The 243793-nt window shown below is 40.9% G+C and overlaps 1 protein-coding gene and 2 long non-coding RNA genes across 3 annotated transcripts in view; 2 read left to right on the plus strand and 1 right to left on the minus strand.

Moving 5' to 3' along the window:
• The window catches only part of LOC132657508 (uncharacterized), a 10701-nt gene extending 1493 nt beyond the window's left edge, over positions 1-9208 (minus strand). The window contains exon 1 of the long non-coding RNA XR_009595817.1: positions 9028-9208. This is a non-coding gene — a long non-coding RNA (uncharacterized LOC132657508). The remainder of the gene's footprint in view (positions 1-9027) is intronic.
• A 27925-nt stretch (positions 9209-37133) lies between these two features.
• Positions 37134-47779, plus strand: FASLG (Fas ligand). Its single transcript, XM_004013705.6, has 4 exons — positions 37134-37679; positions 38766-38811; positions 43113-43169; positions 44401-47779. The coding sequence occupies exons 1-4, from the start codon at positions 37344-37346 to the stop codon at positions 44793-44795; spliced, it is 834 nt and encodes a 277-aa protein (XP_004013754.1). The 5' UTR covers positions 37134-37343; the 3' UTR covers positions 44796-47779.
• A 49192-nt stretch (positions 47780-96971) lies between these two features.
• LOC132657509 (uncharacterized) lies at positions 96972-232913 on the plus strand. The gene is made up of 3 exons (XR_009595818.1): positions 96972-97146; positions 158873-159177; positions 230341-232913. It is a non-coding gene; the product is annotated as an uncharacterized LOC132657509 (long non-coding RNA).
• The last annotated feature ends 10880 nt before the right edge of the window (positions 232914-243793 follow it).

The raw sequence follows: 243793 nt of genomic DNA on the forward strand, positions 1-243793 counted from the left end.
CTTGCCTTGTTCCAAAAAAACATTAAAGTAGATTGAAACAGAAATAAAGCACAGTAGGATAAAAGAGTAACTGAGTAAATTAAGGATAATTTATAATAGCATTTGCCTCACAGAATTATTGGGAGAAGACATAAATATTTATCAGTTGTGATTGACAGTAGATGTAACAATATGAGACGTTAGTTCATTTTTATGTTTGGATCTTTCTTTTTTTGAAGATTTATGTCAATCTTTAATGATAAAGAAAAGGGAAATTCCAAAGCTCTTGTTCTTACTTTAAAAAGAACTTCCCAAGTATTATACTTTTCAGAAAACAGACAGCAATTCAAATCTTATTATAAGCGCAATGAATTTTTAAATGAATCAGTCAGAAATGGAGAATGTTAGAACTTAAAGGTTACAGTCACAGGACAAAGTGGGTCTTTCTGTATGATGGTCCCTCCCCATCCCAGAGACCTCTTTCACTTTCTGCTATGCTCAAGGAGCCCTTCCTTGACCCACTTACTTACAATTACAACCCAATTTCTTCCACCCCACCCACATTATCACCCTAGCTTACTTATTTTTTCCATTGTACTTATCACTATCTGCCATACTACATCTTTTTCAAATTTATTTGATATCTTCTCCAACCCTGGAATGGAAGCTCCATGAGGACAGAGGCCTTTATCTGTTTCTGTTTACTGCTGTATCCTCAGCACCTAGAACGGTGCCTGACATTTAGTGTCAGCGCTCAGTAAAATTTTTTTGATCAAGTTATTGACTTGAGAGGAGTTTCCAGAATCCTTAGTGCAGACACCAAAATGGAGAAAATAGCCAACTGCCTGGCCCTCTAGAGTTCGTGTGAGCAAGACATACACACCACACTGAGAAATGTCTTCTCCATGTACACCCTCCTTGACCCTGATCTGTCGACCCATACCTTCCCTGTCTCTTCCCTTTTCAGTGTTCTGGCTGTGAAAGATGCTGCTACCCACTAGACAGACTTCAACAACAGTAGTAATGAAGAGTAAAATTAAATAATGGTTAATATTTACTGAGCACTGATGATGTGCTTGCTTCAAGGCTAAGTACTCCCATTCATAGTTTAATTTGAATTTCAAAAACTCTAAAGTTAGCACTGCTATTGATATTTTCCTTATTTTAAGGATGAAGAAGTTGAGGCTTAAAGATGACAAATGATATCCTTAAGGCCACATTCTGAATAAGTGGCAACGTGTGTGTTTCAGTTACCTTAGCTCTGTAACAAGTCACCAAAACACAGTGGCTTAAAACAGTTTACTAATATTTCTCATGGTTCTGTGGGTTGAAAGGGTTCAACTGACTGGTTCTCGCTTGGAGTCTCTCGTGATCGACCTCTTTGTATGTAGTTAGGTGGGTTCTGAGAGTCAAGATGGCTTTCACATGTCCAGCATCTCAGGTGGGACATTAGGGGACTCTGTTTACATGGCATCTCCTCATTGTTAGCTTGGGTTTCCTCCCAGCATGGAGGCCTCATGGTAGTCCGACTTCTTGTGTGATAATTAGCTTCTTATGAATAGTCCTTAGGAGTCACACAATGTCACTTCTGCCTCATTCTATTTGTTGCATCGTAACAATTCAGTTTCACTGTGGGAGGTCATAAATCCTGGCAGGTATGGGTCATTGGGAGATTATTTTGGAGACTTGCTATCACATTGGGATAAACCAGACATTCTGAACTCAGGCTAAGAGGTTGCAAACCCATTTATCAAGATAGAATAGCAGGTGACATGTGAAGAAGGAAGCCTTAGCAAGACAATTGAGATTGGAAAAGATTCTGGTGAACTGAAGAGCAGTCTTATTAAAAACCACTAGCTATCTTTATGGTTACCATCAGTTGAATTGCCTGGCAGAACTACACGGTCTGTATTAATGCAAACTCTGATTATTAAAGGGAATCTTGAAACCTAGTTTGTTTGCTTTTATAAAATACCCTAATTTAGATTATTTTCCCACATAGGCTATTACAGAGTATTGAGTAGGTCCTTGTGATATACAGTAAGTCCTTGTTAGTTATCTATTTTATATATAGCAGTGTAAATATGTTCAAGAGTAGGTATATGTTTATGTATAATTGAGTCAGTTTGCTACATACCTGAAACTAACACAACACTGTAAATCAACTACACTCCAATAAAAAATTTAAAAATACCCTACTTTAAAAAGCACAGCATAGGTCAAGCAAAGCACTCTCGTATTTGGCCCATGGGCTGCCAGTTTAAAAAAATTTTTCATTTTATATTGGAGTGTAGTTGACTAACAATATTGTTTTAGTTTCAGATGTACAGCAAAATGATTCAGTTATACACATATCTATTCTTTTTTAAATTATTTTCCCATTTGTGTCGTTACAGAATGTTGAACAGGGTTCCTATGCTATGCACTAGGTCCTTATTATTTATTTTAAATATAGTGGTGTGTCTATGATAGTCCCAAACTCCACATTTATACCTCCCCCACCTTTCCCCTTTGATAACCATGTTTGTTTTTTAAGATGTTCTTTTGTATCAGTTTTTTAGATTCTGCATATAAGTGGTGTCATGTGAATTTATCTTTATCTTACTTCACTTAGTGTGATAATCTCCAGGCCTATCCATCTTGCTGCAAATGACATTATTTCATTGTTTGAATGGCTGAGTAGTAGTCCATTTGTGTGTGTGTGTACACCGCATCTTCTTTATTCATTAATCTGCCAGTGGACATTTATGTTGCTGCCGTGTCTTGGTTACTGTAAACAGCACTGCAGTGAACATTGGGGTGCATGTATCCTTTTAAATTGTGGTTTTCTGGATATGGGCTCAGGAATGCGATTGCTGGATCACATGGTAGCTCTGGTGAGCTTCCCAGATGGTGCTAGTGCTGAAGAACACACCTGCCAATGTAGGAGAAAGAAGAGATGTGGGTTCTATCCCTGGCTCTGGAAGATCCCCTGGGAGAATGCACTTTATAGTCTTCATATTCGGAGAAGGCAATGGCAACCCACTCCAGTACTTTTGCCTGGAAAATCCTATGGATGGAGGAGCCTGGTGGGTTGCAGTCCATGGGGTCACGAAGAGTCGGACACAACTGAATGACTTCACTTTCACTTTTCACTTTCATGCATCGGAGAAGGAAATGGCAACCCACTCCAGTGTTCTTGCCTGGAGAATCCCAGGGACGGGGGAGCCTGGTGGGCTGCCGTCTATGGGGTCGTACAGAGTCGGACACGACTGAAGCGACTTAGCAGCAGCAGCAGCAGCAGTCTTCATGTTAGCTCTGCTGTCTTGTTCAGTTCAGTTCAGTCACTCAGTCCTGTTTGACTCTTTGTGACCCCATGGACTGCAGCACACCAAGCTTCCTTGTCATCACCAACTCCAGGAGCTTGCTCAAACTCATGTCCATAGAGTCAGTGATGCCATCCAACCATCTCATCCTCTGTCATCCCCTTCTCCTCCCACCTTCAATCTTTCCCAGCAACAAGGTCTTTTCCAATGAGTCTGTTCTTTGCATCAGATGGCCAAAGCATTGGAGCTTGAGATTCAGCATCAGCCCTTCCAATGAATATTTGGAACGGATTTCCTTTAGGTTGACTGGTTGCAGTCAAGGGACTTGCAGTCCAGGGGACTGTCAAGAGTCTTCTCCAATACCACAGTTCAAAAGCATCAATTCTTCAGTGCTCTGCCTTATGGTCCAACTTTTATAGCCATACATGACTACTGGAAAACCATAGCTTTGACTAGATGGACCTTTGTCGACAAAGTAATGTTTCTGCTTTTTAATATGCTCTCTAGTTTGGACATAGCTTTTCTTCCAAGGAGCAAGCATCTTTTAATTTCATGGCTGCAGTCACCACCTGCAGTGATTTTGGAGCCCATGAAAATAAAGTCTGATGCTATTTCCACTGTTTCCCCATCTATTTGCCATGAAGTGATGGGACCAGATGCCATGATCTTCGTTTTTTGAATGTTGAGTTTTAAGCCAACTTTTTCACTCTCCTCTTTCACTTTCATCAAGAGGCTCTTTAGTTCCTCTTCACTTTCTGTCATAAGGGTGGTGTCATCTGCCTATCTGAGGTTATTGATATTTCTCCTGGCACTCTTGATTCCAGCTTGTGCTTCATCCAGCCCAGCATTTTGCTTGATGTACTCTGTATATAAGTTAAATAAGCAGGGTGACAATATATAGCCCTGACGTACTCCTTTCCCAGTTTTGAACCAGTCCATTGTTCCATGTCCAATTCTAACTATTGCTTCTTGACCTGCATACAGATTTCTCAGGAGGCAGGTAAGATGGTCTGATATACCCATCTCTTGAAGAATTTTCCTCAGATTGTTGTGATCCACACAGGTAAAGGTTTTGGTGTAGTCAATAACACAGAAGTAGATGATTTTCTGGAAATCTCTTGCATTCCTATGATCCAATGGATGTTAGCAATTTGATCTCTGGTTCCTTTGCCTTTTCTAAAACCAGCTTGAACATCTAGAAATTCTCAGTTCATGTACTGTTGCTGTCTTGCTTAGAGAATTTTGAGCATTACTTTGTAAACATGTGAGATGGGTGCAATTGGGTGGTAGTTTGAACATTCTTTGGCATTACCTTTCTTTGGAATGGGAATGAAAACTGACCTTTTCCAGTCCTGTGGCCACTGCTGAGTTTAGCAAATTTGCTGGCATACTGAGTGCAGCACTTTCACAGCATCACCTTTTAGGATTTGAAATAACTCAGCTGGAATTCCATCACCTCCACTAGCTTTGTTTGTAGTGATGCTTCCTAAGGCCCACTTGACTTTGCATTCCAGGATGTCTGGCTCTAGGTGAGTGATCACACATCATGGTTATCTGGGTCATGAAGATCTTTTTTGTACAGTTCTTCTGTGTATTCTTGCCACCTCTTCTTAATATTTTCTGCTTCTGTTAAGTCTGTACTGTTTCTCTCCTTTATCGAGCCCATCTTTGCATGAAATGTTCCCTTGGTATCTCTAATTTTCTTGAAGAGATCTCTAGTCTTTCCCTTTCTGTTGTTTTCCTCTATTTCTTTGCATTGATCACTGAGGAAGGCTTTCTAATCTCTCCTTGCTATTCTTTGGAACTCTGCATTCAGATGGGTGTGTCTTTCCTTTTCTCCTTTGCCTTTTGCTTCTCTTCTTTTCTCAGCTATTTGTAAGGTCTCCTCAGACAACCATTTTGCCTTCTTGTATTTCTTTTTCTTGGGGATGGTCTTGATCACTGCCTCCTGTACAATGTCATGAACTCTGTCCATAGTTTTTCAGGCACTCTGTCTATGAAATCTCATCCCCTGAATCTCTTTCTCACTTCCACTGTATAATCATACAGGATTTGATTTAGGTCATACCTGAAAGGTCTAGTGGTTTTCCTTACTTTCTTCAATTTATGTCTGAATTTTGCAATATGGGATCATGATCTGAGCCACAGTCAGCTCTCGGTTTTGTTTTTGCTGACTGTCTAGAGCTTCTCCATCTATGGCTGCAAAGAAGATAATCAAGCTGATTTTGGTATGGACTATCTGGTGATGTCCGTGTGTAGAGTCTTCTCTTGTGTTGTCGGAAGAGGGTGTTTGCTATGACCACTGCAATCTCTTGGTAAAACTCTATTAGCCTTAGCCCTGCTTCATTTTGTACTCCAAGGTCAAACTTGCCTGTTACTCCAGGTATCTCTTGACTTCCTACTTTTGCATTCCAGTCCTCTATTATAATAATATACCTTTTGGGGGGTGTTAGTTCTAGAAGGTCTTGTAGGTCTTCATAGAATTATTCAATTTGAGCTTCTTCCGCTTTACTGGTTGGGGCATAGATTTGGATTACTGTGATATTGAATGGTTTGCCTTGGAAACAAACTGAGATCATTCTGTCATTTTTGAGATTGTACCCATATACTCATTTTCAGACTCTTTTGTTGACTATGAGGGCTACTCCATTTCTTCTTAGCGATTCTTGCCCACAGTAGTAGATATAATAGTCATCTGAGTTAAATTTGCCCGTTCTAGTATATTTTAATTCTCTGATTCCTAGAATGTCGATGTTCGCTCTTGCCATCTCCTGTTTGACTGCTTCCAATTACCTTGATTTATGGACTTAACATTCCAGGTTCCTGTGCAATATTGTTCTTTACCACATTGGACTTTGCTTTTATCACCAGTCACATCCACAACTGGACACTGTTTTCGCTTTGGCTCCGATCTCTTCATTCTTTTTGGAGTTATTTCTCCACTCTTCTCCAATAGCATATTGGGCAGCTACCGACTTGGGGAGTTCATCTTTCAGTGTCATATCTTTTTGCTTTTTCATTCTGTTCATGGATTTCTCACGGCAAGAATACTGGAGTGGTTTGCCATTCTCCTCTTCAGTGGATCATGTTTTGTCAGACCTCTCCACTATGACCCATCTCTTGGGTGGCCCTATACAACATGGCTTGGTTTCATTGAGTTAGACAAGGCTGTGGTCCATGTGATCAGTTTGGTTAGTCTTCTGTGATTGTGGTTTTCATTCTGTCTGCCCTCTGATGGAGAAGGATGAGAGGCTGATGGAAGCTTCCTGATACTGCTGTCTTGTAGCTGTGCTCTTTCTTGTGTAGCCATTCTCATGCCCCTAAGACAAATATTTTGGCTGACATATCAGCCCACTACAGATGTTGTTCTGCACACAGAACAGCTCCTTATGATTGCCGCATAATCCTTTGCTCTCTCAAGGAAGTGGTGTACATGTGCATTCCATTTCCCTCAGATGTTTGCCTTTGTTCCTGATTTCTGGTCTTCGTGATGCTCCACTGAGCTGTCAGATAAGCTTCTAATAAATATACTCTCGGCAGTTTCCTCAGGGAATTACTCTTTCACGAGCTCTCCCTGCACTGTCTCTCATAATCCTGTGTGTTTGTGAAAATTATTTCCGTGTGACTCCAACAGAGAAGGGCATGGTAGCCCCCTCTAGTATTCTTGCGTGGAGAATCTCATGGACAAAGAAACCTGGCGGACGATATAGTCCATAGGGTTGCAAAGAGTCAGACATGGCTGAAGTGACTTAGCATGCAAACATTCATTATAGCCCTATTTTTACCTCTGTAGTGTTCTCCGTAGTGACTGCAATTTACACTCTCATTAATGGTGCAAAAGGGTTCCCTTTTCTTCATACCCTTTCCAGCATTTATTGTTTGTGGACTTTGATGATGGCCATTCTGACTGATGTGAGGTGATACCTCATTGCAGATTCAATTTGCATTTCTCTGATAATTAGAGACGTTGATTGTCTTCTCATGTACCTCTTGCCCATCCATATGTCTTCTTTGGAGAAAGGTCCATTTAGGTCTTCTGCCAATTTTTTGATTGAGTTGTTTGTGTTTTTGATATTCAGCTGTATGAGTAGTCTGTAAATTATGGGCTGCCAGTTTGTAAATGTGCACCAGATCTCAAAGCTCATGGCCATACTCACTAGCAGAGCACACAAGACCCTCAGGGAGGTGTGGGCTACTCTGCCTGACTGTCCAGTTTCATTTCACACTCCTGCCAACATCCATGTATTCAGCAAGTGTTCATGACTCCTACTATATTCTAAGTATGTTCTAGGTGCTGAGGATATAGCAGATAACTAAACAAAGTCCCTGCCATCGGGGGACTTATGTTCTAGTTGGGGGAGACAGACACAAGCGAAGGTACAAAATGACAGATGGCACCAAAGTGCCATAGGGAAAATCAGCAGGGTAAGCTCCTGCCTGGCAGCTTGCAGAACATGCCTTGCTTTCCTTCTCTGCTCTGTGTCTGCTGGGAATGACTCTCCCTTCCTTGAGGCTTAGCTGCTTGAGACCTAATGAGCATCACAACCTCTGAAATATTTTCTCTGACTCCCACCCTGTCCATGGAACATTGGTGACCCCCATCCTGGTTTCTGTGGCACCTGTCCCTGCTCTCACCACAAGGTTTAAGTATATAATTACTTTTCAGTATCTCCCGCAAGATAGTGTGTAATCATTCAAGGGCTTCTGTATTTCCTTAATATTTTATAAGTATTTGACAATCAAAGGGATATCTTTGTGAAGGTCTTTAGTAAGGGAATTGCTGGGTGGGAGGAGAATCCTCCTGCTCTCTTTTCTTCATGCCTTCCTGTAAGAAAAGCATTTTTTTTTTCTGCTGTCAAAACACAGAACGGTGCTTGTGGTTACCTAGAAAACCAAGTTAAAGGACACACATTGTTTGTGTCCTTTGGTTTAGGGGCAGCTTCTTAGTGAGTGTAAAATACTGTCTTGTATTATCAGTGAGTCAAAAGAGGCAAAGCTGACTTTACCTGGTTGGGAAACAGATACTAGTATACCCATCATGTTTGTACAGTCACATATCATATTTGTACATTCATATATGCATATTCCTACACACATCGACACACACAAGATGAAGAACATATGTCCTGTGCCAATAGGCTGGGACCTAACCGTGTGTGCTTACACTGTATGACTTAGGTAAACAGGATGCGTATTTATGACTGACAAGCATCAAACACTGAGCGCTGCTCCTGGCACAGCTCTACCTCTGACCAGCGTGTCTGACTTGCTGTGCACTGCGGTTGCATCTGGTTGCCGCTGCCTGAGTTTCCGTGGTTAAAGCCTCCTTTGTCTAAAATTCTGAGAACCCCAGTGCCAGTGCCTAGAGGCTGGCTTGGTTTTCTAGAAGACGCAGGGTTGGGGCTCCCTCTGCCCATGTGTTGCCACCCCTGGAACAAGATGAGGGCTGATTTTCTGTTTCTTGAGCGGAGCACACACTTGTTCCACTGCACTCTGGAACACCTGAGATCTGGAGCCAGACCACAGAGGGCTGTGGGCAGAGCAGCCTCTGATGTGTCTCATCTCTGGAAACCCTGACTTTCAGGCTGTGTCAGAGCCGCCCCAGAAGAAAGTGACCAGGCTTGAACCCCGGGTGAGGGGAAGAGGAAGGAGTGGCGTTGGGCAGCTGGCTGGGAAGTTTGTGCCCTGAAAGGGTGGCAGCAGGGAAAGGCTCACCGATGGGCATTACTTGTGTGTGCCTTACCTTAGAAGAGGAGGGCTGGTTGTGGATGGGACAGTCGGGGTTGCAGCTGCCGCTGACCTCGCTGCTGGGGAACAGGCAGAGCCAGGCCGGCAGGGGTTCTGATCACATTGAGCAAGGGAGATTCGGGTCACAGATCAAATCTGCAGTTTCTCTTCTCTTCAGTTGTTTATTTGCTTCCTATGAGCTTTAAGGTGAATGCACCCAAACTTTAAAAAAAAAAAAAAAAAAGCATCCGGCTAAATGAGTGAAGATAATTCTTCAAGTCCCATGTCAGAGTAAACCTCCTCGATGAAGTATTTCCTCTGCTCCCAGCTCTGTCCATTCCTCCACCCTCAGTCCAAGTAGGATTTACCTCCTTTTTAATACAACACTAATTTTAAGGTGTCTAGAATATTTATCACACTTGTAATGCAGTTACTGTTATATGAGGACTTCTCTGCTTCAACGCAGCTTTTCTAACCATGGGGAACGTGAGCTGGAGGATTGGCTTGCTCCGTCTGCCTCCCTGAGGTGGGTGGTGAGGGCGCCACACGTAGAAGCTCAGTGATGAATAGAGGAACAAAGGGGCTCTGAGACATGCTCCTTTCCCTGGCCCACTGCTGGTAACCAGCCACCAGTGCTGGCCACATTCAGGGAAGGAGATGGCCAGGAGATCTTTTAAAAACATTTCAAATAAATGAGGTTGGTAGAACACACAGTATGACATGGCTTCAGAAATGTTTCCCTTTTTTTTTTTTTTTACCATTTGGCATTGTTTAATTATTAGGAATATTCAATAGAATTAGTGCTATACATGATATATAAGTATATACAAACACATTTGTACATATATGCATATTATATATATATATTTTAAGTTAGTATTTTATGAAATCACAACTACTAATAGATGACATCATGACATCACTGTGAAGTCTCTTGAGTGCCCCCAACTTTCATAGCCATTTCATAATCGGAGAGCTATACACAAGGTCCCCACTGGTGGTTTACTGTGTAAATTCCCTGAGGACAGGGTGTCGCTTGTGTCCACTGTATGCCCACAGGGGTTTGTGGTGCCAGGTGCTCAGAGCTATTGATGGAATGACTGATCGACTCCTGGCTTTATGGTGGCACCTCAGTCTAATTTGTTTCTTCTCTCAACTTCAGGTGAGGAGGGGAATGGGGCTGATGATCATCAGGAAGTCAGTCAGGAGGGCAATGAGAATTCAAGCCATCTGCCCAAAAAGTAGGAATGCAGTCAGTCATGAAGGTCTAATGTTGTGCTTTTATCAAAGGACTAATGTCCACTCTGTTCTGGATAAACACAGGGAGGGACAGAAGTCATGGAAAAGGAAGGACCTTGAGATCGGGGATAGCTTTTATTAAAAAAAAAAAAAACAAAACCTTGGGGTTTGAGTGATAGAGAAAATGTGGCTGCTGATGAAGCCTGATTCAGATGTCTTCAGGTGCCTCTAAAATACAAATTATGTTCTGGGGACCTGGAAAGCATTGTGGGAGTTAGAGGAGGTGAAACCTCATGAAAGCAGTTTCATATTCTCACACTGAATTTCACTGGAAGGTTAGGTGGGTGGAGGTCTCTCTGTCAGCTCAGGATGAGCTCTGCTCTTCTCGTGAGCTCTGCTCTGCCACCCTGCAGCCCTAATTTTTGGGGCAGTGTTGACCTTTCCTCTTCTCACGGACTGGCAAGACTTAGGCCAGTTGCCCCAAACATTGTCACTGCCCTTTCATTAAAGTTCTTGCTCTCTTTAAGCAGCCACAGAGATTTCCACTTTCTCTTGAATTGTTTTCTTGCTTCATAAGAACGTTCAGTTGAATGGACCCAAACTTTTTTTTAAGACATCAAATTAAATCAGTGGAGATAATTCTTCAAGTCCCATCCCAGAGTTAACCTCCTCAATGAAATATTTCTTCTGCTCCCAACTCTGTCCATTTATCCACCCTTATTGTTATGGATTAATTATGTCTCTTTTGGTTTTAAGTGACAGAAACCCAATTCAAATAGGTTTAGACTTAAAAATAAAGAAAATTTTATGGCCCTTGCAGTTTATAAAGTTTAAGGGTAGATCTCCAAGAGTAAGGCCCCCTAGAATCAGATACTCTGGTAATATCCTCAAGTATTTACCTTTGCCCCTCTCTCAGCTTTGCTCTCTTACACACTACCACATAGATGACTAGACAAGCAGGTCTAGGCCTCCTCTCTGTGTTACGAATAACCCCTGAAGAGCAAGAGTACTTCTTTCCTAATAGCTCCAGTAAGGTTCCAGAGCTGCTCAGTAATGGCCTAGCTTGGGGCACTTGGCCAGCTCTGACCCAGTCCCTAAGGCCACTAAAACTCATGGTTTACTGACCAAGTCTGAGTCCTGAGTCCATCCTTGGAGCAGGGTAGCATCTGGGTGGAATCAGCTACAACTGAACCGCAGAGACAGACGGTGGAAAATTTCTCAAAGAAAATTGGACGGTTGTTACCAAAAATGGGGTGATGATTACAGAGTGAATTACATCACAGTGAAAAAGCGCAGGCACTCTGTAAAGATTTCTGCATCCTTCCTACATGCAAGAGTGTTCCTATAGAAACATGTCTTTCCATCTAAGCTTTAAGGGCTGGGCTCCTAAAATTGCGTCTCCCATTCCTCAATACCCTCCTGGTTCCATTTAAGAGCTGTTTTGTTTTTTTTTTTTTTTTTTTTTAAAGAAAGTTGGATATTTTCTTGTAGAGGGTGTTCATCGAGGGAAAATACCATTTTCATTTTTTTTCCAATCCAGTGAAATAATCAAGAAGCACAATCTATGCTCCTCAGTGAAGACAAACAAAGTTTCTAAAACCATCTAGGAACAAAAGATCATCATAGATTTATCTGAATGGAACCAATATGTCATGTGGTTGGAGCCCCATCTCCAGGGTGATCAGGGTGTTTGGAGCATGTGGTCAGACGTACCTGGCCTTGATGAATGCTGGGAGACTGGAGGTTTTGGCCCTAACTTTGCCACTCACAACCTGGGTAAGACTGAGTAATTCACTTCTTTCCTGGGCTTCAGTTTTCTCATCTGTAAATGTTCGGTTTTGGACATTTTCTCTCTGGTGTACTCCATTTTATTTCTGAAGTATTTGATTTTTGGTAGATACTCAAAATCCATAATGCTCTTAATTATGGAGTAATCCACTTCTTTTCTGGGCTTCAGTTCCCTTATCTGTAATGTTAGGTTTTGGGTGTTTTATCTCTAGTGTACTGCACTTTATTTCTAAAGCATTTGATTTTGGGCTGGCATTCAAGTCTATAATACTCTGGGTTACACCTCCTCCATATCTGTATATGGCAAAACTTTGGCACTGCAAGATTAAATTTTAAAAACACCTTTCTGCTTGATTCAAGAAGAGGAATGTGAGTGACAATAATGCTCAACACTTCTTTCAAGATAAGGGATGTCACTAAGTCATGGATATCTTCAGATCCTGTGTGGGCTACACTTAGTTTCTGGGACATAGTCAACTAACTATCAACTGTCCACTGACCTTGTGACATGAAACTGCCCACAAAAATGAGCAGATGGCCCCTGCATGCCTAAACATGGAGGATATGAGACAGGGAGGGAGAGAGACATTTGTGCACAGGAAACAAGAAATTATGTCTATTCCATGTTTAATCATTCTGAGATATATCATTAATGGAAATGAAATACTGCCTGCCACGATGCTCATTTCAGTTTGGAAAGGTCTTTTATCTCAGATTTCCAACTGGGCAACTAAGAAGTTATACTGGATGATCACTCTGTGTTGAAACCTAAGGCAGGTCCATGCTAGATACAGAGAGAAAGAAAGAAAGAATGAACTGATGGCTGGATGCTAAGATGAATTTCAGTTCCAGCTCCATGGCCGTGAGCACAGGGATCTCTCTTCAGGAGGGAAGACAGTGCATAGGTACAGGAAAAAAAGTGGAGAACACAGAAAATACATGTCTATAAACTGGAGAAAGGGGCTATGGGACAGGAGAAGAGACGTTTGAACTCAGAGGTCATAATGCTTAGCTTCTGCCCCTGAGACCTGTGAAAGGAAGCGCTTCCTGCCACCCTTTGACCACTTCCTCAGTGTCCCTCCCACCACAGTCCCCTCCGACTCTTCAGCTCTGTGGAGTTGGAGTTGAAACAACTGACCGAGGAGTGTTGTGGAAATGAAACTACTTTAGTGGATATTGTCACTGGGTCCTTGTCTGTGTCTTTATTCTCTGCCCAGCCCTCTCTGAGTGGTGGTATGGGTTAACCTGAGCCCAGGGAGAGTGAGCAAGGCCATTGTAGGCTGTTAAACACACTCACATGTGCACACACACACATCCTAACTTGTGCGTGAACCTGCATTCTGTGTCAGCTGTCAGAATGTAGGTTCACACACAGGTTAGGGTGCAGGTGTGAAAGCAGGCCTTGATGTGCAGGAGCAGGGATGGTGCAGAGCTGCAAGATAAAGGACATACCAGCACCTTTGCTCTCCCAGCTGGAATCCCTACCCTCAGAAGATTGGATCCTGAGGAGTGTCAGACCCAGGGCTGAGGTCTCCCTTTCTGTACGGTCCAATTACCTTGATATATGAGTGATGTGATATGTGAAGATGAAGTGCATTGTAGGATTGGGGTTCTCACAAGTTAGGTATCTGCAGAGGGGAAGCTGATTCAGCCAGCGGTTCAGTCACTGTCCTGGGGATGCATTTAGGTATCTCAGTGTACATGAAAACCAGTTCCGTCAGGGGCAGGACAGACCTGCTGTGGATAGCAAGATACAGAGGTTAACCTCTGTAAGGTGATAGGGGCGGGTTTCTGGAGCTGGCAATATAAAGACAGGCAGGCTGGCCTCTGCAGTGGCGAAGCATGGAACAGGAGATGCCAGGTAGGTGCCTTGGCAGACCGATGGGGCGTTTACCAGGGGACTGGAGCAGGTGCCAGGAAGGAGAATCTGGCAGAGCAACAGGCCTAGGGAAGACAACAGCGAGCAAAGCGGCCTGAGTGTGAGAGGAATGGGCACGAGGGCAGGGCTTCAGGGACGGGGGAATAAAACCCCATTCCTGGATGTAGTGTGTTATGGACACTGGAGCTGGACAGCCTGGGTTTGAACCCAGGCCCTGCCACTCTTTTGAAAAATGATTTAATCTTTCTGAGCTTGCCAATCCCCTATTGCCAATGGGGATATTTAACCTTACTGGGTTATTTTGAGGAACTGATATGATAATCCACATAAAGGATCTGATTCAGTATCTGGATACTCTGTGACACTCAGGATCCTATTTTTTTTGCTACAGTTTATTATTTTATTTTTTTGAATAAGGACTTTCTCAGTTACCCATTGTCTCACAAAAGACAAAAGAGCTAAATATTTTTATAGTGGCATACCAGATATACACTTTTCTAAAAGTTACAGACATATATTCCATTTAATTTTTAGGAAAGGTTAAGAGAATAGATGTCTTATTGGATGCTCACTGTATATTTTCTCATTTAATCATCAAATCATGTGAAGTATATTATCATCATTACCCCCATTTCACAGATAAGATATCTAAGGTACAAACATTAGGTAACTTATTCGTCATAATGTAGTTTAGTTATAGGTACAGATTTAAGCCCTGGTGTGACACTAGATAAGCATTGCTGGGGGCACCAGATGGTTGCTGGTTGATAAGAATAAGGGTATGAAGCTAGAGCAGGGCCTGTAGCCCCAAGGTGACAGGAGAGCAGGTCTCCTGTTACTTCCTGTTCAGAAGTCGGTCTGGTCCCAGAGCTCAGCCTGCACTGTCACCACCTGTAATGTGCAGTAAGTTTTGGGTGAAGAGGGTAGACGGATTATGGAGCCATTGGGTCACGGAGCTGGGAAGTTGTCTGCCCTCCCTGGCTCCTTGTTGCTTAAGAACTGAGGCTCTAGCGTGCTGACTCAGGGCTGGCCAGCCCACGGCACATGGGAAGGACCAGATGGCTCCAGGCAGTAAGTGCTGTAACTGTGTTCTTCTGGGTCTTGGTTTTTGTCAGCTGCAGCTGATTTTCTGAGGATTTAGTTTCCTATTTGGGCGGGAGATGCATTAAGTCCATTTTGGACTGATTTTTAAGAGCAGCAGCTTTCAGCATTTCAGTTTTAGTTTTCTGGATGACTTTGTGTTTATGGGCACGGGATCTTGGGAATCTGATCATGACCAGTGTCCACGCACCTCTCTCCCTCTCTTTGTCCTTCTTCTTACCAGTCCCTCCAGTTTCCTCTCTTTCCCCAGTTTTCAGCCTCCCTTTCCTCACCAAATCTTTATCTTCTGGCTCGCGGCTCTTTCACCTCCACCTTCCTCTGTCCACATCTTTTCCTATCTGTCTTTTGATCTTTTAACCAACTTCTCCCTCATCATAGAACTATAGTCTTTGGAGGAGTCGGGACCTCAGAACATCTGGTGCAGCCTGAGCCCCAGCTCTCCGCCAGCACATCATTATCCCAAGCTTGGGCATCTCCTGGAGCTGGGAACTGACCCCAGCCCAGGATGGCTTGAGTCGTGTTTGCAGCGCTGTGACTGTAAACACAGTGGGGCTCCACTGATGAAAGAAGTTGTTCCCTTGGCCTCTGAGGAAGTGGAACCTTCTACTGTTTGGTACTAGTTCTCCACAGGTCTGTCTAGACAAGCGACACTCAGGGGATATTTATTGAACATTTCCTGGCTAGAGGTTACAGATTGCAAAGTTGACTTGAAAGTGTCTCAAGAGTTAAGATGCTTGTGTTTAGGAAATAGACTAGATTTCCAGTGACATGGTGTTAAGTGTTGTAACAAACAAGCTGTAGGAACCTTGAAGGAGGAGGAATTCACTGTGCCTGGGAAGGCCTCACAGAGGAGCTGATGTCTGAGCTGACTTTGGGAAGAAGAGTTTACCAGGCAGGACTTGGGGATATGGGGCTCCATCAGGCAGCTTGACTAAGATAAAATAGAGTGAGGTATTTAACTGGAAGGAGTGAAGGAATGGGTTGGCCTGATAGATTCCCTAGGAGACTGAAAAAGATATCACGTGTAACATGATGTAGAAACCACACACAGGGTGGTGCAAGAAGGTCAGGGAGCAGGAACCCTGAGGAGTAGAGGTGTGGGGGTCCAGCACTTCCTATTGTGAGAGGACAGCCTTGCTGGGTTCCGGTTACCTCTTCTGTTGATAGAGGTGACATCGATACCAGCCTGTCTGTCTTGTGGTGGGGAGTGTAAGGGGTGGAGTCTGAGTATTCAGTCTAGGTCTCAGTCGTGGAGTACAGTGCATTTAGGGAGGTAAGGCGAGCTAAGCAGTTACGCGTGTGGCTTCAGAGACAGGTAGACGTTATGAAACAGGAGGCATGGAGAAGTGGGGACTAGGAGTTTAAAAGTGAGAACGAGAAACTTCCACATGGAATTCAGGTTCCCTAGAATGATAAATAGGGATTTTGCTGGTATGTATTTGGGGAGGGGAACTTATTTGTCAAAGGCATGTGAAAATTTGCAGGAATGAGGGGGCAGTGGTGAGAAGAAAAATCTAGAGTCGCAGTGTGGTCTGGTAGGAAGACCTGAATTCATGTCTAAGCTCAGCCTTTTCATAGGTTATTTAGCCTCTCAAATCATTTGTATAATGGAGCTAAGATAATTCTTATCATGGAGGGCTGCTTGAGGGTAAAATAAGGTAATGTATAGAGTTCCTGCTTCCATGGTGGCTCAGACGGTAAAGAATCTGCCTGCAATGCTGGAGACCTGGGTTTGATCCCTGGGTTGGGAAGATCCCATGGAGGAGGAAATGGCATTCCACTCTAGTATTCTTGCCTGAAGAATCCCCATGGACAGAGGAGCCTGGCAGGCTACAGTCCAGGGGATCGCAGAGTGAGACACAACTGAGCGACTAAGCACAGCACAGCATAGAGTTCTAGCTCAGCACCTAGCATACTTGCTAAATAACTTGTTTCTTTCCTTCCCCTTTTCCTCCCCACCCATCCCAACAGAACACCGAGTAAGTGGTTCACCAGGAGGAACAGGAAAAACTGGATGAATTTGAGGTGGGCTTCCCAGGTGGTGCTGGTGGTAAAGAGCCCGACTGCCAGTGCAGGAGACATGAGACACGTGGGTTGATCCCTGGGTTGGGAAGATCCCCTGGAGGAGGAAACAGCAACCCACTCCAGTATTTTTGGCTGGAGAATCCCATGCACAAAGGAACCTGGTGGACTACAGGCCATGGAGTCAGACATAACTGAAGCAACTTAGCATGAAAATGACCGCAGGGACAGGACTCACCAAATTAGGAGCTCCTGAAGGAGTTATGAATGAGCATGGCTTTGTCTTTGCACCCTTCCGTGCTGCTTGGCTCCTGTTTGGTGCTCAAGACATGTACGGGTGGAATTGAACAGAAACAAATGCTTCCTGTGTTTCATTTCCAGATGTAGAAGGTGTGGTGGGGAAGCACCAGGAGATAGAGTGGGATTTCTTCCTCCATACTGGTTGTGGTTTGGGGAGAATCCTCTTACCTCTTTTGAGCTCAGGTCCAAATCTGTGAAGTTAGGGGCATGAATCAGTCGGCTCTTCCCTATTCCAGCATTGAGATTCTAGGACTTTACTGTAAGGTTTCAGATTGGTCAGACATCGCTAGTTTGCAAAGAAAGCTCAGTGGAGAGCGCCTCATTTATCAAATTGCAAACTGGTACAAGGTCTAGGGCTTTTCACTTCCCAGGCTGTGGCTGTCCCACCGTCGGTAATAGGCAGCGAAACATATCCAGACTCAGAGGCAGTATGCTCAAATTGTCTTCTTATGAGACCCTGAGGTTAGAAGACTCTTCCAGCTGCATAGCCCTGACTAATATCTGCTAGACGGTCAAAGGAAACAGTGGGTGACAAAAACAACGACTTTGACATTTAAGTCAGTCCTTAGTGCATGTGACCTTCCCACGAACCCACCATGGCACCATGACAAATGTGAAGAAGCATTTCAGACATCAATAAGGGTTCTTAAAAGAGCCCACAAGACCTAGGTCTTTCCAGTCTTTTTTCACTTCCAGTTAATTATTGAGCTATAACTGGCATATAGCATTGTATGTGTTTACGGTGTACAACATCATGATTTGACATCATTATGAAGACATCATGAAATAATTATATACATTATATATACATCATGAAATAATTATCACAAGTTTAATGAACATCCATCATCTTTTATAGATGCAAAATTTAAGAAACAGAAAAAAATTTTTCCTTATGATGAGAACTCTTGGGATTTACTCTCTTAACAACTTTCATATATAACACAGTGAAAGTGAAAGTTGCTCAGTTGTGTCTGACTCTTTGCCACCCCATGGCTACAGCCTGCCAGGCTCCTCTGTCCATGGAATTCTCCAGGCAAGAATAATAAAGTGGGAAGCCTTTCTCTTCTCCAGGGGATCTTCCTGACCCAGTTCAGTTCAGTCCCTCAATCGTGTCCGACTCTTTGCGACCCCATGAGTCACAGCATGCCAGGCCTCCCTGTCCATCACCATCTCCCAGAGTTCACTCAGACTCACGTCCATCGAGTCCGTGATGCCATCCAACCATCTCATCCTGGGTCGTCCCCTTCTCCTCCTGCCCCCAATCTCTCCCAGCATCAGAGTCTTTTCCAATGAGTCAGTTCTTTGCATGAGATGTCCAAAGTACTGGAGCTTCAGCTTTAGCATCATTTCTTCCAAAGAAATCCCAGGGTTGATCTCCTTCAGAATGGACTGGTTGGATCTCCTTGCAGTCCAAGGGACCCTCAAGAGTCTTCTCCAACACCACAGTTCAAAAGCATCAATTCTTCTTCACAGTACAACTCTCACATCCATACATGACCACAGGAAAAACCATAGCCTTGACTAGATGGACCTTAACAGTAAAGTAATGTCTCTGCTTTTGAATATACTATCTAGGTTGCTCATAACTTTTCTTCCAAGGAGTAAGCGTCTTTTAATTTCATGGCTGCAGTCACCATCTGCAGTGATTTTGAGCCCCAAAAAATGAAGTCTGACACTGTTTCTACTGTTGCCCCATCTATTTCCCATGAAGTGATGGGACCAGATGCCATGATCTTCGTTTTCTGAATGTTGAGCTTTTAGCCAGCTTTTTCACTCTCCTCTTTTACTTTCATCAAGAGGCTTTTTAGTTCCTCTTCACTTTCTGCCATAAGGGTGGTGTCATCTGCATATCTCAGGTTATTGGTATTTCTCCTGACAATCTTGATTCCAGCTTGTGTTTCTTCCAGTCCAGCGTTTCTCATGATGTACTCTGCATGTAAGTTAAATAAGCAGGGTGACAATATACAGCCTTGATGTACTCCTTTTCCTATTTGGAACCAGTCTGTTGTTCCATGTCCAGTTCTAACTATTGCTTCTTGACCTGCATACAGATTTCTCAAGAGGCAGGTTAGGTGGTCTGGTATTCCCATCTCTTTCAGAATTTTCCAGAGTTTATTGTGAACCACACAGTCAAAGGCTTTGGCATAGTCAATAAAGCAGAAATAGATGTTTTTCTGGAACTCTCTTGCTTTTTCAATGATCCAGCGGATGTTGGCAATTTGATCTCTGGTTCCTCTGCCTCTCTAAGACCAGCTTGAACATAGGGAGTTCATGGTTCACGTATTGCTGAAGCCTGGCTTGGAGAATTTTGAGCATTACTTTACTAGCATGTGAGATGAGTGCAATTGTGAGGTAGTTTGAGCATTCTTTGGCATTGCCTTTCTTTGGAATTGGAATGAAAACTGACCTTTTCCAGTCCTGTGGCCACTGCTGAGTTTTCCAAACTTGCTGGCATATTGAGTGCAGCACTTTCACAGCATCATCTTTCAGGATTTGAAACAGCTCAACTGGAATTCCATCGCCTCCACTAGCTTTGTTCGTAGTGATGCTTTCTAAGGCCCACTTGACTTCACATTCCAAGATGTCTGGCTCTAGATGAGTGATCACATCATCATGATTATCTGGGTCGTGAAGATCTTTTTTTGTACAGTTCTTCCGTGTATTCTTGCCACCTCTTCTTAATATCTTCTGCTTCTGTTTGGTCCATACCATTTCTGTCCTTTATCGAGCCCATCTTTGCATGAAATGTTCCCTTGGTATCTCTAATTTTCTTGAAGAGATCTCTAGTCTTTCCCATTCTGTTGTTTTCCTCTATTTCTTTGCATTGATCGCTGAAGAAGGCTTTCTTATCTCTTCTTGCTATTCTTTGGAACTCTGCATTCATATGCTTATAGCTTTCCTTTCCTCCTTTGCTTTTTGCTTCTCTTCTTTTCACAGCCATTTTGTTTTGCATTTCTTTTCCATGGGGATGGTCTTGATCCCTGTCTCCTGTACAGTGTTACGAACCTCATTCCATAGTTCATCAGGCACTCCATCTATCAGATCTAGTCCCTTAAATCTATTTCTCACTTCCACTGTATAATCATAAGGTGTTGGAAGCCAGTGTGAGGAACTCCGCCCATGGCAAAGGTCATGAGGAAAGAAGCTTGGCATACGCAAAGGCGTGATCAAGCCTCAGGAAACCCCCTGTTCCCGAGCATCTACCCCCAAATCAGAGTACTTTACGGGGAGCTCTCCCCCATAACCATTTCTCTCGGAGAAGGAGTTAACTTGCAGCTCCAAGTTAATAAAAATTCCTGGGCATGACAAGAGTGTTTCAACTTATGAACTCTGAAGTTTCTCTGGCCTGCCTGATCAGGCTCGTCCGGCCACATGTGATTGTTTACAGCCTCCCAACTGTGAGAGTGTTTTAAAACTTTCTAAATACAGACTCTTTTGAGAAGTTAGAAGATCATTAGTATAGTATTAGTAGGTTGATTAGGAATTATATTGGTGAAGGATTTTTTCATTTGTCCTGCCAATAATTACTGCTAATTCCCTGCCCTGAGTGTGACAAGGATGTCTCAGGTCAAACCTCTCTGCTGACAGACTAGCTTGTGTGACAACCTCTCAACCATAAACAGCACAGAGGTTGGAGTATTAGCATAGGGCTTTTTTCATTGATGAGTCAATGATTGCCATCAGGCCTCCATATCCTTAGGCACCTGGGAATATATTAATCAATGTATTTGGAATATAGAAAAGGAAATAGAATAGCTTTTGATGTTAGCAATACTAGACTTTTTGAGTTAATGAATTTTCCCTTTTATTATAGACCACTGTACTTTGTTATAAATCACTGTGTCTTTGCTATGCGAAAATGTAACTTTATCACTATCTTAAGACAAAATAGATCTTAAGGGGAACATTGGTGAAGGGTTTACATTTGTTGAGCCAATATGTGCTGCTAAATCTCCATATTCCTGCCCTTATAATGAATATAACTAGCATATAGAAGAAATAAGTATTAACCTTTAAGATTAATCATGTTAAACCTTAGGTTAAGTAAATTCCTTTCTTGATTATAACTCACTACACCCTCACCCTATAGGAATGCAACTTTATTTGGAGGGTGGCTTCTGATTTAAGAAAAAATCACCCCTGGAAAAATAAGTTTTCTGGTTAACTGACCGGTATCAGAAAGGGCCATAAAATGTCAGCAGACCTCATGGCTAAAAGATGATGAAACTCATAAGACCTTTGTATAATTTTATGTGAAGCACCTGATTGTGACAAGGGTCAGGTCTGCTGACCCCCATGTGACTCTGTATTCATCCCTATGTATAACAAAAAGGTATATAAACAAGCCTGAAAAATAAAGAAATCAGATCAGTTTCTGGAAAGACTGATTCCCCCGTGTCGTTTCTTTCTTGCTCCCCGCTTTCCTGGCTGAATTACCATCTGAAATGTGGGTACTCACCAAGCCTGCTAATTCTGCCTGGGCTTCTGAGGTTGGACCGGGGAGGCCTCAGTGCCTCCTCTCCTTTGGGAGAATGGAAAGACGCCTGTGGCCTACGTAGGTGGTGACTGGTATTCCATGTAAACCAGTTATTCAGCCTCTCTTCTCCACTAATTCTCCTACTACACCATCTGTTTCTAGTCTCCCTCTGTATCTGTAATTAAATAAGTTTTTTCCAGGACGCCAACTCCGTCCCTGACTCTGTAACTTCTTCGAATTACCCTGGATCCACTGGGGCTGGACCCCGGCAATAAGGGATTTGATTTAGGTCATACCTGAATGGTCTAGTGGTTTTCCCTACTTTCTTCAATTTAAGTCTGAATTTGGCAATAAGGAGTTCATGATCTGAGCCACAGTCAGCTCCCAGTCTTGTTTTTGTTGACTGTATAGAGCTTCTCCATCTTTGGCTGCAAAGAATATAATCAATCTGATTTCAGTGTTACCATCTGGTGATGTCCATGTGTAGAGTCTTCTCTTGTGTTGTTGGAAGAGGGTGTTTGCTATGACCAGTGCATTTTCTTGGCAAAACTCTATTAGTCTTTGCCCTGCTTCATTCTACATTCCAAGGCCAAATTTGCCTGTTACTCCAGGTGTTTCTTGACTTCCTACTTTTGCATTCCAGTCCCCTATAAAGAAAAGGACATCTTTTTTGGGTGTTAGTTCTAAAAGGTCGTGTAGGTCTTCATAAAACCATTCAACTTCAGTTTCTTCAGCATTACTGGTTGGGGCATAGACTTGGATAACTGTGATATTGAATGGTTTGCCTTGGAGACGAACAAAGATCATTCTATCATTTTTGAGATTGCATCCAAGTACTGCATTTTGGACTCTTTGTTGACCATGATGGCTACTCCATTTCTTCTGAGGGATTCCTGCCCGCAGTAGTAGATGTAATGGTCATCTGAGTTAAATTCACCCATTCCAGTCCATTTTAGTTCGCTGATTCCTAGAATGCCGACGTTCACCCTTGCCATCTCTTGTTTGACCACTTCCAATTTGCCTTGATTCATGGACCTGACATTCCAGGTTCCTATGCAATATTGCTCTTTACAGCATCGAATCTTGCTTCTATCACCAGTCACATCCACAACTGGGTATTGTTTTTGCTTTGGCTCCATCCCTTCATTCTTTCTGGAGTTATTTCTCCACTGATCTCCAGTAGCATATTGGGCACCTAATGACCTGAGGAGTTCCGCTTTTGGTTTCCTATCATTTTGCCTTTTCCTACTGTTCATGGGGTTCTCAGGGCAAGAATACTGAAGTGGCTTGCCATTCCCTTCTCCAGTGGACCGCATTCTGTCAGGCCTCTCCACCATGACCCGCCCGTCTTGGGTTGCCCCACAGACATGGCTTGGTTTCATTGAGTTAGACAAGGCTGTGGTCCTAGTGTGATTAGATTGACTAGTTTTCTGTGAATATGGTTTCAGTGTGTCTGCCCTCTGATGCCCTCTTGTAACACTTACCATCTTACTTGGGTTTCTCTTACCTTGGCGTGGGGTATCTCTTCAGGGCTGCTCCAGCAAAGCACAGCCGCTGTTCCTTACCTTGGAGAGGGGTGCCTCCTTACCGCCACCGTTCCTGACCTTCAGTGTGGGATAGCTCCTCTAGGCCCTCCTGTGCCGGCGCAGCCACCGCTCCTGGGGTTGCTCCTCCCTGTCGCCGGCCCTGGCCTCGGGCTCCGGGTGGCTCCTCAAGGTCACCGCCCCTGGCCTCAGGAGCAAGGTGGCTTCTCCTGGCCGCCTCTGATCTCGGACGCGGGGTGTCTCCTCCCGGCCGCCACTGGCCTCGGACGCCGGGTAGCTCCTCCTGGCCGCAGCCACTGACCTCGGACGCAGGGCAGCCCCTCTCGGCCGTTCCTGCGCCGTCGCAGCCTGGCGCTCTAGGCCGCTGCCCCTGACCTCGGACGTGGGGTAGCTCCTCTCGGCCGCGCTTGGTGAGCCGGCCCGCAGCTGCCTGACCAAGGAGTCGATATATAACATACAGCAGTAATTATATTTATTATGTTGTGTATTATATCCCTCATACTTATCTTACAACTGGAAGTTTGTCCCTTTTAACTGCCTTCATCCGGTTTCTCCTTCCCGCAAAACCCTGCCTCTGGTAACCACAAATCTGATCTCTTTTTCTGTGAGTTTGCTGGCTTTTAAAGTATAATTGAGCTACAACACTATGTTAGTTTCTATTATTTGATATTTCTATATATACTAAAATGGTCACCACGATAAGTCTAGGTACAATATGTCAGCATACAATGATGCTGCCTGATTCTTGACTAGCGTCTCCTCACTGCACACTTCATACCTGTGACTCATTTATTTTGCAGCTAGAATTTTGTACTTAATCTCCCTTACCAATTCTCCCTCACCTGCCCCAACCCTCCTCTTCTCTGGCAGCCACCTGTTTTTGCTCTGTATATTGGATTCTGTTTCCGTTTGTTCATTTGCTTTTTAAAAAATTTTATTTATTTATTTAACTGGGGGATAATTACAATACTGTGATGCTTTTTGCCATACATGAATCGACCGTATGTGTCCCCTCCCTCTTGATCCCCTCTTCCACCTCCCTCCCCACCACACCCCTCAAGGTTGTCACAGAGCACCAGCTTTGGGTTCCCTTCATCGTACATCAAACTCCCACTGGCTATCTGTTTTACATATGGTAATGTATATGGTGGTGATGGTTTAGTCACTAAGTCATGTCTGACTCTTGTGAGCCTATAGACTGTAGCCCCCTAATCTCCTTTGTCCATGGGATTTTCCAGGCAATATGTTTCATTGCTATTCTCTCAAATTATCTCACCTTCTCCTTCCCCCACTATGTCCAAAAATCTGTTCTTTATGTCTGTGTCTCCTGCTTTGTTTTTTAGATTCCACATAGTAAGTGAAGTCAGATAGCATTTGTCTATCTCTGCATGTCTTATTTTACTTAATACCCTCTAGGTTCATCCATGTTGTCACAGATGGCAAGATTTCATTCTTTTTTATGGCTGAGTAATTTTCCCTTATATATATCTTCCTTATCCATTCATCTGTTTCTGGACACTTAAGTTACTTCCATATCCTGGCAGTTGAAAAAAAAAAAGGTTGCAGTGAACATAGGGGTTCATATATCATTTTGAATTAGTTGTTTCCTTTTCTTCAAATAAATACCCAGGAGTGGAATTGCTGGATCATATGGTAGTTCTATTTTTAATTTTTAAAGAAATCTCCATACTGATTTTCATAGGAGCTGCACCAGTTTACAGTTCTGTCCACAGTGCATGGGTGGGAGTTCTCTTTTCTTCACGTCCTTCCAAGCACTTGTTATTTGTTGTCTTTTTGATAATAGCCATTCAGGCAAGTATGAGATAATTTCTCATTGAGGTTTTGACTTGCATTTCCCTGGTGATTAATGATATTAAGCATCTTTTCATGTGCCTGTTTGGAAAAACGTCTGTTCAGATCCTCTGCCCATTTTCAGTTGGTTGGATTGTTTGTATTTTTGATGTTGAATTGTGTGTTTTATATATATATATATATATATATATATATATATATATATATGTATATGTGTCGTGTATCATATATATATATCATATATACGTACATATATATGATATCAACCCCTTATTGGATATATTTTTTGCAAATATCTCCTTCCACTCACTCCCATTTAGTAGGTTGACTTTTCATTTTGTTGATAGTTTTCTCCATTATGCAAAAGATTTTTAATTTGGTATAGCCCCATTTGTTTATTTTTGGTTTTGTTTCCATTGTCTGAGGGGAAATATACAAAGAAAAAAAAAATTCTACCATGACTGATGCCAAAGAGCTTATGGTTTTTTCTAGAAGTTTTATTGTTTCAGGTCTTAAATCTTTAATCCATTTCAAATTTATTTTTGTGCTTTGAGAGAGGAATTTAGTTTGAGTTTTGTACTTTAAGAGAGTAATCCAGTTTGATTCTTTTTAATGTAACTGTATAGTTTTCCCAATACCATTTATTGAAGAAGCTGTCTTTTTTCCATCATATATTCTTGCCTCCTTTTTTCATAGATTAATTAACCACAAAAATGTGGGTTCATTTCTAGGATATCTTTTTTCCCACTGAATTATGTGTCTGTTTTTGTGCAGGACCATACAAATGGTCCTTTTTGATTACTCCAACTTTGAAGTGGTTTGTAATCAGGGAGCATAATACTTCTAGCTCTACTTTTTCTTTCTTAAGATTGTTTTGACTGTTTGAGATCTTTTGTGTTTCCATACAAATTTTAGAATTATTTCTTCTAGTTCTGTGAAAAATACCATTGATATTTTGCTGGGGATTGCCTTGAGTCTGTAGATTACATTGGGTAGTATGCTCTTTTTAACCATATTAATTCTTCCAGTTTATGAACATGGGCTATCTTTTCATCTGTTTGTGTTGCCTTCAATCTCTTTCAACAGTGTCTTACAGTTTTCTGAGTACCATTCTTTTACCACCTTAGTTAGACTTATTTTTATTCTTTTGCAGTGATTGTAAATGGGATTGTTTTCTTAATTTCTTTTTTGATAGTTTCTTGTTAGGAAATAGAAGTGTGACAGACATCTGTATATTAATTTTATACTCTGCAACTTTACTGAATTCATTGATGAGTTCTAGTATTTGTGTGTGTGTGTGTGTGTGGTATCTTTAGGATTTTCTGTGTATAGTATCATGTCATCTGCAAACAGTAACAGTTTTACTTCTTCCTCTCCCATTTGGATTCCTTTCATTTCTTTTTATTGTCTAAGTGCTGTGGCTAGGACTTCCAACAGTATGTTGAATACAAGTGGTGAGTGTGGGCATCCTTGTCTTCTTCCTGATCTTGAATGAAATGTTCTCAGCTTTTCACTGTTGAGTATAATTTTGGCTGTGGGCTGGTCATACATGGCCTTTATTATGTTCAGGTATATTCTCTCTATAGCTACTTTGTGAGAGGTTTTTTTTTAAAAAAATCATAAACAGATGTTAAATCTCTCTCTCTCTGCATTTATGGAGATGATTATATGATTTTTATTCTTTAATATGTTAATATGGTATATCACATTGATTGGTTTGTGGATGCTGAACCATCCTTGCATCCCTGATATTAAACCCACTTGATCGTGGTATAAGATCCTTTTAATGTATTATTGAATTTGGTTTGTTAGTATTTTGTTGAGGATTTTGGCATCATGTTCATCAGTGATACTGGCCTGTAATTTTCTTTTTTGTGTGATATCTTTGTCTAGTTTTGGTATTAGGATGATTCTGGCCCCTCATAGAATGAGTTAAGAAGCTTTCCTTCCTTTCCAAGTTCTTGGAATAGTTTGAGAAGAATAGGCATTAACTCTTCTCTAAACATTTGGTAAATTTAATCTGTGAAGCCATCCAGTTTTTTTAAAAATTCCTAATTCAGTTTTATTACCGGTGGTTGATCTGTTCATATTTTCTATTTCTTGGTTCTATCTTGGGAGAGTGTCCATTTTTTTGGTGTTCAACTCTTTATGTTAATCTTTTATGATCCTTCTCATTTCTGTGGTATTGGCTATAACTTCTCCTTTTTCCCCCTGGTTTTATTGATTTGGGCCCTCTTCTTGATGTCTGGATCAAAGGTTTGTAAATTTTGTTTACCTTTTCAAAGAACCAACTCTTATTTTAATTAATCTTTCTATTGTTTTTTGGTCTCTATTTCATTTATTTCTGCTCTGATCTTTATTATTTCTTCAGAAATTTCCAGTCTTAATAGATACTGTCCTATCCTGTCTCCTACTGGCCTATAGGCAGTGGGTTCTCAGCCCTATATACTTGGGAGCACTGCTCACAGAGCAGTCTTGTTTCATAATCCCTCTTACATTGTGTCCTTTTTGGATTAGAGTTTTGGCTCAATACCAACAGGCTGTGTGACTTCAGGCAAGTCCCTTAATCTATTTAAGTGTCAGTTTCTTCATCTATATTCATATAATCAGCATACATTTATTGAGTACCTCTAATACCAGGCACTATTCTTGGCTTGGAATATTTATTCATTTGTCTTTGAGAAATTAAAGCAATTGGTCACTGATAAGATTTAGGGAACCAATGGATGACCTCCAACACTGTTCCCAGTTGTACACTATGTATTTCTGTGTTTGCATACAGAGACTGAGAGGAAAATATGGTCAGTAAGCAGAGCCATACCTACCTTACCAGGTCAAGGTCAGCCACCAGGGTTCTAACTGCAGGAGAACATGATGAACCTCCTGAGAGAAATAGTTATTCAATGAAATGGTATTAAACCCTTTGAGCAAGAGAGATGATGGTCTCTCCCTGGCTTCTTGGGACATACTTTGGGTGGAAAGGGGGTCATCTGAAGCCAGGAAACACCAATGGGTGCTTGGGATCCAGTTGGATTATTAATGGTAACAGATGCCTTTGGTAGTAAGTCTGTTTCCTTTCAGATGGCTTTTGGCTTGTCTCAGATTTAAAAGCCAAAAGCTGATGGGAAATTTAGAAAGTGAAACATAATTTGAGCATTCCGTAAAATTACTTTATGAGGAGCCTGTAAAGAATTTCAGCATTTATTTATTGAGTGCATGTTAGTTGCCAGGCACTGTGCTGGGCTGGATGTACAGTCGAATGCACTGTGATGTTATACCTCCTATCAAATAGTGATAAGTACCCGAAGAGGGGGAAAAAGCCTCAGAGAGAGAACACTAACTGGAATTATCTCCTTTAGATGAAGTGACAAGTGAAGACCTCTTTGAGAAAGTGATATGTAGTTTAGGATTGAAGGGTTCTGGCACCTGGTCAAATAAAAGTGGGGCAGAGCTGTGGCAAAGAGCTTTCCAGCACCATCTTAGGCATAGATCCTGAGGTAAGGAAGAATTTGCCCCATTTGATGAACTGAAAGGCCAGTGTGGCCTGTGTGTGGTGAGAGAGGAAGGGAGTAGAAAGTGTTAAGCTGGAGAGCTGGGAAGAGCCCAGATAATGCAGGGTGTTGGAAGTCATGATAAAGTGTTCAGATTTTATTCTAAAGGCAATGGGCAGCCACTGAAGTGTTACTTTAAAGAAGCAGACTTACATGATCAGATTTACACTTGCATCAGTGACAACTTTAGAAGTGACATGACCCACCTCAGTGGAAGATGAAGAAATACAATGTTGTCATGATTCCATAATAAGTCAATGACAGGCTGATAGCATGTGTAGGGTATTATCAGACTATGGAGCATATAACATTACTGAATGAGGCTGCAATAGAATCTTAATTCCCACTAAATAGTCCTGTTCATGGCCTGGGACCCTCTTGTAATTGTTAATTCAGCCAACATACGTTGAGTTTTTACCCAGTGATGTTGAACAAAATAGACACAGTGTACCACGTGTAATTTGTTAATACTCAGTACTACCCCTGTCTCTTTATCCTCTTCCCCATTCCCAGGAGCATAAAGCTGAGAAATGACAATTCTTTCACTCCATTGCAAGTGAGATTCCAATTGGATTCCGCCAATGAGAAGCAATTCCATGAGATTTGGAAAGTAATGGAGGAGAAGGCGCTGGTTGTCACAGTAGTTACTGAAGAGTGTTTGGGGACAGGAGAAGTGGTTTGGGGTTTTCCTACAGCTTTCTGCTATTCACCTAAGAATCGCCAATATTAGTGTTGTTGGAAGCTGAAACTACTGGTTGTAGCATGAGTCTGAACTTCAAAGTTTCCTAAAGTTGTTCTTGCTGACTTTTGCTTGCCCAGTCTTTAATTCCTGTATTAATCCTTTCCCCACTTTGCATACTTAGGGTGGCTTCTGTTTTCCTGTCCAGACACCAACTGATACACAAAAGACAGGGAAAAAATGAGAATAGTCTTGACATCCAATAATACTGTTGCATGGAGTGGCAGGGATGAAGGATAATTTTGGCCCCATTGCTACTATCATCCATGTCTCCAGATTGTCCCCATTCAAGTTGCTGTGACCTGGAGAAATAAGAGTTGTGCTTGATCGCTTATCCTCCAATTCAGTCTTTTATACTAGAAAAGGACATCAAAGTTACCTTTATCTTAGAGACAGGAGATCAGATTGAAGCACAGAGAAAGTTATGATCGTCCACCTCCTGAAGTGAGTTCAAAAGTCTTCAGTATCTTACAGATTTTCCTGAGCTGATCAGATTGTGAAGTGGGAGTAGAAAAGGGCCACCGATAAAAAGAACAGAAAGAGCACACTCTTCGCAGATCAAATAGACATAAATGTGACTGAAGCCTGGCTCAACCTCTTGCCAGGTTTACTTTTCTTCTCTGAATCTAATTATTCATCTATAAAGATAAAATACTCATTTTCATAGACTTATTCTGCATATTAATGATGATGACGATAAATAATAATTACTGCTAACAGTTGTAAAACATGTACTGTATTCCAGACACTCTCCTAAGTGCCTCATGTGAATCAACTCATTTAATTAATCCTCACAATAACACTGGAGGCAATGGATGTAAAGAATATAGCAGAGCTGACAAGATGACTTATGAACATGGGTTTCTGACTCTGACCCTTGAAACAACTCCAAGAAACAGGCAGTGTCTTGATGGGCCTGAGAAACTAATATCAACCTGAGAAGGTCTTGAGGGGAGCAGAAGGGGTGGCTGCATCTCAGTGTACATGTGTGTGTACGTTTACAGCAGCTCAGGGGGGAGGAGGGTCAGATGCCACATGGAGATGGGCCAGGCCAGAGCTTTACGACTCTGTGTGTTTCTCTTTCCTATCTTGCTTGGTTGACATTTTGAGGCAGATAAACAACAGTGGATGCCCAGAAGCACTGGGGGAAATATCAATATAGTGCTGGAATCTGGCTGAGATGGGGAGGAGGAGTCAAGAGCAGGTATAGATAAATGACTCCAGCTGAGGAAGAAAATCTCTTAAAAAAAAGAGCAGTGTTAGGCAGACCCTTGGTAGATTTTACTTGGCAAGGTAGGTGACAAACAGGGGATGATTTACCCCAGATTATAATGCCAGAGGCTCTTCCTCCTAAGGAGGGACGCACTGCCAACTCCGTAAGCTGACTAGGAAGGGCATGAATTACTCCTGGATTCCTGGGCTTTAGCCACCTCCACCTCTCCCTCCCTCTAGCTCCCACACACATGCTTCACATTATGCTCCATGAGAGCTGAAACTCACAGGAATGTGTAAGCTCGCAAAGAAAAATGATCAGACGTATGAGAAACAGTGCTCTAAAAGAAAGACAACACTAAACAAGTTATAGCAGGCAAAGAAAATTAACAGACCATAGAACATGAGTTTAAAATAAGCATGAGAAATACCTTCCAAAAATAACGAAGGTAAAATACCGACAACATTAATCAAGGAAAACAATTCAAAGAAGAACTGGTGGGAAATATTGGATTTGAAAAAATGTTATAGTTGAAATAAAAATCTTAATGAATTTGTTAAATTTTAGAAAAGATATAGCTGAAGAATGTGTTGGATGTATTACTGAGCTGGAAGAAATCCGAAAACTTCAAAGCATCAAGAAAGTAGATAGAAATTTTGAAAGGAATCTTACTTGCAAATCTTTTGGGAAAAAAATGTCAGATTTTGAAATGTATATCCCGTTAAATTACCATTTAAATACTAGTACAAAGGAACTGTAAGGATCCTTCACAACCCAGAATTAAAATTCTAGGCAGCAGGAACATGACAAAGGTGGTAGTAGGGAATGGGACTATAGTTTGCTCTCTCGTCTATGAATTCACCTTATGTGGACTACTTCAATGGACTTCCTTGCCCTCTGGCTTCTGATTGAATTTGCCTAATGGGAAGCTCCAGCAGAAGAGAAGGAGCTATCCTGTAGTGAAAGTGAAGTGAAAGTCGCTCAGTTGTATCTGACTCTCTGCGACCCCATGGACTGCATAGTCCATGGAATTCTCCAGGCCAGAATACTGGACTGGGTAGCGTTTCCCTTCTCCAGGGGATCTTCCCAATCCAGGGATCAAACCCAGGTCTTCTGCATTGCAGGCAGATTCTTTACCAGCTGAGCCACCAGGGAAGCTCTTGTAGTAGGATAGTTAGTTATTCTCCAGGTACACCTTGGACTGGCTGCAATTCTTGACTCGAAGTCACAAGTCCTGTTAGGCTGTCTTCTCCATACAAGTCTGCCCTTCTTAGGTTCCAATAACTCATCATTCTTCTTAACTAGTGGTCATAACAATCCTGTTCCTTCTAGTGCTAGAAGAGTATACTGTTTTCTTTTTTATTTCCCTACTCCTTACTTATATGGTTGTCCTTTTTGCTAAGTCCTTCTCAAGCTATCCTAAATTCTATTCCATCTGTGTGCTGATGAGATTCTGATGATATAAGAGGAAACTTTATTGACAGAGTTATATATTAAAAACAAAACCTTAGAAAAAACATCATTGTGAGAAACTTTAGAACAGTCTCTCTGTGAATGGGGACAAGAGATAGATACCCATAATCACAATTAATGTTTTATATAGCTCTTGAGGTTTGGGACAATCCAAAAAGAAAAGTAAAGGAATGAGGCGTAGGATTAGAAAGGGAGATTAGAATTTATCATTTTATCCACTAATAATGTTATGTATATAGGAAAGAAAATCCCAGAAATCAATAGGCACACTATCAGAAATAAAGAGAGTTCCATAAGTTTACAAGAGTCTAAATTATTACAGAATGAAGAGCATTTATGTAAACCAGTTAGAGTCATTTGCAACTACAAATGACTACAAACAAAGCTAGTAAGGTGATGGAGTTCCAGATGAGCTATTTCAAATCCTAAAAGATGATGCTGTGAAAGTGCTGCACTCAGTATGCCAGCAAATTTGGAAAACTCATCAGTGGCCACAGGACTGGAAAAGGTCAGCTTTCATTCCAATCCCAAAGAAAGGCAATGCCAAAGAATGTTTAAACTACCACACAATTGCATTCCTCTCACTCACTAGCAAAGTAATGCTCAAAATTCTGCAAGCTAGGCTTCAATAGTATGTGAACTGTGAACTTCCAAATGTTCAAGCTGGATTTAGAAAAGGCAGAGGAACCAGAGATCAAATTGCCAACATCAGCTGGATCATTGAAAAAGCAAGAGAGTTCCAGAAAAACATCTATTTCTGCTTTATTGACTATGCCAAAGCCTTCAACTGTGTGGATCACAACAAACTGTGGAAAATTCTTAAAGAGATGGGAACACCAGATGACCAGACCTGCTTCCTGAGAAATCTGTATGCAGGTCAAGAAGCAACAGTTAGAACTGGACATGGAACAACAGATTTGTTCCATATTGGGAAAGGAGTATGTCAAGGCTGTATATTGTCACCCTTCTTATTTAACTTATATGCAGAGTACATCATGCGAAATGACAGGCTAGATGAAGTACAAGCTGTAATCAAGATTGCTGGGAGAAATACTAATAACCTCAGATATGCAGATGACACCTCCCTTATGGCAGAAAGCAAAGAAGAACTAAAGAGCCTCTGATGAAAGTGAAAGAGGAGAGTGAAAAAGTTGACTTGAAACTCAGCATTCAAAAAACAAAGATCATAGCATCCAGTCCCATTATGCCCATTTTTATAGATAAGAAAACTGTGGCACAGAGGAGGGAAAGTGACGTGTCCAGCTCACATAACTAACAAGTGCAAAAGCTGGGATTTGAACTCAGGAAGTCTCACAACAGAAGCGCACAATCCTAACCATTTATCTAGCCTCCTCATACATTGATATGAATCCTTGCCATTCTCAGGAAAATTTTTATAGTTTAAAAATATGATTCTATACAACGGCTATTAAGAATTACTTCAGGATACTTTAAGGGTTGTATTTTGGTTGTACGTAAGGTGGAACTCTTAAAATTATGTTTTTTGATTATTATAAACTTACTGGTTTTTTTTTTGCCTATGAAGAAACCCATATGTGAATTTAAAAGCATGTTAACTCTGCCCACCTGTAAAAGAATGAGAACATTGTGCCATGTTAGGAAAATTAAAATGGAGGAAGTCTCGTTTAGGCTTTGAAAGCAGAACAGGCTTCTGACCAGCTTCTCACCTGCCTGGACACTGCCCAGATTCCATGCCTGCCTGCATGCATAGCAAGTAAGGCAGAACTTTAGATAAGAAAGGGAGCAGGTCTTGGAATTCTCAAGCCCCTGAGGGTCAACAAAACCCACCCCAGGGCCCAACAAAACCCTAAAATGCACAAGGTGAAACAGTCGCTCAGTTGTGTCCAACTCTTTGTGACCCCATGGACTGCAGCACGCCAGGCCTCCCTGTCCATCACCAGCTCTTGGAGTTTACTCAAACTCATGTCCATCGAATTGGTGATGCCATCCAACTATCTCATCCTCTGTTGACACCTTCTCCTCCTGCCGTCAATCTTTCCCAGCATCAGGGTCTTTTCAAATGAGTCAGTTCTTCGCATCAGGTGACCAAAGTATTGGAGCTTCAGCTTCAGTCCTTCCAATGAATATTCAGGACTGATTTCCTTTAGGATGGACTGGTTTGATCTCCTTGGTGTCCAAGGGGCTCCCAAGAGTCTTCTCCAACACCACAGTTGAAAAGTTACGAAAACCATAGCCACATTTTTAAGTGCAAATTGATGATGGTATCAGTTTGCAGCCTGGGATTATAAGTGGGAGCCCTTGAAACTGCAATTTGGAGTCTTGCCCATGGAGTGGATGCACTGCCCAGGACCCTTTCCCAACTGGGACTCCAGATTGCTGTTAATGAAGCACTTCCCAGCACTGTTCAAGTCTGAAAAGAGGTCAGCCCAGTTTGGTGATATATATGCTGTTATTTTTCTCTATTGTTTAGATTTCTCTTCTTTTAATTATTATATATTGAAATTAAGTCAAATGATCTCTTTTGTTGTTTTGTTGTTGTTGTTCAGTCATGTCTTCCTTTTTGCAACCCCATGGACTGCAACACACCAGGCTCCTCTGTCCTCCACTGTCTCCTGGAGTTTGCTCAAATTCATGTCCATTGAGTCAGTGATGCTGTCTAACCATCTCATCCTCTACCATCCTCTTCTCCTTTTGCCTTCCATCTTTCCCAACATCCAGACTCTCAAGAGTCTTCTCCAGTATCACAATTTGAAAGTATTAATTCTTCAACTCAGCCTTCTGTATGACCCAACTGTCACATCTGTACATGACTACTAGAAAAACCATATCTCTGACTATATGGACATTTGTTGTCAAAATAATATCTCTACTTTTTAATATTCTAAGTTTGTCATTGATTTCCTTCAAAGGAGCAAGGGTTTTTTAATTTTATGGCTGCAGTCACTGTCTGCAGTGATTGTGGAGCCCAAGAACATAAAACCTGTCACTGTTTCCACTTTTCCCCCTTCTCTTTGTCATGAAGTGATGGGACTGGATGCCATGGTCTTAGTTTCTGAATGTTGAGTTTTAAGCCAGCTTTTTCACTGTCCTCTTTCACCCTCACCAAGAGGCTCTTTAGTTCCTCTTCGCTTTCTTCCAGTAGAGTGGTATCATCTGCATATCTGAGCTTATTGATATTTCTCCTGGCAATCTTGATTCCACCTTATGATTCCTCCAGCCCAGCATTTCGCATGATGTATTCTGCATGTAAGGTGACAATATACAGCCTTGTCATACTCCTTTCCTAATTTTGAAGCTGTCAGTTGTTCCATGTCTGGTTCTACCTGTTACTTCTTGGCCTGCATACAGCTTTCTCAGGAGGCAGGTAAGGTGGTCTGGTATTCCCATCTCTTTAAGAATTTTCCAATTTGTTGTAATTCACACAGTCAAAAGCTTTAGGGTAGTCAATGAAGCAGAAATAGATGTTTTTCTGAAACTCCCTTGCTTTCTCCATGATCCAACACATGTTGACAACCATAACAGAGGTGCCTAAAGGGCCCAGGAAGGCCATTTCTCACAGTGAGTTTCATGGGAAACACAGTGGAGGGTGTGCAAGCCAGGCAGCCTGGCACACCCATGTCCTGACCTTGAGAGCTGCAACAGTGGCCCAACTCCAGCTGACTGGGTTTGCAGACAGGGCCTCCAGACTGCCCAATATTCTAGTGTTTCAAAACCCAATATGACTATAACATATATGGACTATCCCAATTTTTCTGAATGGCCTACACAACAAAAGTTTATTTTCTCAGTTCTGGATGATAGAAGTCCACGATCAAAGAGTCAGTAGGGCTGGTTTCTCCTGAGTCCTCTTTTCATGGTTTACAGATAACCACCTTCTTGCTGTGTGCTCACTTGGCCTTTTCTGTGTACATATGCCTCCCTGCTGTCTCTACCGCTTCTTCTTTTTTTCAGGAAGTATTTATTTCTTTATTTTTGGCTATGCTGGCTCCTTGTCAGTGTGTGGGCTTTGTCTAGTTGTAGACAAGCATGGGCTTCTCATTGCCGTGACTTCTCTCTTTGTAGAGCATGGGCTCTAGGGAACGTGGGTTCAGTGGTTGCAGCTGTAGGGCTTAGTTGCCCCATGCCATGTGGGATCTTCCTAGAGCAAGAATGGAATATGTGTCCCCTGCATTGCAAGGCAGATTCTCAACCATTGGACCACCAAGGGAGCCCTCTACCTCTTCTTATAAGGACATTAATCATGTTGGATTAGGGTCCCACTCAGACTACCTCATTTAACCTTAATTACACCTTAAAGGCATTATCTCCAAATACAATTACACTGGGGATTGGGATTCGGTGCTTACACTTTGGAAGAACACTATTCAGTCCATAACAGCAGTCCACTGTGAGTCTCAACGGTAATCTTTTGCCCCAGGCATCTGTGGTTGGTTTATCTTGTGCTTTTCTGGCCTAAGTTTTAGACTCAGCAAAACAGAGATGAATGTCTGCATTATGGACTATCCCGTTTTTTGAGGAGGACGGTAAATAGAAATAAACAACATTGTAAGGCACAAGCAAAGCAGGTCTGAGGGCTCTGTGAGGCATATGGCCACTGGTTTGCAATCTCTGATCTATTATAGAGTAGGCAGGCAAGTTTGTAACCTGTAAACTACGGTGCTTTGCTGTGTCAGGGTAAACAGTACTTGGGTGTGGGGGAGGGATGGCAGCAGGGGGTGATTCCCTCCTGCCAAAGGTAAGACCCAGAAGTGACTCCTCTGGCCGTGACTCGGTGCTTTCGCCCCACAGGCCACTCTCCTTGTAGCTGAACAGCGGCCGGAGCCTACAGAGCTGCGCTGACGCTACCCCCGTCTCAGGGCCTGAGGACAACGAGCCCACCCTACCAGCCTTTCAGGGAGCAGGGCAGCAGCGACTGGGGTTTTGAAAGCTTTCATCAGAAAGTTGTGGGCGGAAACTTCCGGGGGTTTGCTCTGAGCTTCTTGAAGCTTCTCAGGTTCAGATGCAGAGTGAGTGGGTGTCTCTTTGAGAAGCAGAAAGAGAGAACGAAAGAGAGGTGTTTCCCTTGGTTCTGGAAACTCTATAAAGAGAGAACCGGCTTCCTTCTCATGAGCAGTCAGAAATAGGAGTCCGGCCCTTGACACCTGGGCCTCCGCACGACTGAGGAAGAGGAAAACCCTTGGCTGGGGGCTGGCCTGAGGCACTGGATACCATGCAGCAGCCCTTGAATTACCCATACCCCTCAATCTTCTGGGTGGACAGCAGTGCCAGCTCCCCCTGGGCCTCTCCAGGATCAGTCTTCCCCTGTCCGTCCTCAGTGCCAGGAAGGCCGGGGCAAAGGAGGCCACCACCACCGCCACCCCCAACACTACCGCCATCGCCACCCCTGCCTCCACTACCGCCACCACCTCTGAAGAAGAGGAGGGGCCACAACACAGGCCTGTGTCTCCTTGTGGTGTTTTTCATGGTTCTGGTGGCCCTGGTTGGACTGGGGCTGGGGATATTTCAGCTCTTCCATCTGCAGAAGGAGTTGGCCGAACTCAGAGAGGTAAGCTGCCTGGGGGATTGCCGCACCCTGGAATGTGCGGAGGTGGGGGATGGGGTGAAACTGCCCTGCTGCAGTGGGGGAGGAGGGCGACAGAAATCCACATGGACCACACTTGGCTTGCAGCATACTTCTCAATCCTTTCTTCCTGTCTTAGAAATGAATCACGCTAGCCATCCTGTTCTGCCTGCAGAGAAATGGGGGCTCAAATGGGTGGAAGGAATATTTTCTATCTTGGGAGGGATCAGGATCAAATCAGGACTGGCAGATGATCAGTTGGCTGATCATCTGAGAGAGGAAGAACTCTGCTACCTACCTCATACTCGATTCAAGAAAGAAAAGGGACTTGGCATCTGAGAAGTGAATTTGTTCAAATGCACAAACTAAATTTCCTTGAAAGTGCTTAAAATTATTAGAACTATTTCAAATCACAAAACTGAGGCATGGACAGGCACAATTGCTTGGCCAGAGTCTGAGTTAGGAGAGGTTCTGGGTGCTTAGATTCCCTTTCCAGTGCTTAGTTTATTTGACAGTTCTTCTTCCTTTGCTTAAAGAACTTCATCAGTTCAGTCGCTCAGTCGTGTCCGACTCTTTGCGACCCCATGAATTGCAGCACGTGAGGCCTCCCTGTCCATCACCAACTCCTGGAGTTCACTCAGGCTCACATCCATTGAGTCAGTGATGCCATCCAGCCATCTCATCCTCTGTCGTCCCCTTCTCCTCCTGCCCCCAATCCCTCCCAGCATCAAAGTCTTTTCCAGTGAGTCAACTCTTCTCATGAGGTGGCCAAAGTACTGGAATTTCAGCTGTAGCATCATTCCTTCCAAAGAAATCCCAGGGCTGATCTCCTTCAAAGTGGACTGGTTGGATCTCCTTGCAGTCCAAGGGACTCTCAAGAGTCTTCTCCAACATCACAGTTCAAAAGCATCAGTTCTTCGGCGCTCAGCCTTCTTCACAGTCCAACTCTCACATCCGTACATGACTACTGCAAAAACCATAGCCTTGACTAGACGGACCTTAGTCGGCAAAGTAATGTCTCTGCTTTTGAATGTGCTATCTAGTTATTATGTATCTTTTCTCTTTTGCCAGTCCACCAGCCAGAGGCATACAGCATCATCTGTGGAGAAGCAAATAGGTGAGTTTTTTTATGCTTGCACGTTGAGTTTCTAAAAACAGTCCTCAGCACCAACCATGTTGGAGGAGTACCTTGAATTCCACCTTATTCTTAGGCATATATAGACTATAGAAGAGAAATCCTAACCAATTCTGAAATCTCTTGTCATTTTGGTTCTTGAAACTGCCCTAAAATATGAAGTGAGTTTAACTGTTCAAAATTAGTTAAGTATCACAGAAAAATTCAAAACTAATTTCTGCTTGAATTTGGAAAGAGAAACACAGATGTACAACCCTGGACCTTTGCCCACCCCCCACACCCCAAGCAGCTGGCTCCAGGCCTGCCCCCTTCCTCAGGCCTCCTGATTCCCATGTACAGGGCGGTGGCTATAGCTCCTCAGGAGAGAAGGGAAGGTGCAGACAGACACAGCTGTTGCTGGGAAAGATCCTTGCTCTCCTATTTAATCTCTGTACTCTTGCCTGGAAAATCCCATGGATGGAGGAGCCTGGTAGGCTGCAGTCCATGGGGTCGCTAAGCGGACATGACTGAGTGACTTCACTTTCACCTTTCGCTTTCATGCATTGGAGAAGGAAATGGCAACCCACTCCAGTGTTCTTGCCTGGAGAATCCCAGGGATGGGGGAGCCTGGTTGGCTGCCATCTATAGGGTCACACGTAGTCGGACATGACTGAAGTGACTTAGCAATAGCAAAAAAAAAAAAAAAAAATTACTTAAGAGTCAGACCTGATTTAAAATTTTAATAGGTTATATTTAAGCTTTTAAAGAGTGGGCAACCAGTCATCCACATTAGGGTGGTTCTTTTGCAGCCGCTGGAAAGCTTGGAGGAAGACGTTAGGCATTTTACAGAGGGTAGTCCCACTTCACTCAGAGACAATCATGCGCTGCTTTTGATAATAAAGGGAAATCCTCTGTGTGAAATTCAGGACAGGAAGATGACAATGTTGAACATCGGCCTCCTAAAGTTTCAGGACATAGTTTTGGAAACTGTGGATTTAGAATACTCGTTAAACTAAGATGGAAAGGAGGTTAGAGAACATCTGGTCCAGTCTTCTCACCTTTCAGAAGAGAAGCAAAACACCAGATGGATTAGTAATGTCCCCAAGACCTCTGCTGTGGAATGGGGCTGAGAAGGAGCTCAGGCTCCTGATGCCTTGCCACCTCCAGCTCTTACCAGTGTGTGCTCCGGCCCTGTGACACAGGGAAACTCCTACTCCTATCTATCTCTGATGGGCATGGAATGAGAAATAAGGACGACAGGCAAGATGCCTCTGCAAAGAGAAGACAGCACTGGTCATCTAGTTGGGGAAGCCTGCTCCAAATTCTCAGGCTGTGCCTGAGAAACCAAGTCACCCTATTGCCCTAGCAGGTAGGCTCTTGTAGGAGATACTGGTAGGGTCCTCTGGTTTCTAATTCTGGGTATGAACCTGTAAAGAGAAATTCCAGATGTACCCAAGCAGAGTACAAATGTTCGTTGGAAGAATAAAGCTTCTGGAGGATTTCTAAAATAAAATAGCTTTGAAGATCAGTGAAATGTGGCTGGTAAAATGGGTACCAAATTACTCATCTTTCAACACTCTCTAGAGTCCTTTTAGTGATTAAAAATCAAGTTAGCAGATGAGTCAGGTCAACCTGTCCCACTAACAAGTATTAAGTATCTTCCTTAGACCAAACCAGATGGGCCAGAAATTGGTGTGTTATCACATAGAAATCAAATTAGCAACTCTACTAATGAGATAAGAGATGCAAATTTTAAAAAGGGGGATACCTAGGTTGACCCATCTAATTAGTGAAGTTTGAAAAAATAAAGCCCAACTGGCAAAAAATGTGAGTGAAAAGGATCTGCTTAGTGACAGTCAGTGAGCATGTAAATTGCTATACCTTCTCTAAAGAGCAGTTGGGAAATATATATCAAAGGATTAATACTGTTAATTTCCCTTGTAATCTCATCACTAAAGCTATCTAAAGAAAATAAAATGTGCCTGAAAATTTATAATAAGGATGTTCACCACTTGCTTAGAAGACTATTTCTAATCAACCACTTAGGAGAAAGTTAAATGTCACTCAATAGGAAATTAATTAAACACATAACAGTGTATTCACACAAAAGCATAATATGCAGCAACTAAAATTGTATACAAGAAGGACATTTAATGTCATAGAGATTGTGTAGCCCATATTGTTAGATTAAAAAGATAAGTTATAAAACAGTGTATTTAGTTTAATATTCACTCTTTAAATACATATACATATTTTCATATTCTTAGTAAGCATCTAGAAGGACTTATACTCCAACAGGTTAACTGGGAGGTACTTACTACTGTAGATTATTTAAACTTTCTTATTTGGTTCACTGTCATTTTCCCACAGTTAACTCATTGAATCTTTTATTCATTCACAAGTGTTCTTGGAGTGCTTCCTGTATGCCAGGCTGAGTGTAGGGTTAGTGGGTGACGACAGAACAAGAGAGACAAGGGGCCTGCTCTCATGGAGCTCTTAGCATGCTAGAGAAACAAACAAAAGCAAGCAAACAGACAACATACTTTCAAGCTGTGCTAAATGCAACCTAAGATAGAGTGGTCTGGAAAGTCCCCTCTAAGGAGATGTTGTTAACATGGGTGTGTGTATGTGTGTTGGGGGGGGGGATGGGCGGGTGGGAGGCTGGGAAGAGCAGTCCAGCAATGAGAATGGCATGTGCAAAGACCCAGCGGCAGGAAACAGTCATCATCAAAAGTGTAGGGTATATTTCTCCTTTGTTTATTCCAGCATTTATCCAGCAGGTATTTTCATTGAGTACCTTCTATGAGACCAACACTGTGAGGGATATAAAGATAGACAACGTGTGGTTCTCTGTTCCATTTCCTGTCAGTTTATGGCTGAATGCCAGATAGCTGCACAGATGGTTGTGGTATAGGAATATAAAAGAGACTCAGTTTTGCCTTTCCTGTTCGCTAACACCTCATTCATGGTGTGTGGTCTTGGGCAGCTACAGAGGGAATGACTGCTCACATCATAGCCTCAGCTGGTGGGAGCATCTGCAAACCACATGGAATTTTACAGGCTAACTGTGAGGAGCCTGATGTGGATGAGCACTCGTCTATGCAACTTTTATTCAAAGTCTAAGTTAGCTGAATTTATTAGCCAAATGGTAGTGCTATTCCACTGAAATATCTCAAGTCAGAGAAATAGTATCTATTTTGAGAACTGTTGTCTATTTTAAATCTATCAGTTTAATTTAGTGAACATGTACTGATAGCATGCCCTGGGTTAGAAACTGAGCTAATTACTCTGATAGATTAAACATATAGTAAGGAATTTGCCATTTATTTGGAGGAGTAAGACTAGTCATACAGTTACCATTAAAAAGAAGGCGAGTCAGAACCAACAAAATAGGGTGACGCCAGAGTGCTTCCAGGTTTGAGTGGAGGAAAGAATCATATTCAATTAGAAAGGCTTGGGAAGGTTTTCCAAGAAAAGAGATATTTTAGATGGTGTTCGTAGTGTCGATAGGAATTTGACACAGAGATCAGTTTGGGAGGGCATTCCAGGCAGGAAGAACAGCACGGACTAAAGCACAGAGGCAGGGAGGCTGGGTGTGCTCAGAACTCTAGTGTGGCAGCATCCAGTGTGGGTGAGTAAGCCAGAGGAGGCTGGACAGATGAGCAGAGGGCATGTGGTGGGGAACACGCATGTGCAATTACATGTTTAATGAGGAGTCATTCGAGGTGTTTGAGACCTTAGAGTAATTAATCTGGGGCCAACTGTAGAATGCCACTGGGGAAGACCTGGTGGCCTGGACATTCGCAGTCTTCTTCAACTCTTGTCCTGTAGTCCTGAGGGCAGCAGAGCCAGAGATGCAAGGGCCCTGGATTTAGACTCAGGAGACCTGAGTGTTGGTCCCACTCTGACACTGAGTTAGCGGATCTTCTTGGACAAGTCACCCAGCTTTCAAGCTCATTTTGCCATCTGTAAGATGGGACAGTAATCTCTACCTCAAAGGATTGTTGGGAGTTATAAATGCAGTAACTTATATGGCAGGTCTTTATAAACCAACCTTTATATTGCTTTGTAATTTATAATTTATGCATGTCTGTCTTAATTTGACTCCTTTTTACCTCTCTGTTTCTGAAATATAGGCTGCTGTAAGTCCTATAGTTTGGACTTGAGTGATTAGTGTATGTTAGACTGTTGCCATTTATGCTTATAAAAAGTATCTTTTATTTAAATGCCCTGTTTAGAGTCCCACAAAAAAGAATAGTAGTTATGTCACTTTGACATGTATCCTTCATCTCTCTGTAATACAGGTCACCCCAGTCCACCCTCTGAGAAAAAGGAACTGAAAAAAGCGGCTCATTTAACAGGTCTGTATCTGGAGGGCCATCTTGGGAAAGCCTTTGGCAGAAAGCAGAGTAGCTGGTTGGTTTCTGTGACTGAGCTCTGAGGGAGCTGATACTTTCCAGTGACAGTATTTGAAACCCGAGTAGTCACATCTTTCTAGTCACGCCAACACCACACACATGCACACACACACACACACACAGGGCGGCTCTAGGCAAGGCCCTGCTCTAAGCTGGCGAAATGGAGGTGCTTATGACATGATCCCTGCTCATAAGGAACTCACTCTCTTCACTCACTCCAAGGACCCTTAGGGAATTTGGGGCATAGGTCCAAGAGGTAAGAGCTGGGGAGATGGTGAACAGTGAATTATTTTTTTGCCTTGGTTTTCTGGGAGAGTTTTTCTCTGTCCATGAGCAGAAATAGGAGAGGGGAGGCCAGGCCCTGGCACACATGGTCGTGCAGTGGAGTGACATGATTTGATAGCAAGACAGTGGGGGCACTGTCAGTGTGAAGTCCACAACATCTGCAAAGTGGATGAGTATCACAGAAACTGGCATGCTGCTGTCCCTGAAACTATGTCAGCAGAGGCTGTAAAATGACCCAGTTTAGATCAACAGATATTTCTTGAGCATGTGCTGTGTGCCGAACCTGGGCCACGTGGAGGTGAATCACACATGGCTCCTGCCTTCAAGGAGCTTACAATCTAATAGGGAAAGACAGGTATGAAAGCAATATTTCCAGCATTCTCTGCTTGAAGTAGGTATGTACACCATGCTGTACAGATACAAAGGAAAGGGGATTCTTGCCCACACTGAAGAATCTTTCGTGTAGGTAAAGAGTTGGACTAGATGATTCCTAAGGTCTTTTCCAACTTTAGAACTTCAGAGTGCCTTGGATTTGACTTCTCCTCTCACAAAGAGACTCAAACTCTAGCAATTTGTATGCTAGTTCTGAACCTCTGTTCATAGAATCTCTGTTCCAGAGAGCTAAAATCATCCTAGTCTTTTCTCAGTGCAGTTGGTTAGAAACATATGTTATTGTCCCAGTTGTGTGGATGATAAAATTGAGGGAGTCAATTTGATAAACGTGCTGAAGAAGTTCAGTAATAGGTCAGGCCTGACCCATCACCCAGTTCTATGTCATTTGGGGAAAAAGCACTTGCTCAAGGAATGGTCCACAGTTTTGCCTTGAAAGCTTGGTCTGTGGGATACATGAGCATTCCTGGCTGAAAGCTCCTCTCTCGTTTGATTTCAGGCAAGCCCAACTCAAGATCCATCCCTTTGGAATGGGAAGACACCTATGGAATTGCCCTGGTCTCTGGGGTGAAGTACAAGAAGGGCAGCCTTGTGATCAATGAAACTGGGCTGTATTTTGTGTATTCCAAAGTGTACTTCCGGGGTCAGTCCTGCAACAACCAGCCCCTGAGCCACAAGGTCTACTCCAGGAACTTTAGGTACCCCCAGGACATGGTGCTGATGGAGGGGAAGATGATGAACTACTGCACTCCTGGCAAGATGTGGGCCCGCAGCAGCTACCTGGGGGCTGTATTCAATCTCACCAGTGCTGATCATTTATATGTCAATGTGTCTGAACTCTCTCTGGTCAGTTTTGAGGAATCTAAGACATTTTTTGGCTTATATAAACTCTAAGCAAAGCACTTTGGGATTCTCTCCAGTATGATTCCCTGTTTCAGGCCCTGAGAATATTGTCTTGAATGAGAGTTTTCTTAAGTCCACTTGAGGCCATGAGAGAAGACATGAACCAAGAGAATCTTGAGACCACGGAGTCCAGCAGGTCCACAGTTCCTTAAAGGCCCACAGCCAGACAGGAGGAGGACTATGAGTAACGAACATGAAACTCTGGGCTGCCATGTGGAGACGCAAAGGCAGGGAAAAGTGACTACCAGTTGCTTATGCCAGCAACTACACTTGTCTTAAGTGGCCTAGTGCATTTGGACACATTGAAAATGGCACCTTTTAACTCACCTCTTGGGGTGGGTCTACTGTCTACCTCAGAGGAGGCTGTCTTTCATGTATATGGGTGTGACATGAATGTATAAGGGATGGGAAAAGAGGACCAGGCTTGCATGATAAGCTAAAGAGACTGAAAGGCCAGCATCCCACTGGTAGCATCTTTATTTCTAGATGTACAGTCTGAGCCATCAGGTGATGTTAACAGAGAAGCAAAAGAAATCTTTGGGAACTCAAAACACTCCCTATACAACATGCATATTTCCAGTGCAATTGTAGGGGTGTGTGTGTGTGTGTGTGTGTGTGTGTGTGTGAGTATGTGACTAGAGGGTTACATAAGTAGAGAGAACGTGGGAATTGGGAAGGGCATATTAGAATATGGGCTGCATTTGGTGGTAGATTTTGAATGCTTTTTGGTAACCAACTCTAATAGTCCTCAAAGCTCTTTGATTGTCAGTTGTTAATGCCATTTTTCCATAATATAACTATATTTATATGTATTTTGTACATTTTTAATGAAAAGAATACCCATAACAAAAACTATATTTTATAATATAGGTAGGCATTGTGAGTGTTCTATTTGGAAATCACTGAGGTTTGTATCTTTTCCTTATTATTTCTTTTCTCCATGGCTTCCTCACTCATTATGATTTAAGCCCACTTGAAGAAGAATTTACTAGTGTGAGAAGAGTTATGAGGCAGACCTTTGCATCTTTGCCAGGCTCTCCTCTCCTTACTATATTCTCTTTCCCTTCTTGCTTCTACTACCTAGAGTTTCTATTACCAATATTATTGCCAGTGTTAAGCTCACCTATTTCCCATAGATTTGATGACAGTTTGTCTTTTCCTGGTGGCAGAGACATGCACGATGGAAAGGGCATAGACTTGGGCCTAAAAACCTGAATTTGAATCTTTGTTCCTCTACTTGATAACTATGCAGGTCACTTGACCTTTTTTGGACAAAAGGGGGGTGATACATAAAGTATCTAATACATAGTAGAATGTCAAAAATAGTATCTGCCATTATTAATAAGGGGAGGTACTTCATTCCAGAAGAAGCTACAAATCTGAGAGATCCATCCAAACACCTGTTTCTTGCCTCCTCACCTTGGTCAGTCACAATGACCTTTTCCTATTTTGTCCAAATGCTCATTACTATGACTTCTCCTTATACTTTGTCACTGTTAAAAATAACACTTCTGTTAGAATTTGACTTCAGCACCTTATTTTCACAACACAATCTCCTATAATTCCAACTCAATTTGGTCCAACATCTTCTCTCTTAAAATATATATTTTTCCATATTTGACATTCAGTTAATAAATAGTATCATTTTCTTGCTTATCTATCAGCTCCTTCTTTATCTTCACTCTTTTCTCTATTCAACTTAGATTCCATGATCTGTCATTACAATCAGTACCTTGGAAAGACCTTGAACTCCAAAATACTTGGTTACAGTCACTATTTTCCTCTTGGAAAATCTCATTTTCTTTAAGCTGGCATCCTAGCAGCTGGATGTTGCTGGAGAAAAATAACTCAAACTGATTGATTAGTTTCATTTTATTTTTATCTAGCATCTGCTTAAATCAACCAATGAATTATTTATCTATCAGTGAATTATTTCTGTCTTTTGATTGATTTGAATAGGTAATACCTACACATAGTACAAATTGTAAAAGGTATGCGAAAACATAGGATGAAAGCAAGTCCTCTTCTCATCCTGTCCTGTGGCTCCACCTCTGCCCATAAGGAACAGCACTGTCTCCTTATGTAACTTTTGCGAGATGGTCTATACATAAATATGACATCACTTTATGTCAGGGTTTCCCAAGCTCGGTTCTGTTGACATTCTGAGCTGGCTGATTCTTTCTTGTGAGGGTTGTCCTGCCTGCACATTGTAGTATGTTTAGCAGTATCCCTGCCTTCTACCCACTGGATACCAGTAGCATTCCCCTCCCGCCATGTGTGATAACCAAAAATATCACCAAATGAAGTCAAATGTCCCCAGGCTGGGAGTGAGGAGACAAAGTCCCTCCTGGTTGAGAACCACTGCTTTTTATTAGTGATCAGAGATTTCAAATCAGCATTCAAAGGCCCACCACTTTTTCTTCAGTTTCTTCATGGGCATTTTTTTTTCACTGTTTGAGACAATTACATCATGTCTTTTCCTCTTGTAAACCAACCACATCCCCTCCTCCCACCATGGAATCTCACTTCTACCACTGAAACACAAACCCGCCTGCGTCTGAATGATCTCTTTCTTCCATCCAGTACGGAGGAGGACGAGGACCATCTATTTGTGCGCTAGACTCCTTTCCTCTTCCCTGCTTTACCTGTTTACAATTTTTCTTCTTTCTTCTGGATCTTCAAACTAGCTGTCTATGAAATAATGCCCACTAGCATGTAATACATATATACTCAAGTATTTCCTTTCACTAAAAGACAAATCAAACCACAAATCAACCCAAACCTTTCTTTAACCTTCCCCTTCATTTCTCATTTTTCTGGTAGAGACAAACATCTGAGAAGGCTTTTTCCACACACATGAGCTCCATTTTTTTTTTTTTTCAGCCAGGAATCTGGCTAGGTTATTTATTTGACCACTTAAAAAATCTGGTTTTTTCTTTTTTTTTTTCCTGTTAGAATAAAAGTTCTGAAAGCAAGACCTTTTCTGTTGTGTTTGCCTTTGTATTCCAGATTACCTCAGTGCCAGCACATATTAGGTGCTCAATAAATATTCATTGACTAAATAACTTTAGTCATAAGGCAAAAGCCTTTCAGTGGATATGTTTTTCAGAGTAGTGAATCCATAGCTGTGTTGCCTCATGGATGTGTGTGCATGTTTATCCATCTTTGACTAGATTATCCAATGAGAGTTTGAGGCTACAGATGAAAAAAAAATTGTGCATCCTAATTCATGGAATTAGAAAACAAGAAAGATCTAATTGGTCCTTGGAATTACCAGGAGCTTTTGGGAGAATGTGGAGGAAAAATTCTAGGTAATTAGAGCTGAAACTGTCATTTAGAAGATACTCAATACATATTTCTCTTCCCTGGTAGCTCAGACAGTAAGGAATCTGCCTGCAGTGCAGGAGTCCTGAGTTCGATCCCTGGGTTGGAAAGATCCCCTGGAGAAGGGAATGGCAACTCACTCCAGTATTCTCACCTAGGAAATTCCGTGGACAGAGGAGCCTGGCAGGCTATAGACCATAGGGTCCCAAATGATTGGACATGACTGAGCAATTAATACTTTCACTTTTTCAATACGTATTTGTTGAATAAATTAATGAACAAAACCAAAGGTGCAGGTTGGAGTATGCCACCTGATTTCCTTAAAACTCTTCTGTTGATTAATCTGCTTTATATGGTCAGGTTTCTGACCAGGTACCTCTTGGAGAAAGTCAGAGAGGTATTCACCCTTCTTTCGGCTGATTGTCTGTACTCCCAACCCTCACAATGACATTTTCCTCATCAGTTTCTTCTTCATATGGCTTCATCCATTGAAGTAAACTGGTTCTAATGGTCATGGGAAGTTGGCTGGACCATTTTGAGGGGTCAATGGGACCTTCTAGAGAATGGGGTTAGAGCAAAGAGGAAATAGGAACGGTGCTGGGCATCCGGAGGAGACTTGATGCCATTAGCTAGTGGTGGTACTACTGGTCCTTTTATGCATCTGAGTCTGCTCTGCTAGGATGCCTTCAGGATTTTCTGAAGACAAGTTTGTAACTTACTATTTCATTTCAGGGAAGAGGTATTAACAGTTTCCTTAGCTATTTTTCTGTAAGCAGGAATACAAGGGATGTCAAAACCCTAAAACTTTTTGAATGTGCTCAACAAAAATAGAGTCAGCCATTGTTCCCTTATGAAATGATAAACCCAAAGTAGAACACTTATTAAAAAAAAAAAAAAAGTCACCTCTGGTTCAGTAGTTTGAGGTTTTCTTTCTTTTCAAAGAACTAAAACCATAGAAAACCATGTTTTTTTTTCCCTTAGCCCCCTAGAGTGGTAACTTTGTATCCTCTGAAGTAGGTTTTGACTTACCACAGCTTTTCAGAAAAAAAGGCTTTACTGGGACCATCACTGTGAGAATGACTAACTTGAAACAACAGATCATTGGAAGACATTGAATTGCTTAGAGAAGCTGCCTCCTCAAAGCCAGGCTGTAAGATTTCCTTAAGGAAGTTAAGCCTTAGACATTTCTTGGTCCTTATTTAAGGAAGAGTGCTGTTAAATTGTATGTTAAATTACATTTTTTCAAAGGAGTTTGGTTAAGTTCTGATGTTAGTAGAGACGATTTTTTACTTTCTCTTTGTGTGTACGTATTTGTGTGTTTCTTTTCCAGGGGTTTGAATCATCCAGAGGCAGAATGAGGTAGTCCTAGGAAAGCTGAATTAAAGCCCATTCCTTAGGGCCTTCAGACTCAAAAATGGACCTTATTCAGAAATAATATAACTACTGATAGTAGCCAGGAATCTTTGAGATTCATCTAGAAACCACCAGCCTTGGAAATACAGACAGCTAAGTGGGTATTTTGCTCCTTACGGTTTACCCAGAGGGAAGAAAAGCATCACCTCAATGACAACTTTCTTGCTGTCGCTAGTTTTCCCTTTGCTGGGAGACATTTCTTCACTGTTCTACCTGGTACATCTTTCGAGAAAAGTGCACTGGGCATGTCTCTTCTCTTCCTCGGAGACCCCTTCACCTCTATGGGGTCATCCTTTCTTCTCTTTCTCAGTAGAATGACATGAACCTCAATCACATTCTGTTGAAAGTTGTCTTCTGTTCTAAAAGTTGTCCTAAGTTTTCTGAAAATTTCAGGAAAGACCTCCATTTTTTGAGCAGTCCACATGACATTAACAGCAGGTTTCCTGGCTCTCACCTGGATTCTGGCAGTGCATGCTCTCTAAAGGACTCCTATTGTGGACCATCTGAGTTGCCCTCAAGGCACTCCTACCACAAGTTGCTGGGTGTACACAAATTTTATTGACAGTTTGGGGCTAATGGATAGAGATTACATTACACACACAGTGTAAGTTACACCTAAAATTGAGTGTCAGACATCACCAGCATCCCTCAAATTTGCTGCAGTTATTTCCTTAAATGTGTCACCCCAAATCCTAGTACTTGAAAGGGAGCATAAGCTCATTCATTCAAACACTGTTTCAGTTCGGTCAGTTCAGTTGCTCAGTCATGTCCGACTCTCTGTGATCCCATGAATCGCAGCACGCCAGGCCTCCCTGTCCATCACCATCTCCCGGAGTTCACTCAGACTCACGTCCATCGAGTCAGTGATGCCATCCAGCCATCTCATCCTCTGTCGTCCCCTTCTCCTCCTGCCCCCAATCCCTCCCAGAATCAGAGTCTTTTCCAATAAGTCAACTCTTTGCATGAGGTGGCCAAAGTACTGGAGTTTCAGCTTTAGCATCAGTCCTTCCAAAGAAATCCCAGGGCTGATCTCCTCAGAATGGACCGGTTGGATCTCCTTGCAGTCCAAGGAGTCTTCTCCAACACCACAGTTCAAAAGCATCAGTTCTTCGGTGCCCAGCCTTCTTTACAGTCCAACTCTCACATCCATACATGACCACAGGAAAAACCATAGCCTTGACTAGATGGACCTTTGTTGGCAAAGTAATGTCTCTGCTTTTGAATATGCTATCTAGGTAGCTCATAACTTTCCTTCCAAGGAGTAAGCATCTTTTAATTTCATGGCTGCAATCACCATCTGCAGTGATTTTGGAGCCCCCCAAAATAAAGTCTGACACTGTTTCCACTGTTTCCCCATGTATTTCCCATGAAGTGATGGGACCGGATGCCATGATCTTCGTTTTCTGAATGTCAATCTTTAAGCCAACTTTTTCACTCTCCTCTTTCACTTTCATCAGGAGGCTTTTTAGTTCCTCTTCACTTTCTGCCATAAGGGTGGTATCATCTGCATATTTCTCCTGGCAATCTTGATTCCAGCTTGTGCTTCTTCCAGCCCAGCATTTCTCATGATGTACTCTGCATATAAGTTAAATAAGCAGGGTGACAATATACAGCCTTGACGGACTCCTTTTCCTATTTGGAACCAGTCTGTTATTCCATGTCCAGTTCTAACTGTTGCTTCCTGACTATTGTCTCCCATCTACCAGAAACTATCCAAGATACCATGAGTATGACAAAAAATAAAGTCTCTTATGGAGTCGTGTTCTAATGGAGAGATGGCAAATAGACAACAAAAAAGAAGCAAGTAAGTATCTAGTTAGTTATGGGCTTCCCTTGTGGTGCAGTGGTAAAGAATTTGCCTGCCAATGCAGGAGAGGCAAGAGATGCAGGTTCAATTCCTGGGTCAGGAAGATTCCCACAGAGAAAGAAATGGCTACCCACTCCAGGATTCCTGCCTGCAGAATCTCACGAATCTCCCTCTCTCAGAGGAGCCTGAGAGAGGCTCCTCATGGGCCACAATCCATGGGGTCGCAAAGAGTTGGACATGGCTGAGCGAGTGAGCACACACAGTAAGTGGTAATGAAGAAATTGTAAGTGAGATAAGATGGTGGAGAGTGGCGAAGAGGAGGGGACTGTTTGATAGGTGCTGAGGGGATACTACTCAGAGCACATCAAGCAGAGAAATTAAAATGCAAAGGCATAAGACCAAAAGGTGTTTGGTGTGTTTGGTATATGGTTGGAGTGGATTGAGTTGATGAAAACTGGTTGGAAAGGTTACCAGTGGCCAGATGATGTAGGGCCTTGGAAACTTAGTAAAAGAGTGTGGATTTTATACTAAGGGTCATAGAAAGCCTTTAAAGGGCTAGAAACAGAGAGTGATGTGACCTCTAGTTGTTTATGAAGAACAGCCTCTGAGTTGGGAGGACAGTTGTAGGCTGCTTTAGCACTCCAGTTTGGAGAGGGCAGTGGCTTGAACCAGGGTATTGAGAGTCAATTTGGCATTAGTGTTAAACAAATTTACTAATGGATTGGATGTGGGACATGAGGGAAGTGACAGTTCTTTCATTTTTTTTGTCTGAGCAATTGGGTGGATGGTGGTGCCGTTTACGTAGTGTGGTTTTGCTACTCTCGAGTAGGAGGTACAGTCTGTGATGGAGTCAGAAAACTCTTGTTTGGGGATTCTGTCGTGGCTCAGTGATAAAGAATCCACCTGCCATTGCAGGGGACGTGGGTTTGATCCCTGGTCTGGGAAGATCCCACAGGCTGTGGAGCAACTAAGATCATGTGCCACAACTACCTAACCTGTGCTCCAGAGCCTGGGAGCTGCCACTACTGAGCCCACGTGCCACAACTACTGAGGCCCATACACCCTAGGACCCGTACTCTGCAACAAGAGAAGCCACTGTAATGAGAAGCCCGCACACTGCAACCAGAAAGTAGACCCAAGAAACGCCCATGCAGCAATGAAGACCCAGCACAACCAAAAGTGAAAATAGACAAATTTTTAAAAAAGAAAACTCTTGTTTCCTGTTATACATCCTTAGGTTTGTACCAACAAGGACTAGCTTTTCACTGATAGCTGAAGGCATAAGGACCAACCAGCCTTTAGTTTCTGCTTGAGTTCTTCTCATAGATATAAGTTCTCTATAATGGCCTTAAGAAGGAAGGAAGACAGTGTATATTAAGATTGCCATGTATAAACCTGAAATTTCCCCAGTTACCAAAAATTACTCATTGCAGATCTCAAGTCAATAAGTAGTCTTAGAAATAAGGCAAACTTTCTTCTAATGTAGAAGTCCCCTTTGCCGTATTTCTAACAAGTGGAACCCATTTCCAAACATATCCTCTATTTGAATAGTTTCAGAAGAGAGGACTCACTGAACTGTGAGGGAACCCATTTCTGTACTGGACTACATTACATTTTAGAAAGCTATTTCTTAGATTGAAGTCCTCTACGCACTGGTCATAGGTCTTTGCTGCTTAATACTCCCGTAGAATTTTATGGCTTGTCAAGCTCTCTCATGTGCCTTATCTTGTTTATTTTTCACTAAACCCTGTAAGGTAGATTGTTATCCTTATTTTATACACAAAAACAACTGAAATCCTGGAAAGTTGTGAGCCTTGCAAAAGGTGACGTGGCTAAGAAATGGTGAGGTGGGACTTAACTGTAATTATCTAACCCTATGTCTTAAGTTCTTTCCACATGCAAAGTGATTTCTTGAAACTGTATCATAAAATGGTACTCATCATGAGCCTCATCTCATTAATTTTCAGTGATTCATTATCTCCTTGCATTTCAATATGAGTCTCACTTTGCCTAGTACCAATATTCTTCATTATATCATATTGTTATGTATAACATACATTATATTGATGTAGTCCTGTTGATTTTGGTAGAATTCTGATGTAACCCTGTTGATGCGGTTCACAGAGTTTCCGTGCTGAGACTTGCTCTTTGATTCTCCTTTCGTTTCTTCTGTCTACTGTGTTCTATATGATTTGCCCCTACTGCCCCTCTGCCAGCACATAGCATCCTGGTTTTAATAAGGTGACAGGGAAAGAGATTGCACTTGGGGTCAAAGGCCTGGGTTTGGGTCCAGCCTCTTCTATATGTGGGACCTTAAGTATGTGACATGATCAACTTGGGATTCACTTGTCTCCTCTATGAAATAAGAATGCCAGTTTCTATTCTTATGACTTTATAGGAATAGTGTTAAAGCCAAGTGGAACAAGGCTACATTGTGACTTGGAAAATCACTCCTGAGGTAAGTCACTGGAGCTGCTATGTTCCTCAGCAACTTTCTTGATATGTATGTATGCTTAGTCACTCAGTCATGTCTGACTCTTTGCGACCCTATGGACTGTAGCCCTCCAGGCTCCTCTGTCCAAGGGGATTCTCCAGGCAAGAATTCTGGAGTGGGTTGCCATGCTCTCCTCCAGGGGATCTTCCCAACTGAGGGACAGAACCCAGGTCTCCAGCATTGCAGGCAGATTCTTTACCATCTGAGCCACCAGGAAAGCCCCAACTTTCTTGATATAGTCACTTAAAAACTTTCTTACTTGCTTACAAAATCAATTATCCATAATCCTATTATGCATGAATCCCATCAAACATAAAAATACTATTTAGGAACAATATCTGGGTAAATCTCATTCTGAGCTTTGTAAACAAAGTAATAATATCTTATGTCTTTATGGCCTTTAAAAACATTTTCTCACATGCTTCTTGCTTTTATTGTTTTAAAAAATATATGAAGTAATACACATCAAAGCAGTTGGCATGTATCAGATTCTCTATAAAGTTAGTTGAATATATTGAATGTTTTCTATGCTCATTATACTCACAGCCTAGGGTGATCTATTTTTTAAGCCTGACATATAATTAAATAGAGTGATTTAATTCTATTTAACTCACTTTTGACTGGTGATATATAACACTTTAAGCTCTTTGCTATCTTATCTATCGCTAAAACCCTCTGCTTAACTCAGGGCTTCTTTGGAGACGTGAACTGCTAAGGAATCTACCTTCTCCAGCCACTCATCACAGAAGGGACAGAGCTTCTTACTGCTTTTGTCCTAGCCTTGGCCTTCCGTGGGTGAACAGAGCGACAAAGCGAGTTACCAAGAGGCACTCTTGATGTTATTGAACTCTGAAAGTGTCCACTCATGTAAGACACCGTATGCAAGACAAGAACCTTTGCAAAGGAGACTAGAGAGTTGTAGAGGCATCTGCTGATATCTCAAATGTTTCTCTGGGCAAGGATCTTTCAGTTTCACTTGGTTTAGGTCTCAGTCTTTTTGTACACCTCACCATAACACCACCACCCTTGCACCACTTCCAGTCTCTGGAAGGGAACTTGGTACACATTTTCTGGAAAGGAAGATTCTATGAGTTGCTCCTGCTTGAAAGAGAAGGCAGGTGAAAGGTTCAGGAAGCTACAAAGTTCTCTGGCCTTAAGTAAATGAACTAAGAATCTAGATCTTTGTAACAGATTGAAGACTGTAGGTTAAAGAAACTGGGGATTCCAATAACATGAAATGTGTCTTATTCTCACCCATATCTTCATTGAGAAAAGAAAACAGCATTGACTCAGATGATGAGAAAGAGACCCAAAGGTGTCAAACAGAACTCTCAAAGTGCGAACTACCAGGAAAGACAGTCAAACCTCAGCATCCTCTTTGCATCATTTGGTGGGTTGTGTTCTGGCTCCTACGAAATTCTGGAGACTTCTGCAGGGGTCTGGAGGGTGGCAAAGAGAAGAACACCACGCAAGGGGCTGAGATGGTTCATATGTCTTTTGGGTGGCAAAGTGACTCTTTCTAACTTTCCAGAAGAACATGAAAAAATTGCTCTGTTCTGAGATTGGGAGCAGGAGTATAATCAGTGTTCAGGTAGCTGAGAGTACATTTGAGAGGAAGATGAATACATTTCTTCTGCCCTACTTCTATGTCCACGTTGTCATATCTTATGGCTCACAAGATGGGTAAGAATACCCAACTTTTACTTAAAAATGTGTCCCTGTGCTTAGCCACTCAGTCATGCCTGACTGTTTCCAATCCCATGAACTGTAGCCCACCAGGCTCATCTGTCTGTGGGTATTCTCCAGGTAAGAATATTGGAGTGAGTTGCCATGCCCTCCTCCACCACCCAGAAATCAAACCCAGTTCTCGCACATTGCAGGCAGATTCTTTACCATCTGCGCCACCAGGGAAACCCAAGAATACTAGAGTGGGTAGCCTATCCATTCTACAGAGTATCTTCCCAATGAGGAATCAAACTGGGGTTTCCTGCATTGCAGGTGGATTCTTTACCAGCTGAACTACCAGGGAAGCCCTTTGCTTAAAAATAGTGGGACTCTTATCACATGACTTAATTCTTGCCCTAAGCCAAGCCATGAAGTATGTAAGTAGAAATGGTAGTTGTAACTTATTGACTCCTTTTTGTGAGGATTATGCAAAGTGCCCAACATTTATGTTTACTAATCCTCACAGCAGCTCTACAAATCCATTTTGCAAATGACCAAAAACAGATTTAGTTTCGGAGAGGTTAAGTAACTTTCCCAAGGTCATATGGTAAGAGAGCTAGGATTCAAGACGAGGCTTTTATGATCTAAAAAATCTTAACCAAAGCAAGATCATATTGCTCCATTATATTACCAATATTCTTCATTCATTCAACAAACATTCATTAAGCAACTACTAGGTGCCAAGCATTGTTCAGAGGATAGAACAGTGAACAAGTCAGGTAAGTTCCTCACTTCTTTTAAACTTACATCCTAGATGGGAGCATGAGTGGTGGAGAAAATAAACAGACAAGTAAATAATAAATACCATAAACACTATACAGAGAATTACCATAGGGTGATAAGGTGAAGAGAGACTAGAAAACTACATTAGTGGAAAGGCCTTTCTGAGAAGGTACCATTTAAAAATAACAAGGGCCAGGAATGCAAAGATGAAGCTAGAATACATTGCAAGCAGAGGCAACAGCTTTTTCTGGGCTTACTCTTGGTATTTTTGAGACCATAATGCATCTAGAAATATGTTGAGATTTTTTTAAGGGCTTAAATGACAATAGGTCCACTAGTTACTTGACAACTGTCAGCCTAAAGAAAGAGGTAAACCGAGGCAAGCTCAAGTTCCTAGAAATTAGGTTTATTTGAGAACAGTAGAGGAATTGCTATTTGGGAAGCACATGCTGTAGCAAGTTATAGGCAAGTCTGTTGAGGATTTAGGGTGAGCTGTATTTTTGAGCAAGGAGTGAGAAGAAGGGGAAGTTCAGGGAGAGTCCAAGAAACATGTTTTTTGGCTTGAGGATGGAGAGAGATTCTGGGCAGATGTTCACTGGTCAGGTAACAAGTCTCAGTCTTTCATAAACCAGACGTTTATAGGAGATCAGTCTCCTGGTTCTTAAATTCCATTCCTCTGAGGGCGCATGTGTGAGGTCCACCACTGCATACCCTCTAGTTCTATTTTAGATTGAAATCTTTTCACACAACTAAATATATCCCCCAGGTATTTCCAAACTTCTCCCTGGCACGGCTCCTAACTTCCTCCTTGTTGAAAACCACAGTCAAAAGTGATGGCTGTAAAACAGGAATGGGCTCAGCATGTATTAATAGCAGGAACAGCATGAAAGACCACAGGGCTGGAGTCTGAGGATGGCAAGAGATGATGCTAAAGAAGTAGACAGGAGCCCAGATGATACAGGGCTTTCTAAACTGGGGTGAGGGGTTTAGGTTCTAGTGGAAGCCACTGAAAAGCATTATAAAGGGAGAACTGGAGAGAAGTGGAAAGTTTTGATCTGTTAGTTTTAGTAGTAAAATTTTCAGGTTTGTTGATTGGGTGTTGGGTGCATGGAAAAGAGATGAATCAAGGATTACGCCTACTATTTTCTACTCTGTTTCCTTTACAGCACCTATTGTAATGATTTCCTAGACTTTATTTTTCCTTTGTGTATTTTTCCAATTAGATCCAGGTCTACTTTTATTCTGGTGCTCAATAACATTGTGTTGAAAAAATGATTGAACAGAACAATATGGACATCTCTTTCTCCAAGCATACAGATCTATCCCTTTCTTTTCTTTTTTTTTTTCTGTTTTCATTTCTTAAAGTCTTTTATTTGTTATAATATTACTTCTGTTTTATGTTTTTGGTTTTTGACCTGAGACATGTGGGATCTTAGCTCTCTGAAGAGGGAGCAAACCTGTGCCCTACTGCATTAGAAGGCAAAGTCTTAACCACTGAATGGCCAGGGAAGTCCCTCATCTATAAAGTTTTTTTTTTTAATTGGAGAATAATTGCTTTACAATGTTGGGTTGGTTTCTGCCACACAACAAGTGAATCAGTCATAAGTATACATATGTCCATACCCTTGTGCCTCCCTCCCATCTCCCCTACCCCGATCCCAAGTCTCCAGGTCATTACAGAACGCCAGGCTGAGCTCCCTGTGTTATGCAGCTGCTTCCCACTAGCTATTTATCTTACACATCTTCCTCTTTCTTCTTAATGGTTGTGTGCATAGACCATCAGCACATCTTGAGTCATTTCTCTATGAAGGGACATTTAATTTGTTCCCAAAGTTTTGCTGTTCAAAAAAAAAAATGCTAAAACGACTATGTTTATATATGTGTTTGTGTATTTCTGCTAGTATTTCTTTAAGATAGAGAAACTGAATTGGAACGTATAAGCTATATAGTTATGACTTTCAATAGGTATTATCAAATTGCTCTGTGAAAAGTTGTACTAATTTTCACTCCTACCCACACCAGGTGAGAATGCCTTTTCTCTATACTGTAAGCTTTATTTATATTATCATTTCTAAAACTTTTTACATTAGCAGGCAAAAAAATGCTCTCCATAATTTGCCTTAAAATATTTTTGAAGTTGAGACTCTTTAATTTTTGGCTTTATTGCTATTTGTAGTTCTTCTTCAGTGGATTACCTCATACAATTTACTTTTAGAAATTCAGCTGTTGTATTTTTATTACTAGTTTACAACAGCTCTTTGTGTGTTATGAATGTAGCTCTTTCTTTGTCAGTTACATGTATTACAAAGGTGTCTTCCCATTGTGTCATTTGTCTATTAACTTTTTCCATGTAGAAATGTTTAATTTTTAAAAGCAAATCTATTGTTTTCTTTACAGCTTCTTGTCACACTTAGACTTACCTCACCTTATACTTACAGATACATATTTCTCTGTTTTCTTCTAATAGAGAGCTTTCATTTGCTTTAGTTCCAGTAAAAATCTACTTTTTTATAGTTGAGATAAGTAGTAAACAGATTTTTCAAATCAGATATGTCACACCTCGCTTTAATTCCCCATTCATTTGAAAGGACAACACGCTCTTAGACTAAGCTCCCCTTATGCTTGGGTTTGTTTCTGTTTGAAAAAAAAAGGGGGGGGGAAAGTCAACAGGCCTAAGATGGAACCACTTGTCCCCAGAACAGCAACCCTAGACTTAATTGCAGCTTCTGCTTCTCTCAGGAATGGAATTTCTGGTCAGCACTGATGAGGTAGTTTTGCCTGAATCTTTCTTTTCTTTTGCTATTAGCCTCTTTGTCCTGTTCCATTTCTGGAAAAGCCATCCATTTTATACAGCTCCTTGGAGAACTCTTCTGTTTACTAGATGGTGTGCAGCTCAACTCATGAGCTGTGGATAAAGCTAAATAGAAAGCAAGATTGCTCAGTTGAATTTTATAGTTTAAGTGTTCCAAACTCTCCTCGGTTCCTTTGGTCTTTTTGTCTGTTATTGGGCTAGTCATTCTATTTTGATAACTGCATCTTTATGACTTTTTGTTGTTGGCAACTTTTATATATTTATTATTTGTGTGGAGTTTATAATCAACTCCTCCAGTGCCTTTCCCCTCATTCACTTACCTGCCAAATCCTATTGAATTTTTGAATGGAGTTATATAAAATTTATTATAATTTAATTTGGAGGGAGTTTGACTGCTTTACACTATGAAGTCTACCCTTCTAGGAAAATATGCTGACCTCTATGTCAGGCAAGGTTTCATTGTATCCTCATACTAACATTATTATTTGGACATTTATTATCTCTTATTACAGAGGAAGAAATTAAGTCTTTCAGTTCAGTTCAGTTCAGTCGCTCAGTCATGTTCAACTCATTGCGACCCCAATCGCAGCACTCCAGGCCTCCCTGTCCATCACCAACTCCCGAAGTTCACTCAGACTCACATCCATCGAGTCAGTGATGCCATCCAGCCATCTCATCCTCTGTCGTTCCCTTCTCCTCCTGCCCCCAATCCCTCCCAGCATCAGAGTCTTTTCCAATGAGTCAACTCTTTGCATGAGGTGGCCAAAGTATTGGAGTTTCAGCTTTAGCATCATTCCTTCCAAAGAAATCCCAGGGTTGATCTCCTTCAGAATGGACTGGTTGGATCTCCTTACAGTTCAAGGGACTCTCAAGAGTCTTCTCCAACACCACAGTCCAAAAGCATCAATTCTTCGGCACTCAGCCTTCTTTACAGTCCAACTCTCACATCCATACATGACCACAGGAAAAACCATAGCCTTGACTAGACGGACCTTAGTCAGCAAAGTAATGTCTCTGCTTTTGAATATACTATCTAGGTTGCTCACAACTTTTCTTCCAAGGAGTAAGCGTCTTTTAATTTCATGGCTGCAATCACCATCTGCAGTGATTTTGGAGCCCCCAAAAATAAAGTCTGACGCTGTTTCCCCATGTATTTCCCATGAAGTGATGGGACCGGATGCCATGATCTTCGTTTTCTTAATGTTGAGCTTTAGGCCAACTTTTTCACTCTCCACTTTCCCTTTCATCAAGAGGCTTTTTAGTTTCTCTTCACTTTCTGCCATAAGGGTGGTGTCATCTGCATATCTGACTCTTAGGTTAGTTTAATTGTTCAAGTTCATGTAGCAGAGAGTGGGTAAAATGAAAATTAAAACCCAGGTCAGCAGACCAGCAGGTTTCCAAAACTGATATTCCTTCAACTCATGTATTTGTCTCCAGTGTCAGATGAGGAAAGAGATGGGGAAGGCCTGAATTAGAGCAATAGCAGTGGAAAAAATAAGAAGGCTGATTTGAGAGATGCTTAGGATTCAGTGATTTATTGGATTTGGGGTAAAGACAGAGATAAAGCTGGGGCATATAGGATTAATGGGTTGGGTGGTAGAGACATTCACCAAGAGATACAACATAGGAGAGGAGCAGGGTCTCTGGGGAAGGTTGTGAGTTTCGTTTTGGACATGTAGCTTTTGGTGTCATTTAGAGGTGATTGGAGGTCTGCATGAATTGTAGTGGAAGGATAAGGGCAAGAAGAGATGAAGATCCTACTAAAGGTGTTGTTTAAATCATCCCCCAGGCCACTAGACCCCTATAGTTTTCACTAGTGAGACAGGCTTCTGAATCTTCATGGGATGCATCTCCCGCTCTCTAAAGTGTTTGTGTCTTACCAAGACCTTCAAAATGCCTGCCATTTCTTGCTTATCTCAACTGATTAACATGGTACCATCTTCAGAATATACTAATATATGTTCAGATGGTCCAAGTCTCTTTAGACTATATTATGACAGAGGGAGAGAGTATCACCTTAGAGCAAAACCATAACTGCAATATATTGTCCCTTCCATGGGAACATGAACTGTTTCTGCTCTGTTGTCTTGATAATATGGAAAAGAATTCTTTGACCAGATCGGTGATAAACACTTTGTTATCGAGACAGTGCCAGTGTGCTCTAACTGAAAATAGCATGTCTGTCACCACAGCTGCACGTAGAGGTAGTATGGATGGAGTTTGTTGCAGCCCATTGTTATTCTCTAGGATCACATGGTTTCCTTATGAATCAGACATGAATTAAATGGAAATACGGTGAGGACTACCGCTCCTGTCATCCCCCTGCCTAGCATGCAAGATTGTTTTGATTTATTATCTCAGCTGAAAGGTAATGGTGGTAGAGTTTGGTCTTCCTACCATAATATGCCATGTTGTGAATGACTCTAGTTTGCTCTGATGGCTAAGAGGAGGTGGTGGAAGCAAATTTTAATCTTTGAAAGTTTTTTTTTTTTTCTTGTAAGGGAGAGGCCTCTGTGTCATCTTCAAGAAAAGGGGAATGTTAATTTTTAATATGGAGGAGTGGGCCTCTTCTGAAGGCACAGAAAGGTCAAGGGAATCTGATGTTTCAAGGATTTTTAGAGCATTGACCTAAAGGTCCTGTTTTCCAGTCTCAAAGTACCATGCTTTTTGAAGCAGGGTCCTTCCTCTGGCATACTGGACTTGTCAGAGTTGAGATTTTAAACTTGTCTGGAGCACACTAAGGTTAAGACTGGGACCCAATTCTCAGATTTTTTTAGAGCTCTAACCTCCAGCTTCTAGGGTTAGTCTTATATGTTGCCCAGGAGGCCCTTTAACTTTCTCATTCCTTAGCACTATCGACATTTTGAGCATGAGAATAAATCTTTGTTGGGGATGATATTGTATTGTGCGCTATTGGGTGGTTAGCAGCATCGTACCAGAGGCCAGAAGCAACCTCCACCCCCCACCCTCCCAGTTGTGGCAACCAAACACGTCTTCAGACACTGTCAAATGTTCCCTTGTTGCGGCAAAACTGACTGTGTAGGGAACCACTGACTGAGATAAAAGGACGTTAGGGTGGGGCAAGCGGATATTATGTGCCTCAACTACTCTGATGTAATATACCCTTCACTCACACCCCCAGAACATGTTGAACCTGACTCTGTCCAACCTTAGAGCACACTTACACCATAGTGGGTAGCGTGATGCACTGCCCACATTGCTTCAAGACCGAGGCACGCATTTTCAAGCAAGGAGAATGTTGACTACGGAAGGTTCACAGCTGATGGAAACTGCCCTCAGCTGAAGGCAGCTGCCTTCTGCAAGGTTTCACACCCTCCCTGTAGGTGTCTGCATCAGGGACGGGCCGACATGATGGCACAATGCCACTGCCACAATTTAAAACAACCAGATTCGAAAGATGACATTCTGCATGATTCCATCCAAACGATATTTCAGAAGACACTAAAACCACAATGGCAAAAATCAAATCAGTGGTCGCCATGGCAAAGAAGGAGTGGGGATTGATCCCAGTCATGTGAGAGGACTTTTGGGGAGGATAGAAGCATTTTATATCCTTATTGTGGAGGCAGTTACATGAGTGTATGTGTGTGTCAAAATTCATAGAACTGTACACTAAAAAAAGATAATTTAACTGGATGTAAATTTACCTTGATAAACTTAACTTGGAAAAAATATTAAAAAACAAAACAATTTTGAAGGGCCATTCTACTCCCAGAGCTCCCCATGGGATAGGTAGTGGCCTGTGTCTCAACTTCTTTGCAGTTCAGTTCCTCCCTTTGTCTAGTCCTTCTTCTTTCTCTCCCAGAAATGTGGTGTTCCCAAGAACAAACACAAATGAGATCTTCCACAAATCTCTCTCTTGGTGTCTATTCCCAAGAAAGTCCGTCTGAGAAGGCAGACAAAATAGGATTTTAGAGTTGGATAGCTGGCAATAAGAATCCTGTCGCTACGGTTCTGATAGACCCTGGCATGTGGTGAAAGTGAAAGCCGCTCGGTCATGTCTGACTCTTCACAACCCCATGAACTGTAGCCCACCAGGTTCCTCTGTCCATAGGATTCTCCAGGCAAGAACACTGGAGTGGGTTGCCACTCCCTTCTCCAGGGGATTTTCCTGACTGAGGGATCGAACCTGGGTCTCCCTCACTGCAGGCAGATTCTTTACCATCTGAGCTACCAGGGAAGTGATGAGACATGTGGTGAGTAGTACAAAATTGCTTAAACTTTTCAATCAGAGTGAAGTAAGGAAGAGAAAAGCAAATATTGTATATTAACACATGTATATGGAATCTAGGAAAAATCGGTACAGATGAAACTATTTGCAGGGCAGAAATAGAGATGCTGAGGTAGGGAGTGGATGTGTGAACACGGGGGTGGAGGGGATGAATTGGGAGGTTGGGACTGACGTATGCGCACAGCCAAATGTAAAACAGAAAGTTTGTGGGAACCTGCTGTATAGACAGCGAGCTCAGCTCAGTGCTCTGTAGGCTAGAGGGCTGGGACGGGGTGGGTTGGGAGGGAGGTCCAAAAGGAAGGAAATACACACACACACACACACACACACACACACACACACACACACACACAGCTGATTCACTTCATTGTACAGCAAAACTAACACAACACTGTAAAGCAACTATACTCCAGTTTAAAAAAAAACACAAAACGAAACGTTTGTTGGGAAGTGAGATGGGATTCAAGTGAAGAGAACGTACTGACAGTGCAGTATCCCAAGCATTTGAGAAGTTCAGTCAGTTCAGTCACTCAGTCGCGTCTGACTCTTTGCAACCCCATGGACTGCAGCATGTCAGGCCTCCCTGTCCATCATCAACTCCTGGAGTTTACCCAAACTCATGTCCATTGAGTTGGTGATGCCATCCGAACATCTTATCCTCTGTCATCCCCTTCTCCTCACACCTTCAATCTTTCCCAGCATCAGGGTCTTTTCAAATGAGTCAGCTCTTTGCATCAGGTGACCAAAGTATTGGAGTTTCAGCTTCAACACTAGTCCTTCCAATGAATATTCGGGACTGATTTCCTTTAGGATGGACTGGTTGGATCTCTTTGAAGTCCAAGGGATGTGAAATTAGAAAAACACAGTAAGAATTCTGATGATGAAAAAAGTTAGTAGTGCTGAGGATGAGAATGCCTGATCTAATGGTTTCAGCTGCAGATGATTTTTCCTTGAGTCAATAGTTGACTTGCCATTTCCTTCTCCAGAGGATCTTCCTGACTCAGGGATCGAACCTAGGTCTCCCTCATTGCAGGCAGCTGCTTTACCCTCTGAGCCACCAGGGAAGCCCATCAATAGTTGATTGCTGCTGCTGCTGCTGCTGCTGCTGCTGCTAAGTTGCTTCAGTCGTGTCCGACTCTGTGCGACCCCATAGACAGCAGCCCACCAGGCTCCCCTGTCCCCGGGATTCTCCAGGCAAGAACACTGGAGTGGGCTGCCATTTCCTTCTCCAATGCATGAAAGTAAAAAGTGAAGTCGCTCAGTCATGTCCAACTCTTCCCAGCCCCATGGACTGCAGCCTACCAGGCTCCTCCGTCCATGAGATTTTCCAGGCAAGAGTACTGGAGTGGGGTGCTATCACCTTCTCCACAATAGTTGATTAGGGTTTATAAATTCAATCATTTATTCCACATTTATTAGATGGAGTACTGAAAAAAAGAGCTTTTAATGATCACCTAAGTTTACTTGCTTTCTCTAATTGTAGGATAACAGAATAACCAGCTCTGGAATAATACAGTTGGCAGTCAGAAAATCATTATAGTTTTCACTTCAGGCCTAAATTAAGTACAGATAAATTAAAAATGTAAAAATGAGAATCAATAAGATTTGATAAACAGTTACTGAAGGTAGGCAGATGTTATAATGACTCTTGATTTTCTAACTGAGTTTATAGTGGTGCCAGACACTAAATAAAAGAGAACAACAAGGATGAAAGATTTGAAGTTATTCAGTTTGAGAAATTTAGCAGATTAAATATCATTCACTTCCTTTTCTCAGCCTCTATGAGAAAACTGCTCTTCTTTGAGCCTTTGATGGTGTTCTTGGGTGCATGGCTTGCTTTAACTGATAGAATGTGGATGAAAATGATAGCTGCCCTTTCTAAGCCTAAGCCAAAGAGGCATTGTATATTTGTGCTCAGGGAAGGAACTTCTACCACCTACCATGAAAATAAAAAGCTCTTTCATTCTGGGTCCCAGAACAAAACACACACAGAGCAGATCTAAGCTTAACCCACACTTTGGAGCAGAACTGCCTAGCCAAGCTCATTCTGGATGAGCTGAACTACAATCAATCTGCAGATTCATGAGCGTGAGAGTCAATGTTTCTTTACCATTGCATGTGTGGTAGTTTGTTATATGGCAATAAGATAGAAACAAAACCCCTGAAGGACACACGTGAAAACGCATAGTATAGATCTGGATATGCAGGTCTCAAAATTAAGAGAAGATCACAAAGGGAAAAAGAATAGTGTAAGAGAAGAACCAAAGTCAGAACCCTGGGGAACATTGACAAATTGGCCATTTATCATTTGGGCATGCTCAGTTCTGAATACTGAAGGTATTTTCCTCTGTGATTGTATTATCTACTTTAGGTATAAATGTGGATATATGTGGGAGAAGGCAATGGGACCCCACTGCAGTACTCTTGCCTGGAAAATCCCATGGACGGAGGAGCCTGGTAGGCTGCAGTCCATGGGGTCGCAAAGAGTCGGATATGACTGAACAACTTCACTTTCACTTTTCACTTTCATGCACTGGAGAAGGAAATGGCAACCCACTCTAGTGTTCTTGCCTGGAGAATCCCAGGGACGGGGGAGCCTGATGGGCTGCCGTCTATGGGGTCGCACAGAGTCAGACATGACTGAAGTGACTTAGCAGTGGATATATGTGTGTATGTATTACTATAAGAACTGCCTGTATATTCTACCCAGCCACTTACAGCTGTGATACATACACGGACTCTGGATTACCCAGATAAGATAAAATGCCAATCTGTATTTTGGCCACGCGGTGTCTTCGTCGCTGTGCACGGGCTTTTCTCTAGTTGCAGTGAGTGGGGCTACTCTCTGGCTGTGGTGTGTGGGCTTCTTAGTGCGGCGGCTTCTCTTGCTGCAGAGCACAGGCTGTAGAACGTGGGCTCCGTAGTTGTGACACAGCAAGTGGGATCTTCCTGGACCGGAAACAAACCTATGTCCCCTGCACTGGCAGGCAGATTCTTAACCACTGGACCACCAGGGAAGTCCCAGGGTTGGTCATAATACTATGATTTTAAAAGGGAAATTGCTCTTGCTTCTTTTCACTTTATATCCCAGCTTCTCTTGTTGGCTGAATTTTGCCTCCTTAACAAAACATCTCTCCAGACTTCCAGGTCAGTTTCCATTAGAAGCCACTCAGTATGTCAGTCTTTGAAACTGATTAGTCAATTTCTCTTTCCTCAATATTCAGTTGAGAAAATCTTGGTTTTTGCTTTAGGGCATTGAAGAATCCATTTTATTCTGCAAAGGTTGGAGGTTCTTGTTTTACTTTGGTGCTCTCTCTTTTCCTCTTCTTTCTCTCCTCACTCCCTCTCCTCCCCTTTTCTTCTTCCTCTCTCTTTTCACTGAACACTCTCCCCTGAACTCTGCCATTCTGCTCCTTTTTGTAAGGATATTTTCTAGTTCCTTGAGGTACTAAGAACAGGGTTAAGAGCTGTTTTTGCTCTTGCACCTCAATTCTACAAGTGTAAAGGAAAGTTTTTTTGCTTCTTAGTTTTGTTTGTTTGTTTTTGAAAATAGTATTGATAACACAATGTTCATCTTTTAAATGCTTTTAAATGTTCCTGTTAGCTACCAGAATCACAATAGCATCATTGACCACAAAATGTGCTTTCATGCTAATAGGGCCTGGAGCCTCTGCTCTAAGTCTAGGTGGAGACAGATTGCATGTAAACAAAAGTTCATGAAGTGGGTTGCAGATGCTCTCTCCCAACCAACTCTTCAGAGCAACTTCCTGTTCTCATGAGGAACAAACCAGAATGAATTGCTTTATGTAGACAGGATAGGAGCAAGATAGTATCATTTTCTTATCTGAAATTATGGCTTGATACTCATCTCCTTGGTTCAGATCTTTAACAGAAAGGGGAAGTTCTGATAAATAGCTAGTTATGAGGGAAGATGATGCATTTAATTTTAGAAACATTGAGTTTCAGAATCTAGTGAGTTTTTGGAACACAGAACCCAGTTTTGAAGTGCATATCATTAGGCTTTGAACACATGGAGTTTAAGGCTCAGTGAGATTTTCCTATGGAGGTGTCCAACTGGCAGAGCTGACATACCGAAGAGGTGTCAGGGCCAGAGTTACAGATTTGGTCATTACTTTTATGTTTGAAGCTTTGTGAGGTGATGGGGGAAACTCCTGGACTGCCAAAAGCAGGGACTGAGGATTGAGCCTTGGGTTATACCCAATTAGGTACATGGAAGGAGAAAGTGAAACCAAGAAAAAAAAAGATGAATAGATATGGTAGGGAGACTGTGACAATATAGCCTTGTGCATGCCAACACTGATAGAATTCTGAGAAGGCAGGTGTGATTATATAACTGAGCAAGGGCTTGTGTGCCCAAAAGGCAGAAAGCCAAACTCTGGTAGCAAGTATTTGCAGCAAAGTAAGGATTTATTTGCAGGGAGTCAAGCAAAGGAGTGGGAGATAGGACTCAGATCCATTCCACCTTGGTCTTTGAGTCAGGGATAATTTTAAGGGGAAGAACAGAAAAACTGGGATAAATCATCATCCTGTGACATTTCTTAATCATGTTTTTAGGAGTCAAGATGTGTCCAGTTTATGATTCTCTAGCCAGGTGGCCCATGGCTTAGGGGTCTCTGAGCTCATCTTGTCCTGGAAAAACAATTTTAGTTTGTACATTAATACTGAAATATAACAATAGCAACTTTAGTCCATTAACAATATTTAGGGACAACTGCAACATTAATCATCTGATTCTGGTTGATTAGTGGTCAGCACAGAATTGAGGTCAGGGGATAAGAAAGGGAAAAAAGTTATGGATAGAAAGATGAATCACAGACTCAGTAAGAGGACTTGCTTTCAGCAGGACTCGTTTTCAGTTATGATTGTCTGCACGAAAGAGAGACCAGTAGCACAAAGGCTGAGTAAAAGCCATCTGATTAGGTGATGAGGAGGCACTGGGAATCTTTGAGAGATGATTCAGTGGAGTTGTGTAGACTAGAAAACAGTGTCAGCAATTAGGGGGAGATTCACTGATGAGGAAATGGAGGAGAGGAAGACAGACAACTTTTCAAAAAAATATAGACAGGGAACAAAGAAGAAAAAGAACTCCAGGATTAAAGTCAGAGTTACCTATCCTGTTAGAAAAAACTCCAGGGATCTTCACTGCTCTGACATTGGATGACTTGGGATTTTGTGATATTTATCACCTTTTTAAAAATGTGCAATTTCTTCTATGAAGACCTACAAGAACTTCTAGAACTAACACCAAAAAAAAGATGTCCTTTTCATCATAGGGGACTGGAATGCAAAAGTAAGAAGTCAAGAGATACCTGGAGTAACAGGCAAGCTTGGCCTTGGAGTACAAAATGAAGCAGAGAAAAGGCTAATAGAGTTTTGCCAAGAGAATGAGCTGGTCATAGAAAACACTCTCTTCCAACAACACAAGAGAAGACTCTACACATGGACATCACCAGATGGTCAGTACCAAAATCAGCTTGATTATATTCTTTGCAGCCGAAGAAGAAGAAGCTCTATACAGTCAACAAAAACAAGACCAGGAGCTGACTGTGACTCAGATCATGAACTCCTTATTGCCAAATTCAGACTTAAATTGAAAAAAGTAGGGAAAACCACTAGACCATTCAAGCATGACCTAAATGAAATCCTTATGATTATACAGTGGAAGTGAGAATTAGATTTAAGGGACAAGATCTGATAGACAGAGTGCCTGATGAACTATGGATAGTGGTTCATAACATTGTACAGGTGGTGGTGATCAAAACCATCCCAAAGAAAAAGAAATGCCAAAAGGCAAAATGATTGTCTGAGGAGGCCTTACAAATAGCTGAGAAAAGAAGAGAAGCAAAAAGCAAAGGGAAAAAGGAAAGATACACCCATCTGAATGCAGAGTTCCAAAGAATAGCAAGGAGAGATGAGAAAGCCTTCCTCAGTGATCAATGCAAAGAAATAGAGGAAAACAATAGAATGGGAAAGACTAGAGATCTCTTCAAGAAAATTAGAGATACCAAGGGAACATTTCATGCAAAGATGAGCTCAATAAAGGACAGAAATGGTATGAACTTAACAGAAGCAGAAAATATCAAGAAGAGGTGGCAACAATGCACAGAAAAACTATATAAAAAAGATCTTAATAACCCAGATAACCACGATAGTGTGATCACTCACCTAGACCAGACATCCTGGAGTGCAAAGTCAAGTGGGCCATCACTACGAACAAAGCTAGTGGAGGTGATGGAATTCCAGCTGAGTCATTTCAAATCCTAAAGAATGATGCTGTGAAAGTACTACATTCATTATGCCAGCAAATCTGGAAAACAGCAGTGGCCATAGGACTGGAAAAGATCAGTTTCATTCCAATCTCAAAGACAGGCAATGCCAAAGAATATTCAAACTACCGCACAATTGCACTCATCTCTGCTGCTGCTAAGTCACCTCAGTCATGTCTGACTCTGTGCAACCCCATAGATGGCAGCCCATCAGGCTCCCCCATCCCTGGGATTCTCCAGGCAAGAACACTGGAGTGTGTTGCCATTTCCTTCTCCAATGCATGAAAGTGAGAAGTGAGAGTGAAGTCACTCAGTCATGTCCGACTTTTAGCGACCCCATGGACTGCAGTCTACCAGCTCACATGCTAGCAAAGTAATGCTCAAAATTCTCCATGTCAGGCTTCAACAGTACATGAACCAAGAACTTCCAGATGTTCAAGCTGGATTTAGAAAAGGCAGAGGAACCAGAGATCAAATTGCCAACATCCACTGGATCATTGAAAAGGCAAGAAAATTCCAGAAGAACGCCTACTTCTGCTTCATTGACTATGCTAAAACCTTTGACTGTGTGGATCACAACAAACTGTGGAAAATTCTTAAAGAGATGGAAATACCAGACCATCTTACCTGCCTCCTGAGAAATCTGTATGCAGGTCAAGAAGCAACAGTTAGAATTGGACATGGAACAATGGACTGGTTCCAAATTGGGAAAGGAAGAAGTACATCAAGACTGTATATTGTCACCTTTCTTGTTTAACTTCTATGCAGAGTACATCAAGCAAAATGCCAGACTGGATGAAGCACAAGCTGGAATCAAGATTGCAGGGAGAAATATCAATAACCTCAGATACGCAGATGACCCACCCTTACAGCAGAAAGCGAAGAGGAACTAAAGAACCTTTTAGATGAAGGTGAAAGAGGAGAGTGAAAAATCTAGCTTAAAACTCAACATTCAAAAAATGAAAATCATGGCATCCGGTCCCATCACTTAATGGCAACTAGTAGGGGAAACAGTGGAAACAGTGACAGACTTTATATTCTTGGGCTCCAACATCACTGAAGATGGTGACTGCAGTCATGAAATTAAAAGATGCTTGCTCCTTGGAAGAAAAGCTATGACCAACCTAGATAGCATGTTAAAAAGCAGAGACATTATTTTACCAACAAAGGTCCATCTAGTCAAAGCTATGGTTTTTCCAGTAGTCACGTATGGGTGTGAGAGTTGGACTATAAAGAAAGCTGAGCACTGAAGAGTTGATGCTTTTGAACTGCGCTCTTGGAGAAGAGTCTTGAGAGTCTATTGGATTGCAAGGAGATCCAACCAGTCTCTCCTAAAGGAAATTAGTCCTGAATATTCATTAGAAGGACTGATGCTGAACCTGAAGTTCCAATACTTTGGCCACCTGATGTGAAGAACTGACTCATTTGAAAAGACCCTGATGCTGGGAAAGATTGAAGGCAGGAGCAGAAGGGGACAACAGATGAGATGGTTGGATGGCATCACTGACTCAATGGACATGAGTTTGAGCATACTCCAGGAGTTGGTGATGGACAGGGAATCCTGGTGTGCTGCAGTCTATGGGGTTGCAAAGAGTTGGACACGACTGAGTGACTGAACTGAACTTAACTGAATTCATTACAATTTCTCTTCGAATTTTAAAGAAATGCTCACTTTGATACCTAATTATATTTTCATCATTTTGTATGATACTTTATATAAGTTTCTTGTTGTCCACACTTGGATCTTCTCCAGCAAGGATGAATGTTCATGTAACAGACTTCTTTTCTCTCATCTTCTTAGATCCAAGAACAGTTTTGGTAGACATGAGTTCTAACTCTTCCAGTGAATGACCAAACAGATGTGGCAATTAGCTTACCCTGATTCTTGAAAGGGTACTTAATTTTGGCTCCTCTCAGTGCTGATCATTTTTTTTTTCTTTTCCATTAACTACCCAGGAACACAAACTGCTTTTCAGATTAGCTACTATTTAAAAAAAAAATATTATTCATTTATTTTGGATGGCACTGGGTCTTCACTGCTCTGGACAGTCTTTCTGTAGTTGCAGTGAGTAGGGGCTACTCTTCACTAAGGGCTTCTCACTGTGGTGACTTTTGTGGTGCACAGGCTCTAGGCGCAGCCTTCAGTAGCTGAGCATGTGGCCTCAATAGTTGCACTCGGTGTACAGGCTCTAGGGCACATGGGCTTCCGTAGTCGGGGCTCTCAGGCTTGGTGGCATGTGGAATCATCCCAGACCGTGGATCAAACCCTTGTCTCCTGCATTGGCAAGTGGGCTCCCATCCACCGTACCACAAGGGAAGACCAGATTAGCCGCTATTACTTTGTAAGGTACTTTGGTAGGTGGGATTGGATGACTCTGCGTTCTTTGTCAACTTGAGGTTCTATATTTGTTTCAAATAGCAGGACTTTAAGGGAAAGAGAGGCAGAGCTTGAAGATTCAACTAGCATGTGTGACCAGGTAGGAGAAGAGGTGGCAGAGAGGGAGGTCGTGAGCCCCTCTGGGGCAGGGTAGGGGGCCAGCATAGGAGGGCTTGTCCAGGTGAGGAGTCTGCACGGGCATGGCTGGGTTTTCTGGGGCTGACCGGGGATACAGGGCTGGACTAATAGGACCAGGGAAGAGTGGAAGCTATGCCTGGAGGAGACCTAGCAGAGAAAGCAGCGCAGAGAGGGGAGGGCAAGGTCAGAGATGAGTGTGGCCACCTCAGAGACACCTCTAGAGCACCCTGCTCACAGGAAGAGCTTGCTTGATCACTGACTCATTGTGCGGCCTGCCCTTCCTGTGCCGCAGTTTCCCCTACTGTGAGATGAGAAGCACAACAAAGGACCATGGGAGGAAAAACTCAAAAAATAGACCAAGACGCTGGTGGTGGATATGTTCTTCTATGGTTTCTATGGTAATAATTCTGGGCTGAATTTAAAAAAAGAAACCACAAGGTGTGTAAAATACACATCCACTTATTAGTAAAATGCATTTCAAATTGCTTTTCCTCTTTCAGGGGGTAGTCACTCAAAGAGATAATTCTCTTCGAGAAAACCCCTAGTCAGCGGGTCTGTGCTTTTTCACTGAAACACAGAAACTGAATCTGGCACACACTTTTTTGGCCATAAAGGAAGAAATGGCATACAAATGTTAGTTCTTTTATTTACAATAACATTTATTGAGAACTGGCCATGCGCCAACCTGCCAGCGTTATAATTGGTAGTGAGACTACAAAAATGGAAAACATAGATTTAGCCATAAACAAGTATAGAAAGGATGCAACTAATTACAGCCACAGGAGATCGAGGCTCTATTACACAGGCGGGTGCCAGGCTCTCTGAGAAATCAGACAAAGGAGATAGGGACTCAGGGGACAGAGAGGTCAGTACAAGTTCCAGAAAGGAGCCAATGGGTGAGCTGGTTCCTGGACATGTTCAGTGAGGAGGTGCAGAGGAAGGGTGGGAGGACATGGGAGGGGAACTTTGCCACTTTGGCATTAAGTCTCAAGCCAGACTATTAGAATGACAGTTCCTTAGAAGCTGACCCCATGTTTGATTCATCTCCATACGTCCCAGGGACTTTTCCCAGACCTTTGTCCCCAGTGGCACCCCAATATACATTCGTGTATTTGTCCAATTCACTCCTCTGTCTGGAAGGATTCAGTAGCTTTCCATGATGATGGATGAATTCCATTCCCCTCTTCTAGACTCTGAAGCCCTGTGTGATCTGTATCTATCTTGAACAGCTCTTCCCTTCCCCAGCATGACTCCATGACTCATCATGACTGGCTATTTCTTATCCTCCAGGTTTCCATGTCAACCTTTTTTCCCCAGAGAGGTCTTGCTTTATCAGCTAATCTAAGTAGGTTCCTCATACTTTATGCTGATTGTCTCCATTTTTGTACCCTATTCCTAAAATAGGGTTTCCCGGGTGGCGCAGTGGTAAAGAACCCACCTGCCAATGCAGGAGACACAGGTTCAGTCCCTGGGTGGGGAAGATCCCTGGAGAAGGAAACGGCAACCCACTCTAGTATTCTTGGCAGAGGAGCCTGGCAGGCTATGGGGTCACAAAGAGTCAGACATGACCGACACATTACATTATATTCCTAAAATATTTTTCAAATAAATGAAATGTTGATTGAAACAAAATAATAAAATAATATAAGCTAAAATTTATTGTATTCTTATTATATGTTTAGCATTATGTTTCTTTCTTTTTTCCTTTCTTTACCTTTTTTTGTTCTGAGAACACTAAATCTACTCATTCCAGAGGTAGATACATTATTAAGTACAGTTATCATGCTTCACATTCAGTTCAGTTCAGTTCAGTCGCTCAGTCGTATCCGACTCTTTGCGACCCATGAATTGCAGCACTCCAGGCCTCCCTGTCCATCACTAACTCCCGGAATTCACTCAGACTCACGTCCATCGAGTCAGTGATGCCGTCCAGCCGTCTCATCCTTGGTCGTCCCCTTTTCCTCCTGCCCCCAAACCCTCCCAGCATCAGAGTCTTTTCCAATGAGTCAACTCTTCGCATGAGGTGGCCAAAGTACTGCAGTTTCAGCTTTAGCATCATTCCTTCCAAAGAAATCCCAGGGTTGATCTCCTTCAGAATGGACTGGTTGGATCTCCTTGCAGTCCAAGGGACTCTCAAGAGTCTTCTCCAACACCACAGTTCAAAAGCATCAATTCTTCGGCACTCAGCCTTCTTCACAGTCCAACTCTCACAATCCATACATGACCACAGGAAAAACCATAGCCTTAACTAGACGTACCTTAGTTGGCAAAGTAATGTCTCTGCTTTTGAATATGCTATCTAAGTTGGTCATAACTTTTCTTCCAAGGAGCAAGCATCTTTCTTCACATTAGATCTCTAGAAATTATTTATTTTCTAATGGAAAGTTTGTGTGCATGTTGGATGCTTACTTCTTTATACACAATTACCTTATCTAGTCCTCATAAAAATCATGTAAAGTAAGTACTATTATTATTTCTAATTTATAGAAGGTGAAATGGAAACTTAGAGAGGCCAAAAAAATTGACCCAGGAACCACAACTAATGATAGAGTGACAGCTTAGAAATCAGGATGTTTGACTTCAGAATCTAGACTCAAATGTATTAAGGCCTTTAAATACTGCCTCTTGAATGTGTTTGAAATCTCAAAGTGTTTAGCAAATGATTATAATGTATCTATTTCAGATCAGTTTTGTGTTCTATGAATGTTTAAATCATCAAGGACATTAATCTAGAGTCTTCTACTACAATTCCTATTATCATCTATGGCATCAAGTGATAGTCCTTGTTTATTAGCAAAAGGGAATATGAGCTGGATTCTCTCATGTCTCTTCCTCAAATTTCTGTTGGCCGCAAGTCACGTGATACCAGTGGGTTTACTGTGAGGGGAGGGCTCCAAGGCAGTGCATAGGAACATTTCTACGCATAAGAATTGCCTGGGAATCTTATTCAAATACAGTTTCTGATTCATAGGCCTGGGGTAGGGCCTGTGAGTCTGCATTTCTAACAGGCTCCCAGGTGAGCCCATGCAGCTAGCTGGGGATCACACCGTGAGCCACATGTTCTAAGGGTGAATGTAACTAGAATACCTGGGTTTTTCTTCTGTCCCCAACAAGGCAAATGAGTTCTAGTAACTGGCACCCAGACACAGACCTTGGTGGGATAGGTGATTACACTGGAATTTAACCTCCAGGAGAGCAGCGGCCTTTCCTTCCTTCTTTAGCATGTTTCCCGTTCCTGGCACAGAATAAGAGCTCAGTGATTACTGAAGGTAGATAATTTGTCCTTGCTTGGGCGTCGGTAAGAATTCATCATCTCAGTCTTCGATTTCTTTCCAGTTCTGAGGTGAGTGGGTATAACCCATATTGCAGGAAAGTGAAAGTTCTTTCCTGTACAGTAGTCCACATGAAAAGTGACAGGTGACCTGTGTGAGAGAAGGAAAGAGAAAATGAAATCCTAAGACTTGAGCTTCTGCTTTGATTAACAGTCAAGTCCTTTTTGGGTCTGACTTTCCTCATTTGAGGCGGTATGCAGTAGACAGTTCCCTACTGCTCTGCAGTGGAGGGGCTTGCTGAACACATTCATCCCCTCATTCAGCATATATGTGGATGCATCATTCCAGGGACCTGAGATATATTGGTGAACAAAGAAGACCTGTGTCCTCACAGAGCTTTTACTGCGGTTGGTGGAGCAAATAGTAAATTAAATAAATATTATATGCTATAAGGTTATAATGGCTCAGGAAAAATGAGATGTAGAGCGAGGTAGGGGAACTATGGAGTATGAGTGGAAGCATGTTATAATATAAATAACATGGTCACAGTAAGTCTCATTGGAAAAGTGATATTTGGGGAGAGACTTGACAGGAGTAAGGGAGGAAACCAGGCAGATTTCTGGGGCAAGCATGTTGCCAGGCAGAGGTGACAGCTGGTGCAAAGGACCTGGGGCAGTAGAGTGGCTGCAATATTCCAAGGAGAGTAATGAGGTCAGTGTGTCTCAGTTCAGTTCAGTTCAGTCACTCAGTCATATCCAACTCTTTGCAACGCCATGCACTGCAGCACGCCAGGCTTCTCTGTCTATCACCAACTCCTGGAGCCGACTCACTCAAACTCATATCCATCGTGTCAGTGATGCCATCCAAACACCTCATCCCCTGTCATCCCCTTCTTCTCCCGCCTTCAATCTCTCTCAGCATCAGGATCTTTTCCAGTGAGTCAGTTCTTCACATCAGGGGGCCAGAGTATTGCCATTTCAGCTTCAGCATCAGTCCTTTCAATGAATATTTAGCACTGATTTCCTTTAGGATGGACTGGTTGGATCTCCTTGCAGTCCAAGGGACTCTCAAGAGCCTTCCCCAAAACCACAGTTCAAAAGCATCAGTTCTTCAGCACTCAGCTTTCTTTATAGTCCAACTCTCACATCCATACATGACTACAGGAAAAACCATAGCTTTGACTAGACGGACCTTTGTTGGTAAAGTAATGTCTCTGCTTTTTAATATAGTGTCTAGGTTGGTCATAGCTTTTCTTCCAAGGAGCAAGTTTTTTTTAAATTTCATGACTGCAGTCACCATTTGCAGTGATTTTGGAGCCCTCCCAAAATAAAGTCTGTCACTATTTCCATTGTTTTCTCATCTATCTACCATGAAGTGATGGGACAGGATGCCATGATTTTAGTTTTCTGAATGTTGAGTTTTACGCCAACTTTTCCGCTCTCTTTTTTCACTTTCATCAAGAGGCTGTTTAGTTCTTCTTTGCTTTCTGCCATAAGAGTCATGTCATCTGCATATCTGAGGTTATTGCTATTTCTCCCTGCAGTTTTGATTCCAGCTTGTGCTTCATACAGCCTGGCATTTCACGTGATGTACTCTGCATATAAGCTAAATAAGCAGGGTGACAACATACAGCCTTGACGTACTCCTTTCCTGATTTGGAGCCAGTCTGCTATTCCATGTCCAGTTGTAACTGCTGTCTCTTGACCTGAATACAGATTTCTCAGGGGGCTGGTCAGGTGGTCTGGTATTCCCATCTCTTTAAGAATTTTACACAGTTTGTTATGAGCCACATAGTCAAAGGCTCTGGCATAGTCAATAAAGCAAAAGTAGATGTTTTTCTGGACCTCTCTTGCTTTTTCTATGATCCAACCGATGTTCGCAATCTGATCTCTGGTTGCACTGCCTTTTCCAAATCCAGCTTGAACATCTGGAAGTTCATGGTTCACGTACTGTTGAAGCCTGGTGTGGAGAATATTGATCATTACTTTGCTAGTGTGTGAGATGAGTGCAATTGTGTGGTAGTTTGAACATTCTTTGGCATTGTCTTTCTTTTGGATTGTAATGAAAACTGATCCTTTCTAGTCTGGTGGCCACTGCTCAGTTTTCCAAATTTGCTGGCATATTGACTGCAGCACTTTCACAGCATCATCTTTTAGGATTTGAAATAACTCAGCTGGAATTCCATCACCTCCACTAGCTTTGTTTGTGATGCTTCCTAAGGCCCACTTGACTTTGCATTCCAGGATGTCTGGCTCTAGGTGAGTGACCACACATCATGGTTATCTGGGTCATGAAGATCTTTTTCGTACAGTTCTTCTGTGTATTCTTGCCACCTCTTCTTAATATCTTCTGCTTCCGTTAAGTCCATACCATTTCGGTCCTTTATTGAGCTTATCTTTGCATGAAATGTTCCCTTGGTATCTCTAATTTTCTTGAAGAGATCTCTAGTCTTTCTCATTCTATTGTTTTCCTCTATTTCTTTGCATTGATCACTGAGGAATGCTTTCTTATCTCTCCTTGCTATTCTTTGGAACTCTACATTCAAATGGGTATATCTTTCTTTTTCTCCTTTGCCTTTTGCTTCTCTTCTTTTCACAGCTATTTGTAAGCCCTCCTCAGACAACCATTTTGCCTTCTTGTATTTCTTTTTCTTGTGGATGATCTTGATCACTGCCTCCCCTACAATGTCACAATCCTCCATCCATAGTTCTTCAGGTACTCTGTCTGTGAGATGTAATCCGTTGAATCTATTTGTCACTCCCACTGTATAATCATAAGGGATTTGATTTAGGTCATACTTGAATGGTCTAGAGGTTTTCCCTACTTTCTTCAATTTAAGTCTGAATTTGGCAATAAGGAGTTCATGATCTAAGCCACAGTCAGCCTCCTGTCTTGTTTTGTGTACTGAGTGAATTAAAGGATGAGGAAAGTCGTAAGAAGTGAGGTCAGAGAGGTAAGAGAGTAGATGAAGAATTATTCAGGTAGGTCCTTGTGGGACTCTGTAAACACTTTGGTTTATATTCTGAGTGAAATAGGGAGTGTTAGAGTGTTTTATCTTATGGTGATATGACCTGATTTGCATTTTGAAAGTATCTCTCTGGCTTCAGTGTTGTGAATAGGCTGTGGGTTCAGTTCAGTTACTCAGTCATGTCTGATTCTTTGTGACCCCAAGGACTGCAGCATGCCAGGTCTCCTTGTTCTTTACTATCTCCCAAAGCTTGCTCAAACTCAATCTTTCTCAGCATCAGGGTCTTTTCAAATGAGTCAGTTCTTTGCATTAGGTGGCAAAGTCATGTCGGACTCTTTGCAACCCCATGAATCGCAGCACACCAGGCCTCCCTGTCCATCACCATCTCCCGGAGTTCACTCAGACTCGGGTCCATCGAGTTGGTGATGCCATCCAGCCATCTCATCCTCGGTTGTCCCCTACTCCTCCTGCCCCCAATCCCTCCAACCATCAAAGTCTTTTCCAATGAGTCAACTCTTCGCATGAGGTGACCAAAGTACTGGAGTTTCAGCTTTAGCATCATTCCTTCCAAAGAAATCCCAGGGTTGATCTCCTTCAGAATGGACTGGTTGGATCTCCTTGCAGTCCAAGGGACTCTCAAGAGTCTTCTCCAACAACACAGTTCAAAAGCATCAATTCTTTGGTGCTCAGCTTTCTTCACAGTCCAACTCTCACATCCATACATGACTACTGGAAAAACCATACCTTAACTAGACGGACCTTAGTCGGCAAAGTAATCTCTCTGCTTTTGAACATGCTATCTAGGTTGGTCATAACTTTCCTTCCAAGGAGTAAGCATCTTTTAATTTCATGGCTGCAGTCACCATCTGCAGTGATTTTGGAGCCCCAAAAAATAAAGTCTGACACTGTTTCCACTGTTTCCCCATCTATTTCCCATGTAGTGATGGGACCAGATGCCATGATCTTCGTTTTCTGAATGTTGAGCTTTAAGCCAACTTTTTCACTCTCCTCTTTTACTTTCATCAAGAGGCTTTTTAGCTCCTCTTCACTCTCTGCCATAAGGGTGGTGTCATCTGCATATCTGAGGTTATTGATATTTCTCCCAGCAATCTTGATTCCAGCTTGTGTTTCTTCCAGTCCAGCATTTCTCATGATGTCCTCTGCATATAAGTTAAATAAGCAGAGTGACAATATACAGCCTTGACATACTCCTTTTCCTATTTGGATCCAGTCTGTTGTTCCATGTTCAGTTCTAACTGTTGCTTCCTGACCTGCATACAGATTTCTCAAGAGGCAGGTCAGGTGGTCTGGTTTTCCCTTCTCTTTCAGAATTTTCCACAGTTTATTGTGATCCACACAGTCAAAGGCTTTGGCATAGTCAATAAAGCAGAAATAGATGTTTTTCTGGAACTCTCTTGCTTTTTCGATGATCCAGCGGATGTTGGCAATTTGATCTCTCGTTCCACTGCCTTTTCTAAAACCAGCTTGAACATCAGGAAGTTCATGGTTCACATACTGTTGAAGCCTGGCTTGGAGAATTTTGAGCATTACTTTACTAGCGTGTGAGATGAGTGCAAGCAACTGACAAAGAATTAATCTCAAAAATATATAAGCAGCTCATGCAGTTCAATACCAGAAAAATAAACAACCCAATCAAAAATTGGGCCAAAGAACTAAACAGGCATTTCTCCAAAGAAGACATACAGATGGCTAACAAACACATGAAAAGATGCTCAACATCACTCATTATCAGAGAAATGCAGATCAAAACCACAGTGCGGAACCATCTCATACTGGTCAGAAAGGCTGCTATCAAAAAGTCTACAAACAATAAATGCTGGAGAGGGTGTGGAGAAAAGGGAACCCTCTTACACTGTTGGTGGAAATGCATATTTGTACAACCACTATGGAAAACAGTGTGGATATTCCTCAAAAAACTGGAAACAGAACTGCCATACAACCTAGCAATCCCACTGCTGGGCACACACACTGAGGAAACCAGAAGTGAAAGAGACACATGTACCCCAATGTTCATCGCAGCACTGTTCATAATAGCCAGGACATGGAAGCAACCTAGATGTCCATTGGCAGACAATGGATAAGAAAGCTGTGGTATATATACACAATGGAGTATTATCAGCTGTTAAAAAGAACGAATTTGAATTAGTTCTAATGAAGTGAATGAAATGGGAGCCTATTACACAGAGTGAGGTAAGTCAGAAAGAAAAACACCAACACAGCATATTACACATATCTATGAAGACCTACAAGACCTTTTAGAACTAACACCCAAAAAAGATGTCCTTTTCATTATAGGGGACTGGAATGCAAAAGTAGGAAGTCAAGAAACGCCTGGGTAACAGGCAAATTTGGCCTTGGAATACAGAATGAAGCAGGGCAAAGGCTAATAGCATTTTACCAAGAGAACGCACTGGTCATAGCAAACACCCACTTCCAACAACACAAGAGAAGACTCTACACGTGGACATCACCAGATGGTCAACACCAAAATTAGATTGATTATATTTTTTGCAGCCAAAGATGGAGAAGCTCTGTACAGTCAGCAAAAACAAGACTGGGAGCTGACTATGGCTCAGATCATGAACTCCTTATTGCCAAATTCAGACTTAAATTGAAGAAAGTAGGGAAAACCACTAGACCATTCAGGTATGACCTAAATCAAATCCCTTATGATTATACAGTGGAAGTGAGAAATAGATGTAAGGGACTAGATCTGATAGATAGAGTGCCTGATGAACTATGTATGGAGGTTCATGACATTGTACAGGAGACAGGTTTCAAGACCATCCCCATGGAAAAGAAATGCAAAAAAGCAAAATGGCTGTCTGGGGAGGCCTTACAAATAGCTGTGAAAAGAAGAGAAGTGAAAGGGAAAGGAGAAAAGGAAAGAAATAAGCATCTGAATGCAGAATTCCAAAGAATAGCAAGAAGAGATAAGAAAGCCTTCTTCAGTGATCAATGCAAAGAAGTAGAGGAAAAGAACAGAATGGGAAAGACTAGAGATCTCTTCAAGAAAATTAATGATACCAAGGGAACATTTCATACAAACATGGGCTCCATAAAGGACAGAAATGGTATGGACCAAACAGAAGCAGAAGATATTAAGACAAGTCGGCAAGAATACACAGAAGAACTGTACAAAAAATATCTTCATGACCAAGATAATCACGATGGTGTGATCACTCATCTAGAGCCAGACATCCTGGAATGTGAAGTCCAGTTGGCCTTAGAAAGCATCATTATGAACAAAGCTAGTGGAGGTGATGGAATTCCAGTTGAGCTATTTCAAATCCTGAAAGATGATGCTGTGAAAGTGCTGCACTCAATATGCCAGCAAATTTGGAAAACTCAGCAGTGGCCACAGGACTGGAAAAGGTCAGTTTTCATTCCAATCCCAAAGAAAGGCAATGTCAAATAATGCTCAAACTACTGCACAGTTGCACTCATCTCACATGCTAGTAAAGTAATGCTCTAAATTCTCCAAGCCAGGCTTAAGCAATACGTGAACTGTGAACTTCCAGATGTTCAAGCTGGTTTTAGAAAAGGCAGAGGAACCAGAGATCAAATTGCCAACATCTGCTGGATCATTGAAAAAGCAAGAGAGTTCCAGAAAACATCTATTTCTGCTTTATTGACTATGCCAAAGCCTTTGACTGTGTGGATCACAATAAACTCTGGAAAATTCTGAAAGAGACGGGCATAACAGACCACCTGACCTGCCTCTTGAGAAATCTGTATGCAGGTCAGGAAGCAGTTAGAACTGGACATGGAATAACAGACTGGTTCCAAATAGGAAAAGGAGTACATCAAGGCTGTATATTGTCACTCTGCTTATTTAACTTATATGCAGAGTACATCATGAGAAACGCTGGGCTGGAAGAAACACAAGCTAGAATCAAGATTGCTGGGAGAAATATCAATAGCCTCAGATATGCAGATGACACTACCCTTATGGCAGAAAGTGGAGAGGAACTAAAAAGCCTCTTGATGAAAGTGAAAGAGGAGAATGAGAGAATTGGCTTAAAGCTCAACATTCAGAAAACGAAGATCATGGCATCTGGTCCATCACTTCATGGGAAATAGATGGAGAAACAGTGGAGACAATGTCACTTTACTTTTGGGGGCTCCAAAATCACTGCAGATGGTGACTGCAGCCATGAAATTTAAAGATGCTTACTCCTTGAAAGGAAAGTTAAGACCAACCTAGATAGCATATTCAAAAGCAGAGACATTCGTTTGCCAACAAAGGTCCATCTAGTCAAGGCTATGGTTTTTCCAGTGGTCATGTATGGATATGAAAGTTGGACTGTGAAGAAACTGAGCAGCGAAGAATTGATGCTTTTGAACTGTGTTGTTGGAGAAGACTCTTGAGAGTCCCTTGGACTGCAAGGAGATCCAACCAGTCCATTCTAAAGGAGTTCAGTCCTGGGTGTTCATTGGAAGGACTGATGCTAAAGCTGAAACTCCAATACTTTGGCCACCTCATCTGAAGAGCTGACTCATTGGAAAAGACTCTGATGCTGGGAGGGATTGGGGGCAGGAGGAGAAGGGGACGACAGAGGATGAGATGGCTGGCTGGCATCACTGACTCAATGGACATGAATTTGGGTAAATTCCAGGAGTTGGTGATGGACAGGGAGGCCTGGCATGCTGCAATTCATGGGGTCGCAGAGAGTCAGACATGACTGAGTGACTGAACTGAAATGAACACATATATATGGAATTTAGAAAGATGGTAACGATGATCCTATATGCGAGATGGCAAAAGAGACACAGATATAAAGAACAGAGTTTTGGACTCTGTGGGAGAAGGCAAGAGTAGGATGATTTGAGAGAATAGCATTGAAACATGTATATTACCATATGTGAAATAGATCACTAGTCCAAGTTTGATGCATGAGACAGGACACTCAAAGCTGGTGTACTGGGACAACCCTGAGGGATGGGATGTGGAGAGAGGTGGGAGGGGTTCAGGATGGGGACACATATATACCCATGGCTGAATCATGTCAATGTATGGCAAAAACCACTACAATATTGTAAAGTAATTAGCCTTCAATTAAAATAAATAAATTAATTGAAAAAAAAAGAGGTATGGCAATGATCCAAGTGACCAAGAATCAGGGCACTGGGAATACAGGGCCTCAAAATTTTTGATCTGAACAGCCGGAAGGATGGAGTGACAGTAAACTAAGGTGGAGATATCTCAAGGGAAAGATTAAGGGTTCAGGTTTGAGAGGTGATGAAGGATTCTGTTTCTGTTGAATTCTAAGTGTAAATATGAAGTGGGCAGTTGTGGAAGTGTGATTCTAGAGTTCAGGAGAGAGGTCTGCACTGGGTATAGAAATCTGGGAGGCCTGGCATTTAGGAGCTGTTTAAAATTATGACACCGGGTAAGTCACTGTTGACAGAGAAGAACAGAGGACCAAAGGGCTCAATCTTGGGATAGATACTCCAGCATTAAGAGGCTGGGAAGAAGAGAAGGAACCAATAAAGGAGATGGAGAAGGAATGACCCATGATGTAGGAGGAAACTAGAGTTTGGGGTCCTAGAAAGCAGGTGACAAAAAAATATATCAAGGAGTAGGAATGACCTACTACGTCAAATGCTTCTGATAGGCCAATTATGGTGAGAGATGTGAATTGCTGAGAACTGATCAAGGGAACCAGCAAAGTGGGGGTCACTGAGGACTTTGATGAGAACAGGTATGGTGGGGTTATGAGGACTAATGTCTGGTTGGAATGAATTTAAGAAAAGAATAAGAGAAGAACAATTAGAGACTTTATACAGGGACTCACTTGAGGATGTTGGTAATAAAGTTTAGCATATTATCAAAAGACACAGTCACGTGAGAAAACTTGAGAAAGGAGTAGAAATCAATGCCATAAGGCAAGATGAAGAGTAGTATGGAAACTGAAAGCTTTTTTATTGGCATAAAAATAATAGGTAGTCAAGGTGATGTTCACATCATTTTACTGAGTTTTCAGTGTGCCATTACAAACACCAAAATAAAATTTCCTACCCACACCTCTGCATATGTCCAAGGAGTGTTAAAACACCTTTAAATCTTTACATTTGATCAAAAATGACAGAAATGGTATTGGAGGAAAGTCATTTATTAGTCTTGTAAATAGAGTAACTATATGAGAGGACACAGCCTACCCAAGAGGGCTGATTCTAACTGGTGGAGGTCAGCTCCTCAGCCCCTTTCCATAAACTGTCTTGGTTATTCAGGATGATGGCACCTTGTTCTTCTCCCCATTCATTTGGAAATGATGTTCAAGTAGTAATCTTTTATAGATACAGGATTCTAACTGGATTGAATGACAGCTGTCTTTATTATCTGCATTCTAGATTCTTTATTCTTTGTACATGGGTAGAAATCAGCAATTTAGAGACATGGATTGGTAAAGGGGGGTAGGCTTCAGACTGATTTCTGTTTGTCACAGTGACTTTGGGAAAATCACCTCATTTTATATTTTATTTGTAAAATGAGATGACTGGATTTGATCATCTCCTGATAGTAACATTTACTTTTAGCTATTACCAAATGCCCTTAAACAATCAGCACTGTGCTAGATGCTGCATTTCAAGTCTTTAGCTTATAGCCAAGTTGGTAAGACAGAATTTACATATAAAAGGTTAGATGACCACAAAAGGAGTGGAACCAAGGCAGTCCCAGGCTTGCTAAAGGCCAAGAAAATGTAAAAGTTTTAGATCACCTTTGCTCTGAATTACAGGAAGGGGACATCATTATGGGATGAAAAGTTAACAACCATTTCCAAAGAAGGTATGAGTCAAGAGTCGGACTCGTATTCCTTGAAGGATGGACAGGAGTGGACCTGGTGGAGAGACTCGGCCAAAGGCAAGGGGCAGTAACATTCTTGGTGTGCAAGAAGTGATAAGTTGACCCCTCTCTGGCTAAGGCTGAGCAGATGCTTCATGGGTAGGGGAAGGTTAGGGCACAAATTAACGGATGGGGCCAACAAATCCTTTTAAGATCTCCTTAGACTTCCCTGGTGGCTCAGACAGTAAAGTGTCTGTCTACAAAGAGGGAGACCCAGGTTCAATCCCTGGGTTGGGAAGATCCCCTGGAGAAGGAAATGGCAATCCACTCTAGTACTATTGCCTGGAAAATCCTATGGACAAAGGAGCCTGGTAGGCTACAATCCACGGGGTCGCAAAGAGTGGGACATGACTGAGCAACTTCACATTCACTTTCACTTCAGTCAATAGTTGTGATATTTCCCCTTACTGAAACTTTAATGGTGTCACTAAGAAGCAACATAACTCAGAAATTATTCATCCTGTCAAAGCCAACCATCCCCCACCTCCTCCTTGCTACAAATGGAACCTGTAGAGAGAACAGACCCGAGATGGACAGAGAGAAAGAGAGGGTGGTGCCCTGGGCTGGTAGTCAGGGTCAGAACCTATCTGGACTTTCAAGAACACTCCTTGGACCTGGGCTGTTTCTTGCAGCCTTCCTTGTGTGCAGAGAGAAAGGGTTTCTGTAGGTCAATCCAATGTATAAATGCCCCTATTAATTAAGGTAGCCACGGCGTAAGCAATATAGATGTACCTTCTCTCCAATTCTTTCGATCCCTTGTGTTAGGAGAAGGGATATAGGAGGCTCACCCAGCTCAGAGTCATGCAGGGAATTCACAGGCCAAGTGCTTGTGCCCTGGGAGGGTCTGAGGAACAAGGATGAGTGTGTGTGGGTATTGAAGGAAGGGAACATGGGCACAATGTCCAAAGTAAAACATGCAAAGAGAGGACCTTGGCTCTGCCCCCTTCCACCACCACTTTCCCTGCCTGGACAGCACTCTTCATGATTTCTTCATGCCCCTTCCAAGTGCACTTTCAGTGACCCTCCAGGACTTCACTTCAGGGAACTAACCTCTGCTTCTCTAATGTATGATGAAAGTGAAAGTGAAAGTGAATTCGCGCAGTCCTGTCCGACTCTTTGCGACTGCATGGGCTGTAGCCTACCAGGCTCCTCTGTCCATGGGATTTTCCAGGCAATAGTCCTGGAGTGGATTGCCATTTCCTTCTCCAGGGGATCTTCCCAACCCAGAGATCGAACCCGGGTCTCCCGCATTGCAGACAGATGCTTTACCATCTGAGCCACCCGGGAAGTCAATATCTGATGAACCAGTTGTCAAAATCAACCTTCCTGTTCCTAACTGCTCCTTCTGCTGGCCTACCTGTCTGAGTTCTCATTCTGAGTGAACAAATGATCTTTTTCTTCCAGAATAAAAGCAAGTGCTTTTGTGTGAACCCTTCCACCCTCCCCCCACCCCCAGCGAAAATGCATTTCCTGGCCTTGTACTGTGGTCTGGTCTGAAGATAGGTTTTGGTTGAGGTTTCAAAAATCCTTATAACGAACAAGGGCTCTTGATTTTGGTAACTTCTGTCAACTGCTAGATAATTAGGGGGATTGGTGATTCATCTTGTCAGCTCTGGTGCTGTTTTTTTACCATAATTGCCAGAGATTATACAGATTATTCAGAAAGAGGAAAATAGTGAGTATTGTTTGAGAAATCAATCAGTCAGACATCCTTCTCTGTCTTATAATGCCATGGTTATAGCTATTGGACAATAAAAGATTTTTTTTTAATGATTCTTTTCTTTAAATGGAAGAATAATTGATTTACAGTATTGTATTAGTTTCGGGTGTGAGGCAAAGTGATCTGGTTATATATACATATATGCATGTATGTATGTATGTATACACACAGATGTATATGTTCTTTCTCAGATTCTTTTCCATCATAGGTTATTACAAGTTATTGAGTTTAGTTCCCTGTGCTATACAGCAAATCCTTGTTTATCTATTTTGTATGTAGTAGTGTGAACAGAGGTTTTTATGTTTGTTTTTCGTTTGATAGATATCTTCTCCCAGGAAGACAACTACTCATTGTGTGCCTCTCATGCACTTCAAAAGAAAGAAAAAAAAAAAAAGGACAAAAGAAAAGCCAAAACCCAGAACCTGTTTCCCTCCCTAGCCACTACCAAAATCCAATCAGAGACCAAATAACATATGCAATAAATAAGGGCACTCCTTTTAGGTGGCTTGGTTAGAGGAATTTTGTAACACTTTAACACAGTTGATGGTTGTTTTTAATCCTTTCCTTCTCAAGGAAAATATAATTCAGGTCACTTGCATGTCCCTGTACCTTCTATATAGTGATCAGTAGAGAAGGCACTGGCGACCCACTTCAGTACTCTTGCCTGGAAAATCCCATGGACGGAGGAGTCTAGTAGGCTGCAGTCCATGGGGTCGCTAAGAGTCAGACACAACTGAGTGACTTCACTTTCACTTTTCACTTCTATGCCTTGGAGAAGGAAATGGCAACCCACTCCAGTGTGCTTGCCTGGAGAATCCCAGGGACGAGGGAGCCTGATGGGCTGCCGTCTATGGGGTTGCCCAGAGTTGGACACGACTGAAGCGACTTTGCAGCAGCAGCAGCAGTAGTTATTAACTATATACAGCAGCAAATATAAGTGACATAGATTTTTCCCAGTTGATTGTATGCACATGTTATTTAATCAGTGCCAGTGGATACACTGGACAAGGCGATGGCACCCCACTCCAGTACTCTTGCCTGGAAAATCCCATGGACCAAGGAGCCTGGTGGGCTGCAGTCCATGGAGTCGCTAAGAGTTGGACAGGACTGAGTGACTTCACTTTCACTTTTCACTTTCATGCATTGGGGAAGGCAATGGCAACCCACTCCAGTGTTCTTGCCTGGAGAATCCCAGGGACAGGGGAGCCTGGTGGGCTGCCGTCTACGGGGTCGCACAGAGTCGAACACGACTGAAGCGACTTAGCAGCAGCAGCAGCAGCAGCAGCAGCAGCAGCAGCAGCAGCAGCAGCAGCAGCAGCAGCAGCAGCAGTGGATACACCCAAGGCATTTTATAGGGCTGCTCTGTTTTCCTGTGTGGACCTGAACAGCAGGGCCAGTGAACAACCACGTGCTGAAAAGGCCAGTGATGCCCTTTGAAACAGAATGAACTATGATTGTCCAGATGATGTGCCTCTTCATGGAGAGACATAAACTGTGCTGAGCGTGAGAAACCCAGGCAGCAGGACAGAAGCCTTTTTTAGGTTCCACGTCAGTTTTTGACCTCACTGAAGATCACTTCCAGTCATCTCAGCAGTGCAGAGTCCCTGTGCTCTGGTCATCTTGATGATCTTCAGGAAAGAGGATGTGCAGCACACGGTGGGTCCCCACATGCAGCTGAGTCGCTGAGTCAGTTGGAAAACCACAAGGGTCATTTGTGTGTGTTGATCTTGGGGGCTCAGTTCTGTGTCTGACTCTTCTAACTACCTGGATTCACTGCTGTAAATTAGGTCCCCAGAGCCCGCTTGAATCACTGACCAGCATAGTTTTCTACAAAGAGAGTCAATTTTTTGGTCTCTCGTGTACCTCCTCCCCCTGCTTGTCACCTCCTCTACTTTCCCTGTCCTGAATTTCAGTAAACAGCTTTGCCTTCTCCCTTCTTGCCCAGGCCAGAGATGTTGGGGACATTGCTGATGACTAGTTCTTCACCCCATCCAACCCATTATCAATCCACCATTTATATGCTTTCCATCCCTTTATATATTTTCCCCTCCTGGTCCTTTAAGGCCTGCCTTTCTGCTGCACTCTTGAACTCCATCCACCCATTCATCACCCTCTTAAAAAAATATTCTTTTAAAATCATATACCTGGCTGTACCACTCACTCCTTTACCATGGCTTTTTACTGACTTAAGTATTTAGCTTCAAATTCTTTTTTTTTATATTTAATTTTATTTACTTTTTATTTTTGGCTGTGCTGGGTCTTTGTTGCTGCACGGATTTTTCTCTAGTTGTAGCAAGTGGGGGCTACTTTCTAGTTGTGGTACAGGAGCTTCTCATTGCAGTGGCTTCTCTTATTGCAGACCACAGGTTCTAGGGTGTACAGGCTCGGTAGTTTCACCTCCCTGGCTCTGGAGCACAGGCTCAGGAGTTGTGGTACATGGGCCTAACTGCTCCACGGCACGTGGGAGCCTCCCGGACCAGGGATTGAACCCTGTCTCCTGAATTGGCAGGCAGACTCCTTACCACTGAGTCACCACGGAAGCCCTAGCTTCAGATTTGTAACACAGCTTGCCTACTGCTCTGGCCTCAAGCTACGCAAGTAGCTACACGACTATTATCCTCCAGCCCCAAGTGAATCTCCCAGGCTCTCTGCTACAAGCAGTTGTTGTTGTTTAGTTGCTAAGTTCCTATTGACTCTTTTTCAACCCCATGGAGTGTAGCCTACCAGGCTCCTCTGTCAATGGGATTTCCCAGGTAAAAATATTGCAGTGGGTTGCCATTTCTTTTCCCAGGGGATCTTCCCGACTCAGAGATGGAACCTGCATCTCCTGCCTTGGCAGGCAGATCCTTTATCATTGAGCCACCAGCAAAGCCCACTCCAAGCAGTACCTGATGGTTATCAGTTCCCTAAATATGACAGATGACAGTTTCTTGCTGCCTCCAGGCCATCCCTTTACCTGGAAATTACCAACCATTACTCCGTTCCCGTCAGTTTTCCACACATACAATCTTGACTTGGAACAACTCCCATTTGCTCTCAGGTCTCAGCTTAAACATCACTTTCTTCAGGAAAACCTTCTCTGATTTCTCAGACTCTGTTAGACCCCCTAGTTATCAGTGACTCTGGTCCCCAGCATTTGCACGGTAGAATTTTCTGAATAGTATTTGTGTAGGTAGAGAGTGTCTTCCCCACTGGACTGTATACTCCATAAGGGGGAGTTCCTTTTCTTTTCACCACTGTGGGCCCAGGGCCTGGGGTGGTGTCTGACACATAGAAGGAGCTCAAAAAAATCCTCTGCTTAATGCTGACTGTCTGTATCAGGATGGTTTACCAGCAAGTTTGCAGCATTCCCAGACTCAGATGTCCTTAGAAAATATAGTGTGATTCTTTCATATATTGGTAAGGTCACAGTGAGGGTAGACTTCAGGGTTTGTATTGATTTTTTTTTTAATTGGAGGCTATTTACTTTACAATATTGTGGTGGTTTTCACCATACATTCACATGAATCAGCCATGGGTGTACATGTGTTCCCCATCCTGACCTTCTCTCCCACCTCCCTCCTCATCCCATCCCTCAGGGTCACCCCAGTGCACCAGCCCTGAGCACCCTGCCTCATGATTTTACAGCCCAGGTAGGGGACCTTTCCTTCTGCTTCCTACCATGCTGGCTTCCTCTTGGGTTGTTTTCCCTGTGTGGTTGTCAGTTACTTCCCAGAGCCTGCCTTCCTGCTCAGCCACACTGAGAGGGCGGGACGAATTGAGAGAGCAGCACTGACATCGCCAGGCTCCTCTGTTCACGGGACTCTCCAGGCAAGAACACTGGAGTGGGTTGCCATCCCTCCTCCAGGGACTCTGGCTGATGCAGGGATCAAACCTGCGTCTCCTACATTGGCAGGCGGATTCTTTACCACTGCGCCACTTAGGAAACCCCATATGTATTTTATGGTTGATTTGTGTTGTTGTATGGCAGAAGCCAACACAACATTGTAAAGCAGTTGTCCTCCAATTTAAAAAGAACAAAGCAAATTAACAAAACTATCACAAATACAAGAATATAGATATTTAAGAATATATTTTTAAAAAAGTTTTTGAGGCCTCAATGACGTTCAGTCACATATTTAATCCAGATGGTCTCAATAGCACTTAACCCTCCCAAGGCTGCATCTTTGAAAACGGTTCCAGCTGTGGGAATGGTGGGCCGATATAAGCTCCAAGGATCAGAGAAGGTGAGAAGGCTCAGATTGTCCGGATCTGGCTCCTGGGTCAGCTGATGGCCCTGTCCTCTCCGTGACGTCCTCCAACACCACTGGCTTCACCTTTCCTGAAAGAGGTATGGAGGCTTCCTGAATGCTTGGCTGCTCTAGTAACTTTTAAAATATTACCTTGTGTTCATTTTAGAATCTTTTGGAGGTGCTTGGGTTCTAAATCAAAACAAGCAGTATTTAACATGTTTTTCCCTTAGGTAAAATCAAAATACTTTGAATTTAAGTATACCGAGTTTAAACATCATGTTTTAAGTTTATTGTTGTTTAGTTGCTAAGCCGGGAGAAATATCCATAACCTCAGGTATGCAGATGACACCACCCTTATGGCAGAAAGTGAAGAGGAACTAAAAGCCTCTTGAAAGTGAAAGAGGAGAGTGAATAAGTTGGCTTAAAGCTCAACATTCAGAAAACAAAGATCATGGCATCTGGTCTCATCACTTCATGGAAAATAGATGGGGAAACAGTGGAAACAGTTTCACACTTTATTTTTTGGGGCTCCAAAATCACTGCAGGTGGTGATTGCAGCCATGAAATTAAAAGACGCTTACTCCTTGGAAGGAAAGTTATGAGCAACCTAGATAGCATATTCAAAAGCAGAGACATTTCTTTGCCAACAAAGGTCCGTCTAGTCAAGGCTATGGTTTTTCCAGTGGTCATGTATAGATGTGAGAGTTGGATTGTGAAGAAAGCTGAGCACCGAAGAATTGATGCTTTTGAACTGTGGTGTTGGAGAAGACTTTTGAGAGTCCCTTGGACTGCAAGGAAATCCAACCAGTCCATTGTAAAGGAGATCAGTCCTGGGTGTTCTTCGGAAGGAATGATGCTAAAGCTGAAACTCCAATACTTTGGCCACCTCATGCGACGAGTTGACTCATTTGGAAAAGGCTTTGATGCTGGGAAGGATTGGGGGCAGGAGGAGAAGGGGACAGCAGAGGATGAGATGGTTGGATGGCATCGCTGACTCGATGGACAAGAGTTTGGGTGAACTCCAGGGGTTTGTGATGGACAGGGAGGCCTGGTGTGCTGCAATTCATGGGGTCACAAAGAGTCGGACACCGCTGAGTGACTGAACTGAACTGAGTTGCTAAGCCGTGTCTGACTCTTCGCAAGCTACAGACTGTAGTGTGCCAGGCTCCTCTGTCCATGGGATTCTCCAGGCAAGAATTCTGGAGTGGGTTGCCATTTCCTTCTCCAGGGAGCTTCTTGACTCGGATTGAAACCGAGTATCATGCATCGGCAAGCAGATTCTTTACCACTGAGCCATCCTAACAGCAACATACTAACTGTATTATTTATTTTTTGGAATGATTGTTTCAGTTTTTATTCTTACCACCAATAGATGAGAGATCCATCTGTTCTGGATACTTGATAAAGGTTGATATTATCCATATAATTTTTATTTTAGCCTTTTTAACAGGTGTGTGGTGATGTCTCACCATGCCTTTATTTATTTTTAACTTCACATTTTAAGTTAGAAGAGCATTAAGGCTTTTCCAAGAGTCTGTTGGAATCAAGAGTTAACTGAGAGACAATATTTAAATTTAAAAAGAATTGCATATGAAGCGAGAAAGCAGGGAAAGAAGACCACAGATATCAATAGTAAATAAATCAGCAGTTGGTTTTAGGGGTAAACCTACTGGCATGTACTGTGTCTAGGACTTAATTCACTCAAATGACTTAGGCTTGGACAATATCATAATTGAGAAAATGAAGACCCTTGGTTGATGGCTTGCTGGAAAAAGAAGTATTCCTGGCCAGAATTGGGTGCTGGCATCAGTTTCCAAATGTGCTTACAATTAGAGCTCATTTTCCCTGACTTGCCTGTTTTTTTTCCTGCTTGTAACTCGATTAGACTGCCTCATTGTTCTTTTCGCCTGTGTGTGTGTTTCATTTTTTTGTTTTAAATTTCAGTGCTTTCAAGATACTGGAGAAATCTGTTTCTTCTCAAGTCAAATTCTCTCTCCGAGTGGGAGGAAGAGGCGGGGGTCACCGTGGGTATTCCCTGCTCTGCGAATTTTTGAGAGAAGACACCTGCTTCAGCTGACAGGCTGAAAATGAGCTGAACAGCTGAAGCTCTTTCTTTTGATCGCTCCCATTAGGTAGTATTTTCCCACCTCACGGTCTGCTGAGCATTGATTTCCACTGAAGATAGAAGCTACCTGAGCTCGTCATTCTTTCCCTCTATTTGTCAACTTTTACTTTTTGTTTAGTCAGGCAACCCCACAGGGGTGGAATCTTATTCATTGTTCCAAGTAGTGCATCGTCAGAAAACCTGAGCGTGTTTGCAGAGTCCTTAGTGAATAAAACCACTGTGTCTCTGGGGCTTCTTAGCTGCAGGTCTGATGGCTGTTTTCCATGTTAGTTTTGTAGGTTGGGCTGTGTCCTCTTGATGAGGTTGGAGGATGGGGTGCGGGGGAGAAGAGATGAGAGCATTGCTTTTTTCTTTTCTGCTAACCTAGGCTTTAAAAAAAGATAGCTGCAAAATACTTGAGAGTGTAATCTGGCTTTGAAGTCCATGCCTCTCCTCACATGCACACTCATTGATTCAGCAGCTGGGACTGGCTGATTGGGATAAATTTTCATTTAAAGTTGCTCTTTGTTGCTCTCTGTCCTGAAGTTTCAACCAGCAACAGTTGAGGGTGCATTTTCCTAACAGACAAGTTTCATTCTGTAGTCAAGAGTATTTGAATACTTTTCTCTTCGGGCTGAAGGATAAAATGGAATAATCAGAAGAAGACAAATCGGTTTCATGGAGTAGAGAGCTAGGCTGCTTTTACACTTGACACCCAAGCCCTGAAGACTGATGATAGAATAAAATAGCTTTATGTAATTGGAAAACTAAACTCATTCTAAAAAAGTTTAATAGCTTTTAAGAGAAATTGGTTTACATAGTTCATGTGTTCCTCCATTTTCAGTCCAGCAACCAGAGTGATATTAAAAAAAATAATAATAAATCACACTTTTCACCTGTGTTGGGCTTTCCTTATGATCCAGTGGTAAAGAATTCGCCTGGCAATGCAGGAGACGCAGGTTCGATCCCTGAGTTGGAACAATCCCCTGGAGAAGGAAATGGCAACCCACTCCAGTATTCTTGCCTGGGAAATCCCTTGGCGAGAGGGTTGCAGAAACCAGTACTTGAGAAACCAAACACCACACTTGGAGAGTTGGAGGACTTGGGTTTATTATGCTGGCGGGCCCAGAGGAGTTAACACTTCAGTCTCTGAGCCCTGAACAAAGGGGTTACAGAGTTTTCATACATGGACAGGCATGATTATGCAGGTTTGCAGGAGCTGGGTGATTGCAAAGAGCAGGACAAGGGTGAGTGAGATAAGCTCCAGTTCATAGTATTGTGAGTCCCCACTTTCTGAGACTACATGACATATGTGATCCAAGCTTTGCAAGAAGCAAGCTGAGTTACAGAGGCAGAATGAGCAGGAGGTGATGTAAAATTTTAACTTTTCCTTTTTGAGAGGAGACTGGCAGGCTACAGTCCATGGGTTAGGAGGAATCAGACATGACTCAGCAATGTTCACCTGTATTAAATCCTTCAATAACTTCCCAGCACTCTGAAATTTAAAATCCAAACTCTTGTTCGTGGCCTTTCTAACCAATATTTTCTGGTGCCTGCCTACTCCCCAGCCTCATCTCATGCTAGCTTCCCTGACGTCCGCTAAGTGCCAGCCACACTGGCCCCTTCAGTTGCTGCACCCACCACCTTCTCTTACCTCAGGGCCTTTGCACACACCATTTCTTCTACCTGAAATGCTGCTCTGTGGCTCTTTACAAGGCTATTTCTTTTCATCCTTTGGCTCTTTAGGCTATCTTCTCAGAAAGGCCTTCCACAACCACGCTAATGAGGTCCCTCTATTATTTTCTATTACTGCATTCTGTTCATGTAATTATCAATTTGCTTATTTTGGGGGGCATTATCAGTCTTTCCCTGTTGTACCACAAAGACTATGCCTATTCTTTTTCATCTCCTTTTCTCTTTGAGATGGGCAGATGATCTAGAAGAAATAATTCGTTATAGATTTATTTACATAAAACAAGGAGGAAAGATTTGAAATGTTCAGCATGATTTTGACAATTATATATACCCATGTAACCACCACTCATAATGATATGGTATTTTTTTCATTATCCATGAAAGTTTTCCTCATGCTCCTCTCCTTAGTTCTTCACCAAAGGTAACCAGTTACTAATTTACATTACTTCACTTTTGCCTATTTTTGCCTTTCTTTTAACACAATCCCTGTGAGATTCTTTCAAGTTGCTGTATATATCTGTTAACTCCTTTTATTGCTGACTAACATTCCATTGTATGAATACCCTAAAAGTTGATTCTCCATTGTCTTATTGATGCCACTTGGGTGGTTCCCAGATTTTGGAATAAGGCTGGTATGAACATTCTTGTCCAAGTATTTTTCTGCTCATATGTATTTGTTTCTCTTGGACAAGCACGTTGAGGTGAAATTACTGAGTCCTAGGGTAGATGTATATTTAAACTTCTAAAAAATGACCAATACATTGTCCATATTTGTTTTATTGAACTAAAATACACCTGATTTCTATTTCAGGGCCTGATAACACAGTAGCTATTTACTATCTCTTTGCTGAAGGATTTAATCATCTTCTCAGTGCTCTGAATGCCTGAGAGGCATCTGTCAGTTATTTAAGGATGGCATTTTTATAGAAAATTATAACCCTAAGGTACAACTCAAATCATTGTGATAGACTTTAAGGATATTATGCAAGGACAATTTTGAAATTAAGCTTCAGCCTTAGTATTTTGATTTGTTTGCCTCCCCCCCCCGCCTTTTTTTCCCCACAATTGACCACTACTCCATAAGCAGAAAATCATTCCTGCCCTTTGCTTCCATACGTCAAGCTCTACTGTGGGTTATGATTATGGATTTTACTCCAAAGAGGTCAAGAGTACTCTCTAAGGGGAGCTCAGTCATGTGGGGAAACTGATGGCTAAAGTTAATGTCTGGGGTCTTCAGAGGGTCAAGGGCAGAAATGAAGTTATAGTGCTCAGCTTGGTCTTCGTGGCCTCGGCTTGCAGTGGCTTGAAACAGGGATTTGGTTCCTGGCCAGGGTTCAAGGTCAGGTCATGGCACTGTGAGCACCTGGTCCTAACCACTAGGCCAGTGGTCAGTGGCAAGGCCCTGGCCCTTCAGCTTTGCAGAAAAGAATTCCCACAAAGACAGAAAGTAACGAAATAAGTAAACTGTTTATTAGGAGGAAAAATAGTACAGTATGTATCTAGATACACAAGCAAATTTGGGGTCATGGCCTCATGGCAGTTTAAATCACTTTTTTGGGGTATTTGTTCCAGATTTTCTTTGGCCAGTCACCTTGCTTTGCTTGGTGCTGAGTCTGTATTTGGTTTATCTCAGGGTCCTCCCACATGTGCACGTGCACATCTGTCAGCCAAGATGGGGTCTGGCAAAGAGGCCGACGGGTAGACTAAGCATCGCTTCCTTTCTGACCTCTAAAGAGCTTTCTAGCCTAGAAGGGTTTCTTGACTCTGAGAATTATCTGGAAATGGCCCAACTTCCTTTCTTGTCTTGCTGTGTATGTTTTGGAGTTTCTGTCCACAGGGAGTGCTTTCCCTGGGGGGACCCATCTACCTCCCATCTGGAGCTGTCTCTATTTTTTACCAGGAACTCACTAAGAAAACTCATTACTTCCTCTCAATTCAGTGAGTCAGGCCAAAGTCGACATTTAGTGGGTGGAGACAATGGGTGCCTCACTTAGAGTGAAGTCTCGCGTCTCATTCCTGATCTGAAATGACCCACATGGATTCACACTGTCTCAGAACCTTTATTTCTTTGAGATATATATATATATATTTTCTGGAAGCTTGGAAAGTCCTGGGGGTGTTCTATGAATAGGTGAGTAAACCTGGCCTGTGGGGAGGATGGGAGTGAGGCTGGGAGAAGGAGAAATAGTGTAGTGGGTGGGTGGCAATTACATTGATTTAAGAAATCAGATGCTGGTTTCCTGTGTAACTCTGTATAAGGCAAAGTCCTTCTGCAGTTCATGAATATTTGCATAACAGCTCATTAAAGTGGGAGAACTGAATCACTGGAATGTCTTGGGGGCAGTTTATTTCTATCAAGACTGGTGGAATTTTTCTGTGGTGGGCATGGCCTGCTGAGGCCCTGTAACATAACAACTTATATCATCCCATGCAGAAGCTCCTTTGTTTCTGGCAGATGATTAGGGGTTGCAGAGCTCATGAGCACTGACTCAAAGTGTCTAGAAAGTAAATGGGGGAAGTAAAGACCATATTAAAAAATATATATTTCTTTTCCCCAGGATAGGAAAGAACTCAGAAAATATCTAGATGGAAGGACTTAAAATATTTCTTCAAAACTGTTAAGAAAAACTTGTTCATCTTTCTCACCTTTCCTGCTTCAAAAAATGTTTTATGTCAACTTATAATTAAAGTTTTAACAACTCTAAGTTGTTAAAAGTTACAGCATTTGTTGTTGTTCAGTCGCCAAGTCGTGTCCTACTCTCTGTGACCCCATGGACTGCAGCATGCCAGGCTTCCCTGTCCATCGGCAACTCCTGGAGCTTTCTCAAACTCATGTCCATTGAGTCTGTGATGCCATTGAATCATCTCATCCTCTGTCATCCCCTTCTCCTCCTGCCTTCAGTCTTTCCCAGCATCAGGGTCTTTTCCAAATTATAGCATAGGCTAGCTAAAACGGTATAACAAACTATTTTAAGGGAAGATAGACAATTTTATATCAAAACTGATATATTGTTGGAAAATCAGGTACTAGATTTAGTTCTGATCTTAGTAGCCTTAGGAAAACAATAGCTAAAAAAATAGACATAGTTCTTGTTATTTGATAAAGGGAATCATAAAAATCCATTTAGAGGGTTTTTTTTTTTTGTATTGAATGCCAAAGAGAAATTAACTTAGTCTTATTATAAAAGCTAATAAAGAAATGGACATGTTTGCAGAAATATCCTATGAGTAATTTTCTCTCACATTCATGATCCTTCAAAATTCAAAGGCATAATATTGTGCTCACTTAAGGAGTTTGTATGGAGTCCTAAGCTAATATGTCTTGTTTAAACATTATTTGACACAGAATTAGAATACTGAGCATTTATTGCTGGAGTTCTTTAACTTTCTTATGCTATGGACCTCTTTTTAAAACACCATTTTATAGCTATGAAACAAAGAACACAGAATTACAATGAAATCAGTTGTATTGAAGTATGGATATTGATATATTTGAAAATTTGTGATATATTAATGTTAACATGTTAAATAAGATATCAGCATGTCTGCAAAGTGTTGTAGGTTAACATAGGGATAAATGTAAACAGTGTTTTAATGTGTGTACAACTGTTAATGTGTTAAGGAAGATATCAGTGATCTCTGATAGCTACAGGAATGGCTGATATTACTGTGATTTATTTCCTACAATCATAAAAGATGTGTTAAATACCAGTTCAAAGTTAATGAAAAATCAAGATGAGTTTTTGTTTTCCCCATTCAGGTTCAGGAATCCCCTCTATTCTATCAGTGGGCTCCTTGGAATCTGTGAATACGATGTTAATGACCAATGATTTAGAGCTGGGGTCCCTAACCTTCAAGCTGTGGACAAGTATCTCCTGTCAAATCAGCAGTGGCATTAGGTTAGACATACAGTGCATAATAAATGTAATGGATTCAAATCATCCTGAAACCATCCCCCTCTATCCATGGAAAAATGGTCATCCATAAAACCAGTGCCTGGTGTCAAGAAAGGTTGGGAATTGCTGATTTAGAGGAATTGAAGATAGGTAAAGTAACTCATCTTCATTTGTTTTGGTCAGGAGCTTAATGAGTTGATCCAAGGTTGCTTGAGTGGATTAAGGAAAGATGTTCTTTATAAATAAAGGGAGATCCATCAGCTTTAGATTATGAGAAACAAAGTTGATGTTATGAAAACATTTCTTAGTCTTCTATTTGATTTGATTTCTTTATTTTTAATTATTTCTTGAACAATCCTTTAGTAATAATGAAAACAATTTAATTTCCTTATGCCCTGGCAAAAAAAAAAATATGGATGTTAAGAATAAGTGAAAGAATGAGTGAATAAATCTTCTTCTTGATATTTTATTCTCAGCTTCAGTTCTTTCAGTAACTCTTTCTCCAAGCTGCTAACAAGTAATAAATGTGTTAGATGGAATTTCCTTTCACCTCTCAATTTATTGGCTTGTGGATATTCCAAAGCTTTTAGCCAAAGAAAAAGAAAGGAGAAATCATGGAACTGAAAGATAAGAAAATCGTATCAGTACCAGACTTAGGAAAATTCTTGAATTTAAGGAGGACACCAACAAATGACAGTCTGGTGCTCAGAAAGTCAAGAGGAGTGAGGCCTTCCCTTCTGCTTACCTTTCTTCTTCACTTTTCTTTTGCTTTTTCATGATTCACAGCTGAGAATGCAAAGACAGAGCAGGAGGAAACCAAGGGGAAAGCAGAAAGGGTGGTGAGAAGGAGTGGGAGAAGATAAAGGAAAGTAATCTCTATTTGTGCCAAACATTTCACTAACAAGCCAGCATTCATGGACCACTTGGAGCTCTTTAGTTTATACCTATTGAGTGGTGGGGTTTCTGGAATGGGATATCTTAAAGTGTGGACCAAGGACTACCTGTAGTATTTTGTTTCAAGTACAGTCTTCTAGGCCTCTCTCTCAGTCTACTTACTCAGTCAAACATCCCTGTACGTTTTCACAAGCTTTCTGAGTGGTTCCAGAGCCCTTAAAGTTGGAGAACTACTGATTATGATGAGAGAGCAAAATTTGCTTGACTCTTGCTAAAGCAAAGTAAATCTAATTCTATCCCCCTCTGCCCCCTCCCCCACTAGTTAGACAGGAAAGAAAATATGCTCTTTCACTCACAGGTATAGTTACTGCACTGGAATTTAGAAATTTTGACATTTGGCCAAGCAACAGCTGTTTTCTTCCTTTTGGGAAATTAGCAAGGAAGTATGATAGATAGCACTCTTAAGTTAATTTGCAGGAACCTCATGCCCTTCTCTTTAACAAATAAAATAGAGAAGGGGTAGAAGCAAGCTCTCCTGCTGGTCCTGAGTATGGAAGTGTGTTGAGGGGGGAAGATTTTTACCCATGAGTATATGCTGATCATTCTTAGATGACAGAAAGTATAGCCAGAATCTATACATTCAGATACATTTATATTATCCAGAGAAAAAGAACTATAAAAACAATTCCCAAATAAGTTATATTGACTTTCAAAAGCAAGTTCTCTATGATATTACTTTTTTATGTGAGCAAAAATTACTTTGGCTGTTGTAAAAATCCATTTTTCCATCTTATGAGGACATCATATAAAGCTGGAGTTAGGCAGTCCAAAGCAGTCTCACTTACATAGATATTTTCTAGTGCAGTTTTCCATGCTATTTTTTAGTTCATGATACTTCCATTAATTCCCAGGTCACACTAAATTACACATGAATATCCTTCCCTATTCAGTCGTCTCTCTAGTCATATTCTATACACCATGATCAGAAATGAAACTTCCTTAAATATAAATATGAAAGTAAAACATAATAGATATGACTCTACTTGAACATACAATGAAATTCATGGGCTAGAAGTAAACTACAAACCTCCCCCTAGAAATAAATGAAATGAAAAATTAAAAAAAAAACAATGGTAGACTTTGAAACTTTTATTTTTGAAGTGAAAATAATGATGACTTTAGAGTTCCTCATTGGTCTTCCTTTTACCTACAAAGTGAGCATTTAAAAACACAGGGCTGAATTTTTTCACCACCATTCAGGTTATCTTTTATGGTATGAATTTGTCACATGAAGATTATTTCATTTGACACTTCAACAAAAAAACTCCCAATAGAGCATTTAACTCAGACACTGACCGTTTTCTTGGGACAATTGGGATTTAAGGGGATGAGGCCTAAGTAGCCTACATCCTGGAGAAATCATCTGCTTCGGAGTGATACTGTCCTCCTGCCAATCATCTGAATGGCCTGCTGCCATGGTTTTACAAGTGAGACTCTTTGTCCTAAGAATTAGCCAATTTCACATTATTCTGTAAATTTGTGTCAACTCAGCAGTGGCCACAGGACTGGAAAAGGTCAGTTTTCATTCCAATCCCAAAGAAAGGCAATGCCAAAGAATGCTCAAACTACCACACAATTGCACTCATCTCACATGCTAGCAAAGTAATGCTCAAAATTCTCCAAGCCAGGCTTCAACAGTATGTGAACCATGAACTTCCAGATGTTCAAGCTGGATTTAGAAAAGAGGAAACAGAAGTCAAATTGCCAACATCCGCTGGATCATCAAAAAAGCAAGAGAGTTCCAGAGAAACACCTACTTCTGCTTTATTGACTATGCCAAAGCCTTTGACTGTGTGGATCACAATAAACTGTGGAAAATTCTGAAAGAGATGGGAATACCAAACCACCTGATCTGCTTCTTGAGAAATCTGTATGCAGGTCAGGAAGCAACAGTTAGAACTGGACATGGAACAACAGACTGGTTCCAAATAGGAAAAGGAGTACATCAAGGCTGTATATTATCACCCTGCTTATTTAACTTATATGCAGAGTACATCATGGGAAAGGCTGGACTGGAAGAAACACAAGCTGGAATCAAGATTGCCGGGAGAAATATCAATAACCTCAGAAATGCAGTTGACACCACCCTTATGGCAGAAAGTGAAGAGGAACTAAAAAGTCTCTTGATGAAAGTGAAAGAGGAGAGTGAAAAAGTTGGCTTAAAGCTCAACATTCAGAAAACGAAGATCATGGCATCTGGTCCTATCACTTCACAGGAAATACATGGGGAAACAGTGGAAACAGGGTCAGACTTTATTTTTGGGGCTCCAAAATCACTGCAGATGGTGATTGCAGCCATGAAATTAAAAGACGCTTACTCCTTGGAAGGAAAGTTATGACCAACCTAGATAGCATATTCAGAAGCAGAGACATTACTTTGCCGACTAAGGTCCATCTAGTCAAGGCTATGGTTTTTCCTGTGGTCATGTATGGATGTGAGAGTTGGATGGGGAAGAAAGCTGAGTGTTGAAGAATTGATTCTTTTGAACTGTGGTGTTGGAGAAGACTCTTGAGAGTCCCTTGGACTGCAAGGAGATCCAACCAGTCCATTCTGAAGGAGATCAGCCCTGGGTGTTCTTTTGGAAGGAATGATGCTAAAGCTGAAACTCCAGTACTTGGGCCAACTTTTGGCGAAGAGTTGACTCATTGGAAAAGACTTTGATGGTGGGAGGGATTGGGGGCAGGAGGAGAAGGGGACAGCAGAGGATGAGATGGTTGGATGGCATCGCCGACTCGATGGACATGAGTTTGGGTGAACTCCGGGGGTTCGTGATGGACAGGGAGGCCTGGTGTGCTGCAAATTCATGGGTCGCAAAGACTCGAACACGGCTGAGCAACTGAACTGAACTGAATGTTATAACATCACTTCAAAGTATAGTGTCTTGAGGTGTGACTTAGTGATTTAACATTTGTAAACTGGCTGGAAGAGACTTAGAGAAGCCTACCAACACCCATCCTCTTACACAGACTTCTGCCTCAATAATGCAGCATAGATGGGCATGGGTTCATATTTTAACAAATCCTAGAAGTTGGTCTTATCACTCCTATCTGCTACTTTTATTTCACGATACCCAAGGTTTCTTTGATAAATTCCTTCATTTATCAATTGCCTAATACGAGCAATTTTTAACCATGCAAAACTGACACGAGTCTGCCTTAACTGGCTGTTGACTGGCTTCTCCCTTTTTCTTATAATCATCATAGACTGCCATTTCTGCTCTGCTGATCTGGATTTAGTTGGTCTAGAATTGAAAACTTACTAAGGACAGCTGGATTTTAGTTCAGGGGATGATAACATTTAGATATTTTACCCTTTTTAGGGAGAAGGCTGTAGAGGGAAGTTAGAAAGAGCATTTGTATATTGCTGACCTAAATGTGGTCCCAGGGACTGCTCTGTTGACCAGAACAAGGGAAGTGATCTTCTCCTTTCTGTACTATATTGTACTTGGAGCTCACATTTATTTCAGTAAGTCCCCTGTGGGAGTGTCCTGGCATGTCCAGTGTAAAATGTTCAGGACACATGATGACATTTGGAACCCTTAAGTAGAGAGTTTAAAAGAACTAGGGTGTATATCCTGGAGAAGAGTAGGGTAATAGACATCATAGGCATCTTCAAGTAACTAAAGGACTGTGATGTAAGAAGGTTTAATTTTGCTCCTTATGTGACTCCAGACAAAAAACTAAGGCCCATGGGGCCTTGCTGTGGGTGGGGAGGTGGGGAAGAGTTGCAAGGAGTCAGATTTCTCTTCAGTGTAAGGAAGAGGTTTTGTGTGTGTGTGTGTGTGTGTGTGTGTGTGTGTGTGTGTGTGTGTGTGTGTGTGTGTGTGTGTGTGTTTTTAAGATTTATTTATTTTTGGCTGTGCTGGGTCTTCATTGCTTTGCATGGGCTTTCTCTAATTGTGACTGGGAGGCCACTCGCCACTGGGGTGTGAGGGCTTCTCATTGTGGTGGCCTCTTTTGTCGCTGAGCACAGGCTCTAGGGCACACAAGCTTCAGTAGTTGCAGCACACAGGCTCAGGAGTTGTGGTTCATGGGCCCTAAGAGCACAGGCTCAGTAGCTGTGGCACATGGGATTAGTTGCCCCACAGCATGTGGAATCTTCCCAGATCAGGGACCAAATCTGTGTCCCCTGCATTGGCAGGCAGATTCTTATCCACTGTACCACCAGGAAAGTCCAAGGAAGAATTTTTTTTTAACCAATTCTCCATGTACAGAACATTTTGCTTTGAGGTGTAATAAGCTCTCAACACTGAGGGTATACAAGCACAAACAGGATAGCAATTAAGAGTTATAGAATAAACTTCAGCAAGGAAGGTTTGATCAGTTGACCTTAAGTTCTCTTCCAAACCTTCAGATTATATTTTAGGCATGTAACTTTAACCTCTGGGTCTTCATTTCTTTAGCTTGAAAATAAGGGTTTTGTACTAAGTGACTTTCAAAGTTGCTCATAGCATTGACACTGATTCTAAGAAGGAGTCTACACTTATCTTGCTCTTCTACTTGAGGTCTGTGTCCATGAACCACAGCTCATCTAAGGGCTTAGGGGCTCAGCAGTGACCTCTCCTTATGGACTCCTCTATGTGCCTTCAGTAAGACACCTGGCCAGTGGGTCTAAAATGTAATCCAGTTGCTCCTTCAGCAGAGTAGGACTCTGGAAAAAGGTGGAATCAGAGCAGTCCTGATGGTCATGTGGCAGACATGTTCTCAATCCAGTGTTTGTCATGAAAGTAACAAAGTCAACTGACTTGTCCATAATTCAACAGTTGAACTTAGTAGACTATAATAACTGCTCTTATAGAGTATCACTCAGTAGGAAAGCTATGTTTTTTCTAGTAGTCATGTATGGATGTGAAAGTTGATGCTTTTAAACTGTGGTGCTGGAGAAGACTTGAGAGTTCCTTGGACAGTAAGATCAAAGCAGTCAGTCCTAAAGGAAATCAACTCTGAATATTCATTGGAAGGACTGATGCTGAAGCTGAAGCTCCAATACTTTGGCCACCTGATGCAAAGAGTCGACTCACTGGGAAAGGCCCTGGTGATGGGAAAGATTGAGGGCAGGAGGAGAAGGGGGCAATAGAAGATGAGATGGTGGGATAGCATCATTGACTTGAAGGACATGAGCTTGAGTAAGCTCTGGGAGATAGTGAAGGGCAAGGAAGCATGGCATGCTGCAGTCCATGGGGTTGCAAAGAGTCAGACACCAGTTAGTAGTTGAACGACAAGAAGGGTTCAGTTACTAATCTGTAGACTTTTGCTCTATAGAGACATATGAAAACCCCTAAGAGGTATTATTTCTCTCCCTCCTGGAGAAGCTGTGTTGGTGTTATCGAGAGCCTTATCTTGCATCTTCCTCCACTCATACCTCTGCAGGGTTTCCTATCCTCGCCCCCTCTTCTCTCTCCCTGTGACTGGCTGTCATGTGGGTGGAAAAGTGCACAGACTTATCTTGTTTTGCCACTCTCTGGGGAGACCGATTCTGAAGTACAAACAGAAAACCGAATATCATGATCGAAAAAAATTGCTGAAATTAGTTTGAACAGTCAATAAGAAAACCATGCAGCAAAACCCACATCAAAAGCCCAGTTGTTGGGGTATACCTTTCAAATTCTATTAACTGCAGAGGCCATGTACAGGGAGGGAGCTATAGAGGTGGAGATGTTTAAAGAAAGAAAATGTCAGATTGATACTGAAAAAAAAAGAAAAAAACAACTTGAATAACAAGTTTGAAAAAATGCGACAGAATATTTCCACCACAGAGAATAAAGAGTTTAGCTTCCAAGAGGTGTATGTGACCTCTTATTGTTATTTTACTTTGTGAGAAGATACTTCTAAAAAGTCTTTCTGGTGGATCCCACTGGAAGGTGTTTTGATGAACTTCCCTGCTGTAGGCTTTTCTTGTTTTGTACTGTCACAAAGGGTAATTTTATACATTTGGTTAAGTGGACAGAAAGCAATTTGAGCATAGTTGAGAGTGGGGACATTTGGGAATCTTTTCTAAGTAGAATGTGAGTGGAGACAGAAGTTCTAAACTGGTGTCATGCAGGTGTTTCAATAATGCTGTGGGTTTGTTTGTGATCACCCTCTTATCCTCTTGGGAAGTTTGCTATGAGCCATACGTTTACACAGCCACTGTCACGTTTCCTTTGGCTCTGCTTTGCCTGGCAGTGTCAACGACAAGACAAATACTCTGTTTTATCACCAGAGATCCAGAAATGACCGTGTCTAAGCATTGGAGACAATCAGAAATCCACAGTGAAGACACATAATTGGTTCCTGGGCTCGAAGTCATTCTAATAGTTCACTTTTGAAATCAAATAGAACAATCTTATTTGCACCTGGGAGTTCACATCATCAAGCTAGTAACATCTTAGTCTGGCGAATATGTGATCAGAAGAGGCTCTTTAAAGAGTTCCATAGAAAATGCGAAAATAAAAGAGAAGGGCTAAACAGCAGCTCCTAGCTAAAGCCAAAGCAAAGGAGGCATTTCCCTTCTTTGGGATGTTGGCATGCGAAAGTTGTAATTTGTAATCAATAACTAAGGCTTGGGGGCCATGCCTTCCCTGCATGCTTAGTCATGTTTGACCCTTTGTGACCCTTTGGACTGTAGCCCGCCAAACTCCTCTGCCCATCGGGTTTTCCAGGCAAGAATCCTGGAGTGGGTTGCTATTTCCTTCTCCAGGGGATCTTCCCAGCTCAGGGATTGAACCCATGTCTCTTGTGTTGCAGGAGGATTCTTTACCTGCTGAGCCAGTGGGGAACTCCCTGCATACCCCCCGCCCCCGCCCCCCACCCCCGGCCCAGGGCCTGGGGGCCAGAAAGCTCAAATTTTCTTACAGATGGTATAATATTGGGCAATATTTTTAAGTCCTCATTTTCTTTTTCTTAAAACAGGGATAAATGCTAGTGCTTATATGAATCAGTTAAGATGCCTTTGATTGTGAATAATAGAAAACTCAAGATAGTTTAGGGGAAATAAAGTTTTGAAGTAGGCCTAGCTTCAGGTGCGGTTTGATCCAGCTACTCACAATTTCACTGGGCCTCAGGCTGCGTTTCACACAAGTCTCTTGCTGTGTCTTCCTTCTTGCATCAGTTATGCCCTCAGACTGTCCTACTTCAGGGAAGCAACACTGGTCACGGCAGTTCTAGACCTTACACCCTCATATCCCACTGTCTAAAGGAAGGGAGTTCTCTTCTGGTAATTCCCATGGAAGGAGGAAGAACCTTCTTTCCAAGAAGCCCTCAGCAAATGTCTCCTATGTCTCAAAGGCCAGAGTTAGCTCATGGGTACACTCTGAACAATCACTGGGCAAGAGGGGTGGGATGATAGACATAAGGGTCACTTCCAGAGCTGAGAGTGGTGTCAAACCCACAGTAACCACCATGTGAAGACTTCAGCAGAAGCAGTTCCTCAAACAAAAATATGAATCTTGTTCCAGGAAAAGGGGGAGAAAAATGATGCCAGAAGGCAACCAACAACAGTTCCCTAGGTGGTGGTTTTAAATGTGTTAGCAGGGCTCCTGACCATTCAAAGGAATAGATAAACATAACTGTTTATATTTATAATTTTTTCCTCCTTCTCCAAGGAAATCTTACATAAATTTACTAATGATTCAGGAACCCTGTCTCCCAGTTTTATGGTTTAAAGAAAAAAGTCTTTGAAGTTAGACCAGGATTTGAATTCCAGCTCTGCTAGTGCTGTGATTGTGGGCAACCTCATTCTTTGAGCCTCAACCTCCTTCACTAAACAAGGGAAGGAGTGGTGAATAATATCTGCTTTTCAAGCTTGACTTACATAAATGTGATAGAGCTGGAGCGAGGCCCAAGTTAAAGTTTATACAGTGGTAGAATCAATAGAACAGTGACTTGTATTTAGAAATGTATATTGGTGATTTCATCTGCTCTCATTTTTAATGTCTATCATTTGCTTGATGACTGCATATGTGATATTTCTCCTTCAGGGATATTGAGACATTGAATTGAGAGCTTTAAAGGTTTAAATTAGGAGGATGTATGGGGATAAATTATAATGTGAAATCAGAGGACACATATTTCCTCCTCCCCTACCAGACTGATTCTCTCATATATGGCTCTTATAAATAATTAGGAAATACTTAACTAATTTTGCTTGTATCCATTCATCCTTTTCTTCTCTTGTTTCTTTTCATTTTGTTTCTCCCCTTGCATACATGTTTGGCTTGCTGGTACTGCCTAGTGGCAGCTGTAGGTACTGCTTGAGCTTGATAGTGGTATTAGTTAAAAAAAAATTTTTTTAAACCATTTTACTGAGATATGATTGACATTAAAAACTGTACACATTTAATGTATGTGATCTGGAGAAAAGCGTGTGTGTGTGTATTTGTACCTAGTTTTACTGAGCTCTTCAGAATTCTGGCTCTGGTGTTGAGCTAGTACATAGCAGGATTATGTCCAAGTGATTAGCAAAATGATAATAGTCTGAACTGAGGTTTTTCAAAATTGTTCTGTGCATTTGAACAGAGGGAAAGTTCATCCGGCCACAGCCTGAGAGAGCGAGGGCAGTGAGAGCCTGCACCTGGCCTCCCCAGGCCCCTCTCTGAGAGAGCCTGATTGTACTGCTGATCCTATGCTGCTACTGTGTCTTTTGTTTCCTTAAGCTTTGTCATTTGGGTCCTGTGAATTTTCTTTGATGATCCAACTCGGTTTAACTGCCACTGAAAGGGAAGGAGTAACTCATTGTTGGCTTCCCTGGTGGCGCAGACAGTAAAGAGTCTGCCTGCAATGCGGGAGACCCAGGTTCAATCCTCGGGAAGATCCCGTGGAGAAGGAAATGGCAACCCACTCCAGTATTCTTGCCTGGAAAATCCCATGGACGGAGGAGCCTGGCGGGCTGGGGTCGCAAAGAGTCAGACACAACTGAATGACCAACGCTACTACTACTTACTGCAGTGACACTTGTTATTAGCTTGGCAACTTGGGTGATTTATCCAATCTCTCTAGCCGAGGGTTTCAGGCAGTAAAATCAAGAAAGCAGTATTATCTACTATATCCCTCTAACATACTTCTTCTAAGATTCAAGTGAGATATGTGTGAAAGACTGTGATTAAGTTTAAAGCATTATATAAATATTTATTATCTCAATTATTATTAAAAAGTACTGCTAGTAGTTCTTAGTGTACTTAATCTTAGTGATATTTCTAATACTCTGAAGTGATTGTAGAATAACTAGCCAAGGTAAGAGTATAGAAACAGCTGGAATTAAGGGGAAGGTCAAGAAAAGGCACCATCTGAAAAAGAAAATAATGGAAGTCAACTGACAAGTGGTACCTGTTGCAAAGCCCGCTCTGAGGAACAATTTCTGTGTAGCTGATGTGAATTTAGGAAATATACAAGTACAAATAAGATAAGTTCAATGACACTCATTTTTACTAACTAAAATGAACATCGTAGTGACAATCTATATTAAGGTAGTAAGCATTTTTCTGTTTTGCTATCATGATTCCTGGTGACAGATATCAGTTGTGAGTATCAAATGTTAGAGCTTGAAGGGACTGTAAAGGACATTTGATCCATTCCGTTCCTTTCTTGTAAAGATGTTTTAAAGATGAGGAAAACTGAGATCCAGACAGGGGGTGAGACTTTTCTGAGATCAGATGCAAGCTATTAACAGAGTTGGGAGTAACACCCAGATCTGATTCTCTACCCCATGTTCTTTCAGATACCCAGTTCAGTAGGTTCCATTAAAGTCCCTTGCAGTTCAGGAGTAAAGAGTACGGAAGGTCTCTGCCAGTAAGGATTTTATAGTCTAATGTAGGAAACGGGAAAGAAACCAATCATACTAAATGAGATGAGAGATATCATAAACATACAAGCAACATATCAATACATTTTTGGGGAAACATTTAGAGACAATTTATTCTCTATAGAAAAACTTCTCATGTGTGTATATATACAGCAATGATCATTTTCAGAGCTCTAAACTAACAGGCAAAGTTCCTAGGAATCCTCCTGGTATGGTGGCCCAAGGTCCCTTGGGTAACAAATATAAAGAGACTGTGGTGCTTGGGGCATCAAAATGGAAATCCTTGACATATACACACTATTAATACTATATATAAAGTAGATAATTAAGAAGAATCGGCTGTATAGCATAAGGAACTCTACTCAATTCTCTGTAATAATCTATAGGGCTTTTCTGGTGTCTCAGGGGTAAAGATTCCCCCTGCCAAAGCAGGAGACATGGGTTCAATCCCTGGGCTGGGAAGATCCCCCGGAGAGGGAAATAGAAACTCACTCCAGTATTCTTGCCTGGGAAATCCCAGGGCAGAGGAGCCTGGCAGGCTAATGTCCACAGGGTTGCAAAAGTTGGAAATGACTTAGTGACTGACCAACAATGGCCTATAGGAGAAAAGAATCTTTTCAAAGGGTGGATATATCTATGCTGCTGCTGCTGCTGTGAAGTCGCTTCAGTCATGTCCAATTCTGTGCGACCCCATAGACAGCAGCCCACCAGGCTCCGCCGTCCCTGGGATTCTCCAGGCAAGAACACTGGAGTGGGTTGCCATTATATATATATCTGATTGCTGTACACCTGAAAACAACACAACATTGTAAATCAGCTATACTCTAATTTTTTTTAATTTTTATGAGTAAATAAAACCTGTTTTTGAAATATACTTTTAAAAAAGACGGCACTCTTGAGAAACAGACTTGAGACAAAGGCTACCTTTGTCCATCTCTGTTGGGCACGTTGGAGAACTCCACAGGATGGCAAGATCATCACCCTGAGGTTGTGTGGAAAGAAGGCACTTACCTTGGGACCCTTGTTATCTGTCGGTGATCACTGGTTTCCAGGATGGCACCGGGATGTTTCAATCCCCTCCAGCCTCAAACTCAAGAATTTATCCACACAGTGGGCTGTCATACACAGACACTTAAAGGATTGTAGGAAGGAAACTGATGTTTACTGAGCTTCTAATGCTTCATATGTGTAATCTTATTAATCACAACAAAGCTTGAGGTAGAGTTAGATTTGGTTTGACTATAATTTCAGCCTTCCTTGAATCCCTCCAGTACCATGAAATGAGTATTTTGTGTGTGATTTCAAAGACCCTCTTTCAGGAAGGGGCTTCTCTAATTCTTCTTCCTGAGCTAGAACCTTGTTAGGAGCCTTTAGGAGCCTCCTCCTTAGCCAGAACCTTTCATTAAGAAATTGGAAATGACCCAAGTATCTATCAATAGATGAATGGCTAAAAAAATTGTGAAATACTAGGAACTATTAAGAATAAATACTGACCTGGAAACATGACTATGATATGTTTTTAGCAATTTCAGTTCAACAGCATAGCGTGACCTCAATACAAAACTGTGTGTGTGTCTAAAGTTATACAACAAACTGTTAATCACAGTTTCCTCAAGAAATGAACTTGGAACAAGTAGGGATAGAGGCAGGCTAAAAGGGTGTTGGAAATGAGAGAAACTACAGCACATCTTTTATTTATATTGCATAATTTTCACATGAAATTATAAGCAGCTTTTAAAAAGGATTATGAAAGTCCCTTTTATCCTTGGTTTGTTCTATTGGATTTCAAATCGGAATCATCTATACTGTCAATGTAATAGCAGGGACTGGGGGAAATGATTCACTTTTTAACCTTCTCTTTATTAGAGCCTTGCCTCAAAGACTCTGGTGTGACCTGTCAGCCTACTAGCAGACGCTTGGTACTGTCTCTTCAACCCTGCCCTTGGACCAGGCACAAGGAGTCATTCTGTGTTTGAATAACTTCCTTCCTTTGTATTTGAGGCTATTTGGTAGATTCTACAGATGTATTCAGACAAGAACTGACCTTCAGCATGAATGCAACTGAGGCTATTAATCTCTGACCTCGGTATGTAGGAATTATTATCTCCATCATATGACTGAGGCAGTTCAGAGAAGTTGAAGGGGCACTGAAATTAAAGAGGACAAAATTGCGTATATGACTTTAATTACCTGCTAGATTGCCAGATGAAAATTTGTGGTAAATGGATGAAACAAGAGTGAAAGTGAAATAAGTTCACACAAAATCTTATTTTTGATCATTTTAATGTGATCATTAATGTTCTGAGTGATTTTTGTCTGATTTACTTTATGAAAAAGGGCAGCTATTAAATATTGTTGGTGATTTGACTCTAACACCAAAAATTTAAGACTAATAATTTCAAAGTGCCTTGGTCAATTTAATTGAAGCTATCTTGAGATTTCTATGCTGAGCTGTTAAAATTTGCAAGTGCTGGTCTGTCTGATTTGATTTCTAAGGTTCTGGCTCCATCAGTGTGTAAGCATATAAGCTTGACAAACCAGTCATTTTCCTTCCCTGGCATCTAGTTTTCTGGTCTGTGAATTGAAGTGTTTGAACTAGATAATCATTAGGATTGGCATTATTCTGAGTCTCTGAAAGTTCTTTTTGGTTCACAGCTCACTTAACACAGTTAGGTAAACTTACTTCTGAGAACTCTTCAGTATATCCTCTGAATATTAATGTCAAAACTGCATAAATATCTTAAATAAAATAATAAAGTGGCTTATAAGTAGATTAAGTGCTTTCTTGTACCTTATTACTGAGTTCTTACTGAAGTTAACTTGTCAAGGATTAGTAAAAGCTATGTTTGGTCTAATTTATCTCTACACCAGTATTTCAAAAATATTATATAGGAATCTAAGACTAACATAATGCTTACCCAGAAAAAATATAGCTTTTCTAAATTACATTTATTTAGATAAAGGAATCAAACTCTTAAATAAAAGCTATTGGAAAAACTCTACAGAGAGCCCTAAAAATGTGGAGGAGTACCTTGCTCGATCCCATATTTAGCATGTGATTGTGCGGGTTCTATGCTGCTCTGAATAATAAAGACTTGGACCTAAGAGAGAATATGTCATCTTCACTATCATTATCACTAAGAATAAAATTGATCTCCTTTATTTGTCCTCCTACCTGGTGAGGAGGTATCTATACAGTATCAAATTATAGAATAAGTGGATTTCAGAATTCAGAAATTGAAATAATTGAATTTCAGAACTAAAATGGACTTTAAAGACAATGTGTTCAAACCAGCTCATTTTGTTTCATAAAGATCATTCAAATCCCAGTGATAAGTTTCTTTCTAATATTGAAGACACTCAAAGATAGTTGTATCCACTTACTTTTCTTCTATTTTATTTATATGTACATGTATTAATATTCATTCTATTTAGTATATATTTCTGAGTTTTCACAAATGCATGCAGTCATATCGTTACTAATACAACCAAGATACAGAATGGTTCCATCACCCATCAGTTCCTTATATAGCTCATGTATCAATTCTTCCTCCATCGTCAATCCCTAGTAACCACTGTGTTCTCTGTTCCTATAGTTTCAACTTTTCCAGAACATCAAAGAAATGGAATCAGACAATATGTAGCCTTTTCAGTCTGGCTTTCCCCCCCCCCCCCCCACTTAGCATCAATCATTTTTTAGAGATTTATTTATGTTGTTGTGTGCATCAGTAAAATACATACTTTTTGTTGTAGAATGGTATTCTATTTTATTGATGTATGATGGTCTGTTTATCCAGTCACCTGTTGAAAGACGTTTGCTTTTTTCTAGTTTTCAGTGATTGTTAATAAAGCTGCTATAAACATTTGCAAATAGGTTTTAGTGTTAACGTGTTTTTATTTTGGGAGGGGGAGGTAAAGTCAGTAGGCTATTAAAAAAATGTTATTGGAGTATAGTTGTTTTATAATATTGTGTTTCAGGTGCATGGCTAAGTGAATCAGTTATACATATATCCACTCTTTTTTAGATTCTTTTCCCATATAGGTCATTAGAGAGTACTGAATAGCGTTTCCTGCGCTATGCAATAGGTCCTTATTATCAATTTTATATTTAGTGATATGTTTATGTCAATCCCAATCTCCCTATTTATCCTCCCCCTTTCCTCCTGGTAACCATGTTTGTTTTCCACATCTGTGTCTCTATTTCTGTTTTGTGAATAGGTTCATTTGTATCATTTTTTTAAGATTCCACATAAAAATGATATCTTGATATTTGTATTTATCTATCTGACTTCACTCAGTATAATAATCTCTAGGTCCATCTACGATGCTGCAAATGACATTTCATTCTTTTTTATGGCTGAATAATAGTCCACTGTATATACGGACCACATCTTCTTTATCCATTCTGTTGTCGATGGACATTTAAGTTACTTTCATGTCCTGGCTATTGTAAATAGTGCTGCAATGAACACTGAGGTGTATGTATCTTTTCAAATTATGGTTTTCTTTGGGTATCAGCCCAGGGATGGGATTGCTAGGTCATATACTAGCTCTATTTTTAGTTTTTTAAGGAACCTCCATACTGTTCTCCATAGTGGCTGTACCAATTTCATTCCCATTAACAGTGTAGGAGGATTTCTTTTTTTCCATACCCTCACCAGCATTCATTGTTTGCAGATTTTGTGATAATGGCCATTTTAACTGATGTGAGGTGATACCTCATTGTAGTATTGATTTGTATTTCTCCAATAATCAGTGATGTTGAGCATCTTTTCATGTGCTTCATGGCCATCGGCCATTTAGAGAAATGTCTATTAAGACCTGCCTATTTTGGAACTGCTTTTTAAATTGAGGTGAATGAGCTGTTTGTATATTTTGGAGGTTAATTCCTTGTTGGTCGCTCTGTATGCAAATATTTTCTCCCATTCTGGGTGTTATTATTTCTGATTATGGTTTTATTTGCTGTACGAAACCTTTCTAAGTTTAGTTTGGTCCCAGTTGTTTATTTTTGTTTTTATTTTCATTATCCTCTGGTGGCTCAAAAAATCTTGCTGCAACTTATGTCAGAGGATTCTACCTATGTTTTCCTCTAAGAGTTTTATAGTATCAAGTGTTACATTTAGGTCTTTAATCAATTTTTGAGTTTATTTTTGTGTATGGTGTTAGGAAGTATTCTGATTTCATTCTTTCACATGTAACTATCTAGTTTTCTCCACTTATTGAAGAGACTGTCTTCTCTCCATTGGGTATTCTTGCCTCCTTTGTCATAGATTAGGTGAACATAGGTGGGTGAGTTTATCTCTGGAATTTCAATCCTATTCCATTGATCTATATTTCTGCTTTTGTGTCAGTAACATACTGTCTTGATGACTGTAGTACAGACTGAAGTTAGGGAGTCTGATTTCCTCAAGCTCCGTTTTACTTTCTTAAGATTGCTTTGGCTACTCAGGATCTTTTGTGTTTCCACACAAATTTTAAGATTTTTCCCCTAGATTTGTGAAAAATGTCACTGGCAGTTTGATAAGGATTGTACTGAATCTGGAGATTGTGGGGTAGTATAGTGATTCTGACAATACTGATCTTCCAATCCTAGAACATGGCGTATCTTTCCAACTCTTTGTGTCATCTTCAGTTTCTTTCATCAGCCTCATAGTTTTTGGTGTATGAGTGTTTTGCCTCCTTAGGTAGATTTATTCCTAGGTATTTTATTCTTTTTCATGTGATGGAAAATGGGACTGTTTCTTTAATTTCTCATTCTGATGTTTCATTGTTAATATAGAGAAATGCAAGCGATTTCTGTGTATTGTAATTTCGTATCCTGCAACTTTACCAAATTCATTGATGAACTCTTAAGTTATCTGGTAGCATCTTTAGGATTTTCTATGTATAGTATCATGTCATCTGCAAATAATCTTCCCTTGTAGCTCAGTTGGTAAAGAATCTGCCTGCAATGCAGGCGACCCAAGTTCTATTCCTGGGTCGGGAAGATGTCCTGGAGAAGGAAATGGCAACCCACTCCAGTATTCTTGCCTGGAGAATCCATGGACAGAGGAGCCTGGCAGGCTACAGTCCATGGGGTCGCAAGTGTCAGACAAGACTCAGTGACTAAACCACATCTGCAGACAGTGACAGTTTAACTTCTTTTCCAGTTCGTATTCCTTTTTCCCTCTGTTTTGCCATAGAATTCTAAACCTATGTTGAATAAAAGCGCTAAGAGTAGACATCCTTGTCTTATTCCTGATCTTAGAGGAATAAGCTTTTGATGGTCGAGTATGATGTTAGCTGTGGGTTTGTCATATATGGCCTTTATTATGTTGAAGTAGATGCCATCTATGGGCTTCCCTGGTGGCTCAGACAGTAAAGATTCCACCTGCAATGTGGGAGGCCTGGCTTTGATCCCTGGATTGGGAAGATCCCCTGGAGGAGGGCATGGCAACCCACTCCAGTAGTCTTGCCTGGAGAATCCCGTGGACCAAGGAGCCTGGAGGGCTACAATCCATGAGGTCACAAAGAGCTGGACATGACTGAGCAGCTAAGCACAGCACAGGTTCCCTCTATGCCCACTTTCAGGAGGGTCTCTCTCCCTCTCTCTTTTTTTTTTTAATCATAAATGGGTATTGAATTTGAACTCAGCTTTTTCTGTGTCTACTGAGATGGTCATACGGTTTTTATTCTTTGTTATGTGGTGTATCACAATGATTTAATTAGATTATCTTTTTATTTGCTTAAGTGTCTTTTGCAGAGCACATGTTTTTAATTATGGTGAAATTCAGTTTACCAATTTTCTTCTTTTTTGGTCATGCTTTTGTTGCCATATCTAGGAATTCTTTACCTAACCTAAGGCCACAAAGATTTTCTCCTTAATTTTCTTCTAGGAGCTTTTTTGGGCTTGCCTGGTTGCTCAGCTGGTAAAGAATCTGCTTGTAAACCAGGAGACCTGGGTTTGATCCCTGGGTTGGGAAGATTCCCCTGGAGAAGGGGAAGACTACCCACTCTAGTATTCTGGCCTAGATAATTCCGTGGACTATAGTCCATGGGGTCGCAAAGAGTCAGCCACAACTGAACGACTTCCACTTTCATTTATGTCTTCCCTGGTGGCTCAGTCAGTAAGTCTGCCTGCAGTGTGGGAGACTCGAGTTCAATCCCAGCTCGGGAAGATCCCCTACAGAAGGAAGTAGTAACCCACTCCAGTATTCTTGCCTGGAGAATTCTATGGACAGAGGAGACTAGTGGGCTAAAGTCCACGGGATCACAAAGAGTCAGACATGACTGGGAGACTAACACTTTCAGTTTCAGGAACTTTATGGTTTTATGTTATGCATTTAAGTCTTTGATCTTTCTTGAGTTATATCTTTCTTGTATTATATATGGTTATGATGTTTCATTTTTCTGGATCAGTTCAGTCAGTCAGTTCAGTTGCTCAGTCGTGTTCAACACTTTGCAATCCCATGAACTGCAGCATGCCAGGCCTCCCTGTCCATCACCAACTCCTGGAGTCCACCCATGTCCATTGTGTCGGTGATGCCATCCAACCATCTCATCCTCTGTCATCTCCTCCTCCTGCCCTCAATCTTTCCCAGCATCAGGGTCTTTTCCAATGAGTCAGCTCTTTGCCTCAGGTGGTCTAAGTATTGGAGTTTCAGCTTCAACATCAGTCTTTCCAATGAACACCCAGGACTAATCTCCTTTAGGATGGACTGGTTGGATCTCCTTGCAGTCCAGGGGACTCACAAGAGTCTTCTCCAACACCATAGTTCAAAAGCATCAATTCTTCAGCGCTCAACTTTCTTCACAGTCCAACTCTCACATCCATACATGACCACTGGAAAAGCCATAGCCTTGACTAGACAGACCTTTTTTTTTTTTTAGCAAAGTAATGTCTCTGCTTTTGAATATGCTATCTAGGTTGGTCATAACTTTTCTTCCAAGGAGTAAACAGTCATTATTTCTCCATAAATTAGCATTAGCAGTATATTTTTTGTAGCTGCCTTTTTCAGATTAATGAAGCTTTCTTTTTCTTTTGATAGTGATGTTGAGAGTTTTTAACATGCTGGACATTGAGTTCAGTCAAATATTTTCCTGCTTCTATTGAGATGATTGTACAGTTTTTCTTTTAAGTCTGTTATGATAAATTATACTGGAGTGATTTTCAAAAGTTGAAACATCTTTGCATTTCTGTAATAAACCTCTCTTGCTCATAGTATATAATTCTTTTTATATGCTCCTGGAATTGATAAAATCTGTTAACTTTGGTGTCCATATTCGGGAGGGATGTTGTTTTATAATTTTACTCTCTTGTAATGTCTTTGTCTAGTGTTGGTATCAGGCTAACGCTGAGCTCATAAAATGAATGCGAAAGTTGTTCCTTCCTATTCTGTTTTCTGAAAGAAATGATATAGATTTGGTATTTCTCCCTTATATGCTTGGTTGAGTTTATAGTATATTTCTCCTGGCCTGTATTATTCTCTGTTGAAACTTTTTAAACTTTGTATTCCATTTCTTTAGTAGAATATTCAGCTTACTTATCTCCTCATGAGTGATTTTTGGTAGTTTGCCTTTCAAGAATTCATTCCATTTTATTTAAGTTGAATGGAAGCACTTAAAGTTGTTTGGAGTATTTCCTTAATCACCTTTTAGTGATGGTAGTATCTACTGCAATGCCTACTCTTTCATTCTTGATATTGATAATTTGTGTTTTCTCTTTGTTTCTAGCTCAGTCAGTCTAGCTCAGCTAGAGGTTATGAATTATTTTTATCTTTAGATAAAATTGGTTTTTATAAATGTTCTTTATTCTGTATTTTCAGTGTTTTTTATGCTCTTAATTGTATTCCTTTCTTTTCAATTTGTATTTAATTTGCTCTTATTTTTCTAGTTTCTTAAGATGGAAGCTTAGAATTAATTTGAGGCCTTTCTTATTTTTCAATATAAATACTTATACCACTTATAACTTTTCCTGTAAACATTCTTTAGTTGCATCCCCTTCCCAGAAATATTTGATATGTGATATTTTCATATTTGGGTAGTTTAAAATATTGTATACTTTCTCTTGAGACTTCCACTTTGACCAATGAGTGAGTTATAAGGATGTGGTTTAACTTCCAAAAATTGGGAAATTTTCAGATATCTTTATTATTTTTAAATTTAATTCCATTATGGTCAGATGTGCTCTCTAGTAGTCTTCTCAGTTGACTATTATTTGGGCATTGTCCAGAACAGAAGTAAATAATTTATTTCGTAGCGTGTCAGATAGCAAATATTTTTGACTTTTAAGACCATATAGTTTATCCCTCCACTACTCATTTCTGCTTTTGTGGCACAGAAACAGCCACAGAAGAAATGAAAACAAGTAGGCATAGCTGTGTTCCAGTGAGACTTTATTTATAAAAACAGATGATAGATTGAATTTGGCTTGTAGGCCATAATTTGCTGACCCCTAATCTACCTTGGTGAATGTTCCATGTACACTTAAAAATGTATATTCTGTTGTTGGATGGAATACTTTATTAATTAGGTAAAACTGAGCAATAATATTCAGGTCTTCTTAATCCTTGATTTTTTACTGTTTTGCTGATTATGGAGGTATTTTGAGGTCCCCAGGAATAATTGTGGATTTGGGTATTTTTCCTTTCAGTTCGCCATTTTTGATTCATGTATTTTGAAGCTCTGTTGTTTGCAGTATACATATCTGGATTGTTTTGTGTTCTAGATATATTGAGCCCTTTTTCTCCCTAGTAATATTCCTTGTTTTGACATCTGCCTGGATATTAATATAGTCATTCTCACTGTCTTTAGTTGTGTGATGTCATGTTTTATCATTCTCCTCCCTTCTACTTTAACCTGTATATCCTATTTATAGAGTTTCTTATAGACAACATGTAACAGCATTTTTTGTTTTCCCTATCTGACAATCTTTGTCTTCTAATTGACACGTGGAGACCGCTTACTTTGAATGGGATTATTGATATGGTTGGATTTAGGTGTACTCTCTATTTATTTTAGATTTTCCTTTTCTCTGTTTTTTACCTATTCACCATTTCTCTGGTTTTTCTCTATTCACCATTTTCTGCCATGTTTTAGATTATTATTATTATTATTTTTAATATATACTTTATCTCTTGGCTTTATGTCATTGTATTTTTTTTAGTTGCTGTTTTAGTTCTTTCCAATATACATATCTAACCTTTCACAGTCTACTTAGAGTTAGTATTTTACCACTTCAAGTAAGGGTTGAAGTTTTAATCACGTATTTATTTCCCCCTCTTCCTTCATATTAAACTTTTCATGTGTATTACATTTGGGCTCCCAGGTGGTGCTAGTGGTAAAGAACCCGCCTGTCAATGCAGGAGACATAAGAGATGCAGATTTGATCCATGGGTTGGAAAGATCCCCTGGAGAAGGAAATGGCAAACCACTCCAGTATTCTTGCCTAGAGACTCTCATGGACAGAGGAACCTGGTGGGTTATAGTCTCTGGGATCGCAAAGAGTTGGACATAACCAAGCAACTGAGCACACACACCAAAGTATTACATTTATATGCATTGCAAATCCCATCAGACAATATTATAAGTTTTGCTTTTAATAGTCACACCTATTTTAATGAATCTAAGAGGAAGAAATAAGCTATTTATCTAGATATCTATCTTTGTTGTTTATTATATTATTGCTCTTTCTTAATCTCCATGTTGTATCACTTTCAGTTAGCCTGAAGAAATTCCTTTAGCGTTTTTCTTAGAGCAGTTTTGCTAAATATGAATTGTCTTAGTTTTCCTTCATCTTAAAATGCGTTAATTTCGTAATATTTTTCCTTGCCAGGTATTTCGTTAGCTAAACACAGAGTTCTGGTTTGCTAGTTATTACATTATAGTTACTTTAAAAGAAAACTGTGTCACTATCTTCTGGTCTCCATGTTTTCTGATAAGATAGCCACAGTAATTTGAATAATTTTGCCTCTTTTTGTAATGTGTCATTTTCCTCTGGTTATTTTCAAAACTTTAAAAAAATCCTTGATTTCCTGCAAATTTATTATAATATATGGAGGTATAATTTTCTTTGAATTTAATCTATCTGGGGTTTTCTGAGCCTTTTGAATTTATAAATTTATTTCCTTCACAAAGTCTGGAAAGTTTTCAGCCATCCTTTTCCCCCTTTTCACATTTTTCTGTGATTCCAGTGACATAAATGTAAACCTTTCGATATTTTCCTATAGGCTTGTCCCCCCGCCCCCCACCACCAGTATTTTCCCTTTCTGTTCTTCAGGTTTGAATAGTTTCTGTTGATCTGTACTAATTTTCTGACTCTTTCCTTTTTTTTTTTTTTCATCTCCCTTGAGACCACCTAGTGAATTTTGTATTTCAGATATTTTTCAGTTCTAAAATTTCCTCTTACTCCCCTCCACCCCCAGTTTCTCTTTCTTAATTGAGAGCTTCTATCTCTACATTTATTTCAGGAGTGTTTGCTTCTTGGAGTCTGGTTACTATAGCTGGTCTAAATTTTGTCTGATTCCAATATCTGTATCATCTCACAATTGACTTTCATTGATTCTTATTTCCCTGTAAGTTGTCAAATTTCCCTGGTTCCTTGCTTGCCAGTAGATTTTTTTTTTTTTCAATTGGCTGGTATCCAGCCATTTTGGATTTTATATTGAGAGTTGGGCCTATTAAACTCCTCTGCATAAGGTTTTTCTTTTCATTTTTTGGTAGTTAATCTTTACATTTAGACTGTGAGCTTTCTTTCATTTTCTCTGCGTAGCCTTTCAAGGTCTTTGCCCTTCTGCTTTTACTCTGTCCTGTGCATGGGCACTCAGAGATGAATTCAGGACATGTGGCTTTATCCACAAAATTCAGAGATCTCCATCTCTGACTCTTTCTCTCCAGCGTATCCCCCAAACTCTCTGGCTTCCAGGAGCTCCTTTTCCCGATCATCTGACTAGAAAAAAAGTTTATTTGAAGTTCTAGTGACCTTATATCCCATAATTATGTATGACTGGGGCAACCCTCAGTACCAAGTGGTGAGAATAAAGGGGGAGAGAGAGGGGCAAAAACATAAAAGTCATTTCTCCACTCTTTTTGTATCACAAGCTTCCCTTTATTTGAGTTACTTTGGCCAGAAACATGGATTTTTCTCCCAGGGATTTTGGTGCTGGAGTAATGGTGATTACATTGCAGGTTCATGATTTGGGTTGCCCTTGGTGCAGGCCTGGAAGGAAAAATAGGAGAAACAAAACAACGAAAAAAAAAAAAAAAAAAACCAAAACCCAGTGGGAATCACTTGGGTCAAAGTGGGAAGGCAAAAGAGGAAAAATAGCAAAGAAACTTGTCTCTATACGAATTTTTCAACTTTAGGTTCTCCTCCCTAATCTTCTTCCAGGTAGTTGCTTTTGTGTGTTTGCCCACAGTTTTTATGTGATCGATACGAGATACTGGCTGCAGTGGGCTTGCTCCACTTTGGCTGGCAATAGGGGTCCTTCATATTTATTCATATTTGTGATGATTGTTCATTGCTCACAGTGTCTGACAGCTAGAAGATGATCAACGAGTATGTGTTGATTGAAAGGATAAATGAATAAAAAGTGAAGGAGAAAAGAAGGAAAGGAGAAAAAGGAAGGAATAGGAAATATTGGAAAGAGAAACGGAGGGATGAATTCAGAATGTTAGGTTCCTAAGAGATTGCAGTGGTTTCAGGCGTAATTCTACATTATGGTCACTAGATGGCAGTAGAAACCAAGGTTTACTTCACAGTCTTTTAAAAACATCCTCAACAATGATTATATTAACAATATACTTATAATGGCACCCCACTCCAGTACTCTTGCCTGGAGAATCCTATGGACGGAGGAGACTGGTAGGCTGCAGTCCATGGGGTCGCATGACTGAGCGACTTCACTTTCACTTTTCACTTTCATGCATTGGAGAAGGAAATGGCAACCCACTCCAGTGTTCTTGCCTGGAGAGTCCCAGGGACGGGGGAGCCTGGTGGGCTGCTGTCTATGGGGTCACACAGAGTCGGACACGACTGAGGTGACTTAGCAGCAGCATAGATTAGGAAAGGAGTGGTTATGGAGAGGCGGTGGGCATGAAAATTAATAAGAGGCAATTTCTGCCTTTCAGAATTTCACAAATTAACAGAAAGACTAACCATAATATAAATCAGACTATGGTAATCCTACAGTAGAAGTGTAAACTAATGTTAATGTAAGACAGGAAGGGGGGATTAATTCTGATTTACAAAAACTGAAGAAGTCTTCACTGAACAACTTTTTTGATTGGCTTTGACAGTTGGGTAAATGTTGAACATACCAGGTGGGAAGAGGGAGGAGGTATTCCAAATAGAGTGTACAGATCTGGGAAGAATACCTAGAGAACAATAAATCCTGAAGTGTGGCTGCAGCATAGCATATGTGAAGGAAATCACAGAAGTTGATGTTGGGAAGCTGAGTTGGCATCACGTTATGGGAGTCCTTACATGGGGGAAGGGTGTTGTCTCTGAGTCCTGTGTACATGCTCCTGTCTCCGGCCTGGGTGCTGGGTGTGCTTGCAGTGCTTAGCAACAAACAGCCTGTCCCAGAGCCTTGGACAGCTCCTGCTGGGTCAGAAGCTCGACTCAACATCCTCTAGGGTCCCGGAGGGAAGTTACAAAAGTGCCTTGGCTGGGGAAACTCCTTGCCAGACGCGGTCAGGTTGAAGGTCCTGGATGAAAGCTTGTTATCACATGGTGACCTGGACCTGGTATTACTGAGTCTTCCAGTTTTTCAAGAGAGTTCGGAAATGCAAATTTATATGAAATTTCCTGATTTTTTTTTCTTTAATTGCTGGCACTAATTCATAGTTTAGGAAGCACAGAGTGAGCCAATCAAAACTATCTGTGGGCTGGAGTGGGCCCTTGGGCAGCCACTTCTTCCTGAGAGTCGTCTGTAGGCTCCTTTCCCAATCTCTGTCATGGCTGAGGTCCAGACCTAAGTGTCCATGGAGGGAGTTCCTCTTTGCTGATTTTCCTGTCCATGTGTGGAAAGGTCTCCTAATGGCGTGTCCCAGAGCAACTCCCCCCAGCCCTTCCTATGCGCTACCCCCTACGCCCAGCCCTCTGCTTCCCCTCTATGTAAGGGCTGGCCACTCATGGTGGTGGCTGGCATGCAAAGCACTGTATTCCTGGTGGTCTCCTTATGTCTCAGGTACATCAGTACAGGTTTTAACAGTGACCCTGATCGTTCTTTGGTGCTCATTCAGAAGTTACTGTGGTCTTCGGAATTTTATTTTTAAATCTATTGGTTCTTTAAGCCTCTAGGTTGCATTTAAAATAGGATAGTCTACTTACATAGCTATACATAGATTTTAATCACTTACTATTTCTTATTAATTAGAACTGGGGGAGAATTGGGGGTTCGTGTTTCTCTCGCTGATGCCTTATTATAGCTCTGTGAATCCCAAAGGGTGATCAGTATTCTTTGTTGCCTGAGTCCATAGAAGCTGGGAATCTGGTTCAAGGACTCTAGGGTGCCTGAGAAATGGAGGATGGAGAGGCAAAGGATGCAGATTCAGAAAGGAGATAGGAAGCTTTTTTCCCTCTTTTTCTTTTCCAGTGATCAGAGCTCCAGGTAGCATAGTAAGAGTCAGAAAGTCACAGCAGAAAATACATTCTGAAGCCATACTCTCTGAGGTTCTATTTCAGTTCTTCTCCTAATAAGGTGACTTTGGGGACATCACTTAGCTTCTCTGTGCCTTCGTGTTCTTATCTGTGAAGTGGTGATATTAATAAATTATCTCATAGAGCTATCTTGAAGATTAAAATGGCCCAATGTACATGTAGAAGGTAGGCAGATAGGTGTTTGTGGATGTGCTTTAATATGAATGTTGCTGTAGCATTTACTTTTAAAGACCAATTACAGACAAAATTGAAGAATCAACAAGATGATTCCAGCTTGTTGTTGATGATTCCAATCAACAAGGAATTCCAGCTTCACTCATCCCACAGGAGTAAATACTTCCTTTGTGTGTCTATGTGAGTGTGTACAGAGGTTGAAAGTCAGTGGTGACTTGTGTCCTATTTGGTTATGAATTTTCACCAGGTGGCAGCAGAGTATTATGAGAAGTCACAGAATTCAGTGTCCTACTCAGACCACAGAGTAGAGACAAGCAAGCGATGGCTTCAAGCGGTGGCTTGAAGATCTGTCCATTGATGTCAGAGGAGGGTGTTTAAGTTCCCTTCTATTATTATACTCCTGTCAGTTTCTCCCTTTGTGTCTATTTATATTTATGTATTTGGGTGCCTATATGTTGATGAGTATAAAATCCTCTTCTTGCATTGACTTTTTTTTTTTAATTAAAAGTATTTATTTGTCTGCCCTGGGTCTAAGTTGCAGCACGTGGGATCTTTGTTGAAGTGTGTAGGATCTTTAGTTTTGGCGTGTAAACTCTTAGCTGTGGCATGTGGGACCTAGTTCCTTGACCGGGGATCAAACCCTGGGTCCCCTGCATTGGAAGCATGGACCACCAGGGAAGTCCCTTGTGTTGATTTTTTTCTCCTTATATAGTGTCCTTCTTTTTCTTTATGGCCTTTGTTTTAAAGTCTATTTCATCTGATATGAATATTGCAACAGAGTTAGCAGATGCAAACTATCACATATAGAATGGATAAATAACAAGGTCCTACGGCATAACCGGGGAAGGCAATGGCACCCCACTCCAGTACTCTTGCCTGGAAAATCCCATGGATAGAGGAGCCTAGGCTGCAGTCCATGGGGTCACTAAAAGTCAAGACACGACTGAGCGACTTCCCTTTCACTTTTCACTTTCATGCATTGGAGAAGGAAATGTGTTCTTGCCTGGAGAATCCCAGGGACAGCAGAGCCTGGTGGGCTGCCATCTATGGGGTCGCACAGAGTTGGACATGACTGAAGTGACTTAGCAGTAACTGTATAACATAAGGAACTGTATTAAGTATCCTTTCCATATGATGGAGAAGAATATGAAAAAGAATACATGTGTGTATATGTGTGCGCACGCATAACTAAGTCACTTTGATGTACAGCAGAAATTAATACAACACTGTAAATCAACCATGCTTGAATAAAAAGAGTAAGGTAAATAAGAAAAGAGAGGGGTTGGCTTATTCAGGGCAGTCCTCATTCTGAAAGCAACTCATTAGATCTGGCAAGTCAAGCTCCAATATGAGTTCAAAAATACCGTCTCCATATAAAAACTAGCAGAGAAATGTCAGGTGGATGAGAGGAGATTCTCTGTGAGGGGAGAGATGCTTGGAGAAATCAACATGGGAGTGACCAGAGAGTACCTCACTGAGTCAGTATGTGGAAGTGCAATCTTGGGTATGAAATTCAGGGCCTGATCTGTATGTTGGACGAAGAACCAGTTGTCTTTCTAGTTTACCTGGTGAAGTTCTGAGGTGTTCTGTTCCACAGTTTAGCCCAGGCTCAACATTATGGCTCATCTGGGTCAGCTTTTATCTCTGAAAGATCACTGTTATAATGTAAGTACAGGACATCCCTCCAACCCCTTTGGGACAAAAGTTTAACTCTTATTAGCTGAGATCAATTCTTCAATTAGTTTATGCCACTTTGAAAGAGTGAATTGTCTCAAGGAAGGGAGTGGAAACCCACAGTTTTAAACCAAAAGTGGAGGGAAAGGTTAAAGTCATACTACAGGATCAGAATTTAGGGCGAATTCCCACTCCTCGTTTTGGCTGACAGCTAGGAGCAGGCCTGGGCCTATTAGGTAGTCCTTGGTATTACTGGAGCTGGACCTGTACTCTTTCTCTTGGCTAGGCTGTGGTGGTCTCTGGTTGAACAGAAACAATTTCGCACAACCCCAGTATCTGACAAGGCCAGTCTGCAACCACAGTGGGCAAGGCGAAAAAAAAAAATTGTTACTCAGGTCTGAACATAGATACAAATGAGAGCATGGTCAAAAGTGAGCACAAAAAGGACCAAACATGCCAATAATCTGATGAATATGAGTGAGTGAGTTACATTTCTTTGCTGATAAAAGCTTGGCCATGTTTCATTCCTCATACCTTTTTCTCTGGTGGCTCAGACAGTAAAAGTCTGCCTGCAATGCAGGAGACCTCGGTTTGATCCCTGGATCAGGAAGATCCCCTGGGGAAGGAAATGGCAACCCACCCCAGTATTGTTACTGGGAAAAATTGCATGGACAGAAGAGCTTGGTGGGCTACATCCATGAGGTTGCAAAGCGTCAGACACAACCGAGTGACTGACACACAGCACACATTCCTCATACCTTCTAGGTAAGAATTATCAGGACACGCAGTCATGGAATCCTGACAGTATCCCACCCAGACCAAGGCCTTGTTTCCTTAAATCCTCCCTCCAAATCCCCTAACACAAGGTTCGGTAAGAGAGTGCTGGGTGTTTGGGAAGGGGATAGAATTGGAGAAGAACATACCCCAGGAAATGGAAAGAAGGATGAGGCCAAAACCTCCCTGCTTCACAATGGGGCTTTGGGAAGGCCCTCATTTCTCTCTGTTCAGTGACCAGAAGCCAAGGACCCTGGCTGCATTTGTTGCTGACATTTGTCTGCTGTTCCATATCTGAGTAAAGGAAACCGTGGTCCTCCAGAAGCCTGGCTGTCTGGAATGGGGAATGAGCTTGTTCAGCCCACTGCCTCTTCTCCTTCCTAAGCAGCTGACTCCTTCTTCTGATGTGGTTTTGTGGTTATACAGTAAGCAGCACTGCTCATGTGGACATGGTGTACTTTCAGTTTCTGAAAGTGAGTCATGTTGACTTTCCTCTTGGGAGTAAGAGTGACCCTTGCTGAGAAGGACTATATGACTAGAAAGAAGAAACACCAGAGGCCACCAGGGCCCGAGTGCTTACCACTGCAGGTAGTCACTAGTTTCTGGGAGTGGTATGTGTCATCGCTGTAAGCAAGGTGAACTAGGAAGAGGAATTTGGTTTTGAATCTTCAAGTATTTGCCAGTGTTTGAAGTCTTTCTTTATTCTCACTCTTCCATTGGAGTGATGCCAATGGCTAAAGAGCTCAGGATCTATAGATGGACTCAAATAAATTTATATTTGATCAGCTGGTATACAATGGGGAGGGTTTCCAAGAGGATTATTTGCTATTATTACGTCTTTAATTCTTGTGTCTGCTAACAAGCTCATGATACTGGACCACTCATAAAGGTCCTAAGAAATCATGGCATACCTGTTAAGAATCGAAGCCAATAGACAAAAGAAGGACTTTCTTCTTTGTTGTTCCATTTGGTTAATCTTTCATGAAAGTATGTAAAGCCAGGAGGAAGCTATGAAGCAGTCATGTCACTGCTTCTGGGCCCTTGATAAGCATTGTTCTTTAATTGTAGTGTTCTTTCACACTGAGCCAGGATGTAGCCTCAAGACACTTCTTATCACTGTGCTCCAGACAGCCACTACCACCAGATCCCAGTGGGCACCTAGAACATCCCAATGTCTGTTCTAGATTCTCAGTTTAACTTTGCTCTTGAGTATCCAGGTTATGGGAGTGCCACATCGAGGAGGTTGCATTTCTTTCCTCAATAAGCAAATCCTTTTTAGTGGAAGAAAAGAGCAAATGGAATTATTCTTGAATTCTGCATCACTGATCCATCAACTATTACCTATTGCCTTGTTAAGTTATTTGGGTGATAGTAAGAGGGTTATGAGAAAAGGCTTATAGTGGAGAAAGATGAGGCATTCTAAACAGTTTGTATCTATAAATATACAAATACGGCGGCCACTTCATGGGGCTGAATTTTCAAGGCAATATGACATTCAATTCTTTTTAGGTATTAGGCCTGTCATTTGATAGTTGCTATGAGGTAGGGGGTAGCATCTATTAGGGCAGATTAGATTCAATAAGGAGACTTATTAAACTGTTAACATTTTAGAAGATTTAGCATGTGATAGCTATTTATGCATTTTCCATAAAATGTACTTTTAAAATCATAATATATAAATATTAAATACAGTGCCACCTGAGTCTTGGTTGCACTTAATAGATGTAAGCTCTAGATTGCATCATCAGGAAAGGGAATTATTGGAAGGCAATTGCTTCAGAGAAGCAGCAAGAAGGTTAGAACACAGACTTCCATCAAAAGACAGTTGCTACACTTATGTCAAACTGACACAGGAGCTCTGTGCTTGTCTGACTTCTCTTCATGCCAGGAGTCCTTAGTCTTCTGTAACATGAACCCGTCACCCATCTGGCCATCACATGAAGTCTACGAACCACTTCTTAGAATATGTTAAAATCTGTAAGATTAAGTATGCAGGCTTATAAAGGAAACCAGTTATATTGAAACATAGTTATCAAAATGTTAAAAAATCCCATGTGTGGGATATATAGCAACATATATGCTGCTTTATTAATGCATTAGATAAACTTAACTGGTGACTAATATTGCAGCTTTAGGAGTGATGAGCATAAGTGTATCTTGGGTATCTGCTACAATATCTGTAAGGGTTATAAAGAAGATGAAAATACTTAATTTCCATAGGAGACAAGGTCACAATTACTGCTAATACTACTGGGGTTAGTTTATTGCCTACATTCTTAATTGAAGGAAATGAAAAATTTTAGTTAGAAATTAGAGGAAATAATAGTATATATATTTTCAGTTCAATTTCATGGATTTATTTCCCTTTATTCTGTTTATAGGCTCCAGGTTAAGAATTCCTATTTTAGACTGTGAGCTCCTTGATTTGTACATAATTCAGCTTTGTGTGTATGTGATCCCCTTTTGTGAAACATCTGTATGTATTCCTCTAGGTGGGTAGCTTTTTTTGTCTGTAATGAGCGGAACATTATTTTTCCCCCCAAGCACTCATGGAAATAACTGAAAAATGAAGCAACAGATGCCAGCCACAGTACAGGTCATCGATTCCTGGCTTACTTCTGTCTGGAAGAACTCCCGCTCAGCTCCTCTGCTGTCATTGTGCTCTACTTGTTTTCCTAATCGTATCAGCCAAATGCTCTGGTGCAGTCTCCTGTGGTTCCACTATGGGAGCTGGATGCTATTCTGGGTTGAATGGGTAGTGATGCCCTAATATTGTCCTCTGAGAGGACATGGGTTTTACAGTAGTGGTTGTCCACCTAACCCTCTCTGAGGAAAGGAAGTTAACTTCTTTCTAGACAGTCTTGATGATTTTCTGTCGTCATTATACTGCTATCAGGGTCCTTGATTTATCAGAGGATTTCTTTTTATCTCCCATTGGCCTACCTTCAGCTTCTCTGCCTTCCAGTTGCCTATTATTTCTTGTTTGACAATTGTGTTAAATGAGCTTGTACTTTGTATGTGTCCAGTATGAGTCTATTATGACAATATTAATTGTGTTGCTTGTCCTGTTAGCAACCCAAATATCTATTACTTGGATCTTTATATCTACATCTGTGATGCTTTTGCTCCAATGCCCCATGTTACAGTTCAATGACCCTCTGAAAGGAAAAAATTAGAACTGGAAATGACTTACAGACTGGACACTGTTATGTTTGTCTCCTTCCTGCCGTCTTTATTTCATCATGAAATATGGAAATAAAAACAAAATGTGAAAACGTGGCATAGGGAAAAACTCTTTGAAATATCTGCTGGGTAAAAATAGTAACAATAACAACAATAAATAAGTTTTCCCAGTGACTTGAGCTTTGAAAAACTAATAGGTATTGCTGAATATTTTTCATCTCACTGATCAAAGCATCTACCTCCAAGAATAACAAAGATGCTTTGACCTCAGAAAATGAATGAAGAAAATTCATTCTGACCCGCTCCACTCTATTTATTCTGTAAACACTTTTGGGGGGATTGTCTGTGTACCAAGAACTGTGCTTAGAGAACTTTTAGAAGACACTGTTGTGAATTAGATCATATACCTGTTTGGAATCACAACAATACTGAGATACAGCAGAGATTATTATCCTTCTTGAAGAGATGAGGAAACAGAAGCACAGAAAATGGAAATGACTTGATTAAAGTTGGCCATCTATTTTCTGTCAACAACAGAGCTGGAGTTCTGAGATTCTGAATTTGTATCTAGTTGTCCTTCAGAAGCACAGACACAAGTCCATAAAGTAACTTTTGAAGATCACTCCCTTCCAAAACTATTTTTATTCAGGCTGCTAAAACCAGCTGTTTATTCACTGTGAGTTCATTTCTCCCTAGAAGAGCACCAGCCAAAAGCTCTGATTTGAGGAGCTTGAGTCCAGGCTTACCTTCAGTCATTCTAGACCAGTTGACTGTACTTTTTTTGTTTTTAACTCAGGAGAAAATAGAACTCCCTTCAGCATAATTGTCTCTTTCTTCAAGGCATTCCTGTGTGACTTTAGTGAGTATTCACTGAGCAGGTGCTATCTGTAGAGTTTTGTACTCCTATTCACTCAGATGCCCATTCCTTGGGGCTTTTAGGCTGGAAAGACCTAAGGAGAGAATCACAGAGTTATCAGATATGGTGATCTGAGGTGTTTCTAAGACATAAACTACTCCTGAGGTATGGCCTCAAGGGAAGAAAAGTTGACCTACTCTTTGTCCTATACTATGTGAAACTGTGTTTTGATCCATTCCGGTAACTCTTTGTGTGAGCACAAAATGAACTGAACTTTTGTTATGTAGAAATAATTATTTGAATATAAGATAAATAATTTCTTTTTGCTTCATTTTTCTTCCTCCCCTCCTTGTTCCCTTTTTCTATCTCATTTTTCCCAAATAATACTGAGTTTAGAACCAACAAAGGAAGAGAGATATTGTGTGAATAAAACATGACTTTAGCCTCAAGGAGATAGATATATGTTCCAGTGTAATGCAATGTGTTTTTCAATAATGAAGCTATACATTAATAATTCAACCGCCTAGCTACTGGGGTTAGCCAGAGGAAGCTTTAGACTGTGGGTGAAACCTAAGTAGGGTCTTAGAGAATTGAATAAAAGTCTGACAGATAGATTATTTGTGCTTATAAATTAAAAACTTGATGTACTCCAAGAAATAAGTGTTAGAAGTCACACAGACTATTTTTCTGGTTACCTTTATTAGTTGTGAGGGAAAAGAAAACTTAGATTGAGAATTAGAAAATGTTCGAGAAGCCTGACTCCAGCTCTTAAAATGTGGCCTTTAAGAAATTGGCCGGTGACTCTGAGCCACTACCCATTTCTACTAGAGCATTTCCTGCTTGTAGGTGATCTGAGGGTTCTGGTGGGAGGTCTTTAGAACTGATACCTCGCAGATTCTCTCCCCCCAAATATAGTCTTTTCTAGCTCTTATGGGGCCCCCAACAACTCAAAACTGAAATTGTTAGTTAAACCACAGCTTAACTACTCAGCCCCCCAAGTCTTCAGTCATACTTGTCAATTACCCCTACGCCCACACAGAACCTGCCTTTTTTGTCTGGGTGATGCCAGTAAACCCACCTCTGACTAGGATCAGACCATATAGGAGGCTTAAAGCCCTATGGGATTTTCAGAATGTTTAATAGGGTGTCAAAATATCTATGGGGGACGGCCCCTAGAGATCCTGTGCCAACTGACTTCTACCCACCCTCATGCGTTACATATATATGGCAGCTTTATTCTGAAGTTCATTGGCAGTAAATTCTTATGAATAAGTATACAACTTAAAAAGAATTATCAATTAACTCACTTCTGGAGGCGTTTCATTTTTAGGAGGAAAAAGCCTACCGACAAAACTAAACTTCCGGGGGATCAATCCAGATTTAGTTCAATTTCCAAACTTTCTGTTCCAACGTGTGTGTTCATTGTATGAGACAATTAATACTCAGACTAATACCATGAAAAAAATTTATTGTTGGCTGTTTTGTACTTCTGAGTGCCGGAAATATTAGAGCAATAAAATTTTAAAGAAGAGTTAATCGTAGATTAACTGTAGAATTAACTTGGAAGTTCTCTGTGTGCTTGGGTGAATTGATTTCTTAATGTATGTATTTCTTAATGTATTCTTATATTTTTTTTTAAAGAAAGTTTTAGAAACACTGTTTTTCTGAGACAAAAAGAAAATGTGTTCAATTAGAAACTGCACAGAAATGATACTTCATTACATCATATGCATTTAATAGCTTTTATTTCTTTGTTTCACACCTTATTTCCAAATGAACATAAAGAAAATAAGTGCAAAAATGAATGCTTTGGCTCAGCTACAAATTCTATCTGCATTTAAATACAGTTGCAAATCAATCACTTGTGGAACTTTTTTGAAATTACACTCCTCTCTCCACTATATGCCATTTTTATTCACCAAGTCTGGGATGATGTCTGAAAATATTGAGAGATATTTTAAAAGTGATTTTGATGTTTTCCATTTTGAGAACTATCAGTTTAGATTATTATGTAGCCCTTGCATTCCCCATTTTACCTCTTCCCAGTTTGCTGCTTAATATTTATTGAGGGGACTTCCCTGGTGATCCGATGGCTAAGACTCTGCACTCCCAGTGCTTGGGGCCAGGGTTTGATCCCTGGCCAGGGAACTGGATTCTGCGTGCTAGGAGTTCACATACTGCAACTAAAAGACCCCATGTGCTACAGCTGGGACCTGGCACAGCCAAACAAATGAATAAATAAAATATCTTTAAAATATATGTATGTATTGACTAACTTTTCTCTGCCCTTGAGAATTTCACATCTCCTTATTACAAAATGAACACAAAGAATTTGGAAGCGATGCCTGGCAGTACCTAGACATCCAGTAGATCCTAGTCAGCTGGTTAGAATATAGCATTGAGTCCTGTAGAGGAGAGAGAGGTCTGAGGAGGAAAAAGTGGAGAAACTTGAGTACCCAGAGATACAAGTAGGAGGCGGATAGACTGGCTATCTGGTGGGGATGTAGGAGCAGAGTCAGCGCATGTAGGCCTGCTCAGTCGTGTCCAACTATTTGTGACCCCATTGACTGTAGCCTCTCAGGCTCCTCTGTCCATGGAATTTTTCCAGGCAAAATTATTGGCATGGGTTGCCATTTCCTCCTCCAGGGGATCTTCCTGACCCAGAGACTGAACCCAAGTCTCATGCATCTCCTGCTTTGGCAGGTGGGTTCTTTCCACTGTGCCACCTGGGAAGCCCAGGAGCTGAGTCAAGGGCATTGGTATAAGGCTGAGGAGAGCCAGTTGTTATCTAGCTCTTCCTGTTCACAGGAATGATGCAGAGGATTGTGATTCTTAGGGTGGAGCTCTTGATCTTGTGCTTAGTTGGATTCTTGGTTTCAGAGAGGAGTTGATCATCTCACTGGGACCTGCTAGAATGGATTCAAGCTATAAAAGGGATTGACAGTCTCCATTCAAATGGTTCCACAGAGCTTTAACTCTCAACAGAATGTCGAATTGCAATCTCTCCATCTTTATCATGTAACTACATACAACTGAGAACATTACTGTGAACCAGGAAGTAAGCATCTACCATTAGTGGAAAACTGTCCAAAGAAGTGAATTGTAAAGGACAGGGTTCTTAAACACAAATATTTTGGTCCTATACCGGCACTCTTTTCTACTTCTAACTTAAGCTTCTGACTTCAGTGTGCTGTAACCCATGGATTTGAAATCTGGTGTCCTCTCAGTTTTTTGCTTTCCAAACTTGGAGGAATTTCCCCAGCATCCCAGCACCCCTTGAGTTTCACTCCCCACTTGAGTCGTAGCTTTCCAGGAGTTCTGTTGCTTCCTCTTCTTTCTTCCCCGTTTTTACAAACACTGCAGCACAATGACCCTTTCTTGCCTTTTATGAAACCACACAAAGTCATAACAAGCCAATGATAATTCTCCAGCAGGTATATTAGAGTTTTATTCTTTCTGTGTGTCTTAGGAAAGGGTGTATGAAATTTGTCTCAAATTTACTTTATTTCTAATGAAGATATGTGATCACTGTTCATTTTTTTTTTTTCATTTTTCGTTATCTTGGTGCTACAAAGGTAATTAGTTCCTGAACCTTAATGACACATTTGATGGATGAGGCTGAAATGAGATGATTTTCAGAAATGGTATTTCTCTCTTCAGAACAAAATGAATTCTCTTCAGAGAGGAACAATTCACATGATTGTGAAACAGAATGTCATTTCTGTCTTAAAACTACTTTAAGTGAATTGAAGTGAAGTGACAGTTGCTCAGCTGTGTCTGACTCTTTGTGACCCCACAGACTGTAGCCTGTCAGACGGAATTCTCCAGGCAAAAATACTGGAGTGGGTTGCTATTCCCTTCTTCAGGGGAACTTCCCGACCCAGGGATTGAACCTGGGTCTCCTGCATTGCAGGCAGATTCTTTACCACCTGAGCTACCAAAGAACCCATAAAACAACTTGAAGCACTAAAATTTCTACTAATCTGGAATAAGACAAAAGTTAATTTTGGTAGATTTACTGTGTATAAAAAAGGATGCATTCATCATGAGCAGCATTTTAAAGCAACAAATAGCATTAAGGGTTGTTTCAAATGTAAAACACAACCTCAAAAGACAAAGGAAAATTGAAATTTGCCAAAGTTTACCAGAATGTCCATATATACAAATTTACAGCTTCAATTTTCATGCCATTAGCTGCTGAGCCTAGTAGAAAAACATATTTAATTATCATTTTTCTTTTCCTTTTTAAATTAATAGACTTTATTTTTAGTATAATTAAAGAGGTTTACAGAAAAATGGAGAGTTGCCATACTGCTCCCTCTTCTCACATTCACTCACATGCAGAATTTCCCTTGTTCTTCACATCTTGCATTGTTGTAGTGGATTTCCTACAACTGGTAAACCCATATTGATATATATCACTATTGAAGTGAAGTGAAGTCGCTCAGTCATGTCTGACTCTTTGCGACCCCATGGACTGTAGCCTACTAGGGTCCTCCATCCATGGGGTTTTCCAGGCAAGAATACTGGAGTGGGGTGCCATTTCCTTCTTCAGGGGAACTTCCTGACTCAGGGATCGAATCTGGGTCTCCCGCAGTGTAGGCAGATGCTTTAATGTCTGAGCCACAAGGGAAGCCCTGTAAACCCATATTGACATATCACTATTAATTAAAGTCAACAGTTCACATTAGAGTTCCCTATTTGTGTTGTCCAGTTCTATGGCTTTTGACAAATGCAAAATGTCCTATATCCACCTAATGGTATTATATTGAATAGTTCTATCATCTTAAAATTTCCCTGTGTTCTGCCTAGTTATCCCTCCTTCCTCCCTGAATTCTTGGCAGCTTGGAATTTAGGGAGAATGGACCACACAGTAGAGACTGTATTTTTACTGTCTCTATAGTTTTGCATTTTTCTCAAATGTCATGTAGTTGGAATCATATAGTATGTAGTCTTTTCAGACTGGCTTCTTTCACTTAGCAGTATGCACCTAAGATCTTTCCATGACTTAGTAGCTCATTTCCATTTATTTTATGAATGTACCATACCTTAATCTATTCACTTATTGATAGACATCTTGGCTGTTTCTAATATTTGGCACTTATGAGTAAAACTGCTATAAATGTTCCTGTGTGGGTTTCTGGGTGGACATAAGTTTTCAACTCATTTGAATAAATACCAAGGGGCACAATTTCTGGATCGTATGGTAAGACTGTTTAGTTTTGCAGGAAATTGCCAAGCTGTATTCCCTTCAGCAATGAATGAGAGTTCTTGTTGCTCCACATCCTAATTGGCATTTGATGTTGGATTTGGATTTTCACCATTCGAATTATTGTGTAGTGGTACCTCACTGTTGCTTTGATTTGCAATTTTCTAATGACACGTGATACTGAACATATTTCCATATACTTATTTACCATCCATATATCTCCTTTAGTAAAATGTTTGTTCAGAGCTTCTGCCCATTTTTAAATGGAAACCCAAAGTGTTTAGTAATTAATTAATCAAAAAGTTTATTTTCTTATTGTTGAGTGTTAAGAGTTCTTTATAAATTATGGATATAATTCTTTTGCCAGATACTTGTTTTGAAAACATTTTCTTCCCATCTGTGGCTTGTCTATGCAATTTCTTAAGGGATTGTCTTTTTAAAACTAGGTGTGTTACATGAATAAGTAGTTTTCTTGGTTTTCTGGGAGTGCCCAGTTACAATGTTATGAAAGAGGAAGACAGGGAGATTTTATTTTAGTAAGAAAAGTTAAGTTATCTTAACTATGATATTGTAGTGAAATGAATTATCACAGGGACTCAGAGGAACATGTAAATGTCAAATTTCGCAGAATACATTGAAGGGGTAATTGGTGTCCTTTAAGAAGTCAACCCATACTAGTGGGACATGTATGTTCTCACACAGGCCTGGTGCTCATGACTTTTTATCCTGAAACTTCTGCCTTGCTCTCATTCCATTCTTTTAATTTCCTTCTCTCTTGATTCATTGATCACCCACCATTTACATCTCAGTCTGAACCCCTCATGTTTATTGTCAAATGTGTGGTAGCTTGGGCTTTCTTATCAGATAGGTTGAGCTCAGCTCTCTGATCTGTAAATCACAAGCTATGTGACTTTAGGGAAGTTGTTATCTTCTTATAGCCTGTTTCCTTCTGTGCCTGCCCCACAGTTAGTTGAGAAGATTAACTAGTATGTGTAAAACCTTTAGCATTGTGCCTGGCTCTGGTGCTCAGTTAATGTTTGTCTTCTCCCCATCCTTTTTATTTTTACTGTACATTCTCCCTACCTTTATAGCTTATAACTCTTTTTGACTTCCAGTTTTCCTCATTTGAGGCCGAATATTTCTCCAAATAACATTGAAAGTGATAACTCCCTTCCTTCCTCCCAAGCAATTCCTCTCTTTTAAGTGTCCTGTGGTCAGCCCCACGTGGTCTGTTCTGGTCTCTTGGAAAAGCCCCCAGACACAGTTAACTGAGTCTTGGGGCTGCACCTTCTCTTTCTCCTTTAGCTGTTGCTATTTCTACCCTTTTTAGAGGCACTGAATTCATTTATACTAACAAGTGTTTAGTGATGAACTACTATGTAGCTAGCATTGTGATATAGTTGAGGGGCTCTCAAAAAGGAAGATAATGTCTTCCCCTCAGATTGATGATCTACTTGGAGAGACAAGATATAATGGTAAAACAGACCCCAGTATTAGACAGGGTGTGTCTAAAGGTTAGGTACAGTCACATGTGAGCTGGTGCTTTTGTAGTATTCACTGGTATGTCGCCCAATTTGGGCCCAAACCACTACCCAGGTTTGGGCCCCAGACTCTGACCAAGAGAGATACCTGTTGTCTAAAGGAATCCAGAGAAATGAACACAGGCTTGATAGTGAGGGACTATGAAGAGAGGAGATTTATAGCATGACTGGAGTCAGTAGCTGGGGATCATTGGAGACTATAGAAACCAGCTGCTCTGAGGAGTGGGAAAGAATCTGACTATTAGACACAGGTTCCTAGAATAGGAGAATCTTCACTTTTTCCTCTCTCCCACTTTGTTCCTACCAATTTACTGTTAGTTTTATGGCTATGGACAAGCATGTAGTGAGAACCAAAATTTGCAAGACTTCCATTATGAAATAAAATTACTAAATTTAATGTCAGATTTTTGCCTTAAAAAAATTCAATGCTTATTTTAAAGAAAATAAACCAACCAGGGTGCAAAGACTACTTTAGAAATCTTACAGAATGAAAAAAATGTAAATGCATAAGACAATGAGACACTGGGGGAAAAAGTGTGGGGGATACTAGATGAATCCAGGAGTGAACTTAGAACATAACATTTATGCTATAAATTTCACTACGTTTGTTGGAGTTGGGCCTGTCTAGGAACTAAACAGAAAAGTCAACATGATTGTTTACAAAATTTATAGGATTCCCTAGGTAACAGTCAATCCGTGGTAGGAAAGTAAGAGGAAAGTAATCATTCCTGATACTAGGCCATGGAAAGCTTATTTTCCCTCAGTGTCTTCTTATAAAGATTTAGAATTTAAAAATTCGACTTCAACTTTTGTAAGAATTTCATTGTACGAGGGAAGGAGGAGAATGTTTACTAATCAGAAACCATCATCTTTGATTTCTTTACATCAAAATTATAGGTGCTCTGTGACAACCATACTTCAGGCTGATTAACATTGTTCTATGGCAGAAATCAACACATTATAAAGCAATTATCTTCCAATTAAAAAAAATTTAACAGTAAAATAAAAAAACTTTGCTTTCATACAAAAAAATTTATAGGGTTTCTTTTCTATTTGAATATACCCAAGACCTCTCCAAAATTTCCTCATGATCAACAAGGGAAGAGGGGGAGGGGTCCTCATGACATTAAGAAAGGAAAGATGAGACGTCTTGACATTCAATCCCCCATATTATCCCCTCTCCCTTACCTTCTGCTATGGACAATTCCTTGTGGCTCACCTGGTAAAGAATCTGCCTGCAATGTGGGAGACCTGGGTTCGATACCTGGGTTGGGAAGATTCCCTGGAGAAGGGAATGCTACCCACTCCAGTATTCTAGCCTGGAGAATTCCATGGATTGTATAGTCCATGGGGTCACAAAGAATGGGACACAGTTGAGGACTTTCACTTCACTTCATGGATGATAATTTTCCCCTTAAAATTTGTATATTGAGGTCCTAATACCTAGCACCTAAGAATGTGAAGAATTGATGCTTTTGAGCTGTGGTGTTGGAGAAGACTCTTGAGAGTCACTTGGACTGCAAGGAGATCCAACCAGCCCATTCTGAAGGAGATCAGCCCTGGGATTTCTTTGGAGGGAATGATGCTAAAGCTGAAACTCCAGTACTTTGGCCACCTCATGCGAAGAGTTGACTCATTGGAAAAGACTCTGATGCTGGCAGGGATTGGGGGCAGGAGGAGAAGGGGACGACAGAGGATGAGATGGCTGGATGGCATCACTGACTCAATGGACGTGAGTCTGAGTGAACTCCGGGAGTTGGTGATGGACAGGGAGGCCTGGCTTGCTGTGATTCATGGGGTCGCAAAGAGTTGGACATGACTGAGTGACTGAACTGAACTGAAGAATGTGACTGCCTTTGGAAACAAGGCCTTTAAGGAAGTGACTAAGTTAAAATGATTTCATTAGGGTGGGCCCCAATCTAGTGGGACTGATGTCCTAATAAGAGGAGATTAGAACACACAGGGAGAAGGCAATGGCAACCCACTCCAGTACTCTTGCCTGGAAAATCCCATGGATGGAGGAGCCTGGTGGGCTATAGTCCATGGGGTTGCTAAGAGTCGGGCATGACTGAGCAACTTCACTTTCACTTTTCACTTTCATGCATTGGAGAAGGAAATGGCAACCCACTCCAGTGTTCTTGCCTGGAGAATCCCAGGGATGGGGGAGCCTAGTGGGCTGCCGTCTATGGGGTCACATAGAGTCGGGCACAACTGAAGCAACTTAGCAGCAGCAGCAGCAGCAGAACACACAGAGAGCGCCCATCCCTTGTATGCACAGAGAGCAACCATAAGAGGACACAGCAGGAAGGCAGCCAAACCTGCCAAAGCCTTGACCTTGGACTCTGAGCCTCTACAACTCTGAAGAAACAAATTTCTGTTGTGAAACCCATCCAGTATGTGATAGCCTTTTATGGCATGCGTGTGTAGTCACTTCAGTCATATCCGACTTTTTGCAATTCCATGAAACATAACCCATCAGGCTCCTCTGTCCATGGAATACTCCAGGCTAGAATACTGGGGTGGGTAGCCTTTCCTTTCTCCAGAGGATCTTTCTGATCCAGGGATCAAACCTGTTTCTCTAGCATCTCCTGCATTGGCAGGCAGCTTCTTTACCACTAGCACCACCTGGGAAACCCTAATACATGACATACCTTCTAATTGGTCTTATATGCCACTACAAGGTTCCCTTGGCTTAAATTTACTTTGATCATGTCAGTATTCTTTTGAAAAACTGAAAGTTTAAACTTTCTATTCTTGTATTCATGATTTTCAAAAATCTGACCTCAATCTGCCTTTCCCCACTTAATCCACACTACACAAACCTCCTCTAGTAAAACAGCTCCATATCATCTCCCGGGTGTGTTTTGTATTTTATGCATTTGTATCTTTCCTCATTCTATGTGCAATATTGAAATTTCCATCCTTTGAGAGCTTACCCATCCCTCAGTATCCATCATCTCAACTTCCCACTCATCTACAAAGCCTTTGATTGTCTTAACTATTAAAAGTATTTTTTCCTCTTCTGAGTTCTTACAACATTTTGTCATTATTTATTCACAAGTCTTATTCCTCCTGTTTGAGGGTAAGATCCCGAAAAGTTCAAGTCACATTTTTATGCCTATATGTAAAGTTCCTAGCACAACTTCCAAAGAGAAGGCGATTCATTCATTTACTCATCCATACATGGCTCTTAGCCACGTGTTATATTAGTCTGCAGAGGATACAACAGAGAACAAAACAAATGTGGTCTTTGCCCCAGGGGACTTACCTCCCATTGGAGATACAGATAAATGAGTAATCAAGTAAGTTAGAGGTTGTTATTAGTACCTTGATAGAGAATAACGGCATGACTTATTTCAGACAGTGTGCTTTGGGAGGACCTGCTAAGGAGGTGCCATTGAAGCTAAGACATGTAGGGAAGAAACCAGCCCCAAGAAGCAGGGTAAGCAAGGAATGAATTTTTTGCTCCAATTAACATGCTTAGAGCACAGTGAACAAGAGGGAGTGTGGCTGGAGGTGAGGGTAGAGAGGAGGCGACTGCTAGGTCCTGCAATGCCTTGGGAAGGGGTTTGGGTTTTCTTAGGAAGCCTTTCAAAGAATTTTAAGCCTTCAAAGGGAGGAGTCAGGGCATGCTTTAAAAATCTCTCTGCTATTCAGAGAATGAATTGTAAGAGTGAAACCGTGGAGACATATTAGGAGACTACTGTGGTATCAGGGTTAGAAGTGGTGGGTTGCAAACTAGAGTGCCAGCGGAGAAAGAAGTGGATGAGGTGTAACATTTTGGAGGTGGCCTTACAGATGGATAGGATGTGGGGAAACCAAAGAAGGATTACTCCAAGATTTTGGTTTCTATTAACAATGTTTTTCCTTATTTAATTGTAAAATAGGACCTAATCATTAAAAATAGTCTTACACAATATACACATACACACACTATAGGAAAAGAAAAGCTCCCAACTTTGTTAAATTCTCTTCCCTAATAGCTCATTTGGTAAAGAATCCGCCTGCAGTGCAGGAGACCCCGGTTCGATTCCTGGGTCAGGAAGATCCACTGGAGAAGGGATAGGCTATTTACTCCAGTATTCTTGGGCTTCCCTTGTGGCTTAGCTGGTAAAGAATTTGCCTACAATGTGGGAGACCTAGGTTGGGAAGATCCCTTGGAGAAGGGGAAGGCTACCAAATCCAGTATTCTGGCCTGGAGAATTTCATGGACTATCCATGGAGTTACAAAGAGTCAGACACGACTGAGCGACTTTCACTTGTTAAATTCTACTTGTCAAGGACAATATCTTTAATAGTTGAATATATGTTTAACATACACACACACACACACACACACATACATATTTTTAATGCTTGTGGGTATATGTGTGTGGTAAAAAAGGGAAAAGAATGTCATTCAAAGCAAAAACCAGCTACAGCCACCTCTAACCTCCCTGGCATAGCAGAAGTCTATCTTAAGTAAACAGTATCAGAAAAATTACCTTGCAGGCCTTTTTGGTGACTGTCCTGGGGAGAGAGGGGAAAAGAAAGGGAAAGGTGAATTACTCTGAAAAACCAAGTGAGGGGATAGCCTGATCTGTGGGTAGCCTGGGAGAGAGGGGACACAGATGGAGGGGCTATCCAGTAGGGGGCTGAGGAAATCCTTGGTATGTAGTGGAAGTGATCAAGGGACTTTGGAACAGGAGTGACGCTTATTTCTACATGGTTCCCAGCTTTGCTGGACTCCCTCCGAAATTGTCGTTAATCTTCTGTTACACATGACAATTTCTAGTGGTGATTTAGCTTAAAGCTAAATAAAAATAGGAAGTTGGTATTTAGCATGAGCAAGCCAGTCTTGGCAGTCTTGTGACTGACTGCCACAGGTGGTGAGAGTCAGGTAGTTGAGAGTAAGGAGAATCAGGCTGCAGAGTAGTTAGGAAATAGATATTATTTATCTCTGTTCTATAGATGAAAAATTACCTCAGTTTGAAGCTTAGGTACCTGTGCCATTTTATTTGAGTAGTTAAAAAATATTTTATCCCTAAGCGTGGGCAGCAGAATCTGATTGTGTGTGTGTGTGTGTGTGTGTATGTGTGTGTGTGTGTAACATATGCATTGTGTTCAGCATAGATCCAGGTGTCTGGCTATAGTTCTTTCATTATTTAAAATGCATCAGCATCCCTGGCAAAGTATGACAAAACCAGTAGCAGGCAAGAAATCTTTGCATTTTCAGGGTCTTGGATGGCCCCATAAATAAGAGTTGGCAACATTGTTAGGTGACTTTTAAATTTAGGTTTTTCACCTATAAGTTGAAGTTTTTCAATTTCAGCATTTAATTATTCTGTATTTAAAAGGTCACTAGAAACCAAGAGTTTTTTTTTTTTTTAATAGTGTTGAAACTGGAAAAAAAAGTTTAATCAATTTCCATTCAAACCAAGCTCCCTTCTTGCATTTTTTTTCCTTTGGGGAGGTTATGGGGTAGATAGAGGTTGTGGGGAACAAGGCAGTTATTGTTTTTGTGAAACTTTTTGGTTTTGACTCTGACCTTTATCTTATAATAGAAGGTAGGGTGTTCTGTATTAAATGGAAGAAACCTGTGGTGAGGGAACAAAGAAACCATAATAGGGGAAGCTTAGATATGACCTAACAGAGAGCCCATATTGTCTAGGGAGAATCATTTAGTAGCAGTAGATAAGTTCTAAGTAGGACAATGGGGTGACCTGTAGCTGAATTCCAAAGATCAGTAGTTCAAGGACATTTCATAGGCTTGAGAAATCTATTTGTCTTGCCAGTATTGATCAGTACCACCCTCTTTCCCCCTAGCTATATTAATAACTCTTTAAAATTTTTTTTAAATTAGTTTATTTATTTTAATTGGAGGCTAATTACAGTATTGTGGGTTTTGCCATGCATTCACATGAATCGGCTCTTCTTGATTCTCATTATGTTTAGGAAAACACTGGCATATTCAGATGCCTTCAGAAAAACAAACAACCTTCAGGGTTACTCAAATCCACCCACAGCCACATCCTTCCAAACATGCTTATTTCCATAAACCTATATCTTTAGAAGATGGGAGGAAGGAAGAGATGTGAAAGGTTTTATATCCAGTTCACCCTTTAGTATTTCCCAGATTTATAATATGCATAAATGATAAAAGTGAGGTTTTCTTCTTGGTTCTGTTGTTGATCTTGGGAAATTTCTAAAGAACCTAGGTGTTTTTTGTAACAAAGAACCCCAGGGCATTGTCAGGACTAAACTACTTTAAATCTTTTGCATGTTATTAACTTAATAAATGATTTTGCTTTCAACTTTTGTTGTTTTAGGTTATATACTTGCTTGCTAACACAATGTGATTATTTCAGCTTTTTTTTTTTTTTTTGCCTTTTTTTCATGAGATTCTTATTTTGTTTGCAGTTAGATTTATCACTTTCTAGGGTACTTCACAGAAAGCATAGTTGCCTTGGGACAGCAAATGCTTCATGAAAGTAATGATCTGGCAGCTTGTTAGAAGGGAAAACCAAATAACCAAATGAACAGTCTGTTTTTCCCTTTCCTTTAGACTCAATCAAAAGAATCCACAGTAAGGCTTCAGAAGGTGCTACCCCTAATCCCAGCTGGGGAATTCCTTGGTTCTTTCCAACAATTATGGTTTACCAAGAACTGTCTTTACTTTGTGCTGTAACCTACAGCATCTATAATACCATGCTTGCTCGAGAAGTTGCCTGCTTTTTGGCATGAATGCCTACCAAGTTTAGGCAAGAGCAACACAGAAGCAGAGAACTCTTTTAGGACAAGGATAGTGTCTTATTCATCTGTTCATCCCTAGGGCTTAGAACAGTGCCTGGGACAATGTCAAGTGCTAAGTGTTAATCGCTCAGTCATGTCTGACTCTGCGACCTCATGGACTATAGCCCACCAGGCTCCTCTATCCATTGAATTCCCTAGGCAAGAATACAGAAGTGGATAGCCATTCCCTTCTCCAGGGGATCTTCCCAACCCAGGGACTGAACCTGGGTCTCCTGCATTGTAGGCAGATTCTTTACCATTGAGCCAACAGGGAAGCCCAAAGGGACGCTATTTACCAAGGGTGTCGAGGAAGATCACTTTGGAATTGATCTCAAAATGGTGCTGCTCTCTGCATCCTGGCTGCAAGTTGGGAAACATGTTCCTGGTTCTTTGGTAAAGAACTCTGTGAATTAAAATACTGGGCCTTCTTTGGGGATTGACTCTGAGCTGCTGGGATAATAAATTGTTAATGACAAGAGTTCGGAAGTAGAAGTCACAGTGGCGAGATTTGTAGCTGCCGATGGCTGGTCTCTTAGCTCTGGTGGGAGCAAGGACCCACTGCCAAGTGGTCAATGTGTTCTGAGCAGAGTAACGATCATAAGGATAGAGGCGGCTGTGAGAGAGGTTGGCATCTATTCAGCTGAACAGGAAACCCTGGGATACCAGGAAAAGGTAAGAGTTGGGAGTTTGGAGGCCAAAGACACTCAAATTGCTGTTCATCATGGGCAGATGAGGGCCTGGGGTAGAACAGGGTAGTCACAATACTCATAGATCCATTGAGTCAAACAGTTGATTTGATGAACAGACAGAGATGGCAGCTGGCTTTCTTAACAAGTCCATGATTCCATCGTTTTAGTGAGAGCAGATGATTTGAGAGTTCCCAAGAGAAAATTGTGCTGTTCAGCAGAGATGCCATTTTCCCATGAGGGAGGGGTGTTTGAGCAAGTGTGTTCTCTATATGAAAGGCCTCTGGAGATTAGATCAGATGTGCAGTTGGGGTTTGCGTAGGGGCAGCCCACAGGTGAGAGGCACCTCATTAAGTTTGTGTTTGAGTGGGCTGAGCAAGTGGGGAGGTTGCAAGGAGCCCACAGGCTTCAGAACGTTGTCAGTTCCAGTCCTGTGTGAGTGGTTGGCTGGCTGCCCACCTGCTGCTGTGTCTCTAGCGCAGCTCCACGCACACACTTTGAAAGTGTTCTCACATGTAGATCCTGTTTATGTAAGAAGTTAGATCAAACACCCCCACAGTGCTTTAAGTACACACTGGAAGGGTATCCTCTTACCCCTGCCGTGACTCAATACACAGAGCAGAAACGCTGCTCTGTTCTCTAGACTCTGAATTTCTAAAGTAGAATCACTTGAGAATTACAGAAGACCATCCCTCTCTCAGTAATTGCTGTCCTGGCCAGCTAACCTCCCTGGCTTGCACTGTTGCAGGGCTGGGGGTTATTGATTAAAGGGAAAAAAAATTTTTTTTAAGATTTCTTTTTGATGGACTATTTTAAAAATCTTTATTTAATTAGTTACAATATTGCTTCCATTGTTTATGTTCTGATTTTTTTTTTTTTTTTGGCTGCCAGGCATGTGGGATCTTAGCTCTATGACCAGGAAACGAACTCGCACCCCCTGCATTGAGAGGTGAAGTCTTAACCATTGGACCTCCAGGGAAATCCCAGAAAAGCCAAAATTAATATAAATGAATCACTTACTTTTTCATGTTCACTTTCTTCCATTCTGAAGCTCTCCTTCCTCTCTTTAGTATTTTCCTATCATCTTTCTCTTCAGTTAATTGGAATGAATTGCTCAACAAACTTGTTATTCAAACATGAGACATCTTTTTGCTCTTTAACTATTTGTTTGAACTGCTACACATTTTCTCAGCAAGGAAGCCAAAATTTCTCTTGAGGTTCTGCTACTTAAATTGCCTAGTAACTTCAGGGTTAACGCTATATAAAAATAGAACTGGGGTCTGGTCAGCTCCTTGCTTACCACCACTGGGGACTGTGGAAGACCAGTCTTGCACCTCTCTCCAGCAGGGCTTGTCCACAGCAGCGGTGGTACCCTCGGTGGCCCAGACACCTGATTTTATGCAGCGGTCCTTCATCTGCACTTGGCTTCTGTTGGCTCCCATATGGCTCTAGCAGAAGGTTCTTTTGGTTCACACAGACAACTAGGGGCAGAAACTGACCAACACTGAGAGGTTTAGTTGGGTTCTAATAACTACAGTGAAAGAAAGTGAAGTCACTCAGTCATGTCTGACTCTTTGTGACCCAAGGACTGTAGCCTACCAGGCTCCTCCTCCATCCATGGAATTTTCCAGGCAGGAGTACTGGAATGGGTTGCTATTTTCTTCTCCAACTACAGTGAAAAGAGAGTCAATATTCTCCACCTTTTCTGGTGACCATTATCACCCAAATGGTAGCACTCTTTTAAAGCCACAGAAAATTCAACATCTCTTTAATACTTTTCTCCTATGAAAAGAGTGCTTCATTGTGGTGGACAAAATATAATCATTCATAAAGCCACTTTCCTCCCGTTCACATAGGAAGACTTTATTTTCCAGCCTTCCTTGCTTCAAGGTGGAAACTGTGATGAGAAATACACAGAGAATGTGGGCCCACGTGCCCTATTGTCCCCATGTTTTGCCATAAAACCTTTCCACGTGCCCTTCCTTTATCTGCATGGCTGAAAGTAAAGGATTCCAAGATGGTAAAGCCATGAGTAGGGAATAGCCTGAGCCCTGAGTCACTGCTTAGAGGAAAGTCACCTATTAATAGGAAAGTAGTCAGTCTGCACGATCTCTTGGGAGCATAAGAAATACGTCTTTATTTTATGAAGTCTTGAGATTTAGGGGTCTAATTGTTATCATAGAAGAGTCTATCCTTCTTTAACTAGTACACATATTACTCAAGGTAATTTGCCACACCCCTAACCCAGACAATGTCATCCAGCTTATTTTTGCATAAGCAAGAGGAACCTTTTATATTGACCCACCCTGAACAGAAAGGTTTGCTTCAGACGGGCTTGCTTACTGATTCCTAGACTTTAAAGGGATTGACATTTCTAGGACTACACCTACATCAGTCAGCTTGGCTCAATTATACTGTGATAAAAAATGACCTCCAAATCCAAGAGGCTCCTATCAATAAAGGTTTATTTCTTACTCAATTTACATTTTCATCACTGGTCAGTTGAGGCTCTTGCTCCATATCTTCATTGTGAGACCCAGAATGATGACGCAGCCTCTATCTGGGGCATTGCCAGGATCATGGAAGAGGGAAGTGGTACCCAGTGAACTTCATGCTGGCTCTTAAACTTCTGCTTGTAAGCGACAAGCATAACTTCCGCTTGCATTTGATGGACCAAAGCTTATACGGTTAAGCCTGATGTCATGGAGGGTGACATATAATCCTGCAGGGAAGAACACTACAGAAAGGGGAACTGGAATGTTTGAAAGAATAATAACATCAGCTATCAAAATCCTCAAGGTACACCCTTCTCATTTTTGGTCTTAATAGGTATCCTGTTGTTTTTTAAAAGGTGTAGGATAGGATGCTAGTGGGAATTTGCTTAACTTAAATTTTTTGAAAATACATCCTTCCCTAGTGTTGAGTCCAGAAAGAGCCTTACTTCTTAAAAGAAAGACAAGAGTATCAACTAAGAAACTCAGTGCTCTTTATTTTTATTGGAGTATAAGTGCTTCGCGGTGTTGTGTTTCTGCTGCACAATGAAGAGTATCAGCTATATGTGTACGTATCTCCTCCCTCTTGGACCTCCCTCCCACCTCCTCTGCATCCCAGCCCTCTACCAAAACTGTTCTTGAATCCAAGAATATGGGAGAAAGAAGTCTGTTACATGAACATTCATCTTTGCTGGAGAAGATCCAAGTGTGGACAACAAGAAACTTATATAAAGTAGTATACAAAATGAGGAAAATAAAATCAGGTACAAAAGTGAGCATTTCTTTAGAATGCAAAGAGAAATTGTAATGAATTCAGTTAAGTTCAGTCACTCAGTCGTGTCCGACTCTTTGCAACCCCCTGGACTGCAGCACGCCAGGCTTTCCTGTCCATCACCGACTTCCAGAATTTGCTCAAACTCATGTCCATGGAGTCAGTGAAGCCATCCCAACATCTTGTTCTCTGTTGTCCCCTTCTCCTTCTGCCTTCAGTCTTTCCCAGCATTACTCAGTGCTATTTAAATAACATTTTGCAAAGGGATACACAATCTCCTTTGCTCCCTTTTCTGATTAGCTTCTCTTTGTTAGCCTCATAACAGAATAACTTTCTTGGACTATATCAGTTTCTTATTGTTGCTGTTACAAGTTATCACAAATCTAGCAGTTTAGCACCCACTTATTATCTTGTAGTTCTGAAGCACAGAGATCCAGTCACAGCATCCAAGACAGTCTCGTAGGACTGAGATAAGGCATCAACAAGGGTCTGGAGCTTGCTTCCAGGCTCATTCAGGATTTGGCCAGGTCCAGTTGCATGTTGGCCTGAGGGATCTGTTTCCTTGTTTGCAATTGGTCAGAGTATGTTACTAGTTTCTAGAGGCCACCAATATTCCCTGACTTTTGGCCCCCTTCCTCCATCTTCAAAGCCAGCAACCATGTGGGTTGAGTCCTCATGCTTCTAACCCCTTTGACCTTCCCCTTCTGCCTCATCTGGGCTCCACTCACCTCTTCAACCACACCTCTCTGAATCCTCTGCCTCCACTTCTGCTTTTAACAACTCATGTGATTATGTTGGGCCTACCCAGATAATCCAGGGTCATCTTCCTATTTTAAGCTCAACTGATATGCTATGCTTCAGTCATGTTGTGACCTTATGGACTGAAGCCCTCCAGGCTCCTCTGTCCACGGGATTCTCCAGGCAAGAATACTGGAGTAGGTGGCTTCCTCCTCCAGGGGAAGCTCAGCTGATGAGTGAACTTAATTCCGTCTACAAAATCTCTTCATAGCAGTGCCTAGATCAGAGTTTAATAGCCAGGAGGTGAATCTCAGGGTGGGGAACTTCCTTAGAATTGTGCCTACCATGTGAGTTTTAGTTATATCTGTGCACCAGATAATTGGAAACTTTCCCTGCGTCCTTTCCTTTTGTCCTCAAGTCCAGTAGGTTTGCTGGTATAAAAATCTAGAAGAGAAAACTATAAACAAGGCAAGTCCCAAGCACAGTGACTTCCCTGACTAGACCTTGAAGTTAAGAACAGAACTTTACACTCTTTTCTACCCAGCACCCTACAACTTGTGCCCAGTAGAGGATCTATAGAAACCTGCTGTTTCTGCCGCTGTTGCTATTTTTGCCTTGGCTGCTGAAGAATGAAATAGACCTACCTCTACGTAAGTTTCAAGCAAATTCAGAGGGCCTGTGATGTATCATGTGAAACACAGTCTTTTAAAATAGCTAAATTTCTAGCTCAGAAAATAGTCCTTCAGGATGGCTCACAACCTTTTCCCACCCATCAGCCTCAGCCTACCATGTAACCTGAGTTTACGGAGCCATGGGGTGAATGTGCGTGCATGTTTATTTATTAATACGAAACCTGGAAGTGTGATGATTTCTGAAATTATTAACAGAAAACTTAGGTGGATTCTAGCGGAAGACTCTCTTACTCCCCACTTCATATTCTTCTGTGGCCCCCGTGGAAAGGAAGTTCCATCAACCCTTCCATCCTTTCTGGGAAGTACATGCAAGGGGGTTTCTGTGTTTCTTTCCACCTCTTACATGCTTGTCTCCAAGGGAGAAGGAATAGCTAGTCTTATGGGGAAGAGTCTGATGTCCTCTGGCCTGGGTCCAGTGTCTTAGAGAGTAGAGGAACAGAGTTTCTGCTTTCTCCTGCACTGACTACAACGTGAGTAGGTAAGAACAGTGTGCTCCTTCCTCTTCCTCCTTCTGTATGAGAGCTGTACCAGGGTCAGCGCTGGCGTTTGCCCTCTGGAAGCAGGCACAGACATAACTTTACTCTCCTGGGCTTTCTTGGTTTCTCTGTCCTACTGTTGATGTGCCTGTGAAGTAGCTGGGTAACAATTTATGTCATCTTAACAAACTTGATTGACTCTCCCAAGCTCTGGACTTAAGAAAGTCCCATTTTGACCTCAGGTCCGCAGTGAATGTTTTAGCAGGGAGTTCATTACTATGGGAGTTATTGGGCTTCATGAATAAACATTTACTTCCTATTTGGCATACCCTGAATTTACTCAATGATGACAACCCAGAGAAGAGTTGGAGACCAGGATTAGCCCATCCTGGTTTCCAGCATTATAGATATTTCTATAATCTTGTTAGGTAGGTAGAATAGGGAAAAGGAGTCCAAAATGGCAGTGGCTAAAAGACAAGGAAGGGAAAAGCCCGCGAAAATAGAACAAAAGAAGGTCTGAGAACCAGAGTGAAGATGTCAGGTAGAACAAACAGCACTCCTGGCTAAGCCCAATTTGCATAGGGCAGGCCCAGGGGTAGGGAAACATATAAAAGGAGGAGCCAAAGTGCTTTCTCTCCCACATGCATGCGCTCTTTCTCTCTCCCTCCCTCTCTCCCCCTCCCCCACGTGCTCCTCCACTCTCTTCCCTTCAAGTCTTTGGGTTGGCATGTCCTCACGCTTTGAGGATGGATTCTCCTGCTATCTTTTAAATAAAATAGAGCTGTAACACTGATTTGCCTAAGAGCTATAACACGGTTTGTCCAAGACCTGAGAGCTGTGACGCGCCGAGGGCTTTAATGTCCGTCGCTCCAAATCTTTGTTGTGATGAGACAAAGAGCCGAGGAACATACACTCACATGACAATCTTAAAGTAACAAAGAGGACTTCTTAAATGGCTAGGTTGACTGCTATTATAGTTAGACAATGAGTACAATTAATATTTAAATTGTCCTAAAAACAATGCAAAAAAGATGAAAACCTGAAGTAGAAAAATACGTAAAAGGTCTATTTTGGGATCTGGTCCTGCCTCTCTCTGCCTCATCTCCTGTCACCTTGACCTTCTAGCTCAGATTTTTCTCTCTCATCCTACTCACCCCAGAATGTGCTAGGCTGGTTGGTCCCTGTCTCTGAGCATCTGACTTTGCAATCAAATCTCTGTTTTATTTCCTTCACAACAATTTTAATCATTGATATTTTTCTTTTTAAAAATTTGTTTACATGATGGATTAATTTGCCAGGGCTGCCAAAACAAAGTAGCAGAGATTGGCAGCTTAAACAACAAAGTTATTTTCTCACAATTCTGTAGACTAGAAGTCCAAGATCAAGGTGTCAGTACGGTTGATTTCTTCTTTTTCTCTCCTTGACTTGTGGATGGCCATCTTTTCCATATTTCTTCACATAGTCTTCCCTCTGTATGTCTGTGCCTTAAACTCCTCCTCTTATAAGGACACCAGTCAATTAAGGCCCACATCAATGACTTTATTTTAACTAAATTACCTCTATTAAGATCCTAACTCCAAATAGAGTCACATTCTGAGATACTGGGAGGCTAAGCCTGCAATATGTGAATTTGAGGGAGTCACATTCAGCCTTTAACACCTATATATGGTTTATGTTTTCACTACCAAAATATAGGTCCTTTGGTATAAGGTATCTATTTTGTTAGATACTGTGTCCAAAGCACTTAGACTTGTGATTGGAGTGTAGTTAGTGTATGCATGGTCAGTTGCTTAGTCATGTCCAACTCTTGAGATCCCATGGACTGTAGCCCATTAGCTCCTCTGCTCATGGGATTTTCCCAGGCAAGAATGCTGGAGTGTTGCCTTCTCCAGGGAATCTTCCCGACCCAGGGATCAAACTCATGTCTTCTGCCTTGGCAGGTAGATTCTTTGCCATTGCACCACCTGGGAAGCCTATAGAGTTAGTTCTCAGTGTGTAAATATTTGCTCAATAAATGGAGAAATTTGAATAGGTTAGATATCAGTAGAATTAAGACAGTTTGAATATCTACAGGATTTGATGGTTGATAACATCATTTCATGGGAAATAGATGGGAAACAGTGGAAACAGTGGCAGACTTTATTTTTGGGGGCTCCAAAATCACTGCAGATGGTGATTGCAGCCATGAAATTAAAAGATGCTTACTCCTTGGAAGAAAAGTTATGACCAACCTAGATAGCATATTGAAAAGCAGAGACATTACTTTGCCAAAAAAGGTCCATCTAGTCAAGGTTATGGTTTTTCCAGTGGTCATGTATGGATGTGAGAGTTGGACTGTGAAGAAAGCTGAGCACCGAAGAACTGATGCTTTTGAACTGTGTTGTTGGAGAAGACTCTTGAGAGTCCCTTGGACTGCAAGGAGATCCAACCAGTCCATTCTAAAGGAGATCAGTCCTGGGTATTCATTGGAAGGGCTGATGCTAAAGCTGAAACACCAATACTTTGGCCACCTCATGGGAAGAGTTGACTCATTGGAAAAGACTCTGATGCTGGGAGGGATTGGGGGCAGGAGGAGAAGGGGACAACAGATGGCTGGATGGCATCACTGACTTGATGGACATGAGTCTGAATGAACTCCGGGAGTTGGTGATGGACAGGGAGGCCTGGCGTGCTGTGATTCATGGGGTCGCAAAGAGTCAGACAAGACTGAGCAACTGAACTGAACTGAACTGTATATGTGAAGAGCAAGGCAGGAAAATCTTAGATGATTTCTAACTTAGATGATTTAATGACTAGTGGTACTTCTCAATGCAATAGGAAACACAAGAAAAGGATTGGGGTTTTGGGGAAAACTTTGCACATGCTGAGTTAGAGATAATTGGGAATATATTCAAGTGGAAATGTTAAGGAGACCTTGTATGGCATGTGGAAAATGCAGTGGAGAGATCTTAGTTATAGATTTGAGGATCATCATTTCATAGTAAGTACTAAAATCAAGATGGCAAATGAGATCATCCACGGTAAAGAAGCTGCCTGCAATTCAGGAGACCCAGGTTCATTGTGAAGATCCCCTGAAAAAGGGAATGGCTATCCACTCCAATATTCTGGCCTATAAAATCCCACAGACAGAGAAGCCTGTAGCTAGAGAAGCCTGGTACAGTCTGTGGAGTTGGAAAGAGTTGCACACGACTGAGCAACTAACATTTTCATTTTCAAAAAGAACATAGGTAGAAAGAGACCTAGGACAAAAGGAAAAACTAAAGTTTAAGGGTTGACTAGAGGAAGCAAAGTGTGAGAACAGAAAGAAGAGAGCAGAAACAGCATATCATAGAATCTGAGGAGGAAAAAATATTGAAAGTAATGGTCACCTATGTCAAAGGATAAGAAGTATTTCCCAAAGGCTATTCCAAGGAATAATCCTCCCATGAAATACTACTTGGAAAAAGATTCTGTGGGCAACCAAGTGAGAGAAATGCTGAAGTCTACTTACTTCTCTTGCAGAATCACACAACAATTTAGCGTATTAATGTCTTTGAAAAGTTTTGATGTTAAGAAACCTATGCATTTTAATTTCTAGTGTAATGTTTCCAAAGCTTATTTGACCTTAAATCTCTCCCTGTTTTTCTTACATAACTAGTCTGAATAATAGCACAAAGAACTAGAACCCAAGGAATTCTCTTTGGGAAACAATGTGATAGCATAATGAATTAGATAAGCATTGAAAATAGCTCTTTGCATTTGACAATTAAGGGGTTTTGTTGGTATTACTAGAGGGGGTTTCTATTGAGTGATGGGACCTGAAAGAAAAATAGTATACAGGAGGCATATCTGCTCCTTCTATAAGCTTGACCTCAAAGAGGAGGATAAAAATTAGGGCAGTGTCTTGCGTGGATGCTGTGTGGTTGTGGTGGTGGTGAAGTTGCTAAGTTGTATCCAACTCTTGCGACCCTATGGACTGTAACCTGCCAGGCTCATCTGTCCATGGGATTCTCCAGGCAAGAATACTGGAGTGGGTTTTCATTTCCTTCTTCTGTGTGGATGCTGTGTAATATTAGGTGAATACATTTAGGAGAGAAGGAAATGGCCAAGTTTATAGATAATAGAGACCTTGAGGAAGGGTAGCAAGAGAAACTGAATCATCAGCAGAACCCTATCTATAAGGAAATAGGGGGAAGCTGAGATAAGGAAAAAGTTCTCCCATGTCCTAAACACTGGAGGAAAGAAAAGGAGATGCAATTGTCTATGCAGGATATGAGGTTGAAAAAGTCCATGATAATCTCAGTTCCTCCGACAAGAACACGTCTCAGAGTTTATCTTTGGTGCTGAAACATAAAGGTGCTCTCCTCCAAATCCCCCTTCCTGAAAAAGCTCATGTCTGATCTTGTTCATGTGAAAGTCCTTTCTAAATCTTATTATCGCTATGGTCAGAGAGTTACTTCTATTTTGAAGTCCTAGGTAGGCATGATTTTCCTGAGCCTTTTAATCATTTAGTTTCCTTTAGGTCTCTGCCTCTGGGCAGAAACTTGTCCTACATATTTCAGTCATGCCCAACTCTTTACAACACCATAGATATCTATACTTTGACTTTTTCCTTCCCAGTACTTCTTATTTTAATTTTTTTTTTTTTTTTTTAGTTTTAAGCTGCTAAAGGTCTAAAGTCCCATCCTATTATTCTTCTCCAACTATCAGTCACCATCTACAAGCCTGAAAGCCATCTCACTTCTTTCCATGTACTCAACAAATATTTATTTTGGCCACATACTATGTACCAACTACTGTTACAAGCACTGAAGATAAAAACTTGGTGAATAAAAATATTACTGACTTTACAGAACTTCCATTCTAGTGAAGGACTCAGGCAAAGAATAAGTAAAGATTAAATTAGTTACAAACTTGCAGCCATTACCTTGCTGACAAAGATCCATATAGTTAAATCTATGGTTTTTCCAATAGTCATGTATGGATGTGAGAGTTGAACCACAAGGAAGGCTTAGCACCAAAGAATTAATGCTTTTGAAGACTCTTGAGAGTCCCTTGGACTGCAAGGAGATCCAACCAGTCAATCCTAAGGAAATGAATTCTGAATATTCATTGTAAGGACTGATGCTGAAGCTGAAGCTCCAATACTTTGGCCATGTGATGCAAAGAGCTGACTCATTAGAAAAGACCCTGATGCTGGGAAAGATTGAAGGCAGGAGAAGGGGACGACAGAGGATGAGATGGTTGGATGGTGTCACTGACTTGATGGACATGAGTTTGAGCAAGCTCTAGGAGATGGTGATGGACAGGGATGCCTGGTGTGCTGCAGTCCATGGGGTCGCAAAGAGTCAGACATGACTGAGCAACCAAATGACAACAAATTGGTTTCTTAGGTTGGTCACCAGACAAGAGAAAAATTACTTAGAAGGAACGTGTGGCTTGGACTGGATAATTGAACAAAAACTATTCAAAGAGCAAAGATGATAGGCAAGCTGTATCTGAAATACCAGACTAAAGAGTTGAAGGAAGTTTATCAGATCATATGAGAGCAAATCTATCAGCATTCACAGTGGAAAGACCCACTAACCAAACAACATGCGGCTAACCAAACAACATGTTCAAAACAGTGGGTAGCTTTTAGAGCTGCAATCTTTTGGGTTAATTTTATCACTGTTGTCTGAAAGCAGCCCTACTTAATAGTTTTTGTTAAATAACTGCCTAAAGGTCTAAGTCTATGCATTCTTAAGGTATCAGTAGCAGGGGAAAGCAGTCATGAAGCATACTTTATGATTTGGATTTTCTGTTTAGGTTATTCAACAGGCAGGCAGTTGTCATTGTATTGATGGAAGTAGTTCTCTCCCTACTGGATGCAAGAAGCTCTCTCTGTTTCAGGAAAACAAGACTATTGGGAAAATAGTCTGTGTCCGTTATGAAAATGTTGAGTTTCTGGTGTCTATGAAAAGGCCAGTTACTTTAATGCCTCAACCTAGAGTTTAAGAAGGAGGTCTGGGTTGGAGACAAAATATCTGGTATTGTCTTCTCCAATAGAAATGGACAAGATTGCCCAGGAGTGGTGTACTGTGCTTTTTATTGTTTAGAGCAATATGCCAGATAGGGAAGGAAGTGAGTCTGAAAGGGCTAACTGGGAGAAACTTGAGAAGGTTATCAGATTGGTGGATCTGGTTAAATGAAAAGCAGGTATCGGGAGGGTAGACGAGTGAGAGAAATGAAAGAGTAAAAGAGACTGGGGTGACTGACTTTAATCTTTTGAATCTAGAGAAATTCTGAGGGACACAGTTGTAGATGTGTCTGAGGAGTGATTGACAATGAGGAGAGATCCTGTAGCAAAGGATTGTTAGGGAAGGCATGAAGGTGGGGCAGCACAGAGTAGCTCTAATGGTGGACGCATAGGAGAGATTAGACCACAATGGGGCTTCAGGCATGGGAGGAAGGACACTAGAAAGGTGAAGTATAGTGGGCTCCAGTATGGCAGAGACACCTGGTCCCAGATGCCTTCTGGAGAGACCCCTGTAGGTAAACGCACTTCAGTTCCTTTAGAGTCAGTCATAGCCTGAGATAGCTTATGGAGATTTATATATATATTTGTAAGTAAAGATTATTTATATATTTACTTGTGGTTGTGCTGGGTCTTTGTTGCTGCACCTGGGCTTTCTCTAGTTGAGGCAAGCGAGGGCTACTCTCTAGCTGCAGTGTGCAGGCCACGTGTTGTGGTGGCTTCTCTTGTTGCAAAGCATAGGCTGTAGGCGGACGAGTTTCAGTAGCTGTGGCACACAAGGCTTTGTTGCTCAGAGGCCTGTGGAATCTTCCTGGACCAGGCATCGAACCTGTGTCCCCTGCATTGGCAGGCAAATTCTTATCCTCTGTACCACCAGGAAAAACTGGGTTACATTTTTGAGGGAATATTGGTTGTTGAGGGTGTGGTAACTCAGATTTTTGTGAGTCTCCATTGCATTGGTTCTGGGGTCAGAGTTGTTGATGTGCAGACTTACACTAGGGCTTCTGGGTAGAGGTCCTTGTTATGAGGAATCTGTAATCCAGGAGTTGCACCCAGTGCAAGGAATCCATGGTGATCATTTGTCTCCTGAATCCTTTCAAATGTAGCATCCATCCTATGGGATTTCTGCAAGCTCAGACAGGGATTGGGAGAGAAGTAAGGCTCTATCTAACTTATTTCTGAGTACCCTAAAATCACTGCGGATGTTGATTGCAGCCATGAAATTAAAAGATGCTTGCTCCTTGGAAGGAAAGTTATGACCAACCTAGACAGCATATTAAAAAGCAGAGACATTACTTTGCTGACAAAGGTCCATCTAGTGAAGACTATGGTTTTTCCAATAGTCGTGTATGGATGTGAGAGTTGGACTATAAAGAAAGCTGAGTGCTGAAGAATTGATGCTTTTGAACTGTGGTGTTGGAGAAGACTCTTGAGAGTCCCTTGGACTGTAAGGAGATCCAACCAGTCCATCCTAAAGGAGATTAGTCCTAGGTGTTCATTGGAGGGACTGATGTTGAAGCTGAAACTCCAATACTTTGGCCAACTGATGCAGAGAGCTGACTCATTTGAAAAGACCCTGATGCTGGGAAAGATTGAGGGCAGGAGGAGAAGGGGACAACAGAGGATGAGATGATTGGATGGCATCACCAACACAATGGACATGGGTTTGAGTGGACTCCGGGAGTTGGTGATAGACAGGGAGTCCTAGCGTTGCCATGGTTCATGGGGTCACAAAGAGTTGGACATGACTGAGCAACTGAACTGAACTAGGCAGTGAATGGAGGAACAAAGTTGAGAAGATAGAGAATGGAAACACTTTGGAGCATTGTATGTTGAGATAAACGTTTAAGAAGAGACTGAATGAATATCAGGTACAAGGTCAGAGCCCAGGGTGGGGCCAGAAGTCACTTCCAAATTCGCCAAACCAAGGAGTTGAAACGAGATTAGTAGGTCACATGTATTCCAGAAAAGAGAGAATGGTAAGATATGAAGTGGGTAAAAATGAGGTCTAGTTATTAATTTTAGGGTAAAAGAAAAAAGAATTTGGTTATGTGCCATATAGCATATGATTGGTGTGGTATTAATAGTATGACTCCCCTTTTAAAAATAGAAGTAGTATAAATAAAAAATAAGCTAAAATATTGTTGCATCAGAGAATTAACTCTTGGCAACTTCTAGCTAGCATGGTGAACTTGAACAACCTCTTAAAAGTCTATGGCACTGTATGTTTTCGTCTGTAAAATGTAAGCAGTTGGGTCAAGTGACCTCTTGAAGTTTCTAGTAGCTCTCTGATTCTACAGCATTTATTCTTTCATCTTTCAGACCCTTGCCATCTTCCCCCAACCCCTTCTAGGGTCCCATATCACATCGAAGGGGTCAGTGGCTTTCATGCAAGGCCAGCCTTAAAGATTTATTTTCTTTCTAACACTGAGAATTGAAGTAACTGCAGACATTTGGAGAGGCATAGCTCATAGTCCACTGAAACTTAATGAATGACCTAACTTCTCTAGAAGGTAAGATGACTGCATTGTTTATATTTTGTTATTTGTTACCAGGCAATCAATATGGACTTCATTGAAATATCGTGTGTCAATTGGATTTCATCCCTTAATCACACTGGCAGAGAAAAGAGGGTAGTGGCTGCTTTGGAGAATGGAGGAAGCCAGAAAGAAGATAAAGAGTGAAGATACAAGAAGACAACGGGATAAGATTCAGGGAAGAGAGAAGGTCATAGAGCTGAGAAGGAATTGACTTTTCTTCATGTTAAGGGTGGCAGAGGGGAAGACTTCAGCTGATCACTATTCAGGTACATCTGGATCCAGGAATAAGAAACCGTATGGTGTCCAACTCCTTCAAAATGGTGAGTTTCATAAGCATTCTAATTTATCTCACGTGGACATTGCATAGTCAGAAGATGTATTCTGTGAACCTTTCTTGATGGAAACAGGCCAATCAAAGTGAAGTATTTCAAACTGGTCTTTGAAAGGACCATGTACCTTTGTTTGAGAAGCTGAGTGAGAGGATTTGGATGAGGTATTGGGAGTTATATAATTTTTGTTTTTCTTTTGAAATGTGAGAGTTGGCTTGGACCACGCAAACTATTTTCTTCTCATTCCTCTATTACCATGCATTTAAAAAGTGTCAATAAGCTGCTGGTTTTCACTGACTAGCTTGTTACAGGAACAATATCCTACAGGAAGGGGAGCAGAGTCACAGGCAAACTTAAAACTTTACGTATGGCCATGATGTCTCTTAATGCCAATTTCACAACAGATTTTTCTCTATATGACATACACATCCCTTCCCCACTTCAGTACTTGATAGAAACTCTCTGCCTATAAGGAGATTAAGGATTTTCTCTCTTCTCATCCCTTTATCTCATCCCCTTCTTTCTAACAAGCTGAATTTGATGTGAAGGTTATGAGAGGGATTCTTCAGTTCAGTTCATTTCAGTTCAGTTGCTCAGTCGTGTCTGACTCTTTGCAACCCCATGAATCGCAGCACGCCAGGCCTCCCTGTCCATCACCAACTCACGGAGTTCACTCAGATTCATGTCCATCGAGTCAGTGATGCCATCCAGCCATCTCTAATTTGCCATCTCCAAATCATAATTTATTTTTAAAAAGAAAATTTGAACCCTAGCTTCATAAATATTGCAACAAATAGCTATCAATGTACCTTTAAATACATCCTGGAAGCAAGTAATATCTGAGAGGTTCCTTTTGACTGCAAATTATTAGATTCTGTGATTTTTTTGTGATTTTAATTAGAAATGGGGGTGAAATACTGATAGGTGGCTATAATCTATAGGGGTAAAGAAATTAGTAAAAAGATGTAATGTGGGCATAACAGCCTTGAAAAATGCATTGATATATCTTTAAGAGAACATATTTTTTTAGGGTGTAGTTTGAGTTGGATCTTTCGTAATCTGGATATCTTCTGTCTAATTTTTCCTATTTTCCTTCTAATCAGCACCACATTTAGTAAATTGTTAATATTCAGTGATGCTTTCCTTCATTAAAACAATCAGAAGAATTTTTTTTTTCATCTGGATATCATTAAACATGGAAGAAATTAGGGACAATTAAACAAGAAATGATTCTCAGCCAAATTTGACATTATAAAAAAAGCCTTCAGAGAGCTTAATTTAACTTGCACATGACCTCCCTGAGAGCAGGAAAATTATTTAATTCCAGACAAACTTAGTACAATTCTAGAAGTATATGATCTAAATTTCATTCTGTATAAACATTTTTTACACTTAAGAATTGATACCAGTTACTTCCTGATTGGTACCCTGGGTTAGGAATTAAAAGATCTGAAATTTGAATAAATAAGACAGATAAAGACAATGAAGTATGAAGAACTATTAATAGAAAGTTTTGAAGAAATCTTTAATTTAACTTTTTAGAAACCATTGCTGTTTTTAAACTTTGAGAAATTCCTTCTGCTACATCACTCCCTTTTCTATTCTTTTTTTTTTAATTGTTTTTTTTTTTTTAACTTTATTTTACTTTACAATACTGTATTGGTTTTGCCATACATTGACTTGAATCCACCACGGGTGTACATGCGTTCCCAAACATGGACCACCCTCCCACCTCCCTCCCCATAACATCTCTCTGGGTCATCCCAGTGCACCAGCCCCAAGCATGCTGTATCCTGCATTGGACATAGACTGGCGATTCGATTCTTACATGATAGTATATGTGTTTCACTGCCATTCTCCCAAATCATCCCACCCTCTCCCTCTCCCTCTGAGTCCAAAAGTCCGCTATACACATCTGTGTCTCTTTTGTTGTCTTGCATACAGGGTCATCATTGCCATCTTTCTAAATTCCATATATATGTGTTAGTATACTGTATTGGTGTTTTTCTTTCTGGCTTACTTCACTCTGTATAATTGGCTCCAGTTTCATCCATCTCATCAGAACTGATTCAAATGTATTCTTTTTAATGGCTGAGTAATACTCCATTGTGTATATGTACCACAGCTTTCTTATCCATTCATCTGCTGATGGACATCTAGGTTGTTTCCATGTCCTGGCTATTATAAACAGTGCTGCGATGAACATTGGGGTACATGTGTCTCTTTCAATTCTGGTTTCCTCAGTGTGTATGCCCAGCAGTGGGATTGCTGGGTCATAAGGCAGTTCTATTTGCAATTTTTAAGGACTCTCCACACTGTTCTCTGTAGTGGCTGTACTAGTTTGCATTCCCACCTTATCTTTGACAAAGGAGGCAAGAATATACAATGGAGTAAAGACAATCTTTTTAACAAGTGGTGCTGGGAAAACTGGTCAACCACTTGCAAAAGAATGAAACTAGATCACTTTCTAACACTGCACACAAAAATAAACTCAAAATGGATTAAAGATCTAAACATAAGACCGGAAACTATAAAACTCCTAGAGGAGAACATAGGCAAAACACTCTCCGACGTAAATCACAGCAGGATCCTCTATGATCTACCTCCCAGAATTCTGGAAATAAAAGCAAAAATGAACAAATGGTATCTAATTAAAATTAAAAGCTTCTGCACAACAAAGGAAAATATAAGCAAGGTTAAAAGACAGCCTTCTGAATGGGAGAAAATAATAGCAAATGAAGCAACTGACAAACAACTAATCTTAAAAATATACAAGCAACTTATGCAGCTCAATTCCAGAAAAATAAACGACCCTTTTCTATTCTTTCTCTTCCTTCTCTTGTGCCTGTACATGAAATTATTCAGTCACAACTTGACCAGTAGTCTGTTTACATTTGTCTGGATACAAAGGAATCTTTCCCTCACATGTGGAAACCAGTCCCAGTTCAGTGGGAAGAGAATTCAGTTTGGATCTCAAGACCCCAGAGGAAGTTCTGGATTTTCCTTTTACAGGTTGTGTGACTTTAGGTGAATCGTCTAACTTTTTGAACTTCATTTTATCATTTGAAAAATCAAGGCAATAAAACTTATTCCATGAAGTTCTTATGAGGATTTTATAAGGTATTTATGAATCATACTTTACCCAGTAGATTGCTACTCAGTTTGTAATTAAAGAATTAATCAGATTTAGAACCTGAAACAGACATGTGGTAATTCATCTGAGGGTCTTCTAAGGCAGAGCTCACTCTTACACATTTTCCTGAAAGGCCTTGGATTATATCACATGGCAAATTTCCTTTTTGTGTAAATGCTACCTGTGGGTGTAATCACTTGTTAGCATATGGTTACTTTGTTGCTATTTTCTGGTTAATTATGAGAAGGGAATAGTTTCTGTCCTGGCAGCATTTTTCTTTTATTTTGGTGCTTTTTGTCAAATACCTGTGAGATATTTTCCCCTTAAGTGCTGACCTTTATGTTAATGTGGAATGAGATATTACAGCAAGATAAGAGCTCCACAGGGTGTAAATAAATGTTACTTTTCAAATAGAAACCAGCATACATGCTAGAAAAGAAAACTGAGATTTTTAGCTGGTCCTGTCTTAGAAACAGTAGGCTCTCTAATAGAAGAGGCTTCACATAAGGATCTATAGGTGATGCAGAATAAAACTTAAAACTACTGAAAAACCTAACAAAGCAATATTTCCCAAGATTATACACTATCTGCAGAAGGTATTAGAAACAACTAAATTTATCACTCCATTTCATTCCTCAGGATCTCAGATGTCAGGAAAAAGATCAAGGTCATAAACTCAGATGTTGCTTCTATTAGTCAGGTATGAGCTCTGCTGCTGTTGCTGCTAAGTCACTTCAGTCATGTCCGGCTCTGTGCAACCCCAGAGACTCATTGGAAAAGACCCTGATGCTGGGAAAGATTGAAGGCAGGAGGCAAAGGGGACAACAGAGGATGAGATGGTTGGATGATATCACCGACTCAGTGGACATGAGTTTGAGCAAATTCTAGGAGATGATAAAGGACAGGAAAGCCTGTGCTTCTGTCCATGGGGTTGCAAAGAATTGGATACTACTGAACGACCAAACAGCAAGATCTTTAGATCAACATGAATTCGTTTTATTAAAAATTTTTATTCAATTTTAATTGTATTTATTTAGCCATACCATGAAGTATGTAAGACCTTAGTTCCTCCAATAGGGGTTGAACCTGTACCCTCTGCAGTGGAAGGGTGGAGTCCTAACCACTGGACCCACCAGGGAAACTCACATTGCATTCAGTTCTTTATTTTTCAAAGTCTTTTCATATCCATTATAAAATTAGGGAAGTCTCCATGAACTCTAATTTTATAATGGATATAAAAATGCTTTGAAAAATATAAAATTGCATGCAAATGTGAAAACTTATTATTTTAAAAAGTAGGATGTGAGAGTTAACATTTACTTCTCTTAAATTCATTTTGGCCCCAAAGATGAAGAGCGCACCTCAAGAGAGTAGAATTTTGTCCAATCTGAAGTTCTCTGGTTGGTATTTCCCTGTTAAATTGTATTCATACCTAGTTTCTTTATTCACTTATGCAGTTAAATGTCTGATTTGAAGAACCCAATGTGTGATTTCCTTTTCTTATCATAAACCCCAAACACAGCATTGCTCCATCTCAAGATGGCTAAACAAACTAATAGTTTGTACCCCTGGAAACCAGGAAAAGTTCTGGTGTCCCAAGTGCTTCAAGGAAAACTGTGCCACAATCTCTTGTTGAAATCTATTTCTCCCAGATTTTTCTTGGATATTTTTGACTGTAGATTTCTGTAATATGCTCAGAATTGTGAAATGTGTAACTAATTGTGCAACAGAATTATGAAAGTGTTCCTTCCCTTACATAGCTTATAGTGTGGCTGAGGAAGTAGGAAGAAAAAGTCCATCCATGAAATTAAGAAACAAATACATTATTACTAATTCAGATACTTACTGAAAAGCTTCTTTAGGCTCACTCTAGGGGTTTTGCAAGGAAAGTAATTCAACCGTGTTTCTGAATACTACATTATAGCAGTTCAGTCTATTATGGAGGTCAGAACCCTTAATATTATTGAGCATTGTCCTTTGAGATTATTTTACCAAACCACCTGGTAGAGTGGGAAGGTGAATGTCACAAGTAATTCCCCTTCTTCATTCTTCTTTTTCCTCCACACCCCATCAGGGAAAAACCCCTTGTATCTCTAGAACTTGCACGAAAAACCAGTGAAATAATCCAGCAATACTAAGATTAGTGACCCAACCCCTGCTTAACTAGCACATTTCAAAACCACATATGTCAAGGTCTTCTCTACATATAGGTCAGTCTGTGGTTTCCTCCGCTGTGGCTACTCTGGGAAGAGAAAGCAACAGTTTTCTTGTTTAAAAAAGTGCTCAATGTAGCAAAGACTAAGGGGGGAGATCGAGGGCTGTAAAAAACACAGGAGGACCTGAAGGTCATCTTATTCATCTGGAAATTCTCCCACTGGCCACTGTTCCTCTCAGGCCATTGCTCTTGTTTTGAGTAAACTGGTTCTGCTCTAGTTGAGCAGGCCCCATGCTGAGGAGGGGCGGTGTGGCTTGGTGGGGGAAAGTGAGGAGATGGCCATCAACATATGTGGGCTGGGTACCCACTTTCTTGTGTCTCTTACATCAACAGGCAAGTATTGCTCCTAAGAGACCCTTGAAGACTGAGGGAGAAGGGAAAAAATCATGTCTTCACGAAGTAGTAGAGGAATACTGGAGGAGACGGGGAGATAAAGACATGGTAACTGCTTATGGGGGGCGGGGGCGAGGGCAGGAAGGTATTCTGTTTGTCAGTGTCCAAGTGGTGGGTTGTGGGAAATACATCAGGGCATTCTCATGTCAGTTCAGGAAAAGGGCTGATTTTAAGTCAAGAACAGGGTAAATTTTTCCATGCTTCTTTATCATCAGAAGAGATATTGGGTTGTAGTCTATTAGGTAATTTCTCCTCCCTTGAGGCAGAATAAGGTATTGGTTAAAAGTTAAGAATCTAGAGCAAGAAAGTGTGATTTAAAAATCACATTTCCAACACTCACTAGCAATGTGATCTTTGACAATTTATGTAACGTCTCTATGCCTCAGTTTCCTCTCACTTGTATAATGGAAATAAAAAAGCATCATCTCACAGAGAATTACAAGGATTAAATGAGCACGTAGACATAAAATGCTTGGCACATCATCAGCACTTAATAATTATTTCCCATGGAAATCACCTGCTAACTGTCCCCTGCCCCCTCCCTGCCAAGCCCAGGCTGCACAGCCTAGTGGTGGAATGCATGAGATTTATAGTTAGATTGGATCTGGAGTCAGCCCAGTTGTGCCCCTGGCCTGTAGTGGGATATGGGACAAGTTATTTAATCTTTCTAAGCATTGTTTACTCCATCTGTAAGTTGAGATAATAGTGATATTTACCTCATAGTTTGTTCTGAGGAATGAATGAGATGATCTACATCAAGTTCCTCTTGCAAGATCTGGCACACAGTAGATGCCACTTCTCTAATACATGCACACATATCACACACACAGGCCACATTTGCACACGCAAAATGGTTTTTCATCTTACAAGATTGTCTCTTCCTTCCTTAAAAAGAAAACCTGAAGAAACGTCATCTTTCCTAAGGCAGTGCAGAATAATGCCCCTGAACTGATTACTTATGCCCAGGTGGCACTAGAGGTAAAAAACCAGCCTGCCAATGCACAAGATGTAAGAGACATGGGTTCCATCCCTGGTTCCGGAAGATCCCCTGGAGGAGGGAATGGCAACTCCAATATTCTTGCCTGGAGAATCCCATGGAGAGAGGAGCCTGATGGGCTCCAGTCCATAGTGTTGCACAGAGTCAGACACGACTGACATGACTTAGCACCCATGCACTGGGGAAAATGTATCCTTTTCAATTCTCCCTTACATTTTCCCTTTCTATCCGCTACGTCAGGAGCAGAAGACCAGGGAAATTGATGACAAAAAGGGGGAGCGGGTGGAGAAGAGAAGAGGACCAAAGCTGACTTAGCATGTGTCCGCTTTTCTCATGAGTAACTGCCTGTCAGGACTGGACACATAATTTGTCGGGCTCAGAGCAAAATGAAAATGCATGGCCCCATGTTCAAAAGTAATTAAGAATTTCAGAACAGTGACATCAGGGCATTAAACCAAGCACATGGCACACACAGCCGCAGACCTGTAATGCTGGCCCTTCTCTCAGTCCTAGGGCAGCTGGAGAGGGGAGGCACTGAAGGCCCTTTTGTTGTTGGTTTGAAGCTAACTTGTCTATTCTTTCCATCTGAGTCTAAATGAGCCATGTAGGCTTACATCCAGTGGTCTGGGAGCCTGGAGACTGGGAATACGAAGTATCAGATACCCCTACCTCTGAGGGGAGGTAAAGGGAAATTGGGTTAGAACTGTCTAACCCAATCAATCAATCAATTTGATCAGTTCATAGGAAATCCTCATAATTGTAGGAGGGATTGTCATACACAGGGTGAGAAGTATAGTAATACCAGTCATTAGAGAATATTTGTGGGTGTGGCTGTGGTCTACAATGATGTAAAATGGTCACTTTCATGGTCTTAGAATCAGTTCAGTTAATTTCTTCTGCTTAACAACATTTTAAGCTCTTAAGAGGATTTATCTACCTCTTTTCTTCACTTATTAGAGAAGTGAAAGCTTGACCTTCCTTCTAACCTTGTTAGATACTACTACTAGCTTGAGGGCATTAGGAGGAAGATGAGAAGAATATAGGCAGTAAACACATTTCAGTCTTTGTGCCTGCATGCATGCTAAGTCGCTTCAGTCTTGTCCAACTCTATGCAACACTATGGTCTATAGCCCACCAGGCTCTTCTGTCCATGGGGATACTCCAGGCAAGAATACTGGAGTGGTTTGCCATTTCCTCCTCTAGGGGATCTTCCGGAACCAGGGATGGAACCCGAGTCTCTTATGTCTCTTGCCCTGACTGGAGGTTTCTTTACCACTAGCACCACCTGGCAGCCCATTTCAGTTTTCAGGAGCTAGAAATGCATTCGTCCTTTATATCCATATTATCTATATTCTTTTATCTATTTTGTACCCTGCAGGAAAATTTGGTGATGAACTTTAATTCTTTGAGAGACTAACAAGAACATATAGGCCATGGACAGAGGAGCCTGGCGGGCTGCAGTCCATAAGGTTGCAAAAGAGTCAGACGCTTTGGCTCGTTAATTCTTTGAGAGACTACCACATGGCTCAAAAGGCCTATATGTTCTTGTTCTGTGACCAGATTTGGGAGGGTGGGCCCTGGAGATGCAGCAGAAGAGACCCTGGGAATGGATGTGGGGATAAATAGGGTAGAGAAGGGGGTTTCAAGGAAAGCTGCTAGAGTTAGAGGAAGGAGAAAGGTGGTGAGGAGGAGAGAGTTTTGGGGAGTAGGAGGTACTACAATGGGGGCTGGAGAGAGGAAGAGAGGAATAAGGAAGTCTAGGTTGAAAAGTTCTGAAGTTAACTTGTAGGTTAGGAAGTCCCAGGAGGAGGGGACTAGCAGGCCCTTTCCTTTCTTAGATGAATTGAAAGGCCCGCGGGGCCTCGGAGAGAACTCTGTTCCTTGTAGAGGCACTGGCACTACCGCTCCTTAACTCTTTGGGTTGTTCTCTACTCCTCCCAGCAATTCAGAGTTCTTACCTGCAGAATTCCATGGATAGACGTGCCTGGTGGGCTACAATCCATGGGGTCACAAAGAGTGACTAAGACTCCCCCCTTATCCCCCGCCCCAGCAATTCAGAGTCCTTTAAATGCAAAGCCAGGGTGTGCAACAGGGGATTTCTAATCCCAGTCTGAGCCAGACCACAGATTCTAGGGGAGCGAGTGATTGAGACGGAGGGAATAGGTCAGAGAGAGAGAAGGAAAGCGCACTTGGAGATCAATGATGGGTGAAAGAGGAGGGAGAACGCAGGGGACTGGCTGGGGTAGAGTGAAGCATGGGCTGTATATCTGTTATGTCTTTCCTAATTTTTTAAATAACAATTTAAAAGTGATATTTGCACACCACATGTCTCACCTTTTAAATTATATAATTCAGTGTTTTTTTCAGTAAAGTTATGAAGTTGTGTAACAGTCACAACTAGAATTCAAGAACATTTTTATCACCCCCTGTAAAAAAAATTACCCATTAGCAGTCACTCTGCATTCTCCCTTGCCCCTAGTCCCTGGAAACCACACATCTGTTTTCAGTTCCTGTAAATTAGCCTGTTCTAGACAGTTCATGTAAGTGGAATCATACAATATTCAGTCTTTTGAAACTGGCTCCTTTCACTTAGTATTTAGTTCTTCCAGTTCATCCATGCTATAGCATGTATCAGTTTTGTTTTCACTTTTTGGCTGTAATAAATAACGGTGCTAAGAACAATTTAAAAAAATTGGGGTATAGTTTCTTTACAATGTTGTGTTAATTTCTGCTGTACAACAGCATGAAACAGCCATGTATACACACACTCATACACATACATAATCCATGCATACTTCCCTTTCTCTTGGACCTTGCCCCCTGCCCTATCCACTCCTCTAGTTCACCATGGAGCACCAAGCTGAGCTCTCTGGGCTATACAGCAGACTCCCACTATCTATCTGTTTTATATAGACAAGTTTTTCTGTGAACATATGTTTGCATTTCTCTTGGGTATGTAACTAGAAGTAGAATTGTTGGGCCATGTGTAATTCTGTGTTTAATACTTTGAGGAACTGCCGTACAGTTTTCCAAAATGCCGTGCTAAGTTTCTCCAGTCTACCCCATGGACTGTAGTCCACCAAGTTCCTGTGTCCATGGGATTTTCCAGGCAAGGATACTTGGGTTGCAATTTCCTTCTCCAAAATGACTGAACCATTTTAGAACTTCGCCAGCCATGAGTGAGAGTTCTAATTTTTTCACATCCTTGCCAGCACTTGTTATTTTCTGTCTTTTTGCTTTTAATCATCCTAGTGGGAATGAAATGTTATCTCATTGTTTTTTTAATTAAAGTATAGTTGATTAACAATATTATGTTAGTTATAGGTATATAGAAAAGTGATTCAAATACATATACACAGCACATATACAGACTATTTGCCTTTAAAGGTTATTACAAGATAGTGAATATAGTTCCCTGTGCTATACAGTAAATGCTTGCTTCTTATCTATTTTAGATATAGTAGTTTGTATTTGTTAATCCCATATACCTAATTTATTCTCCCTTCCCCCCTTTTGTAACCATAGGGCTTTTTGCTATGTCTGTGAGTCCTTGTACGTAGATTAATTTATATATTTTTTTGATTCCATATATAAGTGACTTTTATCTTTCTCTGATTTGACTAAATACAATACTCTCTGGGTTCATCTGTGTTGCTGCAAATGGCAATATTTCATTCTATTTTATGACTGAGTACTATTCCATTGTGTGTATGTATATATACGTATTGCTGTTTAGTCTCTAAGTCATGTCCAGCTCTTTTGTGATCCCATGGAGTGTAGTGTGACAGGCTTCTCTGTCCATGGGATTTCCCAAGCAAGAACACTGGAGTTGGTTGCCATTTCCTTCTCCAGGAGATCTTCCCAACTCAGGAATTGAACCCACATTTCCTGCACTTGCAGGTGGATTCTTTACCACTGAACCATCAGGGAAGCCCTATGTGTACACACATACGCACACATATACATGTACAGCACACATACATATGCTACATGCTCTTAAACCAGTCATCACCTGGTGGACACTTGGGTTGTTTCCATGCCTGGCTATTAATGCATAGTGATGCTATGAACATTGGGGTACACGTATCATTCTGAATTGGAGTTTTGTCTTTTCTGGACATATACTCAGGAGTGGGATTGCTGAATTACCTGGTAGGTCTATTTTTAATTTTTAAGAAAGCTTCACATGGATTTACATTTAAAATATTGTGTTCTTAAGTCACTTAAAATAATTACTTTTACAAATAATAAACAATTAGTAAAACTGGTTTTTGTTTTTAATTCTCAGGAATTGCTTCTTTTTTAAAAATTTTGATTTAATTTTATTTTTAATTTTTAAAATTGAAGTATAGTTGATGTACAATATTGCATAAATTATAGGTGTATAACATAAAGATTCACAATTTTAAAAGGTTTATATTCTATTTATAATCACTATATAATATTAGGTATATTCCCTGTCTTGTAGTTTATATATCTTATACATAGTAATTTGTACCTCTTTATACACATCCCTGGAGAAGGCAATGGCACCCCACTCCAGTACTCTCGCCTGGAAAATCCCATGGATGGAGGAGCCTGGTGAGCTGCAGTCCATTGGGTCGCTAAGAGTTGGACACGACTGAGAGACTTCACTTTCACTTTTCACTTTCATGCACTGGAGAAGGAAATGGCAACCTACTCCAGTATTCTTGTCTGGAGAATCCTAGGGAAGGGGGAGCCTGGTGGGCTACCGTCTATGGGGTCGCACAGATTCGGACACGACTGAAGCGACTTAGCAGCAGCAGCAGCACCAATTTACATTCCTACCAATAGGGTGTGAGAGTTCCCTCTTCTTCACATCCTCATCAATATTATTTGTGTTTTGGCTATCTACATGTCCTCTTTGGAAAACATGTCTATTTAGTTCTTCTTTCCATTTTTAAATCTTTTCTAAAAAAATGTTGAATTATTTTTTTTTGTAAATTGATTTATTTATTTTAATTGGAGGCTAATTGCTTTACAATATTGTAGTTATTTTTGCCATATTTCACATGAATCAGCCATGGTGTACATGTGTCCCCCACACATGTACGTTAAGGTTGAATTAAACAAGCTGTTTATGTATTTTTGATATTACTCTCTTACTGATCCTATTATTAGCAAATATTTTCTCTCATTCAGTAGGTAGTCTTTTTGTTTTGACTACTCCCTTTGCTGTACCAAAACTTTTAAGCTTAATTAGTTCCTATTTGTTTATTTTTGCTTTTATTTCCTTTGCTTTAGGAGACAGATCCAAAAAAAAACAAAAAACAAAAAACAAAAAACCATTATTTCAATTGATGTCAAAGACTGTTCTGCCTCAGTTTTCTTCTAGGAATTTTATGGTTTCCTGTCTAGCACTTAGGTCCATTTTGAATTTATTTTTGTATATGGTCAGTCAGTCAGTTCAGTTGCTCAGTCGTGTCTGACTCTTTGTAACCCCATGGGCTGCAGCACGCCAGGCCTCCCTGTCCATCTCCAACTCCTGGAGTTTACTCAAACTCATGTCCATTGAGTTGGTGATACCATCCAACCATCTCATCCTCTGTCATCCCCTTCTCCTGGCTTCAATCTTTTCCAGCATCAGGATCTTTTCCAACGAGTCAGATCTTCACATCAGGTGGCCAAAGTATTGGAGTTTCAGCTTTAGCATCACTCCTTCCAATGAATATTCAGGACTGATTTCCTTTAGGACGGATGGTTGGTTCTCCTTGCTGTCCAAGAGACTCTCAAGAGTCTTCTCCAACACCATAGTTCAAAAGCATCAATTCTTCAGTGCTCAGCCTTGTTTATAGTCCAACTCTCACATCCATACATGACTACTGGAAAAACCATAGCTTTGACTAGACAGACCTTTGTTGGCGAAGTAATGTCTCTGCTTTTTAATATGCTATCTAGGTTTGTCATAGCTTTTCTTCCAAGGAGCAAGTGTCTTTTAATTTCATGGCTGCAGTCACCGTCTACAGTGACTTTGGAACCCCCCACCCCCAACAAATAAAGTCTGTCACTGCTTTCATTGTTTCCCCATCTATTTACCATGAAGTGATGGGACCAGATGCCATGATCTTAGTTTTCTGAATGTTGATCATTAAGCCATCTTTTTCACTCTGCTCTTTCATTTTCATCAAAAAGCTCTTTAGCTCCTCTTTGCTTTCTGCCATAAGGGTGGTGTCATCTGCCTATCTGAGGTTATTGATATTTCTCCCAGCAATCCTAATTCCAGCTTGTTCTTCCTCCAGCCCAGCATTTCTCATGATATACTCTGCATATAAATTAAATAAGCAGGGTGACAATATACAGCCTTGATGTACTCCTTTCTCAGTTTGGAACTAGTCTGCTGCTCCATGTCTGGTTCTAATTGTTCCTTCTTGACCTGCATACAGATTTCTCAGGAGGCAGGTAAGGTGGTCTGGTATTCCCATCTCTTGAAGAATTTTCCATAGTTCGTTGTGATCCACACAGTCAAAGGCTTTGATGTGGTCAATAAAGCAGAAGTAGATGTTCTTCTGAAACTCTCTTGCCATTTCTATCATCTAATGGATGTTGGCAGTTGTCGGGAGCCACATTAGGCATTACTGACAAAATGGAGGCACAGCCCCCAGCCCCCTGTCCTCATTTCGCAGGCACGGACCTGGGATTAAGGAGTTAGGCCTTGTAATTCTGACTTGTCTTTTCCTCTCCTCAGCTGAGTTGACTGAAAAAGAATATTAAGGTGCTTATTGCTCTTGAGAGGAGCATGAGAAGGCACAAAGCCTTCTGCAGCTGTGCTCAGAAAATAATTCATAAAGTTAATCATTGACATTTGTTCAAGGACTTTTAAGAGTGTTCCAGGATGAAGACATAGGCTGCAGCTTGAGGCCATGGGAGGGATTGATATCTGAAGCCTATTTGTGAGGAGAATGTTTATGGCAAAGGGGTTTACTGAATTTAGGGCTTAGAAATAATTAAAATAGTTAGAAGTTAAAGATTTAAGGAATGTTGTAAAGTTAGCATATTTTACTATAGCTTATAGAAGTTAGGAATTTTTAGAGACACTATAAGTAGAAGCCTTTTTAAGAGACAGTGAGCTCAGGATGTTAGGGGCAAACAGGATTTAGGAAGGTAAGTAGTAAACATGAATGTAGCATGAGTTACAATGTAATCACAAGTTATCTATAGGACACATTAGAAGAGGTAGTTAATAGATGATAAGGCTGATTCTGAGAGAATCATTAAAGCAGGAACTCTTTGAAGAACAACAATGATTTATGGGGATAATAAATCTGGGAGAGGGCTATCTGAAAATGTCAAACCTCTGGCCTAATGTTTTCATAAAAGTATAAAGTGAAGTGAATTTGCTCAGTCGTGTCCGACTTTGCGACCCCATGGACTGTAGCCCACCAGGTTCCTCCCTCCATGGGATTCTCCAGGAAAGAGTACTGGAATGGGTTGTCATTTCCTTCTCCAGGGGATCTTCCTGACCCAGGGATCAAACCCAGGTCTCCTGCATTCCAGGCAAATGCTTTAACCTCTGGGCCACCAGGGAAGCCCAAAGGTATAAAGAGAATCTTAAACTTGGAATAAATAGGCAGTCCAAAGAAAACTGAGAGGCTGTCTCATTTCTCATTGCCAACACTGTCCATCTTTTCAGGTTGAATCCTGGCTGCTGGAGTTGGACTCCAGCAGGCAGTTTGATATCTTCTTCCTCTGCCTTTTCTAAATCCAAAATATAGAATATTTTTAAAAAGGAGCTCCCCTGGTGTCTCAGATAGCAAAGAATTTGCCTGCAATGCAGGAGATCTGGGTTTAATCTCTGGTTTGGGAAGAGCCCCTGATATTTAACAAAAGAAATGAAAGACTTTTACATTGACACTACAAAACATTGTTGAAAAATATTTTTTAAAGACATTAAAAAAAAAATGGTACCAACGTTAATGGATTGAAAGTCAGCATTTTTGAGATGACAATAGTCCCCACATTACTTAACAGATTCAACATAATGCCTATCATATCAAGGACAGCTTTTGAGGGTATAAACTAGCAAATTGATGCAAGAAATTAATGTAGAAATACAAATAAATTATAATAAGAAAATATCAAAAAGCAATTATCAAAAAAAAAAAAAAAGACAAAAAGAAGAACAAAGTTTGAGGAGTCATGTTTCACAATTTCAAAGCTTACTATAATGCTACAGTAACAAAACCAGTGTACTGGAATTAGGATAACAGGGGTTCCAGGAAGGGAAGAGAGAAGGAAAAATATCAATCATGTATCTGAAAAAATTATGACTGAGAATTTCTCAAATCTAATGAAGGAAACAGATATCCAGGTACAGGAAGCCCAGAGGGTCCCACACAAGATGAATCCAAACAGACCTACAATAAGACATACAACTAAAATGGCAAACGTTTAAGATAGAATTCTAAAAGCGGCAAGAGAAACAAAAAGTCAGTTATATGTGAAACCCCATAAGGCTATTAGCTGACTTCTCGTCAGAAACTTTGAATGTATGAAAGTCTGAAAAGGACTACAAAGTCCTAAAAGCAAAAACCCTGAAACCTAGGATTCTCTACCAAGTAAGGTTATCATTTAGAACAGGAGAGATAAAGAATCTCTTAAGCAAAAATAAAAACCCACCATCAGCACCACCACCACCAACAACAGAACTATAGAAGAATTCAGTGATACTAAATCTATTCTAAAAGAAATATTGAAAGGTCTTCTCTAAATCATAATAGGAATGGCAAATATACAAAAGTATTGAAGATCACTTAAATAAGCCAGTACATAGATTTAAAAACAATAAAAATTTTTTGTAAGAGTAATTATAACACTAAAATTAATTAAATTTTAGTGCTAAAATTAATAGCAAAAAGATAAGCATGAAAATGTAAATAGGGCATCAAAATTACCAAATGTGAGGGAGAGAAGTAGAAGAGTATAAATTTGTTTTGTGTTTGAACCTGTACAACTATCAGTTTAAACCAAGAAGCTACAGCAATGGGTCAACCATACTTGAACTCCAGGATAGCCACAAATCAAAAATATAAAATAAATTCACAAAAATAGAGAAAGTAACTCAAGCATACTACAAAAGAAAATCATCAAACCTCAAAAGGAAAAACGAAAATAAAGAACTACAAAAACAGCTGGAAAAGAAAGTTAAAAATGACAGTAAGTATTTGTTTGTGTTAGTTGCTCAGTTGTGTCTGACTCTTTGTGATCCCTATCAATAATTGCTCTAGTCAAAATAAATAAAGTGGCAGGCTGCATTAAAAAAAAAAGAGGACCTACAGTATGCTGCCTACAAGAGACTCACTTTAGGGTGAAGGACATGCAGACTGAAAGTAAGGAGATGGAAAAATAGAGTTTGTGTAAACATAAATAGCAAGAGAGCAGGGGTAAGCCATATTCATATCAGACAAAATAGATAGACTTTAAAACAAAGGCCATGAAAGCAAAGATATTATATAACAGTAAAGGTATCAATACAAAAAGATGATATTATACTCATTAACATACATACACCCAGTACAGGAGCACCTAAATATATAAAACAAATCCTAATAGGCGTGGAGGGAGAAACTGACAGGAAGACAATAGTCGTAGAGGACTAACACTCACTGACATGAATGGACAGCTCATTCAGACAGAAAATCAGTAATGCAGAAGTCCTGAATAACCCAATATACCAGTTGGACTTAATTAATATCTACAGTCAACTATATTCAACAAAACAGACCATACATTCTTTTCAAGCCCTTGTGGAATATTGTCTAAGATAGACCATATATTAGGTCACAAAACAAGTCTCAGCAATTTAAGGGGACATTGTTTCAAGCATCTTTTCTGACCGCAATGGTATGAAAGTAAAACCACAGAGATAAAAATGAGGGAAGAACAAACTCAAGAAAGAACAAAGAACATACTAAAAACAGCAACAAAGGAGTCAATAATGACATCAAAGAATAAATCAGAAAATACCTAGAGATAAATAAATGAGAATATAACTTTATAAAATCTATAGGAGGCAGCAAATGTGGCTCTAAGAAGGAAGTTCATAGCAATAGAGGCATAACCCAAGAAACAAGGAAACTCTCCCCCTAAAATCTAGGAATAAAACCACCATATGATCCAGGAATCCCATTATTAGGCCTACACCCTGAGGAAAGCAAAATTGAGCATGACACATGTACCCAACTATTCACTGCAGCACTATTTACAATAGCTGGAACTTGGAAGCAACCTAGATGTCCACAGACAGATGAATGGATAAAGAAGATGTGGTATATACATACAACGGAATATTACTCAGCCATTAAAAGGAACACACTAAGTGTGTTCTAATGAGGTGGGCAAACCTAGAGCCTGTTATACAGACTGAAGTAAGTCAGGAAGAGAAAAATAAGTATCATATACTAACGAATATATGGAGCATCTAGAAAGTTAGCATTGATGAATTTATTTGCAGGGCAGTCTGTTTCTATGAGAAACAGACATAGAGAACAGACTTATGGACATGAGGGGGTGGAGGGGGAGGAGGGAGAGGGTGAGATGTATGGAAAGAGTTACATGGAAACTTAACGATACTAAATGTAAAATAGCCAATGGGAATTTGTTGTGTGTCTCAGGGAACTCAAACAGGGACTCAGTGACAATCTAGAGGGGTATCAAGAGGGATATCACCAGCATCATCTGGGAAATCCACAGAAAACTACTAGAGTTTATCATTGAATTTGGTATGGTTGCAGGATGAAAAATTAATATATAGAAATCTGTTGCACTTCTTCTGCTGCTGCTGCTAAGTCGCTTCACTCGTGTCCGACTCTGTGCCACCCCAGAGATGGCAGCCCACCAGGCTCCCCTGTTCCTGGGATTCTCCAGGCAAGAACACTGGAGTGCGTTGCCATTTCCTTCTCCAATGCATGAAAGTGAAGTCGCTCAGTCATGTCTGACTCTTAGCAATCCCATGGACTGCAGCCTACTAGGCCCCTCCATCCATGGGATTTTCCAGGCAAGAGTACTGGAGTAGGGTGAAAAAACTATCAGAAAAAAACAGACACAATCTTAAATATCATTACATCAAAAACAATAAAATACCTAGGAATAAAGTTACCTAAAGCAGGTACCCTGCTTCTTTAACTTATATGCAGAGTACATTATGACAAACGCTGGGCTGGAGGAAGCACAAGCTGGAATCAAGATTGCCAGGAGAAATATCAATAACCTCAGATATGCAGATGACACTACCCTTATGGCAGAAAGTGAAGAGGAACTAAAAAGCCTCTTGATGAAAGTGAAAGAGGAGGGTGAAAAAGTTGGCTTAAGGCTCAACATTCAGAAAACTAAGATCATGGCATCTGGTCCCATCACTTCATGGCAGATAGATGGGGAAACAGTATCAGACTTTTTTTGGGAGGCTCCAAAATCACTGCAGATGGTGATTGCAGCCATGAAATTAAAAGATGCTTACTCCTTGGAAGGAAAGTTATGATCAATCTAGACAGCGTATTAAAAGGCAGAGATATTACTTTGCCAACAAAGGTCTATCTAGTCAAAGCCATGGTTTTTCCAGTAGTCGTGTATGGATGAAAGAGTGGGACCATAAAGAAAGTTGAGCGCTGAAGAATTGGTGCTTTTGAATTGCGATGTTGGAGAACATTCTTGAGAGTCCCTTAGACTGCAAGGAGATCCAGCCAGTCAATCCTAAAGGAAATCAGTCCTGAATATTCATTGGAAGGAATGATGCTAAAGCTGAAACTCCAATACTTTGGCCACCTGATGCAAAGAACTGACTCATTGGAAAAGTCCCTGATGCTGGGAAAAATTGAAGGCAGGAGGAGAAGGGGACGACAGAGGATGAGATGGTTGGATGGCATTGCAACTCAATGGACATGATGTTGGGCAAGCTCCAGGAGTTGGTGATAGACAGGAAAGCCTGGCGTACTATTGAACATGTGGTTGCAAAGAGTCAGACAGGGCTGAATGACTAAATTGAATTGACTAATATTTTGTTTTTTATGATATTGTAAATGGAATTATTTCTTTATTTCTTATTCAGATTGTTTATTGTTAATGTATAGAATGCAAGTGATTTTTGTATATTTATCTTGTCTCTTACAAGTTTTATGAATATACTTATATATTTTAATAGCTTTCTCACCAATTCCTTCAGTTCAGTTAAGTTCAGTCACTCAGTCTTGTCCAACTCTTTGTGACCCTATAAATTGCAGCACACCAGGCCTCCCTGTCCATCACCAACTCCCGGAGTTCATACAAACTCACGTCCATCAAGTTGGTGATGCCATCCAGCCATCTTATCCTCTGTCATCCCCTTCTCCTCCTGTCCCCAATCCCTCCCAGCATCAGAGTCTTTTCCAATGAGTCAGCTCTTCGCATGAGGTGGCCAAAGTACTGGAGTTTCAGCTTTAGCATCATTCCTTCCAAAGAACACCCAGGACTGATCTCCTTTAGAATGGACTGGTTGGATCTCCTTGCAGTCCAAGGGACTCTCAAGAGTCTTCTCCAACACCACAGTTCAAAAGCATCAATTCTTTGGTGCTCAGCTTTCTTTACAGTCCAACTCTCACATCCATACATGACCACTGGAAAAATCATAGCCTTGACTAGATGGACCCTTGTTGGCAAAGTAATGTGTCTGCTTTTGAATATGCTATCTAGGTTGGTCATAACTTTCCTTCCAAAGATTAAGTATCTTTTAATTTCATGGCTGCAATCACCATCTGCAGTGATTTTAGAGCCCCCCAAAATAAAGTCTGACACTGTTTCCACTGTTTCCCCATCTATTTCCCATGAAGCGATGGGACCGGATGCCATGATCTTCGTTTTCTGAATGTTGAGGTTTAAGCCAAATCTCTCATTCTCCTCTTTCACTTTCATCAAGAGGCTTTTTAGTTCCTCTTCACTTTCTGCCATAAGGGTGGTGTCATCTGCATATCTGAGGTTATTGATATTTCTCCCGGCAATCTGAATTACAGCTTGTGCTTCTTCCAGCCCAGCGTTTCTCATGATGTACTCTGCATATAAGTTAAATCAGCAGGGTGACAATATGCAGCCTTGACGTACGCCTTTTCCTATTTGGAACCAGTCTGTTTTTCCATGTCCAGTTCTAACTGTTGCGTCCTGACCTGCATATAGGTTTCTCAAGAGGCAGGTCAGGTGCTCTGGTATTCCCATCTCTTTCAGAATTTTCCACAGTTTATTGTGATCCACACAGTCAAAGACTTTGACATAGTAAAGCAGAAATAGATGTTTTCTGGAACCCTCTTGCTTTTTCCACGATCCAGTGGATGTTGGCAATTTGATCTCTGGTTCCTGTGCCTTTTCTAAAACCAGCTTGAACGTCTGGAAGTTCACGGTTCATGTATTGCTGAAGCCTGGCTTGGAGAATTTTGAGCATTACTTTACTAGCGTGTGAGTTGCCTTAGCCTTATCTATATATAAGATTATATCATGTGCAAATTGAAGTAGATTTACTTCTTCATTTCCAATCTGGATTTCTGTTATTTATTTTTCTATCAACTGCCTTGATAGAATCTGTAGTGTACTACAGGATAGAAGTGGTGAGAGCAAACATTTTTGTCTAGATTATAGGGGTAAAGCATTCAGCATTTTACCATTAATATGATGTTTCCTGTGGGTTTTTCGTAATGACTTTTATCAGATCTAGAAATGTCTCTTCTAGGCATAGTGTGTTGGATGTTTTGAAAATGAATGGATGTTGGATTTTTCAGATGCCTTTTTTTTTTTTTGCATCAGTTGAGATGATCATCTGGTTTTCATCTTATATTCCATTAATATGATATATTGATTGATTTTTGTATGTTAAACCAACCTTGCATTTCTAGGATAGATCCAACATTGCTGTGGTGTGCAATTCTTTTTTATTTGTTGCTGAATTTGGTTTGCTAGTAATATGCTGAGCATTTTTCATCCTGTATTACTGAAGGATATTGATCTTCTTTTCTAGTGATATTTGTCTAGTTTTAGTTTTGTGGTAACACATGATCATCATACGAGATTTGGAAAGTGCACCCTTTTCTATCTTTTGGAAGTATTTGTGAATGATTGGTAATACTTATTCCTTAAACATTTTATAGATTTCAGCAGTGAAGCCATTTGAAGTTGGGCATTTTTGGAGAGATGTTTGAAAATTACTAATTTAATACCTTTACTTAATATAATGCATTCAGATTTTCAATTTCCCTTTCAGTCAGTTTCTATAGTTTGTACCTTTCTAAGAGTTTGGTCATTTCATTTAATTTCATTTATCTGATGTATAGATGTACAGCTGTTCCCAGTAATTCATTATAATTTCTTTTATTTCTGTAATGATTGTAGTGATGCTTTCTCTTTAATTCCTGATTTTAGGAATTTGAGTCTTATCTTTTTCTTTTTCTTCTTCATTTTTTTTTCTTCTTCTTCATTAATCTAGCTAAATGTCTTTTTTTTTTTTTTTTTGGTCTTTTTGAAGAACCAGTTTGGGTGTCATTGAATTTTCTCATTGTTTTCCTTCCTGTCTTTCACTTATTTTCATTCTAATCCTTATTATTTTCTTTCCTTTGTATGCTTTGCCTTTAATTTGGTCTTTTTCCTAATTTCTTAAGGTTAAAGATTAGGGATGGATTTCTTTTTTAATAATAGGGATTTAGAGCTATGGATTTCCTGCAGGCACTGCTTCAGCTCCATCCCATAAGTGTTGGTATGTTGTGCTTCCCTGTCATTCCATTCACTGTCTTTCCAATTTAACTTTGTGATTTCTTTTTTTGCCTGTTATTTAGAAAATCATTGTTTAATTCCCACATATTGTCATTTCCTCAAATCTCTGTTTTTGATTTTTATTTCATTATGGTATGAAAACACTTTGTATAATTTCAACTATTGGTATTTGTTTTATGACTTATGATATACCTTGTGAACTTTTGCATGTGCATTTGAAAAAAATATTATTCTGCTATTGATGGTAGCATGGAGGAAGGAGTATCTTATAGACGGCTGATTGGTCTACTTGGTTTATAGTTTTACCCAAATCTTCTCATTTATTGTTGTTCTGTATTTCCTATCTGGTTAGCAATCATTTGTATTCTCCTTTAGTTTTTCAGATATGATTCCCATTAAATTTTGAACATATTTATAATAGTTTATTAAAGTTTTGATCCTATATCTAGTATCTGATTTTTTGGTGGGGGTTGTTCGCTTGTTTGGTTTATTTGTTTTGTTTTTTGCTGTACCACACAGCCTGCAAGATCTTAGTTCCCTGATCGGGAATTGAACCTGGGCCCATGGCAGTGAAAACACTGATTCCTAACCACTGATCTGCCATAGAATTCTCTGCGCTTTTTTAGAATGCTTTCTGTTGTATGCTGTTTTGGGGTGTTCAGGCCATACTTTCTTTGCATATATTTTGTGTGTGTGTGTGTGTGTTTTGGTGAATATTGGACATTAAAAATAATCTAATGTGGCATTCTGAAAAATCAGACTCCCCTCTCCTCTAGCTTTTTGTTGTTGTTATTCTTGTTTCTGGGTCTTTTTTTTCCTCCCCTGTTATTTGGTTATTAACTTTCCTGGATGAATTCTGTAATGTCTATATCTTTTGTTGTGTAGTCATTGACACATGTCTGTTTATTTAGCTTAATGATCAGCTAAGGTTTTGGTGAAATTTTTAGTAATTTATTTGAATCAGTAAGTCTCCTGCTCTTTACTGTAAGGTTGTGTGTGTGTGTGTGTTGGAACAGGCCTTCAACATTCTAAAAGTTTGTGACTCTGCATTAGCCTTAGGTTCCTGCTTGTGCAGAACTTCTAGTTCAGACAGCTGAGGTACTAGAATCTTAGTCATGTCTTTCTTAGATAGGCACATAGCCCTTAAATGTGAGCATCCGTCTAGATTCCTAGGAACATATTGGAGCTTCTCAAAGCCTGCTATAGAGATTTTATTCCCCAGATTTTCTGACCAGTATGTTGTTTATCCCAGTTGGTATTACTGCCATGGGGCACTTTAGTGTTAAACATTTACCAGATTGTTTTTAGCAGATGATCTGAGGATAGGACTTTTTTAGGGAGTGAGCTCTGAGTTAGATCAAAAAAGTAAGAAATCTTGTGGATAGGGCTTTTCCAAGGAATTGCCATACTGGTCAAATAATGATGATTCTCTGGGTTTGGGGCTGTCTGGGGAACTTCAATATACAGCCTTGACGTACTCCTTTTCCTATTTGGAACCAGTCTGTTGTTCCATGTCCAGTTCTAACTGTTGCTTCCTGACCTTCATATAGATTTCTCAAGAGGCAGGTCAGGTGGTCTGGCATTCCCATCTCTTGAACAATTTCATGTTCACGTATTGCTGAAGCCTAGCTTGGAGAATTTTGAGCATTACTTTACTAGCGTTTGAGATGAGTGCAATTGTGCGGTAGTTTGAGCATTCTTTGGCATTGCCTTTCTTTGGGATTGGAATGAGAACTGACCTTTTCCAGTCCTGTGGCCACTGCTGAGTTTTCCAAATTTGCTGGCATATTGAATGCAGCACTTTCACAGCATCATCTTTCAGGATTTGAATTGGCTCCACAGGAATTCCATCACTTCCACTAGCTTTGTTCATAGTGATGCTTTCTAAGGCCCACTTGACTTCACATTCCAGGAATTCTGGCTCTAGGTGAGTGATCACACCATCATGATTATCTTGGTCATGAAGATTTTTTTGTACAGTTCTGTGTATTCTTGCCACCTCGTCCTAATATCTTCTGCTTCTGTTAGGTCCATACCATTTCTGTCCTTTATCGAGCCCATCTTTGCATGAAATGTTCCCTTGGTATCTCTAATTTTCTTGAAGAGATCTCTAGTCTTTCCTATTCTGTTGTTTTCCTCTATGCTGGGCTGGAAGAAGCACAAGCTGGAATCAAGATTGCTGGGAGAAATATCAATAACCTCAGATATGCAGATGACACCACCCTTGTGGCAGAAAGTGAAGAGGAACTAAAAAGCCTCTTGATGAAAGTGAAAGAGGAGACTGAACAAGTTGGATGAAAGCTCAACATTCAGAAAACTAAAATCATGGCATCTTGTCCCATCACTTCATGGGAAATAGATGGGGAAACAGTGGAAACAGTGTCAGACTTTATTTTGGGGGGCTCCAAAATCACTGCAGATGGTGATTGCAGCCATGAAATTAAAAGACGCTTACTCCTTGGAAGGAAAGTTATGACCAACCTAGATAGCATATTCAAAAGCAGAGACATTACTTTGTCAACAAATGTCCGTCTAGTCAAGGCTATGGTTTTTCCAGTGGTCATGTATGGATGTGAGAGATGGACTGTGAAGAAAGCTGAGTGCTGAAGAATTGATGCTTTTGAACTGTGGTGTTGGAGAAGACTCTTGAGAGTCCCTTGGACTTCAAGGAGTTCCAACCAGTCCATTCTAAAGGAGATCAGTCCTGGGTGTTCTTTGGAAGGACTGATGCTGAAGCTGAAATTCCAATACTTTGGCCACCTCATGCGAAGAGTTGACTCATTTGAAAAGACTCTGATGCTGAGAGGGATTGGGGGCAGGAGGAGAAGGGAACGACAGAGGATGAGATGACTGGATGGCATCACTGACTTGATGGACATGAGTTTGGGTAAACTCTGGGAGTTGGTGATAGACAGGGAGGCCTGGCGTGCTGCAATTCATGGGGTTGCAAAGAGTCGGACACGACTGAACGACTGAACTGAACTGAACTGGGGAACTTCAAATCCGTTCTGTTTCCTCCATTCATTGCTGGGCTGCTGGTTCTCACAGCTACCATGCTTCTAGGGTTACTAGATTTCAAGGCTAGCTTGGAGCTAAGGAGAGGACTATGGGAATAGAGTAAGTTAAAATGTCACAGAGCTTACTGTTCTTACTGAGATTAAGCGGTTTTTCTTTAATAAATACCCCCTCTGAATTTTGTATGACCTTGGTTAATTTTCAAAGTTCAAAAAAAGTTGATTTTGACACGTCCTTCCCAAATTCTCATGCTTTTATGGAGGAAGAGATTTTTGAGTTCCCTTACAATGCCATCCTGGAAATATTCCCTTTTCCTAATATTTCAAACTCTTTTTCTCCTGATTATAGAATAAAATTTAGAAAGTGTATAAAAGCATGCAGAAATTTAAAAAAAGTCACCTGTGAATATAAGTTCATCATCACTTTAAGTATCTTTCCTTCTGGATTTTGTTTTATGCATTTCCATAAGTTTATTAATTAATTAAATTAATTATTTTCCCTGACTGAAGTAGTCGTGAAGGTTAGGAGTAGAAAAGAGATTTGAGGAGAGGAAGATATTGTACCTGGAGCCTGGAGAGAAGGTAGAGTTGAGGAAGAAAGAAGTTCAAGTTGAAAAATGCAGAATAATGTAAGGGAAAAAATAGAATTCTACCTTCCAGCAATAAATACTGGTGGTATATTGGGGTGTTTAATTTTCTGTTGTGTCTATGAATACATCTATAAAAGTTCACATATATACTTATATGGACACACAAAAACATATGTGTCTGTGTGTGAGTGTATTTTTAAACAAATTACAATCATATGGTGGATTTATGCTTTTCCCTTATATAATCAACATTTGCTGAAAGTCTTTAAGTTAATTTGGAAACACATTTTTCCATTAAGTAGATATATTTTAGTAAGACACAGTTCTGTCATATTGGACAGCCACACAATTTCCAGTTTTGCAGTATTTTAACAGTATTACCTCAAATTTCCTTGTGTACTTCTAACCTGCATTTCTGATTAGTTCATTAAGATAAATTCCTAAAAGTATCCTTTTATAATTTTTATTATTAAAACCTGTAGTACATGTTTTCAGTTTTACACAAGGGTGAATGCTGGGTTGAACAGGGGTGTCCAAAGACTTCTTCTATTCCTACTATCTTATGTAATTAAAAAAAATAGGTACAGAAAAGTACACAGATCAAAGTGACCACACCAGTGTACCCATCGTCCATATCAAGGTGACAATAGTGATGACAAGATAATGAAGAGAATGCAGTACAGTACTATGCTAGACATAGTGGGAGAGACAAGAGACACACAAGACCTTGTCCTTTTATGCGAACATGCATATATTATTAGTTGTATGTCCCTTAAAAAGGTCCAGCTATCCTAAGGTCAAGGGATGCTGGGGAGAGAATTTTCCAGTGAAGAGTCTTACACATGGGAAGCAAGGGAGTACCAAGACAGGTGTGTTGTGAGAAGGGACAGTATAGTGGTAATAACAAGTGAGCTTTGGGGCAGTCCCATAGTGTGAGATGAGGAGAGACACTTTTTGCATGACTTTATTTCTCTTACTTTAAAAGTTGAGGCTCACACTTTTTGCATGACTTTATTTCTCTTACTTTAAAAGTTGAGGCTCACTCTTTTAGAGCTATGTTCCTAGAACTGAGAGAGGCCCTATGCAAGTGGGAAGACTAGGATAGTAGAGAGGTTAATCTGGGGCTGAATTTCAGTGTCTCTACTTTCTATCCAGGTGATCTGGGACAAGATACTCAAATTTTCTGTAACATGAGTTCCTTTTATGAAAAGCAAGAATAGAAATATGTACTTCACAGGATGACTGTCGGTGTAAAATGAGCCAACTCAAATTTAGAGCATGTAGCATAGTGCCTGAAATACGGTGAACATTTAATAAACAAATATTATTCCTTTTTTCCTCTCACAGGATACAGACTCTTTTCTCAATGAATTTATAGTAAATATCAAGGGAAGAGAAGAGGAATTCAATAATTGGAGACAACGTGTACTAAAGTTTGAAGTGATGTTGTCAGATAATAAGAGAAAGTATGGTATAGAGAAGGAAAACATAAGTGATCCTTCATTTGCTGTACTTCCCTTTCTTTTGATTAAAATGGTTTTCATGTGCCAGCCTACACAATATACTCAACCTAATTAACCATAGGTGTCAAGATTTCTGAGACTACATAAAAATTTTACAAATTAGGTGAGCTGTTCAGCTTTGGTCAATTTAAGAGACAAATATTGGGTTCCCCAAACATGGAATAAAAAAATGGTAAGTATCTTGTTCTGGAAACTTGGTCAGTTTGCTGCATATCTTCTCTGGATTCCCAAGAAAATTTTTGCTGTTTTTTTCTATAGCTTCCTCACCAGTTATCAGAATTTAAGTAGATAAGAGGTGGGCACAATTTGCCAGAGAGAAACTGTAAAGAAGGGAGAAATAGAAGAGGAATAAAAGGATGATTCTTTATAAGTTTGTCAACCTTATCCCTTCTAACCTGTTAAGGCTTATGTGTCTTCCTTTATTACAGTGAGTGAATAAAGGTTACAGGTGAAGGGAAGAAGCTTGAAACAAGGACATTTTGCTACACATCAGTGCTGGTCTGTAAAATTCTAAAAGAAACTAGAAGGGTCTGAGATAAAATATGAGGATACAAGCAACTGACATTTAAGAATTATAACATTTTTCTTCTAAATGAAATTGCAGAAGCCAAACTTTATAGGATCTGAGAGAGGCAGAGCATAAAAGTAATGTAGACAAGAGCAAGGAGATGGAACTTTAGGGAAAAAAGAGAATTTTACAAAAAGGGAGGTAGGTTGGAAGAGGATGCAAAAAAGAAAGTAAGAAAAAAAAATATGAGTAATCCCACAAGGAAAACAAACACAGAAGTCAAACTGAGTGAGTAAGAATGAGTGTGTGAAATAAAGATGGGATGAACAAACAGGGATTGGGGAATGCACAGGGTAGGAGCAAAAAATGGGGACCTTGAAAAAAATGGAAAGAGAATAATAGTATTCAGTAATGGTTGAGGAAATGATCAAAAGTCAATGACGGGCAAGGGTGAGGAGTGGGAGAAAAATGGTCATTGGATTATGGTGACATGAAAGTGAAAATGAGGCTATGCCTTTGGATCCTGATTTGTATGAAGTAAATTGAAAAGCACAGACTTGTTAGCTTATGAAGTGATATAAAGGGTTATCAAGGGAGAGAAACTAAGGGCACCTAGTAACCATTCCTATTACAGCTCTTCCAAGAATCCTGTTCTATCCGAGAACCTTACCCCCTCCCCATCTTGTTCTATAACATAGCAGTGTTCTAACACTTGTGTGTAGTTAGGTGCTTGGGGGAATGAACACCTGGTAAGAATGACATACACAACATTTAGATTCCTAGTTCATAGCACGTAAGGGTTAGTTAAAAACACACCAAAAAATAACAAAACAAGGAAACTTACAGACCCATCCTGAAGCACATTCATAGGACCCATCTCTTCATCTCATTTATTTACATAAATGTAAAAAAGTCAACCAAGTTTTCAAGTGGTTTGTTAACTATTTTACCTACTAGAGAAAGATAACTATTTTCATTCAGCAGAAAATTCATTTAACAGATCTTCATCAATAATTTACTCTATGTCAGATATGTCCTCTAGGCAATGGGGATCTAGTCAGCCAACAATAGGAGAATAGAGTTTCTGTTTTTCCCTTAACTTGTGTCTCTTTGTGCGCTCAGTTTGGGGACAAGGCGGGAATTCTGGCAATGTTGTTAGTGGTAAACACGGAAGGATTATCACAGGGATAGCCTTATTAATCCCATCTTATAATGAAGAACTGACTTGAAAAAACTCCTTAGGGGCAGGTACAACTTTGCTGCCCATAGGCCCCCATGTTTGGTCTTGCCACATTCAGGGTAAATGAGATCAGAGCTGTGCAGTGACTCGGAACAGAAGGGGAAACAAGAACGTGTTACTGTTCATGAGGGGAGGGGGCTGAACGTTAGAAAAGACTTACTTGCTTATCTATTTTTAGCACATCCTTCTGCTTCAGTGAACGATGGCACGATATTCAGGCATGACAGGCTGGCTTGAACTGGCTACCCATTCTAAATTTCCTCTTTATTTATAATACAGTAGATTGGGTAGGGAAGTATATGTGAGTGTGTGGTTTCTCATGCTTACATTATTAACAAAGTGGATTGTGGCTGTCCTGAATGTTCATTTAAATGCAATAAAATGTTAAAAAAAGAAAACTTAGCATGACCTTGGCACCTGGGAATGCTCAGTTATGTAGCCTGGGAATAAAAGCCCTATAGGGGCCTCACTGTGTGACTTTTCACCACCTCCTGGTTCTTACTGGCCTCTTCCCTCTAAGCCTCAGCTGAGGGGGTCACCCAACAGCAGGAGATTTGTTTTCTGTGACATTTGCTATTTGTTGCTGGCTCACTGTTTCGGTGGGGGAGGTGTCATGCTAAAGTTTCTAGGGGCAGTAGACCATGCACTTTCTGACACTATTACTCATTTCTCTCATGGAGAATGTCACCAGTGTCACTTCCCCCATTTTTTTTTTTTTTTTGGTGTATTGGAGCTGCCCAAGTTCGTGTTGTCACTCAGGCGGCAAGTGGCAGACTTCACAGCCTCAGAGAAAGTGGGGGAGGAGGTGGCTCACCTCGTCTCCCCTTCTCTGTTTGAACGTTTCTGTGCTGATGAGTGCCCCTTTGGCTGCCGAAGCTGCTGCCCCCTTCAGCAGGCTTGGTTTGCCCTTCGGGGCTTTGTGGTGGGAAGCCTTCTTGCTTATGTTAGCTAGTCTGAGATCGTTGATGGGTTGTCGGGCTCCAGAAGGTGAACCCTTTAACAGAAATGTCTGTTGGTTTCAGTTTCTGCTCTTGACTCTGTGAAACCAAGGCATGGGGTAAAATTTCTCAGTTTTGTTTTCTCGTGTTCCGAGGTCTGTCTTTCTTCCCTCCAACATTTTAATGCACGAGAGGGCTTGCTTTCTGAGCATCAATTTGAATTTATGTTTAAACTCTATTTTCTCCTTAGCTTGAGAGAAATCTTAAAAACACCCTGGGTTTCCTCTGTGTGTGCAGGGCATGCCTCAGAGCCTCAGGCCCGTGTTCCCACAGGTCAGGTGGCTGTTGTAATCAGTCTGAGGAGCACTGGGTCAGTCCAGGTTGCAGGGTCCTCTGGAGTCAGTCAACACATGTGTGTCACTGAGCCTTCCCATGACCAGACCCTGAGTGGATGCTACAGACGAGGGGCCTCATGCCTCCTGGAACTTCCATTCTTTTTTATTGTATACCCTCTTTGGGGCCTGGGCTGCTAAAAAGCACACTTCCAGCTTGAAGAAGCTCTCATCTATTATTTTAAAATCCCCCCCAAAAGATGATTCCACAGTGACTCTCCCTGTGATGTTCCGGGAGGACTGTTGTCTGGTAGACTTTCTGTCCAAGTTATATGGTGTTGGTGCTCAGTGAGGCAGTTCGTCCAGTACAGGGGAAGAGAGCGTCATCCTGGCCCAGCCACTGTGTACACGCCTCCGTTTCCTCCTGGTGACCCATGCTTCCACTAGTCTCCCTGGTTTCTGAGAACAAACCTGAGAGCCAGAGCATTAGGGGACCAACAGTGACGATGGCTGAAGCCTCTGGCCAAGGTTCCGGTGACTTCTAATTTATTGCCAGCTGGCTGTGTGACCTTGAGTCAATGACTTGTCTCTGTCAGCCTCAATTTGGCTTCATAGGGCTATTGCCAAATATTAGATGAAATCAAATATTTTAAAATTTAGCACTATGCTTAGCACATAGCGAAATAACAGTTACTTTTATTAAGGAGTGTCACTGTCACAAGAACGTTACAGCCCATCTCACTCATCTGCCCACTTGGGACCTTGATCTCCTGTCATTCATCTTTCTCCTCTCCTTCCTCCTCCCCACCATCACCATCATAATTTGCCAAGCACCGGCTATGCCAGGTGAGGTAGGCAGTGAGAGCATTTAATTGCACAGTGTCATGTAGTCCCTACATCACTCCTTTCAGTCTTGGCTCAATTTTTTTCTTCTCTTTGAAGCTGACTTTCACCCTTTTATTTAAGATTGCAAACCTGACCCCCGCACTTCCAGTTTCCTGCTTTTTCTCCCTCTTGGACTTACCTTCTAATATACTGCATGTTTACTACATTTCCTTAGTGTTTATTTTTTGATTATATCCTCCTTTAGAATGTAAGTACAGGAGACTTCCCTGGTGGCCCAGTGGTTAAGAATCTGCCTTCCAATGCATGGAATGCCTGTTCCATCCCTGGTCAGGGAACTAAGATCCCACATGATACCGAGCAACTAACCCCATAAGTGGCAAGAACAGGTGCACAAGAACTAGAGAAAGCCTGCATACCACAATAAAGACCTAGCACAGCCAAAATAAATAACAGTTTTCAAAAAAAAAAAGTGAGTTACCATAAGGGCAGGGAATTTTTTTTTTAAAAAAGAAATCTCACTCTCTGTCTTTAACAGATGCATCTTAAGTACCAATAGAATGCCTGGCACATAATAAATGCACAAGTATTTCTTCATCTAATGCATAAATGGTATTGATCGGGCAAAAAAAAAAAGGTGTGACCATAACAATCCTCATTTTACAGATAAAGAGAATGAATTCTGATTAGTTATGTAAACTGACTAAGGTGAGAGCTAGTAGGTTTTGGAGTCTGGGTTTGAGTTAACATGAAAGCCCAATCTCTTTATCATTTTTCTCTTCCATTCTTGTCTCTTAAGTAAGGAATATTTCCTATATGCTCACACACAGAGAAATCCCATTCTTGCCAGGTAGCAGCACAGCTTGAAGCCCTTATGTGGCAGAGCTGGGTGGTCTGTGTCAATGTGGATGAGAAGATCTCTGTTTTCTTGGTGTTCCTCCCTTTCAGAAGCACCCTGAGAAGTGTCTCCTGTAGACACATGCTTCCCAGAGGGTGGTTAAGTCTTCAGTGTGACTTATAGCCATGAGTACATGGGCTGGACTGGGTGTGACTGAAGTAACAGCTGCCATACTGCACTCATTTATATCTTCACTTTCCTCTGACAACTGATGTTTGTAGTTCATGCTGGGGTGTGAATCTATAAACAGCGTCATGTGATTTTTGAAAAATCTGAGTGATAAACAAACACATGAAAAGATGCTCAACATTGCTCATTACTAGAGAAATGCAAATCAAAACTACAATGAGATACCAACTCACACCAGTCAGAATGGCTATCATCAAAATGTCTACAAACAACAAATGCTGGTTAAACCAAAAAAAAAAAAAAAAAAAAACAAACAACAAAAAAAAAACAACAAATGCTGGAACAGGCGTAGAGAAAAGGGAACCCTCTTCGCATTGCTGGTGAGAGTGTAAACTGATACAGCCACTATGGAAGACAGTATGGAGATTCCTTAAAAACTAGGAATAAAACTACCGTATGACCCAGCAATCCCACACTGGCATATATTCTGCTGCTGCTGCTGCTAAGTCACTTCAGTTGTGTCCGACTTTGTGTGACCCCATAGACGGCAGCCCACCAGGCTCCGCCATCCCTGGAATTCTCCAGGCAAGAACACTGGAGTGGGTTGCCATTTCCTTCTCCAATGCATGAAAGTGAAAAGTGAAAGTGAAGTCGCTCAGTCGTATCTGACTCTTAGCAACCCCATGGACTGCAGCCTACCAGGACCTCCGTCCATGGGATTTTCCAGGCAAGAGTACTGGAGTGGGGTGCCATCGCCTTCTCCGGGCATATATCCTGAGGAAACCATAATTGGAAAAGACTCATATCCCAGTGTTCATTGCAGCACTATTTACAATAGCCAAAACATGGACGCAATCTAGATGTCCATTGACCATCGACAGATGAATGGATAAAGAAGTTGTGGTGCATGATACAATTGAATAATACTCAGACACAAAAAGGAATGCATTTGAGTTAGTTCTAATGAGATGGACGAACCTAGAACCTATTACACAGAGTGAAGTAAGTCAGAAAAAGAAATATAAATATTGTATACTGATGCATATATGTGGAATCTGGAAAGATAGTACTGATGAACTTATTTGCAGGGCAGCAATGGAGAAACAAACATAAGAGTACAGACCTATGGACATGGGGGGAAGGGAGGAAGGAGAGGGTGAGATGTATGGAGAGAATAACATGGAAACTTACATTACCAAATGTAAAATAGATAGCCAATGGGGATTTGCTGTATGGCTCAGGGAACTCAAAAGGGGGCTCTGTAACAACCTAGAGGAAAATGGGAGGGAGGGGACATGGGTGTACCTATGGCTGATTCTCATTGCTGTTTGACAGCAACAAAATTCTGTAAAGCAATTATCTTTCAATTAAAAAATCAATTAAAAAAAATCTGAGCAATAAGCATAGATCTATTTGTATATAGAAAGAGCTCTATTAGCAGTGTTGTGGCTGTTCCCAGGAGATGAAATGCTGAATAGAGTCTCTGAAACATGGTTTGGCTCTAGTTTTTCTGAGAGTTTACAAGATCCTCTTGGGAAAGTCAGTGGGCAAGATGGTGATTGAGAAACAAGAGTCACCACATAGGTGACCCCATAGACATCCTCATCTTGCAGGGCTGTTGTATGGGACCATGCTTTGGGCATCTGATAGAAATGTCATCAAATGGAGTGGCTGCCCTGTATTTTCTGCTTCTCATCTCACCACCACATGCAGCCCTCAGGAGCAGGGCAAAGGAGGGGCATTCTCTAGTATGAAAAGAGCATCCTCAGCTGGCTGAAGGTGAAGGAATAGAGGAGTTCACAGGAGCTTCGATCAGCACAAGATCATGGCAAGCCAAAACAGATATGAATGTGGACCTGGCTTCCTAACATATTTTGTATTAAAAACGATGGTCTGATTGAGGTGAGAGACACAGTGAAGCTAATCCTCATCATATCTGTGTCTTATATCACACTGCTTAAGTTAGACCAGTTGGCTGGATTCCTGCCAGGAGTGTAAGGGTCTTTTTGCTAGAGTTCTCAAAGTAGGGGAAGATGGCAAGAGTTTGTCACATTCAACATTCAATATGGACCACCCCTCACTCAATGTTCTTCTTGGTCAAACTGTTTATTTTGTTTTGGGGTATAGCTGATCAACAATGTTGTGATGGTTTTAGGTGAACTGAAGTGACTCAGCCATACATATACATATCCATTCTCCCCCAAACTCCTCTCCCATCCAGGCTGCCACATAACTTTGAGCAGAGTTCCTTGTGTTAAACAGTAGGTCCTTGTTGGTTATTCACTTTAAATAGAGCAGTGTGTAACTTACAGTTGCTGAGGGGAAGGATGAGGGAAAGAGATAGTTAGGGAGTTTGGGATGGACAATTACTCAGTATTTTGGAATAGGTGCCGACACCCCCAACTGTACCTGTGTCCTCCAGATCTAGAGTCTCTCTGTTTTCTTTTCAGAGAACAAACCTTCAGATTTCTACAAAACTGGGAAAAAGGAAACAGAAGACGAGGGAACCTAGGGACTCTTAACAGCTTCTGAGATAGTATTCCACTCAGGGTTCCTTATTTCAGACATCCCTTTGACCCCAAGTTCCAGAGACCTTGGGGCTTCTGGTCCCTGAGAACTTTGTAGGTTCTGTGATGTTAACTGGGTTGGTTCTCCCCATCTTTGCCTACTGTCAGGATGGGACCTGGTGAGTTAGTTATCACTTGCCCTTCTCCTGCTAGCTTCCAGACTGTGGAGCTGGGGTCTCTTTGGTTCTCCCATTGTTATGGATTTGGGTCTTGTTAAAGCTCCCTTTATTGCAGTTCTGGTCTTAGGAAGGGTTGAAGGTAGATAGGTGTGTTAAGTTATCCACCTTAGCCCTTAACCTAGACCCCCCCCAAATGCAACTTCTTTCTTTTGCTGGGAACTCATTTGATCTTCAGGAGGACTCATCTGCTGGCTATCAAAGTAAAAAAAAAATAATTTGATAACTTAATCAGTTCCTTTATAAAATAGTCAGTCTCCTTACGGGAAAAATGCATTCTCTCTGGTTGCTCCCTTTTCCTCCTGTGTTTCTCCCGTGTATCTACACATGTGGGGAAGGAGGTCTGAGAAAAGGACTTTGTGTCTTTGGGTCCCATGTTCTCTGGAATCCAAGTGAGGTTCCTGTTTACCTGGCTGCTGTTTGCTTTGCTGACATTTTCTTGTGCAGTTGGTAACTCTCATCTTGCTGCCCCATTTCTCTCCTGGCTTCTCAAAACCTGTCTGTGCCCCTTGGATTGGGATGGCTTATACCTGGTTCCCACTGGCTGCAGGCCTGAGTCTCCGCCATGTGCTACTGCTGGTCCACTGGCCCACAGGTCCACCTCAGAATCAGTGATAGGGCCACTGTCACTGGGGAATGAGTGGTTGATCTGTGGTTCTTGCCTCACCCCCCACAGACCATGAGAACCAAAACTTTGGAAAGCTAAACTTTTGAGATTTCTTCCTGCCAGGGCCTCCTAATTGATGTGGTCGTGTGCCAGGTTGGTGCAGGTGGTAATTATTTTCCAAGTCGAGTGGGAAGCAGAAACTCCTCCTGACCACAATATTACCTGACTGTACCTCCCCGTCTAGGGGCCAAAGCCTGCAAGGGGGGCAAGTGGGACACATGTGGTTAACAGTCTTCCTCTTCTGCTCCTCCAACTTTCTTTTATTAAAAAATGAAGTGAGGATGACTTTTTCTCTTTTTCTTTTACCTCCTGAGTCATTTATTCCTTTTATCATTGAGCATCAAGCCTCCCCAGGGACTTGCCCATCATTGGTCCAGGGTTCTATCATTCCCACACTACAGGTGATCTATATAAAGGTTGGGTTAAGGGGCCTTATTTCCTCCATATGGACTCTATTCTGACTGTATGGACTCTGTAGCCTACCAGGTTCCTCTGTCTATGGGATTCTCTAGGCAAGAATACTGCAGTGGGTTGCCATGCCCTCCTCAGGAAAATAAAAATTGTCTCCTGAATAAATCTATTTGTATATCAGAAAATGAATATTTGCTCATTTTTCCCCTTTGCATTCCTTTTATAAAGTATTCTAGTATTTTCCCAGAGAAATGGACTCCTTGGACTGACCTAGCCAAAAAAGGGAAAAGAGAGAAGCAGGTAGTTTTTCCAAAATATTACACACTGCATATTTTTTCCAAAATATTACACACTGCACTTGTGATATAATTACATTACTGTAGGTTGAAAAGAATCAGAAAACCTGGGATTGGTTAAGCATTGAGTTCCTGAAAAGGTCTTGAGCTGTGGGAATCTGGTTCCTGGAACAGAGTTTGGGGCAGAGGCTGACCACATGAATATTAGCTTATGAGGTGAGACCATTTCTAAACATCTTTCATTGTAAAATTGAGGTGATTAAATGAGAACTTTGCAAAGCACTTATAAGAGCTTCATCTATTGTTCTCATCATTACGAATACATGCATGCATGCTTAGTCGCGTCAGTCATGTCTGACTCTTTGCGACAATATGGACTGTAGCCCACCTGGTTCATCTGTCCATGGGATTCTCTAGGCAAGAATACTGGAGGGGGTTGCCATGCCCTCCTCCAGGGGATCTTCCCAACCCAGGAATCAAACCCACATCTCTCATAATTGCAGGCAAATTCTTCACCCACTGAGCCACCTTGGAAACCATTACTAGCACTACTTCTATTAATACTACATTCAGCAGAAGTCTATTGTTTTGATTTGAAACATTTCAAATGTTGTAGTCTTGCTAACTTAGGGTGCTCCCTTTCCAAATGATATAGAATCAGTGGAAACATCTTTGGGAGATAAAAAGTTGCGGAGAGAAGCCAACACAGTAAGGAATTTCAGAAATAATTAATAATAACACACTGATGAACAAATGAGTGGTTTGGCTGGAGATGTTACCTTGGGCAAAGCTTGCCCAAACTTTGTCAACCTTGGTCTACTTTAGTTCTTTGACATTTGTTTAAAGTCTCCAAGTTGGTGAATATCTTGGTCAGGTGGACTTAAAGGGTGGAAAAACTTCTATAAATGTGAAAAAAAAATTTTAACTCTTAGCTAATTCCATGGAACAAATAAAATGACTAGCTTTTTTGTATATATAAATATATGTATTATATTAGTTTGAAGTATAATCAATTACAATGTTAGTTTCAAGTGTATAACACAGTGATTCATATATATATGTGTGTGTATGCATGTGTGTGTGTATATATTTACTTTTTCATACTATTTTCCCTTATAGGTTATTATAAAATATTTACTATTGTCCCCTGTGCTATGTTAAATTGACTAGTTTGATATGTTTAACTTAAAACATTTAGAAAACATTGAATGTGCCAAAATCTTAAAGGTTATTATTAGGCTATGGAATTTTTTTAATACTTTTCTTTCCCCTATGAAATCTCTAAGCTTTCTTTATGATAACTGTTACTCAGATCATCAGAAAAAATGATATATGGAAAAGCAAAATGATAACAGAACTGAGTTTTGTATCTTTTTAAAAAAGTGTATTTTTATTTATTTATAATGAAGAATGGAGGGTCTTCATTGCTGCAGGTGGACTCTTCTAGTTGCGGCAGGCAAATTCTTAGTTGCAGTGTGTGGGCTCTAGCTCCCTGACCAGAGATCAATCCCGGGCCCCCTGCACCATGCTGCTGCTGCTAAGTCGCTTCAGTCGTGTCCGACTCTGTGTGACCCCATAGACTGCAGCCCACCAGGCTCCCCCGTCCCTGGGATTCTCCAGGCAAGAACACTGGAGTGGGTTGCCATTTCCTTCTCCAATGCATGAAAGTGAAAAGTGAAAGTGAAGTCGCTCAGTCATGTCCGACCCTCAGCGACCCCATGGCCTGCAGTTTTCCAGGCTCCTCCGTCCATGGGATTTTCCAGGCAAGAGTGCTGGAGTGGGGTGCCATTGCCTCCTCTGCCATGAGCAGAATCTTAAAACTGGTCTACCAGGGAAGTCCCTGAGTTTTATATCTTAAGATAATTGAGCTTAAGGCTTGTTTCCTATTTCACCATTCCATTTCAGCACACATACATTTTAAAAATATAATTTGATATAGCTCAGTTTACATAAAATATCATACTAACCTCCTAGCAATATGATTGTTGCTAAAGATTAGTTTAGAAACAAAAGATCAGTGCAAGTTGCTGCATTTCATCAATGTGTCAAACTTAAAACAAGGGAATCTGATAAGAATGTTATTCTTGGGTTTAAATGAATACTTAAAGATTGTGTGTGTGTATATAAAACATATATTTGTGTATATGTGTGTGTATGCATGCGATCACATATGCACAAGATATAATATGCAAGTCAAAATAAAAAGAGATTTTGAAAAATGAAGCAAGTCTTTCTCTGTATGATAAGAAGAATGCTCCTGAGGTCTCCACCAGCTACAGAATTCTCTTTTTCTGTGACTAAAACCAGAACTATACAGCATCAGTATTCATTGGAAGGACTGATGCTGAAGCTGAAGCTCTAATACTTTGGCCACCTGATTGGAAGAACTGACTCATTAGAAAAGACCCTGATCTGGAAAAATACTGAAGGCAGGAGGAGAAGGGGACAACAGAGGATGGCATCACCGACTCGATGGGCATGAGTTTGAGCACGCTCCAGGAGTTGGTAATAGACAGGGAAGCCTGGTGTGCTGCAGTCCATGGGGTCGCAAAGAGTCAGACACGACTGAACGACTGAACTGAAGGTCTCCGCAAGCTGCAGATTTCTCTTTTTCCATGATTCAAACCAGGACTACCCGCCGGAGAAAGCTGAGAAAAACTCACAACTGGCCACATGGTGGTGCAGTGACTCCTCATAGAAATAGTGGTGCCTGGCTTCCAGAAAGCAAATCATTATACCCCAAAGTTAAGTTATTCCAGAAGGCGCCTGACCAGTTTGACAAGCATCAGGTTCCTGGCAGGAGCAGAAACTTCATCATCTTCCTGTACACAAAGATGTGGTTAGAATTCTGGCAAAGTCAGCACCGTTGCATGTGACTTTATTCTCTTCTGGTCTTGTGACTGAAAAAGATATTTGAATTGTCTATAGACTGTTTTATCTTGTTCTCCTTAAAGCAATGAATTAAACAATGACTAGCTTACCATCTGCCTCTATAATTATTTTTCCTTTAGCCTTAGTCAGCTGTCTCTTGGCCCTGCCTCCCAACTGCTGCTGCTGCTGCTAAGTCGCTTCAGTCGTGTCCAGCTCTGTGCGATCCCATAGCCGGCAGCCCACTAGGCTCCCCTGTCCCTGGGATTCTCCAGGCAAGAACACTGGAGTGGGTTGCCATTTCCCACCAGCTGTGTTCTAATTCTTCTCCTTTCCTTCTCAGCGAAGTTAACACTGCCGTGTCTGTACTTCATCTGCCCTTCAGCTCCTCTCAGTTCGGAGTGTACATTCGCTTTTGCAGGTCATCAGTGAACTTTACATTGCCATGCCAGAGGATGCTTCTGCAGTCCTTATCCATACCCCCCATCCTAAAACTTTCTGGCCGTTACTTCCTTGGCCCTAATTTGTCCTGGTAGCCCTCCCAATTCCTTGGTTATTCCTTTTTGGTCTTCATGAACTCTTTCTTTTGTGCATGTCCATTGACCATTAGTGTATCCCAGGGTTACAAAGCTGGAGGCTATTATATGGAGTGAAGTAAGTCAGAAAAAAAACCAAATACTGTTTATTAGCGCATATATATGGAATTTAGGAAGACGGTAACAATGATCCTACACGCAAGGCAGCAAGGGAGATGCGAATGTAGAGAACAGACTTTTGGACTCAGTGAGAGAAGGTGAGGGTGAGACAGTGTGAGAGAATACCACTGAAACATATAAAGTGCTGTCTGTAAAATGGATAACCAGTGCAAGTTTGATGCATGAAGCAGGGCACTCAAAGCCCGTGCTCTGGGACAACTCATAGGGATGGGGCGGTGGGAGTTGGGAGGGGGGTTCAGGATGCGGGGGGACACATGTAAACCTGTGGCTGACTCATGTTGATGTATGGCAAGAACCATCACAATATTGTAAAGTAATTATCCTCCTATTGAAATAAATTTTTATAAAATTAAAAATCTTTATTTCTGTCTGTGCACACTTTGCTTGGGCAACTCATTTTATCCATCAGTGGAATAGTGATCCATGCCAAATTTTTATCTTCAGCTTTGTCCCTCTCTACTCACCACCTTCAGGCCTTGCCATCAGCCCCCACCCTACCCTTTATGATGCTGTGTGGCTTCTTTATTGCTAATTTACTGGCACCACCATCTAGTTGCCCAAACCAGAGACTTAGGGAGTCATGTGAGATTTCTCATTTCCCTAAACCTTCTATGTCTAGACAATCAGCAACTTTAGCTCTTAAATGTTTTTCCAAATCTGTCTTTTTGGCCCTGTCCCTTGTATCAGTGATGTCGGGCAGGCCCTTCGCCTCTCTTTCTTGGTGCACTGTAAGATGTAGTCAGTCTCCTTTCTTCTGTCTTGCTTCCCTTCAATTTAGCCTCTACAATGTAGAGAGAATACTCTACAAAACCACATCATTTAACCTCCTTCTTTAAACAGTTTTAGTGGCTTCTCATCATTTACAGATCAGAGTGCAAAGCTCTTACTATAGTTTACATAGCCCTACAGGCCTGGCTTACTCCCTCTGGTTGATTCCTGAATTATCTCCCATCAGTTCTTGTTCTCAACATCACAACTTAATAATACTGCCTCTAGTTCCTCACTCCTTCCCCATTGTCTGTGTCTCTGGATTTACTTATTTTGTTCCCTTTGTCTCAAACTCTCCTCCCATTTTACTTTGTCTTAATAGTTCTTACTCATCTTGTAACATTCTTGTCACATGATATCTCTCTGGGATATTTTCCTGGAAACCCTAGTTGGACTAAATGCCCCCTTTCTCACTCTCATAGCACTGTGTTTACCTACAAACTAGAACTTCCCAGGTTTTAATAAAATGATATATTTTGATATGTACTTGTCCACTTCAATTGGGCATGAGCTCCTTGAGAGGAAGGGTCACTCACATCTACTTATTTTTCTCACCACCAGTTCCTAGCACAGGGTTTTGTGCATAATGAGTATTTGATAAATTTTTATTGAATAAGACTTAAGGTTTCTTGAGCCTCAGAGTCCTTGAGGGTGCTCTCTGAAGTCTGCTCTAGTTCTTAGAAAATTAAATATGGTTTTAGTTGGGGCCAACTTCCTGGAAGAGAGAAGACTTGAGCTGTGCTGTGAAGAATTGGGTGGATGGTGTTTGAATGATAATCAGACAGAACACTAACATTGTGTTTCTGACACAGAGTAGGGGAAGATGAGTTTGGGTTGGTAGAACTGGCTTATTAGAAACTTCTGATGAGGGGCAGGGGGATTTGGGCTTATCTACACAGGCAGAAGAAGCACTTGAGATTCTTGAACAGACGAGTGATATTTTCAGAGCCATCCTGCAGGAAGAACAATCCAGCACAAGATACAAAACCAACTAAGTGGGAAACAGGTGGCAATCAGTGAGGCCAACGGGATATCAAGGCTGTTCAACAGGTGCCAGATGCTGAGGGCGTGGACCAGCGTGGCAGTTGAGTGAAGAAAAGAAAAAGAGTTTGAGCCATTAGAGGAAAAATAAACAAAGCCTCATCGCATGTCATAACAACAGAGAGCAAAGAGTCATGACATTTTCAGATACAGCAGCAGAAAGTTGGGAATACAATGAACAAAAAAGGAATTTGGAGAGGAAGGATGGCTTATGGGGCAGCAGGTGACTTTAGTTTCAAATCTTTTAATTTGAGATGATGAAACATTGCAACACTTCATAGGTACTAGGTATGCTTAAGAGATGCTGTATGCATTTGAGTGGGTGAATGAATGAATGGGATCTTAATGAAAGGGTTCATCAGGCAGATGAAATCTCTGACTCTGAAATCTCATACAACTCTCTTGTTGGGTAGGTCCATGTGTCTGGAACTGTGACTTAGATTTATACATTATCAACTTAGAGTTGTGAGAACTACTAGAGTAAATGAACTTCTGAAGAAAGATTTAGCGGGGGAGAGAAAGGCAGAGGACTCAGGTGTGAGCCTGGGCTGCTTTCTTTCTTTGAGGTAAACAGAAGATCCATTGAAAGCCAATGAGTGTGTTAGGTTAGCTAGATACATATCTGTTGCTCTGAGCCTGAATAGTCTATAACACAGTTACACAGCTCTCAACTATAACAGAGTTGTTGGAATTTATCAGAAAACAAATTTTCAGTCATGAAAGCTATTTTTCAACATATGTGGCATATAAGTAGTCAGAATATATGAAAGTTTTTGTAGATTAATAAGAGAAAAATGAATATACCAACAGAAAAATGGGCAAGAGGTATAAGCAGGAAATTTTGAAGACAAATATAAAAGTATAAGAAATATGCAAAAGTGCATATTTCAAGTGCACTGGAAATAAAAATAAGATAATATGATTTTGCTCTTAGCAAGTAGGAAAATTTTGAGTTAAAAAGCAATACCCATGGTTTTAGTGCTTCACAGGTGGCTCTAGTAGTAAAGAACCTGCCTGCCAAGGCAGGAGATGTGGGAGATGCGGGTTTGATCTCTGGGTCAGGAAGATCCTCTAGAGGAGGGCATGGAAACCCACTCTAGTATTCTTGCCTGGAGAACCCCATGGACAGAGGAGTCTGGTGGGCTACAGTCCATGGGGTCACAAAGAGTCAGACATGACTGAAGCGACTGGGCAGATACGTCTGCACCCAGAGTTAGCAATGGTATGGGAATCAGACACTTTGTGAAAAAGTAAACTCATGAAAACCTTCTAGATGCCAGTCTGGTGATAATGATTATATTTAATGCATTGATTTCGTTCTGTGAGTTCTTGAAGTTTGAAAGAATAATTGCTTCACACTGATATAAATGTATGTGTTTATTTCAACTTTGCTTACAGTTATACAAGGTATAATATAAACTCCTTCTTGCTGATCTTAGTAGTTATTAAAGTGAATCTGTACATTGAATTGTTTTTAACTATCATTCTGAATATCTGGCATTGCAACTGTCATAACTGTAACTGTTTCTTATGTTATGCTCAGACACATTATTTTCGTCTGGTATTTAATTTGATTTATTTACGACATTTGGATTTTCTCATTTACAATTGTACTTCCTTTCCTTCAAAATTCTCTATCAGCTTCATTCTTGTTGAATCTCATTTTGATGTGGTGAACTATCTAGTCTCCTCTTTTCTCTTCTTAATTGAAATATAGTCTATTTATGATATTGTGTTAGTTTCAGATATACAGCAAAATGATTCAGTTATCTATTTCAGATTTGTTTCCATTACAGGTTACTACAAGATATCAAATATAGTTCTCAGTATTACTGCTGCTGCTGCTGCTGCTGCTAAGTCACTTCAGTCGTGTCTGACTCTGTGCGACCCCATAGACAGCAGCTCACCAGGCTCCTCTGTCCCTGGGATTTTCCAGGCAAGAATACTGGAGTGGGTTGCCATTTCCTTCTCAATGCATACATGCATGCTAAGTGGCTTCAGTTGTGTCCGACTCTGTGCGACCCCATGGACAGCAGCCCACCAGGCTCCTCTGTCCATGGAATTCTCTAGGCAAGAGTACTGGAGTAGGTTGCCATTTCCTTCTCCACTCTGTATTACAGTCCTTGTTTATTTTACATATGGTAGTATATAGCTATTAATATCAAACTTCCAATTTATCTCTCTCTTCCTTCCCTGTTTGGTAAGCATAAGTTTGTTTTCTATGTCTGTGAATCTGTTTTGTAAATAAGTTCATTTTTTTAGATTCCATGTGTAAGGGATATCATATGATATTTGTCATTCTCTGATTGACTTCACTTACTATGATAAACTCTAGGCCCATCCATGTTGCTACAAATGGCATTATTTCATTCTTTTTTAATGACTGAGTAATATTCCATTATATATATGTACCACATTTTCTTCATCCATTCATCTCTTAATGGACACTTAGGTTGCTCCCATGTGTTGGCTACTATAAATTTTCTGGTCTCCTCTTAATGTTTCATGGACATATCTTTTACAGTTTATCACAGTGTCTTGTGCTTTAATTTACTGCATAGATATCAGTAATTTTTATGCTTTTTAAATTATTAAATCTTTGAAAAAGTGAAGCAGTGGTTCATAAATGCAGAAAATAAGCTGTCAGAAATGCATTTTTTTGGACATATTTATACTCCAGATCAAGCTAAAAATAGATGATTTGTTTAACTTTGCATGATTTAAAGTCTAAATCTACTTTCTAAAAAAAATATTAAGTAAATACAAGCTTAGAGGCTTATTGGTGTTTAATTGCTAAATTGTGTCCAACTCTTTTCAACCCCATGGACTGAAGCCTGCCAGGCTCCTCTGTCCATGGGATCTCCCAGGCAAGAATACTGGAGTGGGTTGCCATTAAAGTGAATGAACCCATCAATTGCCATGATCAATACTTATGAAGAATTTAGTTAACCCTAAATGTTACTATTTTTATTTGCCAGGGGGATCATGTGATAAAACTTCCTCCTGACTCTTGGGAAGTTATCCTAATGCTTTCTAGGTACTGATAGATAGATGACAAATATTTGGAAACATTGGGAAATTGGTTAAAAAATACATACATACATAACAAACTAAACTATCTTACTTTTCTAACAAACACAGAATGAGGTAAGTGACTGCAGTTATTTGTTACTGCTTGTTCAATCAGTCTTTGTTTCTTCGGTATTGCCAAGAACCAGGAGGAGAAAAGAAGCCTGGTTATTAGTCATTAGGCATGTCAGAACGGGTTACATGTTCAAGTTCAGTTTAAGTTTATACTGAAGTTTTACACTGCTGCTCATTTTTACTGAACTGGTTTTTTCTCCCTGAGGCAATGACATATATTTGGCATATTTACAAATGCTGAGCAGCATGATTTCATTATTTTGTACTGAAGGGAATCGGAACATGCACAGGTGGTTTTTAATTTTTGATGATTTGATTTCTAATTTTTCGACATTACAATGGTGCAAAAGCAGTATGAATTCAGTAGAAATCTTACTTTGAAGTTTGATCTTTTCTTCAGCTAGTGATAAACAGTATGATACACTCTCATGATGTTGGCCAGCGGGAATGAGCCATAGCTCCTGTCAGCTACACTATCACAAGAGTAAACAGCTGATAAACTTACAACCATCTGCCCCCAGCCAACCATTCTGTTTTCATCTTCAGTACAGTATCCAATAACATGAGATACCCAGCACTTATAAAATAGGTTTGTGTTAGATGATTTTGCCAGCTGTAGGCTAATGAAAGCATTCTGTGGACATTAAAGACAGGCTTGACTAAACTATGGTGTTTGGGAGGTTAGGAGTATTAAATGCATTTTTTGATCCAAGGTATTTTCAACTTACGATGGGTTTATGGGGATGTTACCCCATTGAAGTTGAGGAAGATGTGTAGCTTTATACAAATCTCATTTGAAGTATTCCTGTAACTATGGAAATGTATTGTTTCTCATAGATGTGCTGGGCAGAGAAAAGATCACAAATGTTGGTCAGATCAAAAAAGATCTAATGTCCCAAGGACAAGTCACTGGACAATTCTAGTCATCTGTAGTGGAGGGCTATAAAGATTCTAGGAGACACCTTAGAGAACTTGTTCCAGGTTCATGCTGCCCATCTCACAGGAATGGAGGTAAATATGAGTATGCTTCAGTTTACCAGTGTTTTTAAAAAATCTGCAAATGATTTACTATTTCTGTTGTGTTTGTCATGTGGATAATACTGGTATTTGGCCAGAGATCTAGGGTTGCAAATCCTAGAGTTCTTTGTGGCTGAAGCTCCTGACCCAGACATTCCTCCCAAGAGAAATATATTCAATGAGGTTCAAGTAAGGCAAAGCACATTTAGTATTTCTATGGAATCCTTGATTTAAAGACCAACATGGTTACTTGTTATGGAGTTAGAGACTCCTCTTTGCCGAAGCCCCTACTGAAGTAATTCTGTCTCCTTGCCCTTCCCTGGCCCTGTCCAGTCTTGGCTTCTGTACCGTTCAGTTCTCAATACCAGGGGAAGCAAATCCAAGGAGGTGCAAAATAGAGAGTATCTTTTTTAGGATCTAACACATCTGTGGTTTAACCTGCATGCCTCAGGGGAGCATACTCAGTCACATAGGTGAAAGAGTTACTTCCTGAGGCTTGGAGCTTTAATCTTTGTTTTATCAAGCCCTCTATTTCCCAGTTCTTTAGTTCTATTAATGTTTTTGAATTTAACCCAGAAATGATGGTTAGGGGAAGTAAAGAGGAAGACATCAATAAGTAATAATTATAGAGAGACAGGATGGAAGAAATAAAATCAAAGTGGTCAAGAGAGGTGACTTTGTTGCCAGATTGCCTGGATAAAAACGCTATTTCTGTCACCTAATAATTAGTCAAGTGCTTAAAGATTTTGCTCTCCTGTTTTCACATCTGTGAAATGAAGATAATAATAATTGTAAGAATTAAAGAGGCAAACATTTATATGCTCTAGGTGCTTAACGTGTTTATCATTATTCAGGCATATCATTCCACCATGACCAGTCATGTTTCTAGGAAGTGGTCATCAATGTCCAGAAAATTTTAATATTGACTTTATAGTGGACACAGATACACTTGTTTGCCCTAGCTGCTCAAATTGACTGATTTTAAAAATAGGCAGACAATATACTAAGTTGTAATGGCAAGTACAGTTGTTGGTAACATTGGGGAGAGTAAAATTGTAAAAGAATTGGGTAGAATTATATGTAAATATTAAAGATTATATATAAACTGGGTTGTAAAATTATAATCAGAAAGTTGAAAGACAAAATTAGATTATGAAGATATTATGTAAGGTGTTCAACTTTGATCAAATGCACTCATCATCTCTTAGAACAAACATGTTGGTTGGTAGGTTAGAACTATCTTTATCAAATGCCAAAGAAAACATTAGGCAAAATTGTGCTTTTTAGGCATCTTATTTCTAGACTCCAAGTAATGTGTCTCCAATGCCATTAATAGTTTTCAGTTTCAGGTAGAAAACACTAACATGGTTGAATTTTCAGGTTCATTAATTGCAGTCATATTGTAGTTTTATTTTTTTGAGGTTACATGCTATTTTCCCTGATTCAATTCAGAGGTTTGCAAGTCTCAGGCACACAGTTTTAGAGATACCATTTTAGAGTATCACTTGTCAAATGTTAATGAGCATAGGAAGTACCTGGACATCTCTTTGAAAAGCAGAATGTGACTCAACAGGTCTGGAATGGGACCTGAGTCTCTGAGCTTCTAACAAGCTCCCCATGCTATCAGTGATATTGGTCCAAAGATATACTGTAAGTAGCAAGTTTGTAGGTTATTTGTATGGATCCTAATGTCCCCCATTGCCTCTAACTTTTTCCTGTTAGAAAAAAAAATACAATTTTTAACTTCCAGAAATAGCATATGAAGTGAGTAGTTGTACGCAGGGGAATTCTCTTTTGTTTCCCACAGCATATCACTTCTCTGATCATTTCATATGGCTCTTATTAGAATGTTTGTGAGAGCGTTTTGTAAACTGTGACGAGCTATACAAACTAAGTGGCCTGCCTGCATCATTAACCATCTCATAATAAATAAATCAGTCTGGCCATGTAGGTTGTCCATGTAACAAGAAACAGCAAAGCCATGCCTGTTATTCATAGCATCTGTCCTTGTATTTTGACATGGGTTTTTGTTTGAATTCATTGTTGTGTTCTGTGAAGTCTAGTGCAGGGAGTGCCCCTTCTAAGGAATGAGTCTTTGTTTACACTTTCTGTGAACATCTCTTTGAACAAATTGCCAAAGTGTATTTTTTGGTACACCGCAATTTCTGTTGTAAGTCAATATTTCAAACATATGCTCCATATTTGATGAAAATTTGTTTTGCTATTTTCACTTGATGAAGTAATAAACATCATACTTGTTTTTAGGCACTTTTAGACATTGTTGGTACTTCTAGGCATTATTGATATATGTAGATACTTTAAGACACTGCTGAATTATCATCATAACAACTACCATTTTTGGAGTTCCTACTTTATACCATTAACTGTATATAGTGTAGATACATTTATTTTTTCCTAATCATTGAAACATACTTGGAACGCCAGGATTTTGTATTGGTCAGGACAGGTTCAACTAAGCTGTGGTAACAAATCACCCCTAAAATTTCAGTGCTTTAGCAAAACAAACATTTATCATCCAGTCATGTAAAGTCCAATGCTGGTCAGGAGGGATTCTTAACCTTATGAGACCATCATCTTGATTTCTGCCTGGCTCTTAATTTATAAAGATGACTGAGTGACAACATAGGAGATCAATGGCACTGAAAGAAAAGTTTGTCATTATTCCCAGTTCCCCTAGAAATAGCACCTTGACTTACCATGCAGGGACACATGGGGAAATATCAAAGTTAAGAGGCAGAAGCAGGAATAAGGGAGGACACGTAGGTCCAGAATCTTTATTGTGTTTTCTGTGGGAAAGGCAAAGCAGGGCAGGGAAACTGCTTAGGACTGGTTTGAATTATATTGGTAGGCTCTGGGCAATAGGGTTGGTCTCTAGTTCTCTGGTACCTGGCTCCAAGTGATTTAGGGCAGGAGAAATACTGGCCTTGTATATGAGAGTTAAAGAAGGCAGCTGAATATAAGGACTTGGGATTGGTTGGAGGGTTTGTGATGTAATTTTTGTGCACTCAAGAAAGCTGGGTCATAGGGGAGATATAAACAACTTTGGCCATTTGGTTCTGATTAAAGGGCTTCCCTTGGGGCTCAGCTGCTAAAGAATCTGCCTGCAATATGGGAGACCTGGGTTTGATCCCTGGGTTGGGAAGGTCCCCTGGAGAAGGGAAACGATACCCACTCCAATATTCTGGCCTGGAGAATTCCATGGACTGTATAGTCCATAGGGTCACAAAGAGTCAGAAATGACTGAGCAACTTTCACTTTCACTTCATGTAGACAAATACAGAAGCTAAGAAAGCATAGAGCACATCTTGACACATGGCCTCTGAGTTTACCATAGCATGAGAGGAGAGAGCTGAGTGTCTCCATGGGATATTTTTAAAGATCAAATCTCCCTTTCCATATCCTACTTCTAATGGCCTTATCTCACTCCTTGGAAAGCTGAGAAATGCAACATTTCCATTGATTAGAAAAAGAAAAACAAGGGTTTGGTGAACACATGTGTTGGCTCTGCCATACTACAATTATCTCCAGTTTATAAAAGAGCAAACTAAAGTTCTGGTAGATTGTGGTTTTTTCAAACTACTCATCTTGCAAATAGAAAAGCCAGGATTGAGTCTAGACTTTCCAAAGTCCTCACCTTTCCCTGTATTACGTGACCTCTGAACTGAATATAATAATCCTGAGCATGATAGATTAAATGGGTTGACTTATCATATTTCACAAATGTGTAATTGAGAAGGCACTTAGGGGGAGTTTATTTTAATCTTTTTAACCATTTTTAGAGTTGAAGTAGTTAATTTACAATTTCCCTGGTGGCCCAGATGGTAAAGAATCCATTTTCAATGTAGGAGACCAAGGTTCAATCCCTGGATTGGAAGATCCCCAGGAGAAGGGAACGACAACCCACTCCAGTATTCTTGCCTGGTGGGCCCCAGTCCACGGGGTTGCAAAGAGCTGGACATAACTGAGCAACTAACACACACACACACACACACACACACACACACACACACACACATGGAGTTAATTTACAATGTTGTGTTAGTTTCAGGTGTACAGCAAAGTGATTCAGTTATACATATATATGTGTATATCTATCTTTTTTCAGGTTCTTTTCCATTATAGGTTATTACAAGATATTGAATATAGTTCCCTGTGCTACATAGTAAGTCCTTGTTGCTTATCTAGGTACAGGGGTTATAATTAATTAGCGTAAAATTCATAAAATAATTGAATGAAGAGTTTAGAAACCACCTGGGCCTCAGTCCCCTTCAGATCATTAAAAACAAAGAAAATTGTCTGAATTTTCAGTTGCGTTATCAAATTTGGAAGATCAATAGTTGGAGGCCTAAATGAACCTGGTAAATAACAGTTAAAAATCTTCGATTTTTTTCTGAAGAGAGAGAGATGAAGAGCATAGTCTTATCACTAGCAGGTACTTTTTGGTGAAGTAGATTGCTGAGAGTCTGGCCACCATTCTTGGGGTCACCGTACCACATTCTTGTCAGTGGTACCTTGATAACACTGCTGGGGAGAGTCATCTTCAACATTGCTGCTGATGAGGTTGAGGAGGGTACTGTCCAACACATTGGTGCAGAAAGTCCCCAGTTTTCACCACAATGAGTTCCTGGAAATTATGTCATAAAGCATATAAACTGGATCTTATTTTGCCAAATAATATTACACTTTGGGGGAGAGAAGGTTGTCCTAGTGATCAAGTAGTAAATATCAACTAACTCAATTGGTTTTTTTTTTTTTTTTTGGCCCTGTTGGTAGGTCAGAATTTTTTTGTCCAATGCGATGTAGTTTTTTAATATACTTCACGGATATATATATATATATATATATATATATATATATATATATATATATATATGCCTGCTACATTCTAGATGCTATACTTATAAAGGAGGACTGCTGTTTCATCTTTTTTCAAAATGTCATGATCCAGGGGTATAAAGTTTACAGTGCTGAGACCATCATTTCCAGAGGCATCAGGGATCCTGAAAAGGGCTTTGTAATGGGACTCTGGAGACCTTTACTTATTGGGCATAATTATTCATTGGCTGGATAAGGAAATGCAACCTACTTTAGAATTCTTGCCTGGGAAATCTCATAGACAGAGGAGCCTGGGTGGAGGGGGCAGAGCTACAATCCATGGAGTTGCAAAGAGTCAGACACAACTGAGCGACTAAACAGCATTCATTGGCTCTGTTGTCGTGGGCAAGTCATTTATTTGGGGGCTATTGTTTTCTTCTTTTATAATTATGAGGAGGCTGATTTTCATAGGTTCTTTCCACCTCTGTGTCCTAGTTACGTTGTGTAGGATATTGATCTGGGTCATCTTAGAAAGCATTTCCCCCTTTGTACTGCTATTGAGGCAAGAAAATGAATGTGTTTTGAAATAAAAATTTATTTTATAGTTTGTTGCATAAATAATGTACATTTTCCATGGTGATCTGAAACACCACAAGTTTATGGTGAACAGTTATTACCTCATCTCTTACTCGCATGTCTGTGAGTAAGTCACACATGTAGCTGAAAAGTGCAACTTCTCTCTCCTCCCAGAAAGTGTTAGGAATGTATCCTTTGTCTATTGTATGACATTTATTTACAATTTTAGGAGGAAGAAAATTAATAATGAAACTTGAATAATCACCCATAATGTTACTGGTTTCCATATAGCCCATTATTGAAGACTCATTTATTTATCTCTTGCCATCTGTTGGCATTTGATCAAAAACCAAAAGATGCAAAAATGAGTCACGGCTTCGTGAGTCTTACTCTCTCTCTCTGTACCCTTTACCTTTATGGCTGCAAGTGAGAAAGAAGGTGTGTCATACCCAAACCCACTGATAGCCAGTAACAGAGGAAATGAAGGGAGCTCTTCAAAGCCCAAGCCGAGAATGTGTGTTTGTTGTGGTGACTAGCTTGGAAAATGAAAGTTTGATGTTGTTTTTCTGTGATAATTATTTTGATCTTCCAATGTTATATTCCTGAGAGAGGAGAAAAAGCAGGAAACAGAATTTGGTGTAGTGCGCATTTCCTGAAAGAATGGGGATTCCACAGCTCTTGTGAATGTTTTGACATTTGGTGTCATTGAACAAAAACACTACAGGTTAAATGTTCGTGTCCCTCCAAAATTCAAAATATTTGAAGCTCTAAGTCCTGATGGGATGTTATTAGAAGGTGGGCCTTTGGAACGGAATAAGGTTTAGATGAAGTTGTGAGGGTGGGATCCTCATTATAGGATTACTGTCTTTATAAGAAGAGAGCATGCTCTCTGTGTATCCAGGACAGGCTATCTGAGCACAGAGTAAGAAGGAGGCTGTCTGCAAGCCAGGAAGAGAGCCTTCACCAAGAACCGAGGGCTTTCACCACTATTACCTTGACCTTGGACTTTTCAACCTCTGAAACTGTGAGAAATAAATGTCTGTAGTGTAAGCCTCGCAGCCTATGATACTTTCTTATAGCAGATGTTGAAGATGATGTTTGCTGTTTGTGAATAAACTGCTTTGGCATTTAAATTCCCCAGGATATATAGATTCATAGTAAACAGAATGTAAAGAGCCAGCTCATTGGAAAATATTTTGATGCTGGGAAATATTGAGGACAAAAGGAGAAAGGGTGATAGAAGATGAGGTGGTTGATTGGCATCACTAGATTAATGGACATGAGTTTGAGCAAACTCTGGGAAATACAGGATAGGGAAGCTTGGCGTGCTGCAGTCCATGGGGTTGCAGAGTCAGACATGACTTACCAACTGAACAACAAACAGTATTACTTTCTGACTCTGGTACTGGTATAACCATATTATCCCTCTTTTCGCCTCACACCTCCTATGCTGAGATAACCTACCACCAGCTGAGCTGACCAAGACAGACACCTTGTATTGAATGAAGTGTACCTGTCACAAAGGGGAAATCAGAGTACTTTTCCTCCCATAAGAGTGGCTCCATCCTAAAATAGCCAATAAGACTTCACTGCTAGAACCAGGATCAAGTAGCTATTTTAGGTAAAGGGAGCTATCCTGTAGCACGGGTAAGTGGTATCACAAAAGTACTTTTTAAATCTTGAATCGTAGATAGTCAAATTGAGGAGGAAACCTAGCAGTCATCTAGTGTAATAGATGAAGAGACCCAAGAAAGTTGGTGGTTTCTCCTGGTCCCATAGTCATTAACAATCACTTTTAGCACCTTGATCTCTTGCAACTAAATCTGGTGTTGCTCCCATGGGATTACGTAGAATACATTAGATAACAATTCCTCATATTTTTATCTATTAATATCTGTCTGACTGTCTATCTATCTATCTAGCATAGGTTTGTTTTTATTTAAGAATTTGAAATAGGGCTTCTCTGATGGCTCAGCAGCAAAGAATCGACCTGCCAATACAAGAGACGTGGGTTCAATTCCCTGGAGATAGAATTTCAGTATTCTTGCTGGGATAATTCCATGGACAGAGTAGCCTGGCAGGCTACAGGCAATGGGGTCTCAAAGAGTCAGACATGACTTAGCAACTAAACAACAACAAGAAGAAGAATTTGAAATACCATGTGTGGTATATACTTATACGAATATACACAATGGAGTATTACTCAGCCATTAAAACGAATACATTTGAATCAGTTCTAATGAAGTGGATGAAACTGGAGCTGATTACACAGAGTGAAGTAAGCCAGAAAGAAAAACACCAATACGGTATACTTACACATATATATGGAATTTAGAAAGATGGTAACGATAACCCTATATGCGAGACAGCAAAAGAGACACAGATTTATAGAACGGGATTTTGGACTCTGTGGGAGAGGGAGAGGGTAGGATGATTTGGGAGAATGGCACTGAAACATGTATACTATCATGTAAGAAACGAATCTCTAGTCTAGGTTCGATACAGGATGCTTGGGGCTGGTGCATGGGGATGACCCAGAGAGATGATAAGGGGAGGGTTGTGGGAGGGGGGTTCAGGGTTGGGAACTCATGTACAACTGTGGTGGATTCATGTCAGTGTATGACAAAACCAATACAGTATTGTAAAGTAAAAAAATAAAAAAAATTTTTTATTCTGGTAAAAGTCACATAATATAAAACATACTATTTTACCCATATTTAACTGTACTGTTCAGTGGCACTAAATGCATTCATGTTGCTGTGCTATTCCCACCATCATCATATAATATTTTAAAGACAATTAGTATTATACAGTACCTATTTGTTACTACCTATTTAGCTCTTCCAAATAGGAAAAGGAGTGTGTCAAGGCTATATATTGTCACCCTGCTTATTTAACTTCTATGCAGGGTACATCATGAGAAATGCTGGGTTGGAAGAAACAAGCTGGAATCAAGATTGCCGGGAGAAATATCAATAACCTCAGATATGCAGATGACACCACCCTTATGGCAGAAAGTGAAGAGGAACTAAAAAGCCTCTTGATGAAAGTGAAAGAGGAGAGTGAAAAAGTTGGCTTAAAGCTCAACATTCAGAAAACGAAGATCATGGCATCTGGTCCCATTACTTGATGGGAAATAGATGGGGAAACAGTGGAAACAGTGGAAGACTTTATTTTGGGGGGCTCCAAAATCACTGCAGATGGTGACTGCAGCCATGGAATTAAAAGACACTTACTCCTTGGAAGAAAAGTTATGACCAACCTAGATAGCATATTCAAAAGCAGAGACATTACTTTGCCAAGTAAGGTCCGTCTAGTCAAGGCTATGGTTTTTCCTGTGGTCATGTATGGATGTGAGAGTTGGACTGTGAAGAAGGCTGAGCACCGAAGAATTGATGCTTTTGAACTGTGGTGTTGGAGAAGACTCTTGAGAGTCCCTTGGACTGCAAGGAGATCCAACCAGTCCATTCTAAAAGAGATCAGCCCTGGGATTTCTTTGGAGAGAAAGATGCTAAAGCTGAAACTCCAGTACTTTGGCCACCTGATGCGAAGAGTTGACTCATTGGAAAAGACTCTGATGCTGGGAGGGATTGGGGGCAGGATGAGAAGGGGATGACAGAGGATGAGATTATGGCATCACTGACTCGATGGAGGTGAATCTGAGTGAACTCCGGGAGTTGGTGATGGACAGCCTGGCGTGCTGTGATTCATGGCGTCACAAACAGTCGGACACGACTGAGCGACTGAACTGAACTGAACTGATTTAGCTCTTCTTCTTCCCTTTTTTTTTGGGAAATGTCTCGTTTTTTTATGGTAATAACACTTAAAATGAGATCTATCTCATTAACAAATGTATAAGGACATAGTGCTCTATGGCTAAACATAGTCACTGTGAGGAACAGCAGATCTCTAGAACTTATTCATATTATAGAACTGAAACTTTCTACCCGTTGAACGGCAACTCATTTCCCTCTCCCCCAGCACCTGGCAACTACCATTCTACTCTCTGCTTCTATGAGTTTGACTATTTTAGATCCTTCAGATAAGTGGATTCATGCAGTATTTGCCCTATTTAACTCAGCGCAATGTTCCCCAGGTTCATCCATGTGTCTGTATATGGCAGGATTTCCTTCTTTTTTAAGGAGGACTAACATTCAATTATATATGTACATATATGCACATACATTTTCTTCATTCATTCATTCATCAATGTATATTATAGATTTTTATCTTCAAATGATTTTCACATTTAAAACAAAAAACAAGAGGCTTTTATTCTTTTTTCCTCTGTTATGGTGAGTACAGTGTTTTATACATGATTGCTACTCAATTTTCATTTACTATTTTACTCTGTAAAATATTGTTAGAAAAGGTATTAACTATCTCAGCTTAACCAGTGTAGAAATTAAGGCAAAGGCCTGTCTGGCTCTACCAACTCTCTGTGCCTCAATAGTCTTAGCTAAAGTTTGGAGATGACTGTACCCTTTCCTCATAGGATTAGTGCATCAGATGGAAGATGACTACAAATTCTTAGCTACTTTCCCCATCAACATCTGGTGACTATTTCTCCTTCCCTGAATCTGGGCTGGGCTGTGACTGCTTTAACCAATAGAGTAGTTTGGAAGTGATGCCATGTCAACTCAGCTCTAGCCTTTAAGACAACAGAAATCTTCTTCCAACTTTCTCGAGCCTGAGCTTCTATGTCTCTTGCATCTCCTGCATTGGCATGCAGGTGCTTTACCAGCTGAGCCATAGGGAAGCCCATTATACATTATAGTACAGTATAATGTAATATGTAATAGTATAGTATATTATATTAATCAGAGATAGTCACAGGCCTCTTGGGACCATGAGATTTCAATTTAGCATATTGGTGGTTCAGATGATAAAGAATCTGCCTGCAATACAGGAGACCTGGGTTCAGTCCCTGAGTAAGGAAGATCCCCTAGAGAAGGGAATGACTACCCACTCCAATATTCTTGCTTGGAGAATTCCATGGACAGAGGAGCCTGGTGGGCTATAGTCCATGGGGTCGCAAACAGTTAGACATGACTGAGTGATTAACATTTTCACTTTCAACTTCAACACAGTATATTAATTTGAGATAGTCACCACCCCCTTGAGCCATGAGATTTCAATTTGGCATATTACTTATGAATTTATACTCTTCATTCATTAATTCACTTAACAAATGTTTTTTGAACATGAAAACTGTGGCAGGAGCTGTGTGAGTTCCTGGGAAAACAGGAATGAATTAGCAGACAAGCATCTTGCTATCAGGGTTCTTAGTTCTGTGGGAGCAGTTTATTAATAAGTGAACAGATAATTATCTTTCAAAGAAAAGTGCTATGCAGGAAATAAATGTTATTGTGAGACTGAAACACAGAGAGAAGCATGGCAGACAGGGAGGTCAGGGAGCGACTATATTGGCGATAAGTTCAATTCAGTCATGTGTGACTTTTTTATGACCCCATGGACTGTAGCACTCCAGGCTTCCCTGTCCATCACTAACTACCAGAGCTTGCACATACTCATGTCCATCAATTCGGTGATGCCATCCAACCATCTCATCCTCTGTCATCTCTTTCTCCTCCTGCCTTCAATATTTCCTAGCATCAGGGTCAGTTCTTCACATCAGGTGGCCAAAGCTTTGGAGTTTCAGCTTAAGCATCAGTCCTTTCAATGAATATTCAGGACTGATTTCCTTTAGGATTGACTGGTTTGATCACCTTGCAGTACAAGAGACTCTCAAGAGTCTTCAATGCCACAATTCAAAAGCACCAATCCTCAGCGCTCAGCTTTCTTTATGGTCCAACTCTCACATCCATACATGACTACTGGAAAAACCATAGCTTTGACTAGATGGACATTTGTCAGCAAAGTAATGTCTCTGCTTTATAATATGCTGTCTAGGTTGGTCATAGCCTTTCTTCAAGGAGCAAGCATCTTTTAATTTCATGGCTGCAGTCACCATCTGCAGTGATTTTGGAGCCCAAGAAAATAAAGTCTGTCACGGTTTCCATTGTGTTCCCATCTATTTGCCATGAAGTGATGGGACTGGATGCCATGATCTTAGTTTTTTGAATGTTGGGTTTTAAGCCAACTTTTCACTCTCCTGTTTCATTTTAAACAAGAGGCTCTTTAGTTCTTCTTCACTTTCTACCATAAGGGTGGTGTCATCTGCATATCTGAGGTTATTGATATATCTCCCTGCAACCTTGATTCCAGCTTGTGCTTCATCCAGCCTGACATTTCACATGATGTACTCTGCATGCAAGTTAAATAAGCAGGATGACAGTATACATCCTTGACGTACTCCTTTTCCAATTTGGAACCAGTCCATTGTTCTATGTCTGGTTCTAACTGTTGCTTCTTGATCTGCATACAGATTTCTCAGGAGGCAAGTAAGATGATTGGTATTCCCATCTGTTAAAGAATTTTCCACAGATTGTTGTGATCCACCCAGTTAAAAGTTTTGGTGTAGTCAATAAAGCAGAAGTAAATGTTTTCCTGAAACTCTCTTGCTTTTTTGATGATTCAACAGATGTTGGCAATTTGATCTCTGGTTCCTCTGCCTTTTCTAAATCCAGCTTCAACACCTAGAAGTTTTCAGTTCATACTGTTGAAGCCTGGCTCGGAGGATTTTGAGCATTACTTTGCTAGCGTGTGAGACGAGTGCAAGTGCACAATAGTTTGAACATTCTTTGGCATTGCCTTTCTTTGGGATTGGAATGAAAATTAACCTTTTCTGGTCCTGTGGCCAATGCTGAGTTTTCCAAATTGCTGGCATATTGAGTGCAGCACTTTCACAGCATCATCTTTAATGATTTGAAAGAGTTCAACTGGAATTCCATCACCTCCACTAGCTTTGTTCATGAGTGAGTGAGTGAAGTCGCTCAGTCGTGTCCGACTCTTTGCGACCCCATGGACTGTAGCCTACCAAGCTCCTCTGTCCATGGGGTTTTCCAGGCAATAGTACTGGAGTGAATTGCCATTTCCCTCTCCAGTGGATCTTCCCGACCCAGGGATCGAACCCGGGTCTCTGGCATTGTAGATAGACGCTTTACCGTCTGAGCCACCAGGGAAGCTTTGTTCATAGTAATGCTTTCTAAGGCCCACTTGACTATGCATTCCAGGATGTCTGGCTGTAGGTGAATGATCACACCATCATGGTTATCTGGGCCCTGAAGATATTTTTTGTACAGTTCTTCTGCGTATTCTTGCCACCTCTTCTTAATATCTTCTCCTTCTATTAGGTCCATACCATTTCTGTCGTTTATTGTGTCCATCTTTGCATGAAATGTCCCCTTGGTATCTCTAATATTAGAAATAGGCTCCCTTTTGTCCTCCGGCCTCAGCCTGTTTTGTCTGATGATATTACTCCAGGCAAAAAGGAGCAAGTACAAAGTTCCTGAGGGAGGAAAGTTCTAGAAGAGAAAGGGAGACAGAGTGCCTGCATCCTACTGTGAGATGAGGGTGTGGGGTGGGGGGAGAAGCTGAGTAGGGACCTTATAATTCAGGGCTTTGTTTACTCCATCTTGACAGGAACTTTGGGTTTTACTCTAAGTGAAGGGAGCAAGGCTTCCATGGTGGCTCAGTGGTAAAGAATCCCCCTCCAATACAGAAGACACACGTATGATCCCTGCATCAGAAAGATCCCCTGGGGAAGGAAATGGCTACCTGCTCCAATATTCTTGCCTGGGAAATCCCATGGACAGCCTGGTGGGCTACCATTCATGGGATTGCAAAAGAGTCAGACATAACTTAATGACTAAACAATAATGAGAGACAGGCCTGGTTTATATTTGAGAAAGATTATTCAGAATGATGTAGAGAGAATGGATTTACAAACAGAGGAAGTGAAAATGAGAAGAGCATTTAGGAGGCCACTGCAGAAGTCCTCAGAGCAAAGGGAACAGATTCAAGGAAAAGTAGAGATGCTGGGCTGGATGACTCACAGGCTGGACTCAAGATTGCCAGGAGAAATGTCAACAACCTCAGATATGCAGATAATACCACTTTAATGCCAGAAAGTGAAGAACTAAAGAGCCTTTTGAAGAAGGTGAAAGAGGAGAGTGAAATAGCTGGCTTAAAACAGCATTTAGAAAACTAGGATCACGGCATGTGGTCCCATCACTTCATAGCAAATAGATGGGAAACGGAAAAAAAATGGAAACAGTGATAGATTTTATTTTCTTGGGCTCCAAAGTCATTATGGATGGTGACTGCAATCATGAAATTAAAAGACACTTGTCCCTTGGAAGAAAAGCTATGACAAACCTAGAGAGTGTGTTATAAAGCAGAGATATTACTTTGCTGACAAAGATATGTCTAGTCAAAGCTGTGGTTTTTCCAGTAGTCATGTATAGAATGAATGAGAGTTGTACCATAAAGAAGGCTGAATGCCAAAGAATTGATGTTTTCAAACTGTGGTGCTGGAGAAGACTTTTTAAATTATTTTTAAAAATTTATTTATTTTTTAATGGAAGGATAATTGCTTTACAGAATTTTGTTGTTTCCTGTCAAACCTCTACATGAATCAGCCATAGGTATACATATATCCCCTCCTGTTTGAACCTCCCTCCCATCTTCCTTTCCATCCCACCCCTCTAGCTTGATACAGAGCCCTTGTTAGAGTTTCCTGAGCCATACAGCAAATTCCCGTTGGTTATCTATTTTACATATGGTAATGTAAGTTTCTATGTTACTGTTTCCATACATGTCACCCTCTCCTCCCCTCTCACCATGTCCATAAGTCTGTTCTCTATGTCTGTTTCTCCCTTGCTGCCCTGTAAATAAATTTTTCAGTACCATTTTTCTAGATTCCATATGTATGTGTTAGAATACGATATTGATCTTTCTCTTTCTGACTTACTTCACTCTGTTATAATAGGTTATAGGTTCATCCACTTCATTAGAACTGACTCAAATGCATTCGTTTTTATGGCTGAGTAGTATTCCATTCTGTGTATATACCACAATGAACGTTCCTTAAACATTCATCTGTTGATGGACATCTAGGCTGCTTCCAGGTTTTAGCTATTGTAAATAGTGCTGCAATGAACAATGGAGTACATGTGTCTTTCAATTTTCGTTTCCTCAGGGTATATGCCTAGGAGTGGGATTGCTGGGTCATATGGTGGCAACCCACTCCAGTGTTCTTGTCAAGAGAATCCTGTGGACAGAGGAGCCTGGTGGGCTGCTGTCCACAGGGTCACACACAGATGGACACAACTAAACAATGTAGCATGTATGCACACATGTATTGGAGAAGAGAATGGCAACCCATTCCAGTAATCTTGCCTGGAGAATCCCAGGGACAGAGGAGCCTGATGGACTACGGTCTATGGGGTCACACAGAGTCAGGCATGACTGAAGCGACTTAGCAGCAGCAGCATGGTGGTTTTATTCCTAGTTTTTAAAGGAATCTCCATACCATCTTCCATAGGGGCTGTATCAATTTACATTCCCACCAACAGTGCAAGAGCGTTCCCTTTTCTCCATACCCTCTCCAGCATTTATTGTTTGTAGACCTGACGATGGTCTTCCTTGGTGGCCCAGATGGTAAAGAATCCGTCTGCAATGCAGGAGACCCAGGTTCAATCCCAGGGTTGGGAAGATCCCGTGGAGAAGGAAATGGCAACCCACTCCTATATTCTTGCATGGAGAATCCCATGGACAGAGGATCATGGTGGGGTATAGCCCACGGGATGGCAAAGAGTTGGACACAACTGAGCAACTAACAATTTCACTTTCATTTTCAGACCTTCTGACCAGTGTGAAGTGATATCTCATTGTAGTTTTGATGTGCATTTCTCTAATAATAAGCAGTGTTGAGCATCTTTTCATGTGTTTGTTAGCCAACTGTATGTCTTCTCTGGAGAAATGTCTGTTTAGGTCTTTTCCCACTTCTTGATTGGATTGTTTGTTTTTCTGGCATTGAGTTGTATGAGCTGCTTGTATATATTGGAAATTAATCCTTTGTCAGTTGTTTCATTTGCTATTATTTTTTCCCATTCTGAGGATTGTCTTTTCACCTTGCTTATAGTTTCCTTTGCTGTGCAAAAGCTTTTAAGCTTAATCAGGTCTCACTTGTTTACATTTGTTTTTATTTCCGTTACTCTAGGAACCATGGGTCATAGAGGATCTTGCTTTGATGTATGTCATCGAGTTTTCTGCCTATTTTTCCTCTAAGAATATTATAGTTTCTGACCTTATATTTAGGTCTTTAATCCATTTTGAGTTTATCTTTATGTATGGTGTTAAGGACCCTGATGCTGGGAAAGATTGAGGGCAGGAGGAGAAGAGGATGACAAAGCATGAGATGATTGAATGGTATCACTGACTGAATGGACATGAGTTTGGGTAGACTCCAGGAGTTGGTGATGGACAAGGAGGCCTGGTGTGCTGCCATTCATGGGGTCACAAAGAATCGGACATGACTTATCAACTGAACTGAACTGAACTGATAGTGTTAAGAAGTGTTCTAATTTCATTATTTTACATGTAGCTGTCCAGTTTTCCCAGGACAACTTATTGAAGTGGCTGTCTTTGCCCCATTGTGTATTATTGCCTCCTTTGTCAAAAACAAGGTACCCATAGGTGCATTGATTTACTTCTGGGTTTTCTATCTTGTTCCATTGGTCTATGTTTCTGTTTTTGTGCCAGTACCATACTGTCTTTATGACTGTAGCTTTGTAGTATAATCTTAAGTCAGGAAGATTGATTCCTCCAGCTCCATTCTTCTTTCTCAAGACTGCTTTGGCTATTTGGGGTCTTTCATGTTTCCATATTAGTTGTTAATTTTTTTTGTTCTAGTTCTGTGAAAGATGCCATTGGTAATTTAATAGGGATCACACTGAATCTGTAGATTGCATTTGGTAGTATAGTCATTTTCACAGTATTGATTCTTCCTACCCAGGAACATGGAATATCTCTCCATCTGTTTATGTAATCTTTGATTTCTTTCATTGGTGTCTTATAATTTTCTGTGTACAGTTCTTTTGTTGCCTTAGGTAAGTTTATTCCTAAATATTTATTTCTTTTTGTTGCAGTGGTGAATGGGATTGATTTCTTAATTTCTCTGTTTGATTTTTCATTGTTAGTATATGGAAATGCAAGTGATTTCTGTGTATTGATTTTGTTTCATGCAGCTTGGCTAAATTCACTGATTAGCTCTAGCAATTTTCTGATACTGTCTTTAGGGATTTCAATGTACACTATCATGTCATCTGCAAACAGTGAGAGCTTTACTTCTTCTTTTACAACCTAGATTTCTTTTATTTCTTTTTCTTCTCTGATTGCTGTGTAGCTGTTGAATAATAGTGGTGAAAGTGGACACCCTTGTCTTGTTCCAGGTCTTAGGGAGAATGCTTTCAGTTTTTCACCATTGAGAATAATGTTTGCTGTAGGCTTATTATATATGGCCTTTACTATGTTGAGGTAGGTTCCTTCTATGCCCATATTTTAAAGAGTTTTAATCATAAATGGGTGCTGAATTTTGTCAAAGGCTTTTTCTGCGTCTATTGAGATTATCATATGGTTTTATCTTTCAATTTGTTAATATGGTGTATCATATTACTTGATTTGCATATATTGAAGAATGCTTGCATTCCTGGAATAAACCCAACTTGATCAAGGTGTATGAGCTTTTTGATGTGTTACTGAATTCTCTTTGCTAAAATTTTGTTGAGGATTTTTGAATCTATGTTCATCAGGATATTGGCCTGTAGTTTTCTCTCTTGTCAGTTGTTTGGTTTTGGTATCAGGGTGATGGTGGCCTTATAAATGAGTTTGGAAGTGTTCGCTCCTCTGCAATTATTTGAAAGCATTTTAGAAGGCTAGGCATTAGCTCTTCTCTACATGTTTGATTGAATTCTCCTGTGAAGCTATCTGGTTCTGGGCTTCTGTTTTCTGGAAGATTTTTGATCACAGCTTCAATTTCAATGCTTGCAGTTGGGTTGTTCATAATTTCTATTTCTTCCTGGTTCAGTCTTGGAAGATTGAACTTTTCTAAGATCCTATCCATTTCTTCCAGGTTATCCATTTTATTGCCATACAGTTGCTCATAATAGTCTCTTACAATCCTTTGTATTTCTGCATTGCCTGTTTTCACCTCTTCTTTTCTATTTTTAATTTTGTAGATTTGATTCTTCTCTCTTTTTTCTTCTGAGTCTGGATAAAGGTTTTCCAATTTTGTTTATCTTCTCAAAGAACCAGCTTTTAATTTTATTAATCCTTACTACTGGTTCTTTCATTTCCTTTTCATTTATTTCTGCTCTGATATTTGAAGATCATGGTATCTGGTCCCATCACTTCATGGGAAATAGATGGGGAAACAGTAGAAACAGTGTCAGACTTTATTTTTGGGGGCTCCAAAATCACTGCAGATGGTGACTGCAATCATGAAATTAAAAGACACTTACTCCTTGGAAGAAAAGTTATGACCAACCTAGACAGTATATTCAAAAGCAGAGACATAACTTTGCCAACTAACATCCGTCTAGTCAAGGCTATGGTTTTTCCTGTGGTCATGTATGGATGTGAGAGTTGGACTGTGAAGAAGGCTGAGCGCCAAAGTATGAATGCTTTTGAACTGTGGTGTTGGAGAAGACTCTTGAGAGTTCCTTGGACAGCAAGGAGATCCAACCAGTCCATTCTGAAGGAGATCAACTCTGGGATTTCTTTGGAAGGAATGATGCTAAAGCTGAAGCTCCAGTACTTTGGCCACCTCATGAGAAGAGTTGACTCATTGGAAAAGACTTTGATGCTAGGAGGGATTGGGGGCAGGAGGAAAAGGGGACGACAGAGGATGAGATGGCTGGATGGCACCACAGACTCGATGGACGTGAGTCTGAGTGAACTCCGGGAGATGGTGATGGACAGGGAGGCCTGGTGTGCTGTGATTCATGGGGTCGCAAAGAGCCAGACATGACTGAGCAACTGAACTGAACTGATTTATGATTTATTTCCTTCAACTAATTTTGGGGGCTTTTTTGGTTCTTCTTTTTCCAGTTGTTTTAGTTGCAAAGTGTGGTTGTCTATTCGATATTTCTCTTGTTTCTTGAGGTAGGATTATATTGCTATGAACTTCCCTCTTAGAACTGCTTTGCTGCATCCCATAGGTTTTGAGTTGTCATGTTTTCATTGTCATTTGTTTTTAGAAATTTTTTTATTTCCCTTTTGATTTCTTCAGTAACCCACTGGTTATTTCAAAATGTGTTGTTTAATCTCTATGTGCTTTTTTTTTTTAGCAGTTTTTTTTCTCTTGTAATTGATATCTAGTCTCATACTGCTGTGGTGGAGAAGATGCTTGAGAATTTTCTTAAATGTACTGAGGTTTGATTTGTGACCCAAATCAAGCCTGTTCTACCCTGGAGAATGCTCCATGTGCACTTGAGAAGAAGATGTATTCTGCATTTGGATGGAATGTCCTGAAGATATCAATAAGATCCATCTCATCTAATGTATCATTTAAGACTTATGTTTCCTTATTAATTTTCTGTTTGATGATCTGTCCATTGGTGTGAATGGGGTGTAAAAGTCTCTTACTATTATTGTGTTATTATTAATTTCTCCCTTTATGTCTGTTAGTGTTTGTCTTATGTATTGAGGTGCTCCTGTGTTGGGTGCATCAGTTCAGTTCAGTTCAGTTCAGTCACTCAGTCGTGTCCGACCCTTTGTGACCCCATGAATCACAGCACGCCAGGCCTCCCTGTTCATCACCAACTCCCGGAGTTCACTCAGACTCACGTCCATCGAGTCTGTGATGCCATCCAGCCATCTCATCCTTGGTTGTCCCTTTCTCCTCCTGCCCCCAATCTCTCCCAGCATCAGAGTCTTTTCCAATGAGTCAACTCTTCGCATCAGGTGGCCAAAGTACTGGAGCTTCAGCCTTAGCATCATTCCTTCCAAAGAAATCCCAGGGTTGATCTCCTTCAGAATGGACAGATTGGATCTCCTTGCAGTCCAAGGGACTCTCAAGAGTCTTCTCCAACACCACAGTTCAAATGCATCAATTCTTCAGCACTCAGCCTTCTTCACAGTCCAGCTCTCACATCCACACATGACCACAGGAAAAACCATAGCCTTGACTAGGTGGATGTTTACAATTATATCTTCTTTTTGGATTAATCCCTCGATCATTATGTAGTGTCCTTTCTTATCTCTTGTAATCTTTATTTTAAGGGCTTTATTTTCTTTATTTTGTCTGATATAAGGATTGCTACTCTAGCTTTCTTTTGCTTCTCATTTGCATGGAATATATTTTTCCATCCTCTCACTTTCAGTCATATGTGTCTTTAGATCTAAAGTGGGTTTCTTGTAGACAGTGTGTATATGGGTCTTGTTTTTGTGTCTCTTCAGCCAGTCTGTGTCTTTTGTTTGGAGTATTTAGTCCATTTACATTTAAAGTAACCATTGATATATATGTTCCTATTGCCATTTTCTTAATTGGGTTGATTTTGTAGATCTTTTTTCTTCTCTTATATTTCTTGACTATATAAGTCCCTTTAACATTTGTTGTAAAGCTGGTTTGGTGGTACTGAATTCTCTCAACTTTTGCTTGTCTGGAAAGCTTTTTATTTCTCTGTCAATTTTGAATGAGATTTTTTGCTGGGTGCAATAATATTGATTGTAAATATTTCCTTTTCAGTACTTTGAATATATTCTGCCATTCCCTTCTGACCTACAGAGTTTCTTCTGAAAGATCAGCTGTTAAACTTATGCGGTTTCCCTTGTATGTTACTTATTGCTTTTCCCTTGCTGCTTTTAATATTCTTTCTTTGTGTTTCGTTTTTGTTAGTTTGATTAGTATGTGTCTTGCCATGTTTCTCCTTGGGTTTATCCTGTATGGGACTCTTTGTACCTCTTGAACTTGATTAACTGTTTCTTTTTCCGTGTTGGGGAAATTTACAACTATAATCTCTTCAAAAATTTTGTCATACCCTTTCTTTTTCTCTTCTTCTTCTGGGACCCCTATAATTTGAATGGTCATGCATTTGATACTGGCCCAGAGATCTCTGAGACTATCCTTAGTTTTTGTCATTCTTTTTACTTTATTCTTCTCTTCATAGCATTTTATCTTCCAACTCACTGATTCATTCTTCTGCTTCAGATAGTCTGCTATTGATTCCTTCTAGAATGTTCTTAATTTCAGTAATTGTGTTGTTTGTCTCTGTATGTTTATCCTTTAATTCTTCTAGGTCTTTGTCAATTGATTCTTGCATTTTCTCCATTCTGTTTTTGAGGTTTGTGATCATCTTTACTATCATTTTTCTGAATTCGTTTTCAGGTAGTTTGCCGATTTCCTCTTCATTTATTTGAACTTATGTGTTTCTAGTTTGTTCCTTCATTTATGCAGTATTTCTCTGCCTTTTCTTTTTTTTTTTTAAATTTATTGTGTTTGAGGTCTCCTTTTCCCAGCCTTCAAGGTTGAATTCTTTCTTCCTTTTGGTTTCTGCCCTCCTAATGCCAACATCTGCTGAATCATGGAAAAAGCAAGAGAGTTCCAGAAAAACATCTATTTATGCTTTATTGACTATGCCAAAGCCTTTGACTGTGTGGATCACAGTAAACTGTGGAAAATTCTGAGAGAGATGGGAATACCAGACCACCTGGCCTGCCTCTTGAGAAATCTGTATGCAGCTCACAAAGCAACAGTTAGAACTGTACATGGAACAACAGACTGGTTCCAAATAGGAAAAGGAGTACATCAAGGCTGTGTATTGTCACCCTGCTTATTTAACTTATATGCAGAGTACATCATGAGAAATGCTGGACTGGAAGAAACACAAGCTGGAATCCAGATTGCCGGGAGAAATATCAAGAACCTCAGATAGGCAGATGACACCACCCTTATGGCAGAAAGTGAAGAGGAACTAAAAAGCCTCTTGATGAAAATGCAAGAGAAGAGTGAAAAAGTTGGCTTAAAGCTCAACATTCAGAAAACAAAGATCATGGCATCTGTTCCCATCACTTCATGGGAAATAGATGGGGAAACAATGGAAACAGTGTCAGATTTTATTTTTGGGGGCTCCAAAATCACTGCATATGGTGACTGCAGCCATGAAATTAAAAGACACTTACTCTTTGGAAGAAAAGTTATGACCAACCTAGACAGCATATTCAAAAGCAGAGACATTACTTTTCTGACTAAGGTCCGTCTAGTCAAGGCTATGGTTTTTCCAGTAGTCATGTATGAATGTTAGAGTTGGACTGTGAAGGAGGCTGAGCACCAAAGAATTGATGCTTTTGAACTGTGGTGTTGGAGAAGACTCTTGAGAGTCCCTTGGACTGCAAGGAGATCCAACCAGTCCATTCTGAAGGAGATCAACTCTGGGATTTCTTTGGAAGGAGTGATGCTAAAGCTGAAACTCCAGTACTTTGGCCACCTCATGAGAAGAGTTGACTCATTGGAAAAGACTTTGATGCTGGGAAGGATTGGGGGCAGGAGAAGAAGGGGACAACAGAGGATGAGATGGCTGGATGGCATCACCAACTCGATGGACATGAGTCTGAGTGAACTCCGGGAGTTGGTGATGGACAGGGAGCCCTGGCGTGCTGCGATTCATGGCGTTGCAAAGACTCAGACATGACTGAGTGACTGAACTGAACTGAAGGTTGGTCCAGTGGTTTGTGTAAGCTTTGTATTGGGTGAGATTTTTGCTGAGTTTTGTCTGTTTTTTTGTTTTTCCTCTGATGGGCAAGACTGAGTGAGGTGGTAATCCTGTCTGCTGATGAGTAGGCTTGTGTTTTTGTTTTGTTGTTTAGATGAGATATCATGCACAGGGTGCCACAGGTGGTGGGGTGATGCCAGGTCTTTAAGTGGTTTCCTTTGTGTGAGTTTTCACTATTTGATACTCCCTAGAGTTAGTTCTCTGGTAGTCTAGGGTCTTAGAGTCAACACTCCCACTCCACAGGCTCAGGGCTTGATCTCTGGTCAGGAATGAACATCCCACAAGTGGTTTATTATGGCATTAAGTGAGATTAAAACAAATACCCCAAAACAAGTAACCAAAGATGAACCCCAGATGGCAGTTACAAAATCAGGCAAATAATAAATAATGGAATGCACATATATACATATACACCCATAAGTAAAATCAAAGCAATCCAGCAAATATAAAGTATAATAGATTGACCTGGCAAAGAAAGGAAATAAAAAATTATACCTACTAGTTAAGAACAAAACTAACTAAAGCACAAACTGCAAAACAAAACTAACGCAAGGTGCCAACTGGGGAATAAAGCAATCAAAACAAAACTAACAAGTATATTGAGAGGAAAGGAAAGGAAAGAAAGAAAAGAAAGAAAGAACAGATATCCAAAGTTAAATAGATGTAGATAAAGAGGATTTATATACATTAAAAATTAAGTGCAAGGGGGAGAGAGCAGTAGGAGAAGCAAAAAAGAGATAAATGTAGAAAAAATAATAGCAGGTTTAAAAAATAAAATTAAAAAAGAGAGAAAAAAAAAAGGAAGAAGAAAGAAAAAAAAGAAGAGGAAAATTCCACAGAACTGCAGAAGCCCAGTGTAGAGGCAGAGGTTTATAACAACAATAAAAAATGTAACAGAAAAAAACCTCAAAAGCTTAATTAGATTTCATAGTGCCAGTAAAATCAATAACTGCAATGGGGCAGGGTGGAGGAGGGGGTGCCGGGAGCCAGTGTGAGGAATCCCGCCCGTGACAAGGTCATGAGGAAGGAAGCTGACATACGCAAGGCGTGCTCAGACTTCAGGGGCCCCTCTGGAAATTCCTAAGCATGTACCCCAACAAAAATCTGCCGGCTTTTGTGCTCTGCTTTTCCAATCTTCTGACATTTTCTGGAAAAAGTCAATTCAGGGCTTTAGTCTTCTGCATTTGAAAGAGTGTTTCAATCCAAAAAACCCTCTGATGGCTTTCTAGCCTGCCTGCAGGACTCGTACAGCTGCGCGTGTGATTGTTTGAGGCCTCCTGACCGCAGGAGGCACAGGAAGCTTAAAACATCCTAGGAATGTAGGAGCTTCCGAGGAGTCAAAATCTTTAAAATAGGACTGATTAAAGGTTTCATTTGTTGAGTCAATACTTGCTGCCAAATTTTCACATCCTTTATTTGTAGATATAGTTGGTATACAGAAAAACAAGTAGTAGACCTTGTATTAGCAACATTAGATCTTTGAGTTAAGTACCTTCTTTGTTATATCCCACTGCACCTTTGTTCTATAGAGATGTAACTTTAATGCTTTAAGGAGATGTAGATTAAAGGAAAACACTTCAGGGGAAACAAAATTAACATTCATTAAGGAAGAGAGCCAAAAAGTGTTAACAAGCCTCTTGGCCAGAAGATAATGTAAATCACCTGAGACCTTTTGTATACAAAATGATGTATAGAAAGAGTCTGAGCTGCGAACGCTACATAATTTTGTGTTACCCATTGATCTCTGTGTTATATCAAAAGTATAAAAGGCCTTCTGAACAATAAAGGATGGGACCAGCTTCTCGGACCAGTTTCTGGGACTAGTCTCTCGGCCTGGTTTCTTGGGACTCTGGCTCCCCCCGTGTCTTTCTCTCTTTCTTCTTCTCTCCCTTTCCCTCTCTCTGCTCTTTACTTTAACTTCAGGCTGAATCTCCACCTGGGGCGCGGAGGCTCTCCAGGTCTACTTACTTGCCCTGGCTGTTAAGACTCGCATGAAAGGGAGCTTAAGGCGAGGCACCCTTAGATATTCAAGCGGGCGCCGGTGGCCCAACGTAGATGGTGCAAATTCCTTGTCTGGAATTTTATTGGTCTTCCGCGTAAACCAAGCTATTCAGCCCTCTTCCTCCACTTAATCTTCCTACTACACTATAGTTTCTTAATCTAATCTTATATCAATCAATAAACAAGTCTTTCCACGCCACCGCCGTCCACCCTTCGAATTCCCTGGATCCACCGGGGCTGGACCCCAGCAAGGGGGGAAAAAAAAATCTGAAAGAATCTACAGAGCAAGTGAAAACAAATAATAAATGTTTTTCTTGGGTCACTGCAGTCAGTGTCCTTTCCCTCACTGGGAGTCACAGTCCACCTCACCTCCCTAGGATGCTCTCCAACACTGTGCTGATCTCTGCACCTGCTGTGGGGGCAGCTCAGATGCTAATCTAGTCCTACTCCTGTGTGTTCTTGCCTCCAATGTCCACAGCTATCAGAACTAGTGCGTTTTCTTTTGTGGGAACTCTCAATGTCCTTTCATATATGCCATAGACACAGAGTCTGCCTAGTTGATCGTTTGGATTAATGTTCAGCTTGTACAATTTGTGGGAAGGTTTTGAGTCTTTTTCCTTAGCCACACTGCCCCTGGGTTTCAAGAGTGGTTTTATTTCCACCTTTGCATGTGGGTCATCCACTGGGGTTTGCTTTTGAGGCTGTTCTGGAGGATTTGGGTCTGCCACAGTGAGTGCCAGGTGTGGAGGTTGTGCAGCTGCTTGGGTTACAGGGATTCTGGCAGCACCAACTACTAAGGGGAGTTGGCAGCTAGGGCTGCAGGAAATATAGTGCTCTAGAAGGGTATGGCAACCAGTATTGGCTAATATGCTCCAGTATTCTTGCCTGGAGAAGCCCCTTGACAGAGAAGCCTGGCATGCCACAGTCTACAGGGTCATAGAGAGCTGGATATGATTGAAGTGACCCTTCATGGATAGATTCAAAACTTGTTTTGCCTATGACAGTTCTGCCTCTGTGAGGTTGAGCACAAAGATGGCACAGCTGCTTGGCTTACAGGGACCCTGGCAGCACCAAGTGTGCAGGAATATGGACTGTCTCTGCCACAGGAGTTATGGCCCTATCAGAGTCTTTTTTTGAGCCTCTTGTAGCAGCTGATCAGAAGGCCTCTTTGGCCAGTCTTTCTCCATAGCTCTGCCTATTCAGACACTTAGAGGGCTCCCTTACCTGGGATACTTCTCTGTTGTTTCGTACATCAGGCATATAAAGGGGACCCCCTGGCTGCAGTCCTACTCAGTAGATTGGCATGTCAGGCACTTAAAGGGGCACCTTGGGTAGGGTCCTACTCTGTAGTTCCGTGCATCAGGCGTATGATGGGCCAGCCTCTCTGTTGTTCAGCTCTGGATGCTGGAGTGTGGGGAGAGAGATGCTATGGTGATGGCTCCACCCACTACGTGTTACTCAGCAGTATCACCTTCTTCCATGGCTGCCTGTCTTTCCTCCACAGGCATTTCCCACCACAATCTCTTCCCTCACATCCCCTCTATCCATCTCTCTGCAGTCAATAGCAGCCCTCATACTGGATTTCTCCACAATCCTTAAACTCCAGCTCCAAGCTGCTGTGCCTTCTAGGGGACCTGCATCCCTGCCCAGGGTATGTGTGGCTGTGGCAAGGCCTGTCTCATTCTCATTCCATTTAGGCTGCCACAGATCAGCTGTTTCACTCAATCTTAAATGTTTCTCCTCTGACTCAGTCAATTTCCCAGATGTGGGGATAGGACCCCTGCTTCAGTTCCCCCACCTGCCAAGGGCATGTGCAGTCCTACTAACACTCCTATTTTCCCCCCTAGTTCCTTCATCCTACTGAGTTTTGCGTGGTTCTATATATTCTTTTCTTCTGGTTAGGTACTCCTGTCCACTCTCAGCTGGTATTCTGCATGCACTTCTGTGTCTGAAGGTGTATTCCTGATGTGTCCGTGGAGAGAGATGTATTCCACGTCCACCTACTCCTCTGCCATCTTGGAGAAGATTCTTGAGAGTCTCTTGGACAGAAAGAGATCAAACCAGTCAATCCTAAAGGAAACCAACCCTGAATATTCATTGGAAGGATTGATGCTGAAGCTGAAGCTCCAATACTTTGCCACCTAATGCAGAGAGCCAACTCATTGGAAAAGACTCTGATGCTAGGAAAGACTGAAGGCAAGAGAAGGGGTGTATGTGTGGGTGTGAACGTGTAACTGATGATTTTTTGTAAGCCTCTTAAGGATTAGAACTTTGCCTAATTTACAGGGTCTGAGACTGATTTCCAACCGGGACAGAGGTGGGAAGGGCCAACAAAAATCATCTATGAGTTTCCTCACAAGTACAACCTTTCCCACCTCAACCTCCCTCTCCTGGAAGATTCTGAGACAATCATCAAAATGAGCCATGATTACTGATGAGAACCTATGTTATTCCTGAGATGTTTTTGCATAAGAAAAATGATGAAAAACCAGATCCTAAGCAATAATATTGCATATTTGTTTAATTCAATTGAGAATGGTCATGTGCTTCATGGTATTTTAAAGTTATAGATATATATAATTATATTAGAAGATTATGTCAATTATGTAAATTATTGGAAATGTGAGATAATGTGAAGTAAGTAGGATATACTCATATAAAATAATATGAGTACAATGACTTTATGTATGTAAGATATTCAGGATATTTTACAGAACTGAATAATGCAATTAGCTTTTGTTTAAATTTTATTGGATCCTTTTCTTTCAAAATTGGGTAAATAAAAACCTCAGTATTCCATGACAGATCTTCTATACAAAATTAACTCTCCAGATGCTTCTGGCAATCAAGATCTTTTTACCAAATTAATGTGTGAATGACTTCTGTAGAAATTCCCCTCAGAAATACACAGAACATAAAGTCCTAAGGGATAAACCCTTTTTTTGTTTGTACTTCTCAGCTTTCTTGACCCCCAAACTCTTTCCCCAAGGGACACCTGTTAATATTTCCCAGACCTATTGTCTGCATAACAGCCTCAGGGAAAATATGGGTTCAGGGTTTATTTCCCCATGTCCATGGGCTTTGGTGACTCATCTTGAGCTTTTCCTGTTACAACAGGATGAGGAGCCCCTTAATAGGATCTTAAAATTGTGTTTCTCTTTACCTTGTCAATTATTTAAAAGGACTTTGAATATTATATCTGATGACATTTTTAATACATATTTCTATAGACTCTTTTCTTGAAATATATTGGTCAAAATGAGACTATATCATAAGATAGGACAAATCCTATAGCTCTTATTATATACTGCCAGATGACCCTCCAGTTGATTGAACAACTTCATTTTTTTATGAAGTATAAATGTATTTTACATTAATTCAGTGAATATAAAGTAGTACCTTAATCTTATTTTAAATTATATTCTTCAATTATTACAAAGGTTGAAACTTCCCCACGTTTTGTCACCATGTTTACTAATCTATAAATTACTCACATCATCTTAATTCTTGTTAAACTTAGCTATCTTTATGAAAAGTTAGAAATATACTCAGGAAGTAGAAATGGAAACTGAATACAAACTACTTGATTTTTTTTTTAAACATGGGACTAAAAAATCAGGCCCAGTTGACTGAACTAGAAGAAGGCAGCCTCACCTCTTCCCTCTCCCCAAATCCCACCCTCTCTTCTCTCCCCAGAGAATATAAGCTTCATGAAAGCAAGGAGCATGTCAGTCTTTTCATTTACACTGTGCTTGTCATGCAGTTGGTACTTAATAAATAGTAATGGAGAGAAAGAAGAAGGAAACAAGGGAGGGATGGAGGGAGGCCTTGTCCTTCTCAAAAATGTCCTAGTAATTACATTATCCTTGAATTTATTTAGCATTTAGCAACATAAAATGTACTGTAATTCTTTTTTTTTTTTCATATTTTCTTCATCAAGTCACATAAACCCACTGGCTCCATTTTACTGGAGGGATCTGGGAGGAGATTCTCTGAGGTTCCATTTGACATTTGAATCAATTCTAATGAGATGGATGAAACTGGAGCCGATTATACAGAGTGAAGTAAGCCAGAAAGAAAAACATCAATACAGTATACTAACACATATATATGGAATTTAGAAAGATGGCAATGATGGCCCTGTATGCAAGACAGCAAAAAAGACACAGATGTGTATAGCGGACTTTGGGACTCAGAGGGAGAGGGAGAGGGTGGGATGATTTGGGAGAATGGCATTGAAACGTATACTATCATGTAAGAATTGAATCACCAGTCTATGTCTGATGCAGGATACAGGATGCTTGGGGCTGGTGCATGGGGATGACCCAGAGGGATGTTGTGGGGAGGGAGGTGGGAGGGGGAATCATGTTTGGGATCGCATGTACACCCGTGGTGGATTCATGTCAATGTATGGTGAAACCAATACAGTATTATAAAGTAAAATAAAGTAAAAATAAAAATTAAAAAAAAAAAAAGATGATGCTGGGATCTGAAAGATATATTCCAAGAAGAACTTCAGTCCAAAATTCACTAGAGAAAAAAATTTACATATCCAGTACAAGCAGGAGTGTCCCTTTTTTGGACTTTCCCCATCCCTTGCACGAATGGGCACACACACACATGATCACACACACACACATGATCACACGCTAATTCCTGCCTGAGAATCTTTGCTCTGGGAGTTTCCCCTCCTAAAATACCCTATCCTTTCCTCTCTGCTCACCTACATCCTTCCTACTCTTCAAAGCTTTGCATAAGTTGTGTTTGAAGCCAAAGAATCTTAAAGCTGCTGCCTCTATATTGTCTTGACTTTCTGTTTTTCCTCTTACAAGTGTTAAGATTCCTTTGAGCCCCTCCAGACTTCTCCAGTAAAGATGGCCATTAGCTCCAGCAGATCACCCCACAGGGACCCTGTCCCTGCCCACTTCTGATGAAACTCTCAGACCTTGGAGAGGTCCCTGGCCATGCCCCGGGGCAATCCCCCCAGGCCTGGAGCTGACGTGGTTTGAACTCCCACGCAGAGCTGCTCTGCCCTACTTCTGGATTTTACTGTAACTTGCTTAGCAGCCAGAGGTGCTGAAGATGCAGAAAGGCCCTGTGGGTTTGCTTTTGATAATGTTTCCAAAACTGTTAGCATTTCCTGCCCTTGTTAATAGTCTCCTTGAACTCTTTTTTTTCTTTTTTCTTTTCTTTTTTTGTGGTCATTGCCTGTCCTTCCTGGGCTTCATTCCATTATTCCTTATTATTCATTTTGGTTATTTACAGCTCTCTTTCTCAGTGTTTCTCATCAGCATGCTATGACTTTCCGCATTCCATTTCTGTCTCCTTTTTCCCATACTACCCTCCCCCAAATACCCTGATCTCCCCTGCCTTTCTTGCTTCTGTTATCACGGTCACATCTTTCCTCTGGCATCCAGTTCAGTTCAGTGGCTCAGTTGTGTCTGACTCTCTGCGATCCCTGTCCCTTTTTTTTAATGTTATTTAAGTAACAAGCTTCTTAAGGAAAAAAGAACCCAAGTCATTTAGTGGAATATTTGATATCAGACCAATCTTAGTTCAAATTTGACTTCTGACCCTAGTTGTTTGACCTTGGGTGAGTTACTTCAACTGATTTGAGTCTCACCTTTATCCTCTCTTCAAGAGGGATGATGGGGCTTCCTAGGTGGTGCAGTGTTAAAGAACCCGCCTATCAATACAGGAGACATAAGAGACATGGGTTAGATCCCTGGGTCAGGAAGATCCCCTGGAGAAGGAAATGGCAATCCACTTCAGTATTCTTGCCTGGGAAATCCCATGGACAGAGGAGCCTGACAGGCTACAGTCTGTGGGGTTGCAAAGAGTCAGACACAACTGAATGACTTTATACACATACACACACACACAAAGAAGGATGATACATTTCAAGTTTCACGTATTGTAAGGTTCAACAAGTTACTTTCAGAAACTGCTTGATATCTAACAGGTAATATTTCTCTTCTATTTCTATTTGCTACCTTTTTATGATGAGATTTCTCTATTTGTCTGTGATTGTTAGCTTTCTGTTCGTTCATTTATCCAGCAAGCACTTGAGCACTGAGTACAGGGGAGGCATGGGTAGGATTGGAGATACGTTGATGAAATGTGCTAGGCAATGTCACTGCTCTCAGAGTTTATAGGCTAGTGGGAGATTCAGGCTAGTAAACTGGCATCTCGCTCATCATCCTCCTCACCACCCCCCTTAGGTAAATCTTCATGAGCACATGTTTCCATGTGTCAGATACTGTGTTTCATGTTAGAATCCCACATGAGTACCACTTCCCCTCGAGGAGCTGCAGCTTTACAACTGCTTTATGTGTCAGAGAGAATGATGATTCAAAGAAAGAAGTGACCATTTATGGAGTGGGTCAGGGAGAGGAGAAGGGTGTGGGGTGGGCTTCACTGAAGAGGTGAGTCTGGCAGGGGTTGCAGATTATGTTCAGGGCTGTGGAGTTGGGTTCCAGAGCAAGCTCTATATCTGAAAGATAACAATATGAAGTCATATGGCTCTCCTGGGCAATGGGAGTGCTGTAAGGAATTTAGTTCTGTTGGTGTATAAGCAACAAGGTGGGGAATGGTAGGAAATGTGCTGATTAGTCATGAAGGACTTGACTTGAATGCCATGACTGAGAGTTTGTGTTTTGGAAGCACAGGAGAGTCAGTAAAGTACATACAGAAATTCATTTAAGAAATCCAAATCTACTGGGTTTGTATAGCACAGGGAACTCTACTAAGTATTCTGTAAAACTTATAGGGAAGGAACTTGAAAAAGAACGGGGAAAATAGTGTGTTAAGTTGCTCAGTCATGTCCAACTCTTTGAGACCCCACTGACTGTAGCCCACCAGGCTCCTCTACCCAAGGAATTCTCTGGGCAAGAATACTGGAGTGGGTAGCCATTCCCTTCAGTAGGGGATTCACAACCCAAGGAGTGAACCTGGGTCTCCTGCATTGCAGGCAGATTCTTTACTGTCTGAGCCACCATGGAAATACACACACACACACACACACACACACACACATATACACACATACATACATACACACACACGTACTGGATTCACTGTGCTGTATACCTGACACTAGCACAACACTGTAAGTCAACCATACTCCAGTCAATTTTTTTTAAAAAAGAGGTAGATAGGAAAGAGTCAGAAGGCAGGGGATCGAGGAACTAGGATGCTATGTCTCCCTAACAAATGAGGAAACTAAGGTATGGAGAGGAAAAGGAGCAGTTTTCAAGGTCATAGAAGGGACAAGATGGGATTCAGACCTAGGTAACCTGACTCTAGAGCCTACATTCTAGCATGTTTGATGAACTGAAAATGAAATAACACATAACTGTAAACCTTAAATTTTAGTTTAGTCAGTCATAAACTTTATGTTTAATTTTTAAAGTTCATTTATTTTCATTTGTAACTGACATGGAGTATAGTTGATTTACAATGTTGTGTTAGTTTCAGGTGTACAGTTAAGTGACTCAGTTGTACATATGCATTTATCTATCCTTTTTCAGATTCTTTCCCATATAGGTTATTATAGAACACCAAGTAGAGTTCTTAGTGCTGTACAGTAGATCCTTGTTGATTATTTTATATATAGTAGTGTATATATGGTAATCCCAAACTTCAGATTTATCCCTCCAACCCCCGTCCACCTTTCCCCTTTGTTAATCGTGTTTGCTATCTAAGTCTGTGAGTCTGTTTCTCTTTTGTACAAATACTTTTCTACACTGAGAACAATTTTTTTAGGTTCCACATAAAAGTGATATCATATATTTGTCTTTCTCTGTCTGACTTTATATGATAATTTCTAGGTTCATCTATGTTGCTGCAAATGGCATTTCATTTTTTTATGGCTTAATAATAACTGATTGTGTATATATACCGCATCTAAATACATTCATCTGTTGGATATTTAGATTGCTTCCATGTCCTGTTGTAAATAGTGGCTGTAATGAACATTGGGGTGCATGAATCTTTTTGAATTATGAATTTCTTCAGGTATATGCCCAGGAGTAGGATTTCTGGGCCATATGGTAGTCCTATATTCAGTTTTTTCAGGAACTTCCATATAATTGTCCACAGTGGCTGTTCCAATTTACAGTCCCAGCATTCCAGCTTACATTTCCTACAGTGTAGTAGGGTTGCCTTTTATCCAAATTCTCTCCAGCATTTATGTTTGTAGACTTCTGGATGATGGCCATTTCTGACTGGTGTGAGGTGGGACCTCACTGCAGTTCTGATTTGTGTTTCTCTACTAATTGGCTACGAGCCAGCTCACTGGGTGCAGGTGGCTGTGGGCCGGCTCACTGGGTGCAGGCGGCTGCGGGCTGGCTCACTGGGCGCTGCTGAGAGGAGCCACCCCACTTCTGAGGTCAGGAGTAGCGGCCTAGAGTGCCAGGCTGCGACGGCGCAGGAACGGCTGAGAGGAGCTACCCTGCGTCCGAGGTCAGGGGCGGCGGCCAAGAGGAGCTACCCTGTGTCCGAGGTCAGTGGCAGTGGCTGGGAGGAGCTACCCCACGTCCAAGGTCAGTGGCGGCCAGGAGAAGACACCCTGTCTGAGATCAGGGGCGGCCAGGAGAAGCCACCTCGAGCCCGAGGCCAGGGGCGGTGACCTTGAGGAGCCACCCCGAGCAAGAGGCCAGGGGTGGCAGCTGGGAGGAGCCACCCATGCCCAAGGCCAGGGCTGGCGGCCGGGAGGAGCAACCCGAGGAGTGGTGGCTGCACAGGTGCAGGAGGGCCTAGAGGAGCTATCCCACGTTGAAGGTCAGGAACAGTGGTGGTAAGGAGATACCCCTTGTTCAAGGTAAGGAAGAGCTGCTGTGCTTTGCTGGAGCAGCCGTGAAGAGATACCCCACGCCAAGGTAAGAGAAACCCAAGTAAGATGGTAAGTGTTGCAAGAGGGCATCAGAGGGGAGACACACTGAAACCATACTCACAGAAAACTAGTCAATCTAATCACACTAGGACCACAGCCTTGTCTAACTCAATGAAACCAAGCCATGCCTGCGGGGCAACCCAAGATGGCGGGTCATGTTAGAGAGGCCTGACAGAATGTGGTCCACTGGAGAAGGGAATGGCAAGGCACTTCAATATTCTTGCCTTGAGAACCCCATGAACAGTAGGAAAAGGCAAAATTATAGGATACCAAAAGAGGTACTCCCCAGGTCATTGGGTGCCCAATATGCTACTGGAGATCAGTGGAGAAATAACTCCAGAAAGAATGAAGGGATGGAGCCAAAGCAAAAACACCACCCAGTTGTGGATGGGACTGGTGATAGAAGCAAGATCCGATGCTGTAAAGAGCAATATTGCATAGGAACCTGGAATGTCAGGTCCATGAATCAAGGCAAATTGGAAGTGGTCAAACAAGAGATGGCAAGGGTGAACGTCGGCATTCTAGGAATCAGCAAACTAAAATGGACTGGAATGGGTGAATTTAACTCAGATGACCGTTACATCTACTACTGCAGGCAGGAATCCCTCAAAAGAAATGGAGTAGCCATCATGGTCAACAAAAGAGTCCGAAATGCAGTACTTGGACGCAAACTCAAAAACGGCAGAATGATCTCTGTTCGTCTCCAAGGCAAACCATTCAATATCACAGTAATCCAAGTCTATGCCCCAACCAGTAATGCTGAAGAAACTGAAGTTGAATGGTTTTATGAAGACCTACAAGATCTTTTAGAACTAACACCCAAAAAAGATGTCCTTTTCATTATCGGTGACTGGAATGCAAAAGTAGGAAGTCAAGAAACACCTGGAGTAAAGGCAAATTTGGCCTAGGAATGCGGAATGAAGCAGGGCAAAGACTAATAGAGTTTTGCCAAGAAAATGCACTGGTTGTAGCAAACACCCTCTTCCAACAACACAAGAGAAGACTCTACACATGGACATCACCAGATGGTCAACACCAAAATCAGATTGATTATATTCTTTGCAGCCAAAGATGGAGAAGCTCCATACAGTCAACAAAAACAAGACCGGAAGCTGACTGTGGCTAAGATCATGAACTCCTTATTGCCAAATTCAGACTTAAATTGAAGAAAGTAGGGAAAACCACTAGACCATTCAGGTATGACCTAAATCAAATCCCTTATGATTATACAGTGAAAGTGAGAAATAGATTTAAGTGCCTAGATCTGATAGATAGAGTGCCTGATGAACTATGGACTGAGGTTCGTGACATTGTACAGGAGACAAGGATCAAGACCATCCCCAAGAAAAAGAAATGCAAAAAAACAAAATGGCTGTCTGGGGAGGCCTTACAAAGAGCTGTGAAAAGAAGAGAGGTGAAAAGCCAAGGAGAAAAGGAAAGATATAAGCATCTGAATGCAGAATTCCAAAGAATAGCAAGAAGAGATAAGAAAGCCTTCTTCAGCAATGAATGCAAAGAAATAGAGGAAAAGAACAGAATGGGAAAGACTAGAGATCTCTTCAAGAAAATTAGAGATACCAAGGGAACATTTCATGCAAAGATGGGCTCGATAAAGGACAGAAATGGTCTGGACCTAACAGAAGCAGATGATATTAAGAAGAGGTGGCAAGAATACATGGAAGAACTGTACAAAAAGATCTTCACGACCCAGATAATCATGATGATGTGATCATGAATCTAGAGCCAGACATCTTGGAATGTGAAGTCAAGTGGGCCTTAGAAAACATCACTATGAACAAAGCTAGTGGAGGTGATGGAATTCCATTTGAGCTGTTTCAAATCCTGAAAGATGATGCTGTGAAAGTGCTGCACTCAATATGCCAGTAAGTTTGGAAAGCTCAGCAGTGGCCACAGGACTGGAAAAGGTCAGTTTTCATTCCAATTCCAAAGAAAGGCAATGCCAAGAATGCTCAAACTACCACACAATGGCACTCATCTCACATGCTAGTAAAGTAGTGCTCAAAATTCTCCAAGTCCAGACTTCAGCAATACATGAACCGTGAACTTCCAGATGTTCAAGCTGATTTTAGAAAAGGCAGAGGAACCAGAGATCAAATTGCCAACATCCGCTGGATCATGGAAAAAGCAAGAGAGTCCCAGAAAAACATTTATTTCTGCCTTATTGACTATGCCAAAGCCTTTGACTCTGTGGATCACAATAAACTCTGGACAATTCTGAAAGAGATGGGAATACCAGACCACCTAACCTGCCTCTTGAGAAATCTGTATGCAAGTCAGGAAGCAACAGTTAGAACTGGACATGGAACAACAGACTGGTTCCAAATAGGAAAAGGAGTACATCAAGGCTGTATATTGTCACCCTGCTTATTTAACTTCTATGCAGAGTACATCATGAGAAACGTTGGGCTGGAAGTAACACAAGCTGGAATCCAGATTGCCAGGAGAAATATCAATAACCTTAGATATGCAGATGACACCACCCTTATTGCAGAAAGTGAAGAGGAGCTAAAAAGCCTCTTGATGAAAGTGAGAGGAGAGTGAAAACATTGGCTTAAAGCTCAAAATTCAGAAAACGAAGGTCATGGCATCTGGTCCCATCACTTCATGGGAAATAGATGGGGAAACAGTAGAAACAGTGTTAGACTTTATTTTTTTTGTCTCCAAAATCACTGCAGATGGTGACTGCAGCCATGAAATTAAAAGACGCTTACTCATTGGAAGAAAAGTTATGACCAACCTAGATAGTATATTCAAAAGCAGAGACATTACTTTGCCGACTAAGGTCCGCCCAGTCAAGGCTATGGTTTTTCCTGTGGTCATGTATGGATATGAGTGTTGGACTGTGAAGAAGGCTGAGCGCCGAAGAATTGATGCCTTTAAACTGTGGTGTTGGAGAAGACTCTTGAGAGTTCCTTGGACAGCAAGGAGATCCAACCAGTCCATTCTGAAGGAGATCAACCATGGGATTTCTTTGGAAGGACTGATGCTGAAGCTGAAGCTCCAGTACTTTGGCCACTTCATGCGAAGAGTTGACTCATTGGAAGATACTGTGATGTTGGGAGAGACTGTGGGCAGGAGGAGAAGGGGATGACCCAGGATGAGATGGCTGGATGGCATCATGGACACGTTGGATGTGAGTCTGAGTGAACTCCGGGAGATGGTGATGGACAGGGAGGCCTGGTGTGCTGCGATTCATGGGGTCACAAAGAGTCGGACATGACTGAGCAACTGAACTGAACTGAATAATTAGCAATGTTGAGCATCTTTTCATGTGCTTTTTGACCATCTATATGCTTTGGAGAAATGTGCATTTAGACATTTAGGTCTGCCCATTTTTCAACTGGGAATTTTTTTTTGTTGTTTTTTTAGCTGCACGACCTGTTGCCCTTGTCATTTGTACTATTTGCAAGTAATTTTATTTCTCATTCTGTAGATTGTCTTTTCATTTTGCTTATGCTTTCCTTTGCTGCGCAAAAGCTTTAAATTTAATTAGGTCCAAATTTTTTGCTTTCATTTTTCATTACCCTAAGATGTGGATCCAAACTATATTTTTATTGCTGTGATTTATGTCACAAAGTGTTCTATGTTTTCCCTGTAAGGGTTTTATAGTGTCCAGTCTTGCATTTAGATCTTTAATTCATTCTGAGTTTATTTCTGTATATGGTATTAGAGGATGTTCTAATTTCACTCTTCTGCATTTAGTGGTCTAGTTTTTCAAGTGCCACTTATTGGAGAGACCGTCTTTGTTGTATATTCTTGCCTCCTTTTGTCAGATTAATTGACCATAGGTGTGTGGGTTTATTTCTCCTGTTCCATTGATCTTTAAGTCTGTCTTTGTGCCAGTGCTACACTATTTTGATTTCTGTAGCTTTATAATATAGTCTGAAGTCAGGGAGACTTATTTCTCCAGCTCCATTTTTCTTTCTCAAGATTGCAGGTACTATTTGGGGGCTTTTGTTTTTCCACACAAATTTTAAGATTTCTTGTTCTAGATCTGCAAAAAATAATATTGGTAATTTGATAGGGATTGCATTGAGTCTGTAGATTACCTTGGGTATTATAGTGATTTTGACAATATTGATTCTTCCGATCCAAGAATACGGCACACTTTTCCCCGTGTCATCTTCAATTTCTTTCATCAGTATCATACTTTTTGGAGTATAGGTCTTTTGTCTCCTCAGGTAGGTTTATTTCTAGGTATTTTATTCTTTTTGATTTAATGGTAAATGAAATTGTTTCCCTAATTTCTCTTTCTCATCTTTCACGGTTAATATATAAAAATGCAACAGATTTCTGCATATTAATTTTGTATCGTGCAGTTTATGAAATTCTGATTAACTGTAATAGTTTTCTGGTAGCATCTTCAAGGTTTCTTGTGTATAGTATCATGTCATCTGAAAACAGTGACAGTTTGGCTTCTTTTCCAATTTGTATTCTTTTTTATTCCCTTTTTGCTCTCTAATTGCCATGTCTAGGACTTCCAAAGCAATCTTGAATAAAAGCAGCCAGAATAGACATCCTTGTCTTGTTCCTGATTGTAGAAGAAATGCTTTCAGGTTTTCCCTATTGAGCATGATGTTAGCTGTGGGTTTGTCACATACTGCCTTTATTATGTTGAGGTATATCCCCTTTATGCTTACTTTCTGGGGAGTTTTTATCATCAATGGATGTTGGATTATGTCAAAAGATTTCCTGCATCTATTGAGGTGGTCATGTGGTTTTTATGCTTCAGTTTGTTAATGTAGTATGTCACATTGATTGATTTACACATATTAAAAAATACTTGCATCCTTGGGATAAATCCCACTTGATTATAGCTTGTGATTCCTTAATATATTGCTGGATTCTGTTTACTAAGATTTCGTTGAAGATTTCTGCATCTATGTGTATTAGTGATATTGGCCTATAATTTTCCTTCTTTGTTGTATGTTTGGTTTTGGTATTAGAGCGACAGTGGCCTCATAGAAAAATTTTGGAAGTGTTCCTTTCTCTTAAGTTTTTTAGAATAGTTTCAGAAGGATAGGTGTTAACTTTTCTCCAAGTGTTTGATAGAATTTATCCATGAAGCCATCTGGTGCTGGACTTTTGTTTGGGAATTTTTAAGTCACAGTTTCAACTTCAGTGCTTGTGATTGGTCTGTTCATATTTTCTGTTTCTTTCTGGTTCAGTCATGGGAGATTGTAGCTTTCTAAGGATTTGTTCATTTCTTCTTGGTTGTCCATTTATTGGCATAGAGTTGCTTGAAGTATTCTCTTATGATCCTTTGCCTTTTTGTGGTATTAGTCGAAACTTTTCAATTTCTAATTTTATTGATTTGAATCCTCTCCCATCACTTATTCCTACTCTGATCTTTATAACTTCTTTCCTTCTACTAACTTTGAGTTTTGTTTATTCTTCTTTCCCTAGTTGCTTTGGATGTAAGTTTAGGTTGTTTATTTGAGATTTTTCTTGTATTGCCATAAACTTCCCTCTTAGAACTGCTTTTGTTGCATCCCATAGGTTTTGGGTCATTGTGTTTTCATTGTCATTTGTCACTAGGTATTCTTTTATTTCCTCTTTGACTTCTTCAATGATCTATTTATTGTTTAGCAGTGTATCATTTCTCTTCCATGTGTTTATGTTGGTTTGTTTGTTTATAGGTTTTTATTTTTCTTTTAGTTGATTTATTTTCTCATAGTGTTGTGGTTGGAAAAGATGCTTAATATGATTTCAACTTTCTTAAATTTACTGATGCTTGATTTGTGGCCCAACATGTGAACTATTTGGGGAATGTTCTAAGTGTACTTGAAAAGAATGTGTATTCTGCTTTCAGATGGAATGCTCTATAATTATCAATTAAGTCTGTTTGATCTAATGTGTCGTTTAAGGCCTGTATTTCCTTACTGATTTTCTGTCTGGATGATCTGTCCATTGATATAAGTGGCATGTTAAAGTCCCCCACTATTATTGTGTTACTGTCAATTTTTCCTGTTATGGCTGTTAACATTTGTCTTATATATTAAGGTCCTCCTATGTTGGGTGCTTTGGAGAAGGCAATGGCAACCCACTCCAGTACTCTTGCCTGGAAAATCCCATGGATGGAGGAGCCTGGTAGGCTGCAGTCCATGGGGTCGCGAAGAGTCGGACGCAACTGAGCGACTTCACTTTGACTTTTCACTTTCATGCATTGGAGAAGGAAATGGCAACCCACTCCAGTGTTCTTGCCTAGAGAATCCCAGGGATGGGAGAGCCTGGTGGGCTGCCGTCTATGGGGTCGCACAGAGTCGGACACGACTGAAGTGACTTAGTAGCAGCAACAGCAGCATGTTGGGTGCATACTTATTTGCAATTGTTATATCTTCTTGAATTGATCCCTTGATTATTATTTATCCTTCTTTGTCTCTTATAACAGACTTTATTTTAAAGTAAAGACTGTTACTATTTTGTCTGATATGAATATTG

This window comes from Ovis aries, chromosome 12, assembly GCF_016772045.2.
Source record: "Ovis aries strain OAR_USU_Benz2616 breed Rambouillet chromosome 12, ARS-UI_Ramb_v3.0, whole genome shotgun sequence".
Lineage (NCBI taxonomy): Eukaryota > Metazoa > Chordata > Mammalia > Artiodactyla > Bovidae > Ovis > Ovis aries.

Coding starts and splice junctions, on each gene's coding strand:
- FASLG (XM_004013705.6), top strand. CDS start 37,344: ATGCAGCAGCCCTTGAATTACCCATACCCCTCAATCTTCTGGGTGGAC. Junction 38,812..43,112: donor ATCTGTGGAGAAGCAAATAG/GTGAGTTTTTTT, acceptor TCTGTAATACAG/GTCACCCCAGTCCACCCTCT. Junction 43,170..44,400: donor AAAAGCGGCTCATTTAACAG/GTCTGTATCTGG, acceptor GTTTGATTTCAG/GCAAGCCCAACTCAAGATCC.